At 39.1% G+C, this 216980-nt stretch overlaps 2 protein-coding genes, 1 long non-coding RNA gene and 4 pseudogenes across 29 annotated transcripts, besides 21 other annotated features; 2 read left to right on the plus strand and 5 right to left on the minus strand.

Moving 5' to 3' along the window:
- On the plus strand, positions 3964 to 4523 carry RPL12P8 (ribosomal protein L12 pseudogene 8; annotated as a pseudogene).
- Positions 11599 to 11622: a protein binding site, noted in NCBI's record as "nCaRE SIRT1-A". NCBI's record gives its function as "promotes gene expression" and the evidence as "EXISTENCE:protein binding evidence [ECO:0000024][PMID:24356447]".
- Positions 11599 to 14663: a biological region, named in NCBI's record as "SIRT1 promoter region". NCBI's record gives its function as "regulatory_interactions: SIRT1".
- Positions 11968 to 14353: a promoter, noted in NCBI's record as "-2341 promoter". NCBI's record gives the evidence for it as "EXISTENCE:reporter gene assay evidence [ECO:0000049][PMID:21555002]".
- Positions 12546 to 12569: a protein binding site, noted in NCBI's record as "nCaRE SIRT1-B". NCBI's record gives the evidence for it as "EXISTENCE:protein binding evidence [ECO:0000024][PMID:24356447]".
- Positions 12546 to 12569: a protein binding site, noted in NCBI's record as "nCaRE SIRT1-B". NCBI's record gives its function as "promotes gene expression" and the evidence as "EXISTENCE:protein binding evidence [ECO:0000024][PMID:24356447]".
- Positions 12546 to 12569: a sequence secondary structure, noted in NCBI's record as "nCaRE SIRT1-B cruciform or double stem-loop structure supported by T7 endonuclease I cleavage footprinting". NCBI's record gives the evidence for it as "EXISTENCE:in vivo cleavage assay evidence [ECO:0001075][PMID:24356447]".
- Positions 13201 to 13220: a protein binding site, noted in NCBI's record as "p53ubs; binding affected by C/T polymorphism (rs3758391); T allele has increased binding; binding antagonized by association of Hic1". NCBI's record gives its function as "mediates stimulation of expression by nutrient stress" and the evidence as "EXISTENCE:protein binding evidence [ECO:0000024][PMID:20693263]".
- Positions 13324 to 14355: a promoter, noted in NCBI's record as "-977 to +55 promoter; activity is affected by polymorphism at rs35706870". NCBI's record gives the evidence for it as "EXISTENCE:reporter gene assay evidence [ECO:0000049][PMID:24875419]".
- Positions 13804 to 13863: an enhancer, noted in NCBI's record as "active region_3458". NCBI's record gives its function as "activates an Ori minimal core promoter by ATAC-STARR-seq in GM12878 lymphoblastoid cells {active_cell/tissue: GM12878}" and the evidence as "EXISTENCE:reporter gene assay evidence [ECO:0000049][PMID:35858748]".
- Positions 13884 to 14043: an enhancer, noted in NCBI's record as "active region_3459". NCBI's record gives its function as "activates an Ori minimal core promoter by ATAC-STARR-seq in GM12878 lymphoblastoid cells {active_cell/tissue: GM12878}" and the evidence as "EXISTENCE:reporter gene assay evidence [ECO:0000049][PMID:35858748]".
- Positions 14124 to 14663: a silencer, noted in NCBI's record as "silent region_2414". NCBI's record gives its function as "represses an Ori minimal core promoter by ATAC-STARR-seq in GM12878 lymphoblastoid cells {active_cell/tissue: GM12878}" and the evidence as "EXISTENCE:reporter gene assay evidence [ECO:0000049][PMID:35858748]".
- Positions 14143 to 14354: a promoter, noted in NCBI's record as "p158 promoter fragment". NCBI's record gives the evidence for it as "EXISTENCE:reporter gene assay evidence [ECO:0000049][PMID:19267881]".
- Positions 14164 to 14184: a protein binding site, noted in NCBI's record as "Sirt1p53RE". NCBI's record gives its function as "promotes gene expression" and the evidence as "EXISTENCE:protein binding evidence [ECO:0000024][PMID:19267881]".
- Positions 14164 to 14348: a silencer, noted in NCBI's record as "fragment chr10:69644290-69644474 (GRCh37/hg19 assembly coordinates)". NCBI's record gives its function as "represses an EF-1alpha promoter that drives an FKBP-Casp9 reporter gene in an ReSE screen in HepG2 liver carcinoma cells {active_cell/tissue: HepG2}" and the evidence as "EXISTENCE:reporter gene assay evidence [ECO:0000049][PMID:32094911]".
- Positions 14181 to 14356: a promoter, noted in NCBI's record as "-115 to +61". NCBI's record gives the evidence for it as "EXISTENCE:reporter gene assay evidence [ECO:0000049][PMID:20160399]".
- Positions 14227 to 14254: a protein binding site. NCBI's record gives its function as "promotes gene expression" and the evidence as "EXISTENCE:protein binding evidence [ECO:0000024][PMID:20160399]".
- SIRT1 (sirtuin 1) lies at positions 14288 to 48022 on the plus strand. 3 transcript variants are annotated; one of them, NM_001314049.2, is made up of 10 exons: positions 14813 to 15031; positions 17049 to 17165; positions 18514 to 18755; positions 21034 to 21186; positions 35795 to 35919; positions 36422 to 36569; positions 37678 to 37757; positions 38888 to 39074; positions 42106 to 42663; positions 45897 to 48016. In NM_001314049.2, the coding sequence occupies exons 5-10, from the start codon at positions 35887 to 35889 to the stop codon at positions 46223 to 46225; spliced, it is 1335 nt and encodes a 444-aa protein (NP_001300978.1). In that variant the 5' UTR covers positions 14813 to 15031; positions 17049 to 17165; positions 18514 to 18755; positions 21034 to 21186; positions 35795 to 35886; the 3' UTR covers positions 46226 to 48016. The 3 variants fall into 3 exon arrangements, with proteins under 3 accessions (NP_036370.2, NP_001300978.1, NP_001135970.1); NM_012238.5 differs by lacking the exons at positions 14813 to 15031; positions 35795 to 35919 and adding an exon at positions 14288 to 14783 and having other exon boundaries at positions 45897 to 48022; NM_001142498.2 differs by lacking the exons at positions 18514 to 18755; positions 35795 to 35919 and having other exon boundaries at positions 45897 to 48022.
- Positions 14783 to 15077: a silencer, noted in NCBI's record as "tiled region #7890; HepG2 Repressive non-DNase unmatched - State 1:Tss, and K562 Repressive non-DNase unmatched - State 1:Tss". NCBI's record gives its function as "represses a minimal TATA promoter and a strong SV40 promoter by Sharpr-MPRA in HepG2 and K562 cells {active_cell/tissue: HepG2 | K562}" and the evidence as "EXISTENCE:reporter gene assay evidence [ECO:0000049][PMID:27701403]".
- Positions 14874 to 14993: a silencer, noted in NCBI's record as "silent region_2415". NCBI's record gives its function as "represses an Ori minimal core promoter by ATAC-STARR-seq in GM12878 lymphoblastoid cells {active_cell/tissue: GM12878}" and the evidence as "EXISTENCE:reporter gene assay evidence [ECO:0000049][PMID:35858748]".
- On the minus strand, positions 51537 to 204915 carry HERC4 (HECT and RLD domain containing E3 ubiquitin protein ligase 4). 24 transcript variants are annotated; one of them, XM_011539592.4, is made up of 27 exons: positions 204776 to 204915; positions 203289 to 203318; positions 202515 to 202818; positions 174036 to 174195; positions 169049 to 169120; positions 167725 to 167801; positions 163597 to 163818; positions 162410 to 162501; positions 155178 to 155308; positions 143658 to 143818; positions 122238 to 122314; positions 121831 to 121955; positions 120772 to 120831; positions 120536 to 120647; positions 119843 to 120032; positions 118295 to 118467; positions 96315 to 96434; positions 88745 to 88768; positions 86510 to 86608; positions 84595 to 84762; positions 84227 to 84370; positions 70571 to 70737; positions 69220 to 69286; positions 65785 to 65867; positions 62229 to 62412; positions 54717 to 54819; positions 51537 to 52771 (listed from the first exon to the last, which is right to left on the minus strand). In XM_011539592.4, exons 3-27 carry the CDS (start codon positions 202738 to 202740, stop codon positions 52563 to 52565), a joined length of 3246 nt encoding a protein of 1081 aa, XP_011537894.1. In that variant the 5' UTR covers positions 202741 to 202818; positions 203289 to 203318; positions 204776 to 204915; the 3' UTR covers positions 51537 to 52562. The 24 variants fall into 24 exon arrangements, with proteins under 24 accessions (XP_011537894.1, XP_024303695.1, XP_024303696.1 ...); XM_024447927.2 differs by lacking the exon at positions 204776 to 204915 and adding an exon at positions 204282 to 204402; XM_024447928.2 differs by lacking the exon at positions 204776 to 204915 and adding an exon at positions 204116 to 204402.
- Positions 90317 to 91126, minus strand: RPS3AP38 (RPS3A pseudogene 38; annotated as a pseudogene).
- Positions 137350 to 137649, minus strand: RN7SL220P (RNA, 7SL, cytoplasmic 220, pseudogene; annotated as a pseudogene).
- Positions 139579 to 140515, minus strand: POU5F1P5 (POU class 5 homeobox 1 pseudogene 5; annotated as a pseudogene). The gene has a single exon (NR_131184.1). The product of NR_131184.1 is annotated as a POU class 5 homeobox 1 pseudogene 5 (transcript).
- Positions 182150 to 182350: a silencer, noted in NCBI's record as "peak985 fragment used in MPRA reporter construct". NCBI's record gives its function as "represses an SCP1 promoter by STARR-seq MPRAs in K562 erythroleukemia cells {active_cell/tissue: K562}" and the evidence as "EXISTENCE:reporter gene assay evidence [ECO:0000049][PMID:32103011]".
- Positions 204363 to 204562: a silencer, noted in NCBI's record as "silent region_2416". NCBI's record gives its function as "represses an Ori minimal core promoter by ATAC-STARR-seq in GM12878 lymphoblastoid cells {active_cell/tissue: GM12878}" and the evidence as "EXISTENCE:reporter gene assay evidence [ECO:0000049][PMID:35858748]".
- Positions 204923 to 205092: a silencer, noted in NCBI's record as "silent region_2417". NCBI's record gives its function as "represses an Ori minimal core promoter by ATAC-STARR-seq in GM12878 lymphoblastoid cells {active_cell/tissue: GM12878}" and the evidence as "EXISTENCE:reporter gene assay evidence [ECO:0000049][PMID:35858748]".
- Positions 210487 to 211726, minus strand: LOC124902442 (uncharacterized). Its single transcript, XR_007062175.1, has 2 exons — positions 211398 to 211726; positions 210487 to 210725 (listed from the first exon to the last, which is right to left on the minus strand). It is a non-coding gene; the product is annotated as an uncharacterized LOC124902442 (long non-coding RNA).
- Positions 211727 to 216980: the final 5254 nt, after the last annotated feature.

Raw genomic sequence — 216980 nt, forward strand, 5'->3', positions numbered from 1 at the left:
GGTGAGGTGGGTGGATCATGAGGTCAGGAGTTCGAGACCAGCCTGGCCAACATGGCAAAACCCTGTCTCTACTAAAAATACAAAAATTAGCCAGGTATGGTGGTGGGTGCCTGTAATTCCAGCTACTTGGGAGGCTGAGGCAGGAGAATTGCTTGAACCTGGGAGGCAGAGGTTGCAGTGAGCCAAGATTGTGCCATTGCACTCCAGCCTGGGTGACAAGAGGAAGACTCTGTCCCCCTACACCAAAAAAAAAAAAAAAAAAGAAGGTAATTCACCATTTCAACAGCCCAAGAAGAAAAACCATATGATCATCTCAATAGATGCAAAAAAAAATTTAGCAACATTTAACACCTATTTATAATAAAAACTCTTAGCAAACTAGTAATAAAAGAAACTTTCTTCACCTGAAAAAGAACATCTGTTAAAAAAAAAAAACTAAAACTAAAAGACTTACAGCTAACGTCATACTAAATAGTGAAAGCCTGGGACCAGGCACAGTGGCTCATGCCTATAATTCTAACACTTTGGGAGGCCGAGGTGGGAGCATCCTTTGAGCCCAGGAGTTCAAAACTAGCCTGGGCAACACAGTGAGACCCTGTCTCTACAAAGATTAAAAAATTAGCCGGGCATGGTGGCATGCACCTATGGTTCCAGCTACTTGGGAGGCTGAGGCAGGAGGACTGCTTGAGCCAAGGAGTTCAAGGTTACAGTAAGCACAACTGCACTCCAGCCTGGAAAAGAGAGTGAGACACTTTGTCTTAAAAAAGATAGTGAAAGAACTAATGTTTCCTCCTAATATCTGGAACAAGATAAGGATATCTGTTGTCTTTACTCCCCTTCAACATTGTATGAAATCATAACCAGTACAATAAGGCAAGAACAACTAAATAAAAGGCATGCAGATTTGAAAAAAAAGAAATGAAAATGTCTGTGTTCTCAGACAACATGATAGTCCATGTAGACAATTTCAAAGAATCTACAGAAAAGCTTCTAGAACTAATAAGTGAGTTTAGTAAAATTGGAGTTAATATTGAAAATTAATTGTATTTCTAAATGATCAGTTAGACAAGATAAATGAATTTTTTTTTTTTTTGAGACGGAGTCACACTCTGTTGCCCAGGCTGGAGTGCAGTGGCGCGATCTCGGCTCACTGCAAGCTCCGCCTCCTGGGTTCACACCATTCTCCTGCCTCAGCCTCCTGAGTAGCTGGGACTACAGGCGCCCGCCACCACGCCCGGCTAATTTTTTGTATTTTTAGTAGAGATACGGTTTCACTATGTTAGCCAGGATGGTCTTGATCTTCTGACCTCGTGATCCGCCCACCTCGGCCTCCCAAAGTGCTGGGATTACAGGTGTGAGCCACCGTGCCCAGCCAGAAATGAGTTTTTAAGGTTGATTGCATAGCATGGTCACCATAGTTAATAATAATGCACTATATATTTAAAAACTGGCTAAAATATATTTCAAATGTTCTCACTACAAAAAAAAATGATACGTATATGAGGTGATGGATATGTTTTCTTTTTTTGTTTTTTTTTTTTTGAGACAGAGTCTGGCTCTATTGCTGTGGCTGGAGTGCAGTGGCGCGATCTCAGCTCACTGCAACCTCCGCCTCCCAGGTTCAAGCGATTCTCCTGCCTCAGCCTCCTGAGTAACTGGGATTACAGGCCTGCACCACCATGCTTGGCTAATTTTTGTATTTTTAGTGGAGACAGGGTTTCACCATGTTGATTAGGCTGGTCTTGAACTCCAGACCTCATGATCCACCCACCTCAGCCTCCTAAAGTGCTGGGATTACAGGTGTGAGCCACCGCGCCTGGCCTGTCAATTAGCTTTTTCTTTTTTATTTTTTGAGACAGAGTCTTGCTGTGTCACCCAGGCTGGAGTGCAGTGGTGCGATCTTGGCTCTCTGCAGCCTCTGCCTCTTGAGTAGCTGGGACTACAGGTGTGTACCATCACAACTGGCTAATTTTTGTATTTTTAGTAGAGACGGAGTTTCGCCATGTTGGCCAGCCTCGTCTTGAACTCCTGACCTCAAGTGATCCACCCTCCTCGGCCTCCCAAAGTGCTGGGATTATAGATGTGAACCACCGTGCCCCGCCAGCCTCAACAATTTTGAAGAAGAAGAAAAACACTGGAGGACTGGCACTAAATCTGATTTCAAGATTTAGTATAAAGCTACACAATCAAGACAGCATAGAGCCAGGCACGGTGGCTCACGCCTATAATCCCAGCACTTTCGGAGGCCGAGGCACGCGGATCACAAGGTCAGGAGAATAAGACCATCCTGGCCAACATGGTGAAAACCCGTCTCTACTAAAAATACAAAAATTACCCGGGCATGGTGGTGCACGCCTGTAGTTCCAGCTACTCAGGAGGCTGAGGTGGGAGAATCGCTTGAACTGGGGAGGTGGAGGTTGCAGCAAGCTGAGATCGAGCTACTGCACTCCAGCATGGTGACAGAGTGAGACTCTGTCTCAGAAAAAAAAAAAAAAAAAAAAAAAAAAAGACAGGGTAGTACTGTGTTGGTGAAAGGATAGACATTTGCATCAATGGAACAGAATAGAGTCCAGAAGGGGACCTACGGAAGCATGAGCAATTGATTTTTTTTTTTTTTTTGAGATGGAGTCTCACGGTGTCACCCAGGCTGGAGTGCAGTGGTGCGATCTCGGCTCACTGCAACCTCCTCCTCCCAGGTTCAAGCGATTCTCCTGCCTCAGACTTCCTAGTAGCTGGGACTACAAGTGCCACCACACCCAGCTAATTTTTGTATTTTTAGTAGAGACGGGGTTTCACCATATTGGCCAAGCTGATCCCGAGCTCCTGACCTCGTGTTCCACCAGCCTAGGCCTCCCAAAGGGCTGGGATTACAGGCGTGAGCCACAGCGCCCGACCTAAAATTACAAAAATTATCCAGATGTGGTGATGGGTGCCTGTACTCCCAGCTACTCGGGGGGCTGAGGCAGGAGAATCACTTGAACCAGGGAGGCAGAGGTTGCAGTGAGCCAAGTTCGCGCCACTGCACTGCAGCCTGGGCTATGAAGCCAGACTCTGTCTCAAAAAAAAGAAAAATAAAATTTTCAGAAGGAAAACCAAAGAAAATATTTGGAACCTTGGGTTAGGTAGAGTTCTACACATAATATCAACAGTAAAATTCATAAAAAAAAAATAAATGGTAAGCTGATCTTCACCAATATAAAAAACTTCTGCCTGGGCGCAGTGGCTCACACCTGTAATCCCAGCACTTTGGGAGGCCAAGGCAGGCAGATCACCTGAGGTCAGGAGTTCGAGACCAGCCTAGCCAACATGGCGAAATTCCATATCTACTAAAACCACAAAAATTAGCCAGGTGTGGTGGCGGGCAGCTGTAATCCCAGCTACCCAGGAGGCTGAGACTGGAGAATCCCCTGAACCCAGGAGGCGGAGGTTGCATTTAGCCGAGATCACGCCACTGCACTGCAGCCTGGGCAACAGAGCGAGATTCTGTCTCAAAACAACAACAATATAGAAAACTTCTGCTCTGCAAAGAACATGTTTAAGAGAATGAAAGATAAGCTGCAGTCTGGGAGAAATATTTGCAAGTCACCAATCTGACAAAGGACTTTTTCTAGAATATATAGAAAACATAAGACCGGGCGCGGTGGCTCACGCCTGTAATCCCAACACTTTGGGAGGCTGAGGCGGGCAGATCACGAGGTCAGGAGATCCAGACCATCCTGGCTAACACGGTAAAACCCCGTCTCTACTAAAAATACAAAAAAATTAGCCGGGTGTGGTGGCACGTGCCTGTAGTCCCAGCTACTTGAGAGGCTGAGGCAGGAGAATGGCGTTAACCCGGGAGGCGAAGGTTGCAGTGAGCCGAGATCGCGCCACTGCCCTTCAGCCTGGGTGACAGAACGAGACTCTGTCTCAAAAAAAAAAAAAAAAGAAAAGAAAACATGAAACACAACAATATGAAAACAGCTCTCGGCTTTCGGCTCGGAGGAGGCCAAGGTGCAACTTTCTTCCGTCGTTCCGAATCCGGGTTCATCCCACACCAGCCGCCTCCACCATGCCACCGAAGTTCGACCCCAACAAGATCAAAGTCGTATACCTGAGGTGCACCGGAGGTGAAGTCGGTGCCACTTCTGCCCTGGCCCCCAAGATCGGCCCCCTGGGTCTGTCTCCAAAAAAGGTTGGTGATGACATTGCCAAGGCAACGGGTGACTGGAAGGGCCTGAGGATTACAGTGAAACTGACAATTCAGAACAGACAAGCCCAGATTGAGGTGGTGCCTTCTGCCTCCGCCCTGACCATCAAAGCCCTCAAGGAGCCACCAAGAGACGGAAAGAAACAGAGAAACATTAAACACAGTGGGAATATCACTTTTGATGAGATCATCAAGGTTGCTCGACAGATGCGGCACCGATCCTTAGCCAGAGAACTCTCTGGAACCATTAAAGAGATCCTGGGGACTGCCCAGTCTGTGGGCTGTAATGTTGATGGCCGCCACTCTCATGACATCATAGATGACATCAACAGTGACAAAGCAAGACTCCATCTCAACAAAAAAAAAAAGAGGGAGAAAAAAAAAAGTCTTGCTCTGTCACCCAGGCTGGAGTGCAGTGGCACGATCTTGGCTCACTGCAACCTCCTCCTCCCTGGTTCAAGTGATTCTCCTGCCTCAGCCTCCTGAGTAGCTGTGATTACAGATGCCCACCACCATGCCCAGCTAATTTTTGTATTTTTAGTAGAGACGGAGTTTTGCCATGTTGGCCAGGCTGGTCTCGAACTCCTGACCTCAAGTGATTTTGCTCGCCTCGGCCTCCCAAAATGCTAGGATTACAGGCCGTGCCTGGCCAGTTCCTTACTATTTTGATGGGTGAAAACTGACATTTTGTTATAGGTTAATGCATAGTTGTGTATTTATGAGTGAGGTTTTACAACTTTCATATGTTTAAAAGCCACTTGTGTCCTATTTTCTGTGAACTGAACTCTTCATTTCCAACTACGCTATCAATCTTTTTCTTACTGATTAATGAGAGTCCTTTATAAAGGAAATATATCTTTATGATACTGTACAGTAGAGTTAAGTTCATTCAGTGGGTGGATTCTGCTGATAAAAACCAATGTGAAAATCACTCCTCTGCTGCTCTGCAACCTAGCCTTGATAATAAAAGCTTGCCCTTTCATTCCCTTGGGAACCTTCCTCATTTAGAGCCCCAATCATTACCACTTGCCCTATATGGTTGAAATTTTAGGCCAGTGTTTCTCAGGCATGGCACTGTTGAAATTTTGGCTGGATAATTATTTGTTGTAGATGGCTGTTTTCTAGATTTCTAGAACGTTTAGCAACACCCTTGGCTTCTATCTGCTGGATGCCAGCAGTACATCCTTCTCCCAGGTGTGACAACTAGAAAAGTCTTTGAAATGTCAAATGTCCTCTAGGGGATGGAGGGCAAAATCTCCCAGTTGAGAACCACTGATCTAGGTTTATATACTGCTGGTGGAAGGCAGGCTGCATGACTAAACTGCCTATTTGTTATAGTTTGGAAATTTCACACAGCTCCCCAAATGGTGTTTGATAAAGTGCAGAATCTTAAGTTCTGTTGGAAAGTACAACATTTGTCTTTTAACCTCGTCAAAAAGACAAAACAGGCAGAAGGATGCCTTGAGGTCAGGAGTTTGAGGCCAACCTGGGCAACATAGCAAGACCCCATCTCTATTAAAAATTTAAAAATTAGCCAGGTATGGTGGTACATGGCTGTAGACCAGCTACTTAGGAGGCTGAAGTGAGGATTGCTTGAACCCAGGAGTTTGAGGCTGCAGCAGCAAACTATGATTGTGCCACTGCACTCCAGCCTAGGCAACATAGTAAGATCCTGTTTCTGAAAAAACAACATATTTTAAACCATGAAAGAGTAGCATCTGTTAAATGTGTAGGTATGCCTAGGAAATCTAAAATGAAGAGACGTAGGACAATAAAGTCAGCCAACTGCTCAAGCCTCAAAGAGTGGGAGGGTCACCAGAGCTCAAGGGCTAGCGCTCAGCTTGCAGTTACAAAAAAAGTTACTCTTTTTCCTTTAAATTTCTGAAAAAAGTTCTCATTTTAATAATGTGAAATTTTAGCAAGAAATAGTTATTAATGTGTCCTCAACCCTCCCATCTATGTCCAGGCCCCTCAATCAGGGATGTTAAAATGTTAACATTTTGATATGTAACTTGCCATACTTTTTCTAAGCCTCTACAGCCTTTTTTTTTTTTTTCTTTTGAGACAGAGTCTTGCTCTGTCACCCAGGCTGGAGTGCAGTGGCGCGATCTTGGCTCACTGCAACCTCCATCTCCCAGGTTCAAGCGATTCTCTTCCTTCAGCCTCCCTAGTAGCTGGGACTACAGGCATGCGCCACCATGCCCGGCTAATTTTTGTATTTTTAGCAGAGACAGGGTTTCACTATGTTGGCCAGGCTGGTCTCAGACTCCTGACCTCGTGATCCACCCACCTCAGGCTCCCAAAGTGCTAGGATTACAGGCATGAGCCACCGCGCCCAGCCTTATAGCCGTATTTATATGTAGATATTTTTTCTTTTTCTTTCTTTCTTTTTTTTTTTTCAAGACAGGGTTTCACTCCTGTCGCCAAGGCTGGAGTGCAATGGTGCGACCTCAGCTCACTGCAACCTCTGCCTTCTGGGCTCAGGCAGTTCTCTTCCCTTAGATTCTCAAGTAGCTGGGACTACCAGTGCGCACCACCACGCCTGGCTAATTTTTTTTTTTTTTTTTGAGATGGAGTCTCCCTCTGTCGCCCAGGCTAGACTGCAATGGCATGATCTTGGCTCACTGCAACCTCCACCTCCCGGGTTCAAGCGATTCTCCTGCCTCAGCTTCCTGAGTAGCTGGGATTACAGGCATGCACCACCATGCCCAGCTAATTTTTGTATTTTTAGTAGAGATGGGGTTTCACCGTGTTGGTCAGGCTGGTGTCGAACTCTCGACCTTGCAATCCGCCTGCTTCTGCCTCCCAAAGTTGTGGGATTAAAGGCGTGAGCCACCGTGCCCAGCCCACACCTGGCTAATTTTTGTACTTTTTATGGAGATGGGGTTTCCTCATGTTGCCCAGGCTGGTCTCAAACTCCTGGGCTCAAGTAGTCTCCCTGCCTTGGCCTCCCAAAGTGCTAGGATCACAGGTGTGAGACACCGCACCTGCCCTTGTATGTAGATTTGTATATAGATTTTGACCTAGGCCTGGCGCCATGTCTCACGCCTTTAATCCCAGCACTTTCCGAGGCCAATGCGGGTGAATCATCTGAGGTCGGGAGTTCAAGATCAGCCTGGCCAAAATGGTGAAACTCTGTCTCTACTAAAAATACAAAAAGTAGCCGGGCATGGTAACGCATGCCGGTAATCCCAGCTACTACCCAGGAGGCTGAGGTGGGAGAATCGCTTGAACTTGGGAGGCAGAGGTTGCAGTGAGCCGAGATCGCGCCACTGCACTCCAGCCTGGGTGACAGCAGGAGACTTGGTCTCAAAAACAAGAAAAAAGAAAAAAAAAAAAAAAGACATTGACCTAAAAGGAAGAAGCTGAGGCACAAAATATAATTTAAAGAGTTTAACTGAGCCAAAGTGAAGATAGCTGCCTGGAAGATTCAGACCCAAGTAATCTTGGATATGAGCTTCACTCAGCTCCTTATCCATTACAAGAAGGTTTTTTAAGTGAAAAAGTGGGCGGGGAGTGAGCCAATAACAAAGGTATCTGTCAGAAATTCTCATTGGTTTACAGAAAAAGCAATGATTAGTGATTGGCTATACATTGTTAAGTTATAGGGTGCAGTTTATAGTGTCTGGTGTGGCATTATTGGATGAATTTTTTTTTCTTTTCACTCTTATGATATGCTGAAGCATTGGGTGAATTTATAGCTACTTGTGGCAAGCAGTTTCAAGAGACGAATACACAAAGTGGGGAGTAAGTTCTGTCACCCAGGCTGGAGTACAGTGGCGCAATCTCGGCTCACTGCATCCTGGATCTCCCCAGGGTCAGGTGATCCTCCCACCGCAGACTTCCAAGTAGCTGGGACTACAGGCATGGGCCATAACACCTGGCTAATTTTTGTATTTTTTGTAGAGACGGGGTTTTGCCATGTTGGCCAGGATGGTCTTGAACTTTTGACCTCGAGCAATCTCCCGCTTCAGCCTCCCAAAGTGTTGGGATTACAGCTGTGAGCCACTGTGCCCAGTCTGCTGTCTCGTTTTTATGTCTCTTTGGGCCTAATAATTTAAAATGACTCACATTCATCAGATAAAAATACTTTTCTTTTCTCATAGGCATATAGAGGTTTAAAAAATAATAATAATTGGCCAGGCACAGTGACTCACACCTATAATGCCAGCACTTTGGGAGGCCAAGGCGGGTGGATCACGAGGTCAGGAGTTTGAGACCCGCCTGGCCAACACGGCGAAACCCTGTCTCTACTAAAAATATGAAAATTAGCCGGGCATGGTGGCACACACCTGTAGTCCCAGCTATTGGGGAGGCTGAGGTGGGAGAATCGCTTGAACCCAGGAGGTGGAGGTTGCAGTGAGCCAAGATTGTGCCACTGCACTCCAGCCTGGGCAACAGAGAGAGACTCCATCTCAAAAAAAATTTAATTAATAAAATAAAATAATAATAAAGGGATATTTATTAAATAAGAAAGGACAATAATGCACACATTACTGTGCAACTTGCTTTTTTCACTCACAGTGTTTCACACACACTCCTCAACAACGACAGTTACAAACCCTTTTATTTTTTCATTTTTTATTTTTTTATTTTTTTTGAGACAGAGTCTCGCTCTGTTGCCCAGGATGGAGTGCAGTGGCGCGATCTTGGGTCACTGCAACCTCCGCCTCCCGGGTTCAAGCAATTCTCCTGCCTCAGCCTCCCGAGTAGCTGGGACTACAGGAGCCTACCACCACGCCCGGCTAATTTTTTTGTATTTTTAATAGAGACGGGGTTTCACTGTGTTAGTCAGGATGGTCTTGATCTCCTGACCTCGTGATCCACCCGCCTCAGCCTCCCGAAGTGCTGGGATTACAGGTGTGAGCCACTGCCCCCGGCCTAATTTTTGTATTTTTAGTAGAGACAGGGTTTCTCCATGTTGGGCAGGCTGGTCTCAAACTCTGACCTCAAGTGATCGACCTGCTTCTGCCTCCCAAAATGCTCGGATTATATACGTATAATTTAAATAAATGTTTCCAGATTACTTTCCAACATTATGTCAACAATGTATCAGTTTCTCCATATTCTGCTTAGCAACAGACAGTGACAATAAAAACTTTTTTTTTCCTTTTGCCTATTTGAGGGGTGAAAAGTAATACCTTGGTTTTTTGTTGTTGTTGTTGTTTGTTTTTTTTTTTGGTGAGATGGAATCTCACTCTGTCTCATGATCTTGCGATCTTGGCTCACTGCAGCCTCTGCTTCCTGTGTTCAGCGATTGCCTTGCCTCAGCCTCCTGAGTAGCTGGGATCACAGACCTGTGCCACCACACCTGGCTAATTTTTAGTAGAGACAGGGTTTCACAATATTGGCCAGGCTGGTCTCAAACTGTTGACCTCCTGCCTCAGCCTCCCAAAGTGCTGGGATTACAGGTGTGAGCCACCACTCCCGGTCATGTTTTAATGTTATTTTATTTTATTTTTGAGACGGAGTCTCACTCTGTCACCTAGGCTGGAGTGCAGTGGCGCAATCTCGGCTCACTGCAACCTCCACCTCCCAGGTCCAAGTGATTCTCGTTCCTCAGCCTCCCGAGTAGCTGAGATTACAGACGTGCACCACCATGCCTGGCTAATTATCGTATATTTTTAGTAGAGATGGGGTTTCACCATTTTGGCCAGGCTGGTTTCGAACTCCTGACGTCAAGTGATCTGCCCACATTGGCCTCCCAAAGTACTAGCATTACAGGCATGACTGACCGCACCCGGATGTTACTTTATTTATTTTTTTTGAGATGGAGTCTCACTCTGTCGCCCAGGCTGGAGTGCAGTGCGTGATCTTGGCTCACTGCAAGCTCTGCCTCCTGGGTTTCCGCCATTCTTCTGCCTCAGCCTCCCGAGTAACTGGGACTACAGGCGCCCACCACCACGCCTGGCTAATTTTTTTGTATTTTTAGTGGAGACGGGGTTTCACCATGTTAGCCAGGATGGTCTCAATCTCCTGACCTCATGATCTGCCCGCCTCAGCCTCCCAAAGTGCTGGGATTACAGGCGTGAGCCACTGCGCCCAGCCGTATTTTATTTTTTTGAGTTAGGGTCTTGCTGTGTTGCCCAGGTTGGAGTGCAGTGGCTAGACCGTGGCTCACTGCAGCCTCGACCTTCAGGCTCAAACAGTCCTCCTGCCTCAGCCTCCCAAGTAGCTCGGACTACAGGCGCAAAGCAGGATGCTGGACTAATTTTTAAAGGTTTTGGAGAGATGAGGTCTCACTGTGTGGCCCAGGCTGATCTCAAATTCTTGGTCTCAAGCCATCCTTCCACCTCAGCTTCCTAAAGTGCTGGGATTATAGGTATGAGCCATTGTACTTGGCTAGGACATTTTTTCACTACGTATCCCTGACTACTAATAGGTTTGAGCATATTTTAAATTTTTATATTGTCAAATATTTTTATCATTTAAAAAATGGCTCCTGCCTTGCTAAAAAGTTCTTTCTTGATCCAAAGTTATAAATATTCTAAAATGTCATATTTTTATTTTTGTATTTTTTCATTTAGATCTTCAATCCATCTGGAATTTTTAATTTTTTATATTTTTGAGATGAAGTTTTGCTCTTGTTGCCCTGGCTGGAGTGCAATGGTGCAATCTCGGCTCACTGCAATCTCCGCCTCCCAGGTTCAAGCAATTCTCCTCCCTCAGCCTCCCAAGTAGTTGGGATTACAGGAATGTGCCACCACACCTGGCTAATTTATTTTTTAGTAGAGTCAGTAGTAGTTTGTCCATGTTGGCCAGGCTGGTCTTGAACTCCCGACTTCAGGTGATCTGCCCCCCCTCAGCCTCCCAAAGTGCTGGGATTACAGGAGTGAGCCACCGCGCCTGGCTGGAATTTATTTTCGTATATTGTGTGAAGTAGGGATTTCCATTTGTGTTTTTCAGTTTTGACAATAACATTTTATTAGTACAAAAGAGTTGATACTAACTCCCTTACTAATTGTAGTCACATGAGACTGATATCAGAGCTATTAGGCCAATTTATTTTTTTATTTATTCATTTTTTATTTATTCTTATTTTTATTTTTTTTGCGATGGAGTCTCACTCTGTCGCCCAGGCCAGAGTGCAGTGGCGCGATCCCGGCTCACTGCAAGCTCCGCCTCCTGGGTTCACGCCATTCTCCTGCCTCAACCTCCCGAGTAGCTGGGACTACAGGCGCCCGCCACCACACCCGGCTAATTTTTTGTATTTTTAGTAGACACGGGGTTTCACCGTGTTAGCCAGGATGGTCTTGATCTCCTGACCTCGTGATCCACCCGCCTCGACCTCCCAAAGTGCTGGGATTACAGGCGTCAGCCACCGTGCTTGGCAGGCCAATTTATTAACTTAGGAGAATAGAACTACTAAGTCAGCCAGAATATTAATGTTCTTTTTTTTTTTTTTTTTTTTTTGAGACAGAGTTTCACTCTTGTTGCCCAGGCTGGAGTGCAATGGCACTGTCTCAGGTCACTGCAACCTCCACCTCCTGAGTTCAAGCGATTCTCCCGTCTCAGCCTCCCGAGTAGCTGGGATTACAGGCGCATGCCACCACTCTGGGCTAATTTTTGTATTTTTAGTGGAGACGGGGTTACATCATACTGGTCAGGCTGGTCTCGAACTCCTGACATCAGGTGATCCGCCCGCCTTGGCCTCCCAAAGTGCTGGGATTTATAGGCGTGAGCCACAGCGCCTAGCCTTAATGTTAGTTCTTAACCAGTGGTAGACCAGAAGTCTAATTGGGATTTTTTGTTTTTGTGTTTGTTGTAATACAATTTCTGTTTCTCATTTATCCTACCTGAAAAGCATACTGCATCTCTGACCTCTCAGCATACTAACAATAATATTGATCACATAGCATTTCTTGTAGTTCATAAACTTCACGTGTCAATAATATACTATAAATATAAATGAATTAATGAACAACAGGATGCTCATAAGCTTACAGACATCTTTTTCTCAAAAAAGCTGGGAATTTTGTTTCTGTTTTATTGGGATACTGACTCTCAACATTTCATATATTGCATTCCACCAACGTAGCTGAGAGTCAATTTATGAAATATTTTGTAGTGTAAGACAGAAAGTGGGGAGGACCAAGTATGTCAACCACTAGGAGTGTGGTGCCTAGTCAGGAATTGGGAGGAGTGTAGCAAGAAAGGAAGGACAACAGGATTTGGTCATTGATTGGTCAGATGGATTTCAGAGGGATTGGTATGAAGGAACGCTTCAAAGATTTTTTTTTTAATTTAAGTTCCAGGATACAGGTGCAGAATGTGTAGGTTTGTTACATACTTATAGGTGAGCCATGGTGGTTTGCTGCACCAATCAACCCCTCATCTAGGTTTTATTTATATTTTTTTTTGAGACGGAGTTTCGCTCTTGCTGCCCAGGCTGGTGTGCAATGGTGCGATCTCGGCTCACCGCAACCTCTGCCTGCTGGGTTCAAGCGATTCTCCTGCCTCAGCCTTCTGAGTAGCTGGGATTACAGGCATGTGCCACCACGCCCGGCTAATTTTGTATTTTTAGTAGAGACGGGGTTTCTCCATGTTGGTCAGGCTGGTCTCGAACTTCCGACTTCAGGTGATCTGTCCGCCTCGGCCTCCCAAAGTGCTGGGATTACAGGCAGCAGCCACCGCGCCCAGCCAGGTTTTAAGTCCCGCATGCATTAGCTATTTGTCCTAATGCTCTCCCTCCCCTTGACCCCCACGCAACCAAAGATGGTTTTAAGGCTTCTAGGACTGGAGATGATTACTTTCAGAAATGAATAGTGGTGACCAGATGAAATAAGACTTTTGGATGTAGATAGGACCTTAGCGATATATTTCCAGCTTTTTATTTTTTATTTTAAGGATGAAGAAACAGCTTTAAGTTGGTTGCCTAAAGTCACGCAGGTAATTGATGCAGTATGGCCAGAACCCATACTAGGCTTAAGGGACAGTGTACCATAAACTCGTAGAGGTCCTTTAAACAGATAGAAACGCTGTGCTCCAGGCAGATGCCATAACAAACACTGGCTCTAGATCTACCATGGGTTATATGGGTCCTTAGTTAAGATTAGATATGGAGTCACAGTGTGCCAGAATTTCAGGGAGAGAGGAAAGTGGAAGGGCTTTCCACTAAGCCTTTTGAACTACTAGGTACCCCTCGTTTTACATCTGGTTATCTCATTTAAATCTATGACGTTTTAAAATACTTATTACCATTTAAGACATGAGAAAAATTAAGTTTAGAAACGGCTAGATAGCTCACGCTAGAAAGGAAGGACTCCAAATTTTAACCAAGGGCAGATGTGCATGGAGGCCAAGTCATTTCCTTCCCATGCTCTCATACTGACCCAACAAACCCATTCTGCACGTGAGAAAACTGAGGCCCGGAGGAGGGAATTCACACACGTTTGAAGCCAAGCTGGGGCCAGAAAGTAGATCGGCTGATCTCCAAACCTCCACGTCAAAGGTCTTCCCAGGAGGACATATGCCTTCAAGGATTTTACAATGTATACCACCCTACAAGTGATGGGAGAGAGGGGAAAAAAGCAACCGACTAAGGAGAAAAGCAAGGAGCAGAAAAAGGAGCAAAAGAGGAGCTGTCAGAACGGTGTGAGGAGAGTGGGAAAGGAGCCGCCTCCTTTTGCCTCTCTTCCTACTTATTAACAAAACAGAACGACTATCCAACGTATTTCAGGGAGCTAAGTCTTAGCCAGCTTCAGCTGTGTTTTAACCCTTAGCTAAATATAGACAAGGCTAAGGCAGGCCAGGTGTACACTTCAGGAAGACGTGGAAATTCCCAGGGCGGACCAAAACTTGAGCTGTTCCGGCGGTAGTGATTTGAGGTCAGTTTGAAAGAGAAGTTGAGAAAGCGGCCGAGGGGCGAATTTGGCTGCACTACACGCTCGCCACAAAGAGGAAGGGCCGCCGGCCGCCGGGGCCGAGTGCGCTTCCAGCCCAGGCGGAGCGGTAGACGCAACAGCCTCCGCCCGCCACGTGACCCGTAGTGTTGTGGTCTGGCCCGCGTGGGTGGCGGGAGCGCCGAGAGGGCGGGGGCGGCGATGGGGCGGGTCACGTGATGGGGTTTAAATCTCCCGCAGCCGGAGCCGCGGGGGCGCCAGTGCCGCGCGTCGAGCGGGAGCAGAGGAGGCGAGGGAGGAGGGCCAGAGAGGCAGTTGGAAGATGGCGGACGAGGCGGCCCTCGCCCTTCAGCCCGGCGGCTCCCCCTCGGCGGCGGGGGCCGACAGGGAGGCCGCGTCGTCCCCCGCCGGGGAGCCGCTCCGCAAGAGGCCGCGGAGAGATGGTCCCGGCCTCGAGCGGAGCCCGGGCGAGCCCGGTGGGGCGGCCCCAGAGCGTGAGGTGCCGGCGGCGGCCAGGGGCTGCCCGGGTGCGGCGGCGGCGGCGCTGTGGCGGGAGGCGGAGGCAGAGGCGGCGGCGGCAGGCGGGGAGCAAGAGGCCCAGGCGACTGCGGCGGCTGGGGAAGGAGACAATGGGCCGGGCCTGCAGGGCCCATCTCGGGAGCCACCGCTGGCCGACAACTTGTACGACGAAGACGACGACGACGAGGGCGAGGAGGAGGAAGAGGCGGCGGCGGCGGCGATTGGGTACCGAGGTGCGCAGGGTGCGGGCGGCCGGAACTGCGCATCTCCTCCTCCCTCTCCCCGGGCTCCTACTGGCCTGAGGTTGAGGGCGGCTGGGGGCTCGGGGCAGGCTCCGCGGCGTTCCCCTCCCCACCCCGGCCCTCCGTTCAGCCGCGCTCCTCCGGGGCTGCGGTTCCTACTGCGCGAGCTGCCAGTGGATTCGCTCTTTTCCTCCGTCCGTGGCCCGCCTGGGCGGCCTTGTTCTTTCCGCAGCAGCCAGGTCGGGAGACTCTCGCAGTCGCTTTAAAATAAGTTTCTCTCCCCCTCTTACTCTTTTAGCATATTGCTTTTGTTAGAGCTTTTTTTTTCTTTTTCTTTATTTTTTATTTTCATTGCTTTTCTCCTCTACCCCCCAGCACACTTAAGTCTGCAACTTTTTGGCTGTCCCGTTGGTCTGCGTTTTCAATTGCTTTTTGCAAACTTGACACCTGTGCAGTTTGCTTTTTTTGGTCTATATTTTTATGACTGAAATTACAATTTTTGAAAGAGGAAAGCTGTTTCTATAGTCACAGCTTGCAAAATTTAAAGAACGTGGCTGTTCCTGAAGACATTACCATTCTGTAATGCAGTTAGGAGTGGGTATGGGAGAGAGAGTACTTTTAGAGCTGTTCATATTACTTTTATTCTAATCTTGCTCTTGTGCGGTAATGGTGTTTGGGCTAAACATGCTTTTTTTGTATGTATGTAGTATTGAGACACAAACTTAACACTTCTAGCATAATGAAGCAGATATGTTGCAGTTGTCATGTTCTTGAAGGTTTCTTTTTTTTTTTTTTTTTTTTTTTGAGACGGAGTCTCGCTCTGTCGCTAGGCTGGAGTGCAGTGGCGCGATCTCGGCTCAGTGCAACCTCCGCCTCCCGCGTTCAACCGATTCTCCTTCAGCCTGCCGAGTAGCTGGGACTACAGACACCCGCCACCACGCCCAGCTAATTTTTGTGTTTTTAGCAGAGACGGGGTTTCACCATGTTGGCCAGGATGGTCTTGATTTCTTGACTTCGTGATCCGTCCGCCTCGGCCGCCCAAAGTGCTGGGATTACAGGCGTGAGCCACCGCGCCCGGTCAGGTTTCTTATTTTTGATCTGAGGAGTTTCTATCCTTGATAGGTGTTCATCTTTATCAATATTTGGGTCAGGCCGGGCGCGGTGGCTCTTTCGTGTAATCCTAGCACTTTGGGAGGCCAAAGCGGGAGGATCTCTTGAGCCTAGGAGTTTCAGGCCAGCCTGGGCAACATAGCGAGACCTCCTCTCTACTAAAAGTAAAAAAAGCGGGACGTGGTGTCGCACACCTTTAGTCCCAGGTACTAGAGTTCGAGGTTGCAGTGAGCTGTGATCCTGCCACTGCACTCCAGGGTGGGCAACAGAGTGAGACCCCGTCTCAAAAAAAAAAAAAAAAAAAAGTAATATGTGTTTTTAGGGACTGATTTAGTAAAGAGACCCTGATTTCAAGCAACACAGTTGAGTACTAATTTATTATTTACCTAATAATAATTGTGTTATTAATACTGTTTATTTAATAGAGGAAACAATGCAGAGGTACTTGTAGTATTGTGTAAGTTTAACGTGCGCATTGCCAAGGTTATATTTGAATGACGTTTTTATGTAAATGTCCATTTATTACACGTTTCACGAACGCTATTGTTTGTGATTGTATGATACATTCTAGCTAGATTATTATCTTTTCTTTTTTTTTTTCCTTTTCTTTTTTTTTAAAAGGTGGAGTTTCGCTCTTGTTACCCAAGCTGGAGTGCAATGGCGTGATCTCGGCTCACCGCAACCTCCGCTTCCCGGGTTCAAGCCATTCTCGTGCCTCAGCCTCCTGAGTAGTTGGGATTACAGGCATGCGCCACCATGCCCGGCTAATTTTTGTATTATTAGTAGAGACGAGATTTCTCCATGTTGGTCAGGCTGGTCTCGAATTCTCAACCTCAGGTGATCCGCCTGCCTCGGCCTCCCAAAGCTCTGGAATTAGAGGCGTGAGCCACCGCTCCCGGCTATCTTTTCTGTTTTTTAAGTAGACTTAATTTATTTTTAGATTTTGGCTGAAACTGAGTGAGCAGAATTCCTAAAGATGAAGAAACTGTTCCAATGAACAGTGCAAGCTGACCCCATAGGCATGCTTTACACACGCCGTGTAAATGTTAAATGCTGTACTCGATGAAAATGATTGCTCTATAACCGTTCATACATTTTAGGTGCATGTTGTTTTGATAGCCTTGACTGACTTGGTTTCTTTTGCAGATAACCTTCTGTTCGGTGATGAAATTATCACTAATGGTTTTCATTCCTGTGAAAGTGATGAGGAGGATAGAGCCTCACATGCAAGCTCTAGTGACTGGACTCCAAGGCCACGGATAGGTATGGCTCAGAGCTGTTAATTTTAGAGAGTAAATGTACGGTTTTTGGTTTGTTTGTTTTGAGACAGAGTTTCGCTCTTGTTGCGGAGGCTGGAGTGCAATGGCGCGATCTCGGCTCACCGTACCCTCCGCCTTCCAGGTTCAAGCGATTCTCCTGCCTCAGCCTCCCCAGCAGCTGGGATTACATGCATATGCCACTACGCCCGGCTAATTTTGAATTTTTAGTAGAGACGGGGTTTCTCCATGTTGGTCAGGCTGGTCTTGAACTCCCGACCTCAGGTGATCCGTCCGCCTGGGCCTCCCAAAGTGCTGGGATTACAGGCATGTGCCACCTTGCCCCACCTCACTTGTCCCCTTTTTGTGTAGTGTTCTTCATCCGGTTAGAATATCTTCCTCCCTCACTTCATATTCCTTGTTTTTTCACTTTATTGTACACTTACCACTTCTTGAAAAGCTCTGTATCTTACTTTTTAAATTGTGTTGTTTCCTGGTCTAGAATATAAGTTCTACGGGAGCAGGAATTTTTGACTGACTTGTATACTCCTGTCTTTTCAGTGCCTAAAAAAGTGCCTGGCACATAGTTTGTGCTCAATAAATATTTAATAAATATGTGAATGAAATGGGAAAGTATTTCGATGTAGAAAGCATTATCAGTTTTTTATACCAAAGGTATAACCATCTTGAAAGTGGATCTTTTTGTGTTCTCACTCTTACAAATGGCTTGATTATTTAAACATAGTGAAGATCAGTTTCTCTTTGGTGTCTGTAATTTATTTATTTATTTATTTTTGTTTTCTCAAGCCTAGGGAGCTGGTTTGAGCAATCTCAGGGTAAAAGAAAATGATTAGTTCTCAGAACATCAACATTGTATGTATTATCTTGGAAGATGGGTTAAGATCAAATTGAAAAATTACCGGAAAAAAATTAAGATGGCAGTTATGTATAGATTTTCATTTCTTTTTCCTGTGTGGTTTTAATGATAAGTAGTACAGGCTTTTAGGACTGGTACGATTTTTCTATGTCGTAGAACCCTTTTGTAAATACTTTTGGTATTATGGTGTGTGTTTCTAGATATTAACCATAAGAACTTAATTCTGGTTGTTAATTAATTAGACTCTTGAAATATATACTTACAGCTGAAGGGGGTCTTCCCAACTCTTCATTAGATCTTCCTAATCTCATTGGGATATAGCATTAATTCTGAGTGTACCGAGAATGAAATACCATTAAATTGCATTTTCTTACTTTGCAAAAAACCCTCACAGAATGCTAACTCATTACTTCAGAAAATAAATGAGATTTTGAATTACTTGATAAGTTGACTTTAAGCCTTTTCCCCCTTATTGTAGGTCCATATACTTTTGTTCAGCAACATCTTATGATTGGCACAGATCCTCGAACAATTCTTAAAGATTTATTGCCGGAAACAATACCTCCACCTGAGTTGGATGATATGACACTGTGGCAGATTGTTATTAATATCCTTTCAGAACCACCAAAAAGGAAAAAAAGAAAAGATATTAATACAATTGAAGATGCTGTGAAATTACTGCAAGAGTGCAAAAAAATTATAGTTCTAACTGGAGCTGGGGTATGTAAGACTAGTACATGGGGAGGTCGTATATGTATTTTCTTATGCCTTTTCCAAGTAGGAAACATTTTTCTGGTTTAGAAGGATTTATCCTTACATGATAATGGATGTTTGGGAACTGCCAAAAACTGAGTGCAGCAGCAGTTGCTAAATTAGTTCAGATTTTTAAAACCTCTCCAGCCTTAAAAAAATATTTGCTTCTGCTTATTTATAGCACAGTGGGTAAATGGAGTTAAGGCAAGATTTCTACCTACATTATATCATAGCTCCTAAAGGAGATGCAGGGAATTGAAACTCTGCTTTTGTTAAGGGATGTCAGTCTGATGGAGAAATTGGGTATTTGTTAGATCTTTATGAGAAACTGGAAACCTAATTGGTATTCACAAGTGAAAAGCTTAGTGTTGGGAAGAGTAACAGATTCCTACCTTCCCTCCATATTAATTAAGATGATGTGATTGTGGCGACTTGACATTTTCTATTTGATCTACCTTAGGGTTGCAGCTAATTAGTTACCTAAGACTATTGCATAGTGTGTGTTTTATACAGAGTATATTACATGTTAGCAACCAGAGCAACTGCTGTAGTAAAATTTTGTCCTGTTTTCTGCCATTTCGAGTTGCGAAAGGGTGTTACATAATCTTAGATGATCATCAGGAGTATGTTTTGCTCACAGATAACGATGTAGACAAGTTTGTTTAACTTAAATTGACCTTGACTCCAGGTCAAATTGGAGTCAACTCTGGTAAGATGATGAAACAATAACTTCTGAAATCTCTATTTGAAATGTCAGGATTTTTTTGTACGATTAGTGGGCACGTCTCAAAGAAATGAAGAATTGAAATATTATACACCTTTTTTTTTTTTCTTTTTTTTGGATACAGGGTCTTGCTGTGTTGCCCTGGCTGGAGTGCAGTGGTGTCATCATGGCTCACTGCAGTCTCAGCCTCTCCTGGCCTGAGTCTTGCTCTGTTGCCTAGGCTGGAGTGCAGTGGCAGGATCTTGGCTCACTGCAACCTCTGCCTCCTGGGTTCAAGCAATTCTCTTGCCTCAGCCTCCTGAGTAGCTGGGATTACAGGCGCACACCACCACACCTGGCTAATTTTTGTATTTTTAGTAGAGATGGGGTTTCACCATATTGGCCAGGCTGGTCTGAAACTCCTGACCTTGTGATCCGCCTGCCTTGGCCTCCCAAAGTGCCAGGATTACAGGCGTGATCCACCGTGCCTGGCTATACATTGTTTTTTTTAATGAAAATAGAGAATTGTTGTAGTATTGAGGTAATAGAATCCTAACTAAAGGAGCAATTTCTTTGGAATTACTTCTCTGTAATAGAAATTCTTGGCTGGTGGAGTGGCTCATGCATGTAATTCCAGCACTTTGGGAGGCTAAAGTGGGAGGATCACTTGAGCCCTGGAGTTTGAGATCACCCTGAGCAACATAGACCCTGACTCTACAAAAAATTAGCCTGGTGTGCTGGTGCGTACTTGTAGTCCCAGCTGCTAAGGAGGTTGAGGTGGGAGGATTGCTTGAGCCGGAAAGGTTAAGGCCATAATGAGCCATGATGGCACCACTGCACTCCAGCCTGGGCGTCAGAGCGAAACTGTCTAAAAAGAAAAAAAACAAAAAGCCGGGCGCGGTGGCTCACACCTGTAATCCCAGCACTTTGGGAGGCTGAGGCCTGCGGATCACGAGGTTAGGAGATCGAGACCATCTTGGCTAACATGGTGACACCCCGTCTCTACTAAAAATACAAAAAATCAGCCGGTCGCGGTGGCAGGCACCTGCATTCCCAGCTAATCAGTAGGCTAAGGCAGGAGAATGGTGTGAACCCAGGAGGCGGAGCTTACAGTGAGCCGAGATCGCACCACTGCACTCCAGACTGGGCGACAGTGTGAGACTCTGTCTCAAAAAAAAAAAAAACAAAAAAAAAAAGAAAAAATTCTTCCCTACTTAAAATAATTTGTTGAAATGGTTTATTTTCTTCTCAAGTTGCATTTGCTTTAATTTGTTGGCTAAATGCTTAAAAGGCTTAAAATTGGCCTGACTTAAAAATTCCTTATCTGTGTTAAAGATGGAATATGAGGTATGTTTAATTTTACTCAGTTATTTGGGAGTTTTATTTCTGAAATAAGGGTAGGGTTGTATTTTTATTTCTTAAAAGAAGTTTCAGACTAAAATTTTCTTTCTCAACTCTTACCTAATTATATGGTAAGAGAGCTAGCTAGTTCCTATAAAGGTAGAAGATTTAATTTTACAAATTATGCCATGCACATTTTAGGTGTCTGTTTCATGTGGAATACCTGACTTCAGGTCAAGGGATGGTATTTATGCTCGCCTTGCTGTAGACTTCCCAGATCTTCCAGATCCTCAAGCGATGTTTGATATTGAATATTTCAGAAAAGATCCAAGACCATTCTTCAAGTTTGCAAAGGTACTATGAACTCTTCTGGTTGTTTCTTTGGCCTTCTCTCATGAAAAAGTATTTTGTTCACATACAGCCACCTTAAGGTTATCGTTCATTGTTTAGTAAAGTGAATGCTGCTACTGTGGCGGAGTAAGATCACTCATTATGGCTAGAATTCCTTTATTCCTAGAGGAGGACTATTATCTACTTCATTTTAGGAGTGAGCTTATTTTCAAAGAGATAGTTCATATTTTTAAAATTTGCACTGCAGCGATGGTCGTTATTCTGCCTGGGCTTTTTTAAGAGGTTTGCACACCATATAAAAGTAACATAACTTGTGATTTTTAATATTTTATTAGAGATTGTAAAGGTTATAACATCACTTTGGTGTTTCGTAGTCAAGTTTTAACATAAGGATGTGCCTGAAAAATCATTTGTAATTAGAGAATGGGAAGATTCTTGGGTTGCATTTTTGTCAGCAAATTGCAGAGGATCATTATTCTGCTCTAGAGTTGCACCGTCCAGTTCAGAAGCCACTAGCCACATGTGGCTGTTGAGTACTTGAAATGTATTGATATGTGCAATAAGTGTAGAAGACATATTGGATTTTAGAGATCCAGTATGGAAAATACAAAGTATTTCATTAGTTTTATTCATCAAATATTAAACAAATATTGGTTTTTATATGGAAAAAATACTTAAAATTAATTTTGAATTCTTTTGAAATACTTTTGATATTGGGTTAAATAAAATGTATTTTGGGCTGTGCGTGTTGCCTCATGCCTGTAATTTCAGCACTTTGGGAGGCCAAGGTGGGAGGATCAGTTGAGCCCAGGAGTTTGAGACCAGCCTGAGCAACATAATGAGACTCCATCTCTACAAAATAAATAATAAAATTTGCTGAGCATGGTGGTGTGCACCTGTAGACCCATCCACTCAGTAGTCTGAGGTGGGAAGATCCCTTGAGCTCAGGAGCTCAAGACTGAGTGAACCATGATCTGCCATTGCACTCCACCCTGGGCAACAGAGCAAGAGTGTTTCCAAAATATATGTATGTTTTTTGAAGTTTACTTTTTTTTTTTTTCTTTTTTTGAGAAGTAGTCTTCCTTTGTCCCCCAGGCTGGAGTGCAATGGCATGATCTTGGCTCATAGCAACCTCTGCCTCCCAGGTTCAAGTGATTCTCCTGCCTCAGCATCCTGAGTAGCTGGGATTACAGGCGCCCGCTACCATGCCCAGCTAATTTCTGTATTTTTAGTAGAGACAGGGTTTCACCAGGTTGGCCAGGCTGGTGTTGAACTCCTGACTTCAGGTGATCCACCCTCCTCGGCCTCCCAAGGCTCTGGGATTATAGGCGTGAGCCACCGCGCCTGGCCAGTTTTCACCTTAATGTGGTTACTAAACAATTTAAAGTTATATGTATGTCTCACATTATGTACCTATTGTACAGCTCTGCTTTAGCATAGAAAGTTTAATAATGCATTACACCATTCTCAAGAGATTGAGTCATTAGAAAACTGTTTTCTTTCCTGTATTTCAGTCTTTTGGAAAGAAATTACAAAATTTGTTATTGTTAAACTTGGAGGTATATATATTTGAAAGAGTCATTTTATTTTATTTTACTTTAAGTGCCGGGATACATGTGCAGAATGCGCAGATTTGTTAACATAGGTATACATGTGCCATGGTGGTTTGCTGCATCTATCAACCTGTCATCTAGGTTGTAAGCCCCACATTCATTAGGTATTTGTCCTAATGCTTTTCCACCCCTTGCCCCCCACCTCCTGACAGGCCTCTGTGTGTGGTGTTCCCCACCCTGTGTCCATGTGTTCTTATTGTTCAACTCTCACTTATGAGTGAGGACATGTGGTGTTTGGTTTTCTGTTCTTGTGTTAGTTTGCTGAGGATGATGGCTTCCAGCGAAGGAGTCTTGTATTAGTGGCTTTTTCCCCACCTAATCGTTAGAAGTTGTGAATAGGGACTTCTTTAATGAATCCAGAAGTTAATGAACCTAGCTTTTTTTTTTTTTTTTTTGGAGACGGAGTCTGGCTCTGTTTCCCAGGCTGGAGTGTAGTGGTGTGATCTCTGCTCACCATACAACCTCCACTTCCCGAGTTCAAGAGATTCTCCTGCCTCAGCCTTCCGAGTTGTTGGGACTACAGGCGCGTGCTGCCATGCCTGGCTAATTTTTGTATTTTTGGTAGAGACGGGGATTCACTATGTTGGCCAGGTTGGTCTTGAACTCCTGACCTTGTGGTCCGCCCATCTCAGCCTCCCAAAGTGCTGGGATTACAGGTGCGAGGCACCGCGCCCCGCGCCCTGCCGATGAACCTAAATTTTAACTAAACAGTGGCCTTATCTACTTTCAGACCATGTGGTATATTTACATGACTACAGGAGAAGCTTTGCTAATTCAGAATAAATTATGTTACTTAAATTGGCGACTGTCTTTAAAAAAAAAGTGATTTTTTGGATGCAGTAGCTCGTGCCTATAATCCCAGTGCTTTGGGAAGCTGAGATAGGAAGATCTCTTGAACTCCGGAGTTTGAGACCAGCCTGCGCAACACAGTGAGACCCTAATCACTACACCCCTCCACCCCATGTAACTTTTGTTTTATCCAGGTTGTGGTATATTAAATGGGCATTAGTGTAAAGTGGGAAAATTATATTAATTCTTGAATATGATTACTAAACTGAATTTGAAAAGTTTTCAGGCTATCAAGAGAATTTTTAACTTAAAACTTATATAATTTGAACTTTTTACTTCATATATCCGTAATGATGATGGTCATCTATATCTAGCTTTTAGAGCAGACAACTGGTTCATACCTGGATTAAATAAATAATGTAAAGTTATTTTTTGTTAATTATGGATTAGTGAAGATTTACTGTTTTAACCTACTCCTGCTAGTGGCACTACTGCATGGTTTTGAAGACCAGTGAAGTATGACTTAAAGGTTTCTTGAATTGGAGCTAGGACACTGGCATTTATAAAATCTCCACGTAGCGCAGACATTGACACTATCAGAAGACCAGCAAGTAACTAGAAGTTACTTTGATCTTAAATCAACTACAAAAAACTTGACTCACTAGTTATGGAGAATACATTTTTTATTGTTAAACTGAAAAAAAATTCAGTCACTTATAAGGTGTAGCCTCTTCTAATCCTGTTTATATAAATTTATTTATTATTATTATTTTTTGAGATGGAGTCTTGCTCTGTTGCCAGGCTGTAGTGCATTGGCGCGATCTCGGCTCACTGCATCCTCCACCTCCCGGGTTCAAGCAATTCTCTTGCCTCAGCCTCCCAAGTAGCTGGGACTACAGGCACGTGCCATCACGATCAGCACTTTTAGTAGAGACGGGGTTTCACCATGTTGGCAAGGACGTGTCTCGTCGTGACCTCGTGATCCGCCCGTTTCAGCCTCCCAAAGTGTTGGGATTACAGGTGTGAGCCACAATGTCCAGCTGATAAATTTAATTTTGCTTTTCTGAGTTTTCATTTATGGTAATGGTTAAATCAGCTAGGCTTTACAGTTGTTACTCACATATAATTCTTTGTCCATCCTTTAATTCTCACATTGGGAACTGACTAAAAAAAGAAAGCTTCCAGTCTGGGCACAGTGGCTCACACCTGTAATCCCAGCACTTTGGGAGGCCGAGGTGGGTGGATCACCTGAGGTCAGGAGTTCAAGACCAGCCTGGCCAACACAGCAATACCCCGTCTCTAATAAAAAATACAAAAATCAGCCAGGCTTGGGTGGCGGGCGCCTGTCGTCCCAGCTACGCAGGAGGCTGAGACGGGGAGAATTGCTTGAAGCCAGGAGGTGGAGGTTGCAGTGAGCCGAAAGCGCTTAAGGAGAAATAAGTAAGGACAAAGAGTGCAGGATAGTATCCTGACACGGAGGATGGGGAGGGTATGTAAATATTGTCGATATTTTACTGAATTTCTAAATATTACAAGAATAGAATATTCATAGGATAACCTAAGCTTTTCTGTGAGTCAGTGTACTAGGCAGAAAGTTCACTAAAGTGGTTTATGATTTTTGCTACTTATGAGAAAACATTAAAAATGAAGCCATGAAAAGGAAATATTGGTGAAATTTAGATACTTCAGAAGGAAAGAGAGACTTTCTTTTTTTTTTGGAAAGAATTTCTATACCATCTATTATATCATTGATTGTATGTGATTATTGAGAATTAACTTGTTTTTTTTTTTTTTGTTTTTTTTTTTTGAGACAGTTTTGCTCTTGTCACCCAGGCTGGAGTGCCGTGGTGAGATCTCGGCTCACTACAACCTTCACCTCCCGAGTTCAAGCAATTCTGCTGCCTCAGTCTACTGAGTAGCTGGGATTACAGGTGCCCATCACCACGCCCAGCTAATTTTTCTAATTTTAGTAGAGACGGGATTTCACCATGTTGGTCAGGCTGGTCTCGAACTCCTGACCTCAGGTGATCCGCCCGCCTAGGCCAAAGTGCTGGGATTACAGGCGTGAGTCTCCCACGCCCAGCCCTTAAATTTCATTTAGACTGGAAATTTCAAGTAATGGAGAGGTGTGTTAAGGAAGTTATTGCTCTGTTAGAGCAGTTTCTTAAATTTGGCACTATTGACATTTTGGGCTGGATTTTTCTTTTTGTTTCTGAGATAGTTTCACTCTGTCGAGCCATCACAGCTCGTTGCAGCCTTGAACTCCTGGGCTCCTTGAACAGGAGGCTCCTGCCTGAGCCTCCTGAGTAGCTGAGACCATAGGCACGTACCATATACCTAGCTAAATGTGTTTTTGACTTTCTTTTTTCTTTGTAGAGTCAAGTTCTCACTATGTTGTCCAGGCTGGTCTTGAAATCCTGGGTTCCAGCAATTCTCCTGCTTAGCCTTACAGAGTGTCGGGATTGTAGGCATAGGCCACTGCACCCGGCCTTGGGCTGATATTTATTTGCTATGGGGAACTTTCCTGTGCGTTGTAGGATGTTTGGCAATGTCCCTGGCCGGCCAGGTGCAGCGGCTCACACCTGTAATCCCAGCACTTTGGGAGGCTGAGGTGGGCGGATCACTTGAGGCTGGGAGTTCAGAAGAGACCAGCCAACATGGTGAAACCCTGTCTCTACTAAAAATACAAAAATTAGCCGGGTGTGGTGACACACATGAGAATCACTTGAACTCAGGAGGCTGAGTTTGCCGTGAGCTGAGATCGCGCTGCTGTACTCCAGCCTGGGTGACAAAGCAAGAATCTGTCTCAAAAAAAAAAAAAAAAAAAAAAAAAATTCGCTGGTCTCCACCTACGTTTGTATCCCCACCCCAAGTCCTGACAATAAAAAATGTCTTCAAAATGTTCCTTGCAAAATTGCTCATTGAGGCTAACTGAGGTGGCTCACAACTTTAATCCCAGCCCTTTGGAAGGCTGAGGCTGGCAGATCACTTAAGCCCAGGTGACTGGCCCTGGCCAACTTGGCAAAACCCTGTCTCTACTAAGAATACAAAAAATAGCCAGACGTGGTGGTGCACACCTGTAATTCCAGCTACTCGGGAGGCTGAGGCAGCAGAATCACTTGAACCTGGGAGGCGGAGGTTGCAGTGAGCCGAGATCGCACCACTCTACTCCAGCCTGATTGACAGAGTGAGACTCCATCTCAAAAAAAAAAGAAATTACTCTCTGAGCACCAGTGTGTTACAGTGTGCTTAGCTGTGGTACCACTTTGGATTCTTTCACACAAGAACAGTTAAGGCCAGTTTTAAAGCTGTGGGGCCATTTCTGAACTGTATTTTGTTTTTTTTTTTTTGGAGATGAAGTTTCACTCTTGTTGCTCAGGCTGGAGTGCGATGGTGTGATCTCGGCTCACTTGCAACCTCCGCCTCCCAGGTTCAAGCAATCTCCTGCCTTAGCCTCTTGAGTAGACTTGATTATGGGATCTTGGCTCACTGCAACCTCTGCTTCCCAGGTTCAAACAGTTCTGCCTTAGCCTGCTGAGTAGCTGGGATTACAGGTGCCCGCCACCATGCTTGGCTAATTTTGTATTTTTAGTAGAGACGGGGTTTCACCATATTGGCCAGGCTGGTCTCGAACTCTTGACCTTGTGATTCACCCACCTCTGCCTCCCAAAGTGCTGGTATTACAGGCATGAGCCACTGTGCCTAGCCAATTTTTTGAATTTTTAGTAGAGATGGGGTTTCATCATGTTGGCCACGCTGGTCTCGAACTCCTGACCTCAGGTGATCCACCCACCTTGGCCTCCTAAAGTTCTGGGATTACAGGCGTGAGCCACTTCGCCCAGCCTGCACTGTGTTCTTATCCTGCATAATGACTTAAATTGATAATAAGTTGTGGTCATGGTTCTCAGAAACCTAAAATAATTCACTGATGTTAATAAAAATGAGTGGTTGTATTTAGAGTCAAGGCGAAACTGAATTAGGATGTATAAAATAACTTTTTTTTTTTTTTTTTTTTTTTAAGTAGGACTGTTGTTCGGCTGGGCGTGGTGGCTCACGCCTGTAATCCCAGCACTTTGGGAGGCCACAGCGGGCGGTCAAAAGTTTGAGACCAGCCTGACCAACATGGTGAAACCCTGTCTCTACTAAAAATACAAAAATTAGATGGATGTGGTGGCGCATGCTGTAATCCCAGCTACTCAGGAGGCTGAAGCAGGAGAATCACTTGAACCCAGGAGGCGGAGGTTGCAGTGAGCTGAGATGGCACCACTGCACTCCAGCCTGGGCGAGAGAGTGAGACTCTGTCTCAAAAAAAAAAAAAAAGAAAAGAAAAAAAAAGAAAAGGGACTATACTATGTTCGAAGAGTGTAGTTTCTGTCCCATACTGAATTCACTGTTCTTTCCCTAGTGATTAAAATACAAGAAAAGGTAGAGGGAGAAACACGAACTGAATTTTATGAACTTAATTCCAAGAATGTATTTTTACATTTGTTCAAAAAATTATTACTTTATTGATAATATGCAAACATACCAGATTATGTATTAATAGTTAAAAATTTGAGTTCTAGAACAAGCTTATTAAAAATCAACGTCAGTAAAAAGAAAATAGATGGTAGTCACAGTGCCATTCATCTGAAAATAATGTTTTAATACTCAACATGTATATGGATTATATATCTATACGTTTATAGTATTGTAGCTGGATTTATGTTACATTTTTAGCATAAAATTTGGCTTTTGCTGGGCCCAGTGGCTTGCGACTGTAGTCCCAGCAACTCAGGAGGGTAAGGTGGGAGGATTGCTTGAACCAAAGAGTTTGAGGCTGCAGTGAGCTGTGACCTCACCTCTGCACACCAGCCTGAGTGACAGAGCAAGACCCATCCCTGAAAAGAAAAAACTTGGCTGTTTTACTTTGCTTTCAATTTGTAGTATATTCTACTTAATATAATAAACTTACTTTCTGTGAGGTGCTTGAATACTTTTTAATGGTTATTTATGAAGTGGTGAACTGTAATTCTGTATTTGTACATTTGGATGTACAAATAGTGTTGCTACAGTTGTCCTTTTTTGGTATGTCTCCAGTGTTCTTAGGATAAATTCCTGAAAGTGAATTTCAGTTTTGAATTTCAGAGAAACATGTCAAAGTTCTTCTTTAAGCCTTTAAGTCTCCTGATATGTTTTGTCGTATTGCAGCTTGGAAAGGTTGAAATAAAATCCTCTATTAGGGCTGGGTGCAGTGGCTCATGCCTGTAATCCGAGCACTTTGGGATTTAGCTGATTTGGCTGATTTATCATGCCACTGCCACCTGTATCCACCCAAAATCCACAAAAACCCCAGGATACATTCTTAGCATTAAAAAAAAAGTTATATAAATATATATAATTATATATATATTTGAGACAGGGCCTGTCTCTGATACCCAGACGTGTGCAGTATCTTTCAAAAATCATATATCTATATATAGTTTGCCCCTTCCTTCAGTCTTTGCTGCCCCTAATATCTGTCCTTAATGGTTACCATGGTGAAACTCTTGGAAATCATTCAGGGGGAAAAAAAATTTGTGTTGGGATAGGGGAGGGATGTCAGCATAAGTTTTTAATACTTGATAAATGATTGCCAACAGAATCAAAAACACCTTGTTTTCTATCTTTTTTCACCATATAATATTCTTGAGAATAATTTCGTAACAGCACTTAACAGATATACCTTATTTTTCAAAGAAGGCTGTGTAGCATTCTATTTTAAAGTTGTTTCACAGTATATGAGTCTCCTATTGATAGGTATCTGCATTTTTGTCTTTTTGATCTAGGGTTGTTTTTAAGGCAGTTTAAAAACTATAGTAAGTAAAAGAGGCCAGGTGCGGTGGCTCACACCTGTAAACCCAGCACTTTGGGAGGCCGAGGCGGGTGGATCACTTGAGGTAGGAGTTTGAGACCAGCCTGGCAAACATGGTGAAACCCTTCTCTACTAAAAATACAAAAAATTAGCCGGCCGTGGTGGCAAGCGCCTGTAGTCCCAGCTGTTCGGAAGGCTGAGGGAGGAGAATCGCTTGAACTCGGGAGGCGGAGATTGCAGTGAGCCAATAATATGCTGCTGTACTCCAGCCTGGGCAACAGAGCGAGACTCTATCTCAAAAATAAATACAATTTTAAATAAAATTATAAAAATAAAGCAGCACCCAGCTTTATTTTTTATTTATTTATTTATTTTTTGAGACAGAGTCGCATTCTGTCGCTCAAGTTGGAGTGCAGTGGTGCCATCTTGGCTCACTGCAACCTCTGCCTCCCGGGTTCAAGTGATTCTCCCGCTTCAGCCTCCCAGGTAGCTGAGATTACAGGTGTGTGCCACCACGCCCAGCTAATTTGTATTTTTAGTAGAGATGGGGGTTTCACCATGTTTGCCAGGCTGGTCTTGAACTCCTAACCTCAGGTGATCCGCCCACCTTGGCCTCCCAAAGTGCTGGGTTTATAGGTGTGAGCCGCCGCGCTTGGCTCAACATCTTATTGTTTGAGACGGGGTCTCCTTCTGTTATCCAAGCTGGAGTGTAGTAGTGTGATCTTACAGCTCACTGCAGCCTCCAACTCTTGGGCTCAAATGATTCTCCTGTCTCAGCCTCCCAAGTAGCTAGTACTACAGGTGTGCACCACCATGCCCTGCTGTTTCTTTGTTTTTTTTATATGGACAGTCTTGCTATGTTGCCCAGGCTGGTCTCAAACTCCTGAGCTCGAGTGATTCTGCTGCCTCAGCTACTCAAAGTGCTGGGATTGTAGGCGTTAACTATCAGGTTAGGCCTGTTCTGTTTTTATTAGCGTGGATGACTGCTGGTTACTACTGGCCGTTTGTATATCCTTGAATTACCTCTTTGTTTTTAGCCATTTTTCTCCATTTGGGTGCTTTTTCACAGTGACTTCTGGGAATATTATGTTCTTTTCTTTTGATTTACCTTTCAAATTTTATTTTTATGGATATATAATAGTTGTACGTGTACATTATATATTCTTGAAGAGTTAGGCTTATTGGGATTCCAGCCTTTAGTAGTCCCATGAAGGTGAGCAAACTGAAATGTACTTACTAGTCTTAGTCATTTGGTTCGTAATATGTAATAGAAATGGTGCTTATCCTAAAAGAAAAATAGAAAACTTGAGGGTGAAGGATCAGAAATTGAAGACAGTAAATACTGCATAGAGGTTTAAATGCTAGGGTTTTTAGGTTTTCTTTTTTTTTTGAGATAGTCTTGCTCTGACACCCAGGCTGGACTGCAACCTCTGTTCCCTGGCCTCAAGCGATCCTCCCACCTTAGCCTCCTGACTAGCTGTGACCACAGATGTGCACCACCATGCCCGGCTATTTTTTTTTGTATTTTTGGTAGAGATGGGGTCTCGCCATGTTGCCCAGTCCAGTGCTGGATTTTCATATCAAAACAGGGCTCTGCTACTTACTTGCTCTTGTGACCAAAATGGCAAGTTAGGTTTGTTTTGTATTTGTTTTCATCTGCATCGGGGTATATGTTCACAGCTGGATCAGCAAACTTTCTGTAGTAAGGTAGGGCCTGGTAGTAAATATGTAGTATGCTTTGCAGACTGCATAGGGTCTCTGTCATATGTTCTTTGTTTTCTTTACAGCCTTGAACAAATTAAAAAACCCAGTCTTCAGCCTTGTCTGTAGCATAATAAAGAGGAAATTAAAAGTGCTTATGTTATACGTGGTACATACTAAAATTTATTAAGTGGCGACTGGCAGTTTAACTAATTGACATTCTCTTGTGTTAGGTTAATACAGGGGTTGGCGTACTATGGCCTCAGTCCAAATGTGGCCCACTCCATGTTTTTGTATAGGCTGTGAGCTAAGCATTAAGCATTAATTTATTACTTAAATCAACAAATAAAGTTTATGTGGTGTACAACATGATGTTTTGATGTGTGTACATTATGGAATGGCTAACTCAAGCTAATATTCATTACTTCACATACTTTTTTTTGGTGGTGAGAACATTTAAAATGTACTCTTAATAATTTTCAGGTATACAATATTTGTTTTTGTTTTTGTTTTTGTTTTGAGACGAAGTCTCGCTCTTGTCCCCAGGCTGGAGTGCAGTGGCGCTATCTTGGCTCACTGCAACCTCCGCCTCCCAGGTACAAGCGATTCTCCTGCCTCAGCCTCCCAAGTAGCTGGGATTACAGGCGCCTGTCTCCACGCCCGGCTAGTTATTGTATTTTTAGTAAAGACAGGGTTTCACCATGTTGGCCAGGCTGGTCTCAAACTCCTGACCTCAGGTGATCCGCCTGCCTCAGCCTCCCAAAGTGCTGGGATTACAGGCGTGAGCCACCGCGCCCGGCTACAATATGTTCTTAATTATAGTCAGCAATAGATCTCCTGAACTTATTCTTCCCAGCGTCTTCCCAATCCCACCTCCACCCCCTGCTAATAATTAATTTTAAATGACTGGGGAAAAAATTGAAAGAACTGTTTCATGACACTTGAACATTATATAAAATTTTCATGTCAGTGTTCATAAATACAAACTTTTATTAGAACATAGCCATACTATTTATATATTGAAATACAGTTGAATTTGTCATATGACCAATTTATTAGTATTGATTAAGATGTTGAGCAGTTTATTCAAGTGTGGTTTTGTGGAATGAAAGAGACAGGAGGGATTATGAGGACTCTCCTTAGCAGGATTGATGCATTTCACTTTTTTTGACAGGAAGGAAAGTTTAGGTTCTATTTTCTCAGCAACTCTACTTAACTGCCTCCATCTGAACTATATATAGGAGGGGGTGGATATCAGCAAAGATTAACATCAGTAAATTTTGATGAATTCTCTAAAAATTCTGATTTTTAAAGAGGGAATTTTGGCTGGGCACAGTGGCTCACACCTGTAATCCTAAGCACTTTGGGAGGCCAAGGCAGGTGGATCACCTGAGGTCTGGAGTTTGAGACCAGCCTGGCCAACATGGTGAAACCCTGTCTCTACTAAAAACAAATTAGCTGAATGTGGTGGCGCGCACCTGTAGTCCCAGCTCCTTGGGAGGCTGAGGTGGGAGAATTGCCTAAACCCAGGAGAGGTGGAGGTTGCAGTGAGCCGAGATTGTGCCATTGCACTCCATCCTGGGTGACAGAGCGAGACTCTCAAAAAAAAAGGTGGGTGTGAATTTTGTTATGTTGTGCGGGCTGGAGTGTAGTGCCCATCCATTGGCACGATCATAGAGTACTACAGCTCCCTAACTCCCAGACTCAAGTGATTCTCCCTCCTCTGTCTCCCCAGTAGCAGGAACTACAGGCCTGTGCCACCATGCCCAGCTTTCTTAGTCTTGAGGGACTGCATTTACACCTATGCCTTTTACTCTAGGGTCTTTTATTCATATTGCTAGAAATTTGGAGAAGAAAGAAAGGCATAATCTCTGCAGAAAAGCCATTATTTCTGCAGATAGTTCTTTTTTTTTTTGAGATGGAGTCTTTCTTTGTCACCCAGGCTGGAGTGCAGTGGTGTGATCTAGGCTCACTACAAGCTCCACCTCCTGGGTTCACGCCATTCTCCTGCCTTAGCCTCCCGAGTAGTGGGACTACAGGCACCCGCCACCATGCCCAGCTAATTTTTTTTTGTATTTTTTAGTAGAGACGGGGTTTCACCATCTTAGCCAGGATGGTCTCGATCTTCTGACCTTGTGATCCGCCGACCTCGGCCACCCAAAGTGCTGGGATTACAGGCATGAGCCACCACATCCGGCCAATTTCTGCGGATAGTTCTAAGCTTTAGTTTTGACCACGTTGGTTGCCTATGGCCAATTCCTGGATTATTTGCATGTTTCCAGACACAGCTATGTGAAAGCAGGGTTTGTTTTAATAGTGTTTTGAGCCTTTGATTCCAGTTCTGCTTCCACTCTTGGTCTATAAGGATCCCTATGGCAGCAACAGAATGGCCCAGCCCTCATGATTGGTTGCTTAAAAAGGCTTTAGGATATTCAAACTGGGTGGCCTGTCTTGTTTGGAATAGGACTAAGCATGTCACACTTTCACCATGGAAGAGTTAATCCATATTCTATCTGTAAGTTGTATCTCCAGTCATTGGTTTTCAACAAGTGGTCCTATCTTAGGAGGAGTGGTATATTAGAACAGTCCTTCCAGAGTAATTTTTTTCATTATTTCAGATTTTTTAGTTTTTTTTGTTTGTTTTTTTTTTTTTTTTTTTTAAAGGCTCTCACTCTGTCACCCAGGCTGGAGAGCAGTGATACGATCATAGCTCACTGGAACCTCTACCTCCCTGGGCTCAGGTGATCCTCCCACCTCAGCCTTCTGAGTTTCTGGGACTACAGGCATGAACCGTGAGGCCCAGCTAATTTTTGTGATTTTTGTGTTTTTTGTAGAGTCAGGGTTTCTCCATGTTGCCCAGGCTGGTCTCGTACTCCTGGTCTCAAGTAACCTGCCCGCCTCGGCCTTCCAAAGTGCTGGGATTAGAGGTGTGAGCCACCACACCTGTACTACTACTTTTAGTTTGAACACTATATTTAAATCTAATAATTCAGACATGGCCCATTTCATACTTGACAGAAAGTATGAGTCAAAGACTCAAATCATTCAGATTCTCACATATGTAAAACGTACGCTTGGCCGGGTGCAGTGGCTCACGCCTGTAATCCCAGCACTTTGTGAGACCAAGGTGGGCGGATCACCTGAGGTCAGGAGTTCAAGACCAGCCTGACCAACATGGAGAAACCCCGTCTCTACTAAAAATACAAAATTAGCTGGGGTGGTGGCACATGCCTGTAATCCCAGCTATTCAGGAAGCTGAGGCAGGAGAATCACTTGAACCCGGGAGGTGGAGGTTGTGGTGAGCTGAGATCGCGCCATTGCACTCCAGCCTGGGCAAAAAGAGCGAAACTCTGTCTCAAAAAAAAAAAAAAAAGCAGGCTTATAAAATAAAACAAAAATGTCCCTTATGATTTGTCTTAAAGGTAGTTGAATTAATAAGAGCTAAATCTAGTGTCCCATACATCTTTGTGTTTCTTACTCTACCCTTTAGAAAGGGTGGGGGTGGACGTGGATAAGGCACACAGTTAATTCAGGGACGGTGGAGTCTTGGTACTTGCTCTTTTTCCCTGACCTTGCTTTGGAGTTATTTTATTTTTTAAATTCTGCATTTGGCATGCTATTATCACTTGCTTACTATTATAGGTCCTATTTTATCTGTTGCCTAGCATATTCTCATAGTGCCTAAAATACTCTAAAAGCTATTTCCAGAGGGAGCTTTAATGAGACATACAATGCTTAATCTCTCAAATGTAAATGTACTAGAACAAAGCATTCTGGGGAAGAAAACAGTGGTTGATTTAACTGAACTCACTTTTCCAAAACAGTGGCTTTTGATTTTCTGTAAACATTGACTTTATTAAGCTTTTCCCTTGCTACTATATGCACTCTCTATTTCTTAAATTGCAAAGAGTTATTCATGAAATTTGTGATAAATATTTGAATCTAAGGCAACGTTTTTGGATTCTTTATACGAGGTTTTTAGCAGCATGTGTACATGTATGTGATAGCTGTTAACGGAATTCACTTAAGTTTTACTTAGAAGCCTGGGTAGTAGAACCTAGAAGTTGCAGTGGGAATTTTTTTTTAATTTGAAAGATTAAATAGGTAAAAAGTCATCTTTAATCTCTATTAAACTTTTTTGTATAATGTCAGAAGTGAAAGTTCCCCACATCTGCTTACAGCCTGTTTGTATCCTTCCTGACTTGATTGATTAAATGGACATCTCTATATACATATGCATATAATTTCAATTTTTGCTTAGTAACAAAAACAAAAGTTACACATACTGGTGACTAATTTGCTTTTTTCACGTATGTCATGAACCATTTTCCAGGGCAGTTCATCTAGATCTCCCTCAATTCTTTTTAATGGCTACATATTCCACTATTATGGATGTACCATATTTATACAACCGGTTCCCTATTGATGGACATATGGTTGTGTCTAGTTTTTTGCTAGCATTGTGATAGATTAGAGCCTGTAATGAATGGTAAGGAAGTAAGTAGATGATAGCACTACTACTTTGAAGGAAAAAGTAGAGAATAAACTTCCTTTGCCATAGTCACTTACTAAATGGAATTTAATAAAAACACTGTCAAAAGTTGGGAGGACCAAAATTGATACTTTTTCTCTGATCTTTTTGCCATGTGTATATCTGAATTCTTTGTTTTTAAAGAAGAAACAGCATTGAAGCATTATTTGGGGGGAAAAACACACACACAAAATCCAGCAACTCAGCATTCATGAGCAACTCTATACTATACCAGTATGTGCCTGTGCAGTGGAAGGAAAACAATTTTGGTAAGGATTAAAACTTTAGCTTTAAACTTCCAGCAGGTTGATATTCTAATGAATGATAAATCAAAAAAAAATTTTAAATATTCTTGTATTGACAGTGCTTTTTTTTTTAAATCACCCTACCTTGATATCTGTAATTTTAGTTTAAACTTTCCCATTTTTCTTTAAAGAAAAAAATCTGAATTTGCAGCCAACAAAAATTAGATATCCTAAGGTTGTATTACTTCTGACTTTTATTAAAATATCAACATTTCTTAGAGATGTTTATGGGCCGACTTTGTCTTTTTCTTCAAGGGGCCAAGTTCACTAATTGCTGAGTTTTATGCATATGACAGCAACCGTCCTTTTGTAGGTGTGTGTCGCATCCATCTAGATACTTTAAAATGCTCATCTATTTCATTTTTAAAATTATGTGTGTGGGATTATCAGTATTTTTTTGTTAAACATATGACATCTGTAGTTTATTTCACTAATGTAAATTTTTTCTACCATTTGCTTGATACAGGAAATATATCCTGGACAATTCCAGCCATCTCTCTGTCACAAATTCATAGCCTTGTCAGATAAGGAAGGAAAACTACTTCGCAACTATACCCAGAACATAGACACGCTGGAACAGGTTGCGGGAATCCAAAGGATAATTCAGTGTCATGGTTAGTAAACTTCAGAGTGGTTTTCTGTAATTTATTTTAGTTTTATAGGAAGATATTTCCTATAAAGCTGACTGCCATCGAGAAGTGGAGATAAAGCATTATTTAATCATGTTATCTCATTTATCGATAACCTCAGAAAAGTAGAAAACAAAAATAATAAAAACAGAAGTATTGGCCTTGACAGTTAATTATAGAAAACCTCAGATATTAATTTGCTTTTGATTTCAAAAGATGCTGCAGTTGCATGCATTCAATTATTTTAAATAATCTTTTCTGGCTGAGTGCAGTGGCTCACGCCTGTAATCCTAGCACTTTGGGAAGCCGAGGCGGGCAGATCCCATGAAGCCAAGAGTTCGAGAACAGCTTGGCCAACATGGTGAAATCCCAACTCTACTAGAAATACTAAAATTAGCCGGGCATGGTGGCAGGCGCCTGTAATCCCAGCTACTCAGGAGGCTGAGGCACGAGAATCACTTGAACCTGGGAGTTGGAGGTTGCAGCGAGCCAAGATTGCACCATTGCGCTCCAGCCTGGGAGACAGTGAGACTCTGTCAAAAAAAAAAAAAAAAAAGAAAAAGAAATTCTGAATACAAGAGTAGTATTAGCTGTTAATGAAGAAATGTGACATCTTTAGTTTATGAAACTAAAAGAACTGGATAGTTGAGATGTACAGGATTCAGAGATTCAGAAATGTTTAAAACAAGTATCAACAGGCCATTAGGTATCTAAAGTGTTTCTAAGAACTGCCGAGCTAAGGTAATAGAGTTGGAACTGTCCAACTCTGCAGGATTTTAGCCCTGGAGGAGTGAGCTGTTACAGTTTTGTTGAAAAGAGTAGCTTTAGAAGGCATCATTATATTAGTGTCTCAGAGATTGAGAATCATATTCATTCTATGTATAAATATATAAATTCTTCATCCCCTAGATTCTCCTGTAGTATATCACAAAATCTGCAGTGTGTTCTGAGGTTTAAAATCAAAGTTAAAAACAAAAACAAAAATCCTTAAACCCTCTTAACATTTGTGATGTTAAACTTTATAACGTTTGTGGTGTGTTCAAGAAACAGAAATACTTCTTTAATAAAGCATATATATGTTGTTTGTTTTTAGGTTCCTTTGCAACAGCATCTTGCCTGATTTGTAAATACAAAGTTGACTGTGAAGCTGTACGAGGAGATATTTTTAATCAGGTAATTTGTTGCCCATATTTTAGGAATTGTTCATGTCTCTGAAGTATTTCTTCTTTTGCCTCAAAATCCTTTTTTACCCCTTTAAAGTATATATGGTACAGAAAGATTCAGGAAGAAAATAGTTAGCATTTGGGAATTTTGGTAAAATACACGAGAACCTTTCAATACCTTATATAGAAAACAGCCCTATAAAGGCTCTTCAAATTATGAAATTGGCTTCTTAGTATCTAAGCCGAACATAAAATGTCAGATCATAAGCAAGTTGTTGTTGTAGTAGTTTTTCTCCTTCCTCTCCCTTTTTGTGCCTGTCAGATTTGGACCTTAAATTAGTTATGGTAATCTAAAATTATTTCATACATGTTCATTGCCAAAAAATATAGGAAAATTTGGCAGAAAATAAAAATTATCCAGAAATATGTCCTGTGTGCTTAGCAATATATGGAGGTAATCATGTCATTACGAAAGAGGAAGAATAGTATATTAAAATGGAGTCATTGGTCGGGTGCAGTGGCTCATGCTTGTAATCCCAGCACTTTGGGAGGACGAGGTGGGTCGATCATTTGAGGTCAGAAGTGAGACCAGCCTGGCCAACATGGCAAAACCCCGTCTCTCTTAAAAATACAAAAATTAGCCTGGCATGGTGGCATATGCCTTTAATCTCAGCTGCTTGGGAGGCTGAGGCAGGAGAATTATTTGAACTCGGGAGGTGGAGGTTGTAGTGAGCTGAGATCATGCCACTTCACTCCAGGCTGGGCAACAGAACAAGACTCCATCTCAAATAAATAAAATGGAATCATTTTATTTGACAAATGTCTATTTTTTTTTGAAAGGATCAATTCCCATTTAGTGTATATACACACATTATGTTTTTCCTCTTAATATATGATGGACTCTTCAATGTCAAGTGTTTTTCTACATAGATATTATAACAAGAGCATAGTATTTCATTGTTTCATAGTATGTTAATAAACTACCCATCATTGACAGTTGCTGTTTATCCATAGCTTTTCTGTTTTGTTTTTTTTTTAATAATTCTGAAATGTATTCTTAGAGGTATGGAAATGTTGACTATTTCTAACTTGGGCTTACTCTTTGCTTCTCTACCTCAACCAAAATCTGAAAATATGTAGGTAGTTCCTCGATGTCCTAGGTGCCCAGCTGATGAACCGCTTGCTATCATGAAACCAGAGATTGTGTTTTTTGGTGAAAATTTACCAGAACAGTTTCATAGAGCCATGAAGTATGACAAAGATGAAGTTGACCTCCTCATTGTTATTGGGTCTTCCCTCAAAGTAAGACCAGTAGCACTAATTCCAAGTAAGTTGGTGATGGTTTTTGGAGAACATTTCTATATATAATGTCATGGGTTGTGGGTCTGTATAATAGACGCTAGTAATCTTAACTCTGCTTCTGTTTGAAAGAGTGGTGAAGAGCTAATTTTAGAAATTGTTTGTTTGTTTGTTTATTGAGATGGAGTTTCCCTCTTGTTGCCCAGGCTGGAGTGCAGTCGCATATCTTGGCTCACTGCAACCTCCGCCTCCCGGGTTCAAGCGATTCTTCTGCCTCAGCCTTCTGAGTAGCTGGGATCACAGGCGTCCACCAACATGCCTGGCTAGTTTTTGTATTTTTAGTATAGACCGGGTTTCACCATGTTGGCCAGGCTGGTCTCGAACTCCTCAGCTCAGGTGATCCGCCTGTCTCTGCCTTCTAAAGTGCTGGGATTACAGGCATGAGCCCCCATGCCTGGCCAGAAATTCTTTATTTTTAGTAGAGATGAGGTCTTGTTGTGTTGCCCAGGCTGGATTCGAACTCCTGGGCTCAAGTGATCCTCCTGCCTCAGCCCCTTGAGTAGCTAGGATTACAGGCACGAGCCTCCACATCTGGCTGAACTGTTTTTTTAGGTGGCATTGTTCATTGAGACTGGTGAATCTGACATTTTGATGGGGGGTGGAGGGTTGTCAAAACGCAAGTAATGTTGGTGGCTCGTGCCTGTAATCTCAGCACTTTGGGAGGCCGAGGTAGGTGGATCGCTTGAGGGCAGCAGTTTGAGACCAGCCTGGCCAACATGGTGAAACCCTGTCTCTACTAAAAATACAAAAATTAGCTGGGCATAGTGGTGTGCACATGTAGTCCCAGCTACTTGGGAGGTTGGGGCATGAGAATCGCTTGAACTCAGGAGGCAGAGGTTGCAATGAGCCGAGAATGTGCCACTGCACTCCAGCCTGGGTGACAGAGTGGGACTCTGTCTCAAAAAATCAAAAACAAACCCAGAAGTAATGCTAAACTCTACTTCTAATTTATGTGAAAAATTAAGACAAAGGTAGAGTTCAACTTAGACTTTTTGGTGGAATGTGTTTTTAATGTTGCAAGGGTTAGCATCAATTAATTTATGAAATGGTCCTTTATCCTTATATTTTTTGATTACAGTTTTGATCTTTCAAATTTAATTGATTTCACATTTAATAAATTCAAATGTATAGTTTGGTAGAAGTGTAACATACCATGTAAGATGGAATTTGGGGGCTCAGAATGATTGGTTCATTCTTGTAGTAACAGCCATGCCATAACGGTGATATGTCGATATAGTTTACCCAAAAGGGTGTGTATATAAAAGTGTTCACATAAAATTTAAATCCTTATTACTCTCAGGAAAATTTCTTTGTCATATATATTCTCATACTGTCTGTTTCCTCCTCTAGTTTAGAATCAGAGGAGGAGAGAGAGAGATTTCAGTTGCATCAGATGTGTCCTTTCATAAGTGAGGGAAAGAGGAGAGGAAAAATATTAAATCCCTAGCCAGAGAATTGAATTAGACCCCACATCAGCAGTCAAGGCAGCCAGAGTAAACAGTTGGAAGAAACATGGAGTCAAGCTCTTCAATTTTGTGTCTATCCCATATCTCGTGGCTTTAGCAGTTAACTCAGTCTTACCTAATTAGCTGTGAAATTCTGTTAAAGTAGAATACAAGACAATTTGCAATTAAATGAAACATGAAAATTTAATATACAAATCTCTTTGTTCTTGAGTTGCTCTTCTTAAAGCAAAATCAAAGGCACTCTGCTTAAAAGCTTTTCTTTTTATTTTTTAGAGACGGGTGTCTTGCTGTAGCTCAGGCTAGAGTGCAGTGGTGCAGTTTCAGCTCACTGCAGCCTTCAACTCCTGGGGACAAGCAGTCCTTCCACTTCAGCTTCCTGAGTAGTTAGGACCAGAGGCGCACACCATGCTTGGCAAATTTTTAAATTTTTTTTTGTAGAAACGGGATTCACTTTGTTGCCCAGGCTGGTCACAAACTCCTGGCCTCAAGTGATCCTTCCTCCTCTGCCTCTCAAAGCATTAGGATTACAGGCATGAGCTACCATGCCTGGTCCTTAAAAACTTTTCTTTCAAAAGCTTTCTGTGGGATAGTATGATGTGTTGCAAAGATAATTAAAAAAAGAAACAGGTTTATAATAGCGTAGAATATGTTTATATGACTTTTTCCCTCCCCCCCTCCCCTCCCTCCCTCCCTTCCGTTTGTCCTTCCTTCCATTCATCCTTCCTTCTGTTAGTCCTTCCTTCTGTCCATCCTTCCCGTCCGTTCTTCCTTCCTTCCTTCGTCCATCCTTCTGTCTGTCCTTCCTTCCGTTCATCTGTCCGTCCTTCCTTCCTCCCACCCTCCCTCCCTCCCTCCTATCCTCCCTCCCTCCCTCATTGCCCAGGCTGGAGTGCAATGGCATGATCTCGGCTCACTGCAGTCTCCCGTGTTCAAGCAGTTCTCCTCCCAAGTAGTTGGGATTAGAGGCATGCGCTACCACACGCCCGGCTAATTTTGTGTTTTTAGTAGAGATGGGGTTTCACCATGTTGGTCGGGTTGGTCTTGAACTCCTGACCTCAGGTGATCCGCCTGCCTCGGCCTCCCAAAGTGCTGGGATTACAGGCGTGAGCCACTGTACCCAGCTCACCTTCTTTATATCAGGAGCTACTTAAGTAGAACATTTATGTACCAAGAACTCTTCTGTGCACTTGACTAACTCATTTAATCCTCACCACAGTCTTGTGGAGAAGTACTATTATCATCCCCATTCTGCAGACAAGGAAATTTGAGGTTCAGAGTGGGAAAGTCTGGGAAGATTGCTCAGGGGTAACCAGGTGATAGGAGCAGAACTTGAGCGTTTTATAAAAGACACTTAACTGCCCATCTGCTTGCTTGATGAAATGTAATGGCTTGGTTAAGTATTTAGTGCATGGGTCTTTTTTGGGAATTTGGAGCTCAAGCCCTTGTTGGATTTTTGCATAATGTATCTGTTGTGGTTTTATTAGCTTACTTCCTCCTCCCTTTTTCTAACTCTTATTTTTCACCCTATTTTAGGTTCCATACCCCATGAAGTGCCTCAGATATTAATTAATAGAGAACCTTTGCCTCATCTGCATTTTGATGTAGAGCTTCTTGGAGACTGTGATGTCATAATTAATGAATTGTGTCATAGGTTAGGTGGTGAATATGCCAAACTTTGCTGTAACCCTGTAAAGCTTTCAGAAATTACTGAAAAACCTCCACGAACACAAAAAGAATTGGCTTATTTGTCAGAGTTGCCACCCACACCTCTTCATGTTTCAGAAGACTCAAGTTCACCAGAAAGAACTTCACCACCAGATTCTTCAGTGATTGTCACACTTTTAGACCAAGCAGCTAAGAGTAATGATGATTTAGATGTGTCTGAATCAAAAGGTTGTATGGAAGAAAAACCACAGGAAGTACAAACTTCTAGGAATGTTGAAAGTATTGCTGAACAGATGGAAAATCCGGATTTGAAGAATGTTGGTTCTAGTACTGGGGAGAAAAATGAAAGAACTTCAGTGGCTGGAACAGTGAGAAAATGCTGGCCTAATAGAGTGGCAAAGGAGCAGATTAGTAGGCGGCTTGATGGTAAGAAAGGCAGTCGGACCATTTTGAAAGTATAAATGTCATAACAGTATTTCCAAAAAATTAGCTATTTCGGCAGGTTAATCGATAGGGTAGCTTTATGTAGTTGATTCTGTTTAGAGAAACTGTACAGTTCGTAATCAGAAAGGTAAATCTTCTGGTATCTTAACATGATATGGAGAAGGAAGTGTTTAATAGTGCTCTGTATGTTGTGTTTCTCTAGGGGATGGAAAAATAAGAATGGGTTATTAGCTGGCAGAAATGATGACAGATTTGAGTGCTTACTGTAGGTCAGCTGCTTTACATATGTTACCTGATTTTAATCTGAGGTAGGAACTATTACTCTTCTTCAGGTGGGAAAACTCAGGACCATAGAGGTTAAATACCTCATGCACAGTAACTACTAAGAAGTGGAAGAACCAGATTAAAATCCAGTCTATTTATGCTTAGAGCCTGCCCCCTTAACTACTATGCGGTGTTGTCTCAGATGTAGAACACATCTTTGTTTTCTCTGAGGACTTAGAAAAAACACGCGTGATTCTTCTCCACTGAATATAGGAATAGTTTCTACCCTGTTTAGAACATGCATAGTCTTTATCAATAAGTGTTAACTGACATGTGAAATCACTTTCTACTCTTTGGAAGCCGATGTTTTAAGTCCAAGTAGTCTGTATGGTGGAAATTCCTAACTTATGTTAAAAAAAAGAAAACCACTGTAACTTAGCTATAACAGTCTTATATAACTTAGAACTTTAAGTCTCATTCCATTTACCATACTTGGCGAAAACTGACAAATTTTAGACAACTGTATTTGAGTATTCCAGTCATTTGCTGTAAATACATTTTAGTTCAGTTGAATAAACCTTTGGCCTTTTTCATATTAGGCACTGTGGTAAGTTATGGAGACACAGTGATTAATGTTGTGTATAATTATAAATGTGAGTGATACTCATTAATACTTTGGTATAGGTGCTGCTGAAGAACAAAGTACTTTATTATTGTTTTGAACAAAACATCACACAAAAGGTAGATTTTTTTTTTTTTTTTTTTTTTTTTTTTTTGTGACGGAGTCTCACTCTGTCGCCCAGGCTGGAGTGCAGTGGCACGATCTCAGCTCACTGCAACCTCTGCGTCCCAGGTTCAAGAGATTCTCCTGCCTCAGCCTTCTGAGTAGCTGAAATTACAGGCATGCGCCACCTTGCTCGGCTGATTCTTGTATTTTTAGTAGAGACGGGGTTTCGCCATGTTGGTCAGGCTGGTCTCAAACTCCTGACCCCATGATCCATCCACCTCGGCCTCCCAAAGTGCTGGAATTACAGGCGTGAGCCACGGCGCCCAGCCCCAAAAGGTAGATTCTACTTGGAGATTAGATTACAGAAGGCTTTCTAAGGAGCAAAATATTTAACAATAAGTAGGGATTTAAAAAGAGCAGACGTGTTCACAGGGGAAACTAGAAAAAGCATAGAGGGATGCTTACGTTTGCAAATCGTGGCAGAAGTCAGAAAGTAGAAAAATTGCTACTGACTTAGATACACAGTTGTCTCTAGCGTATACAAAGTCTACCTATGCACTAAGACTTGCACTGGGAACTTTTCTTGAATGTCATTTTGACAGATGTGTCAAACGGACAATCTCTTTGCCCAGGAAACAGAGTTAACCTGGAACAGTCATTTTTTTTTAAATTTATTTATTTTTTGAGACGGAGTTTTGCTCTTGTTGTCCAGGCTGAAGTACAATGGTGTGATCTCGGTTCACGGCAACCTCCGCCTCCCGGGTTCAAGCGATTCTCCTGCCTCACTCTCCAGAGTAGCTGTAGCTGAGACCACAGGCGCATGCCCTCATGCTCAGCTATTTTTTTTTTTTTTTTTTTTAGTTTTTGTAGAAACAAGGTCTTGCCACATTGCCCAGGCTGATACCAAACTCCTGGGCTCAAGCAGTCTGCCAGCCTTGGCCTCCCAAAGTGCTGGGATTACAGGTGTAAGCCACTGTGCCCTGCCTGTGGTGTCTTGGGAAACTCATGAGTACTATGTGTCTGTTGTAATAGAGGGAAATAAGTGGTTTTCACAGTGATTTGTAGTGGACTGTGAAATTTTAGGGATTCAGGTCAGAGTTGTCACACAGGTTGTAGTCAGGGTGAGAACTGGGTCATGATGCAGTATGAAAAAGTTCGAGAGCCACTTTGGAGAGAACTTGAGATAGGCCACCTACCAGTGTGGTAACCAGGCTTTTGAGAATTCGTCTGGGATACGGTACAATAAATACTACATCTATTATGTGTGAAGAGATGTTAAGTTAGGGACATACTGTGAATTCAAGGATAGAAAACTTTTCCATCAGTTTTTAGGGATCCTACTCTTTCACTTAAACCCCAAATGGCCAAGCTAGGATTGATTTGGTGTGCTGTAGAAAGAACTTCATTGGTATTCATGGATTCACATTACATCTTAGAGGAGTTTTCAAAAGCGTCTTAGACTGTATGTGTATATACACACACATTCTGAAGCAGTAGGTGGGTCTTGGGGCCTGAGATCTCGGGTGAATGTAAATTTAGGTTCACAGGTGATACTGTAGATTCACAGTGTCTACAGAGTACACTATGAATTTGTGGTGACTACATTATTGACAAAATATTTTAGGTTTATAATCAGAAAAAAGTTAAAATAGTTAATGAAGATGCTTTAAAAGCCTGTGTACTTTAGAGAAGCTACTTAACACAAATTGGGTATCTAATGTAGGCTGGGCTGGATACTTCATTTTCATCAAATCTTTTTAAAATAATTGGTGAAATAACCTTTATTGAATATGGTTTTCTACATTTTTCACACTTCCCTCCTTCATAGGGTTGTGAAAATTTATTTCATATTCTAGATGAGGAAATTGAGGCACAGAGGTACACTTACAAAGATACAATAAATGGCAGAACTAAGATTTGAACCCAGGACTAAGTGTATTGCTTGTATTTATTTAATTAATTAATTTTTAAGAGACAGGGCCTCACTCTGTTGCCTAGGCTGGCCCTTGAACTCCTGGGCTCAAGCAGTCCACCTGCCTCAGCCTCCTGAGTAGCTGGGACTGCAGGCACACCATGCCTCCCAGTTGTTTTTAAACACTAATAGTAGTCTTTCATAAGGACACTTATAATAAAGGCAGAGCTGGAACCCACACTTCATTCCAGACTGCTCAGACTGAGTTAGTGTTAGAAAACTGAAAGTAACATTTTTATTACTGTATTTCAGGTAATCAGTATCTGTTTTTGCCACCAAATCGTTACATTTTCCATGGCGCTGAGGTATATTCAGACTCTGAAGATGACGTCTTATCCTCTAGTTCTTGTGGCAGTAACAGTGATAGTGGGACATGCCAGAGTCCAAGTTTAGAAGAACCCATGGAGGATGAAAGTGAAATTGAAGAATTCTACAATGGCTTAGAAGATGAGCCTGATGTTCCAGAGAGAGCTGGAGGAGCTGGATTTGGGACTGATGGAGATGATCAAGAGGCAATTAATGAAGCTATATCTGTGAAACAGGAAGTAACAGACATGAACTATCCATCAAACAAATCATAGTGTAATAATTGTGCAGGTACAGGAATTGTTCCACCAGCATTAGGAACTTTAGCATGTCAAAATGAATGTTTACTTGTGAACTCGATAGAGCAAGGAAACCAGAAAGGTGTAATATTTATAGGTTGGTAAAATAGATTGTTTTTCATGGATAATTTTTAACTTCATTATTTCTGTACTTGTACAAACTCAACACTAACTTTTTTTTTTTTAAAAAAAAAAAGGTACTAAGTATCTTCAATCAGCTGTTGGTCAAGACTAACTTTCTTTTAAAGGTTCATTTGTATGATAAATTCATATGTGTATATATAATTTTTTTTGTTTTGTCTAGTGAGTTTCAACATTTTTAAAGTTTTCAAAAAGCCATCGGAATGTTAAATTAATGTAAAGGGAACAGCTAATCTAGACCAAAGAATGGTATTTTCACTTTTCTTTGTAACATTGAATGGTTTGAAGTACTCAAAATCTGTTACGCTAAACTTTTGATTCTTTAACACAATTATTTTTAAACACTGGCATTTTCCAAAACTGTGGCAGCTAACTTTTTAAAATCTCAAATGACATGCAGTGTGAGTAGAAGGAAGTCAACAATATGTGGGGAGAGCACTCGGTTGTCTTTACTTTTAAAAGTAATACTTGGTGCTAAGAATTTCAGGATTATTGTATTTACGTTCAAATGAAGATGGCTTTTGTACTTCCTGTGGACATGTAGCAATGTCTATATTGGCTCATAAAACTAACCTGAAAAACAAATAAATGCTTTGGAAATGTTTCAGTTGCTTTAGAAACATTAGTGCCTGCCTGGATCCCCTTAGTTTTGAAATATTTGCCATTGTTGTTTAAATACCTATCACTGTGGTAGAGCTTGCATTGATCTTTTCCACAAGTATTAAACTGCCAAAATGTGAATATGCAAAGCCTTTCTGAATCTATAATAATGGTACTTCTACTGGGGAGAGTGTAATATTTTGGACTGCTGTTTTCCATTAATGAGGAGAGCAACAGGCCCCTGATTATACAGTTCCAAAGTAATAAGATGTTAATTGTAATTCAGCCAGAAAGTACATGTCTCCCATTGGGAGGATTTGGTGTTAAATACCAAACTGCTAGCCCTAGTATTATGGAGATGAACATGATGATGTAACTTGTAATAGCAGAATAGTTAATGAATGAAACTAGTTCTTATAATTTATCTTTATTTAAAAGCTTAGCCTGCCTTAAAACTAGAGATCAACTTTCTCAGCTGCAAAAGCTTCTAGTCTTTCAAGAAGTTCATACTTTATGAAATTGCACAGTAAGCATTTATTTTTCAGACCATTTTTGAACATCACTCCTAAATTAATAAAGTATTCCTCTGTTGCTTTAGTATTTATTACAATAAAAAGGGTTTGAAATATAGCTGTTCTTTATGCATAAAACACCCAGCTAGGACCATTACTGCCAGAGAAAAAAATCGTATTGAATGGCCATTTCCCTACTTATAAGATGTCTCAATCTGAATTTATTTGGCTACACTAAAGAATGCAGTATATTTAGTTTTCCATTTGCATGATGTTTGTGTGCTATAGATGATATTTTAAATTGAAAAGTTTGTTTTAAATTATTTTTACAGTGAAGACTGTTTTCAGCTCTTTTTATATTGTACATAGTCTTTTATGTAATTTACTGGCATATGTTTTGTAGACTGTTTAATGACTGGATATCTTCCTTCAACTTTTGAAATACAAAACCAGTGTTTTTTACTTGTACACTGTTTTAAAGTCTATTAAAATTGTCATTTGACTTTTTTCTGTTAACTTACATTGTTTAAGGTATATAATTTTTAAGTCTTACAGAATTTGTACAGCTTCGAATGCTATAGTATTAGATGCTTTCTTTCTCATACTACATTTCTTCATTTGGTTTATTACATTAGTCTCACCAGACCAGTACTTGCAAAACCCTGATGGTGCTGATCGTAGCAGGTGATGCATCACCACCAAGCATTTCAAAAACTATTTCAGCCATTCTAGGCTAGAGGCCTGAGCAAGTAAAACATGGAGAAAAGGCAGGGCAGGGCCTAAGAAGGATGTGACATGTCCTATGATAAAGGACCAGGAGTTTGGGATTTGAGAGAGAACAGGAAGTGGTGGATAGTGAAAATCCATCTGATGCAAAGGCTGGGTTAACTGAAAATCTGTTCTGGGATGCTAGGTCTTTCAAGTCTGAAGACTGCAGACCACATTTGGTATCAACTTTCTGAGGCTGACCTGAGAACCTACTTAAGCCATTAAAGGTTTTGAGGGCGAAAGTATTACTGAAGAGGCCAGCAGTGTACCCCTTAAAATGTATGTGTAACTTGGTCGGGTGCAGTGGCTCACGCCTGTAATCCCAGCACTCTGGGAGGCCTACACGGGCGGACCACCTGAGGTCAGGAGTTCAAGACCAGCCTGGCCAACATGGCGAAACCCCGTTTTTACTAAAAATACAAAAATTAGTCGGGTGTGGTGGCGGCACCTGTAGTCCCAGCTATTTGGGAGGCTGAGGCTGGAGAATCGCTTCAACCCAGGAGGTGGAGGCTGCAGTGAGCCAAGATCGCGCCACTGCACTCCAGCCTGGTGACAGAGCAAGACTCCGTCTCAAAGAACAAAAAAGTATATGTAATGAATAAAGCTTTAGCAATTTCCTGTTCCCAGTTCTGCCTCCCTCCCCAGCAAACTTTCTAGGTAGACCTGTCCTGTATATTGTTAGCACTAGAGAAATTACCTGTAAGATGATATCCTCAAAATATTACAAAATTAAGGAACATTCTATATATGCACAAATTGAAGAAGTCAGGTAGTTGATACTTTTAAAGGTACATAGTCAATTTAAGTGGTCAAAAGGTATTTGGCAAAACCTAATTTAACTCAAGCCCTATGCATAACGTTATTGCTGAACCACTGGCTAATGCAGCATGTACTGTATTTCACTGATTGTAATACCCTAATTAATGTCACATGGTTTAATTAGCGTTTTTTTTTGTAGTGGTACATAAAATGACGGTGGACCTTCAATCAATGGTGTTTTACATAATCCCCAACTAAGCTTTATTTGAAACACAACTTCTGACCTGTAATCTAGAAAGGGGTGGGGGAGTATGTATATGTATGTACACCAAAACCTCTCCCCCAAAGATCTAAAGCCATTCTAGGCCTTCAGCTCAAACTAGGATACTAGTAGAAAGTACAGAAAAATGGTCTAATGACCTCCCCACCTTTTGAAGTGACTGTCAAATGAGACTATTAAAAACCACTTGAAAACTTTTAAAAAGCAAGAATAGCCTGAGACCTCCTAGAAATACAGATTTAATTGGTGTAAGGTGGGGTTTGTGCAGAGTATTAAAAACGCCCCCAGGCGATTCAAAAGTATAGCCAGATTTGAGAAACACCCTTAGCTGGAAAAGAATTGAGGAGCTCTGTTTTGATGACTTTTAACATACACTCCTTAGGGCTGGCTTAAAAAAGGAGGTTAACTTACATTAGCCTCAATTCCCAAATTTTACCTAGAAATGCTTCATAAATTAGGTAATTTGGGGTTCATAAGCAAATACAGCAGAGTAGGGAGTTATCAAAATAGAGTGAATTCTTCAGCAAAGGAGGACAAAACTACCATAAGGCATTCTGGATGGTCAAAGTGCAAAAGAGGTTGGGGAGTGGAGGAAGAGACTGATGACAGGAATATTTTGCTCTTGTTTTAGCAGGCTTACCATGCACTCTTCAGGGGAAGACTGCTCTATGCCATATTACACCTTGATTCACAGCTTTACTAAATGTAGTAAAAAGCTGTAAGGAAGAGCAACCTGATAGTAAAAATTGACCCCAATGAATGGTCCTTAGGAACAGATCCTATGAGAAGGCTAACCGTGGGAATCTAATTTAGGTCTCTCAGTTTTTACACCTACATTCTGGTTTTATTGTTTTATTTATTTTTATTTTTTTGAGACAAGTCTTGCTCTGTCGCCCAGGCTGGAGTGCAGTAGCGCCATCTGAGCTCACTGCAACGTCCGCCTCCCAGGTTCAAGTGATTCTCCTGCCTCAGCCTCCCGAGTAGCTGGGAGTACAGGCATCTGCCACCATGCACGGCTAATTTTTTGTATTTTTAGTAGAGAGAGAGAGGGTTTCAATATGTTGGCCAGGCTGGTCTCGAACTCCTAGACTCAAGCCATCTGCCCACCTCAGCCTTCCAAGTGCTGGGATTATAGGTGTAAGCCACCACGCCCAGCCTGCATTCTGGTTTTATTTCCTTTTAATTGAAAGGAGTGTCTTGGTTCTGCTGTCTTATTAATCATCCTGAACAATGGCTAATAGCTTGAATGACTACTAAGACAGGAGAGCTACACACACACTATGTATTTGTACCTTACAAATAGATGTGTGGAGGCCAAATACTTCAGTATTTAGCCAACTCAATAATCATAGTCCCTACAATTTAGCAAATGATCTGCAGCCTTGCTGCTCTGATCTACAAAGCTCGAGACTTCTTCTTGTTTTTTAAAAGTAAGTGGCAATTTCAGAAATCTTCAATGGTATTTTAACTTTCTACCATGAATCTCCTTGCTGTTAATACATTGTATCACAGTTCTGGAGTAACAGGGAGGAAAAGTCCCCAAATTAAACTTTGTACAGTGTGCTCCCAGATGCTATTCTCTTGTTAAAATATTTGTTCATGGAACTATTAATCCAAAGTGCCTGCTATTTCACAAATCAGCTTCATAATATACAAAGGTTACTACTATTGAGAAAGAGCATCTGACATGCTTTTGATTTGAATAATTACTACCTCAAGAAGTGGATGAACAGGGAAAATGGTATAATATCAGGTATGTGGAAACACTCTCATGGGGAAGAATGCTACTACTTTGAGACAAAGTACCTTAGGTGAGAATATTGTTTTAGTGCTTCTATCTATAGAAGAGTTCTATGGTTCGCCAATAGTTTTTTAAGTTAATCTACTGAAAAGTACAAGTCCACAATCCCTTATCCAACCCCTTGGGCTTATTTGCATTTTGGAATTGTGAATTCTGAAGAATTTTTTAAAGCACCCAATAGCGGTCATAGTCTTATTTAGTGAATACCATAAATAGCTTCAACAATTCAGATCAGGTTTTTCTGCAAAGTGAGAGATGACAATATTCTTTTCAGTTTTTTTAAATTTTAGAATTGCAGGTTAAGAGACTGTGGACCTCTATAAATTCATGTAGGAATAGAAACAAGTCATCCGAAATTTAAGAGACCTTCCCTGAACCATCCCTCTTTTTGAAAAATTTTGACTCTTATATGAGAACCACTGAAAGTTTAAATATTAAAACAATAAATCTTTATTAAACAGTTTTCACGGCATTTTAAAATAAATTTAAAAAATAAATATTTGCATTATAGCAGAAAGTCACATGTATTGCATCAACTCACTTTTACAATTTAATGGCATGAGACAACTAAGCATCAGCACCATAAAACTGTTAAGATTTGTTTCTTAAATTCAAGGAAATAGCTCTAAAGCACTGCAGCATCAATAATTTTGAAAGCTATAACCCAGTGATTGGTGCTCATAGTAGCCAATGTTTCTTTTTATTACTGGCAACTGTGGAGACAGAGTTCTTCCAGTACTAAATATTAATAAGTTCTCTGATCGACAATCCCCCATCTATCAGTGTGTCAGGATTCACAAAGAAAAGAACTGCAGGTTATGTAGTATATTCCCTATCTGTGATTTAGGTTTGCACAAAGACACTTATTCTAGCAAAAAAGAAAAGATAGTGTTTCCACCATGCTACCTTTTTTTTCTTTTTATAGAGTCTCAGAGTAAGATTTAAATCATAATTTTTAACCTTTAAAAGTCTGTTCAAGTTCAATTACAACCATAGAAACTGTACTGGTATCAGAACATAACTATTTTATTACAAAACTTAACATTATTTACAAAATGAAAAAATAATCAAATGACTATTGCAGGCCAAAGTTAAAGGTTTTTCACTCAATGATTGAAGAAAAATTAAGCAATATTTCCATGCACTCACACCAGATCATTTCTGAAATATGCAAACTCTTAAAATTCATGTTAGTAAAACTTTAATGTATTCATAATACTTGCTATGTTTATTAGAAGATGGTCAAAAAAAATCCATGGTTCTGTACAATAATATTAACAGTTTGTTCATTTTCCTTTAATATTTTTTGGCTTCCATGAACACTCGTAGATTGAACATTCTGCAAGTAAGAATTATAATAGTACCTCTGTCACCTTGCTGAATTCATCACCACAAGAAAAACACAAATAGTTTAATGCTTTTGCACTAAACTGAATAGTTATAACTCCAAAGTTATATTAAACTGAAGCCTTCATTGTGATCAATAGCTTGGATCAGTTTAGAGCGTAGAGTTTCTTTTTCTGTATATTTTGGAAGATCCAGAAGATTAAAACAAGTATGGGAAACTGGGAGATACTCCTCACCACCTCCTGTGGACTGGATGACTAGTTTCAGACTCTTCATACCAAGAATAGGAATGCGATCACTACCTGTCAAAAATACTGCCAAGAAAGAAATCATTCAGTCAACCACTTCAAAACAAAAAGATACAGTAGCAAGTAATATTTGGTACAGTCGCTACAGCAGAGCTTCACTTTAACATCTGCTCTAACGTGTTATCTTACTTCCTAATTTGTGGAAGACAAGTTTTTTGAGACACATTCTAATTGCTCATCCACACAATATTTTTTCTTTAAAAGTATAATCTTAATACTGGCACAAAGGAAGTGCTTAATAAATGTTTGATAAGTGAGTATTTTGCCATTGCCAAAACATTTTGAGAGCCCTTTTTTGGAAAAGCCATTCAGAACTAGTTGACAAACCAAATACAAAATGCAGTTTTGATTATGATTTCTTTTTCTATTTGCTTCGTTTCTGTTATTTTTTTTAAATCAGAAATTTATAATGGGCAGCCAAAATTCAAATCATTCTTTTTTTTTTGAGACGAGTCTTGCTCAGTTGCCCAGGCTGGAGTGCAGTGTGCGGTCACAGTCACAGCAGCCTCGACCTCCTGGGCTCAAGCAATCCTCTCTACCTCAGCTTCTGGAGTAGCTGGGAGCACAGTCACCAAGCCCAGGGCTAATTTTTATAGAGATGAGGTTTTGCCATGTTGCCCAGGCTCAAATCACTCTTAAAGAGTAATGATTTCTCATCCTTATGACACACAGAAGAATTTGACCAAGATTCTCGGAGGTTGCCAAATCATTCCTGGCAAAAGCAGGAGTATCAAAGGAAATGTCACCGATTTGGACACATAAATTCTGACAACTTTAAAAATAAGTCAAATTTCAATTAGAATACAGACTTTAACAGAAGAAAGATACACAGGCATCAGTTATAAATGAGGGAACTAAGGCCTGAAAAAGCTTTATTTTATATAGAAATTGCCAAAGTTTTAGTCTTGAAGCAAAAAGAAAAAGAAAAAGAAAATGAAGACCAAACAGAGAAAAGAGCAATACAGTTGGCCCTCCGTATCTGTGAGCTCTGTATCCATGGATTGAACCGACTGCAAATCGAAAATATTTTCAAAAAATGGATGCTTGTGACTGTACTGAATGTGTCAACTGTTTTTCTTGACATTGGTCCCTCAACAATACAGTATAACAACTATTTACATAGCATTTACATTGTATGAGGTATTAATAACATGTACATTCATGTGTCACTTAACGATGATGATATGTTCTGAGAAATGCATCATTAGGTGATTTCATTCTGTAAACATCATATATTTACACAACCTAGACAGTATATAGTCTACTACACACCTAGGCTACATGATATAGCCCTATTGCTCCTAGGCTACAAACCTGTACAGCATGTTACTGTACTGAATTCTGTAGGTAACTGTAACATAACAGTAGGTATTTGTGTATCTAAACATAGAAAAGGTACAGTAGCTGTATTATAATCTTACAGGACCACTATCGTATATATGGTCTGTCATTCACTGAAAAGTCATTATGTGGCACATGACTGTAATCTAGAGAAGATTTAAAGTATAAGGATATGTGTAGGTTATATGCAAATACTATGCCAATTTATACAAGAAACTTGAGCATCTACTGGATTTGGGTATCCTTGGCAGGGAGGTCTTGGAATCAATCCCCCATGTATGCCAAAGGATGACTATACTCCAGAGATCTTTTTAGAAATCTAAAAGGAATTCTACAATCCTAGTTTATTGTAACCACAGTTTATTGTAACTATAACATAGCTATAGTTTGCTTTCATTTCCAAGTTAGCTTCCATTTTACTTCATAGAATGAATCAATGCTATTTTGAAGGCAAACTGAATTTAGCCTTTGAAATAAGAAAATACATGTACTGAAGAGTGCAGATAGTTCTGTTTCAAAAAAATTACTTGAAGATTAAAACAGGGCTTTGGAATAATACTATAATTAGATTCCAGTCTCATAAAGTATACAACTAGTTAGAAATACTTACACAGAAACTGTTTCTTCTTTTCCAATGGTAATTCGTGAAATACTTCCCAAAAAATTTTTATCGTAGGATGTTCTGCCCAATATTCCCCTTTGTATTCTGTATTCTAAAAACAACATAATCTTTTATTAGTATTAAGGGACACACTGGCTAATATATTAGCACATAAAGCTAACATGGTCCAGTAGTTTGCAACTTGTGCAATTCAATGGATTGCCCACTGTTTTCTGGACATTTACAATTTGAAGCTATTAGTTCCAGGAGAAAAAGAAGAAATACGTAAGAATCACCAGAAATCTTTCCTAGCACTTCAAAGAACATGATAGGATCATACTATCATCTTCAAAAGTAAATAAAGAGAAACTAGATAAAATAATGTTATAGGACCATCAAAAGTCTGACATGGAATTATCTGTGATAATCAGAAAATTCCCTTTCTCTGTATTCATGAACAGAAGTCAAACCATTACAATTTATCTCTCCTTTTAAAAATATGGTACTAAGCAACACTAAAAATTTTCTGAGGTAGTTTCCAAGATGGCCACCAGTGAGCACTGCCTCCTGGTATTCATGCCCGTGTGTATAAGGATACTGTGAATATGAGGAATGTATGACTTCTGAGACTAAATCATAAAAAAAAAAACCTCTATGGCTTCAGCCCTTCTTCTGGATCACTCACTCTGGGGGAAACCAGTTGTCATTTCATGAGGATATTCAAACATCCCTATATGGAGAGAAGTACTCATGGTGCTATACTGAGGCCTCCTGCCAACAGTCATGTGAGTAAGCCACCTTGGAAGTGAATCTCTATCCTTAATCATGCTTTTAGATGCCTATAGCACCAGCCAATATTCTGACTGCAACTTCATGAGGGAACCCTGAGCCCAAACTACTCAGCTAAGCCACTCCTGAATTCCTGACCCACAGAAACTATGAAACAAGAGTTTCATTGTTATTTTGAAGCCAATAAGTTTTGGGGTAATTTGCTGCAATAGGACTAAAATATCTCCCCTGTCAAAAATATTAGTACTGGCCGGGCGCGGTGGCTCACGCCTATAATCCCAGCACTTTGGGTGTCCAAGCCGGGCAGATCACTTGAGGTCAGGAGTTCCAGACCAGCCTGGCCAACATGGTGAAACCCCATCTCTACTGAAAATACAAAAATTAGCTGGGCATGGTGGCAGGCGCCTGTAATCCCGGCTACTTGGGGGAGGCTAAGGCAGGAGAATCGCTTGAACTTGGGAGACGGAGGTTGTAGTGAGCCAAGACTGTGCCATTGCACTCCAGCCTGGTCAACAAGAGCGAAACTCCATCTCAATAAAAAAAATAAAAAATAAAAAAAAAAAAAAACAAAAAAATTAGTACTAAAAGAGAAGCAGGTAGGAAGTAGAGAGGAAATAGTTTATACTGTGAACTGTTCTTATCCAGCCGCAGTTGGCTTTAACTTTCAGTTCTTCAGATGCGTCAGGTCCTTTGGACATACTGTTCCCTCAGCCTACACCACTCAGACACATCCTTTCTTCTTTGGTCATCAGGCTAATTTTTACCCTTTTAGGGCTCAGATTAAATGCCATCTAATTCATTCATTGATTCATCCAACAAATATATAATGAGTTTTAGTCAATGTTTTGGGCCCTGGGAAAACCTCAGTGAACAGAATCCTCACTTACCTTGTGGAGCTCACCGTCTAGTAAGAGGCGTTCCCAGATTCATCTAGCCTAGATCAGGCTCCTCCTTACGCACCATTCACTAAACTCTTTTTCACTGTATTAATTAAAACTGTGTATTAAACATTTAATTTCTAGCTCTCTTATTAGGGCAAAGACCATGTCTCTATCTTATTTCCTGCCCTCTCTTCAATCTCTTGCATGGTTTCAGCTGTACATTATCCGGCACACAGTAGAGGCTCAATAAATACTTGCTAATGGGCTTCTTGAATTTTGGACTTTCCTTATTTGTAGCCATGATTTATCTTAATCACTGAACTCTCAATAATTCAAATATGCAAAATATTTGCTGTTAGTTGCACACAAGTTTGAAGAAAACAGCTTGAATTCTAGCATGGAATTTATGGAATTTATTCAACTGTTTGAATTAAAGTCTGTGAGCATGTTAGTGGGGAATGAAAAGAGGATGGCTAAAGTTTTTTTTTCTTTTAAATCTCTAAATGGTTTGGTAGAAATGTGCACACATGTCCTGATTAAGAAAGAACATTTAAAGCTCCAAATCATAATCACTAAAATTGTAATGAATCAGATATACAACAGAAGAAATCAAAGTGTTAAGAATAAATACACCATATATATATATATATATATATATATATATATATATATATATATATATATATTTTTTTTTTTTTTTAGATAGAGTCTTGCTCTGTCACCAGGCTGGAATACAGTGGCACGATCTTGGCTCACTGCAACCTCTGCCTCCCAGGTTCAAGCGATTCTCCTGCCTCAGCCTCCCGAGTAGCTGGGATTACAGGCCTACACCACCACACCCAGCTAATTTTCGTATTTTTAGTAGAGACGGGGGTTTCACTATGTTGGCCAGGATGGTCTTGATCTTCTGACCTCGTGATCCGCCTGCCTCAGCCTCCCAAAGTGCTGGGATTACAGGCATGAGCCACTGCGCCCGGCCGCTACAATATACTTTTTAAGATGTCCTGTCTTAACTGAATGAACACTTAAATCAATTATCACTTCAGGCAAGGTTTCAAGTACTTACTGAGTGCTCTCCTAGGTGCTGGGAATACAGCAGTGAACAAAGAGGCAAAAATTCTGCCCTCATGGTGCTTACATTGTGGTGGGGGGAAGGAGCAACCTAAGTAAAATTATGTCAAATCCAAAGAAGCAAAATAAAACAGCGAGGGGAGACAGGATACGTGTGCAGGAGAGAGGTTTGCAATTTTAGATCAGTTATCCAGGGAAGGTCTCTGAGAAGGTATAAACACACAAAGGAGGTGAGAGCAAGAATCTTTTGTGATTATCAGGGGAAGAGAATTCCAGGCACTTGGAAAAGGAAACAAACGCCCTAAGACTGGAGTGTGCCTGGAGGGTTCTAGGCTCAGCAGAGGTTAATAAGGCTGAGGCAGAGTGAGAGGAACAATGACAGGAGATGAGGCAAGGAGGGAAAAATTGTGTAGGATCTAAAGGGTGATGAGAAGCTGTTATATCATTTTCATTTTAAGGTGATTAGAGGTGGAGTCCATTTCCACTGGGGGACCCCTTAGAGTTAGTATCTACAGGCTTCTTCTTTTGAGAAGATCAATTTACTACTACACAAGAACCTTCAATCTCCTTCCTGAAGGATTTACACCTGGCTACCAGCTGTGTAGCATCCTCAGTGTTACCTTGTTTCCCAAATTGTAAAGCCTCTCTCCCAAGCTGTCTTTTGCTGGGTAGGAGAGGGGACATGCATGGTCCAATTATTCTTTAAAATGGCTTTAAAGTAATTCTGTTGCCCTTAGTCCAACCTTCATCCCTGCCATTAAGGGTAACATGGTATACCAATTCTTGAGCCTTTCAGATTCTAGGATATAAAATGAGTTGCCTCGGGCCAGGAGCGGTGGCTCACACCTGTAATCCCAGCACTTTGGGAGGCCGAGGCGAGTGGATCATGAGGTCAGGAGTTCAAGACCAGCCTGCCCAATATGGCGAAACCCCATCTCTACTAAAAAAATAAAAAAATCAGCCGGGAATAGTGGCATGTCTGTAGTTCCAGCTACTCGGGAGGCTGAGGCAGAAGAATCGCTTGAACTTGGGAGGCGGAGGCTGCAGTGAGCCAAGATTGAGCCACTGCACTCCAGCCTGGGCGACAGAGCAAGACTCCATCTCAAAAAAAAAAAGAGTTGCCTCCTGACAATCCTGTCCCTCTGGAGGCTTAGAATTCAATTTTCCTCTGCTCTAAGTCACTCATCAATTTATCTCCTTACTTTCTGTCTTCCAAAACTATTTCTTCTCTTGTTCATTGCATTTTTATTTTTTGGTATTTTTATTTTATATTTCTATTTTTATTCCATTTCTGTCATTCTAGTGATATTTTTGGGAGGGAGCAGACATGTTTATTCCATAATGTTTAACTAGAAGTCCTAATTATTCTTAAAATCTTATTCCTTAAATTACTACACAGTAAAACTGGCTATATTCTGGGGTGTATACAGTTCTGTAAGTTCTAAGCACATGTGCAGATCTGTGTAACCACTGCCACAATTAGGATACTGAGCAGTCCCATCACTGTTATGCTCTTAGATGCCTCTTGTGCTACCTCCTCTGAAGTCACACCCTCCCACTCAACCCCTTGTCTCTATTCACTATAATTTTTTGTCTTTTCAAGAATGTCACATAAATGGAGCCATACAGTATGCAACCATTTGAAACTGGCTTCTTTCACTCAGCATAAAGCCTCAGATTCATCCAGTTGTTGCATGTATCAATAGTGCTTTTTTTTCTTTTTTGAGACAGGGTCTTGCTTTGCTGCCTATGACAGAGTGCAGTCAGGGCTCACTGCAGCCTCTACCTCCCGGGCTCAAGGGATCCTCCCACCTCAGCCTCCCGAGTAGCTGGGACTACTGGTGCACGCCACCATAAAGGGCCAATTTTTGTATTTTTTGTAGAGACAGGGTTTTATCATGTTGTCCAGGCTGGTCTTGAACTCCTGGGTTCAAACTATCTGCCAACCTCAGCCTCCCAAAGTGCCAGGATTAGAGGTGTGAGACACCACACCCAGCTGTGCATTTTTTTTTTGAGATGGAGTTTCACTCTTGTTGCCCAGGCTGGAGTGCAACGGCACGATCTCCGGCTCACTGCAACCTCTGCCTCCTAGGTTCAAGCGATTCTCCTGCCTCAGCCTCCCGAGCAGCTGGGATTACAGGCACCACACCCAGCTAATTTTGTATTTTTAGTAGAGATGGGGTTTCTCCATGTTGGTCAGGGTGGTCTTGAACTCCCAACCTCAGGTGATCTGCCCGCCTCGGCCTCCCAAAGTGCTGGGATTACAGGCGTGAGCCACCGCGCCCGGCCCAGCTGTGCATTTCCTTTTAACACTTAGTAGTTATTCTGCTGAATAGGTATACTGTAGTAGGTTTACCCATTCACCCACTGAAGCACATCTAAGTTGTTTCCAGTTTTTCACTCATTTGCAAATTAAAAAAAAAAGTCTTTAAAAATTAAGGCAAAACACACATACCATAAAGTTTGTATCTTAACCATTTTAAGTGTACACTTCAGTAGCATTAACTACATTCACATGGTTGTACCACCAACCATCTCCAGAATTCATTTCATCTAGTAAAACTGAAACTCTGTCCCCTTGGTTTACAGATTTTTGTGTGAATATAATTTAATACCTGGGAGTAGGACTGCTAGGTCATATAGCAAATGTATGTTTAACTTTTTAAGAAACAGCCACTGTTTCCAAAGTGACTATACCACTTTGTATCCCCATCGGCAACATATAAATGTTCCTGATGCTTTGCACCTATTAATATGACTGACATAAAAAGTAGAGTGGTAAGTGCTGCTCTGTTTTTTTATGTTAGTCATCTTAATAGGTATACAGTATCTAACTAATTATAAATGCATAAATCAGAGGATGGTATATTAGAAAGATAGAAAATCAGCAGATTAATTTCACATATATCTTCCTCAAAGCTGATCTAACCTTGCACTTTCTGTCACTCTGCCTCCCAGGTTCAAGTGATTCTTGTGTCTCAGCCTCCCAAGTAGCTGGTATTACAGGAGTGTGCCACCACACCTGGCTAATTTTTGTATTTTTAGTAGGGATGGGGTTTCACCATGTTGGCCAGGCTGGTCTCCAACTCCTGGCCTCAAGTGATCTGCCTGCCTCAGCCTCCCCAAGTGCTGGGATTACAGGCATGAGACACCATGCCTGGCTTAACCTAGCACTTTCTTTCTTTTTGAGATGGAGTCTTGCTCTGTTGCCTGGGCTGGAGTGCAGTGGCGCAATCTCACTGACTTGAACCCTCCGCTTCCCGGGTTCAAGCGATTCTCCTGCCTCAGCCTCTCGATAGTTGGGACTATAGGCGTGCGACACTATGCCCAAATTTTTGTATATTTAGTAGAGACGGGGTTTCACTATGTTGGTTGGCCAGGATGGTCTCGATCTCTTAACCTCGTGATCCGCCCGCCTCGGTGTCCCAAAGTGCTGGCATTACAGGCATGAGCCACCACACAGGGCCAGCACTTTCTATTAAATGTTTATCAGAATCAATATTTGATAATTACTCTGCTAAAAAATGTAACACTGAGACTAATCAGAAAAAAAGGAAACAAAGATTTTTAAAAATCATAACTGCATTTCATGATGGTTTTCCTAAGACTGAGGCAGAACGAAAACCCATTCAGCTTTGGCTAGGGCTTTTTTTTGGAGAGTGCAGTGGCGCGATCTTGGCTCACTGCAACCTCCGCTTCCCAGGTTCAAGCAATTCTCCTGTCTCAGCCTCCCAAGTAGCTGGGATTACAGGTGTGTGCCACCACACCCGATTAATTTTTGTATTTTTAGTAGAGACGAGGTTTCACCATGTTGGCAAGGCTGGCCTGGAACTCCTGACCTCAGGTGATCCGCCCACCTTGGCCTCCCAAAGTGCTGGGATTACAGGCATGAGCCATCGCGCCTGGCTTGGTTAGGGCTTCTATCTAGCTGTGTCACAGATGACATTTTTGTTTTCTTTTGAGACAGACAGGCTCCTGCTCTGTCATCCAGGGTCAAGTGCAGTGGTATAATCATGGCTCACTACAGCCTCAACCACCTGGGATCAAGAGATTCTCCCACTGCAGCCTCCCACAGGTAGGACCACAGGTGTTTGCTACCACATCTGGCTAATTTTTAAAATTATTTTTATCTACTTTTATTTACTTATTTTTTGTTTTTGAGACAGAGCCTTGCTCTGCTGCCCAGGGTGGAATGCAGTGGCACAATCTCAGCTCACTGCAACCTCCGCCTCCCAGGTTCAAGAGACTCTCCTGCCTCAGCCTCCTGAGTAGCTGGGATTACAGGCACGTGCCACCACACCCAGCTAATTTTTGTATTTTTAGTAGAGACAGGTTTCACCATGTTGGCCAGGCTGGTCTTGAACACCTGACCTCACGTGATCCATCCACCTTGGCCTCCCAAAGTCCTGGGGTTACAGGTGTAAGCCACCACGCCTGGCCTAAGTTATTTTTAGAGATCAGGTCTTGCTGTGCTCCCCAGGCTGCTGTTGAACTCCTGGCCTCAAGTGATCCTCCCGCCTAAGCACCCCAAAGTGCTGGGGTTATAGGTGAGAGCCACTGTGCCTGGCCAGATGAGTTTTCTATATCAATACCACCAATTATAATAGTGTCTAATTCATATACCGTTCAAATCCATTCATTGTGGAGTTTGAAGGGTAGAGTGCTTTCCTGTAAAATGGTAGTAATAAAGTGTATAAAATAAAAAATAATACATAAAAAGGCAAGATTTCCATATATAAATCTTTCCATTTAACAATATCAGAGATTAGTTTTCCCCTACCTTTTCCAGTTCCTTCCAATCATAATTTGTATTTCCAATGACCATTGCTTGTAGTTCATTAGGCTGAAAGAGCAGAAGGACTTTTCCTCCACAGACCTTATGAAAGCCCGCATGAAAAGCATCAAATAAGGAAGCCACTGATTTATTGAATATGTAATCCACATAAGCATCGACAAACTCTTGCCTAGAAATGAAAAAGCACACATGTACAGATTATAAAAATCATGTATGAAGAATCCATAATGTAGTCATTAAAACTTCAAGTGCTCCTACAATTTCTGCTACATATCTACGAAACTGAGAATGTATGAGTAGCGTTCAAACAGGACAAAACCAAAGTCACTATGGAAAAAGCTATTATTCTTTCTATATAAAAATCAGCTGTATCCATGAGGCATTCAGTTATTCTTAGGCTATTCCTAATGGAAAAAATGTCATTTCCTAATGGGCAGAATGATGCAAATGGCTATGAAAATAATTTTAAAATATTTACAAGTTATTGAGAATTTATATATATCATGTCACATGCATCCCTAAAAGGAATGTCTGTTACAAACAATAGGTGACAAAAAAATGAGAGCTTTGGATTCAGATCATTTGACCAACTATAGCCTTCTTTTCCTTGGGTTCCAAGGAATCTGAACAAAATTTACTTTAACAAATGCCTAAGAGAGGGTACTAAGCATTCTTTTAGGATAATCATTAAAGAGTACAAGTGTAGTTTCTTTTCAAATGTACGTGTGAATACATATACAATCACTTCTGATTCTCTTCTATCTCTTATGATACAAAACGAAACTGTAAAGAAAAAAAGAAGCCCCTTTAACCCCTGAATTTGAACCACAATCTTATTCAATCTGTTTTGTTTTGCTAGCCACAACATTTTATGATGCTATCTGGTCAAATAATGAGAATGGATACTAGAAGATTTCACTATTTTATATCTTTGTCTTCCAAGTAATAAAGGATGATTCTGCAATAGGAATAATGGTAAGTTGCCTTTCAGAACCAAGTTTTTTTTTAAAACAAGGATATCTAGAAGGACCTAAAATTTTTTCACATCATTTTAAAAACAGCTTTATTTTTATCAAAGTAAGACATATCAAGAGTTTAAAACATCAAATAGTAACAATCCTAATAGCCAACATTTACTGAGCACTACATGTGCTAGTTCTTATTCTAAGTATCTTAAAATATTGTCTCATCTAGTTCTCAACCCCATGAAGTAAGTATAATTTGTCATTCCATTTAACAGAGAAGGACACTGAGGCATTGAGACATCAACTAATTTATTTAAAGTTATAAAGCATCTAAGTAGCGGAATTAGGATTATAATCCTTTGGACCAACTCCCTGGCAACAGCCACTATTAAAGAATTGTAACAAAATAGAAGAGAACAAAGCAACTCTGTCCTGCACTTCTCTGCCAGAAATTCCCGCTATTAAAAGGCAACTATTTAACTCTTTTTGCTATTCCTTCTGATATTTATATTCAAGCTTCTAACAACACAGTTCTATTGTTATTCCTTAAATTTCAATTTGCTTTGGATTAATCTTTAATGTAATTGTCCCATTCACTTTCTACTCCCCTGTACATCTATTATATTTATATAACAATTTTTGGTTCAATATTTGTTAACATTTCTATATTATTCACAGTTAAGCTGTATTCTATGGTTACCCTTTTTCTCTTAAAAAGAACTTCTGTTTTCTTTAGTTTGCTAATTCATCGCCAACTTCTCCAAAAGAAATATCCATTTCCTCTAGATTCATTCAAAATACTAGATATTTATTTCTCTCCTTGAGCCCTCCATCCTCTTGATCTAACCCAAGTTGTTATTTCTAAATCGACACAGTTATTGATCCTTCAGAAAGAATCTTTGCTTGTTTGAATCCTGGTGGTGGTGGTGGTTGTTTTTTTAATCCTGTGTCTTCCTCTTTCTTGGTTTAATTCCTTGTTTTGGTAGACAGAACACATCCTCCAGTAACTTCCTGAGAAAAAGGCATCAGAAGTAAACTCTCTGAGACTGTGCATGTATAAAAATGTTTTTAAACACACACATTTGATAATTTGGATACAGAATTCTAAGTTAAAAGTAATTTTCTCCCAAAATTTTGGTCTTCTAGCTTCCAGTGTTCCTTGATTCCAGTGTCTGATGTTACTGATTCTTAGGTCTGTGGGTTTTCTGGACAGTTTTAGGGTCCCTTTGACTGAAAATTTTGAAATTTCATGTATCTTGTCTTGGTATTGATCTTTTTTCCACTTCTCGTGCTTTCAATCTTGAAAAGATGTCATTCGTTTCTGGGAAGTTTTTTTTTTTTTAATATTTTCTTTGACAGATTTCATTCATTCCAATTCTTTCAAATGAGTTTTTTTTTTTTCCATTTTTAATTGTATGCATCTGGATGTCACGCATCATTCTGAGGATACTGATTTCGGTTTCCTCTGAAGTTTTGTCCTTCAACCTGCATGGTTCCTGGTTTCTTGCCATTCTTTTTGACTGTTTTGGCCTTTCCTTAAATGTCTGTTGACCTTTGGCTATCGATTTACATTTTTTTTTTTTTTTTGAGACGGAGTCTCGCTCTGTCGCCCAGGCTGGAGCGCAGTGGCACAATCTCGGCTCACTGCAAACTCTGCATCCTGGGTTCAAGAGACTCTTCTGCCTCAGCCTCCCGAGTAGCTGGAACTACAGGCACATTCCACCACACCTGGCTAATTTTCTGTATTTTTAGTAGAGATGGGGTTTCACTGCATTAGCCAGGATGGTCTCGTTGTCGTGACCTCGTGATCCGCCCGCCTCGGCCTCCCAGAGTGCTGGGATTGCAGGTGTGAGTCACTGTGCGGGGCCTATGGATTTACATTTTAAATGTTAGGCAGTTTCCCCAGAAAAGGATCTTTCACTATACGGTACCAAGAAGGAGGGAGCTATAGACTTTCAGCACTTAATCTCCCTGTTTTCAGTTCAGCTCCTTACCTGTGGCAGTGTCCAGGTGTCCTCAAACCCACAGTCTCTTTAGTTCAATTTCTCCAGAAGGTAAATTTCCAATCTCCTGCCCAGGCCAGAGAGGGGCAGTTGCCAGATTCCTGGTGTGCTAAGGGAAACTAATTTCTTCTGTTGTTGTTTTAAATCCAATGTTAGCATGGGAAACTAGTTTCTAACTGCTTCTTATAAGAGTTCTAGCATTTCCCCAAACACCATGCATTTTCTAAAGGTATGTTTTATTCTCAGCACCCAAACTTTTGTTTTGTGAAGTGATCCAGCTGGCTTCGTGACTCCTCTTTTCCATCTCATGTTGTAGCTTTCTCTGGTTTGCTTAAGTTAGTTACTACTGTTTCCTGGCTTCCAAAAATGTTTGCTGCTGTCACTTCTCCCTTCTCTTTGTTTTAATGTCTTCAAGGGATTTCAGGAGGAAAAGGCAGATTATTTCCTCACTAACCACTCAAAATTAAAGTTTTATTGGAGTAAAAGCTTAGGGTTGTGACACGTTTTCTACGTACAGAAGAAAATGTCTACTGAATCTTATTACTCCCACTGTTGCTGCTAAAATTCACTTACCGATTTTGTTTGTTAACAGCTGTGTCTGCACCATTTAGAACCAGCTCTTTCACTTCTGTTGCACCAAAGTTTTCAACTGTGATCTATTAATTTAAATTTTTAAAAAAAGTCAATGTCAGACTCAAAACTTATAATAATCTATTATTATATTCTACCTTTCTCTCATTTAATTAAAAAAAACTACTAAATTTGAGATAAAATTCTGCTACCATATAGCTTATCTGAGAATTCTACTTAAAGCCAGAACTAGAAATTTGGTACTCTCTAGTTTGAAATCCTACCATGATTAATTACAAATTACCAAGTTTGGTAAGTTAATAAGGAAACTAAGCATTTGTTGTGCATAAAACTTTAGAATTGTTACTATAAAATATTAGACAGGATGTTTTCCTTAGACGAGTGATAAAATCCAAGTATGAGAATGCTATTCAGCTTAGAAAACCATGCATTCTTCCCACATGACAACTGCTACTCCAGGGTTCCTCTATCACCCTTGTTGTAAACTTTATCACAGACAGTTTTTCCAGTTATGTACTAATTTGGTTTATAAAGATAGGCAGTTATTTTGAAACCTTTTATTTCTTTTACTTCTGGAATTTTTCTAAAAATATTACCATTCCCACTTATGCATCTTTTCTTTTGCTACTCCTTCTTTTTGGAATATTATCCTCTTTTATGAAAACCTGCTATTTATAAAATACTATGATGGGAGTGGGATGTTAGATGAGTATATTCCTGCTGTGATGTTTACTATCTAGTAAAGGAAGAGAAATGTAACATATGAAGAACTAATTATAATAAAATAATGCATTTATAAGACAGAGATGAATAAAATGTTATCAGATCATAGAGGAATGCAAACAGAATTCTAAACTAGAGGAAGTGTGAAAGAACTTGAGGAAGAAATGCCATCTGAAAAGCACCTACAAGTAGGGGTAGTATTTTGAAAGATTAAGAAGAGAGTGAGATTTCAGACAGAGAATATCAATTGAACAAAAAATTAGATATTACAATAAATACCAAGTTTCTGAAAATGTATGGCAAGTGGCTCTGAAAAAGAGGAAGGTAAGGTATATTAAAAAAAATACTGTGTGATATGACAAAACTTGGTATGAAGGGAGGGATACAATGAAAGGAGAGGGCCAGTTTAAAAATGTCTTTGACACCCATTCTAAAGCTATTATTCTACAAGCAATAAAGAGCCACTGAAAAATCTCTGAGAAAGAAATGGCAGTGGGAAGAAATGTTTGAATTACCATAGTTCTTTGAATATAGTAAGAATTCACAAATTTGGTGACTGATAAATTAGAAATTAAACAGCTTGAAACTTAATTTTTTAGTCAACTGAGATGATCAATAAAAATTCAAGAAACTAACAAGGGTATGAGTGAATCAAATAAAAAAGAACCAAAATTTCATAGAAAATCGTTTTTGTTTTTGTTTTTTTTAATTTTATGGTCACCTTATTCTAACAGGAACACACTTTGGAAAATGCTTTTCTGTTGTTATCTGGATTTGTGGAGAGCAACTTTTTTTTTTTTTTTTTGAGATGGAGTCTCACTGTGTCACCCAGGCTGCAGTACAATGGCGTGATCTCAGCTCACTGCAACCTCCACCTCTCAGGTTCAAGTGATTCTCCTGCCTCAGCCTCCCCGAGTAGCTGGTACTACAGGTACGTGCCACCATGCCTGGCTCATTTTTGTATCTTTAGTAGAGACGGGGTTTCACCATGTTGGCCAGGCTTGTCTCTAACTCCTGACCTCCAGTGATCTGCCCGCCTTGGGCTCCAAAAGTGCTGGGATTACAGACGTGAGCCACTGTGCCCGGACAGAAAACAGTCTTAAAATTTTCTTGAAAAAATTATGAACATGCAATTTTTTTTGGCAAATTTTATGACAGCAGAATATGGCATCTTTTGTCAGCTTTGACAAAACCATAAAGAGAATGTTGTGTGTGTGGCAGGGTGGCAAACAAATATACAAGCAAAAAATTTAAAAAATAAAAAAGAGGCCAGGTGCTGTGGCTCACGCCTGTAATCCCAGCACTTTGGGAGGCTAACGCGGGCAGATCACGAGGTCAAGAGATTGGGACCATCCTGGCCAACATGGTGAAACCTCATCTCTACTAAAAATACAAAAATTAGCTGGGTATGGTGGTGTGCACCTGTAGTCCCAGCTACTCGGGAGGCTGAGGCAGGAGAATTGCTTGAACCTGGGAGGCGGAGGTTGCAATGAGCCGAGATTGCACAACTGCACTCCAGACTGGGCAGAGCAAGATTCTGTCTCAAAAAAAAAGAAAAAAAAAAAGAAAAGAAAAGGGAAAAGAAAACTGAAGGTTTTACAATTTCTCCAAGAGTCTAATTTATAATATTCAAATTGTTCCCTTCTGGAGTGCCTTACCGTAATACTTATGGATTTTCTCTTATTTAATTACCAACTAGTCTACTTCTGCCATATCCTCATCTATCAATGGCTTTGCATGTGACTGGATCAGTTATTTAACATCCCTTTTGGCCAGGTGCAGTGGCTCATGCCTGTAATGCCAGCACTTCGGGAGGCCGAGGCGGGTGGATCATGAGGTCAGGAGTTCGAGACCAGCCTGGCCAAGGTGGTGAAACCCCGTCTCTACTAAAAATACAAAAATTAGCTGGGTGTGGTGGCAGGCACCTGTAATCCCAGCTACTCAGGAGGCTGAGGCAGGAGAATCGCTTGAACCTGGGAGGCAAAGGTTGCAGTGAGTTGAGATCACGTCACTGCACCCCAGCCTGGGTAACAGAGCAAGACTCTGTCTCAAAAAAACAAAACAAAACAAAAAAAACCACATCCCTTTGCTGCCTTAATGAAATTGTGCATCTTTTACAAGATTTGCAATTTCATTTTCCAAATAATATTGCAATGCATTTGCATTTGTTTTATCTACATCATCCAACAGTGAATAAGACAAGATGGGCAAGGATGAATGTTAGTATGAAATAGAAAGGAATGTACCAGTGGAAATTAATGTTTTTAAGTTTAGTAGTAATATTCTCATATTACAATAACCTTTTGCTTCTCTAAAGCACTTCTGTAATTGCAGACTCAAAAATGAACACTTGGGTAAAGAGGATGTCTTGTATTTGTCAATATCTTTAGCATAATGATAAAGTACACAGGTTTAAGTCACAGAGGCTGGTATGCATACTGACTCCCCAAGGTAATGACTGTTTTCAGTGTTCTTCATCTGTAAACCAGGGATAATCCCAACCTCACTGGATTGCTGAGGATTAAATGAAATGCATGTACTATGACTAGCTAGCATGTAGTAAATGCTCAATAAATGTTAGCTAAAGGGTTCTTTAAGAATTCCATCCATCAAAATAAAGAAAAACCCTAAGACACGGCTGTTAAATAAAAGAGATGATAAATAATCAGGCTAACCTATGTCCTTCCATCTTACCGTAAAATTAAGACAAAATGTTTCCTCTATGTCATCTTCTGGATAATCCAGTAACTGTTGCATGCTTCTGCAAAATAATATATATGTTTCTGAGAGGAAAAAATTATTGGATATTTTGACTATTTTACTTATGGATATATATATATATATATACTTCTCATTCCCTCTTGGTAAAATCCTTTTGTCAATTTGTAATTTTATATTTGTTTCAGAATAGTGAATACACAATGGCAAACTTATAAATGATGCTTAAGGAAAAAAATTAGTAAAAGGTTCTTATCACTTTTCTGAATACAAAGGCCATGTATCCAACTATTTTCAACATTTTTCCTTATTTTATTTTATTTTATTTTTCCCGAGATGGAGTCTTGCTCTGTCGCCCAGGCTGAAGTGCAGTGGCATGATTTTGGCTCACTGCAACCTCTGCCCCCTGGGTTTTTAAAAGCAATTCTCCTGCCTCAGCCAGAGCAGCTGGGATTACAGGCGACCGCCACCATGCCCGGCTAATTTTTGTATTTTTAGTAGAGACCAGGTTTCACCATGTTGGCCAGGCTGGTCTCGAACTCCTGACCTCGTGATCTGCCCACCTTGGCCTCCCAAAGTGCTAGGATTACAGGCGTGAGCCACCGCACCTGGCCCATTTGTCCTAACTTATATAAAATTTTTAATGCATTTTATTTAATAAAAATAAATTTCACATATTCAAACTAGGAATGAAGGTTATCAGAAGTAAAAGTCCAAATAAATCATTTAACCACTCTCAGAAAAAAAATTTACTTTCCTAAGGTGATTATCTGATATTTGCAAGGTATTGTCAAACAACTAAAAATTTAGTCTTTCTTTTTTTTTTGAGATGGAGTCTTGCTCTGTCACCCAGGCTGGAGTGAAATGGCGCAATCTGGGCTCACTGCAACCTCCGCCTCCTGGGTTCAAGCAATTCTCCTGCCTCAGCCTCCTGAATAGCTGGGACTACAGGCGTGGGCCACCACGCCTGGCTAATTTTTGTATTTTAGTATAGATGGGGTTTCGCCATGTTGGTCATACTAGTCTCGAACTCCTGACCTCCACGCTGGTCTCAAACTCCTGACCTCAGGTGATCCACCTGCCTCGGTCTCCCAAAATGCTAGGATTACAGGTGTGGGCCACTGGGCCAGCCAAATTTAGTCTTTCAATAGAAAATTTTGATCTGAGAAACATAATGGATTTTCCTTTATTAGAAGGGCATTTGTTTACTTCAGAAATTTAACAAGAAGAACAAAATATATTTTTTCATAGAAGGAAAGCTTTCTGTACCTTCCCCACTTTTTACCTCCCAAACCCTACTACTTTTTGACTTTTTTTTCCAACTAACCTCCCAACATCAGGCATTAGTTCTTTCAAATCATCCAAGGATGGCTTCTTTTTCAGTAGTTTCTTATATAAAGCCAAAGGAAAATGGAGGTCCACAATGGTACAATTATAAATTGCTAAGCCACAGATAACACCAATCAAATGGAACAAATCACTGTCTTCAAATGTCTAAAAATATAAGAAAAAGTAAACACATGTCCTCCAAGTTAAAATATTAAATTTTCTAAGATTACATAAATATGCTCATATACAATTTTGAAGATAGAGAAAAAAGTAATAAATAACAAAAGTTCATCCTCATTACTGTCTCCCTGGGATAACATCACTGTTAGTATTTTTGTACATTTCCATGTAGCATATTTTCTCAGACTTAAAAAAAATATATCTAGCTGAAATCGTACTATACATACGACTTTACAACTGTTTTCTCCCAGACATAAGCATATTCATGTCATTCGACATTAAGTTAATAGGTGAAATAATTACTATAACTTTTTTTCTGATTTAAAAAGTAATACACATTCGAAATTTGGAAAACAAAGAAAAAACATAGAAAAGAAAATGAATAAACACCTGTAAACCAATCACTCAGGAATAATGATTAAAAATATTTTGTGTATTTCCACCTATAATAAGCTCAGAAAAATATTTTTAATACACCGTATTTAAGATTTTATCTCATTTTCTAATTACATGAGTATTATGTCACTAAATGTTCTTCTAAAACACAACTTTTTTTTTTTTTTTTTTTTTTTTTTTGAGATAAAGTCTCCCTCTGTCACCCAGGATGGAGTGCAGTGGTGTGATCTCTGCTCACTGCAACGTATGCCTCCTGGGTTCAAGAGATTCTCCTGCCTCAGGCACACACCACCACAGCCAGGCTAATTTTTGTATTTTTAGTAGAGACTGGGTTTCACCATATTGGTCAGGCTGATCTCAAACTCCTGACCTCAGGTGATCTGCTCACGTCAGCCTCCCAAAGTGCTGGGATTACAGGCGTGAGCCACCGTGCCTGGCCAAAACATGACTTTTTAATGGCTGCATATTGTATCATAAAAGTACAATGAGTTGCTAAATTTAGCTGTTTTACTCTCCTTGGATGCTTAGATAACTGAAACATACTTACACTACTGACACACTGAAAATGTTTATTTTTTTCCCTCATCTTTATAAAAGTAATATGTATTTACAGAAAATTGTGAGCATGATGGTTAAAGAATAAATGTTTTAAATAAGACGTGGGCTCCAGCCTGGTTTAGCAGTCTAGCCTCTGTGTTTTCAAAGAAGGTAAATATAGTATTTATCTCATATGGTTGTTGTGAGGATTACATGGGATAATATACGTTAAACACTTTTAGCACAGTTCTTGAAACACACACTAAAGGTTCAATAAATGTCAGTTATTCTTCCTAGCTAGTAGTATTAAAAATAAGATGGACATCTTTTTGCATATTTTTGTCCATAGTTTGAAATATTTCCCTAGGAGAAATTCTACTTCCTAAGGAAGAATTCATAAGTCAAAAGACAGTCAAGCATATTGCTAATCTGTTTTCCTCTACCCCCGTTCCAGTTTGTTTGTTTGTTTGTTTTTGAGATGGAGTTTCACTCTTGTTGCCCAGGCTGGAGTGCAATGACGCGATCTTGGCTCACGGCAACCTCCACCTCCTCGGTTCAAGTGATTCTCCTGGCTCAGCCTCCCGGGTAGCTGGGATTACAGGCATGAGCCACCATGCCTGGCTAATTTTGTATTTTCAGTAGAAATGGGGTTTCTCCATGTTGGTCAGGCTGGTCTCGAACCCCTGACCTCAGGTGATCCACCCGCCTCGGCCTCCCAAAGTGCTGAGATTACAGGCGTGAGATACTGCGCCAGCTCCTGTTCCAGTTTAAACTGCCATTTGCAGTCCAGGAAAATGCTCTACTCTTCACGTTTTCATCTGTATATATACTCTATGCACACACAAACACATTTTTCTTTTGAGTTTAAAATGACAACTTGCTTTAGTACACATTTCTGACTATTTGTGATACTGAAAATCAGAGATACATATGTGCTCATGAAATATCTCTCCAGGTACTTTGCCCACTTATCTTTTGGGGGATAATGTTTTTCTTAAGTATTTGTATTTGAATTCTTCATATATTAGGAGTATTACTCTGTGTCATATTTGTTACATACAACCCAGCCTGTTACATGCTTTTCAATTTTATGTTTTCTGCTATGCATAAATGTAACAGTTTTCAGTGGTCAAATTAATCTTTCTGTGCTGTTATGTCTTAATTCTGTTTAAGTTTATAAAGTTCTTAAATAGAGCAGACTGATTAATGTGTTAAATCTTTCCCCCTCCTAAAACCCTCTAAAAGAGAAGGAGGAAAAATGGTATAAGTCCACAGGAAAAAAGAGAATAAGGGAGGTAAGAGCAATAAAGAGATGTTAATAACATTTCAAAATATGAAAAGTAGACAAATGGCTGGTAACTGAATTGGTAAAGCAGAAAAAATTGAAATAGTAACTTACAGCTAATTTGTGCTACAGGCTCAGGAACTGGACGTACCAATACCCGCAATATCAGAGGTAGCCCAGTTAGCTCAGCTGGTAAACATAAAGACTCTAAAAGGCGGAGGTATTAGAGTGGGGTTGAAACTAGGATGCTTGGTGGAAAGTCCTTTGCCTTTTTGGAGAGCCTGAACCAGAGGGTCTGGAATCTGAGACAGCTGATAGTTAGGGTGCTGCACTGAAAACAAAGGGATCAAATGAAGGTCTGTACAGTGAACAAGGAGAATCCTAGCTTCCCTTTCCAGGGTCCAGAACACTACTAAAACACAGACACCCAGGGTTACAACCTTTCTTGAAAACCCAAAGGATAAAAAAACCAACATATGCTGACATTTGAGGATTCTCCTTTGACAGGTCCCCACCTAATTATTCTATGGATGGGGCCTGTAGAGTGGGAACAATTTTGCCTTGTGGCTTGGATGCCAGCACGGCCACAGTAGAACAGAGCACCAGGTAGGTTCCTTAAGGTTTCTGACTCCAAGCCCTGGCTCTCAGACAGCATTTCTGGACCCAACTGGGACTGAGGGGAACTCTCTGCACTGAAGGGAAGAACACAAGCTTCGCTGGCTTCACCACCTGCTGACTGCAGAGCCCTAGGGCCTTAAGCAAACAAAGGCAGTAGCCAGGCAGTGGTTACCATGAGCCTTAGGTGAGACCCAGTGCTGTGCTGGCTTCAGGTCTGACCCAGTGCAGTCCCAGTAGTGGTGTCTACAAAGGTGCTGGCTGGTGTCACCCCTCCCCCAGCTCCAGAGAGCTCAGCATAGAAAGACTCTGGGAAAAAGTGAGGAAAGAGAATAAGAGTCTCTGCCTGATAATCCAGAGGATTCTTCCAAATCTTATCCAAGACCAGGACAGTACCTCTTAGTTTGCAAGAGACACAGTGATATTGGGCTTGGGGTGCCCCCTAATGCAGATATGGCTGCAATGACCAAAAACTTAGATTACAACACCCAAGTCCCTCTAAATACCTGGAAGGCCTTCCTAAGAAGGATGAGTACAAATAAAACCAGACTGTGAAGACTACAATAAATACCTAACTCTTCAGTGCCCAGACACCAATGAACATCCACAAACATCACAACCACCCAGGAAAACATGACCTCACCAAACGAACTAAATAAGGCACCAGTGACCAATCATGGAGAGACTGAGATATATGACCTTTCAGTCAGACAGAGAATTCAAAATAGCTGTTTTGAGGAAAAAGAAATCCAAGATAACACAGAAAAGGTACTCAGAATCCTATCAGATAAATTTAACAGAGTAAAATAAAAAGAAGCAGAAATTCTAGAGTTGAAAAATGCAACTGACATGCTGAAGAATAATGCATCAGTGTCTGTCAACAGTGGAACTGACCAAGAAAAAGAAGTGATTAGTGAGCTTGAAGACAGGCTATTTCAAAGTACACAATCAGAGGAGCCAAAAGAAAAAACAAGAAAGAATGAAGCACTCCTACAAGATCTAGAGAATCGCCTCAAAAGGGCAAATCTAAGAGTTATTGGCCTTAAAGAGGGGGTAGAGAAAGAAATGGGATGGAAAGTTTGTTCAAAGAGATAATAACAGTGAACATCCCAAACCTAGGGAAAGGTATCAATACTCAAGTACAAGAAGGTTACAGAATACAGAGCAAATTTAGCCCAAATAAGACTACTTCAAGATATTTAATAATCAAACTCCCAAAGGTCAAGGATAAAGAAAGGATCCTGAAAGCAGCAAGAGAAAAGAAACAACATACAGTGGAGCTCCAGTACATCTAGCAGTAGACTTTTCAATGGAAACCTTACAGGCCAGGAGAATGGCATGACATATTTACAGTGCTGAAGGAAAAAACTTTTATCCTAGAATAGTATGTATATCCAGTGAAGATATCCTTCAAACATGAAGGACAAATAAAGATCTTCCCAGAAAAATAAAAGCTGAGGGATTTTATCAACATGAGACCTGTTCAAGAAGAAAAACTAAATTGAGTTCTTCAGTCTGAAAGAAAAGAACTTTAATGAGCAATATCATGTGAAGGAGCAAAACTCACTGGTAATAGTAAATACACAGAAAAACAGAATATTATGACACTCTAATTGTGGTGTATAAACTACCCATATCTTGAGTATAAAGACTAAAACATGAACCAATAAAAAATAATAACTACAGCTACAAGACATAGTGTAGTAAAATAAACAGAAACAACACAAAGTTAAAAACCAGGGGAACACAGTTAAAGCATAAAGTTTTTATTAGTTTTCTCTTTGCATGTTAGTTTATGTAATTGGTGTTTACAATATTGGGTTATAAGCTATTTGCAAGCCTCATGGTAAACTCAAATCAAAAAACATACGACAGATACACGAAAAATAAAAAAAAAGAAATCAAAACATACCACCAGAGAAAAGTCACTTTCACAAAAAGGAATGGAATAGGAAGGAAGGAAGGAAGGAAGAAGGAGGAAGGAAGGGCAAAAAACAACCAGAACACATTTAAAAATGGCAGGAATAGCTGGACACTGCTGGCTTACATAGCACTTAGTGAGGCGGAGGTAGGCAGATCACTTGAGCCCAGGAATTTGAGACCAGCCTGGGCAACATGGTGAAACTCCATCTCTATACAAAATATAAAAATTGGCCAGGCATGGTGGCACGTGCCTATAGTCCTAGCTGCTTGGTGGCTGAAGTGGGAGGATCACTGGAATCCAGGAGAGGCTTCAGTGAGTTGTGATCACACCACTGCATTCTAGCCTGGGTGACAGAGCAAGACCCTATGTCCAAAAAAAAAAAAGATGCAAGAGTAACTCCTTATCAATCAATATAAATGGACTAAACTCTCCAATCAAAAGACACAGACTAGGTAAATGGATAAAACACAAACACACACACACACACACACACACACACACACACACACACACACACACAAGACCCAATGATCTGCTGCCTAGAAGAAACACACTTCACTTGTCAAGACACATATACTGAAAATAAAGAGATGGAAAAAGATATTCCATGCAAATGTTAACTATTTTGTCTAATACAAGGTATTAGACAAAACAGATGCAAGACAAAAACTATAGAAGAAGACAAAGAAGGTCATTATATAATGATAAAGGGGTCAATTAAGCAAGAAGATATAACAATTACAAATATAGGCCAGACGCAGTGGCTCACACCTGTAATCCCAACACTTTGGGAGGCCGAGGTGGGCGGATCATGAGGTCAAGAGATCGAGACCATCCTGGCCAACATGGTGAAACCTCATCTCTACTAAAAATACAAAAATTAACTGGGCATGGTGGCACACACCTGTAGTCCCAGCTACTCGGGAGGCTGAGGCAAGAGAATAGTATGAACCTGGGAGGTAGATGTTGCATTGAGTCAAGATTGAGCCACTGCACTCCAGCCTGGGTGACAAGGCGAGACTCTGTCTCAAAACAAAACAAAACAAAATTACAAATATAAATATGCACCCATACTGGACTGCCCAGATATATGAAGCAAATATTATTACCGCTAAAGAGAGAGAGAGAGACCCCAATACAATAATAGCTGGAGACTTCAACACTCCACTTACAGCACTGGACAGATCATTCTAACAGAAAATCAATGAAGAAACATTGGACTTAATCTGCACTACAGACCAAATGGATTTAACAGATATTTATAGGACATTTCATCCAGCAGCTGAAGAATACACATTGTTCTCTACAACATACGGATGGACCATATATGTTAGGCCACAAAACAAGTCTTTAAAAAAATACAAGTCTTGCTTTAGGTCCAAAGACAGAAATAGGTGGAAAACAGTTATTCCATGTAAATAGTAACAAAAGAGAGCTAGAGAAACTATACTAAGACAAAACAGACTAATATGATGCAAAATTGATATGAGACAAATATTGATAACAGGGTCAATTCATCAAGAAGATACAACAATTACAAATAGTTATGAACCTAACAACACAGCTCCAAAATATATAAGGCAAAAGCTGACAGAATCAAAGCGAGGTATAGACAGTTCTAAGATAATAACTGGTAGCTTTAATATCCCACTATCATTAATGTATACAACAATCCAAAGATCAATAAGGAAATAGAGAACCTGAACTACATTATAAACCAATAAGACCTATCAGACATATATAGAATACTCTATCCAATAAAAGTAGAATAAACATTCTTTTTAAGTGTACATGGAACATCTTCTAGGATAGACCATATGTTAGGTCACAAAACTTTCAATAAATTTTAAAAAGACTAAAATCATAAAAAATTATCTTCTCATATCATAATGGAATGAAACTAGAAATAACAAAAGGAAATCTGGAAAATTCACAAACATATGGAAATTAAACAATACACTCTTTTTTTTTTTTTTTTTTTTTTTGTATTTTTAGCAGAGACGGGGTTTCACCATGTTGGCCAGGCTGGTCTCGAATTCCTGACCTGGTGATCTGCCCACCTTGGCCTCCCAAAGTGGTGGGATTACAGGCATGAGCCACCATGCCCAGTCTAAACAATACACTCTTAAACAACCAAAAGATCAAAGAAGAAATCACAAGGGAAATTAGAAAATACTTAAGAGACTAATGAAAACACAGCATACTACAACTTATAGGATGCAAAAATAGTGTTCAGAGGGAAACTAATAGTTGTAAACACTTAAACTAAAAAAAAGGGAATGATCTCAAGTCAATAACCTAAGTTTATATCCTAAGGAACTAAGAACAAACTATACCCAAAGCTAGCAGATGGAGAAAACTAAATATTAAAGCAGTGATAAATGTATTAGAGAATAGAAAAATAATACACAATCCAGAATCTACAAGGAACTCAGATAATTATTCAGCAAGAAAAAAACAATCCCATCAAAAAGTGGGCTAAGGACATGAATAGACAATTCTCAAAAGTAGATATACAAATGGCAAAAAGAAAAAAAAAGAAAAACTGCTCAATATCACTAATGATCAGGGAAATGCAAATCAAAACCACAATGCAATACCACCTTACTCCCACAAGGATAGCCATAATAAAAAAATAAAAAAACAGTAGATGTTGGCGTGGATGTGGTGAAAAGGGAACACTCTACACTGTTGGTGGGAAGGTAAACTAGTACAACCACTATGGAAAACAGTGTGGAGATTCCCTAAAGAACTAAAAGTAGGCCAGGCATGGTGGCTCACACCTGTAATCCCAGCACTTTGGGAGGCTGAGGTAGGGGAATAACCTGAGGTCAGGAGTTCAAGACCAGCCTGGCCAACATGCCAAAACACTGTCTTTACTAAAAATACAAAAACTAGCTGGGCATGGTGAGGTGCACCTATAGTCCCAGCTACTTGGGAGGCTGAGGCACAAGAATGGCTTGAACATGGGAGGCAGAGGTTGCAGTGAGCCGAGACTGTGCCACTGCATTCCAGCCTGGGTGACAGAGCAAGACTCTATCTCACACCCTCAAAATAAATAAATAAATACAATTTTTAAAAAGAATTAAAAGTTGGCCAGGCGCGGTGGCTCACGCCTGTAATCCCAGCACTTTGGGAGGCCGAGGAGGATGGATCACAAGGTCAGGAAATCGAGATCATCCTGGCTAACACAGTGAAACCCCGTTTCTACTAAAAAATAAAATAAAATAAAATAAAAATACAAAAAATACAAAAACTAAGCCAGGCATGGTGGCATGCACCTGTAGTCCCAGCTACTTGGGAGGCTGAGGCAGGAGAATCGCTTGAACCCAGGAGGCGGAGGTTGCAGTGAGCTGAGATCGTGCCACTGCACTCCAGCTGGGGTGACAAAGTGAGACTCTGTCTCAAAAAAAATAAAAAATAAAAATAATAAAAATCTTCCAACAAAGAAAAGCCAAGGATCAGATTCTACCAAACATTTAAAGGAGAATTAACACCAATTCTCAAACTCTTCCAAAAGATCACAGCAGAGGGAATATTTCCTAAATCATTCTATGAGATCATCACTATCAAAATACCAGAAAAGGACCTTGCACACGCACCCCAAAACAAAAAAACAGTAACAAACAAAAATCCAACCCTACAAACCAATATCCCTTATGACTATAGATGTGAAAATTGTCAACAAAATAATAGCAACCTCAATCAAGTAGCCTATTAAAAGGATTATACACTATTACCAAGTGGGATTTACCCCAGGAATGCAAGGGTGATTCAACATAAGAAAATCAACCAGCATAATGTACCATATTAACAGAATGAAACAAACCACATGGTAATCTCTACTAATGTAAAAAAGCATCACATAGCTGGGCGCGGTGGCTCACGCCAGCACTTTGAGTGGCTGAGGCAGGTGGATCACTTGAGGTCAGTAGTTTGAGACCAGCCTGGCCAACATGGTGAAACCTCGTCTCTACCAACAATATAAAAAACTAGCCAGGTATGGTGGCGCACACCTGTAATCTCAGCTACTTGGGAGGCTGAGGCAAGAGAATCGCTTGAACCTGGAAGGTGGAGTTTGCAGTAAGCTGAGATTGTGCCACTGCACTCCAGCCTGGAGGATAGAGCAAGACTCCATCAATCAAAAAAACAAAAAACAAAACAAAAAACAAAAAAAAAGGAAAACCATTACACAAAAGAGTATCTCCAATATTCTTTTATGATAAAAATGCTGAACAAACTAGGGACAGAAGGGAATTTCCTTAACACCATAAAGGGAATTTGGGAAAAATCCACAGGTAACATCCTACTATTATACCTTCTCTGAGAGGGTGGTCCAGTATGTCTGAGGTTGAGCTTTTGACCAGTGCAGCCTGAAGACTCCATGGATACATACAGGGGAGATTTTTTTTTTTTTGAGACACAGTCTTGCTCTGTCCCCAGGCTGGAGTGCAGTGGCATGATCTCGGCTCACTGCAACCTCCGCCATCCAGGTTCAAGTGATTCTCCTGCCTCAGCCTCCTAAGTAGCTAGGATTACAGATGCATTCCACCATGCCCAGCTAATTTTTGTATTTTTAGTAGAGACAGGGTTTCACCATGTTGGCCAGGCTGGTTTTGAACTCCTGACCTCAGGTGATCCAACCACCTCGGCCTCCCAAAGTGCTGGGATTACAGGCATGAGCCACCACACCCAGCCCTACAGGGGAGATTTAAGTAAATATCTTAAAGATTATGGCAGTAAGGTTTCTCATTGATGATGAAAGTTATATACATAATATGGAAAGGAAGAAGGCTAGAGTAAATTCTTTGGTGTTTGGATAGAATTAGAAGTATCAGTTTGATTTCACGGTCTTCAACATATATACAGCTCTAAATATAGATAAGTCTATGGATGCATGTGTGTATACACACATACAGATCCTATTTCTATCAGCTGAAAGAACCCAGTAGAACTACTGACTCTCCGGAAGCAAGAAGTACTACACTTAGCACCCAGAGCTTGATTTCTAAATACCATTTTCCACTTAAAGAAGACACGGCTCTTAAGAAAAATGCTAATGCCATGGCTGGGGTGGAGAAAACACAAGATAAACCTGGAATGTTTACCGTACCAAATGTAAGGAAATGCTTGAAGAATAATGGGGATATGTCAGAAGTACACCAAAGAGTAGAGCCGGCTCCAAGGGGCTCTCACCAGCCAAGGTGAGATAGAACTTGAAAGGTCCCAAAGAGATTCATGATAAAGCTTATTACAACTGCCCCTCCCTTTGTCTCAAAACATTATCTCTTTAAAACTGACTAAAGGGCAGACAGAACTCTGTGTTTCTAGCAGCACAGCCCCCAACCTCATATGCCCTCTCAAATTCTACCTGCTACACCACTACAAACTTCCCTATTTATAAAGAGACCAGTGCCAGGAAGGAGGCTAGGATTTGAGCAGATTGTCCACTTACCTCAGAGGCCATTAGGACTAACTCCATCATGTCTTATATGCCTGTTTACAGAACAAATACAAAGCCTCGAAACTCATAGGTTATCCCTAAACCCACATCCATATGGCATTGTGGGATGCCCTCAAGTCTGACACAATTTTATGACTGTCCTTGCTCCACCAAACCCTTTCACTGTTTGTTCTGGAACTCACAATCTACCATTTGGAAAACTGCTTGTATCCTAAACTCCAAATTTTTTCCCCTTTTTGTCTAAGGAAACAAGACTGTCTCCTGAGGACACCATTTCCTCTGCAGCTCTCACAAATGGTGTCACTTTTCAATCCTTCATATGATTGCGTCTAGAGCTAAGGTAGGTCTCCTTGCTCTTGCTCTTCTGTGTTTCTAGACTTCTTTCCATTTGCCATCCTAAAATTTCCAACTCCTCTGAAACACGGGCCAACTGACCATATTCCCTGCAACTGTTCCTTGGGCAGTTGTATAAAAAACCTTCCACAATTCCTTCATTCACAAACTTTGGCACTATCTTATGCTTTCTTTCTCTACCACTATTTCTGCCATCGTTTTTGGCAACTTCAATATCCAGACAAAAAAAAATGCATACAACACACTAGCCTCTCAGTTTCTGGACCTGTCTGTTTCCAACAATCTTGTTCTCCACCACACCTCAATGCCCATACCCATGGTTATATCTTACATTCAACTACAACCCTCCAAATCTCAATTTCAAGCATTCCATAACTAACCATTACCTCTGACTTCTTATCTCAGCCCCTCAATACAATTCCACCGTCACAATTTATTTATTTGTCCAAACCAAGTCCACACAAAGCTGAAATTCCATAATCCCTCACTATAATAACTCCCTTGCCTTTTACTCCCTTCTGTGTTACATTCACTTGTTAAAACCAAAACGTGATTAAAATCAACTGTTGCTCTTATCCTTACCTCTATCCAAACAGCTAAACATGACTAAAGAGAGTCTCGTTTTGTCACCAGGCTGGAGTGCAGTGGCGCGACCTTGGCTCACTGCAACCTCCGTCTATTGGGTTCAAGCGATTCTCCTGCCTCAGCTTTCCGAGTAGCTGGGATTACAGGCATGTACCACCACGCCCAGCTAATTTTTGTATTTTTAGTAGAGACAGGGTTTCATCATGTTGGCTAGACTGGTCTTGGACTCCTGACCTCCACCTTGGCCTCCCAAAGAGCTGGGATTAGAGGTGTGAGCCACTGGGCCCGGCCAAAAAAATACTTATTTTAAAATATCTTAAAGACTCATAAATTGGAGGCCGGGCGCGGTGGCTCACACCTGTAATCCCAGCACTTTGGAAGGCCAAGGCAGGTGGATCACAAGGTCAGGAGATCGAGACAATCCTGGCTAACACGGTGAAACCCCGTCTCTACTAAAAATATAAAAAAAATTAGCCGGGCATGGTGGCAGGCGCCTGTAGTCCCAGCTACTCGGGAGGCTGAGGCAGGAGAATGGCATGAACCTGGGAGGCAGAGCTTGCAGTGAGCCGAGAGTGCGCCACTGTACTCCAGCCTGGGCGACAGAGGGAGACTCAGTCTCAAAAAAAAAGAAAAAAAAAAAGACACCTAAATTGCACAAATAATATAAAGAACTCCCATGTACCCTTCACTCAGTTTTCTCCAGTGGTAACAGCTTACATAGCCATGGTCAAAACCAGGAAAATTACTTTGGTATGTAATATATTGCTATCTACATATATATATATATTTAAAGGAGGATAGCCCATACATTTTCAAAAGATCACCCATAGGAAGAGGGGGAAAACAAGGTGGAGCTTGACTTCTTTTAACACATCTTATTTTGTAGATTTGACTTTGGAACTATGTAGGCATTTTATATTATTGTAAAACTAAATTGAATTTGAACAAGCAATCCCTAAAAATAAGTTAGCTTAAATGAGTATTCACTTGGTGGTATAACAATAGAGTATAACAATTTTAAATTATATCAAAACTATATTATCTGGCTGTCTATCTATATTAGGGTATACTCTTTGTACAAAAAGAACTGAAAAACAATTTAAAACATTTTAGTAATCATAATATTGGTGGTAATGTTGGTACTGTTAGGCAGTAAATGTGTAAGATAAGTCTGGAACATTCTGTCATAGTAAGTACACAAGGTAGCAAGGAAGGTACCAAAAAGTATATAGGTTGTTTCAAAAGGACTTGGGCACCAACCTTAAGAGCTCTCCTTGAACAAAGATGGGACAATATGAGCATCAATGAAGACAATAACTGCAGTGAATTGAAAAACATCAAGTATGTTTAAACCTATGAATACCTAATGATACTTGAAAGCAAAACACAAAAAATGAATTATTACCAGTGGACTATGCTAATGAACCAATTCATTCTTTTGAAAAATTGGTAACTAAATAGAATCCTTTCCTATGAATTGCACTACTAAGGAATCAGAAAACGTGAGGAAATTTCTCTATACAGAAGTATCCAAGCTAATAAATGAAAAAGAAATATTAGAGTAGCACACCATTTTGCAACCCCTGATGAATTAGAGTCTAGGCACTAAGCTGCTAACATTACACAAGACAGCCAACCTCCAGGCAGAATGATTAAATATTACATTGAGGTTTTTACAACCAATAGCTATTCTATCTAAATTTCTTTCAAGTCAGGAGTTCTACTAAACTGATCCATCCTTTTCACTTATGATCACTAAATTGGGTCAGCAAACTTTCTATAAAGAACCAGATGGCAAATATTTTGGGGTTTCCTGGACATAAGGTCACTGTTGTAATTACTTAAACTCTGCCGCTGCTATTGTAGCATGAAAGTAGCCTTGGACAATAGGTAAAAGAGTGGGTGTGACTTTTTTTTTCTTTGAGATTAATGGGCTATAGTCTGCTGACCTGCTCTAAATGACAAGGTAGATAAATCAATGATCCCTAATGATAAATTAATTTTTCCCAACAGAAAAGTTAATCTGGTGATTATTATTCAATCCTCAAATTGAAATCAGCAGAAGGAATAGTCAACATTATTTTCTGGCTAACCATCTCTTAATTTATTTTGTTAATTTAAAATGTGTGGTAAGCATCAAATGTATTTTGACAACTCCAAGTCCAAAGTTTATAATTTCTCAAATTGTAATAAAGCAGATCTTATATGTTAGGGATCCAGTAGTAATTCCTTATTTACTGAATTAACTTGATACATACAGGTATAAATACATGGGTATATACACAGAAGTAATTTAGATGGTTGGACATTTTACCTTATCAGAAAACCAAATGAGCCTGGAATCTTCATAATACCTAAACATGCCGTATTTAGGATCCAATAATTCCCTCATGATGAGCAAGAAAAATTCTTTGCGCACCCCTCCTGCATCCACAGCATCTTCTCCAACAAATATAACCTAAAATAGCACAATGCAAACACCAAATAGACTGTAAAGAAATGAAAGTACATTCTGGAGACCCTAGAACATGTTATTTATTACTAATACTCTACAATTAATAGTTTAAAATAAATATAATTTTATTTATTAAGTTTAAAAGATTCACTAAAAACAAATAGGAAAATTTTAAACATAGCTTCTGAATAAAAGTCCCAATTATACCACAGAAAATGTCAAATTACCTTGAGTGGCTTCTTGTAATCTATGTTCTTTGTTTTCCTAAGGACTTCCATTGCATCTCCTACAATATTTTCTCTACGCACCACTAGAATTAAGCAGGGATTCACAGATTCAATCACTGGGAGAAAAAGAGAGGAGACATTCTGCCTGTGGGCCTGATCAATAGCCATCTGGAAAACAAAAGATTAACATTTTAACAGCAATGCTACAATAAAGCTACTGTGACTGAAACAAGCTAACCTCTACCTATTAGTTACAGGTATTCTATAATTCCTATGCTACTGAATTAACATAGCACCTAACAGTATCCCGTACAGCATAAAACTTAATAAACTGAGCATAAAGAGTACCCTTTTGAATGTTTTTATACTAATGTATAATGTATAACTCATAACACCATTAGAGTAAGCCAGTACAGAACGGTAGTAATACTGATAAATCTGAGCATTGGTTTTTCTAAAAAACATTCACTGGAGGGGAGGGTAAAGAGGGAGGAGCAAAAACAAACCTTTAAAGAGTATAAGGAACAGGCTGGGCGCAGTGGCTCACGCCTGTAATCCCAGCACTTCGGGAGGCCAATGAGGGCAGATTACTTGAGGTCAGGAGTTCAAGACCAGCCTGGCCAACATGGTGAAATCCTGTCTCTACTAAAAATGCAAAATTAGCAGGGCGTGGTGGTGTGTGCCTGTAATCCCAGCTACTCAGGAGGCTGAGGCAGGAGAATCACTTGAACCTGGAAGGCAGAGGTTCCAGTGAGCTGAGACTGTACCACTGCACTACAGCCTGGGCGACAAGAGCGAAACTCCGTCTCAAAAATAAAAAATAAAAAACAAAGAATAAGGAATGATCTGGCTAAGGAAGCATTACACAAATTCACTTAACTAAGTGATCATGGTATGTGCTCACGAACCAAGGATTTGACTTTTACCATTTAAAACTTTTGTTCTTTTATTATGGTTCTCCCTGAGTTCTTGTTCTAAAATGGAATATCCCATGGTAAAATCACCAAGTTATTAACTTATCGTTTTAACAAAGACCTCCAAAAAATTGGCTTACTAGCTGTTAGTATAGAACACTACAAAAATATTTAGAATACCAAATGCATTTATTTGAACAGAATAAAAATGGTTACCAAGATTTGAAGGTTTTTAATTTTTTAAAATATTTTTAGACTATTAAATATTCAAGCTTTCTTTTCATCCTTTCCTTAATCCTTAGTTGGTATAGTCAGATATTCTATACCAGAGGAAGCAGCTCAAAATCTTTTTTATTTACAGGATCAAATGATAAAGCAAACTTACTGTAACCCTTTAAAGTCATAATATGAATTAGTTTAAAAAATCCTCTCTATAAATGAAAGAACTCTCAACATAAAATGGATGGGAAAGGGTGATAGGAAGGGGAAAAGAAAGAGGAATAGGAGATAATGGTGACCAACCCCAGGAACATGTTTAATACCTTATTATTGAAACTTTCTTCAAGGAAATTTCACATCTTCTTCCTAACGAGATCAAATGCTTCCTACTTTTAACATCTCTCACCTCTAGTGACTTCCATCTCTTACCAAGCATATAAAAAGGGGACATATAATGAAACAAGATTTTGAAACAAACCAACATCTTATCAAGTAAACTAGTAAAACGGTTTATAAAGATTGAATATTTCTGTAATGAAAGAGGCTTATACAATTTTTAATATATAAAATGATTATAGGTTAAGTTATTCCATTTTCACTGCAACCTTTTTTTATAAATGTTCTCATAAGAATATACATATCACATGCAGCAGTCTTCTTTATAGCTACCCAAAGTACTTTGTGTACCTTCATTACTGATCCTAGGAAAATTTCAAATATTTACTGTCCAGAAACATCAAAGAAACAATTAAAAAAAAAAACCCTCTCAAATAATATTTTACCTGCATCTGTAAGACTGCATCGGTCTGTAACAGAGTAGTTTTTGCTTGGGCATCAAATACAAATGGATATGTACAGATTGTAACAGGGATATCTGCCAACTGGAAATAAAAAATTAACTTATTAGTACAAGTTGATTTGTGATATACTTACTGTGGATGCTGACATTTCTTATAAAGTGGACTACATTCTTTGTTTATTCACTCATGTGGTTCTGGAATTACAAATAAAACATGCTGCTTACAGAATTATTAAAAATTAAATGAGGCATTGGAATGAACCCAATTCCCAATTTTAGGGGGCGACTGTATACTTGAGAGTCTATACAATCATATACTGCAAGTATCTTTTGCTTAGCATATGTTAATTGCAAATCTCAGTGAATGAGGTTGCAAATTTGTTCTAAAATTGGGGGCTCCTATGTTAAATGCGATAGCCAATTCTTACATGTTAGGGCAACTGCAGCAACTGAGGCTAATGATAAGTAATCTGTCTATTCCTTCATTTAACAGATATTGAGTATAATGTCATTAGGGTATCAAAATTATTATGAGTCCAATAATCTCTTCATTTACTTAATATACAAAAAAGTACCATTAGTATTACTATTCTGTTAGCCTTTAAAGTTACGAGAACTGATCTATTATTATCATTATTAGACATTAGACACTTTATAGACAATTACTTATCCTGGCAGGTAATATATTGATTGCTAAGTATTTTAATAGTGCAGTAAAATATAAAGAGTTATGAATTGCCAGTCACACATTCTTGTAGTTGGAGGACGACCTACTTCTACCATCTACCCAGTAAAACAATATCTTTGTGCCTGCCCTGACTCAGAGCCCCTGCTATGAGACTTCTAATGAAGAATTAATACACCCTAAAACAATCCACTTCTTAGTGATTAGACAGTTCTTTATAGTCTGAATCTGCATTTTTTTTTCCCCCATACAGAGTCTTGCACTGATGCCGGGGCTGGAGTGCAATGGTGCGATCTAGGCTCACGGCAACCTTCGCCTCTGGGGTTCAAGCGATTCTCCTGCCTCAGCCTCCCGAGTAGCTGGGATTACAGGTGCCTGTCACCACACCCGGCTAATTTTTTGTATTTTTAGTAGAGATGGGGTTTCACTAGGTTGGCCAGGCTAGTCTTGAACTCCTGACCTCATGATCCGCCCACCTCGGCCTCCCAAAGTGCTGGGATTACAGGCGTGAGCCACTGTGCCCAGCCTGAATCTGCATTTCTATATATCACTATGCATCATTTAGTCTTTGCTTTGCCCCTGCTGGGAAGTGTACGTAGTTTAAATATTTTAAGTCCTAATCATGCTCTCCCTAAATTGTATTTTATTACATTCTAAACATTCACTCTTCAGTATTTTTCATGTGACAAGGTTTACCTCCATCCTATATTTGTGGCACTGCCTAGCTAATGATCATAAAAACTAATTTTACTTCTCTGAAATTCAAAAAGATTTAGATATCTCCAAAGCACCCTTTGGCTTCAAAACTCTATGTTTTCATAATTTTATGTGCTAATTCTATTTGACAATGAGGAAGCAAACAATATTAGAGCTATAATTTAAAGCTAACTCAAAATGCTTCATTGGTTCAAGTGCTGGGAAAAACATAGCAACCAACAAAATGCAAATCAAAGCAAAACCTGACATCTATAACGGATAAAGAAAGTATTATAATGTTCCCAAGTGTTAAAAGGGTAGTCTAGGGTTGTTGATTACTTAAACCAAAGTGCTAGAACTTTATATATTAGAAGTGAGAAAGATAATCATACAAAAAGTTTAACTTTGTGACCATTCTGAGTATCAATTAATCAATTTTAAAAATGAAGTTTGTTTTACTTCTCTAATATAAAATGTTTTCAGCCACATTAGGTAGGCATTTGCTAAATTTTAAAATAAAAGTTTGCTTTTTTATATTCTGAGGACACATTACATTTTATACTGGAAGACTTGAGGAGGACAGAAACTATTCTAAAGCAAATATTGTTGAGGCATCATATAGGTGTAATGTTAACAGAATTTCATTTTCTTCAGAAAACTTCTGAAATGTTATACAAGATAATCTCTACAGACTGTATTTTAAAAAATGATACATATATATCTATTTATTTACATTTTTTAACCACACCAAAAAAACGAATCTTTGGCTCTTCTATTACTCAGGAGAAAATGGAGTATATTTTACTCTAAACATGAGCTTTATTACACCAAACTTACCTCAGTTAATCCATGGTTGACATCCTAAGACAGCAGTGCAGAATATAACAATAACGAGGAAAGAGCAATATTAGTGTCCAAATTTAACTATTTCTATTCAAGGTAGCATTTCATATATTTTGCTACAGCAGAATATTGAAGTAATGAGGTAGAAAATACATCTACAATCAAATACACCCCCTACACAAGCATCTTATATATCTACTAATGTAAGATCTTTGTTTCAGGTACCTTGTGATCATAAAATGATTGAGGCTTGAACATAATGAAATTTGTTTTCAGCAATTAAACACCCCCATTTGCAGAATTTAGGCAGAATAAGAAAACTAATCCTATGCCTGGCTTGGTCTTAAAAAAAAAAATTTATGGCTCAGTTTTTCTACTTAAAAAAAATGGAAAAAACATTCCTCAGACTTTAAGACTTTAAAATCTCAGCAAAATGTCTGACAGTGTTTAGTAGATTAAAATGCCATATGGACACAAAGTAAGAAAAAATAAGCCATAAATTGTTTTTATTTGACAGAAAAAAAAACAGTAAAACATAAGGTATCTTACATTAAGCATTCTTTAAAACTGAATTAATTTAAAATAGAAAGTACAGGACAGGGAAAAAGGGTTGGTAAGCAAAAAGAAATGAAGAGAGAAAGATATATTTATTAAGGCAGTAATAGTGGAAATTATAATGAAAGCTTACCACTTTATTGAACAGAAATGTACATTTTCTTGTAGAAAGTTTCCACATATGCTCAGAGCACAGACTCGTGTAAAGCACCAGAATCTTCAGAAATATGTTACTAAATTTGTGGACGGTGCCTTGTGTTGTGAGGAATTAATTTTACCCCAGAAGAGAGGGCATTGCCCTGGGTTACTAGGAGGTGACCTATAGACCTGTGCAATATCATGCCTGATAGGAGTGTCTTTGTTTGCCTGGCGCTTTAGCCACTGGACAATGTGACTTATGATAGGGGCTTGGGCCATGTGCTGTCAGTTCTGCTTCCAGAAGAGCTGGGAACTAGAGGTCACTACGGGAGCAGGATGTGATTGAACCCCAGTAAAAACTCTGGGCACCAGGGTTCTGGTGAGCTTCTTTGGCTAGAAATACTCTGTATTGTTACACATCTATGCCAGGAAAGTAATTCATCCATGACTCTACATGGAAAGGACAACAGAAGCTCTGCCTCTGGTTATCTTTCCCAGACTCTGCCCTGTGTGTTTCTTCCCTTGGCTGATTTTTGTTCTCAGATGGAACTTTCTATTTGTCACTATTAAAAGCCTAAAATTTTTTTTTTTGAGACGGAGCTTCGATCTTGTTGCCCAGGCTGGAGTGCAATGGTGCAATCTCGTCTCACCGCAACCTCTGCCTCCTGGGTTCAAGCGATTCTCCTGCCTCAGCCTCCCGAGTAGCTGGGATTATAGGCATGTGCCACCACGCCTAGCTAATTTTGTATTTTTAGTAGAGATGGGGTTTCTCCATGTTGGTTAGGCTGGTTTCGAACTCCTGACCTCGTGATCTGCCCACCTCAGCCTCCCAAAGTGCTGGGATTACAGGCGTCAGCCACCGCACCCAGCCAAAAGCGTAAATTTTAAACACATTCTTGGATTTGTGGTCCACATCCATCAGCTCATATAACCTTAGCACCTGTCACATCCCCAGTAGCCTTTCTAGAACTACTACCTTCACCATGAAGCTCCCTGGTTTTCCCAGTTCAAACTTGGGCATCTTCAGCATTTTTACTTTTCTAACAAGGACAAGCATGGAGAGGATAAATAGACTGGCAAGCCTTTTCTTTATCTTTTCCAATGTTTATTGACCACTTCTTTCAAGTCACTTGTCTGAACCTCTTGGATCATGATTTTCATCACTTTCTTGCGGATTTGGCGGACCTGTTGGTGCTGAGAGTAAGAGGTCTTCTGTACCTGACCATTGCGTTTCTTAGTAAAACCAACACAGAACAGATGAAGCAAATAACCATTAGTGGTCTTGACATTAACATGAGCTTCTTTCATGATCTACCAGTTTTTGGCCATGGAACTCATTTTGTCACAGGTAAGATCCATGCAATGGAAGTTAGGTCGTTTAGCGCCTCAACATCCTCAGTAGTCAGCTTGAATTTTTAAAATGCAATTTCATCATTCTGCAGATCAGAAAGGTTCACTTCAAATATACACAACACTTGAGGCCATCAGATATAATTTTGGTTCCTTGAGTCCTGGTGACTAGTGTTTCTCTCCAATATTTCTTATACTGAACACAGCACGTGCTTTCATATCATATCTATCTTTTTTAGAAAGTAGATTAACCACTTCTTTGCTCCCTATTTGTCACCTTTCATAAGGTGCTTGTTCTTGCCAAATGTCATGGTGCTGCTCAGAGAGTCAAAAAGACCCTTGGCTGATTTTAACCTATTATCCTTTCCCTGTAATAAACCCTAATCATCAGTGTAACAATTTTCAGTGAGTTCTGGGAGGCCTCGTAGCAAATTATCAAACCTAAGGGTAGTTTGGGGGACCCTCCCCAAACTCACAATTGGTATCAGAAGTGAGGGCAGTCTTGTGTAAACTGTTCTCTTTAACTTTGTAGTTGACTGAGTTCCCACGTGTCACCAGCGATATTATTGGAGGATTTAAGATATTAGCAAAGACTTTGGGTTCTCTCACTATATTAAGTAAAGCCAAAGCAGTGTAAGCATAAGCAAAACATCACTCTATGCAAACCCTATTCAGAGGAAGAATATTATTGACAAGAATTTCTTTAAAAAAATTCACAGTACCAAGTTATTACCACATAAATGCTCCAACTGGCAGTGTAAACAAGATGAAAGTCTTTAGAGACTGTTCTGCAAAAAAACCTTTCAGATTACACTCTGTTTAGCTAGAAGGCAATATAAAAGGAACATCTGAAATCCTTTTATAGTATACCTTGTGGGACTTTTTTTGAAAAAAGAACTTTATTATTTTAAAGCAGCTTTAGATTCACAGCAAAATTGAAAGTAAGGTGCAGAGACTTCCAATATACCCTTATCCTCACATATGCACAGCCTTCATATCACCAATATTCCTCTTGTAGGACATTTAAAAAGTGTTATTACTACTAAGAAAGTTTAAATAAGCAAAAAAAAAAAAGCCTATAAAAATTTATCTATGGCCTGCTTGATAACTATACTATATACCAAGGGAGTTTATAGTATGGGAGATCGATTTTCTCCTTAGCTAAACAATGAAATATTAGTATGTATGCATTATCTTTTTTACTACTACATGTAAGTAGATATAGATGTTATACATATCATTATACACTGGGGAAGTCAGTAAGATAATGTTAGAATTTATAGTGCGACTAACCCATACTAAGCAGAATATAATTTGGTTACACTAAAAATTGGGACAGAAAGATGTGAACTGGCAAGAATATGAAAAATAATAGGACGTGAAAAACTTCAGAAAAAGAGAGATGATTAGACATTAGGTATAATCATTTTTCTAAGAGAGAGAGGCACCAAAGGGAAAACCAGATAAAGATAATTAACTAAAAGTATCAGAAAGGGAAGAAAAAATAGCAAAGAGTTTGGTAGTAACCAATAAGGTATTTTTACAAACAATTTAAAAGCAAAGTTAAAGGAGGATAAGGAAACTGAGAATAGTACCTAGAAAATGCTCTTAGAAAATGTTTCATTATAGTGCACATAGAGAAAGGCAGCAAGAGAACAGAGTTATTAGACACGTCAGAATAAAAGCTACTGCCAAATTTGTAGCCTGTGTCAAGGTAGCCAGCAACAATAATCACCATTTTATAAAGACTTAACTGTGTGCCAGAAATTACTCTAAGTCCTTCACAGGGATCATATAAATTAATCTTCTCAAAACTTTTTAAGGTAGGTACTAATATCCTAATTTACAGAAAACAAAATGAAATCTCAGAGAAATTAAGTAATTTTCCCAAGGACAGAACTGAATATATGCTGAGGTGGGATTTGAATCCAGGCACTCTCATAAAAGTTACTCTGCTTTCTCATCATACATATTTATGTTGTGAGTTAGAATTCTTCATCATTACAACATTCTCCATAATAAATTAACTTAATTTGCCAATTTGTAATGTTATTTACTATTTATTTATTTTTTGAGATGGAGTCTCACTCTGTTGCCCAGGCTGGAGTGCAGTGGCGTGATCTCAACTCATTGCAACCTCCACCTCCCGGGTTCAAGCCATTCTCCTGCCTCAGCCTCCTAAGTAGCTGGGATTACAGGTGCCCGCCACGATGCTTGGCTAATTTTTGTATTTTTAGTAGAGACGGGGTTTCGCCATATTGGCCAGACTGGTCTAGAACTTCTGACCTCAGGTGATCTGCCCACCTCGGCCTCCCAAAGTGCTGGGACGTGAGCCTCCGCACCTGGACTGTAATGTTATTTATAATTATAAATTTGCTGTGGTCTTAGAGTTCTTTTAAGAGCTAAACACCAAGAGTTTAGAACTAGTTTAATGTGTGTATATATTTATATAATATGTAAGTGAACACTGGGCTTCTTAAGAAATTGTTCTTCTTTAAAAGGGTCCACATATCCCTCCAAATGTTCTGAATCCTTTCAAAAACACTGCTAAAAGACCTAGGGTACCCTGGTTGGTGTGTGAGGGTTTATATGCAAAGTCTTGGTATGAACAAGGTTCATTTCCTGAAGAATCAATTTTCCTCAATGACAAATAAATTAAATCTCTTTTATACTGCAATATCTATTATGCCCATAATGCAAAATTTGCATTTAAAGATAGAAAATTAGCCTCAGTTCAAGTCTTGCTGAGGGAAGGTTAAATCCTTAAGAAATATGTTATTTCTCCTGCCATCACAGGTTCTCTAAAGGAAGAGTTTGAGAAGCTTTACCTAGGTCAGAGATGAAGAAAAAAGGAAATATTTATTCAAAACTGCTGAGGTCAATTATTTTCTTTCTTAAAAAATTATCCCTTGATTCCAGCTACCACTCCATTTTTTTTTTTTTTTTTTGCTCCTCTTCAATGCAGAACTTCGTCAAAGTATTGCCAATGGTTGTTACTGCTTCCTTACCTCTAAATTTCTCTTTACAACATCCCAACCCAAGAATGGTATTATCAAGGTTACCAATTACCTTCATGTAACCAAATTCACTGTCAATTCTAAGGTTTCATCCTCCTCCTCTGCAGCATTCAACAGTCTCTCTTTCACTTTTAAATTTTGGTTTCCAAGACTCTCCTAGTTTTCCCTCTACCACACCTGCTTTTTAATCTTTGTGGATTTCTCTCCTTTCCTCACTTCATATCCAATCCATCAGTGATTTTTATTTTCCTTTTGTCTCCAAGATTCCCTTTTATCTCCAAGACATATTCCATTTCCTTCTTCCATCTAAATAACCATCATCCTAGTCAAACCCATCATTTCCTCTCCCCTAATCTACTAAAATATAGCTTTCTCATGGATTTCCGTCTTTCATTTCTGTCCCGTTCCCTACACAGCCAACAAAGTGATCATTCAAAAAGATCAGATTAAGTTTCCCCTGTTTATCATTAACACTTTAGATAAAATCCAAATTCCTAATCCTAGTTTACTAAACTCTCTATGATCTGGCCCCTGCCCATTTCTCTGTTCCCTCCTCACTCCCATAAGCCATGCTGGCTGTTTTCCTTTCTTTCTTTCTTTCTTTTTTTTTTTTGAAAGGAGTCTCACACTGTCGCCCATGCTGGAGTGCAATGGTGCAATCTAAGCTCACTGCAACCTCCACCTCCTGGGTTCAAGCAATTCTCCTGCCTCAGCCTTCCAAGTAGCTGGGATTACAGGCGCCCACCACCATGCCTGGCTAAGTTTTTGTATTTTTAGTAGAGACGGGGTTTCACTATGTTGGTCAGGCTGGTCTTGAACTCCTGACCTCGTGATCTGCCCACCTCGGCCTCCCAAAATGCAGGGATTCCAGGCGTGAGCCACCACACCTGGCCTAATGCTGGCTTTTTTCTGTCCTTCAATCATGTCAAGCTTGTTTTCACCTCAGGTATTTTACCAAATGTTCGTTGTTCTTGAAATTCTCTCTGCCCTGATCTTAAAGGGCTGCTCCTTGTCATTCAGATTAGTACTCATACTTCATTAGATAAGTCTTTTCTGAAACCTATCTTTACTAAGTCCCCTCATTTTAATAATACATATTATTAGCTGGTATTTTTTGCTTTGTTTGACTATTGCCAATCTTGCCCAGTAGATTACGAATTCCATGAGAAACAAGGCTCTGTCTGGTTCACCACTGTATTTCCAATACCTAAATCAGTGCCTGTTATATAACAGATTCTCATTGTTTGTTGAATAAGCAAATGAATAGACCTAAATCTATAGAATGGCTATAAACCTGACCCAGCCTCAAAGTGACTCAGGAGAAAAGTCAATGAGTCTCTCCCAGTCCAGACCCAAGTACACTAGGGAAGGAAAAGATGTCTAGAAGCAACCTGATTCCGGAAGGTGGGAGTATCCTAAAAACAGCGTGCACTAACCAGATTGCCATTCAAAAACTACTGTACTTTTTTAGTGCTTACTAGACATATTCTAGACACTGTCAGAGGTGCTGGTTGACTGACAAGAGCACCCATCCACAAGGAGCTTACAGCTGGTGCCTAGCAAGCAATGAAAAGTTACTCACCCTTCTATTATATAACTGCTGCACACATATTAAATTACCTGGGTACAGAAAAGTGGGCCTCAAGTATACACAAATGGCTAGCAAATAAGAGTAGTAAACCTAAATATTTTGTATCTAACTGCTTACCCATTTCTGCATTAAAATTTTATGTGCCTAATTCAAGTTTTATAAGACCATGGTACTATTTTAATGGGATAGTGTCTAGTTATTAAAGACTTAGCTGCATAAAAAGATGTACGCACCCACATTTATATTAAAAATCTGAAATAAAAGTAAACACATAATCGGCTCACTGCAACCTCCATCTCCCAGGTTCAAGTGATTCTCATGCCTCAGCCTTCTGAGTAGCTGGGATTACAGGCATGTGCCACCACACTTGGCTAATTTTTTGTATTTTTAGTAGAGATGGGATTTCGTCATGTTGCCGAGGCTGGTCTTGAAATCCCGAGCTCAGGGAATCCACCTGCCTCAGGCTCCAAAGTGCTAAGATTACAGGCATGAGCCACCACACCCAGTCCTCTTTTGGTAGTCTTGAAGCACCAATTTCACAACAATAATGCATTCTTAGGAGTTCCAGTATGAAGAATGCCAGTATTTTCAACACTGGAGAAATAAGAGGCAACCTCATGGAAAATAAAAGAGTTAAAAATCCATTTCACACTTGTAGGTTTTTTTTGTCTTGTTTTGTTTTGTTTTACAGTGTAATCCATTTCTTTGGTTTGGCTTTGGTAAAAGAGTAGAATGTTTGCATATAAATATTGTAAAATATATAGCACTCCTTTGCAATGTGTTATTATTTAAAAAGTAAGTTCTGGATAAAAGTTCTGAAAAAACTTTCTCATTTCAAAACCAAGCAATTGTTTCTTTTTTTATTAGATACATATACATAAAAATGAAATCACAAATTGCACAGAAAACCTACCATTCCATAGGCCTGCTGTTGGACCCAGTTGATATAATCATTTCTTATGTCTATCAATTCTTGTACTTCATGTATATAAAATTTATCATACTGTATAATCTGTCCCATTTTCTCATTTACCTACAAAAGAAAATGTAATTGACATTAAATTTAACCAGTACTCAAGACAGACAAATTTTTTTTATTTTTTGAGACGGAGTCTCACTCTGTCAACCAGGCTGGAGTGCAGTGGCACAATCTCAGCTCACTGCAAGCTCTGCCTCCCGGGTTCACGCCATTCTCCTGCCTCAGCCTCCTGAGTAGCTGGGACTACAAGCACCCGCCATCATGACCGGCTAATTTTTTGTATTTTTAGTAGAGACGGAGTTTCATCGTGTTAGCCAGGATGGTCTCGATCTCCTGACCTTGTGATCTGTCCACCTTGGCCTCCCAAAGTGTTGGGATTACAGGCGTGAGCCACCACGCCTGGCCAAGACAGAGAAATTTAAAATATCTAAAGAAAAAAATGCTTTGGGGATTTTCTTAGCTATTTTTTTCTTCCTACAAAAAATAATTACTGAGTGCCTACTATATGCAAAATGCTAGTTAAGTGCTATGGGAGACACAAAGATTTGTAAGATGTGATATCTGCATTCAGTACCCCAAAATCTAGAAAAGACATGTCTTTATAACTACAACACAGTATGAGATATGTAATGATTAAACTGTATACGGTATATATAAACTAGATACTATAAAGACTTATGGTTGGGAAATGGGACCTTAATAATAATAGCAGCTAATGCTTGTTAAGTGTTGCTCTGTGCTGGCATCTGATTAGAATAAACTTTAGAAGGTGATATCTGGACACGATGTGAAAAATGAAGAGGATGCAAATTACCACCCTAGAGATTACCTATTAATTACAAAGATAAAAACAAATCTTTACAGTGGAGAGCACCATCTTCATCAAGTGATCTAACTAATCATCACCAATACTGGAACAATGAAATATTATGTTCTTGGTGATATAGCTCAACAAGAAGCATACAAATGATCTATGAAGTAAAAATAGTTTAACCCAAATCCAATCAAGTCTCCTAATCTAAATTTTAGTTTATAGGAAATACAAGGGATAGAGGAACAAGTTAAATAAACATCACAATGAGGAAACAATCAGACAAATCCTGATTATGAAACTTTTATAAGAAAACTGGCCAAGAATCTTCAAAAAGTCAAGGTAGCAGGGATTGAAAAAAAAAGGAGCTATTCTAAATTAAAAGAGACTAGAGGAATTCTGGTACTAAATATGGCAGAATACTTTGTATCAGACTACTCTTCCTGGCACTAACAATTATAAACTCTAGACAATACATTAAAGAACAACTACTGTACTTAAAAACACTGGAGATCCACCAAAAGTAGGCAGAAACAGGAATGGACACAAGTAGAGGATAGAGCTCAAGCAGAAAGCAGCAGTCTTAATAGACAGACTGAAGCTGCCAGCACAGCCAGACAGTGAGGAATAAAAAAATCAAAGAAAGGAATCCAGAGGACGAAGCCCCAAAATCTATGTGCAAATTCCCCCCACATCCTTGGCTAACTCTAAACCATGAATGCACAAGGCACAAAGTAAGACCTGCTAAAAATAAATAAATAAATAAATAAAACTCAAACCCAATAAACCAACAGAAAGCACAGCTGAGAGGCTACTCCTTTTTTTTTTTTTGAGACAAAGTCTCGCTCTCTTGCCCAGGCTGGAATACAGTGGTGTGATCTCGGCTCACTGCAAGCTCCGCCTCTCAGGTTCATGCCATTCTCCTGCCACAGCCTCCTGAGTAGCTGGGACTACAGGCGCCCACCACCACCTCTGGCTAATTTTTTTTTGTATTTTTAGTAGAGATGGGGTTTCACCATGTTAGCCAGGATGGTCTCAATCTCCTGACCTCGTGATCTGCCCACCTTGGCCTCCCAAAGTGCTGGGATTACAGGTGTGAGCCACCGCGCCTGGCCAGAGAGGCTACTCTTACAGTAAGAGTTCAAAACAAGCATTTCCAGAGGAAAAGGGGCATATTTCATAATAATAAAAGGATTAATTCACCAAGAAGTCACAACAATCCAAAAACAGCAGAGCTTGAAAATATATGAAAGAGAAATCAACAGAACCATGATTATATTTGGAGATTTTTAACACTGCTCTCATTAACTGATAGAAAAAAATAGACAAAACCAGCAAGTATAGATGATCTGAATAACAATTTAAACCAACTTGCACTCACTGTCATAACACTTCACCTAATAATTGTACATGAAATGTTCACTAAGATAGACCAAATCCTGGACCATACAATAAGTCTTCATACATTTAAAAGAATCCAAAGTATACAACATATGTTCTCTGTCCACAATGGAATTAAACTAAAATCAGTAACAGAAAGAGATTTGGAAAATCCTAGAATACTGGCAATTAAACAAAACACTTCTAATTACTGAAAACTTTTCTTGAACCTGTGAGAGAGCTAAAGTTACAAGACAACCAAGTAGCCTGAATCCAAGGATCAACAAATCCTTACAAAAGGTAACAGGGTACCAGAATTGGCTCATTTGTGGCAGAGAGAAAGAGGAAACTACTACTGTCATATAAGCAGAAGTAATACACTAAAATTTTAAGGATCACTTAAAGCTGAGTGTGGGGTAGCTTGATAGTATGAAACCCCGCAGAGTCCCAGGCAGTTGGCACTCACTCACAGCCTCTTGTCCATAGATGCCACTGGGTGCCCATGAAACAACTGGAAACAAGGCAGAGGGGGGGAAAAAAGGAAACAAGGCAGAATATCAAGAGCCTCTCTCAATGGTACAAGGAATTAGCTGCCACATGAGAAAGGAACAAAGGCCCGTCACCCTGCCCAGATCCTTCTTTCACACAGAGCAAAAGCCTTCAGCCACTGAGGAAGGGGACGCAAACCCATGTCTTGTTGCTGAGGGAGGGAAAAACCTTCAATTCCTGGGAGGAAAGGTGACAAGAACAGTCCTAGGCTCAGAATCTTATATCAGTAGGACTAGAGGTCTGCAATTGCTGGGGGAGGGAGCAGAAACTGCCACACAAAAAAATCGGAAGCAGAGTTTGGTTGCCACAGGAAGAGGGGAGGGAACTCTGACAAAGGTCCAGGCACACATAATCTACCTAAAACCAAGGCTATACCACAACAACCAAGAACCATTTCTGTTCCCTCTCCTCTACCAATCTTGAAAGCACTGAGTAACAAGCAATACCAGTTTACAACTGACAAGAGGAAAGAATGAGAACAAAATCCCTCTAAGGAGTAGGCATGCAAAGTGGGGCACAAACATTCACAAAAACCATTTGACACCCCACTTCCACCCTAAACATTGTACTACAGGCCTCAAATTCCTCCAATGTTAGAGGCCTCAAATTCCTCTAGCATTACAGGCCTGTAGTGTAATGAAGGTATTTATAGCAAATTAAAAATTCAATTCCAGCTTAACTCCTGACTAAACTCAAATCCTTACACTAATACCAGATAGTAGAGGTGTACCAATTTATAAGCTTTAAACCTATTGATTTCAGTTTCTTACTATTTTATAGATAACCCAAAATTATGAGACATATCAAAAATCAACTGAACAGGCTGGGCATGGTGGCTCATGCCTGTAATCCCAGCACTCGGGGAGGAGAAGGCAGGTGGATCACCTGAAGTCAGGAGTTCAAGACCACCCTGGCCAATGTGGTGAAACCCTGTCCCTACTGAAAATACAAAAACTAGCTGGCCGTGGTGGCACATGCCTGTAATCCCAGCAACTTGGGAGGCTAAAGCACGAGAATTGCTTGAACCTAGGTGGTGGAGGTTGCAGTGAGCTGAGATTGCACCACTGCACTCCACCCTGGGTGACAGAGCGAGACTCTGTCTCAAAAAAAAAAAAAAATCAACAAACAAAACAAAACAAAAAAGTGTCTAGAGACAAAGCAATCAACAGAGTCAGATTCAGAGAAGACCCAAATGTTGGAGCTAGGAAACAGGGGCTTTAGGAAAATATTTTGAACTTAAAAGTAAAAACACATAAAAATTTGTGGGATGCTAATAAATCCAGGCATAAAAGAAAATCTATAGCATTAAATGATCATATTAGAAATAAAGGGTCTAAAATCAATGATCAATGTTTCTGCTTTAAGAATCTAGAAAAAAAAAGATCATATTAAGCACAAATCAAGCAGAAGGAAACAAAGAAATCAATGAAAGAGAAAACAGAAAAACACTAGAGAAGAAATTAAAAGCAAATGAGTTTTCTGAAAAGATAATAATGAATAAACCTACAGTCAGACTGACCAAGAAAAAGAGATGACACAATTTACCACTATCAGGAATTAAAGAAGAAACATGATTACATAGATATCTTGGTAAAACTGACTCAGGAAGAAACAGAAAACCTGAAATGTCTATATTTATTTTTTAAATTTAATAGGAAATTTAAAATTTTCCCAAAAGAAAACTCCAGGGCCAAAATGGTTTCACTGATGAATTATATCAAACATTTAATAAAGAAATAATACCAATCTTAATCAAACTTTTTCAGAAAATAAAGAAGGATCATTTCTTAATTCATTTTATGAAGCCAGAATAAACTTGATACCAAAAGCTAACAGCAATATGAGAAATAAAAATTACAGATCAATATCCCTCATGAACACAGATATAAACCATCAATAAAATATTAGCAAATTAAATCCAATAATATATATAAAGTATAATACAAATATAATGCCAAGTAAAGTTCATCTCAAGAATGCAAGGTTGGTTTAACATCCAACTATCAATGAATTTCACAATATTTCTAAAAAAAGGAGAAAAAAATCATCTGTTCATCTCAACAGATGGAAACAATATCTGATAAAATTCAAATCCATTTATAATAAACACTCTCAGCAAATGAGAAATGGAAGAAAATTTCTTCAAACAGATAAAACCCATCTAACCACCCCCACCCCCCACCGACATTTAACATTATACTTACTATTAAGATATTGAATGCTTTCTTTCTAAGATTAGGAACTAGGCAAGAATGACCACCATAACCACTTATATTCAACATTGTACTGAAATTCTTAGTTAATAAAATATGCCAAGAAAATAACATGATTGTGTATATAAAAAAGCCAAATGAATCAATCTATAAGAGAATTACCAGAACTAAGAATTTATCAAGATCATAGGGTAAAAGGCCAACACTCAAAACTCAATTGATTTTCTCTAGGCCAGGTACAGTGGCTCATGCCTGTAATCTCAGCACTTTGGGAGGCTGAGGCAGGCAGATCACTACAGTTCAGGAGTTTGAGACCAGCCTGGCCAATATGGTGAAACCCCATCTTTACTACAAATGTAAGAATTAGCTGAGTGTGGTGGTGGACACCTGTAATCCCAGCTACTTGGGAGGCTGAGGCAGGAGAATCATTTGAACCTGGGAGGCAGAGGTTGCAGTGGGCCAAGGTCTCACCATTGCACTCCAGTCTGGGTGACAGGAGTGAAGCTCTGTCTCAAAGGAAAAAAAAAAAAAAAAAAAAGGCCAGGCACGGTGGCTCACACCGGTAATCCCAGCACTTTGGGAGGCCGAGGTGGGCAGATCACCTGAGGTCGGGAGTTCAAGACCAGCCTGACCAACATGGAGAAACCCCATCTCTACTAATAATACAAAATTAGCCGGGCATGGTGGTGCATGCCTGTAATCCCAGCTACTCGGGAGGCTGAGACAGAAGAATCGCTTGAATCCGGGAGGCGGAGGTTGCGGTGAGCTGAGATCGTGCCTGCACTCCAGCCTGGGCAAAAAGAGTCAAACTCTGTCTCAAAAAAGAGGAAAAAAAAAAAAAAAAAAAAAAAAAAGAATTTCTCTGTACTAGCAACAAATAATTGGAAAATAAAAATTTTAAAAATCATTTACAATAGCATCAAAAACATAAAACATTTAGGAATAAATCTTTGAGAAAGAGAAGGAATAAAATTTTTAAAAGAATATGCAAGATCCTTGAAAACTACCAAGCACTGCTGAGAGAAACTGAAGAGTCATTCACCATGTTCATGAATCAGAAAGGAGAGTAGCAAGACTCAACAAACAATTGCAAAAACCAAAATTTGACTGGACTCTAGTTATTTAAAAAGCAGTAATATAAACAACATTTTTGCTATAAATGAGGAAATTTGAAATATGCATGCACAGATAGATGATATTATAGAATTATAGTTAACTTCCTTAAGAGAAATAATGCTACTGCTGTTACACAGAAAAATGCCTGTATTCTTAAGAGATGAAAGATTAAGTATTAAAGGATGATATCTACATTTTACTTTCAAATGATTCATGAAAAAAGAATATACACACACATATATAAAGCAAATGTGACAGCATGTTAACAACTGCTGAATCTAGAATGGAGGGCACACAGGTTTTAATTATATTTGTTTTCAATGTTTCTGTAGGTTTGAAGATACTGCAAATAAAAATCAAAAAGGAAAGTGAATGGAAAACATTTAAAAAAAAAAGGTTTGAAGGAGAACATTCTAGGCAGAGAGAACAGCACCAGCTAAAGAGACACAATCTGTATGTAATTGCCCCCACCTAAACTGCTAAAGAGAATGAGCGGCACATGGAGCAAAACTGGATTCAACATGCAGTTGGGAAATAAGCTGACCTCAACCGTCTCTAGGTTAGCCATCCTCAGCCAAGGCTTAGGCTAAAACAAGGCCCAATCCCGTAGGAATTAGAATAAGTGTTCATCATTGTATGCCAATGAGTTCTGGCATGTTTTGTTACAGAATATTACTATGGCAAAAGTTGATACATGGGGAAATAAGGTTTTAGATTTAAAAAGTAACAGAACCAGTTGTATTTTATGAATATTATTCGGCTGAGAGAGTGAGGTATAGTCAAGAATAAGTAGAGAGGCTGGCAATAGGATTAGGATATTGCTAGAAGATTTAAAGTCTCTAGATAAGAATTCAGAGGTCATGGCAGCTAACGGATATGGAAAACGAGAAGAGTCAAAGACAACTTCAATATTTCAACCCTGGGTAAGAGTAATTTTAAAAATTACTGTACATAGGTTGGGCACGGTGGCTCATGCCTGTAATCCCAGAACTTTGGGAGGCCAAGGTGGGCAGATCACAAGGGCAAGAGATCGAGACCATTCAACATGGTGAAACCCCATCTCTACTAAAAATAGAAAAATTAGCTGGGTGCGGTGGCACGTGCCTGTAGACCCAGCTACTCGGGAGGCTGAGGCAGAAGAATCACTTGAACCCGGGAGGCAGAGGTTGCAGTGAGCCGAGATCACGCCACTGCACTCTAGCCTGGCAACAGAGAGAGACTCTGTCTCAAAAAAAAAAAAAAAAAAAAATTACTGTACACACACACACACACACACACACACACACACACACACACACACACATACACACAGGGTCAGGAAAACAAGACAACCTTTCTTAGTTGAAAGTAATGGCAGGACTGTCAAGTTACTCGAGAAACGTTTGCCTCAGAGACATAACTGACAGTCATTTTCCTTAAAGGAGACAACTATAAGCTGTGGCAGTAGGTAAGGGAGAGGTAGAAAGTAAAACAAAAGGAGCCAAATGCAGACCCTATAGAGATGTTGCACTTAAGAGAAGAAAAACCACCAAAGAAACAAATAAAGTTGATCTAACATACAAACTAAACAAAACTAGCTAACTTTCCTTTGAAGAATAACAAAAGTATTATAATTTGTGAATAATCACATATACACTAAAACTAAGGAATATCTGAAAGGGAACAAAATGAATCACTCAGTAAATATATAAATCTAACCAGACAATGCTGGTGTCCAAACAGGTGCTCAATAAATATGAGACGAATGGATGGACAGATAAAACTTAAGAGATATTGCCTATAGTTCTTACTTCTAATGGCACTTTAAAAGGATCGGTCTATATCTGTTGCATTTTCAGTGAGATGTATTATAATGTATGCTTATTGTTAATTTTTCGTAAAAAGAATTGTTTATATAATTTTCATGTTTTCTGAACTTTTGCCCTGAAGTATTCCTAATAGAGAAAGAGAACAAACACATATATAACACCATTACCCTGCCTCATTCCATGGAGGGGCATAGGGGACTGTCAGGCTTCAGTATGCATATCGAGAAGGGAAGCTAAAATTTTCACTACAATGCAGACTCTACCTTAAAATTCACTCAAATTTGGCTGGGCGCAGTGGCTCATGCCTGTAATCCCAGAACCTTGGGAGGCTGAGGTGGTTGGATCATGAGGTCAGGAGTTCGAGACCAGCCTGGCCAAGATGGTGAAACCCCGTCTCTACTAAAAATACAACAATTAGCCAGGCATGGTGGCGCACGCCTGTAGTCCCAGCTACTTGGGAGGCTGAGGCAGGAGAATCGCTTGAACCCGGGAGGCAGAGGTTGTGGTGAGCCGAGATCGTGCCATTGCACTCCAGCCTGGGTGACAAGAGCCAAACTCTGTCTTTAAAAAAAAAAAAATTCACTCAAATTTTATGCTCCAATAATAAAATAAAACCTATCATTAAAGTGGACTTCATGTACATTGTCTCATTTAAACAGTCTTATGAAATGTATACTATTATTATGATCATAAAGATGAGTATACTAAGGCTTAGCATTTAAGAAAGTAACCAAGGTCACGTAAGTAACAGAGCCAGAAATATAACTCATGCATTCTATTTTTTTTTGGACAGAGTCTTGCTCTGTTGACACCTCCCAGGTTCAAACAATTCTCCTGCCTCAGCCTCCTAAGTAGCTGGGATTACAGGTGCCCACCACCATGCCCAGCTAATTTTTTGTATTTTTGTAGAGATGGGATTTCACCATATTGGCCAGGCTGGTCTCAAATTCCTGATCTCAGGTGATCCACCCACCTCGGCCTCCCAAAGTGCTGGGATTACAGGCGTGAGCCACCATGCTCAGCCGACACATGCATTCTTAACTCACTATATGACTGTCCAATTTGCTTGATCTTGTGGCTTAGCATTGTACAAATAATCCAATTTAAAAAGCACACATTTAATAATACTGCTTTTATTTTCACAGTTGATACTTTTATCTCCTCTAATTATTGACAAAAGCACTTTCAGTTCTTTTTTTCTCCCACTGTTTTGATTGCTTTATATCTGTGGCCAGGATACTCATTTGGGAGAAACTGACCAGAGTTATACTGCTATTACTAGCTTTCAAACAAAACAAAGACACCAAGTTTACATATGGAGACCAAAATTTTCATCCTAAAAGAAGGGGTCGGCAAACTACAACCTGTGGGTCAAATGCTACCCAGGTCAAATGCTACCCACTGTTTTTTTTTTTTTTAAGTAAATTTTGCTGGAAAGCAGCCACTCCCATCCATTTACATGCTGTCCACAGTGGAGTTGAGAGTTGACTAGTTGCAACAAAAACTGTATGGCTCACAAAGCATAAAATACTTACTATCTGGTCCTTTACAGAAAAAGTTTGCAGGTCCTACCCTGGAGTCTTTAGTATTGTGCTTTAATCAACTGAAATAATTAGCCAAACTCTTTCTACTAAAAAAAGAAATATACAGAATAGTTATACAAAAAACACAATGGCTTTCCCCTCTCCAATATTTATGTTTATACATATACAAACTAATTTTTAATCACATTGGATTCTAAAATTTAGTGACTCTTGCAGAATATGATTCACATCCCACTGACCTCTGATATATATTTTTGTTTATCTTACTTAAAATTTAAAAGTGAAACCACAGTTTCCATCCCTAAAAGCAAACAGGTGGAAGAGGTGAAGCAATAGGGCAAAATGGAAAGCTCCACTGATTGTCCCAGCTGCATGGACACCAATTTAACAACTATCTACACAAAAAAAGCATCTTCCTGAGAACCAAAAATCAGGTGAGCACTCATAGCACCTGGTTTCAACTTCATATTGCTGAAAAAAAGAGATACAAAAAAGTCTTGAATCACCAACATCACCCCTCTCCCAGCCCCTGGCAGAGGCATTGTGGTGCAGAGAGCATTTCTGTGCACCGGGGAGAGAAAGAATGCAGCAATTGTTAGGCATTGAGCTCAGCACTGCCCTGTTACAGCAAAAAGTAAAACTGGATCAAACTTAGCTGACTCCTGTCCACAGAGGGAGCATTAAAACCCAGCCCTAGCCAGAGGGGAACTGTGGGTCCCAGTTGTCAAAATGTGAGTTCCTGCAAGCCTCACCATGGTGGGCTAAAGTGCTCTGGGGCCCTCAATAAACTTCAAACATAGTGCAGGCCACAAGGACCGCAACTACTAGGTGAGTCCAAGTGCAGAACTGGGCCCAGAGCCAGTGAGCTGGAGAGGCATGTGACCTACTGAGACACCAGCTGGGGCTGTTTAGGGACTGCTGGCACTACCCCTCCTTTAACCCAAGGCTGCACAGCTTGTGGCTCCAAAAGAGATCTTCTCCTTCCACTTGCGGAGAGAAGACTGGAGGGAAGAGTGGGGAGAACTTTGTCTTGCATCTTGGATACCAGCTCAGCCACAGCTGGATAGGGCACCAGTCAAAGTTGTGAAGACTGCTTTCCAGACTGTAGCTCCTGAACAACATTTCTAGATACACAGTGGCCAGAAGGGAACCCACTGCCTCGAAAAGAAAGACCCAGTCCTGACAGCTTTCATTATCTGTTAACTGAAGAGCCCTTGGGTCCCTGAATAATCAGCAGCAATATCCATGTACTAGGTACAAAGGCCTTGAGTGAGCCTGAAACTTCCTGGCTTCAGGTGAGACTCAGCACATTCCCTACCATGGCAGCTATGGGGCAAGACTCCTGCTTGAGAAAAGTGGAGGAAAAGTAAAGGGGACTTTGTCTTGTACCTTGGGTACCAGCTCCAACGTAGGAGGGTGAACAAATTCCAGGACTTGGTTCTTAGATGGCATTTCTGGACCTGTGCTGGGCCAGAGGGTAAGTCCCATGCCAGGCAGCATTCACCACAAGCTGACTAAAGAGCCCTTAAGGACCAGGCATGGTGGCTCACGCCTCTAATCCCAGCACTTTGGGAGGCCGAGGCTGGCAAATTACTTGAGGTCAGGAGTTCAAGACCAGCCTGGCCAACATGGAGAAACACTATCTCCACAAAAAATACAAAAATTAGCCAGCACAATGTCACATGCCTGTAGTCCCAGCTACTTGGGAGGCTGAGGTGGGAGGACTGCTTGAGCCTGGGAGGTAGAGAGTATAGTGAGCCGAGATTGTGCCACTGCACTCCAGCCTGGGCAATAGAGCCAGACCTTGTCTCAAAAAAGCCCTTGGGCTGGGCATGGTGGCTCACACTTGTAATCCCAGCAAGTTTGGGAGGCCAAGGCAGGCAGATCCTTGAGGTCAGGAGTTTGAGACCAGCCTGGCCAACATGGTGAAACCCCATCTCTACTAAAAATACAAAAATTAGCCAGGCATAGTGGTGCAGGCCTGTAGTCCCAGCTACTCAGGAGGCTGAGACAGGAGAATCGCTTGAACCCAGGAGATGGAGGAGCTGAGATTGCGTCACTGCACTCCAGCCTGGGCGACAGGAGACTCCGTCTCCAAACACAAACAAACAAAAAAACCCCTTGGGCCTCAAGGAAACACTGGCAGTATTCTGGCAGTACTCCCCACAGGCCCCTGGTGACAGTGGCCAAGGGGAGGTCTGGGGTGTTCCTCTGCCTTTGCAAAGGGGAGGGATGAGTGGTAAGGACTATTTTGTGGTTTGAGGGCCAGCTCAGCTGCAGTACAACAGAACACCAGGTAGACGTCTAAGGTTTTTCACTCTAGTCCCTGGCTCCCAGACAGCACCTCTGGAGTCACCAAGGGCCTGGGGAAACTAGCTGCCCCGAAGGGAAGGACACAGGCCAGGCTGGCTTTGCCACCTGGTGATTGTAGAGCGCCAGCACCTTGAGTGAAGATAGTCAGTAGCCAGGAAGTTGTTATAACAGGCCTTGGGTGAGACCCAGTGCTGTGCTGGCTTCAGGTCTGATCCAGTGTAGTCCCAGTGGTGGTAGCATCGCCACAGGGGTGCTTGTGTCACTCCACCCCCAGCTCCAGGTGCCTCAGAACAGACAAAGTTTGTTTTGGAAAAAGTAAGGAAAGAGAAAGAACAAGAGTCTCTGCCTGGTAATTCAGAGAATTCTTCCAGACCTTGTCTAAGACCATCAAGGCAGTACCTTTATGAGTCTGCCAGAACCACAGCACTACTGGGTGTGGGGTGCCAACTAAAGCAGATACAGCTTCTAAGCGATGACAACATCCAAGTCCTTCTGAATATCTGGAAAGCCTTTCCAAGAAGCACGAAGACACACAAGTCCAAACCGCGAAGACTACAATAAATACGTAACTCTAACTCTTTAATGCCCAGACAGAGAGGAACATCTGTTAAGTTATCAAGACCATCCAGGAAAACATGACCTCACCAAATGAACAAAATAAGGCACCAAAGACAAATCTTGGAGAAAAAGAAACACATGACCTTTCAGACAGGGAATTCTAAATAGCTATTTTGAAGAAACTCAAAGAAATTCAAGATAATACAGAGAAAGAATACCAGATAAATTTAACAAAGAGACTGAAATCATTTAAAAGAATGAAGCAATAATTCTGGAGCTGAAAAAATGTAATTGACATACCGAAGAATGTCTCAGAGTCTTTTAATAGGAGAATTGATCAAGCAGAAGAAAGAATTAGTGAGCTGAGGAGACAAAAGAAAAAAGAATAAAAAACAATAAGGCATGCCTACAGAATCTAGAAAAAAGGCCCAAAAGGGCAAATCTAAGTTACTGGCCTTAAAGAGGAGATAGATGGGGCAGAAAATTAATTCAAAGAGATAATGACAGAGAACTTCCCAAACATAGAAAAAGATATCAATATCCAAGTAGAAGACTGTAGAACACCAAGCAGACTTAATCCAAATAAGACTCTTTGAAGACATTTAATAATCAAACTTCCAAAGGTCAATGATAAACCAAGGATCCTGAAAACAGAAAGAGAAAAAAACAAGAGCTGGGCGCAGTAGCTCACACCTATAATCCCAGCTAACACGGTGAAACCTCGTCTCTACTAAAAATACAAAAAAATTAGCCGGGTGTGGCGGCGGGCACCTGTAGTCCCAGCTACTCAGGAGGCTGAGGCAGGAGAATGGCGTGAACCTGAGAGGTGGAGCTTGCGGTGAGCCGAGATAGTGCCACTGCATTCCAGCCTGGGCGACAGAGCAAGACTCCATCTCAAAAAAAAAAGAAAAAAAAACCTGTCTGAGAAAAAAACAAATAACATACAATGGTGTGCCAATATGCTGGCAGCAGACTTCTCAGGGCAAACTTTACAGGCCAGGAGAGAATGGCATGACATTTAAAGTATTGAAGGGAAAATTTATCCAGTGAAAATATCCTTCAAACATGAAAGATAAATACTTTTTTTTGAGATAGAGTTTCGCTCTTGTTGCCTAGGCTGGAGTGCAATGGCGCGATCTCGGCTCACCACAACCTTCGCCTTCCAGATAGTCATCAAAACAGCACGGTACTGGCATGATTCTCCTGTCTCAGCCTCCCAAGTAGCTGGGATTACAGACATGCGCCACCATGCCTGGCTAATTTTGTATTTTTAGTAGAGAAGGGGTTTCTCCATGTTGGTCAGGCTGGTCTCGAACTCCCGACCTCAGGTGATACACCCGCGTCAGTCTCCCAAAGTGCTGGGATTACAGCCATGAGCCACCGCACCCCACCCTGAAAGACAAATATTTTCCTAGACAAACAAAAGCTGAGGAATTTTATCAACACTAGACCTGTGGAACAAGAAATGCTAAATGGAGGTCTTCAATCTGAAAGAAAAAAACATTAATGGGCAATAACAAATCATCTAAAGGTATAAAACTCAATAGTATACAGAAAAATACAGAATATTACAACACTGTAATTATGGTGTGTAAACTACTCTTAAGTAGAGAGACTATAAACAATTAACCAATCAAAAATAACAACTACAACAACTTTTCAAAACAGAGTATAAGATATAAATAGAAACAACAAAAAGTTAAAAAGCAGGAGTACAAAGTTAAGGTGTAGAGTTTTCATTACTCTTCTTTTTGCTTATTTGTTTATACAAACAGTGTTAAGTTGTTATCAATTTAAAATAATGGGTTATAAGATAGTATCTGCAAGCCCCATGGTAACCTGAAACCAAAAGCATATAATGAATACACAAAAAATAAAAAGCAAAAACTAAATCATATCACCAGAGAAAATCACCTTCACTAAAAACAAAACAGCAAGAAAAAAAAGGAAGAGAAAACTGCAAAACCACCAGAAATGAGTAACAAAATAGGAGGAGTGTGTCCTTACTTATCAATAACATTGGATGTAAATGAACTAAACTCATGAATCAAAAGACATAAAGCTGCATGAATAGAAAAATAAGACCAAATGACCTGTTGCCTACAAGAAACACACTTCACTTATAAAGACAAACAGACTCAAAATAAAGGGATGGAAAAAGATATCCCATGCCAGTGTTAGCCAAAAGGGCAGGAGTAGCTACCATATCAGAGAAAATAGATTACAAAAGTGTAAGAAGAGACAAAGAAGGTCACTATATAATGATAAAGTGGTCAAATTAGCAAGTGGATATAATCATTGTAAACATATATGCACCCAACATTGGAGCACCTAGACATACAAAGCAAATATTATTAGAGTTAAAGAGAGAAATAGACCTCAGTACAGTAATAGATGAAGCCTTCAACACTCCACTTTTGGCACTGGACAGAGATGTACAGACAGAAAACCAACAAAGAAACATGAGACTTAATCTGCACTATAGACCAAATGGACCAAACACATATTTACAGAACATTTCATCCAATGGCTGCAGAATAAACATTGTTCTCCTTAGCACATGGATCACTCTCAAAGACACACCATATGTTATGTCATAAAACAAGTCTTAAACCATTCAAAAAAACTGAAATAGGCCAGGCATGGTGGTTCACACCGGGTAATCCCAGCACTTTGGGAGGCCAAGGCGGGTGGATTACTTGAGGCCAGGAGTTCAAAACCAGCCCAGTCAACATGACGAAACCCCATCTCTACTAAAAAATAGCCTGGAGTGGCCTGTAATCCCAGCTTCTTGGGAGGCTGAGACATGAGAATCACTTGAATCGGGGGGGTGGAGGTTGCAGTGAGCCGAGATCAGGCCACTGTACTTACTCCAGCCTAGACAACACAGTGAAACTCCATCTCAAAAGAAAAAAAGAAAAACTATCAAAGAAATTGAAGAGGACACAAAAAATGGAAGATATTCCATGTTCAATATTGTTAAAATGTCCATACCACCTATAGCAATCTACAGATTCATTGCAATCCTTATCAAAATACCAATGACATTGATCACAGAAATAGGAAACACAATCCTAAAATTTACACAGAACCACAAAAGACCCAGAATAGTCAAAGCTATCTTAAGCAAAAAGAACAAAACTGCGAGGAATCATATTACCTGACTTCAAATTATAGTGCAGCGGTATAGTAATCAAAAGAGCATGGTACTGGCATGAAAACAGACACATAAACCAATGGAACAGAACAAATTTGTTTCTAGAGAACCTAGAAACAAATCTACACACCTAAAATGAACTCATTTTTGACAAAAGAACCAAGAACATACACTGGACAAAAGACAGTCTCTTCAATAAATGGTACTGGGAAAACTGAATATCTGTATGAAGAAGAATCAAACTAGACCCCTATCTCTTACTATATATAAAAATCAAATCAAAATGATTAATGATTAAATCTAAGACCTCAAACTATGAAACTACTTAAGAAAACATTAGGGGAAACTCTCCAGGACATTGGTCTGGGCAAAAATTTCCTAATGCCCCACAAGCACATGCAACCAAAGCAAAAGTGGACAAACGGGATTACATTAAATTAAAAAACTTCTACACAGCAAAGGAAACAGTCAACAAACAGAATGGGAGGAAATATTTGCAAACTAATCATCTGACAAGGGATTAATAACCAGAATATATAAGGAGCTGAAACAATTCTATAGAAAAAAATGCAATAATCCAATTTAAAAAGTGGGCAAAAGAGCTGAATAGACATTCCTCAAAAGAAGACATAAAAATACCAAACAGGCGGCAGGGTGCGGTGGCTCATGCCTGTAATCCCAGCATTTTGGGAGGCTGAGACGGGTGGATCGCCTGAGCTCAGGAGTTCAAGACCAGCCTGGGCAACACGGTGAAACCCCGTCTCTAATAAAATACAAAAAATTAGCTGGGCATGGTGGCGTGGGCCTGTAGTCCCAGTTAATTGGGAGGCTGAGGCAGGAGAATTGCTTGAACCCAGGAAGCGGAGGTTGCACTGAGCAAAAAAAAAAAAAAACAAAACAAAAACAAACGGGCATATGAAAAGGCGCTCAATACCACCGAACACCAGTGAAATGCAAATCAAAACTACAGTAAGATATCTCACCCCAGTTAAAATGGCTTTTATTCAAAAGACAGGCAATAACAAATGCTGGCAAGGATGTGGACTAAAGGGAACCTTCGTACATTGTTGGTGAGAATGTAAATTAGTACAACCATTATGGAGAACAATTTGGAGGTTCCTCAAAAAACTAACAATAGAGCTACCACATGATCTAGCAATCCCACTGCTGAGGAGCTACCCAAAAGAAACGAAAGCAGTATATCATACAGGTATTTGCACTACCAGGTCTACTGCTACACTGTTCACAATTGCCAAGATTTGGAAGCAATCTAAGTGTCCATCAGTAGGTGAATGAATAAGGCCGGGTGCAGTGGCTTGTGCCTGTAATCCCAGCACTTTGGGATGCTGAGGTGGGCGGATCACAAGGTCAGGAGATAGAGACCATCCTGGCTAACACGGTGAAACCCCGTCTCTACTAAAAATACAAAATAAAAAAAAATTAGCCAGGTGTGATGGCAGGCGCCTGTGGTCCCAGCTGCTCGGGAGGCTGAGGCAGGAGAACAGCATGAACCCAGGAGGCGGAGCTTGCAGTGAGCCAAGATCGCACCACTGCACTCCAGCCTGGGCAACAGAGGAAGACTCTGTCTCAAAAAAAAAAAAAAAAAAATACAAAAATTAACTGGGTGTGGTGGTGTACGCCTGCAATCCCAGCTACTCAGGAGGCTGAAGCAGCAGAATCGCTTGAACCCGGGAGACGGAGGTTGCAGTGAGCTGAGACTGTGCCACTGCACTCCAGCCCTGGCAATAGAGCAAGATTCCATCTCAAAAAAAAAGAACGAATACAGAAAATGTGGTATTTATACACAATGAAGTACTATTCTGGCCAGGCTTGGTGGCTCACGCCCGTAATCCCAACAGTTTGGGAGGCTGAGGCAGGTGGATCATTTGAGGCCAGGAGTTCGAGACCAGCCTGGCCAACGTGGTGAAACCCCATCTCTACTAAAAATACAAAAAATTAGCCAGTTGTGGTGGCAGATGCCTGTAGTCCCAGCTACTCGGGAGGCTGAGGCAGAGAATTGCTTGAACCTAAGAGGTAGAGGCTGCAGTGAGCCAAGATCACGCCACTGTACTCCACCCTGGACGACAGAGTGAGACTCCATCTCAAAAAAAAAAAAAAAAAGAGTGACATTCCTGTGTCATGTGCAACAACATGGACAAAACTGGAGGACATTATTTAAGTGAAATAAGCCAGGCACAGAGACAAATATCGCATGTTCTCACTTATTTGTAGGATCTAAAAATCAAAACAATTTATCTAATGGAGACACAGAGTAGAAGAATGGTTACCAGAAGCTGGGAAGGGTAGTGGGGAGGCAGGGGCATGGGTGAGGTTGGGATGGCTAATAGATAAAAATAAAAATATTAAAAAAAAAATGAGTAAGACCTAGGTTTTTCTTTTTTTGAGACAGAGTCTCACTCTGTTGCCCAGGCTGGAGTGCAATGGCACGATTTCGACTCACTGCAACCTCCACCTCCTGGGTTCAAGCAATTCTCCTGCCTCAGCCTTCTGAATAGTTGGTATTACAGACACGTGCCACCACGCTCAATTAATTTTTGTAATTTTTAGTAGAGATGGGGTTTCACCATGTTGGCCAGGCTGGTCTTGAACTCCTGACCTCAAGTGATCCACCGGCCTCAGCCTCGCAAAGTGCTGGGGTTACATTACTGGAGTGAACCACCGCACCCGGCCAAACCTAGTATTTCATAGCACATCTCATGTACCCCATAAAGATATACCTACTATGTACTCACAAAAATTAAGAATTAAAAAAAATTAAAGAAACGCAACCAGTGTTTGCAGTTTGTATATCTTGCTGATATGATATATACGTTTTTGAAAAGAAATGTTAATGTTAGAATAAAAATAATATATTCGCATAGTAGATAAGGTTCAATCAGCCATCATTTTCTCCAGGAAGTCTTCCTTAGTCCTTCATAGTTACATGCCCTCCCAAGTGTTCTCATAGCACTCTGCATTTTCCCTAATCTAGTACTTACCATGCTGTAACATAAAGACCAAAAAGTTTAGACAATCTCTCAATATTGTAAGCTCAACAAGGGCAGAAATCATGTCTTTTATCACTACATCACTAATATCTAATATAATAATAAGCACATAGTAGGCACTCTATTTGCAAAATGAATTTTAAAAAGAAGTCACACGGTAGAAGTTCAAAACAACTTATGTGTTTAGGATTATTGCCTAAATGTACAAAATAAAACCTATATAAGTTTGATTATAACACTTTTATTTCACATTTTAATTAAAGTTTAGTATTCTTGCTTAAAAACCTCAGTTCAAGGGTGGTTATGGTGAGTATGTTTTATCTGTTTGGTTTTATTTAAGGGTTCTACATAAAATAGTTTGAAAATCACTGATTTAGATCAGCACAAATATGTAGCGACTAGGCTAGACAGACCAAGTAAGGCTTCTCTTTTGGCATACCAGCATGTCTATAATGTACTACGTGGAACTCGGAAACTACTAAATAACCCAATTATTTGCCAGTAAACTCATTTAGCTGATAATACATCCATTCCTGACAGCAGGTACCAAAGGTATTTTCTTATGATGCCATTTGGAGCACTGAAAACAATTTTTAATTCAAAAACTTTCCAAAGGACATGACATATGGGAGGAACAAGTGCATCCATAAATCCTGAAATGAATAGGGAACACAAAGTCCAGTTCTCTGGTTCATAATCATCCTCCAGAGTTAGAGAAAGAAGAAAACTGAGGAAATTCCCCTTAATTCTTAACCATAGAGCAGAGGGAAGGAATTTAGGCAGCTGTCAGATACAAGGTGTCTTTGAATAAACAAGTTTTGATAGTAATAGGTTTCTTGAATGATACAAATAAATCGTCCCTCGTAGTTCATATCTACAGATACCTATTTATGGCAGAGCAGGATGAAGAAAGTTTCCTCTAAGGCATAGAAGAAAGATAATTCACTGCTCTAAAGCCTCCCAAAAAGAGATGTTTAAGAAAGTCATACCAGTATCATCCTGCTTTTGACTTTTGTAACTACTGCAAACAAGAACCCAGTTTCCTCATAACCCAATAATTTCTTCAAGTCAAAAGTAGTGGTTTTCCATTCAAGTGGTGGTGGTAACAAAATCACTGTCTTATGAATATATAATAACTTACATATATTGTATTATTTATTTTTTTGAGACGGAGTCTCACTCTTTTGCCCAGGCTGGAGTGCAGTGGTATGATCTCAGCTCACTGCAACCTCTGCCTCCTGGGTTCAAGCGATTCTCTTGCCTTAGCCTCCTGGGTAGTTGGAATTACAGGCATGCACCACCATACCCAGCTAATTTTTTTTTGTATTTTTAGTGGAGACGGGGTTTCACCATGTTGGCCAGGTTGGTCTCAAACTCCTGACCTCAAGTGATCCGCTCGCCTCACCACCCAAACTGCTGGGATTACAAGCATGAGCCATCACGCCCAGCCCATACTGTATAATGTAAACAATACATAAATCTTGGAAAACTATCAGGGCTGGTATTTCAATCCTTATAGATAATTCTTCATTTGCATATGGGATAAAGAAAAAGACTTCTTCAAAATCACAGTGGTAGGAAGCAACACAGAGGGGTTAGAAATATGATCTTTTTGATTCCTAGTCCAGCGCCTATAATATAATACTATATGTGATCTAGAATATGAACTTCTAGATCTAGGGGCATAAAATAAAATCAAGCCCCCTTCTAAAGAGATTATACTACTATATCTGCTGATATAAATGTGGACATTCATTTTTCCAGTCTATGAAAAGGGGCAAAATACCGACTATATAGGGTTTTAAAGTTAAATATATCTAGAGTATTCACATGAACTACAGACAAAGGAGGTTCTAGTGGTTAGCAAGCAATAAATTTTCCCTTCCCCTTCAACTATCAAGATGTGAAGATTCTAGTATTTAGAATGAGTCCATCAAAAAGGTCTTTGAAGATGAAACTCTATCAAGTTCTTCCTTAGTTGAGACTGAAGTTACTGAGCTAGGCAGGTAATTTAACTTACTTGCTTAAGTTCTGCCTATAGTTTGAAAGAAAAAATGTTCAATTTCCCCCGCTTCTCTGCCCCTTCCATTTTCTCGAGGTAAAAGACACAGCTAAGAAAAAAAAGTATTTCTTAAAGGGGGGAATAAAGATAAGCAGATAATGAAAGCACAGAATGAGTAATTATTTGGTAATAGGGTCCAGCTGAAAAGGGATTGTTCACCAAAGCAGTAGGATGAAGTCCAGAGAAAAGAAACAATCTAATTAATCTCTTGAATCCTCGGCAAACAGTACACAGAAAGGTAGAGACCCATCTCATGTAGTTAGAGAATCTTCTTAGTAACTGTTTACTGCAGACCTGGACCCTGATATGCTAAAAGAAAGCCCTGTTCTGGGTAAAGGCAAACATAAGAATGACCTGTTTCCCTAGGAAATACATGGCTATGATTTCATCAATCAAAATGAAGAGAAATGAGTTGTTTTTCTAGGAATCTTGGACATACTAAATACCAAAGAAAAAAGTAAGTCCAGAAAGTTAAGTAGTTGAGAAAAATACCCAGGAGCTTCACTAAAATAGGAAAATAAATGGCCGGTAAAGGTTTGTTCTTAGACAAAGAACAGATGGATTATCTCCTTTATCCCTTTATTATTTACCTTAGCACTAGGCAAGAGGGTCTGAAAATGCAAAGAAGCTGTTAAGGAGAAGAAACTAAAGATTAAAGGTTCATGTGGGTTTTTTAGTCATTCCATAGGTTAGAAACATACGCTTCTCCCTTAGGTCATGTCTCATCTAAATAGCAACTTGAGAAAACCAAATGGCATAACAGAGGTATACCTACCAACTGTCAGGGATGAAAATCCATCTTTAATGAAACAGCTCAGAGTCTACTTCTTCATATAACTTTGAACTGCTACAAGTGTAAAGGGTACTATTTGTTACACTGGGAAGAAGGGCAGGGAAGAACAATAGGCAAATTAATGAATTACATACGGTTCCAATTTTAAATTAGTCATTTGTTTCAAATGAAATGTTCTACTTTGAGGCCATTAGTACCCTACAGCAAAAGAACACAAGTTTTAATGTTCATAATTACAACTAGGACCCAATCTCTTTCACAAGATAACCACTTACAGCTAACAAAAACCATATAATGCAAACTAACAAATTATATTCTTCATAAGGAAATATAAGGAGAATTCTAACTCATTAGTATGTTATTGTTCTGCCCAACTATGGATAAGTTATCTATACATGCCTAACAAAGTCAGGTAAGACCAGAGCTCCAAAGGACAGGTTTATTACTTCTTTTAAGAGAAAGTATAGATAACTTTTCCAAATTTCTATAATATGCATTGTTTTTGCCAATCTAAATCTTTAATAGATTAATGTTAAAATGAACAGTATCAATCTGTTAATAGGAATGGGGAAAGAGGAAAATAAAGGAATGATTGGACATACCCTATGTAGTATTTCTAAAACCTTTAATGCAGTATGAAGAAAACTGTTGAAAATTCTTCTTTCAGAAGGGGGAATACCGATCTTGTAGAGTTTCAAAAGATGTACCACAACTTCCTTAAAAAGTTCTACTATCTTGAGGAATAGTGGAGGTTCAAGTACTGACCACCAGTTTTCTGTTATTAAAAAGTGAACATGCAAATAAAATGAATTTTTTAAAAAATCACAATTTTCAAAATCATACTGACTTTTTTTCTGAAACAGTAGTTGTTAAACCTGAGAAAACCCCAGAAAGATGCATATAACACAATATCTTATGTAACATTTGTAAGGTTTATAAACCTCCCCCCGACCAAGTTAAACAATATTGTCCGAAAAGCTCTCAAAAGCAAAAATAAAGTGTGAAAGTCTTGTTGAATTTATATTCTTGGTTTCCTAAGTTATATAAAAAACTCACCACTATACCTAATATTAAAACCAGTTTTTAAAAAATGTTTTGAAAATTACAGTTTCAATTTTTAAACAAAACATCCTTTAAATTGTATTGCTCTAATACTAAAGGATCTTTCTAACTTTTATCTTTCAATTTAATATATGGTTGAAATATTGTGAACCACTACCTTTAAAATGCAAGGTACTCCTGAAGATCAAATACAGAAGCTGAACAATGTAAAGTGTAACATATGGGTCCTTCCCCACATTCACTATTTGTAGTTACTAAGTACAAACACTTCAATCCTATGAAGCAGGCAGAAAGAATACAAAAACTTCTGACAACAGGAAAGCAATACTCTTTTCAGTCCCTGCTTGACTCTTTTTCCCTCAGATTCCCATATTCTACCCCTTGCTTGTTGCTTCCTCCATTTACCCTCAGCCTTAAAGTTCTTGTACTGACATTATTACTTCTATATATCTCAGCTCCACATATCTAACAAATACCATTAGAAAGAAAAGCACTGGGTTAAATGTAGCAAAAAAAGTATAAAGGCCAGGAAATAGAGATAAAATCTAGACAATTAGAAAAATTAAAGTGAGAAAACTTTATGCCAAAAAACCAGAACAGTAAGAGATAGAAGTGCAAGATCAGATGAGCAATAAAATCTAGTCTATAGGCAGAAAAATAAAATCAAATATCATGAAATTAGCAAGTGAAGGAAACACAAGATAAAGGGCTTATATCAGGGTTCCAAGAAGATTTAAAGCCCATGTTTGTTCAGTTTTAATTGTTCCTCCTCCTTTACTTCTTTAATAGCAAGATTATACTAAAGGCGATGAGGGAAAGGAATACGGGTGACAGTTTTTAACTTTCCTAATACTGTCTCTGCTGTTATGTTTAATTGAACTTCTATATCTAACATGTTTTTCTTTCAACAACTCCAACAACTAGAATCAAAAGACTAGACAAAAGCAAGAAAAGGAAAAACAGGTTCATTTTTGCCTAAGACAGTGTCAAATAAGCAGGGCAGCAGAACTGCAAATGGCAAAAGAACTTATGAAGCATTTTCATTTAAAGAGAAAAGGTTTCAAAAGAAAAAATATTAGAATTCTTACCAAGTACTTTCAGTGGTGCCTTTTCTAGGTTCACAAGAGCTGTACCAAAGGGAATTGCTATTGTTGTGAAATTGTTGGAATCACTCATCAGGGGACATTCTGGTAGAGTAAGATAAAACCTCAATGCTTCAACATCAGGTAAGGAGCTAGTCAGTTTAGGAATAAGATTCTTTTCCAAACTAGCTGCCACCTATATTTTGACAAAAAGTAAAACCTACTTCATTTAAAATGAATACACTTTCAAAGAAAAAAAAAAAAAAGGAAGGCAGGAAGAAAAGAAAGAAAAGGAAAATTTTGCACTACAGCAAATATGAAATGGTGAAGAAGAAAAAAGAAAGACAATGTCTTACAATGAATATACTTTGGAGCACAATGAAAATTAATGCCTAAGCATTACTTGGAGAATTTAAAAAATCACGTGTACAAGTCTCAATTTAAACTCTCTACCTCTATAACCATACACAAACTTAAGCAACGTGGTAATGTTAAGTAATTCAGGGTCTGCTTCAAACATCTGAAAAGATTTATAGATCTTTGACAGCTAAATTACAAATGCTTTAAAATAAAATCTTATTTTAAAAGCACATCGTAAGAGTCTGTGAAACTGCAAAGTAAATTAGGCTATAAACGTATAAAACAAAAGAAAACAAAATCAACAGATAATACTGTAAACATAATACTTTAAAAACAGACCTGCTGAGATATCTGCGGATGATCAGGTTGTATAAGTTTGTGGAATAAAAGCCTAGCAGCATTCATATCAACCCCTGAAAATCTGGTACCTGTTCTATAGTGATCATCATTGCTAAAAAACAGAAAAGAAAAAAAAAAATAGAATAAAAATTTAAAATTATTTCATTTTTTAATTTGATATACTATTTAAGACAATAAATTTGAAAATTTCAGCATATTAAAGAATTGCCACTTACCTAACAGCTAAAAAACTTCCATTTAGGCAACCAGAGGAAGAAAACGTTCCATCTATCTCACTAAAAAATTTAAAAAAGTTTTTTTAATCATAGAATCAGAAATTTAATTGTTTACCCTTTCTTAAAAAAGAATTAAAATGAATAATTAATCTAATGTTTAATGCTACAGAGCACTCCTCTAACACCCAATTAGATGAATCAGAATTACATAAATTGCTAAAGACTGATAAAATAATACTTGATGAAGGTATTACTGTTTATTCTAGACTTTCTTAAATATTACTTTCATCCATTTATCCAATGTTATCTGCTTTAAAACATGGTATTTTAAAAATTAAGTGTGTATGTTCATGTAAAAAGTTTTTTAATTTAAAAAAATTTTAAACATTTTATATTGGCAGTGAGCCTAATCTGGGATGCCTTTGGGATTTTCAGAAAAATTATAGTTTTGGAAAACAAGCTAGAGAAACAAAACAGCTTTTCAAATACAACCCATCATCCCAAATACCAACAAAAAACAAATAACATCTTAAGTGCTACTAGGCAAGTTAACAAAATATTCAAGAAAGAAATAATACTCAAGTCTTCCACAAAGTATAAAAGTTAAGATAGTGACCATTATAAAACCAGAAGGAACACATTTCAAGGCCAATCCTAAAATGGCTACATTAAATATTTTATGTTATCATTTAACATATCTCTATGCACATGAAAGAACTACAACTTATACATATTTAATTAAGATCTTTAAAAATATCCATGGATATTTTTTTTTGGAGACAAGTTCTCACTTTGTTGCCCAGGCTACAGTGCAATGGTGTTAATCTCAGCTCACTGCAGCCTCGACCTCCTGGGCTCAGCTGATCCTCCCACCTCAGCCTCCCAAGTAGCTGAGACCACAGGTGTGCACCACCACGCCCAGCTAATTGTATTTTTTTGTAGAGACAGGGTTTTGCCATGTTGCCCAGGCTGGTCTCCAATTCCTGGGCTCAGGCAATCTGCCTGGTGCTGGGATTACAGGCATGAGCCACTGTGCCTGGCCCAAAATGCTTTTCTTACTTGGCTATCTCCACAGGAAACCTTCCAGAAGGATAGCTCAGCCATTTCTGAATTAGAGCTTCATTCACTGTCCAGATCTGCTTTGTCGGATTGGGACATCTGAAGTCATCTGGTGGCCCACAGTTCTAAATTTTCAAATAAGATTAGTCAGAGGGAAGAGATATTATATATAACTCAAAAACCAAGAAATTCCCACCATATATTTGTTCTTTAAACAGAATTAAATCTCTCCTGAACACCTGAAACAAAAACCTATCAAATAGATCAGAAAAAACTTATTCTGTAGACTTAAGGGGAAAAAAACTAAGGCAATTACTTTGTAACATATAAAGAACATTAATAATGGGTTTTTAAAATTTGTCAAAATTATTGGAGCTATTTAATTATTTACATGACTATATTATTACCTGGGGACTAGAGTAATGTGAAAAGCTTTGATCTCCCCCTGAGAAAATTCTTTTTACACAGAAATATTCTTCAGAATCTGTAATAAAAATGTAAAAAATTAAAAGCCAAGATTTACATAACATATTTCAGAGCATCAATATGCCATTAGATTTTCACATAATCATCTTATTTAATAAGGCCTCCCATTCATGGACTTCATGGTATAAAGTGACTTGAAATATTCTGACTGCTATGGGGATGAGACTGACCAAATGATGAACATTAAACGATCCCACAAGCATAAGCAGCATTTGGTGAAGTTTACAAGCCTTTCTTCTGCCCTGCACCAAGAAAAAAAGCTTTTTCTAATCTGCATCTCAGTATATTTCAGTTTAAACCAAAGATGATTTAAAAAAAATAGAACAAAAGCTACAAAAGATAGCTAGAAGGAAATAAAAATCAAGAGTATTTATTCTTGGCGAGGCACAGTGGCTCATGCCTGTAATCCCAGCACTTTGGGAGGCTGAGGTGGGAGGATCATTTGATGTTAGGAGTTCGACGCCAGCCTGGCCAATATAGTGAAACCCCATCTCTACTAAAAATACAAAAATTAGCCAGGCGTGGTGGTGTGTGCCTGTAATCCCAGCTACTTGGGAGGCTGAGACAGGAGAATCGCTTGAACCCAGGAGGCGGAGGTTGCAGTGAGCCGAGATCACCCCACTGCACTCCAGCCTGGGCCAGAGCATAAGACTCCACCTCAAAAAAAAAAAAAAAAGAAAGAATTGAACTGGGCTACAGTGGCACATGTCTGTAGTCCCAGCTACTTGGGAGAGTGAGGCAGGAGGATGGCGTGAGCCCAGTTCAAAGCTGCAGTATGCTATGACTGCATCTGTGACTAGCCACTGCACTCCAGCAAGCAACATAGCAAGACCCATCTCTAAAAAAAAAAAAAATTATTCTTAAAAAGAAACAGCAAACAAAAATTAAAACTTCTGGAGTAAATATTTCATAATGCAGAATTTTTTTTTTCAATATAGGTGTACAAGATAATACATACAGCTCTTTGTTGGCAGCTATTTGTCAGTAAAAGCCAAATTAGGCCCCAAAGTGAATACATTAATAAGCAAATTTATTAGGAATAAAGAAAGGGCAACAAAGTTTCTTTTGAAAAAGATATTCCGGGCCTCTTTTTTTTCTTTTCTTCTGCTCCCCAAACTGGAAAGAGTATCTATTACCAAAAATATTGCTTGGCTAGTCCATAGTCTATCCCTGTTATCCTATTCCCATTCCTTAGTTGACTAATTCTTCACCTTGTATTATTTGTGACCATGGCTGCTATAGAATTATCCATTCTTTTCAAGGAAATGACCACATGTTAATTTCCTTGATTATTCCTTACAAGCAAGCACAATGTTTTATTTGTAAAAGAAATCAGTAAATACCTGTCCATACAAATATGCAATTGTTATCTAGGTTATACCAAAAATGAGCTTCAGAGTTTAGAACAATAATTTGATAATTACTATCAAATTTTCCGTAAGTCACAAGAATACCCTAAGGCCAAAAACAAGTTTTAAGAATAGAATAAAAGGGTAAATCTTTATTAAATAAGCCAATTATTCAACCTAAAATCTTTTTTCTAAATAATTCTCACAAATCTATATGGAATTGCTCATTTCCTCAAAAGATTTAGCAGGATGTTATTTATTTACTCTTAAAATGTGATTGTGCCCTCTATAAACAATTCCCTACAAGATGGTTGACTAATCTACAGTACATGAATGGGTTTCTGGAGGCTATGAGTTAGGTACCAAAAGTTAAGTTTCCTTAATTTCCTTTTTTTATTTTTATTTATTTCTTTTTTGAGACGGAGTTTCACTCTTGTTGCCCAGGCTGGAGTGCAGTGGCGCGATCTTGGTTCACCGCAACCTCCATCTCCCAAGTTCAAGCGATTGTCCCACCTCAGCCTCCCAATTAGCTGGGATTACAGGCATGGGCCACCACTCCTGATTAATTTTTTATTTTTAGTAGAGACGGGGTTTCTCCATGTTGGTCAGGCTGGTCTCGAACTCCCAACCTCAGGTGATCCGCCCACCTCAGCCTCCCAAAGTGTCAGAATTACAGGTGTGAGCCACTGCACCTGGCCTTATTTTTATTTTTTGAGACAGGTCTCACTCTGTCGCCCGGGTTGGAGTGCAGTGGCATGATCTCGGCTTACTGCAACCTCAGCCTCCCGAGTAACTGAGATTACAGGCGCCCACCACCACATCTAATTTTTGTATTTAGTACAGATGGGGTTTCACCATTTTGGTCAGGCTGGTCTCGAACTCCTGACCTCAAGTGATCTGCCCACCTCAGCCTCCCAAAGTGCTGGGATTACAGGTGTGAGCCACTGCATCCTATCCTTAATTTCCTTTTAATCACTACTCGAAAAAGTTTGAGAAACCTAGTCATTTGTCCTGTACAACTTTATGCAGACTGGATTTTGCTGACTTTATCTTTGTGGTTTCTCCTAACATTTGGCTTGGTCTTCTGTTCTGTAAATTGGTGGTTGAATCTAGACAGGTTTCAATCACCATTTGGTTATTTCAGTAAAACTACTACATGGAGGCAGGAGAGTAGTTCCATCAGGAAACACATAATTCCTTTGAGAAGAATTTTCACTGAGTTCTTTTTTGTGGTGGTAGTAGGCATTGATGCTCATTCACTGTAGGTTGAAAAATTAAGTGTTAGCATTACTTCATATTGTAGCTGAAGCATTAGTTTCTCCCTATTATATAGTTATCTTATAACAGGAAAGAGAGGATTAATGCTTGATCTATTACAATTATTTACTGTCCTCTTGCTTTTCAAATTTGCATTTCTTTGATACTAAAGAGGGTAATAATTTTTGCATGTTTCCTAGTAATATAAATTTCTTCTTTTAGGAACTTCCATTAATTTCCTTTATTTATTGTTTGTCTTATTTATCTATTAGCTGTCTTTTTTTTTTTTCATTAATATGTATGGACACTTTAGATATTCAGGATATTAACCTTAGGTTGTAATTGCTACAAATATTTTTTCCAAATAATTATTTGCTTAATTTTGACTCACAGAACATTTACTTTTCCATTTAAACAAATTTATCTAATTCTTTATAACTTTCATAGCATATATGCTGAGAAAGGCTTTTCCCATCCTCAACTCATATCTTCTTGTCTTAAGAAGTATTTACTCTTTAATTCATTTATAGTTTATCTTAGTGCATATTGTGACATTAGGATCTAAACTGACCTTTTTGTCCCCAATTTTCATGTGTCAAGTAATTTTCCCCCCCTTATCTAAAGAACAGTGATGCCTTGTTTCAATGTGTATGAACAGACATCATATCTTCCACCTGTAATACATACTTTTGCCACTCTTTCTCTATCTGAAAGTGTCCTTAAAATTCCTCTCCGCTGGGCACAGTAGCTCATACCTGTAATCCCAGCACTTTGGGAAGCCAAGGTAGGAGGATCACTTGAGCCCAGGAGTTCAAGACCAGCCTGGACAACATGGCAAGACCTCGCCTCTACAAAAAAAATTAAAAATTGGTTAAGCGTGGTGGCGCATGCCTGTAGTCTGAGCCCAAGAGGTCGAGGGTGGAGTGAGCTGTGATCACGCCACTGCAATCCAGCCTGGGCAGCCTTCTTCTTCTTCTTTACAAAATATATTGTCAGGGAAAATTTTGAAGACCTTGAAATAGACACCCCCCCTGCCCCACAAGAAACAGTCTTGATTAGTGCACTGTTTAGGATTATCTCCACCTTTCACTGTCTTTGAGCTATTCACAATTCTGTAAATTGTAATTCTACTTAGAAGCAAAACAGTGATAGAGCTACAACTGTGTATGTGCTTTTGTTTAACATGGAAAATGAGTAGTTTTGATGGTCTCTAAGTCCCTTTCCACTCTTAGCACTTATTCAGGACTCCAAAGGGCTTTGTTTACATGGGTTAAAATCATTAATACTTAACGTATTAGAACTTAAAATTGAGAAACTTAAAAAATAGTTTTTTATTTGAAGATGAGCAATATTGAGTGCATTACATTTAGCATAGAAAACATCTTAGTATTAATATGAAAATCATTTTGACTGGCCAGGCGCGGTGGCTCACACTTGTAATCTCAGCACTTTGGGAGGCCAAGGTGGGTGGATCATGAGGTCAGAAGATTGAGACATACAGTGAAACCCCGTCTCTACTAAAAATAAAAAAATAAAATAAAATAAAAATTAGCTGGGCGTGGCGGCAGGTGCCTGTAGTCCCGGCTACTTGGGAGGCTGAGGCAGGAGAATGGCAAGAACCCGGGAGGCAGAGCTTGTAGTGAGCTGAGACCGCTCCACTACACTCTAGCCTGGGTGACAGAGCAAGACTCCGTCTCGAAAAAAAAAAGAAAAAAAAAGAAAATCATTATGACTTCAAGAACCCTCTGAGATAGAAATACTGAACTCAAGCAAAATGTCACTTTGTTGCAGAATATTAAAGAGCATAACTAAAGATACAACTGGGGAAATGAATTTTATTTTCCTCAGTTTATACCTGAGTCTGAAAGAAGCTATAAAATGGTTAACATCTTAGCAAAGTTAACTCAATTTAGAAGGACCTGCTCCCTTGGTTTACTGATAAATACCTATAATATAAAATGCTATTCTTTACTTTTTGTGTAATCTGCTAGATAGCAAATAATCTGTTTTATTAAAATAATATTCTATGCTTTATGTTGTCTTTATTGTCCTTTAAATTTAAGAGGAAAAAAGAACAAAGGCTCCTGACTTACAAAAGAGCTAAAGTTCTTTTCAATCATATCATCATCTGTATTTATTTTTATTTATTGTCACCGTAGTAAAATAGGTAACTAAGTATTATTTCTCAAGCACTTATGATTATATCTTAATGAAGTATCCACATTTCCTCTCATACTTATTTGATTTTTGCCTTCCTGTGATGAGCTGAACTGTATCCCCCACCCAAATAGATCTGTTTGAAGCTTTAACCCTGAGTACCTCAGAATGTGACTGTATTTGGAGATAAGGGCATTAAAGAGGTGATTATTAAAATTAGGCTTTATTTTTTTAGTATCCTCTTGCTTTTCAAATTTGCATTTCTTTGATACTAAAGAGGGTAATAATTTTTGCATGTTTCTTAGTAACATAAATTTCCTCTTTTTGGAAATTAGGCCCTAATCCACCATGACCTGTGCTCTTGTACGAGGTGGAAGAAACATAGTCGGCCCTCTGTATCCATAGGTTCCATATTTGCAGATTCAATCAACCATGCATGGATAGAACATATTTTTCTTTGTTCATTTGTTTTTGAGACAAAGTCTCGCTCTGTCGCCAGGCTGGAGTGCAGTGGTGTGATCTTGGCTCACTGCAACCGCCTCCCGGGTTCAAGCGATTCTCCTGCCTCAGCCTCTGGAGTAGCTGGGACTATAGGTGCGTGCCACCACGCCTAGCTAATTTTTGTATTTTTAGTAGAGAGGGGGTTCCACCATGTTGGCCAGGATGGTCTTGATCTCTTGACCTTGTGATCCACCTGCCTCGGCCTCCCAAAGTGCTGGGATTACAGGTGTGAGCCAGTGTACCCGGCTGGAAAATATTTTTTTAAGAAACCCCAAAAGTTCTCAATAAATAATAATAATACAATTAAAAATCATACAGGCCAGGCATGGTGGCTCATGCCTGTAATCCCAGCATTTTGGGAGGCCGAGGCAGGCAGATCACCTGAGGTCAGGAGTTTGAGAACAGCCTGGCCAAAATGGTGAAACCCCATCTCTACTAAAAATACAAAAATTAGCTGGGTGTGGTAGCACTGCTTGTAATTCCAGCTACTCAGGAGGCTGAGGCAGGAGAATTGCTTGAATCCAGGAGGCGGAGGCTGCAGTGAGCCGAGATCCTGCCACTGCATTACAGCCTGTGCAAAAGAGTGACACTCCACCTCAATTGAAAAAAAAAAAAGGGGGGGGGGTACAGTACTATCCAGTTCTAATTTCAGTTATTATTTAAAATGTTTTCTGGCACAACCTTACTGCTCTAATTCTCACTTATGCCAGTGGTTCTCTAACCTTATTGTTTCTAATCCACATATTCTATGCCAGTAGTTCTCAAAAGGGGATGTTCTTCAGGCTTACCCATGTAGTTGTTTTTTTCATGATGGAGTTTTGCTCTTGTTGCCCAGGCTTAAGTGCAATGGTGCAATCTCAGCTCACTGCAACCTCCTCCTCCTGGGTTCAAGCGATTCTCCTGCCTCAGCCCCAACGAGCAGCTGGGACTACAGGTGTGCACCACCATGCCTGGCTAATTTTTATATTTTTAGTAGAAACGGGGTTTCACCATGTTGGTCTCAAACTCCTGACCTCAGGTGATACACCCATCTCGGCCTCCCAAAATGCTGGGATTACAGGCATGAGCCACTGTGCCTGGCTCCCATGGAGTTTTATAAAAATAAAATAAAAAATAAAAATATGTCTAGGCTTGATCCTACACTTGCTGGTTCTTTTGATATTCTTGTGTATACCTGGTATGTTAGATCTCAAGATTATTAAGTTGTATCTCAAGATTTCGTTTTTGTCTATAAATGGTTATGCTCAGCTATATTTACATATCAGACATAAGAGTCACTGAGTTCCTTGAAAATAGGCCTAATCATCATCTTTGGAAACATTATTATTCTTACTCTGAATCTTCATCAGATCATATCATTTGATAATTATCAGTAATAAACTAGCCACAGTTATTTTAGGCCTGTGTAACCTATTAACCAGAGCAGTTTTTGTCTGCTCTGATGCTTGCCTGAAGACTCTCCTACAAGCTACAGGCCAGTTTGTGTTTTCAACAAAGGAGTCTCAGAGCCCTATTAAAAGGATTCCAACAGGTATGTGAAACAATGTATACATCAAAGAAAAGACACTTGGGTATAGGGTTCTGAAGAGATCTCTCTTACATAACTTTCAAAACGTAGCAGTGAAGTACATTAGGATTCCTCATATTCTTTTTTGTTAGGTGAGAAACAGACATTTCATGAAACTGCTAACCCAAGGTCCAGCAGAATAAGAATTCATTATGACATAAGAAAGAATGAACTGATGAAGAAAAATTTATTATGGTTACATGTTTGAGTAATGTTTAATTTTGATTTTGTGCTCATTTTTCCTTTCTAAAGTTATCCACAATTTCATAAAACTCTGCTTGAGTAAACTAAAAGGAATTATTTAAAAATGCTACCTGATTCTCACTGATGCCCAGAATTCCATCTCTTACTAAGTCTCCCTTCATTAGTAATATATTTATAAAGGTTCAATAAGAATATGTCCCCTTTCCTACTACAATATAATTGAAAAAAATCTATTATGCAACCAAAGACTTATCTGAAGTGTTATATTTGAGAACAACGGTTACTTAATCCGGTATGACAAGTCACTTTTTTTTCTTTTGTAGAGACAGGGTCTTGCTATGTTGCTCAGGCTGGTCTTGGACTCCTATCCTCAAGCAATCCTCCCGCCTCAACCTCTCAAAGTGCTGGGATTACAGGTGGAAGCCATCACACCAGCCAATAAGTCATCTGAAGGAACAAAGTTTGCCTGTACTAACAGGGGCGATGCTGAGGATACCCTCTGTGCAGTAAAGATTAGCTCAGCAGGTTTGGGGTATTCCTATGGATTGAACTGGGTCTCCTAAAACTTTGTATATTGGGCAAGGCACGGTGGCTCATGCCTGTAATCCCAGCACTTTGAAGGCCCAGGTAGGCACATTGCTTGAGCTCAGAAATTGGAGAACACCCTGGGCAACATGGTAAAACCCCAACTCTACAAAAAATACAAAAAGTTAACTGGGTGTGGTGGCATGCACCTGTAGTCCCAGCTACTCAGGAGGCTGAGGTGGGAGGATCGCTTGAGTCTGGGAGGTGGAGGCTGCAGTGAGCCAAGGTCATGCCACTGCACTCCAGCCTAGGCGACAGAGCCAGACTGTCTCAAAAAAAAAAAAAAATTGTGTGTTGAAATCCTAATCCCCAATATCTCAGAATATGATCTTATTTGGAAATAAGGTCACTGCAGATATAATTAGTTAAGGTCATAATGGAGTAGGGTAGGTCCATAACCCAATGTTTTGTGTCCTTATAAAAGGGGGAATTTGGATGCAGACACGTACAGAGAGAAGGCCAAGGTCTACAAGCGAAGGAATGCCAAAGATTGACAGCAAACCACCAGAAACTAGGAAAGAAATATGTAACAGATTCTTCTTACAGCCTTCAGAAGGAAGCAACTCTAAATTCGGACTTCTAGTCTGCAGAATAGTGAGCCAATAAATTTGTATTGTTCAAGCCACCGAGTTTGTGGTAGGTTGTTACAAGCAACTCTAGCAAACTAATATAGTTGTTTCAACTTTACACATTTTAAAGAAAGGTGTGCCCCTTGCCTGGCTCCAGGGAGATAATAATCACTAAACCAAAGGAATATTCTGGCTGTTAAGAATGTCCTTTTGTCAGCCGGGTGCAGTGGCTCATATGCGTAATCCCAGCACTTTGGGACGTCAAGGCAGGAGGATCACTTGAATCCAGGAGTTCAACACTAGCCTGGGCAACATAGTGAGACCCCGTCTCTACAAAAAAATTTAAAAATTAGCTGAGTGTGGTAGCAAACACCTGTAGTTCCAGCTACTTAGGAGGCTGAGGTGAAAGGACTGCTTGAGCCTGGGAGGCTGAGGTTGCAGTGAGCTGTGATCATGTCACAGCACTCTAGCCTGGGCAACAGAGTGAGACCTTGTATTTAAAAAAAAAAAAAATTCCTCTTGTTTACCCATGGCACTGGCCACACAGATAGTTTATGATTAAAATGTTAATTCATGCTGGGGGCCATGGGTTTAACCTCTGGATGGGCTAGAATTGGTAAATTAAATTCACATGTAACTAGTTTTTATCCTATACAGCTTGAGTACAGTGCAAAAAGATTATCAATTTTTACACAATTTTTTATCATAAAATATACATAAAATTTACAATTTTAACTGCACAATTTAGTGGTAGCAAGTATATTCACAATGTTGTGCAACTATCACCACTAATCATTTCTAGAACTTCATCTTCTAAAACAGAAACCCATTAAATGGAAACTCTCCGTACCCTCCTCCCTCTAGGAACTAGTAACCACTATTTCTGTCTCTATGAATTTGGTTGTTCTAGGTACCTCTTATCAGTAGACTCATATGATATTTGTCCTTTTGTGTCTTTCACCCCACATAATGTTCTCCAGATTCATACAAGTTGCATAATGTATGAGAATTTCATTACTTTCTATGGCTGAATACTATTCCACTATAGAGGTATACAATATTTTTTTTCACTCATTCATCTGCTGATGGACGTGGGTTGTTTCCACCTTTTGGCTATAATGTATCACAATTTTTTGATGAAACTAAATTGCAGCAAAAACGACTGATTTTAAAACACCAACTCCTTCCCCATTCTAATGCAAATAATCTCAAGGTCTACAGTTTCGAAGGTGCCAAAATGCATTCCTAAGTAATGGTGACCTTTGTTAAATATGAGCTTAACTGAAAAAGCCTTTTAATTATAAAAAAAACATCAAGTTTATTTACAATAAAAAGCACTGGACCTTTACAAATGTCAACCTTCATAGTATCCTCGTCACTGTGAATAGATAAAATCTATTAACACACACGTGACTCAACTTTTGCATCACTTTAAAGAAAATCAGAATTCTGGTTTCCATCAATAGATAAACAAGAAGACAATTCTGAGGAAGTTTGGGATAGTAAAAAATATATATGAAAAGAAGGACATTTTGGTTTCAGGTTGTCAAAAAAATGAATGAGAAAACAGCATTCAAATATTTCCAACTAAGTAGTAAATTAACATCAATGAAAAAATAATCAGCTCTGCAAGAATAATAGATAAAAAATAGGTATATACAAGTTTGGCTAAAGCTGCATGGATATAAAAGGCAAATTTAAAATGTTTAATTTTTTAAATTTTTACTTTTTTTTTTTTTTTTTGAGATGGATTCTCACTCTGTCGCCAAGGCTGGAGTGCAGTGGTGCAATCTCAGCTCACTGCAACCTCTGCCTCCTGGGTTCAAGCAATTCTCCTGTCTCAGCCTCCTGAGTAGCTTGGACTACAGGTGTCTGCCACCACACCCAGCTAATTTTTTGTATTTTTAGTTCAGACGGAGTTTCACCAAGTTGGCCAGGCTGGTCTCAAACTCCTGATCTCAAGTGATGTGCATACCTTGGCCTCCCAAAGTGCTGGGATTACAAGCCTGAGCCACCGTGCCTAGCCTTATTTTAATTTTTATGAGTACACAGTAGGTATATATATTTATGGGATACATGAGACATTGTGATACAGGCATACAGTGTATAAAAATCACATGAGAATAAATGGAGTATCCATCCCCTCAAGCACTTATCATTTCTTCGTGTTACAAATGTTCCAATAATATATTTATTTTTAAATGTACAATAAATTATTCTCGACTGTAGTCACTCTGTTGTGCTATGAAATACTAGACCTTATTCATTCTATTAACTATATTTTTATACTTTTTTTTTTTTGAGACGGAGTCTTGCTCTGTCACCTAGGCTCGAGTGCAGTGGCTCACTTGGCTCACTGCAAGCTCCGCCTCCCGGGTTCATGCCATTCTCTTGCACAGCCTCCCGAGTAGCTGGGACTACAGGCCTGCAGGCGCCTGCCACCATGCCTGACTAATTTTTTTTTTTTTTTTTTGTATTTTTAGTAGAGATGGGGTTTCACTGTGTTAGCCAGGATGGTCTTGATCTCCTGACCTCATGATCTGCCCGCCTCAGCCTCCCAAAGTGCTGGGATTACAGGGGTGAGCCACCCCACCCCTGCCATTTTTGTACTTATTAACTATCCTCACTTCCTCCCCTTACCCCACTACCCTTCCCAGCCTCTGGTAACTATCATTCTATTCTCTATCTCTGTGAGTACAACTGTTTCAATTTCTAGCTTCCACCAACAAGTGAGAACATGTGACTGTCTTTCTGTGCTGGCTATTTCACTTAACATAATGTCCTCCAGTTCTCATATTGTTGCAAATGACAGGATCCCATTCTTTTTTATGGCTGAATAGTATTCCATTGTGTATATATACACCACATTTTCTTTATCCATGTCTGTTGATGAACACTTAAATTGATTCCAAATACTGGCTATTATGAATAGTGCTGCAATAAACATGAGAGTGCAGATACCTCTGTGATGTACAGATTTCCTTTCTTTTGGGTGTATACCCAGCAATGGATCATCTGATAGTTCTATTTTCAGTTTTTTTAAGGAATCTCCATACTGTTCTCCACAGTGGCTATACTAATTTACAATCCCACCAACTGTATACAAGCGTTCCCTTTTCTCCATATCCTTGCCAGCATGTTATTGCCCTCTTTCAGATAAAAGCCATTTTAACCAGAGTGAGATAATACCTCATTTTAGTTTTGATTTGCATTTCTCTGATGATGTTGAGTACCTTTCATATACCTGTTAGCCATTTGTATACCTTCTTTTGAGAAATGCATATTTAGATCTTTTGCCCATTTTTTAATGAGATTATTAGATTTTTCCTATAGAGTTGTTTCAGGAACAACCGAGTTGTTGAGTTCAACAGAGTTCAACAACTGAGTTGAAACAACAGAGTTGTCTTTATATATTCTGGTTATTAATTCCTTATCAGACGGGTAGTTTGCAAATATTTTCTCCCATTCTGTGAGTTGTTTCTTCACTTTCTTGTTTCCTTTGCTGTGTAGAAGCTTTTTAATTTGATGTGATCCCATTTGTCCACTTTTGCTTTGGTTGCCTGTGCTTGTGGGGTATCACTCAAGAAATTTTTGCCCAGACCAATGTCCTGGAGAGTTTCCTCAGCTTTCTTGTCATAGTTTCAGGTCTTAGATTTAAGTTTTTATTCCATTTGTACATGCTTTTTGTATACAGTGAGAGATAGGGGTGTATTCGTCTGTTTTCATGCTGCTATAAAAAATTGCCTGAGACTGGGTAATTTATAAAGGAAAGAGGTTTAACTGACTCACAGTTCAGCATAGCTGGGGTGGCCTCAGGAGACTTATAATCATGGCAGAAGGCGAAGAGGAAGCAAAGCACCTTCTTCACAAGGTGGCAGGAAGAAGTGTCGAGCAAAGTGGGGTAGAGCCCCTTATAAAACAATCAGATCTTGTGAGAACTCACTCATTATTACAAGAACAGCATGCAGGAAACCGATTCCATGATTCCATTACCTCCACCGGGTCTCTCCGTTGACACATGGGGATTATGAGGATTACGATTCAAGATGAGATTTGGGTGGGGGCACAAAGCCTAACCATATGAGGGGTCTAGTTTCATTCTTCTGCATATGGATATCCAGTTTTCCCAGTACCATTTATTGAAAAGAATATCCTTTTTCCAATGTATGTCCTTGGCGCCCTTGTCCAAAATGAATTTACTGTACATATATGAATTTATTTCTGAGTTCTCTGTTCTGTTCCATTGGTCCATGTGTCTGTTTTTATGCCAATATTATGCTGTAATTTTATTGGGGTCTGTCTCTTGTTAGCTCTAACAATATCCGCTTTGTATATCTGGGTTTTCTAGTGTTGGGTGCATATATATTTACAACTGTTATATCCTCTTGTTGTACTAATCCTTTTATCATTATACAATGACCTTCTATATCTTCTTATACTTTTTGTCTTGAAATCTATTTTGTCTGATATAAGTATAGCTACTCCTGCTCTTTTTGGTTTCCATTTGCATGGAATATCTTTTTCCATCCCTTTATTTTCAGTGTATGTGTGTCTTTATAGGTGAAGTGTGTTTCTTTGCAGGGAGCAGATCACTGGGTCTTGTTTTTTCATCCAGCCAGCCACTCAGTGTCTTTTGACTGGGCAGTTTAGTCCGTTTACTAAATGTTATTATTAATAAGGACTTACTCCTGACATTTTAAAATTTGCTTTCTTGTTTTATGGTCTTCTCTTCCTTCTTTCCTTCCTTCCTATCTTCCTTTTTGTGAATGTGACTTTCTCTGGTGGTATGTTTTAATTTCCTTTTTTTTTTTAATTTTCTGTGCATCTATTAATTTTGTTTGTTTTTTTGAGACATGGTCTTGCTCTACTGCCCACACTGAAGTGCAGTGGCACAATCATGGCTCACTGCAGCCTCAACCTCCTGGTCAAACAATCCTCCTACCTCAGCCTCCCAAATAACTGGGACTATGGGCATGTGCCATGATGCCAGGCTAATTTTTATTTTTTATATAAATGGGGTATCACTATGTTGCCTAGGCTGATCTCAAACTCCTGGGCTCAAGCAATCCTCTTGCCTCCTGTTTTCTGATCTGATCTGAGGTTACCAGGCTTGCAAACAACATCTTAACTGATGACAAGTTTACTCTCATTACAAAAACAAATAAGCAAAGAGAAAAATGATAAAAACTTTACACTTTATCATCTTTTCCCCTGCTCTTTAATTTTATTACATCTATTTATATCTTATTATATTGTATATGTCTTTACAAGTTGCTGTAGTTATTATTATCTTTGATCCGTTTTAGTCTTCTTACTCAAGATGAGTAGTGCGCACACCACAATGTCTGTGTACTTACTATTATCGTGAGTTTTGTACCTTTAGTTGATTTGTTATTGTTCATTAATGTCCCTTTCCTTCAGAATGAAAAACTCCCTTTAGCATTTCTTATAGTACAGGTCTGCTGTTGATGAAACGCCTCAGCGTTTTTGTTTTTGTTTTTGTTTTTTTTTTTTTTTTGAGACAGTTTCCTCTTGCTGTCCGGGCTGGAGTGCAATGGTGCGATCTCAGCTCACTGCAACCTCCACCTCCCGGGTTCAAGCAATTCTCCTGTCTCAGCCTCCTGAGTAGCTGGGATTACAGGCGCCAGCCACCATGCCCAGCTAATTTTTTAATTTTTATTTTTAGTAGAGATGGGGTTTTGCCACGTTGGCCAGGCTAGTCTCAAACTCCTGACCTCAGGTGATCTGCCCGCCTCAGCCTCCCAAAGTGGTGGGATTATAAGCATGAGCCACCACGCCCGGCCACCCCTCAGTTTTTGTTTGTCTGGGAAGTCTTTATTTCTCCTTCACATCTGAAGGATATTTTCAGTGGATATAATATTCTGGGATAAATGTTATTTTCCTTTAGCACTTTAAATATGTCATGCCATTCTCTCCTAATCTGTAAGGTTTCCACTGAGAAGTCTGCTGCCAGATGTACTGGAGCCCCATTGTATACTGTTTCTTTTCTCTTGCTGCTTTTGAGATCCTTTCTTTATCCCTGACCTTTGGGAGTTTGATTATCAAATGTCTTGAGGTAGTCTTATTTGGGTTAAATCTGCTTGGTGTTCTATAACCTTGCACTTGAATACTGATATTTTTCTTTAGGATTGAAAAGGTCTCTATTATTAGCTCTTTAAATAAACTTTCTATCCCTCTCTCTCCTTCTACCTCCTCTTTAAGGCCAGTAACCCTTAGATTTGCCCTTTTGAAGCTATTTTCTAGATCCTGTGGGAGTATTTCACTCTTTTTTCTTTTGTCAACTCTGTATATTTTCATATATCATGTCTTCATGCTAATTCTTTCTTCTGCTTGATCAATTCTGCTGTTGAGAGCCTCTGATGCATTCTCCAGGTTGTCAATTACATTTCTAACTCCAGAATTTCTCTTTGATATTTCACCATTGTTTTAATCTCTTTGTTAAATTTATCTGATAGGATTCTGAACTTCCTCTGTTTATCTTCAGTTTAGTTGAGATTTCTCAAAACAGCTGTTTTGAATTTCTGAAAAGTCACATGGCTTTGTCTCTTCATGTTTGGTCACTAGTGCCTTATTTCATTGGTTTGGTGAGGTCATGTTTTCCTGGATCGTCTTGATGCTTCTAAATTTTCAGCAATGTCTAAGCGCTGAAGAGTTAGGTATTTATTCTATCCTTTGCAGTCCGTACTTGTTTGTACCTGAACTTCTTGGGAAGGCATTCCAAGTATTCAAAAGGAATTGAGTGTAATGATCTCAATTCTTCAGTCACTGCAGCCATCTGCATTAGTGGACACTCCAAGCCCAGTAACACTTTTTTTTTTTTTTAAGAGACAGAGTCTCACTATGGTTGCCCAAGCTGGAGTGCAGTGGCTATTCAAAGGCACGATCCCACTACTGATCAGCACAGGAGTTCTGACCTGCTCCATTTCCAACCTGAGCCAGTTCACCCCTCCTTAGGCAACCTGGTGGCCCCCCACTCCCAGGAAGTCACCATATTGATGTCGAACTTAGTGCAGACACCCAATCAGCAGAGCACATTACAGCCCAGAGCTCCTGAGCCCAAGCGATCCTCCTGCCTCAGCTTCCTAAGTAGGTGGGACTACATGCACACACCACCACGCCCAGCAAAACTGTGACTCTTGCCAACTCATAGAGGTACTGCCTTGGTGAACTTGGGTAAGATCTGGGAGAATTCCCTGGATTACTAGGCAGAGTCTCTTGTTCTTCTCCCTTACTCTCCCCCAAACAAATGAAGTTTCCCTCTCACTCTCTCTCTCTGTGCTGAGATTCTTAATAGTTGGGGTAGAGGTGATGCAAGCACTCCCATGGCCACCACTGCTAAGACTGTGCTAGATCACACCTGACAGTACTGGGTCTCACCCAAAGCATGTAGAGACTAATTCCTGTCTATTGTTGATGTTTATTCAAAGCCCAAGGGCTCTTTAGTCAGCAAGTGATAAATCCTGTCAGGCCTGGGGTCTTTTATCTTCAGGGCAGCAGCTTCCCTTCTAGTCAAAAAATTTTTTGTTGTTTTTATATGGGAGACTTGAATTTTATTACTCAAATCAGTCTCCCCAGAAATTTGAAGGCTAGGGTTTTTCAAGGATAGTTTGGCAGGCAGGAGAATGGGTGCTGCTGACCGGTTGGGGATGTAATCATATGGATGTGGAAAACGTCCTTATGTGCTGAATCCACTTCTGGGTCAAAATTTTTAAATATTTTTAATAAGCAATAGATTCAAAGAATTCAAATTCTTAAAAAATAGAAAATAATTAACACTCCTGTATATACCCAAAAGAACTGAAAGCAGGATCTCAAAGAGATACCTGTACACCTACATCCATAGCAGCATTATTCACAATAGCCAAAAGGTAGAAACAACCCAATCGTCCACTGATATATGAATAGATAAACAAAATGTGGTATAAGCATACCTCAAAGATATTTAGGGTTTGGTTCCAGACAACTGCAATAAAGCAAATATCGCAATAATGCAAGTCACACAAATTTTTGGTTTCATAGTGCACATAAAAGTATGTTTATACTAGCCTGGGCGCAGTGGTTCACTCCTGTAATCCCAGCACTTTAAGAGGCCAAGGTGGGCAGATCAAATAAGGCCAGAAGTCTGAGACCAGACTGGCCAACATGTTGAAACCCTGTCTCCAATAAAAATACTAAAAAAATTAGCCAGGTGTGGTGGTGCGCACCTGAAATCCTAGCTACTAGGGTGACTAAGCCACAAGAATCACTTGAACCCATGAGGTGAAGGTTGCAGTAAACCGAGATTGCACCGCTGCACTTCCAGCGTGGGTGACAGAGCAAGACTCTGTCTCATTAAAAAAAAAAAAGGATGTTTATACGATACTGTAGTCCATTGACAAGAGTTGGTTTTTCTTTTTTTTCTTTTATAGAGATGAGAGTTAATGTGGCCCCAGCTGGTCCCAAACTCCTGGCCTCAAGTGATTCTCTTGCCTTGGCTTTCCAAAGCACTGGGATTACAGGCATGAGCCACTGTGCCAGGCCAATATACTGTAGTCTATTAAGTGTGCAATAGCATTGTATCTTAAAAAAAAAATCCATATACCTTAATTTAAAATCACTTTATTGCTAAAAAATGCTAACGATCAATTGAGGCTTTGCAAGTCTTAAACTTTTTGTTGATGGAGAGTCTCGCCTCATTGTCAACATTGATGGCTACTGACTGATCAGGGTGGTAATTGCTGAAGGCTGGGGTAGCTGTGGCAATTTCTTAAAATAAGACAGCAACAAAGTTTGCTACACTGATTGACTCTTCTTTTCATAAAAGATTTCTCTATACCAGGAGATGCTGCATGATAGCATTTTACCCACGGAACTGCTTTCAAAAGTAGAGTCAAGCCTCTTAACCCCTGCTGCTGCTCTGTCAACTAAGTTTATGGAATATTCTAAATACTTTGTTGTCATTTCTATAATGTTCATAGCATCTTCACCAGCAGTAGGTTCCATCTCAAGAAAACACTTTCTTTGCTCATCCATAAAATATAAATGGATGAGGAGTATTTTTCTTTTTTTTCTCTCTACCTACTGTGTCCCAGTCTTCTTCATTTGAGAAAAAAGTGATACATGATATGGGGATTAAAATCAAGAGCATCACCGAACTTCACCTTCCCTCCAACCAGTTGCCCCAAACTCCCCTGCCCCCACCCTTTGTGTTCCCAATTCCTTCCTTACTGAATGAAGAACTTAATCCCAAAAGCCCTGGCACAAACTCCGGGTTCTCTTTCCCTAGCTTCCGCCCTCTCCCTGTATCCCATTCCTAGAAGGGCAGGCACCTCAGTTTGAATGCATGGGAGAGCCCAGAGTGGCGACAGAAACAGGGGGAAAGGCACTAAGGAACACAGTGCAGTGCAGTGCAATGAGGGCTCCCATAGCCTGGGGTACCAAAATGGGAGCCTGGGGCACCAAAATGGGGCCCTGAGGCCATAGGAAAGGACACTGGTGCCCCTGAGAAAGGAGACCCAGCAGCCTCAAAATCCTCTCATGGTGCATAATCACTGCTTGATTGCTTGCCCTTCTGGCGCCAATTACAGAACCACACTCGGATCACATCCTTCTAGAGCCCAAGCTGCTGGGCAATGTGACTGATCTGCTGCAGTGTGGGCTTCAGGCGCTGCAGGAACACATTCTCCAGGTTCTCAATACTGGTTCGCTTTCTCTTTCAGGCCTGCACGAGGGTTTCGGCTTTGCATATCTCCTGAATATTTTCATTGTTGTCGGCTTCCTCCACCCACTTCTGCAGCAAGGGCCGCGCCGCTTACACATGTTCTTGAAGCTAAGCTGTTGAGCCTCAAAGAGGCAGATGGTCGTTTGGCTGAACATATTCCCAAATAGAACCCCCAGGGTAAGCCCCACATCAGCCTGTGCATATCCCAGGGTGATCCTCTTCTGCTTCAGGAGCTTGGCAAATTGCTCAAGTTCTTTCTGCAGAGCTTTGAGATGTCCTGGGACTGGATGAAGGGTATTTTTTATCCTAAGATTGCAGCAATTCAGTCACATTTTCAGGCTTTAGTTCTAGTTCTCTTGTTATTTCCACCATATCTATAGTTAAGTTCTTCGAATGAAGTCTTGAGCCCCTCAGTCATCCATGAAGGTTGGAATAAAATTCTTCCAAACTCTTATTGTTGGTATTTTGACTTCCTCCCATGAATCAAAGACAGGGTCTTGCTCTGTCGCCCAGGCTGGAGTGCACTAGTATGATCATAGCTCACTGTAAACCTTCAACTCCTAAGCTCAAGCAATCCTCTTGCCTAAACCTCCCAAGTAGCATGTGCCACCACACCTGGCTTTTTAAAATTATTTTTTGTAGAGACAGTGTCTCACTACATTGCCCAGGTTGGTCTCAAACTCCTGGCTTCAAGCAATCCTCTCACTTCACAAATGTTCTTAACAGTAACTGGAATGGTGAATTCTTTGAAGGTTTTCAATTTACTTTGCCCAGAACTATCAGAGGAATCACTATATGTGGTAACTACAGCCTTACGAAATGTATTTCTTAAATAATAAAACTTGAAAGTAAAAATTACTCCTTGTTCCTACAGCAGCAGAATGGATGTTGTATTAGCAGGCATGAAAACATTAATCTCCATGTATATCTCCATCTGAGCTCTGATGTGACCAGGTGCACTGTCAATAAGCAGCAGTATTTTGAAAGAAATCTTTTTACTGAGCGGTGGGTCTCAACAGTGGGCTTAAGCCCATATTAATATATTCAGTACACCATGCTGTAAACAGATGAGCTGTCATCCAGGCTTTGTTGTTCCATTTATAGAATACAGGCAGAGTAGATTTAGCATAATTCCTGAGGGCCCTGGCATTTTCAGAATGGTAAACAAGCACTGGCTTCAACCTAAAGTCACCAGATGCATTAGACCCTAAAAGAGAGTCAGCCTGTCCTTTGAAGTTAGGCATTGACTACTTCTCTCAGCTATAAAAGAAAGTTGTAGAGGACATTTTCTTCCAATAGAAGGCTGTTTTGTCAACATTGAAAATCTGTTGTTTAGTATACCCACCTTCGTCAATTACCTCAGCTAGACATGCTAGACAACTTGCTGTAGCATATACATCAGTACTTTTACATTATGGAGATGGCTTCTTTCCTTAAACTTCACGAACTAATATTTGCTAGCTTCAAGCTTTTCTTCTGCAGCTTCCTTATCTCTCTCAGCCTTCAGAGACTTGAAGAGAGTTAGAATCTTGGTCTGGATTAGACTTTGGCTAATCCTAATGTTGTGGCTGGTGTGATTTTCTATTCGGACTACTAAAATTCTCTCCGTATCAGCAATAAGGCTGTTTTTCACTTTCTTACCATTCATGTATTCACCAGAGTAGCACTTTTAATTCCTTTAAGTTGCATTAACAACTTGGATAACTGGCACAAGAAGCCTTGCTTTCAGCCTGTCTGGGCTTTTGATATGCCTTCTTCACTAAGCATAATCCTTTCTAGCTTTTGATTTAAAGTGAGAAATGTGATTTAAAGTGAGAGATTTTCTTTTCACTTATGTACTTAGAGGCCACTGTAGGGTTATTAACTGGCCTAATTTCAACACTGTTGTGCCTCAAGGAATAGGAAGGCCCGAGGAGAGGAGAGAGATAGGACTGGCCAGCTGGTGGAGCAGTCAGAACATAAACATTTATCAATTAGGTTTGTTGTCTTATATAGGTAAGGTTCATGGCACCCCAAAACAATTACATCAATGACCACTGATCACAGATCACCATTACAGATATAGTAACAACACAGAAGTTTTGAAATACTGTTAAGAATTACCAAAATGTGACATAAAGACACAAAGTGAGCATATATGCTGTTGGAAAAATGGTGCCAACTGACTTGCTCAATGCAGTGTTGTCAAAAAACCTTCAATTTGTAAAAATTCAGTATCAAAAATTGAGTAAAGCTTATAAGCTTTAGTAATTCTCGCAATATTTCAATATTTTTCATTATTATTTTATCTTTTATGGTGATCTCATATCACTAATTTAGCGATATAAGACAATGCATGACATGATCAGTGATCTTTGATGTTACTATTGCAATTGTTTGGATGCCACAAACCACATCCATATAATAAGAACACAGGCATGCCGCATTTTATTGTGCTTTGCTTTACTGTGCTTCTCAGATACTGTGATTTTTACAAATTGAAGGTTTGGGGCAACCCTGCATAGAACAAGTCTATCAGCACCATTTTTCCAACAGCATGTGCTCATCTCTGTGTCAGCATTATTAAGCAATAAAGCATATTTATAAACTAACATATACACAGTCTTTTAAGACATAATGTCATCATTGCACACTTAGTAGACTACAATATAGTATAAATATAACTTTTATATGCACTAGGATACCAAAAATTTTGTGATTTGCTTTATTACGATATTTGCTTTATTGCACTATTTGCTTCATTGCAGTGGTCTGGAACTGAGCCCACAATATCTCCAAGGTATGCCTGAATTATATAGCTTAAAAAGGAAGGAAATTCTAACATGTGCTACAACACAGATGAACCTTGAGGACGTTATGCTTAGTGAAATAAGTGAGTCACAAAAAGAAACACTACTATATGATTCCACTTCTTTGAGGTACCTAGCCTAGTGTTAAGTCAAATTCATAAAGACATAAAGTAGAATAGCAGTTGCCAGGCACTAGGAAGAGGAGGGAATGAAGAGTTGCTGTTTAATGCATAGAGTTTTAGTATCCTCAAGATGAAAAGAGTTCTGGAGATTGGTTACATAATAACGTGAATATGCTTAATGCTACTTAAAAAATGGTTACGTCTGTAAATTTTATGTTGTGTATATTTTACCACAATTTAAAATAGAAAACAAAAAACCTCCCTCCCACTGGTATGTAGCCATCTTCTAGTTCCCATATGACCCACTCTCTGTAAGTAACTTTTACTTATCCAGAATTTCCTTATGCATTTACAAGTAAATATAAGCAAATCAAACAACCATATACATTGTTCTATATTTTGCTGTTTTCACTTAACAATGTATCTTGGAATTCTTTCGCAGAAATCTTCATGATTTAAGAGCAACATTTTAACAAGAACTTCAATATATGAAGGAAAGCTTTAATATGACAGAACTTACCAATATCTGGTAGACACTGCCCATTATAGGGGTACCAATTTCCTTTTACAGTAAAGGGGCTTTTCCTGTTGCTTGTTGAACCGGTTCCCAGCTGCCCATTACCACCAAGCCCAAAAGAGTAAATTCGTCCTGATGAAGGAACAAAAGCAGAAGTGTGCTGCCTAGAGTAAAATGATAGAAAACTTCAGACTTAATGTTACCTTCCAACAATTTACAATGACAAAAGCAGAGAAAATATCAAAAGAGGTAATTTTTCTTTTCAAAAAATTAATAAAACCAATTGTAGTTCCAAAGCTTCTGTACAAATATTCATTAACAGACTTAATCTATAGAATGAATTCTGCATCACATAGACAGGCTGCACGAGCATGGTCCAGAAAATTTCCACTAATGTTTAAATTTTAAACAGCCTGGGTCTATACTGAAATCCCTTACAATAAACGATTCAGCACCAGAGTAGCATCTACCTATGCTGTTCAAGGAAGTCCCCACTACTCCCCTTGTCAAGTTCTAGTCCAGAGCTGTGGTCTATGAAAGTCCTCCACTTGGGTATCACCGAGAAGTTTTAGGCTAAGAAATGGGAAGTAATCTAGTACCAATCAGAAGATTGTTATATACACTTATGCATGACAGAAACAATGTTTCCTTTCTTCTGAGGAAAGTAATCTCTATATGTACGCACCAAAACTCCTCTGGAGGTACTACAGTGAAAGCAAACCTAAGAAACCACAGATCTGAAGCTAAGGATGACCCACCAATCCACTCTCAGTAAACCTATCCAACTCCTCAGAAAAAGTCTCCTTAGGCAAGCAGGGAAGTATTTCATTGTGTACCCTATCCATGAGATGGTTTTACTGAGGGGACATGGCATCTCCAGGTCTCACCCTTGTTTCTATCAGGTCTTAGATCTTGTCTCTTGCCCTAAACCTCTTTGCCATTTGTGGCATATTGTTTATAAAAGTGGCTGAAATTATCCCTCTAACCATACCCATATCTTATGCAATATGACTATTACAGTTGTTCCCAGCAAGACTGGAAATCTCTTTCTCCATGTCTTAAATCCAAGTCCTAATCTATAGCTTGCTTTGGCCAGCAGAAACAACAGTGTCTCAGTTCCGAGCCTTTGCCTCACAAGTGGCTTTATACACTCTTTCCCTAACTATCTTTAGGAATTCTGCTCTACCATCGTAAGAATAAACCAAGGTTAGCAGCTAAAGGATGATCTACAATCTGGAACAGACAAACTGTCCCAGCTGAGGCCATCCTAGACTTCCAGCTCCTAGCCAGATCATCAACTGATCATCTAAGTCAGCTAAGATGAGAGCAGCCCAGTTAAGCCCGGCCAAAATTACTAAAACAAAGAACTATTAGCTAAATAATTATTTTAGGTCACTAGGTTTTGGAGTCGTTCTGTTTAGCGACATAAGCTAACTAATACATTACCCAGATTGGCAAATTCTTTCAGGGTAGCTCCAAAGTCAATTCAAACTAACACCTTTGGTTTTCAAATTTCTTTTGTTTTTGCCAGGTGGAGTTCTCTTTACAACCTGGCAAACTCACACATGCTATTTTAAAGGGGTTTTGATTCAAGAGTTTTCAAGTTAGCTAGTCTGCTAGATTACTACCCTCCCTCAGGAAGCAGCCATCTCAAAGGAATGTATTAATAGTTTGAAAATTACTGCAATACTATTTTATTAAAACTCCTCCTCACACTGGACTAATAAAGCACTGGTTCTTAACCCTGGCTGCATATTTGAATCATCTTGGGGTGAATCTAGGTAAAAATATATATTTTGGCCAGGCATGGTGGCTCAGGCCTATAATTCCAGCACTTTGGGAGACCGAGGCAGGTGGATCACTTGAGGTCAGGAGTTCGAGACCAGCATGGCAAACATGGCAAAACCCTGTCTCTATTAAAAATACAAAAATTAGCTGGGCACGGTGGCATGCGCCTGTAGTCCCAGCTACTCAGGAGGCTGAGGCAGGAGGATCACTTGAACCTGGAAGGCAGAGGTTGCAGTGAGCCAAGATTCTGCCACCACACTCCAGCCTGGGCAACAGAGCAAGACTCAGTCTCAAAAATATATGTATATATGTGTGTGTGATTATAGTATAAAGTGGGGTTCAGAGCCACTGCATGAACAGAACTACCTTAAGCTCTAGATTTGATGTAAGAGCTCGAAAGCACTTCATTATACTACTGGAATGTAAACCTTTTTCTTTTGGATCGTCTATTGATGAACTGACATTTTGGTAATCCTGACTGCTTCATTCAGGAGGTTTTTGACAATTATTGAATAAGGAAATAATAATACATATTTCTTTTTTAAAAATTTTATTATTTTTGAGATGGAGTCTCACTCTGTTGCCAGGCTGGAGTGCAGTGGCGTGATCTTGGCTCACTGCAACCTCCGCCTCCCGGATTCAAGCGAGTCTCCTGCCTCAGCCTCCCAAGTGGCTGGGACTACAGGCATGTGCCACCATGCCCAGCTAATTTTTGTATTTTTAGTAGAGATGGGGTTTCACCATGTTGGTCAGGATGGTCTTGATCTCTTGACCTTGTGATCTGCCCGCCCTGGCCTCCCAAAGTGCTGGGATTACAGGCTTGAGCCACTGCACCCGGCCCAATAAGATGTCTTATAGTACTGACTACCTGGAAGTCAAACTGATCAAAATACCAGATACCTACTTACACTTCCTGTTTAGGTTAAGTCCTTAGATCTCACTCAATAGTCGAAATTTTACCCCCGATCCAACAGTTACATGAATAAAACTGCTGAAAAGAACTGGTTTACAGAGCTAAGAATAACTATTCAAATCATGTATTACAGAGCTAAGAATAACCATTCAAATCATGTACATTTTGGCTACTAAGAATTACAAAACTGGATAACATTAAATCATTTGTGATACTTCACAAAGGACTAATAGAGTATGTCACCCAAAATGATTTAAATTCACCACCCTGTAGTATTAAGCATGCATATTCCCATCATAGCCTGATGGTGGTTGGGCTGTATATTATATTCCCCATACCTTAACTTTAGGTTTGGCCATATAGTTTGCTTTTGGTCAACGAGATTTCAGTGAATGTGATGCAAGCAGAAGGCTTGAAATGGAATGTACAGTTGAGTTTGCCTTCTTGTGTATTTGTCTCCATCAGAAGAATACCCAGAGGCAGCCCACTGCTCCTCTGGTATAGTCCCAAGAACGAGATATGTAACAAAGCCACCCTAGCTGAAACACAGCCTGAGCAAAGTCACCCCAGTGAATAGGCAGCCTGAAACAGAACTGCCCCAGTCAATCTCTAGCCTAAATAAAAGCTGCTCCAGATAGCCAAAGGCCTGGCTTTACTGAACCACAGAGAAACAAATAAACATTTACTATTATATGTCACTGACATGTTGTTTGTGCACAAGAGACCAATACAGACATTATAAATTTTATGTAAATAAGTTTATTTATTTATTTTTTTGAGACAGAGTTTTCGCTCTGTTGCCCAGGCTGGAGTGCAGTGGTGCAATCTCAGCTCACTGCAACCTCTGCCTCCTGGGATCAAGTGATTCTCCTGTCTCATCAGCCTCCCCAGAAGCTGGGATTACAGGTGCATGCCACCACACCTAGCTAATTTTTGTATTTTTAGTAGAGATGGGTTTTTTTGCCATGTTGGCCAGGCTGGTCATGAACCCCTGACCTCAGGTGATCAGTCTGCCTCGGCCTCCCAAAGTGCTGGGATTACAGGCATGAGCCACCACGCCCGGCCTATGTCAATAAGTCTAAAATTAGGCAAAATGAAAAAATTATTAGAAAAAAATTAACATTCACATAACTGACTCAAGAAATAATAAAAGCTATCTCATAGCCACTAAAGAAATTGAAGAATGTTTTTTAAATTCCAAAAAATAAAATGCCAGGCACAAATGGTTTTAATGACAAGTTGTGCCAACATTTCAAGCTGTTCTATTTCCAAAAATTAGAAAACAAAGGTACATTCCTCAATGTTATTTTATCAGACTAGAAAACCTTCATAATAAAACCTGGTGAAAAGAATAATAAGAAAAAAATTATAGATCAAGTTCACTGATAAACAGAAATATAAGTAAGAGTCAACAGAATATTCACAAATCAAACCCAGCACCAAACAAAAAGGATAATACTTGACCAAACTGAAGTTATTCCAGAAACACAAAGCTGTTAACTAGAAAAAAAAAATCCATCAATATGCCATGTTAACAGATTAAAGGAAAAAAAAATCATAAATCATTTCAATAAATACAGAAAAAACAACATTAAAAACTTAACATCCATTCACAATAAAAAAAACTAGGAATTAAAGGGAAATTACTTAGTCTGATAGAGGTTATCTATAAAAATCTTAACAGCAAACATGATACTTAACTATGAAATACTGAAAGTTTTCCCACAGAAAGGAAACATTATGTTACAGTAAACATTATAATGGTGTCCTAAACAGCACATTAAAACAATTATATAAACACGTTAAGTATAAATAATAGAAATAACAAAACTGAATTGACTCACAGATGGTATGACTACGTACATGAGTAAGTTATTAATAAGAGTTTAGCAAGGTGGTTGTATTTAAAATCAATATGTAAATATCAACTATTTCTACATGCCAGTGATTCCTCAGAAAGTGGAAATAAAAATATAATACCATTAAAGACGCACCTAGGAATGGAACTACGAAGAGATATGCATGACCTCTATGATGAAAATTTTAAAACATTTTATTATAAGACATTAAAGAAGTCTGGATGTTGATTATTAGAAAAGTTAATATTACAAAGATAACAACTTTTCCCCAAATTAACCTAGAGATTCAATGCACTACCAATCAAAACCCCACAAGGCTTTTTTTTTTTTTTTTTTTTGAGAGAACTTCACAACCTATGCTAAAATTTATATGAAAGTAATAAAGGTCATCATCAGCCAAAGCATTCTTTCTTTTTTTTTTTTTTTTTTTTGAGATGGAGTTTCACTCTTGTTGCCCAGGCTGGAGTGCAATGGTGCGATCTCGGCTCACTGCAACCTCCGCCTCCTGGGTTCAAGCAATTCTCCTGCCTCAGCCTCCCAAGTAGCTGGGATTACAGGCATGTGCCACCACGCCCGACTAATTTTGTATTTTTAGTAGAGACAGGGTTTCACCATGTTGGTCAGGCTGGTCTCAAACTCCCGACCTCAGGTGATCCACCCGCCTCGGCCTCCCAAAGTGCTGAGATTACAGGCGTGAGCCACTGCGCCCGGTCCAGCCAAAGCATTCTTAAAGAACAGAAGAATAACAAGGAGTCACTTTACCCCAAATAGAAGAAGTTATTATGGTGTCTATATAGTGTTTAGTGGCACAGGGGCAGGCATATAGATTGAAAAATTAGAGATCACAGAAAGAGATCCATGTACATACAACAGCTTATGGCAACAGTGACACCATACAGTAGGAGGGTGAAGAATTTTCAAAAATGGAGCTAGACAGGGGGATTCTTGGAAAATCGTGGAATAAGAAGCACCGAGAATCTGTTTCCCACCTAGACAACAATTACACTGACAGAATCTGTCTGAGAGAACCATTCTGCAACTCTGGAGTCTATGCACGGTTTGTTATTTCCAAGAGAAGAGTTGGATGGCAAATTCTGGTTAATTTCAACTTCGGATCTTAGCATGGTAGCAGTTACCCACTCCTTACTCCTGTGTAATGCAGCCATGAACAGCTTCCAGGAGCAGCCTGTATGCAACTTGTAGAAGCCAGGGTGGGCAATAACGACTTTGTCTGTTTTAGGAACTGGTGCCCTGATCAATGATTGGTGCTTCTGATCACCAAGGTGCAGAAAGGCAGGCAATCACTGTTGTATACTCTCCCATTCTGGCTAAAGAGACTTCCAAGGAATTCAAAGGGCTGATGCCTTTCTCTTTTTTTCTTCTACTCTCCTTCCACCCCCACCTTTCATTTTTTCCTTGTTTCTTTGGGGAGCCAGGCATTTAAGGTCTACAACATTAAAAAGCAACCACATTTATGGGTGAATTTAGAATGTCACTGTGCATTAGCAGGGAAAGGTATAGGCTAAGAAAAGACCTCATTTTTATACCTCAGGGTGACTCCTGACACAGATAAAACCTACAATGATCAAAAACCAAAAATCAGCAAACTCTGGCAAAGGGGGAGAATCTGATTTCCAGTTACCATATTATTAAATGTCCAGTTTTCAAAAAACATCACAAGACATACAAAGTAGTAGGAAAGGGTGGCCCATTCAAAGAAAATATAAGCCAACAATAGAAACTATCCCTGAGAAAGGTCAAATGGCAGACCTAAAAGACAAAGACTAAATCAAACATCCTAAAGATGCTCAAAGAACTAGAGTAAGACGTGTAAAAAGAAAAAAAAAATGTATGAACAAAACGGAAATATCAATCAAAAAGAAAAACTAAAAAAAAAGTTTGGGCCGGGCGCGGTGGCTCACGCCTGTAATCCCAGCACTTTGGGAGGCCGAGGCGGGCAGATCACGAGGTCAGGAGATCGAGACCACCCCGGCTAAAAAAACGGTGAAACCCCGTCTCTACTAAAAATACAAAAAATTAGCCGGGCGTAGTGGCGGGCGCCTGTAGTCCCAGCTACTTGGGAGGCTGAGGCAGGAGAATGGCGTGAACCCGGGAGGCGGAGCTTGCAATGAGCTGAGATCGCGCCACTGCACTCCAGCCTGGGCGACAGAGCGAGACTCCGTCTCAAAAAAAAAAAAAAAAAGTTTGGAGTTGGAAAGTACAATACCTGAAATAAAAAATACACTAGAGAGATTTGAAGGCAGATTTCAGCAAGCAGAAGAAAAATCAGCAAACGTAAAGATAGGACAGTTGCAATTATTGAGTCTGTGGAACAGAAAATCTTAAAAAAAGTGCAGAGAGCCTAGGGGAACCATAGGATACCATTAAGCAGACCAACATAAGCACTGTAGAATTCTCAGAAGAATAGAGCAAGAGAGAGACTATTTGAAGAAGTAATAGCCAAAAACTCCCAAATATGGGGAAAGACATGAATCTAAACATCCATAAGCCCCAATGAATTCTACGCAGGATAAACTCAGAGACCAGAGACACACAGTTCAATCAAAATGCTGAAAGACAAAGAATCTTGAAAGCAGCATGAAAGAAGCAGGTTGTCATACACAAAGGATTCTCAATAAAATACTTAAGAACTGAATTCAGCAGCACACTAAAAGGGTTACATACTATGACCACGACCAAGTGAGAGTTATTCCTAGAATGCAAACCTGGTTCAACATATGAAAATTAATATATGTAATCAATGTAATATATCAAATTAACAGATTGAAGGAGGAAAAGACACACACAATCATCTGAATTGATGCAGAAAAAGCACTTGCTTTTCCTGTAAGATCAGGAATAAGGATGCCTGCTTTCACCACTTCTATTCAACATAATCTTGGAAGTTCTAGCCAGAGCAATTTTGCAAGAATAAGAAATAAAATGCTGCGTGCAGTGGCTCATGCCTGTAATCCCAGCACTTTGGGAGGCCAAGGTGGGCAGATCACCAGTGGTCAGGAGTTCAAGACCAGCCTGACCAACATGTAGAAACCCCATCTCTACTAAAAATACAAAATTAGTCGGGTGTGGTGGCACATGCCTGTAATCCCAGCTACTTGGGAGGCTGAGGCAGGAGAATCGCCTGAACCCAGGAGGCAGAGGTTGCGGTGAGCCGAGATCACGCCATTGCACTCCAGCCTGGGCAACAAGAGCAAAACTCCACCTCAAATAAATAAATAAATAAAAGGCATTCATTCAAATTGGAAAGAAAAAAAAAATCTCTGTATGCAGATGATATGATCATATATGTAGAACACACTAAAGATTCCACACAAAAATTGTTAAAACTAATAAACTTTGCAAAGCAGGAGGATACAAAATCTACACACAAAAATTAGCTGAATTTCTATACATTAACAATGAACAATTTGGAAGGAAATAAAATTTTATTTAAAACCTATCATAAAGAATAAAATTCTTAGGAATTAACAAGAAGGCAAAAGATTTGTAAAATAAAACTAAAAAATACTGGTGGAAAGACATTAGAGACAAATAAATGGAAAGAAACAGCATGGTCATGGACTGGAAGACAAATTGTTAAGATGTCAATGCTACCCAAAAGAATGTACAGACTCGGCCAGGTGTGGGGGCTCACGCCTGTAATCCCAACACTTTGGGAGGCCGAGGTGGGCGGATCAACTGAGGTCGGGAGTTCGAGACCAGCCTGACCAACATGGAGAAACCCCATCTCTACTAAAAACACAAAATTAGTCGGGCAAGGTGGCGCATGCCTGTAATCCCAGTCACTTGGGAAACTGAGGCAGGAGAATCGCTTGGTCCCGGGAGGCAGAGGTTGCAGTGAGCCAAGATCATGCCATTGCATTCCAGCCTGAGCAACAAGAGCAAAACTCCATCTCAAAATAAATAAATAAATAAATAAATAAATAAATAAATAAATAAAATTCAAATAGATCAAAGACCTAAATGTAAAAGGTAAAACTATAAAACTCTAAGAAGCAAACAGGGAAATGCTTCATGACATTGGATTTGGCAATGATTTCTTAGATATGACACCAAATGCATAGCCAACAAAAGAAAAAATAAACAAACTGGACTTTATACAATTTTAAAGCTTCATGCATCAAAAGACACTATCTATAGAATACAACCCACAGAATGAAAGAAAATATCTGCAAATATCTGATAAGGGATTAGTATCTAGAATATATAGAGAACTCTGAAAACTCAACAACAACAAAACAGCCAGATTCAAAAATGGGAAAAACACTTTAATTGACATTTCTCCTAAAGATGTACAAATGGTCAACAAGTATATAAAAATATGCTCAGCTCACTAATCATTGGGAAAATGCAAATCAAAACCACAGGAGATAACATGTTACACGTATTAAAATAGGTATTATAAAAAAAAAAAGAAAAAGGCAAAATGAGAAAATAACAGTGTTGGTGAGGATGTAGAGAAACTGAAACCCTGTACACTTTTGGTGGAAATATAAAACAGGGCAGTTACTATGAGAAACAGTATGGCAGTTCCTACAAAAATTAAAAACAGAATTGCCATATGAACCACCAATTCCACTTCTGGGTATATGCCCAAAAGAACTGAAAGTGGGGTCCTGAAGGGATGTTTTTATATTCATGTTCATAGCAACAATATTCACAATAAGATAAAACACAAAAGTAACCCAAGTGTCCATCAAAAGATGAATGCACAAGCAAAATTAGCATATACACACAATGGAATGCTGTTCAGCCTTTTAAAGGGAGGAAATTCTGACATATATAGAAGGAAATTCTACAACATGGGTGAACCTTGATGACACTACGCTGAGTGAGATAAGTCAGTCACCAAAAGACAAACACTGTAAGAGTCTACCTATATGAGATACCTACAGGAGTTAAATTCACAGAGACAGGAAGTAGAATGGTGGTTGCCACAAGAGAGTATGGAGAATAGGGAGTCATTGTTTAATGGGTATAGAGCTTCAGTTTTGCAAGATAAAAAGAATTCTAGAGATGAATGGTGATGATGGTTTCACAACAATATTAATGTACTTAATACCATGGACTGTATACTTAAAAATAGTTAAGGTGGTAAATTTTGTTGTATGTATTTCCCACAAAAACTTTTAATGGTGCTAGGGTAATTGACTATTTATATTTTTAAAAAGTTGATTCCTTACTTGAACATTATACTGTCCTCCACAAAATAAATCAACTTCAGATAACTTACAGACCTCCATGTAAAAGGCAACACTATGTTTTTGAAGATAACAGAGATGATTACTTTTATGCCTTCAGGTAGGAAAATATTTCTTAGAAAATAAATGGCACTATTAAGTAAAATATTAATAAATTCATCTACATTAATATCTAAAACTTCTGTTCATTGAAAGACAACAGAATGAAAATGACAAGGTAAGGCAAAACATGGAAAGACATCTGTAAAACATATGCCCAATAAAGAACTTTTATCCCTGTATTGAGAAACATTATGAACTTGTATCTACACTATATAAATAACTACTATGAATCAATTTTTATATCCTGAGGAAATGTAAGTGGCCAATAAACATATGAAAAGGTACTCAAGTAAGTCATGGAAATGTATATTCAAATTATGAAATAACAATAAATATCCAAGAAATTAGCAAAAAGTCTGACAATACTAACTGGTGATAAGTACAAGAGCATCAGGAATTCTCATACACTGCTAATGGGAATACAAACTGGTAAAACCACATGGGAAATATGGTTTAACCTACAAAATTCAAATTAAGTGTCCTCTATAACCCAGTAATTCCATTCTGGGTATATATGAAGGTTAACATATACCATATAATAAAAGTGCAAAGCAACATTATTCATAATTGCCAAAACTGGCAACATGCAAATGTCCATCAGCAATAGAATGAGTATATTATATATGTATAAAATTGAATAAAAAACATTAATGAGGCCTAATGATGGAGAACCATAACTACATAAAAATCATAAAAGTCTGATGTTAAGAGGAAAAAAAGAATCACCAAAGAATACTTACAGTGTGATTACATGCATTTGAAGCTAATAGTTGATAAAACTAAACTATTGTATAGCTATACATACAAGGTAGAAAAACATTAAGCAAGGTGATCAAAATTAAGTTATGTGGTCAAAAAAGGTACATTTTGCTACTTGGGAGTCTGCTCAATTTAATTCCCCCAAAGATGAAGCTCAACTCAAAGACTCTTCTATTTATTCCCAAGACCTAAGAATCAACAGATGAAGCTCAATGTCAAAGACTCTTCTGTTTACTCCCAAGAACTCAGAATAAGGAGAATTAGGAGATTATTGGTTTAATTATGCCAATCAAACTTTCATCACATTAATTCTGTCTTAATTAACTGGTCGATCTCTTCACCCTTTAAGGAAAAAAGGTAAGCCTGGGCAACATAATGAGACCTTGTTGCTACTAAAAATTAAAAAAATAAAATTAGCTGGGCATGGTAGTGCATGCCTGCAGTCCCAGCTACTCAAAAGCCTGAGGCAAGAGGATCACTTGAGCCCAGGAGATTGAGGCTGCAATAAGCCATAATTGTGGTACTCCAGACTGGGTGACAGAGCAAGACTCTATCACCCCAAAAAGGAAAGAAAAGAAAAGAAAAAAAGGTGGAAAAGAGAAAGAAAGAAGCCTTTCGAGTGTGATATCAACTACAATAAATATAATATTACATATACACTATTAACATCTTGCCTCAGCTAAATCTGTTCAAGTAAAAATAAATAAAATAACAGTAAAAAAGATGTTTCTCCTGTTACTATGACTCCTCAGTGGCAAAATAGGTATTTGGGGGCAGAATGTGTTTCCTCAGATTATTAGGATCTCTGAAACAATTCAATAAGCAATCCCTAAACAACTGCAGTTTAGAGACCAAAATGCTCTTTTACATAACACCTTACCGTCCACAAGCAATCTCAGTGACAATGCTTCCCATAAGTTCAAAAACTTTCCTTGGGTTTATTTCATGACTGGTAGAATTATGGCCCAACTGACCATACCCTCCAGCTCCAAAAGTAAACACTCCACCTTCCTAAAAAAAGACAAAACCCCTTATCATTAGAAGGCATGATAAAAGAAAATAACTGATCTCCAGAAAAATAAGTCCAAATCTTTAATATAAACTCAGTTTTTTCTCTTCTAAGAACTGTCTTCACAATTTAACAGACAGATGGCTCTTTCAAAGTAAAATGTCATAAAACTATGAGAATTCCAGGTAATGATGTTTTCACCGTTATAAAATATTTAGACACTGAAGAGATACAAATAATTATTTATTTGCATTGCCTTTCATTATCATTATACTGTCTTGCTGAATTCCACATACATATATATAATTTCACGAAACCTAAAAACGGTATCATCTTCACTTTTCAAGGTAGTTACTGCCTTACATAAATGCGCTGCAAAAAGAGTACATGTAACCAGAGTGCATAAATAGAGCAATTTTTATTTACTTATTAATTTTTTCAGACAGGGTCTTGCTCTATCACCCAGGCTTGAGTGCCGTGGCATGATCATGGCTCACTGCAGCCTCAACCTCGTGGGCTCAGGTGATCCTCCCACCTCAGCCTCCTAAGTAGCTGGGAGTGCAGGCATGCACCACCACATCTGGCTAATTTTTTACTTTTTTGTAGAGATGGGGTTTTCCTGTATTGCCCAGGCTGGTCTCGAACTCCTGGGCTCAAGCAATCCTCTTGCCTTGGCTTCCCGAAGTGCTGGGATTACAGGCATGAGCCACCATGCATGGCCTTATAGAAATTTTTAGCATACAGCTGCTATAATATACAGATGTTTTTAAAAAAAACTCCCTATAAAAACATATAACTGAAGCAGGTGGATCACTTGAGCTCAAGAGTTTGAGACTAGCCTGGCCAACATGGTGAAACTCTGTCTCTACTTAAAACACAAAAATTAGGGCCAGATGTGGTGGCTCACGCCTGTAATCCCAGCACTTTGGGAGGCCGAGGCAGGTGGATCACGAGGTCAGGAGATCGAGACCATCCTGGCTAAAAAGGTGAAACCCTGTCACTACTAAAAATGCAAAAAAATAGCCAGGCATGGTGGCACAGACCTGGAGTCCCAGCTACTTGGGAGGCTGAGGCAGGAGAATTGCCTGAACCCGGGAGGCAGAGGTTGCAGTGAGCCGAGATCACGCCACTGCACTCCAGCCTGGGCGACAGAAAGACTCCGTCTCAAAAAAAAAAAATTAGTTAGGCATGGTAGTGGGTGCCTGTAGTTCCATCTACTTTGGACGCTGAGGCAGAATCGCTTGAACCCAGGAGGCACAGCTTGCCATGGGCCGAGATCATACCACTGCACTCCAACCTGGGCAACAAAGCGAGACTCTGTCACAAAACAAACAAACAAAAAAACATATAATATATAACTAATTAAATAACTAAATTATAACTAAATTAGAAGTTCTGTATTGGAAAAAATCTGTGATAACACAATCACAATTAGTATTCTTCAGTTCAACTGCTTTTCTTCATAACTGTAGCTATATATGCAACTTTATATCCTGCTTTCATCATTTAATAGCGTTACTACATACTGTTATATGAGAACATTCATTTTTCTTTTTTTATCACAGAAAATTTCAAGCAAATACACAAGGTAAAGAGAAAATATAGTAAATCACCATATAACCATCACTCAGTTTCAATAACTGGCAAAAGGTTGGTTATTTTGTTTCACTGGTGTCTCCCTTTCCCTTTTGGGGGTATTTTCAAACAAAACAAAAAGAACTTGAGTACTTTAAAGCAAATTGTGGTCATCAAATCATTTCACCCACAAATGTGTATCTTCAACAGCATATATCTGTAACCGACAAAAGTATATAACCACCATACTATACCACGTTCACAAAATCAATACTAATTTCTTAATATCAGCTAATAACTAGGCCATGTTTAAATCTTCCTGATTATTTTATTGCATCATGTCACAAAGCATATGTCTGCTTTGTTAGTGAAGTTAAAAATAACTAAGTCGGGTGGGGCACGGTGGCTCACGCCTATAATCCCAGCACTTTGGGAGGCTGAGGCGGGTGGATCATTTGAGGACAGGAGATCAAGGCCATCCTGGCCAACATGCTGACACTTCGTCTCTACTAAAAATACAAAAATTAGCTGGGCGTAGTGGTGTGTGCCTGTAATCCCAGCTACTCGGGAGGCTGAGGCAGGAGAATCACTTGAATCCAGGAGATGGAAGCCTGAAGTGAGCCAAGATCACACCACTGCACTCCAGCCTGGGCAACACAGTGAGACTCCATCTCAAAAAGAAAAAAATTATATATATATATCACATATTTTTATTATATATATATTTATTATATTTTTAATTATATATATATATATATAATAAAAATAAGTCAAAGTGTGTCAGCCTGATACATCCCCATTAGGTTTAATGGTCTTTGCCTAGATCCATTATTTCATCAGGGAGTGTAAAATGGTGATTTTTCTAGTTGCATTATTTTTCCTAGCGTTATGAGCTGGAATTCTTCTATAAATAACTTAACTCATTAACTATTAAATTACCTAAAATACAATTTGCAAATGAAAGGCAGAATACTTGATTCTTTCCCATTATTGACCAGTTAAAAAAAAAAAAATGAGTGTTGTCCTAGCAACTTCCAAAGGTAAGCAATAAGTTTTGCTTATATTGATTTGCAAGAAGAGAAGATCACTACAAAAATTCATGGATTTTTTTATAGATCTGATGTTTTCCATTTTTTGCAGTCATTATTTCTTCTCGATATCCAGTGAAAGCTCCTTCAAGTTGTTCTTCTGAGAGCACCGTAGTAATCTTTGCTTTTTTGTAACACAAAATGCCCAAAGGTATTCTTATACATATTTTTTGCCCTAGACATGGGATCAGACTCTTCTCTAAGAAGCCCTGGTTCCTTTTAGTGGAGAATCTACAACAATCAAGGGATTATCATTGTGTCCAGATTATACATGGTTCATCACTTCTAGGACCTTTCACTCGTTATGGCAAAACAAAAACAAAAACAAAACAAAAAGCATATTCTTGGAGAAAAATAAATGAGTTCATACTAACACTTGCGATTCAAAGTAAAGATCACAAGGTTTTAATTCCTATAGTTTTAGATCTATCTCTTTTCTCTTAAGCTGAAAATCATAGTTTATAATACAGTAAAATAACTACTTCTTTGCTTTCTCCTATTTATATGTAATATATTGGAATTTATTTGCTATTAGCAAATTTACTTCTAGCAGTAAGACTACAGAATGCACACTTGTAATTCCAGCATTTTGGGGGGCTGAGGTGGGAGGCTCGCTTAAAACCAGGAGTACCAGACCAGCCTAGGCAATAAAGCGAGACACCATCTCTACAAAAAATAAAAAATAAAAAAATTAGCCAGGCACAGTGGCGCCCGTAGCTCCAGCTACTCAGGAGACTGAGGTGGGAGGACTGCTTAAGCCCAAGAATTCGGTCATAGCTTCAGTGCACTATGACTGTGCCACTGCACTCCAACTTGAGCAAGAGTGAGACCCCCATCTCAGAAAAAAAAAAGTTACAGAATGCAGTTTAAGGGCCAGGCGCAGTGGCTCACGCCTATAATCCTAGCATTTTGGGAGGCCAAGGCAGATGGATTTCTTGAGGTCAGGAGTTCAAGACCAGCCTGGCTAACATGGTGAAACCCCATCTCTACTAAAAATACAGAAAATTAGCCAGGTGTGGTGATGCATGCCTGTAGTCCCAGGTACTCAGGAGGCTGAGGCAGGAGAATCACTTGAACCCAAGAGGTGGACGTTACAGTGGGCCGAGATCGCACCACTGTACTCCAGACTGGGTGACAGAACAAGACTCCATCTCAAAAAAAAAAGAAAAAGAATGCAATTTAAGATTTCTTTGTGGATTTAGTTTATCCTTAGTGTATTTCCCCCTAGTGATATACAGCAAAATGCTGTATTTTAAAATCACCTAAAATAATTATTTCTGGTGTAGTTGTGCCACTAACTTGTTAGTTTTCAATTTTTAAGGACGAATATTTATATAATTTTTATATATTATATATATTTTTATTTATATAATTTACATATAATTTTTACATATATATATAACACTTTGTTTTTTTTTTTTGAGACAGAGTCTCGCTGTCGACCAGGCTGGAGTACAGTGGCACAGCCTCAGCTCACTGCAACCTCCACCTCCCAGGTTCAAGCGATTCTCCTGCCTCAGCCTCCCGACTACCTGGGATTACAGGCGCCTGCCACCACGCCCGGCTAATTTTTTGTATTTTTAGTAGAGACAGAGTTTCACCACGTTGGCCAGGATGGTCTCGAACTCCTGACCTCGTGATCTGCCTGCCTTGGCCTCCCAAAGCACTGGGATTACAGGTGTGAGCCACTGTGCCCAGCCATAATTTTGCTTTTTAATCACATGTAACAGTTTCTAGATTCCAAAGTCAAAAATTGTAAGGCAAGGCACATTTGTTCTGGCTATTAATTTTAAATTTACTGTATTTTTAAAAACATATAAGGCCGGGTGCAGGATTACACACCTGTAATCCCAGCATTCTGGGAGGCAGAGGCGGGCAGATCACTTGAGGTCAGGAGTTCAAGACCACCCTGGCCAACAGGGTGAAACCCCATCTCTACAAAAAAATACAAAAAATAGCCGGGTGTGATCGTGCATGCCTATAATCCCAGCTACTTGGGAGGCTGAGGCATGAGAATCACTTGAACCTGGGAGGCAGAGGTTGCAGTGAGCCAAGATCACACCACTGTACTCCAGCCTGGGTGACAGAGTGAGACCGTGTCCAAAAACAAAAACAAAAACAAACAAATATACATGGCATATGATATATGTTCATATTTTGGTCCCTTTCTTACAGAAAGCTGTTCCATACACCTTGCTCTTTTCACTTAGCAATATATCCTAGAAATCATTCCACAGCATAAATACCTCATTCTGTTTTACACTTCACTGTACTTCATTACAGGGATGTACCACAATTTATTTAACTCATGGACATTTGGATTTCTTCTAGTCTTTTGCCATTAAAAGGTCACAGTAAATGGTCTTGTGCACACACAATTTCAAATCTTTGGGGTAGATTCCTAAAAGTGGGACTGCTACATCAAAATGTGTATTTGTATGTGATTTACAGAATACATCTGCAAATAAACTTGAAAAAAATGTGACATCTTTATGGAAGTATCCTCATATCTATAAACATGGTATGTCTTTCCATTTATTCTGTTTTTAAAAGTTGGTTTTAAAATCTTTCCTAATGCAGTTTTCCTAAGGTAGGTTTTGTACAGAAAACTGCTTCATAAAGCAATCTTAATCTATTTACTATTTCCAAGAAATTCTTCCAGAAAAGCAAGACATATGGATATGGAACAGGTATTTTAACTTAAATAAAGGGAAAATAAAATATTTTACTTTGGGGATATTAACAACTATCTAATTTTGTTAAAAATAATGTACACCCAAAATTCCAATAAACAAATATCACTAGCTACTATCTTCTGAGAGAAGAATACAAAAGATTAAGAGAATTAGCATTTCTTAAAACTAAATAGACATAAAAAGTTACTTATCCTAGAACATTAGGATGAATGGTTATCTGAAAGGCTGAATTTGAAAAGCATTAACATTGTTAGTCTTTCTGCCATAAAATTAGTTTTTGGAATGACACCACACATGATATTTTTTATATTTTGATAAATTTCTTCCAAATACCAATAACGAAAAAGGACGAGTAAAATTTAAGACTCGCCAACAGGAATAAATAAGACTTCAGTGATTACATTTGTTATCTGAATGCCAAAATCAATAAAATATGATATTAGGTTGGTGCAAAATTAATTGCAGTTTTTACCATTAATGGCAAAAAAATGAAATTACTTTTGCGCCAACCTAATAATAAGATTGGCAGGTATAATAATCCTTCCTTACTAAAAGGCAAGTACTACAAAATACTTTAAAATTAACTTTCATAATTGGTCATTATATTTTTAAAAGTGCCTTGAGTTCACTATATTTGACAATAACGAAGAATAATTATTGTCCTGCTAAAATTCCCAAGTAGAAATATAATGTAGAATTTTAAAGCCTGATTAGAAGTTAATGCCTCTTTTTTTTTGAAACGAGGTCTCACTCTTTGTCTCCCAGGCTGCAGTGCAGTGGTGTGATCTCAACTCACTGCAAACTCCGCCTCCTGGGTTCAACTGATTCTCCTGCCTCAGCCTCCGGAGTAGCTGGGGATAGGTGCCTGCCGCCATGCCCAGCTAACTTTCGTATTTTTAGAAGAGACAGAGTTTCACCAAGTTGGCCAGGCTGGTCTTGAAGTCCTGACCACAGGTGATCCACCTGCCTCAGCCTCCCAAAGTGCTGGGATTACAGGCATGAGCCTCTGTGCCCGGACGTTAATGTCTTTTTACCAATTTTATATACTATGTAAGACCAAAAAAGATAAAGAAATTTAACCAGTTTCTAATTTGACCAATGAAAAACTTTACATTAACATGACTGCAATAAATAATTATCTGGTAAAGGTTAACTGAATGCTTTCATTTTCATCTAACTTCTAGTCACTCAAGAACTAAACAGTACTGATACTCAATTGGCACATACCCAAGACAGTGAGAGGTCAGAGTTAAAGCCATTGATAAGACTGTGATCACTGTAACTGCTTGCACAATACTTGGCCTATGAATAACAGAGAAATTCATCTCCTCTATTGCTTGTATGAAGTATTTATAAGCCAAATGGAAACTACATTCAAATTAGGCTGAGCTACACGATATAAATGGGTTTGATGCATATATCATGGCAAGCTTAATGAACTAAAACGGAATAATTTTATTCAAAGTATGACCTTAAGCAGTATTTCATATAAAGCTGAGAAATTCAGCAATATACTATCATCACATATAATAGTATATCAGAATTCACATTTAATAACATAAAACAACATTGAAAAATAAGGTAAATTTTTTTCAAGAATAATCTAAGTCTTTTTTCCCAGATAAATTATTTTTGAAATACCAATAACACTCAAGTTAAAACTTGAGAAAATACCATGAGAACATTCATTAATTATGAAAGAACTATGATGAGTAATAATAAAGAAGTTTTAGAAGTACAATACCTTGGTTAGAGCAGCAGTATGATCTTCTCCACAACAAATATAAACTATTTTCTGAGATCTTAGTGACTTTAGTAAATTAGGAACATACCTATCTGAAAATTCCAACAAGAGATGTTAATAGTATTTTAAAAATCAAAACTCATCTAGATGTGTTTCCTCTACAGCTTGCCAAGCTCAGTAGATAGTTGTGACTAAATAATTTTAACTATGATTCGATGATTTTGTAGTACAAGCTTACTAAGTCAGGTTCCCAGGCCTATCCATACTATTGTGATAAAGGAGGGACTTAAGAGTTAAGTGCTAAACAGCCAATATGCCAGTATGCAAAGGACTCAGAAATCAAGAAATTTCAAAATTATCTAACTGCTTCTAATTTTCCACACATACATCATTCTTTATATTCACTTCATGATAGTTACACCCACAGGAGCCTACTTAAAAGCCTGGAAAAAAAAATGTACTTTAGGCTGTTTTGTAGCAGAAAAGATACATGATATCCTAATATGACATATTTTTCTTATGCAAAACAAGGTATTCTTTAATTCTTTCTGAAAGTATTGTTTGCTTATCATTACTAGTTGTTACTAGATTAATAACTCACTTTTGTCCATTTCAGTCATTACAATTATACTGAACTATAAGAAATTAGCTTTTGTAAGTCAAATACTGGCATTCAACTCAATGTAATCATGAAAAATAAGTTCCAAGATCCCAACTTGTTTCAGTTACAATTTTTTCAAATTCAAAATGTTTAAGACTTTAGCATCAATGTTAAAAGTGAAGCCCAACCAAAGATTAATTTAACAGCCCAAATCATTTAAATATTTCCTTGAAAAACTCAAAGATTAACACTTCATGTTACTTCCCCAGAATAATTTTACAGCTTTTTTCCACTAACAGTGGCCAATAATGGATTAACAATTTGAAGTAATGTTTTTCAATTGTCTTTTAATAAACATCCAATACTAAACATTTTGTCCAGATATACTTTTTATAGTTCTTTAATGAATAAAGGATATTTTGTATCTTCCCACTGCATTCCCCAAATGGAATTTTTAAATAACATCTCATCCCCACCTCTATACCAGGGAAGATACATTTCTCTCTTACACTAAGAATCACTGATCTAACTCAAAAGACCATCTCTTTCAAAAAGTACACTTAAACTATACATAATGAGAACCTACCATTTTCATCATTAAGACCTAGCTGACCAAACTTGTTGCGTCCCCATCCAAAGATAGCTCCAGAAAGGGTGAGTACAAAACTATGGGCTCCTCCTGCTGCAACTTGCATGAAAGGGATTCCAAGCAAAGACTTAAGCAGCTGCGGTGAAGTTTGCTTTTTACAGTCAGTACCTAAACCCAATTGGCCATATTTATTCTGTCCCCAACAGAAGACTTCACTTGCTGTAAAACAGTAATGGAAAAATTAACCATTTTTCTCACATGCAAAAAATTTAATTTGAAAATAATCATTTCATTTCAAATTTCATATAAAGAATATTATTTTGGGACATTCTGCCTATCATCAAAAGAATATAAATATTATTTTTAGCAATTATACTTATTTCTTATATGAACATATACTACTACCTAGAAGAACATTCAGTATTAGTACACTTTAAGTTTGATTGACTACACAGATGAACCGGTGAATCACATAACAAGGAATAATCTCATTTCCTTATGCCCCTCAACAGTCTCCTTTTAATATTCAAGTCTCATTTTTATTTTATAGTTTCTCCCAAGAGGCACTCATTCAAGCTCAAACTTTAATAACTATCTGCTGATCACATTCAAAATTTTAACACTAGCCCAAACCTCTCCTGAGCAAAAAACCCACATAACCCATTGTTTACCTGACACTATACTTGGAAATTTCAAAGGAACTTCTAACTTAGGATGCCCCAGACTGAATTCATGACCCCCATCCTACTTCCCTGGACCTCTTTCCAGTGCTCCCCATTTTGGTAAGTAACATCCTAAGTGACTCAGTAGCAAAAATTATAAACCTAGGGAGTCTTCCTTAATACTCCTCTCTCTTTTTTTTTTTAACCTCACACATATCCAGTCTATCATATATCACCAAATTTACATCCAGTTTTCTTCCTAAAGAAAAATACGGCAAATAGATCCATTCCTCACCATCTTAACTGATTCCTATAATAGTTTTCCCTGCCTGTCACTTTTGCTCCCATATTGCCATCGTATTTTGCAACTTTAGACATCCTTTTATTAAACTAACAACTGCACTAAATAACTGATACACTAATAACTGATTTTTTTAAGTTGAAACAACAAAATAGTACACACTTAAAAGTAAGCTTCCTTCCAAAAAAATCAGAATCCTGGTTCCTCTTTCAAGAGACAACCACTCTTTTTTTTTTTTTTTTGAGACAGTCTTGCTCTGTCGCCCAGGTTGGAGTGCAGTGGCGCAATCTTCACTCATTGCAACCTCCATCTCCCGGGTTCAAGTGATTCTCCTGCCTCAGCCTTCTGAGTAGCTGGGATTACAGGCGCGTGCCACCATGCCTGGCTAATTTTTAAAAAATATTTTTAGTAGAGGCAGGGTTTCACCATGGTGGCGAGGCTGGTCTCGAACTCCTGACCTAGTGATCTGCCCACCTCGGCCTCCCAAAGTGCTAAGATTACAGGTGTGAGTTACCACACCCAGCCTGGGACAATCGCTCTTACCAATTACTGGTAAGTCCTTCAAGAAATGTTCTATGCACATATAAATAGACATTTGTATACATGCATAGAGATATTGTAAAAATGCAGATTTGATAATATTGCTCACCCCAAAAAATATATTTCAGTGCTTTCTCACTGCTCTTGGGATAAACACTTTAAACAAGGCCTATAAGGTGCTGTATGATCTACCTATGTTTCCAATCTCTTCTCATATCAGTCACTCACTATACTCTAGCCGTATTGCCTTCCTTTATATTCTCCAATGGCCAGTTCTCACACACTTGCTGTTCTCTCTACCTAAACCTTTCCCTCATCTTTGTCCAGTTCATTTCAACTCTCTCCCAGCAGGAGCCTTCCTTCCCTGATCTCCCAGATTAGGTCTAGTACCGCTGTCCTATGTTCTAAATACCCTGAAGTTTTTCTTTATAGCCCTTATCATAGTATGTAATTATATCATTATTGAATGACTATATCACGAAGGCTAGTAAGTAGTATACTGCTTATTACTGTATACTGTAGTATGCCTAGTTCATACTAAGGGCTCTAAAAAATGTTTAGCGGCTGGGCACAGTGGCTCACGCCTGTAATCCCAGCACTTTGGGAGGCTGAGGCGGGAGGATCACCAGGTCAGGAGATCGAGACCATCCTGGCTAACACAGTGAAACTCCACCTCTACTAAAAAAAAACGCAAAAAATTAGCCAGGCCTGGTGGCAGGCGCCTGTAGTCCCAGCTACTAGGGAGGCTGAGGCAAGAGAATGGCGTGAACCCAGGAGGCGGAGCTTGCAGTGAGCCGAGATCATGCCACTGCACTCCAGCCTGGGTGACAAAGGGAGACTCCATCTCAAAAAAAAAAAAAAAAAGTTTAGCAAATGAATAAGATATTGCCTACACCACAAAGCTGAGTAAACAAACAAACAAAAAGGTCAATATGAAAAACTGTCCTCAGTAAAACCTTTGAGTTTAAATTTATGTTAGATCCACCTACCAAAATATCAAAAGAGGAGTTGGCAAAACAACAAAGAATACACAGAGATTCCATGTTCCTAACTGCCTATAGAAGTCCAAATTCCTTAATATGACATTTAAGGCCCTTTATAACAGACTTCTCTTTTTATTTCAGCCTAAACTGAAGTATGAGTATGTCTCCCACTCCCTCACAACACCCACATAAAACTACATGCCAATATTCAAATACACCACTTTCTTAACTCTATGCCTTTACACCAGCACAACCCCCTTAGCCACTCAACATTTCTCCTTGTTCTTCTCAACATTTCTCCAATTATTAATAAAAAAATTAATCTTTAATAAATCTTTAAAGACTTGCATCAAATACTAATCCCCTCCTTATTATTACCAATTATATCAATTAGAAACAATTATATCATTGTCACAGCATTTTACTTTTACCTTGTCTGAAATAGTACATATTTTTTTCTGCCTCAGACTACAGTTATTTACTTGGATGTCTGTCTCTTTCACTAGATTGTATGATCCCTAAACCTGTCTCTTAATTTATCTGTGCTTCCCCATGGTTCCTAGTGCTTTATTTGTAGTAGGCTTCACTAAATAGTAACACTAAATAGTAACAATGGAGCAAATGGAACCTATTTCTTCTTTTTTTTTTTTTTTTTTTTTGAGACAGAGTCTCGCTCTGTCGCCCAGGCTGGACTATAGTGCCGTGATCTTGGCTCACTGCAACTTCCGCCTCCCGGGTTCAAGCGATTCTCCTGCCTCAGCCTCCCGAGTAGCTGGGACTACAGGTGTGTGCCACCACACCCAGCTAATTTTTTGTATTTTTAGTAGGCACAGGGTTTTACCATGTTGGCCAGGCTGGTCTTGAACTCCTGAACTCAGGTGATCTGCCCATCTCGGCCTCCCAAAGTGCTGGGATTACAGGCGTGAGCCACTGCGCCCAGCAAACCTATTTATTTTAATGGTAAAAAACATACATATGGCAGATTCTTTACTAGCCCATGTTCCAATCCTTAGCTAGGATACTAGTAAGTTAAACTGGTAAGAGAGGAATGCAAACAAAGCTAATAAATATGATGTTTAGCCTTCTTTATTTCTATGCATAGAAAGTTCATCTATGAGATTAAATGAGATTGGGGAAGCAATCTTCCCCAGTTGCAGCTATGAAGAGTTTTTAACTGTTTAATAAACAGACACAAAAATCAATTTCATGTCTATATAATAAACAAAAAATGACACCATTCACAACAACAAAAAATCAAATACCTAGGGGAAAGTCTAATCGAAGGTGTATAAGACCTGTCCAGGGAAAACAAAATGCTAATGGAAAAAATTAAAGGGAGACTTAAATGGACAAATATACCGTGTTCTAGAATTGAAAGGTTCAATACTGTAAAGATTTTCCTTGAATTGATTTATAGAGACAACAAAATCCCAAATTCCTAGCAGTGTGTGTGTGTGTTTGTGTGTGTATGTGTGTGTACAGACTGACAAGCTAATTCTAAAAGTTATATGGAAATGAAAAGGATCAAGAACCAGGGCAATCTTGCAGAAAGATGAGCAAAGCTGGAGAACTATATGCACAATCAAAAAAGTATCAAGTAATAAAACTGAAGAGAAATAAAATAAAAACTAATGCTTACCTTTAGAAAGTGCAAGTGAATGATAGTAACCACAAGCAACCTGTACAATCTGGATATCTGACAAACTTTTAATATTTCTAGAAAAGAAGAAGACAGATCAAGACCAGTTAATTCCATTTAACAAATTGATCTTGAATGCTATTTATGTTATTTATTGATGGCCTACTATATGCACATAGGTCATATTATTTTTTTTCATACAAGCTCAATTTTAGCGTACCAAAAATTTATGCTAAAATCAGTAAACAAGAGCTAGATACAAAAAAAAAAAAATTAAAGGGGTGAAAAGAACACATCTTGGAAAGACAGTATTTAAGCAAAGTGAGCTATACTCATACCTCAAGTACTCCTCAGAGTGCTCTTATAATTCAGATATTTTCTTTCATTATAAAAACGTGTTTTTAAATCATCAGCTTACAGTTAGAAACTTGGCAATACATCTGGAAAGCAAATGTACATTATCTAATTTGTCTAAAATTGGTGTTTTGCCTAGTTTAATGCACGTTCTCCTTTATCGGGTTTCTTAAGAACCAACAGGGATTCTTGTATGTTCTACCAACTCTCAAATTATGAAACCTATTCCTTACAAGCTATCCTTTTGCTTTACGTCTAAATCAGGGACATTCAATTTTTTTACTCAGGAAATTTACTCAATTCACAGTTATAACAATCATTACTAATATGTTAAGTCTTATTTTCTTCTGTCTTGTATTTTGTCCTTATACTTTCGTAATTTCCTTCCCCCCTTTCCTGAGTTTTGTTTTACCACAACGCAACTTTAAAGGCTCATTTTTAAAACATTACAAAACTCAATTAACTTTGTATGTACATCAACCATCCCAGCATCTCCATTGGTTCTTTCCCTTTGCCTGGTCATGTTACTGTTTTTCCTGAATGAATGTTTTCAAGAAAAAAAGGGGGGATGCCAGATGCGGATTACAGGTGGGTTACTGTAATCCCAGCACTTTTGGAGACCAAGGTAGGCGGATCACTTGAGGTCAGTCAGGAGTTTGAGACCAGACTGGCCAACCTGGTGAAACACTGTCTCTACTGAAAATACAAAAAAAAAAAAAAAAAATTAGCAGGTGTGGTGGCACGCTGTAGTCCCAGCTACTCGGGAAGCTGAGGCAGGAAAATGACTTGGACCTGGGAGGCAGAGGCTGCAGTGAGCCAAGATCACACCATCGCACTCCAGAATGGGCGATAGAGTAAGACCCTGTCTCAAAAAAAAAAAAAAAAAAAGAAAGAAAGAAAAGAAAAAACGGGGGATGGGGAGGTACACAATATGTTTCTTATTTCCCTTTACCTGATACTGTCACCTGACCTGATTCTGCCATAAGAGAGTCCGGAGCAAATTCTGACCAGAGAGTCGACACACATGATTTTCGGGAAGCAGCTTCAGCAAATCAAAGTTTGAGCAGGAAAAAGGAGAGTTACTCTGATTCCATATTATTGTATTAAAAATATTTTTATTTAGTGAAGTTATGCTCTTAACTACAAAACCTGAGAGCTGTACTGCTACAATTTAGCAGAATCCAACAAATTAGCAGGATCCAATGCACCTTCAAATTTTCAAACTCAACAAAATGCCATTTCTTTGAAATAGCAAAATCAAACACTGGCAATGCAAACAGAGTAAGGAATAAAAAATACATGAACATACCCAACTGTGCTCAAATTACTAAACATTTACTGTTATTGTTTATGCATACTAGGCAGATGATACATTGACCTGTTCAGCATATTAAGTATTTTAGGAAAAAAAAACACTATTCTGAGTATCAAGTACAATTTTGCAAATGAAACATTTCAAAATACTACATTCTCACAGTACTGTATGTTTTTTCCTTCAGAGCATTTATCGCTACTAACCACAGGTACCTATTCATTTAATATTTGTCTCCTCTGCTAAACAGTAAGTTCTGTGAAGGCAGACTATGTGTTTTATACCCATGATAATGCCTGGCACCTACTATAGTGCCTAATTAATAGTACGTAATGAATATACTGTTAAAGGATAACTACATTTGTAAGGTCTTGGAGGCTTTAGTATTAGTCATAAAATTTGCCAAAAATTTTCTAAATTTGCATAGCAATTTATACTCAGTTACTCTCCTTTCCAAAATACTAACCTAAGGCTTGTAACACACATTAAATGCTAATATCTTTTACCATTATATGCTACAGAGACCAGAAGTATATTCTTCTGCGTCATTACTGTGTTAAAGAAAAAACTATCCCCTTTCATCTTCATATAAATGTATTAATACCCTAAAGAATGGGGGATATTGGCTTTGTTTTCTTTGTTTTAGCTTTTAGAAATTAAAAAATACTGTGAATGGTAAAACAAGGCTTCCCATGTTCCATTTTTTCTAAAGAGATAAATTAGAAAATAATTAAATAAATTTGTTAGAACTCATCAAAAGTAATCCCCTTTGTCACATAAAAAAGATAATGTGTTTAATCATTTCTAATTTTTGAATATTCAAATACACTGAACAGAAAAGCAAAAGAAAGGCTGGGCGTGGTGGCTCAAGCCTGCAATCCCAGCATTTTGGGAGGCCAAGGCGAGCAGATCATAAGGTAAGGAGTTCAAGACCAGCCTGGCCAAAATGGTGAAACCCCGTCTCTACTAAAAATACAAAAATTAGCTAGGCATGGTGACAGGCGCCTGTAGTCCCAGCTACTTGGGAGGCTGAGGCAGGAGAATGGCTTGAACCCAGGAGGCGGAAGTTGCAGTGAGCCAAGATTGCGCCACTGCACTCCAGCCTGGGTGACAGAGTGAAATTCCGTCTCAAAAAAAAAAAAAAGAAAGAAAAAGAAAAAAAGAAAAAGAAGCCAGAATAAATTTTGTAAATTAAAAAAATATATACACACACACACATTGGAGATAAGATTTATATACCCTTCCTTTGGGACTCTGCTAAAGCATATCAATTATGGAATATGTATACTGTTGTATTCTTCTGTTTTCCCAACTTAATGTGTAGCGGCAATATAGGCAGAAATCAGGCATTGTTAGTTATGTTTCTGAAGACAAAATTCCAACCACTAATGTTTAGTAAAAAGTTTATATTATGTAATTAAACATTTGAGGAGCTAAAGTATTAAATATTTTGCAATTAAACACAATTACCAATTTTCTATTTTCCAGTTAAGCCACAACTTTCCTAGTAATTTAAGAAAAATCTTAACACCAACTCATTTCAATTTTGAAAAATTTATCTCAGAATAGGGGAGTAGATTTTTAAAAAAATGAAAAATTTAGACTAAAAACTGACCTACTCTATACCATTAAAAACTACTCTTTAATTTTTCTTTTTAATCTATAATGTTCCAAATTTTCAGATGCTAAAATTAGGCAGGAATTGTAATATATCTTAAAATGAATAACAAGAAAATAAATTGTATTTTTGACCAAGCTAATAATTCAAATATGTTTAGTTTGTATAGTCCAGAAATTGCTGTACTCACAAAAATAATAATCTTATACTATCTTGCCATAATTTTTTAATGTATATGTCCAAGAAGCAGAACTTTTAAAAGATAAACTACATCTTTATTGCCAACAATTATTTTTCTGAAGTCTGTGTGCAAAGTTATGTGTTTCCACTTATATTAAACTACGATAATAAAATTTGGGTCAATTTTTTAAATAAAATGGTGTAATATATATTCTATATTAACATCTAGCCAGAAATGCAGGTCTACAGACACTATTTAAAATACTTGGTCTTTCCCAAAGTAGTGACTTCAAAACAAAACAAAATTAGAAGTAGGAAACAATTCATTATCAAACTGTTTCAGTTATATCCTATTGTTAATTTCACATTCTTCTTTAATATTATCCATCCACTGGCATTAAAAATGGGTTTTGTTGTCACAAAAGTATAACCTAATGCGAATCTTCACTTTTCTGATTACTCTTTTTTTTTATTTTTTGAGATGGAGTCTCGCTCTGTCGCTTAGGCTGGAGTGCAGTGGTGCAATCTCGGCTCACTGCAACCTCCGCCTCCCAGGTTCAAGCAATTCTCTGCCTCAGCCTCCTGAGTAGCTGGGATTACAGGCGCCTGCCTGGCTAATTTTTTGTATTTTTAGAAAAGACAGGGTTTCACCTTCTTGGCCAGGCTGGTATTGAACTCCTGACCTTGTGATTCACCCACCTCGGCCTCCCAAAGTGCTGGGATTACAGGCGTGAGCCACTATGCCCAGCCTATTCTGATTACTCTTACGAAAATCTATAAACACTAGGCAGGACACAGTGGCTTACGCCTGTAATCTCAACACTTTGGGAGGCCAAAGCCGGTGAATCCCTTGAGTCCAGGAATTTAAGACCAGCTGGGCAACATGGTGAAACTCTGTCTCTACAAAAAATACAAAATTGGCCAAGCATAGTGGTGCACGCCTATAGTCGCACCTACTAGGGAGGCTGTGGTGGGAGGATGGCTTGAGCCCAGGAGGTCGAGGCTGCAGTGAGCTGTGAGCATGCCACTGCACACCAGCCTGGGTGACAGAGTGAGACTTTGTCTCAAGAAACAAACAAACAAAAATCTATAAACACCAATTTTTAGAAATCTGTTTATAGATACTATATGTAAAATTTACAAAGCTGGCTGACATCTCTAAGCCACCTAGAAAAAGCCTTACATCTGAAAAATGATTTGGTACTGAAATTAAAACCAAAACTCTCTTGGCACTCTTCCTTTTATAAAAAAACATTTCCACTGAAATACTAAATGGCCCTTTAAAAGCTGGTAATATCAGTAAAAACTATGTATACGTTACAACAAATCAGATCAAGCCATAAAATTTTGAAAAACTGAGAAGGATGAAAAGCAGAAATACCTTAACATACAGCTTAAAGTTAATACAGATGTTGAGCACATACAAAAATAAAGATGTTGAAACCAAAGAACTCAAGTAAATTCTCTTTCAGGTCCCCATCCAGGTTCATAGTTGTTATTATTGGACAACCCTCATATAAATTTTATACATAATAAAATTCTCTCCTTATAATTAACTTTCTTTCCATTTATTATTTACCTATGTATTACTGACTAAAGTCCCTTAAAAGTGAACAGCAACAAAAGTTTAAGTATGAGAATCATCAGACTGGTAGAGTAAAAATAAAGGAAACTAGAAAGTTTTGCCATGAATCATGGTTTTGAGAATACTGACTCAGAAGATCTAACATGCAAATCTCTTTTCATCCTAAACACAGTTTTTTAAAAATCTTAAATTTAAAATCCTGTTCTATAAGAATTACTATTACTAGGAAAAAGAACAAAAGAGTTTAAAGAGGTCAGAATTTGTGTAAATTTTAAAACTAAGTATGAGTTAATGTATTATTTATGTATCTGAAATAAACTGAATACTGAAATCTGTATATTTTTACCTATGTAATTCATGCTGTTAGAGTTTTTAATATTAAAACAATGATTAGCCAGGCACAGTGCTTCACGCCTATAATCATGAGTACTTTGGGAGGCCAAAGTGGGCAGATCTTGAGGTCAGGAGTTCGAGACCAGCCTGGCCAACATGGTGAACCCCCATCTCTACTAAAAATACAAAAAATTAGCCAGCTGTGGTGGTGGGCGCCTGTAATCCCAGCTACTCAGGAGGCTGAGGCAGGTGAATCGCTTGAAACCAGGAGGTGGAGGTTGCAGTGAGCCGAGATCACACCATTGCACTCCAACCCAGGCAACAGTGCGAGACTCTGTCTCAAAAACAAACAAACAAAAAACGATTATGCCCTATGTAACTGTGTAAGACTAAAACATTGATGAGGCACTGCTTATTTTTTAATTGTGAAATAATTATATGATGAATTAATTAAATTGGGCTCACTGCTATGTACAAAGTGGAAAGTGACTAAATTCTTTTTACAGTAAGCATGTTGGACTTCTATATTCAACAGAAACAATAAAGACTAAAAAAAGGACAAGTTAGTGAAAAACATTCAACAAACCAATATTTAATAAATATTTCAATAGCAGGAATACTCAAGATAGTAGTAGTTTAAATTAGTATAACCCACTAAAAAAATTTGTAATGAAGCAAGTATTCCCTATGCTTTTTTTACAGACATAAATTCTATTGATTATAGAGAAAATATAGAGTATATAAAAATAGCAAATCAATCAATAGCTCAATCAACATCATAAGCAAGAACCAAACTCTTATCAAAGGACTCAAAGGGGAGAAATAATGAGATGTCAACTCTTACAGGCCCAAAGATAAGCAGAACAATTTAGATTAACAAATTTATTTTAAAAGATTGTTAAGGACCTCTTTCTGGTCACCTTTGTTACCTGGGTACTCTGATGCATTCCTCTGATCCTACCAGGCCAAGCTGTCCATCAGAATCGAGACCCCAAGCATACACCTGGCCTTTGTCATTTAGCGCTAACGTATGAGCTTCTCCACATGAAACAGCTACAATATTTTGGGCATCCAGGGCAACAACCTGCTCTACAGAAATCAAGAAGAGAAATATTGCATTCTAGTACAGAAATCAAGGAAAAAGATATTGCATTCTAGTTTTGAACTTCCAATAAGAACAAAACACATTCTTCATTTTATACAAACAAGCTAAAGAAATGCTTAAACACACACTAGATATAACCAGTTATTTTGAACTATTCAACAAATATGTTCCAAACGTAATTCTCATTGTGGTAAACCACAGATAAATATATCATAGGGCATAATCAACTCAGAATATCAAGTGACCTGAACATTTTGGGAAGAAGTTAAGGGTTTATAAAGATTCTCTCAGAATGTACCTTCTATTCAAATCTATTACTAATAAAAGAGTCCAGGTGAAAAAAAAAAGAAGAAATCATTTAAATAACCTGGGCTGCTTGATTTTAACAATAAGATCATAACTGACACATATATTACAATGTATATGCTGCCATGAAGTGATTCTGAAATTAAGGAAACAGGCACGGTGTGCTGGCTCACGCCCATAATACCAGCATTTTGGGAGGCCAAGGAGGGCGGATCGCTTTAGGTCAGGAGTTCAAGACCAGCCTGGCCAAAACGGTGAAACCCCATCTCTACTAAAAGTACAAAAATTAGCTGGGTGTGTGGTGGTGCACGCCTGTGATCCCAGCTATTCGGGAGGCTGAAACAGGAGACTCGCTTGAATCTGGGAGATGGAGGTTGCAGTAAGCCAAGATCATGCCACTGCACTCCAGCCAGCCTGGGTGACAGAGCCAGACCGTGTCTCAAGATAAAAAAAGGAAATTAAGGAAATAATCTGAATTAGCAATTTCTGAATGGAAAACAAATTTTTTAAAGATCTCATAAATAAAGCATCTATTAGATATGGTGAGTAGAGAACTGAAAGGCAGTAAACCATGACTGACAGGGTTTCCATTTGTGGACTGCCAACTTAATATCAAAAGATACATGTAGTTAAAATATGTTCAATTTTTAAAACAGAAATTAACTTAAAATATTGGCCCTTAAAATACTGGCCCTACTACCAGTAGCCATCAATTGACAAATCAATAAGGAAAGTGAATTTGTTTCTCTTAGTCCTCAAGATGTGTTTGTCAGGTTTTTTTACTAGTATCACAAGTTTTTTAAAAGATACCATTTAAAATTAACTTTCTTTCAGCTTAATAAGAAAGCTATAATCATTGTCTTCAACAAACTAAAAGTCTTATGTTGAAAGTGGTTAAAACTGGATCAATCAGGGTTTCTTCAGAGGCATAGTTTAGCTCAATTTACAAATGCAGCTGTTCAATAATGAAACAGACTGAACCAAAGAGGCTGAAATTCCTATCTATACAGAAATTCAAATTGTATCTAGATTACTATCTTGCATTTTGGAGAGGGAGGTTAGCCCTATATAGCCTCTAGGAACCTGCACAACTCTAATGATGTATTAAGTACTTACCTACTCCTGAAGCTTCCAGTACATGAAGTTTATTACACTAATATCTCATTTTTTGTATAGCTTTTAAAAAAGTATTTTACAGAAACATACAAAAACAAAAAAGGCAAGCAAGATATGACACACACTGTTCCAAAAAAAAAAAAGAAAAAATACTTAGAAGCATCATTTGTTTATATCAAAACATTCCCATAAATCTTAATTATGAAGAAGTAAATGTTTAAAAGATCTGTTATCTCAGAGGCTCCAGAAAAAGTCAAGTTCTCTCCAGAACAATCCTCAAAGGAAGTAGCAGAAAATGATAGGATGACAAGACAGGTAAGTAAGACTGCTTGGTTGGTTCAACAATAACAAATTAATAGCATCAGCTATAAAGATAGCAATGTAAAGTCAAAGGTACCAAAGGTACCAAATGTCAATGTAAAGTCAAAGATAGCAATGTAAAGTCAAAGGTACCAAAATCCACGAAACAAAGAAGCAATCATTTATATTAAACAGTTGTATTGTACACTTCTTGTGCTCCAAGCACTGGAGAGAGAGAGAGAATAAAATAAGCGTCCTAGCCCTCAATGAGTTTACAGCCTATGGAAAAGGAGGTGAGATAAAGATTGTGACTAAATGCTAAGATAAACATATACAAAAGGCATTAAAGGAATATGAGCTATTTATGTAAATCTTAAAAGATAGTCCAGGCGAGGTAGCTCACATCTATAATCCCAGCACTTGCAGAAGCCAAGGTGGGAGGATCACTTGAACCCAGGAGTTTGAGACCAGCCTGGGCAACATAGTGAGACCTCGTCTCTACAAATAATTTTTTACAAAATTAGCCAAGCGTGGTGGCACACATCTGTGGGGAGACAGAGTGGGGAGAATCACTCGAGCCCAAGCAGTTGAAGCTACAGTGAGCTGTGATCACGCCACTGTATTCCTTCATGGGCTATAGAGGGAGACTGTGTCTCCAGAAAAACAAACAAACAAACAAACAAAAAAAAACATGAAGAATTTTGGAAGACAGTGAAAACTAGCTAAGTCCTGAGCTGAGGTAAGAGAAGGAGTCCATGTATCCATTTGAGGAAATTTGAATTACTTGTTATAGCAAAACCAACAGCAAAGTCAAAAAACTGATGAAAAAAATCAGACAAAAAATAGTATTCATCTCAGACAAAAGAATAACATCCCCAGTTTTTATTGACTTCTTAGGGAAAAAAAAAAAAAGGTCAGTAATTCGCATGACAAGTGGGTAAGAGATGTGAACCAAAAGTTCACAGAGAAAGAAACAGAAATGGCCTGTGGAGAAATGCAAATTCAAACTACACTGAGAAGCCAATAATAGATTCACTTAGAAAACTCATCAAGCTATACATATATTTTCAATTTTGCACTTTTCCATATGGGTTAAGCTTGAATAAAAAATCTATCAAGAGAGTAAGAAGACAAGCCATAGCCCAGGGGAAAACATTTGCAAAAGATACAGCTGATAAAGAAGTATTAATCCAAAGTAAACAAAGAATGCTTAAAACTCAACAATAAGAAAACGAACAATCCTATCTTAAAAACAAGTAAAAGACCAAAACTGACACCTCACCAAGGAAGATAAACAAATGGCAAGCAGGCATACAAACAGATATTTAACTTATATGTTCAACTTATGTCCCATGGGAATTACAATTTAAAACAACATACCACTACACACCTATTAGAACGGCCACAAGACAAAACACTGACAACACCAGTTGTGATGTCAAGGATGTGAAGCAACAGGAACTCTCCTTCACTGCTGGTGGGAATGCAAAATGGTACAGCCACTTTGGAAAACAGTTTGGCAGATTCTTACAAAAGTAAATCTACTCTTACCATATGACCCAATTCCTTGATATTTACTCAAACACTTATGTCCACATAAACACCTGCACATGAATGTTTTGTTTTTGTTTTTTTTTTTGTGAGACAGGGTCTCACCCTGTTGCCCAGGCTGAAGTGCAGCGGCATAATCATGGCTCACTGCAGCCTCCCAGGCTCAAGCAATCCTCCCACCTCAGCCTCCAGGGTAGCTGGGACTACAAGCACATGCCACCATACCCAGCTAATCTTTTAATTTCTTGTAGCAACAGGGTCTCACTATGTTGCCCAGGCTGGTCATGAACTCCTGGGCTCAAGTGCTCCTCCCACCTCAGCCTCCCAAAGTGTTAGGATTTACAGGCATGAGCCACCACACCCAGCCCACACAGAAGTTTCTAGCAGTTTTATTCATAATTGCCAAAACCCAGAAGCATCCAAGACGTCCTTCAGTAGGTGAATGGATAAACTGTGGTACATCCAGACAATGGAATACTTAGTGCTAAAAAGAAATGAGCTACCAAGCCATGAAAAGACATGGAAGAAATTTACTTAATAGTAAAAAAGCCAATCTGAAAAGGCTACAAACTACATGATCCCAACTATATGACAAGCTGGAAAAGACAACGATGGAGACAGTAAAATAATTAGTGGTTGCCAGGGGATACAGGGAGGGAGGGATGAACAGGCAGAGCATAGAGGATTTTGAGGGCAGTGAAACTATTCTACATGATATTACAATGATGGATACATGTCATTATACATCTGTTAAAATCCATTTAATGTGTAACACTAAAAATGAACGCTAAACTATGGAATTTGGGTGATAATGATATATCAATGTAGATTTGTTGATTTTAACAAATGTGCCATTGTGCTGCAGAACATCCAGAAAGCTGGGGAGGTGGTGCATGGTAGGGGACAGGAAGTAGAAGGGAACTCTTTATTTTCTGCTCAGTTTTGCCCTGAACCTAAAACACTGCTCTAAAAAGAAAGGGTATTTTTTAAATTTGTTTTTTAAAAAACCCACATACCAAGATACCATTTATTCATCTGATAAAAATCAAAAAGTTTGATAACAGTTCATGGGGAAAAAGGCACTCTTGTATACTGTTAGTCTAAAAACAAAACAGTACAACCTCTATGAAGAGAAATGTGGCAATATCTAACAAAACACATGCATTCACCCTTCAGACCTAGCAATTCCAATTCCAGGAATTTGTTCTACAGATATACCTCTGTGTATGTGTATATATATATATTTGCAGCACTATATACAATAGCAAAACACTGGAAATTCTCCAGTATCCAAAAGATTCCATCTACACGCTGAAATATTATGCTCTGCAATTAAAAAAAAAAATCAAGAAAAGAGGAAACTACACATTGTTATGAAAAGATCCCCAGGATATATTATCCATTGGGGAAGAAAAAAAATAAGATGTGGAATAGTGTACATGATTTGCTATTTTTTGTGTAAGAGGAAGAAGAAAACATATTCATATTTGCTAATATTTTATCTACATTTTTAAAACTTTGGAAAGATAAGTCGGGCACAGTGGCTCACATCTGTAATCCCAGGACTTTGGGAGGCTGAGGTGGACAGATCTTAAGGCCAGGAGTTAGAGACCAGCCTAGGTGGTGGGTGTCTGTAATCTCACTATGAGAACTGCCTGAATCCAGGAGGCAGAGGTTGCAGTGAGCCAAATTCACACCACTGCACTCCAGCCTGGGTGACAGAGTGAGACACTGCCACAAAAAAAAAAAAAAAAAAAAAAACACTTTGGAAACTAACAAACGAACAGGCACAGTGGCTCATGCCACCTAGCACTTTGGGAGGCTGAGGCGGGAGGATGGCTTGAATCCAGGAGTTCGAAACCAGCCTCGGCAACATAATGAGACCCTGTCTCTACAAAAAAATTAAAAATTAGCCAGGCATGGGGGCAAATGCTTGTAGTTTCCACTACTCAGGGAATTGAGGTGGGAGGATCTCTTAAGCCTATGAGGTCAGGGCTACAGTGAGCCGTGATTGTGCCACTGCACTCAAGCCTGGGAGATAGTAAGACGGTCTCAAAACAAAAAACAAACAAGGCCAGACGCAGTGGCTTATGCCTGTAATCCCAGTACTTTGGAAGGCTGAGGCAGGCAGATTGTTGAGTCCAGGAGTTCAGGACCAGCCTGGACAACAAAAACCCCATCTCCACTAAAAAAACAAAACATTAGCCATGCACACCTATAATCCCAGCTACTCAGGAGGCTGAGGTAGGAGAATCACCTGATCCTGGGAGCCTGTGGCTGCAGTGACCAAGACTGCATCACTGCACTCCAGCCTGGGCAACCAAAGTGAGACCCTTTCTCAAAAACAAAAAAACAACTAACAAGCGTAGTTACTTAGAAGGGATATAGGCAGAGGGAACAATAGCGTGGTCAAATGTAAGAGCCAAGCTTCTCAATGTGTATTTAAATTGCTTTGATGTTTGAACCATGTGAATATATATTGTCTTTTCAAAACAAACAATAAATAAAATATAACTTAAAAAATATAAAAGAAACAGACGCTTAGAGTAAGTAGTTAAAGCAATGTATTAAAACCATTGTTTTCATTTTAAAACTAATCTGAGCTCTTTAATCTTTTTCAACATACTAAATACTGAAGATAATTTTTGTTCTTTCAGAATTTTAGCCCCATCAAATTATTGGGATACTAACTTTGAAAATGGATAATGACTTCAGCAATACATTATTATAAAAACACACAACTTGAGAATAATATTTAATAGCTGACTTTTTAGACATCAAATACACAAAACTGATAACTTCACTATAATTTTTAAAAAGTTATCTATTTTTTTCCAAATGGCTCATCAAAGTGAATAATCTCAACCATTTTTCCCCAGTATCCTAGAAAGTCATATCAATGGTTTGTTGAGACATTTTACATCCAAGTCAAATTCTGGTTGAATACTCAAATCAAGATGGCCTAAAAAGGGAGATAATGACAAGCAAGAATGAAGAGAAATAAATGAATCCAGCAAAACAAACAAAAAAATTCACTTACAAAGCCTGGCCCAGTAATGTTCCGTGTAAGAAAGGGATGCAAAAAAAACTCATGCCAAATCTAACAGCTAACATTTATTATTTACTATGTTCCAGGTACTATCACCAAAGTACATTTACCTTTAAAGGCCAATAACACAATTAGAAAACGGAGAGTTAAGGGGGGATTAAACCACATCAATTGATGATCAGTAGAAAAACCCAAAGACCAAAAAAAAAAAAAAACAAAGAAAAAACTTGCCACACAAGTCCATTAAAAAAACTATTGAATCCTTTGATAAATAAGGGCTACAAAATGTTGAAATTACAAATGTTTGATGCTAAACTTGTTGGAAAGGTTTAATAACAGCATATAATCATTATAGTCAACAGTAATTCTGAAATAAAAAGGTATGTTATTTAAAAATATAAATACACACAGACAAAACATATGGCAAAATGTTAACACTATTTTTTTTTTTTTTTTTTTTTGAGACAGAGTCTCGCTCTGTCGCCCAGGCTGGAGTGCAGTGGCACGATCTTGGCTCACTGCAAGCTCTGCCTCCCGGGTTCGCGCCATTCTCCTGCCTCAGCCTCCTGAGTAGCTGGGACTACAAGCGCCCGCCACCATGCCCAGCTAGTTTTTTTTTGGTTTTTTTTTTGTATTTTTAGTAGAGACAGAGTTTCACCATGTTAGCCAGGATGGTCTTAATCTCCTGACCTCGTGATCCGCCCGCCTCGGCCTCCCAAAGTGCTGGGATTACAGGCGTGAGCCACCATGCCCGGCCAATGTTAACACTATTCTTTCAACTTTTCTTTTCTTTTTTTTTTTTTTTTGAGACAGGATCTCACTCTGTTGCCCAGGCTGGAGTGCAGTGGCGTGATCTCGGCTCACTGCAACCCCGCCTCCGAGGCTCAAGTGATCCTCCCACCTCAGGCTCCTGAGTAGCTGAGACTACAGGCTAATTTTTTGTATTTTTTAGAGGTGGGGTTTCACTATGTTGCCCAGGGTGATCTCGAACTCGTGAGCTCAAGCAACACGCCCGCCTCAGCCTCCCAAAGTGTTGAGATTACAGGCATGAGCCACCGCGCCCAGCCTCAACTTTTCTTTATGCTTCAAACTGTTCATATAAAAAGGGTGAAAAAAAAGTATCATTGTGTTCCTATCAGTATTTATGAGTCACAGTATTTCTCTTCAAGAAAAAAAAAGAGACATTTAATTTTTGGAGGCACAAAAAGGAAAACACAAGTGGAAAAAATTGCCTTCTGAATTCATTTTTCAGAGACATAGGCAAAACCTGAAAAGATAAAGTGCTAGACAGATGAAACATATCCACTTTGTAGATAACGACTTCGAATACATCTCTAATAGGTCCTTGTTCATCATTACTTCTGGTTCTTCTTACACTTCTATAATTAATCATACTTTTGAAAACACTAATGGCGCATCATTTTACCGAGGAGAAAGAGGGCATCCTTCTTTGCTTCTTAAAGAAAGACTTTCATTTTTAGGCTTATTTTTAAAACAGTTAAAATGATCAACCTAATGAAAATTTTCATTTCTACATCATCTGTGTCCTTCCAATCACCTTTGTAGGCAAATCCAACTTCAGTGTTTGTTTGCTTACGAACTACATCAAGTACATTTTTCTGCACAAATATCATTAAAAAAAAGAATACTGTCTCACATACAGGATAGACAAGTCCAGGTTCTTGTTGCAAAATATTACATAACAAAGTACTTCCTGTTGAATGAGTAACTGGGTAAAAATATCCTATGTCCTCTGGGACCTCAGAAATATTATCAATTAAGCTTGTGAAAATTCATATAGAGTATCATCAACTCCAATTCATTGTGTAAGAGTTCACTTATATGATCAATTTCACCATCATAAAGTGCTGCTCTCTCTGATAACGTCTGAATTGTGAAACATCTCCCTCTTGTCAATTTTCTTCTCTTTGCCATTATGAACACAGAGTGAAAAATTCTATATTCTTAATTGTGGAAAACGAAAGCTACAAAAAGAGAAAAATAAAAGCTACAAAGATAGAGACTCCAGACTTGTTTTATACCTTCTTAAAAAATGACACAATACTCTGTACAATGCACGAAGAAACAGAAGGATGCTATATACTGATAGTTTATTTCACTACTGCATCATCCTTCTAAGAAACCACATCATTCTTCCACTTATTAGTCTTTTTATTCTAGTCTAGCTGGGAATAATCAATTCTCACTATCTGCAGTAGTTATGTCCTATAAAATCACCATGAACATTGACTTAGCAAATATTGAATCATTGCCCCCGAAGAAAATACAAGGTAAGGTTCCTGCAAGCCTCTGGTCAGAACATTTTTGTCAACTGATAAATACATAATCTCGTTTTAGGGATGCTTCTGTTTTAAAACATCTTATTTAATATGTATTTAAGCACTACACTTTTTTTTTTTTTTAGACCAGGTCTCTCTGTCGCCCAGGATGGAGTGCAGTGGTGAAATTACAGCTCACTGCAGCAGCAACCTCCCAGGCTCAGGTGATCCTCCTGCTTCAGCCTCCCGAGTAGCTGGGACCACGGACATGAGCTACCACACCCCATTAATTTTTTAATTATTTGTAGAGATGTGGTCTCCCTATTTTGCCCAGGCTAGTCTTGAACTCCTGGACTCACGTAATCCTCCCAAAGTGCTGGGATTATAGGTTTGAGCCACAGCACCCGGCCTGGGGACCATTTTAAACAGCAAAATCACCAATAAGATGGGCAAAATATACAAAAAATGTGGCATTAAATATATCACAAAAAGGCCACTTGTTTGTAATGACAGCTAGAACAAAAAGGCAGAGCACTGCCTTGAACCTCCCCTGATAAAGTGCACATCTGCTGACTCAAGTATTTGGCAGTTCTGTGAATGCCCATGTCCAGGAATGACCACAAACTAAAACATTGATCATTTTATATAGAGAACAAAAATCTCTGTTGATGTTTTGTGTTCACGTTAACAGGATCTAGAATCAATAGCTTTATGAAGAGCGACAAGTATATCCACACTGAAAAATTTTAATACTGAGGTCAGAAGGAATATACGTTGTCAAATACCTATTTTAAAGAGATCATTTCAACTCTTTAGTACATGTTTAAAACCACCAGAGATTAAGTTTCAAAATCCTCTGTCCTACCATGCCTCATTAGTTGTTAAAAATACAGATTTCCCCTTCTCTTCTCTCTGAACAACTCAAAACTCTAAACTAGGGCAATGCAGAGTATACCTAAAATCCATGCCTAAAAATTTAACTTTACAGTTCTCAAGATACCATACTATAAAATAAAAAAGATACTGTAGAGCTCCATTCTTACACATGTATGCAGAGAAAAGATTGGGAAAATGATTACCAAATTTAACACTGGTTTTTTATAATTTTTTTTTCTTTTCTTCTTCTTTGTTTTATTAAACAACTGAATGTGCAGTTGAAGTATTTAATGATTTTTTTTTTTTTTTTTCAGACCGAGTCTCACTAACTCTGTTGCCCAGGCTGGAGTGCAGTGGTGCAATCTCAGCTCACGGCAACCTCCACCTCCCAGGTTCAAGAAATTCTCCTGCCTCAGCTAACCACGCCCAGCCGGCACCACCATGTCCAGCTAATTTTTTGTATTTTTAGTAGAGATGAGGTTTCACCATGTTGGCCAGGCTTGTCTCAAACTCCTGACCTCAAGTGATCCACCCACCTCAGCCTCACAAAGTGTTGGGATTACAGGCATGAGACATATATCTGTCCCATTTTATGATTCTGACTTTTTAAAGATAAAGATATTAATCACTTGGGATTAGTGAATAACATCAATGAGTAATTCAGATTTAAATATAACTTTAATATTTAATTATTTAAATAACTTTAAATAATTACATTGCTATTTTGTTGCAGAGAAAAATAACCAAAGGCTACTTCACTCAAGGCATAAACTTCCCTATTACTGAAAAATAACAGTGAAATTATTGTTTAAATAAAACAAAGTGCAACTATTGTTTACTAATACTTTTATATTTATTTTTATTTTTTTATGTTGTTTTTATTTTTGAGAGAGTCTCGCTCTGTTGCCCAGGCTGGAGTGCAGTGGCACGATCTCGGCTCACTGCAACCTCCAGCTCCTGGGCTCAAGCGATTCTCCTGACTCAGGCTCCTGAGTAGCTGGGATTACACAAGTGTGCCGCCATACCTGGCTATTTTTGTATTTTTATTAGGGACGGGGTTTCACCATGTTGCCCAGGCTGATGGTAACTGATACTTTTAAAAGGATCTCTAACATGATGGACTTAACAATCATCACAAACTTTAAGACAAATTCAGAATTAAAGAAACAAACAAAACTAAAACATCAATAAATTAAAATTTTTATTCCCTCTAATTATTACTAATAATTACCAGTAGCAATTTGGAATGGTACAATCCATAGCCAAGAAAGTATTTTAGTGGGTTCCCTGATAAAATCTAAAGTTAATATACACTAACTTATGTGTCTTAGTTGACAGCAAACAATAAAATGTTTATATGAAGAAACATCTAACAAGATTAAGAAATTATTTGTAATGCATATGTTGACAAGTTCATACCCCTTTTATATATTTATACAGAGGAATACAATTAACGTATATAAAGAGCTTATGTGCCTGGCACTAAGCTTAGCACTTTAATTACTTAATCTTATTTAATCCTCATAACACCATGAGGAAGTTATCCTTAAGCTTCACAGATAAAGGCACTAAGTTATAAACATTTCTGTATTTATTGAACCACTGTCCTTTTGTTAATATTCAAATATAACATAGTTATGTTTCAATAATTTACTTCCAAAATATAGTTTTATTTTTACTTAGGGGCATTACAATATCCTTTTTTTTTTTTTTGAGACAGAGTCTCGCTCTGTAACCCAGGCTGTAGTGCAGTGTCCTGATCTCAGCTCATTGCAACCTCTGCCTCCTGGGTTCAAGCGATTCTCCTGCCTCAACCTCCTGAGTAGCTGGGATTACAGGCACCGGCCACCATGCCCGGCTAATTTTTGTATTTTTAGTAGAGGGGGGGTTTCACCATGTTGGACCAGGCTGGTCTTGAACTCCTCAGGTGATCCACTGGCCTCAGTCTCCCAAAGTGCTGGGATTACAAGCGTAAGCCACCACGCCTGGCCCTTTTCTTTTAAAGAAGTACTATCTGGATGTCTATGAACTGCTAAAATTAGTTGCTTTGAAGAGGAAAGAAGGGGTAAAGGTGAAATATAAAGACTCCAACATAATACAATACAGTCATATAGTTGCTTTAGTTCAATTTCTTTCAAAGACAAGCCAAGAATGAACCCTCAGAATATATTAGTAGAGTTTTAAATTTTAAATTTTTCGCTCTAATGTAGCTGATGGTGATCAAGTTCATTAAAACAAGAGTCTATGATCTTCCTTTCCTAAGACACAACCAATAAAATACATTGATCATGTGTTCATTCAACAACCCTGCCCTGAGTTCCTTCTATGTGCACCATAGTATTTCACTGTGGTTTTAGCAAAGACATGTAAGACAAGGTTTTCCACCATCCAGGAGATGACATGGTAGGGAAGATCATTGTAATGGGAAGACAGCGATGCAATTTATTAAGTTATTGAATTCCATGGGCTGTACTTGGTAGTACACAAAATGTGTGACTTGAATTCTTATAAGAGTGACCAAGGAGTAATGATGGAGATGGTACTTTAGCTGGGCAAATTTCAAGACAGAGAAACTGAAATATACCTTGGAAAGATTAACCTGGAATTAATAAGAATGAACTGGAGCAGGGAGATCAGTTAAAGAGCTACTGGCCACAGTTCTCATGTACACCAGTAATAGTCCAGAATGAAAACAAAGAATTTTAGATTGAGAGAGGAGGAAACTAAGGACCCAATAGTTTAAAGTAATTAACTCAAAACGACACAGTTAGCTATTTGCAAAGGAAATTAAAAAACAAGACAGTCACTGAGAAAAATAACCAAAATCTGGCAACTGGGTCAATGTTGGTGCTACGGGAAAGGAAAAGATCCTAAAGTGAATTTAAGGTCTGAACCCAAGTAAGTGCAAGCATTAACAAACAAGGAAAAGGAGTTGTTTTTGCATTTTGTTTTGACAGATAAAGATAGCTAACTGCAATGGCTTCCATTTTAAATGTTCCTTTTTTTGTTCTCCACAACTTAACAGTTTTATACAATTTCAAACATCCATGTAATATATATATATATTTGTCCTTGATTTTCTTGACATATAAATTTCTCTCACAGTCAAGCACTGTATAACAGTGGGTACACAGTTTATCAACAACACACTAAGCCAAAATATTATTCAGATTGGTGTGAAAATAACAGCAAATGCAAAATAAGAGTACAGAAGTATGATCAAACCATGCATTCTACATTTTAAGGTCAGCTCATCATTTTGGGAAGGGCAGGGCTGGTTTTAAAAGTATAACTAACGGTGGCTCATGCCTGTAATCCCAGCACTTTGGGAGGCCAAAGCGGGTGAATCACAAGGTCAGGAGTTCGAGAGCAGCCTGGCCAACATGGTGAAACCCTGTCTCTGCTAAAAATACAAAAATTAGCCGTGCGTGGTGGCAGGCGCCTATAATCCCAGCTACTTGGGAGGCTGAGGCAGGAGAATCGCTTGAACCCAGGAGGCAGAGGTCAAAGTGAGCCGAGATCACGCCACTGCACTCCAGCCTGGGTGACAGGGTGAGACTCTGTCTCAAAAAAAAAAAAAAAGTATAACTAAGTATATTTACTCAAGTGCCTATGATCCTCAAAATATCAGTAAACAAACTACACCTTATTATTTTTTTTTTTCTTTTAAGACAGAGTCTTGTTCTGTTGCCCAGGATAGAGTGCAGTGGTGCAATCACTGCAACCACCACCTTCTGGGTTCAAGCAATTCTCATGCCTCAGCCTCCTGAGTAGCTGGGATTACAAGCGTGCATCACCACACCCAGCTAATTTTTTCTATTTCTAGTAGAAATGGGATTTCACCATGTTGCCCAGGCTGGTCTTGAATTCCTAAGCTCAGGCAATCCGCCTGCCTTGGCCTCCCTAAGTGCTAGGATTACAGGTGTGAGCCACCATGCCTGGCCACCTTATAATTATTAATCATTAAATAACCTTTTTAAAATCAATGATCAATCTAACTTCCATCACGTATGTGCTTCTCACAAGAAAAAAAAAGGCATCTTTAATTCTTTTCTTTTTTGGTCACATTATTGTATCTTTAAAGTCTGAAGGTAAAGGAATCCAATCCATTTTATATCGCTCCAATAAAGCATTACCTCTAAGTACCATAAACAAATAATTTTTTAAAATTTTGGCATAGTCTTTGAATAAGAGCTCTAGTAAGGTTAATTGAAGACTAAAGGCAAAGAAGTACTTCCATGCCTAGCACAATATCAAGGGCACAGCAGGAAGACAACTGTCTGTTGAATAAATGTCTGAACTTCAGGCATAAATGAAAAGATCTGTATTGTATATCTGGAGGTAATTATGAAAGCAATATAGTTTCCCTACAGGACAATATACAGTCATTAGGCAAATATGAAACAGCATAATACCACATTACCGTAAGGCAGACCTAAATTTAAATTCCCACTCTAATATTGGTTTTTCTTCTAGGCAAACACTTATTGAATACTCACCATACGCTAGGCATTGTTCTTTGCACTGTTAGGTTTTATCTTTATTTTTTTGAGACGAGAGTTTCACTCTGTCACCAGGCTGGAGTGCAGTGGTGCAATCTCGGCTCACTGCAACCTCCACCTCCCGGGTTCAAGTAATTCTCCTGCAGCTACTCTAGGAGTTTGGCATGATTATCCTAATTTTAGAGAAGAGAACACCTAGGCACAGAAAGGTTAAGCAATGTGACCAAGAAAACAGATCTAGCAACAGAGCCAGGATTTTTATGTAAGCACTCTAATTCCAAAAAAAAAAAAAATTGAATGGGTAACATATTTACATTGTTTTTTAAAAGGTATGCAGTGAGAGTCTACTATGTATGTTCTCCATCAATCTAACTCTCACCACTTCTTTTCCCACCTCTACACCAACAGTTACCAATGTTATTACTTGTATATATCCTTCCAGGGTTTTTTGTGTATCTATAAAGCAAATGCAAGTGTGTATTTTTCCTTGTTTAAAAAACCCAAAATGTAGCTCTCTATACATTACTCTCTACACCTTGCTCATTTTACTTAATGTATATTAGAAACTGTCTTTAAAAAAAGTTAATACGTATTACTGTGTTTTTAGAATTTTCCTAGCTTTTTCTTTTTCCATATGAACTTGAGTATATATTTGTCTACTTCCCTCAAAAGCCATTTGACATTTTCATTGAGATCATACTAAATTTACAAATTAGAGAAAATTGACGGGTTGATGTGGTTGAGTGTCCCTATCCATAAATGTGGTTTTCATTTGCTCAAGTTTTTTGTGCTCCTCAGTAATGCTTTCAAGTCTTCATCATATAGGTCTTGCACATTTCTTACTACTTTATTCCTGGGTTGTTTTGTTTCTCTCGCTATTATAATAATATTATATATTATAATAATATTATATATTATAATATTATATATTATAACATTATATATTATAATATTATATATCATAATAATATTATATATCATATTATATATCATAATATATATCATAATATTATATATCATATTATATATCATATTATATATCATAATATTATATATCATAATATTATATATCATAATATTATATATTATATTATATATCATATTATATATTATATTATATATCATAATATTATATATTATAATATTATATATCATAATATTATATATTATATATCATAATATTATATATTATAATATTATATATCATAATATTATATATTATAATATTATATATCATAATATTATATATTATAATATTATATATCATAATATTATATATTATAATATATTATATATCATAATATTATATATTATAATAATATTATATATCATAATATTATATATTATATAATATTATATATCATAATATTATATATTATAATAATATTATATTATATTTTGTTTCTCTTGCTATTATAATAATTTGGTTTCTTTTCTTCCATTGTTCTAATTGGCTCTTGTTCCTACTCAGCTTTAATTTCAACTTTGGCAGAATTACTTAATCTTCTGGAGTCTGACTGTTCTCACCAAAACACATACTTTTGCAGGATAGATACAAGACTTTTGGATAATGAATAAAGGATTCAGCACAGTACCTGGCATATAATGGAGGTTTACTGTTATTATTTTTTTAAATCAGCATTATAAGGTGTAAATAATGTTCTTTTTGTTTGCTTGTTTTTGAGACAGAGTCTTGCTGTGTCACCCAGACTGGAGTGCAGTGACACAAATAACAGTGGCACGATCTCAATTCACTGCAACCTCTGCTTCCCGGGTTCAAGCAATTCTCCTGCCTTAGTCTCCCAAGTAGCTGGGATTACAGATGCACACCACCATACCCAGCTAATTTTTGTATTTTTTTTAGTAGAGATGGAGTTTCACCATGTTGGCCAGGCTAGTTTCAAACTCCTGACCTTGTGATCCACCCGCCTCGACCTCCCAAAGTTCTGGGAATACAGGCGTGAGCCACCGCGTCCAGCCATAAATAATACATTCTAAATATTTCAACACTAAATTTCTCTCCAATTATATGGTTTATGTGTTTCTTCACCCTATACAATGCAGTACCAACTTATAATGTGTTCTCTTTTCCCCTTATTCTCAGTTGCAGAGGCTCATTCAACTTCCTAACTGAAAATATGAATAGTTCTATGTTCTGGTACAGGTAACATCAACCACTCAGGCTTCTACCTAGTAACTCTTCAAAATATAAGGTTCATTCCTATTAGAGAGCCTAGTTATGAAATCTATAGCTAAGCAATACTTGGATTAGAAATTACACATATGCTGATTGATCAACTGTACTTTGTATCAATTGTGGGAAGCAATTTAAGATCTACTTTATCCTCGTTATGCCATCCTAAAAAAAAAAAAGTCACAAATGTCTTCTAATAATGTATAGGTAAAGTAGCTAAACTTTCTTCCAGTTGCTTTTCAGATACTCCTAATTCTGCTCTTTAGGACCGCTTTTAGCCTCACCTCTTTCTTCCCCACACCGTTTCCCTTTCACAGAACCAACAGCATTATCGCAAAAGGTGTATTTCCCAATAGCTCTTGCCTACATTGCCCGCATATATACAACTTATAGTTAAAATTACTTCAGCTACTAGTGGAACCAAAAGCAACTTATACCTATGTCATTGCACCTTCTGACTGCAAAAGCTTTGTTTCCAGTAAGACCTGGAGGGAAGTCCTGAAGTCAAACACAGTAATTAAGAATAGGTTTGACACTTTGGGAGGCCAAGGCGGGTGAATCATCAGGTCAGGAGGTCGATACCATCCTGGCTAACATGGTGAAACCCCATCTCTACTGAAAATACAAAAAATTAGCCGGGAGTCATGGCAGGCACCTGTAGTCCCAGCTAATCGGGAGGCTGAGGCAGGAGAATGGCATGAACCCAGGAAGTGGAGCTTGCAGTGAGCCGCAATCGCGCCACTGCACTCCAGCCTGGGCGACAGAGCAAGACTCCGTCTCAAAAAAAAAAAAAAAAAAAAAAAAAAAAGGAATAGGTTTCTGTCAGCGAAAGAATAAGCAAATGGGCTGGGATCAGTGGCTCACGCCTGTAATCCTAGCACTTTGGGAGGCAGAGACGGGCAGATCACTTCAGGTCAGGAGTTCGAGACCAGCCTGACCAATATGGTGAAACCACGTCTCTACTAAAAATACAAAAAAATTAGCCGGGCATGGTGGCGGGTGCCTGTAATCCCAGCTACTTGAAAGGCTGAAGCAGGAGAATCGCTTGAACCTTGGAGGCGGAGGTTGCAGTGAGCCGAGATGGTGCCACTGCACTCCAGCCTGGGTGACAGAGCGAGACTCCATTTAAAAAAAAAAAAAAAAAAAAAAAAAAAAATCTGTATATAAAAATTCAGGTTTACAAAACAGATAGAGGTGGCAACCATTTAGATTACTTTAAATTTACAACGGTATTATATCACCATGTGCCTTAAGCAGTCTTCCAAAAGCACAAAGTTAAGTATTGTTAATGAATTATTAATTACTTAACAGGTTAGAACTGGGAGAAGTCTACAGTTGGAATGTCAGCCTATCTGAACTGAAAATAAAACAAAATCGAAAATAAACACTTCACACATTTAGCCCTGATCTTTCTCCCCACTTACAATACTACATTTCTTACTGCTCACTTAATATTATTAAGTTTACCACAAAATTCACCTTACCAGAATCTTTTAACTTGCCTCTTAAAAGAGAATATTTCTCTTCTTCCTGGATTCCTTATTTCTATACTAATGAATATACTAATCTATAGCTAATGATTCTACCTAGGATCATACCTGGCTCTTTCCGTTACATTTACTATTTATTTCCATCTGGTTACCAAAGCCTGTCCATTCTTTCTGCCTCTCTAAGTCTCCATCATCTACCTGCTCCTTTCTTGCTTTAAAGGACTACCATCGGCCGGGCACGGTGGCTCACGCCTGTAATCCCAGCACTTTGGGAGCCAAGGCGGGCAGATCACGAGGTCAGGAGTTCGAGACCAGTATGGTCAACACAGTGAAACCCTGTCTCTACTAAAAATACAAAAAAAAAAAAATTAGCCGGGTGTGGTGGTGGGTGCCTGTAATCCCAGCTACTCAGGAGGCTGAGGCAGGAGAATCACATGAACCCGGGAGGCGGAGGTTGCAGTGAGCTGGGATCGCACCACTGCACTCCAGCCTGGGCAACAGAATGAGACTCCATCTCAAAAAAAATAATAAATAAAAAATAAAGGACTACCATCACAGCCTAACTATTTCTTTACCTCCAATTTCTCTCCCTTTCAACCTTTCCTTTATAAATCCATGGTAATTCCCATTACAAACTATGAGTGAATAGATATTCACCAAATTAAATTCAAGCTCCTTAATTTATTTCTACAATCTGACCTCAATTTTGCCTAACCTTCCTGCTCACTATTCTCAAGACATCTCAATTACATGGACTACTCTTCCCTTAGTAAGCCTCAAACTTGCCTGTTGCCATCTGCTTAGTATACTATCTCTACACAGCACTCTTGTTTATACATCCTGTAACACTTAGCATATTTTAATTGCCTTTCTATTATTTGTGCATTTGTTTTCTATTCCCTACTAGATCATTAAATGATATTCATCATGTTGTAATAGAAAGCTTGTCATACATTTTATTTATTTACTTTATTATTTATTTTTTTAGTTGGAGTCTCGCTCTGTAACCCAGGCTAGAGTGCAATGGCATGATCTCAGCTCACTGCTACCTCTGCCTCCTAGGTTCAAGCAATTCTCCTGCCTCAGCCTCCCGAGTAGCTGAGACTACAGGCACACCACCATGCCCAGCTAATTTTTCTGGTTTTTTAGTAGAGACGGGGTCTCACTACACAGGCCAGGCTGGTCTTGAACTCCTGACCTTGTGATCCACTTGTGTCAGCCTCCCAAAGTGCTGTGATTACAGGCATGAGCCACCGCACTCAGCCTTGTCATACATTTTAAAAACTTTCATTTACAAATATCTTATGTGTATAAACTTCATAAAATGAGACACAACTGTGCTTAAAAAATAAATTCAGTTCTCACTCCTTAAAATTAAAGATGTTCTTTTTCCTAAATAAATAAACAGAGGTAGGTCAGGCGTGGTGGCTCACACCTGTAAACCCAGCACTTTGGGAGGCCAAGGCGGACAGATTACCTGAGGCCAGGAGTTTGAGACCAGCCTGGTCAACATGGCAAAACCCCGTCTCTACTAAAAATACAAAAAATTAGCAGGGCATGTTGACGGGCATCTGTAATCCCAGCTACTCAGGAGGCCAAGGCAAGAGAATCACTTGAACCTGGGAGGTGGAGGCTGCAGTGAGCCAAGGCTGCACCATTGCACTCCAGCCTGGGCAACAAGAGCGAAACTCCGTCTCAAATAATAATTAAGAAACAGAGGCTGGGCATGGTAGCTCATGCCTGTAATCTCAGCACTTTGGGAGGGCGAAGTGGGCAGATCACTTGAGGCCAGGAGTTCTAGAACAGCCTGGTCAACATGGCAAAACTCCACCTCTACTAAAAATACAAAAATTAGCCAGGGATGGTGGCACACGCCTGTAATCCTAGCTACTCTGGAGGCTGAGGGGAATCGCTTGAGCCCAGGAAGCAGAGGTTGCCGTGAGCCGAGATCATGCCACTGCACTCCAGCCTGGGCGACAGAACAAAACCCTGTCCCCAAAACATAAAAAATAATTAAAAGAAAGAAATAGGCCGGGTGCCGTGGCTCAGGCAGGTAATCCCAGCAATTTGGGATGTCGTGGCAGATGGATCACCTGAGGTCAGGAGTTCAAGACCAGCCTGGCCATCATGGTGAAACCCCATCTCTACTAAAAATACAAAAATTAGCCAAGTGTGGTGGTGCATGCCTGCAATCTCAGCTACTGGGGAAGCTGAAGCAGGAGAATCATCTGAACCTGGGAGGCGGAGGTTGCTGTGAGCCAAGATGGCACCACTGCACTCCAGCCTAGACAATAGGCAACAGAGTGAGATTCTCTCTCAAAAAAAAAAAAAAAAAGAGAGAGAGAGAAAAAAAGAAAAAGAAAAAAAGACATAAAAACTAAATTGATATATATATGTTCATTGCAGTATTACTTATAACAAAAATCTGGAAATAAATTCCAAAAAATAGGCTGGGCATGGTGGCTCACACCTGTAATCCCAGCACTTTGGGAGGCTGAGGCAGGTGGATCACAAGGTCAGGAGTTTGAGACCACCCTGGCCAAAATGGTGAAACCTTGTTTCTACTAAAAATACAAAAAATTAGCTGGGAGTGGTGGCACACGTCTGTAATCCCAGCTACTCAGGAGGCTGAGACAGGAGAATCGCTTGAATCCAGGAGGCAGAGGCTAGGGTGAGTGGAGATCGCGCCATGCACTCCAGCTTGGGTGACAGAGCAAGGCTCCATCTCAAAAAAAAAAAAAAATCCAAAAAATAGAATACTTAAATAAATTTTGGTACATCTAAATGATGAAATGTTAATTATATTCCTAAATATTCCCAATATTCCTAAAACTTTAAAACATGGGAAAATGCTAAATTATTATCGGGGGAAAAAAGTTGAGATACAAGAACACATTCCCAGTTTGTAATCAGAAACATATATGAATATAGAAAAGGTCTCAGGTGACAATACTATTTACCTATGCATGATGGCATTATAGTTTTTACTTTCCTATGTATTAGTAATTCTCTACCAAGAACATGTAATACTTTTATAATAGAAAACAATTATGAAAAACTAAAAATATGTTATTTCAGAATAGTATAACACCTAGCAAAGGAATAAAATGAGGCAAAACTTAGATATGAATAAAAAAGTAATTAATATATTTTCAAATAATTTGTGAAAAGCCCATTCTAAAGGATTCCAGAATGTCTTATGGCCAAGAAAGGCTAAACCAAAATTCTGCCATGCTAGAAATGAACACAAAAGAGTAAATCTAGGCAAATAAAACTTATGGTTTAAAGAATAAGCCACCGAAATGCAAGAAATTTCCCATTAAAACAAAAACAAACAAACTCTAATAAGGCCTGGCGTGGTGGTTCATGCCTATAATCCCAGCACTTTGGGAGTCTGAGGTGCGAGGATCACTTCGAGACCAGCTTGGGCAAAAGAGTGGAACCCTGTCTCTATAAAAAATACAAAAATATGCTGGGCATGGTGGCATGCACATGTGGTCCCAGCTACTCAGCAGGCTGAGATAAGAGGATTCCTGAACCCAGGGAAGTCGAGGCTGCATTGAGCCACGATTTAACCACTGTACTCCAGTGACAACAAGATCCTGTCTAAAAAAACAAAACAAAACTCCAATAAAATGTCTGTATAATTACACACAGCATAGGTTTTTCTCGCATATAAGGTAATTATCATAACTCATTACAATTTAAAATTAATTATTGCCTTTTAAATTTCATCAAAATGAAAAAAAAAAATCCAGGGGAACAGAAAGAAGGTCAACCATGAGCTCATTAATATAGTTTCCTCATTAGTGTTACCCATTTTTCTACTAACATTATCCAAGCCCAAATAAACTCTTATATAAACATTTGAGTACACCTCCTCTATTAGATTCTTTCATACATATCCCAAGCACTTGATATACTTTATAGCCTAGGAATACAGAAGTAACTTTTGTGTCTTCAAAGCAGTTTTAAAAATACATGCCTTTGTGAGAAATGAGCTTTAAAAACAGTGCTACATTTGTATGATATATTGGGAATACAGAACCTAAGAATCTTTACTAAGGAGATAATGGTAACTAGACTACCTAGACTGCCATCTGCAACAAGAATCTGCTAAGTACCCAAATTGTAAAACCAAATCTACCACACTGCTGATCTTTTAAGGAAAGTATGTGGCTCACTTCTAATCATGTAAAAACACTAACATACCCAAGAGAAAATCACTGGTTCCAAGTACTTTAAAGAAGTTTCCCTTTGTTAGACTGCTCAGATTAGGCATCTACTGCTATTTTTGTCTTCTGTGTAGGTTTTAAGAGTTTTATAAAGCATCCACCAAACCAATGCATCTTAGAGAGAGATGCATGTATCTACATGGCGGACTTTATACAACATAACTAATCCAAGTTCCAAGGTTAGCCACCAAATCAATTCTGCAAGTCAGTTACTATGGACCTTGGCTTGTAGTACAGCATAGCAGTTAGACAAGGGGATATATACAATATATAACAGAAAAGAGAAAAGACTGGGCATTACCATAGTTAAGTTTCTGTTCGTTTGTTCAAATATTCTTCATACCACACAGAGTTATACTGAAGTATCAAAGTGGTATCAGAATGTAAGCATCTTGGTAAAATAATGATTTAACAGGCCATCAAATCGAATGGCAGGGAAACAATCTGTGCACTAGTATTTGACCTGCCTCAAACAGAAGATATTACTGTAAATAATTCTAAACATAAGCACAATTTAGTGAATAAGGTAGGAGACTGGTAGACTCTAACTTTCAGATTCAACTTATAGCTGTTCACCAGTCATCTGCTATTTTGACAAGTTACTTACCAACGTGTGCTGCCATTTCTCCGTAAATTTATCCCCTAAGATGAGGATAATTCTTGCAAATTGTGTCACAAGCATTTTGAAAGGAACCATGAGTTATTGTGTAATGCTCTTGAAATTCCTCAGATGTAGGGTCCTACACAAAGTAAAGTATTATTATACATTTCTCTAACGGTAGTCATCTGTTTGCATTATGATTTTTTTTCCTACCCTTGACACTGTGATTCTTGGGCACTAACCTTTCTCAAAGTAAAGCGTTCAAAGCAAGCCTCCACTCCTGACCCAAGTAATTACTTTTTTCAAATCTATCATCCACATCTTTCTCTTCCTTAGAAGGTATTGTGAAAACCGGGAGTTATAAAACGCAATGAGCTTCTTTGGTTTAAATGTTCTGGTTCAGTAAGAAATGTGTGGGATAATCTGGTATTTTTATTTTTAACCCACCCTTAAGTGAGTAACTTTATTTCCCATAGTTATATTTTCCTATATTACTTTTTAAATTTCAACTATATTTTAAGGAGCAGCTCGTTTATAAATTTGTTTTATGAACAGAGAGAACAGGTCAGAAAAATGAAGAAGCAAGAAAGGCAAGCCAAGTAATCACTACTATGTGACCAAAATGCTTTTATTGGAATGACTCAACAGTAGAAATTACCATTCGAGGATATGGAAAACAAAGAATCAATGCTCATCATCTTTAAAAAGAGTTCAACATAAACCACAATAAATTTTATCATACTATTAAAACTATTACCTATAAACTCTGCCAATCGAGTTAGTCTTCCATTCAGTAATACACTATACATATTTGAATTTTTTAGCTTTTGTTGGTACAATATTACATCTTGAAAATAGAACTCTCGATCTTCTTATCAGTTCTTAAAATGATTTTTAAGTTTGTGTACAAGGGGGAAGACAATAAAATATGCTGTCTTCATTGTATAAGCTTAGTTATAAGATAGTAATTTTTTAAAGATTTTTCTTGGCTGCCACAGTAGCTCATCCCTATAAATCCCAGCAATTTGGGGAAGCCAGGACAGGAGGATAGCTTGAGGACTGGAGTTTGAGACCAGACTGGGCAACATAGGGAGACCCCCTTCTCTAACAAACATAAAAAAATTGGCCAGGCCTGGTGGCTCATGCCTGTAATCCCAGCACTTTGGGAGACCGAGGTGGGCAGATCACCTGAGGTCAGGAGTTCGAGACCCCCCTGGCCAACATGGTGAAACCCTGTCTCTACTAAAACTACAAAAAAATTAGCCAGGTGTGGTGGCACACACCTGTAGTCCCAGCTACTCGGGAGGCTGAGACAGGAGAATCACTTGAACCTGGGAGGTGGAGGCTGCAGTGAGCAGAGATCACACCACTGCACGCCAGCCTGGGTAACAGAGCAAGACTCCGTTTCAAAAAAAAAAAAAAAAAAAAAAAATTAGCCAGGCATGGTGGCACATAAGTGTAGTCCCAACTACTGGGGAAGCTGAGGCAGGAGGATCACTTGAGCCCAGGAGTCCAAGGCTACAGTGAGCTATTATCACGCCACTGCACTCTACCCTAAGCAACAGAATAAGACCCCATCTCAAAAAAATATAAAAAATAAAAAACCCTCAGAATTACAATAAAATACTGATGGAAACCAGCTTCCTCAAAGGTGAACAAATATTCTTTTACCTTCTAAATGTAGCAAAGGAAAAGATTTGTGAGATTAAGGATAAAAACCACAAGATTTAGGGTGGTCTCAAGATGTGCTAGCCAAGTGACCCTATTAGTCTCTTAATCTCTTTTAACCTCAGTGTCCTCATCTGTAAAATGCGGACCATGATACCTGCCTTAGCTACATACAACTGTTGTGAGAATTAAATGAGATACTCCATTTGAAAGAATGTTGTAAAACACAAAAAACTGTTTTTTAGATAACAGGGCTTGTTTTTAAACAGAACACCACTTTATTTACAAATTATGGTCACAGAACAGTTTAGTACTGTTTCTAACATGAAACAAATGGAAATCAATGTGCAAAACATAACCATGGTCACCAAATTATACCTATGATTAGATACACAGTAAGAAAAGGATCTTGTAAAGAAAAGTATACTTCCCATACTTAAAATCTTCAGAACTGAATTTGAAAGTATAAAAAAACAACAATTCATTTAAATGGATTGGTCTAGCGCACTGAAGATTAAATATATTTGTTAGCTATAAATTTAAAAATTGAGACATTAGCTTAAAAAGTATTTTAAAGTTCTTATGAAGAAAAAAACATGAAAGTGAAACAGACATTCACTTCTCTGGAAATAATTCAGAAAAGCCAGTAGTGATAGAAAAGGACATACATATACAAGACAACAGAGATGAACATGAACATAATCTGCACCTTTAGTATAATAAAGGAATTCAGTTAAATCTTTCTGTGTGGTCCCTAAAAAGTCCAGAACAGAAACACCTCTTTTCAATAGGCCACAGGTTAAATCTATTCACTACATTGTCAGGCCAAGTCCTCCAGTAGGTTATTATGAATCTCGAGAATAATTTATCCTTAATAAGGCTACCTCTTTCTCCTTCATTCCTTATTAGTTATGGAATATGTATATTTATAAAGCCAACCTATGTAAAGAAACAATTCTTAGTTCCCTCCATTCCATGTGCTTTCTGACACAAGTTTAAAGTTCTTGTGAAGTCAGCTGGGCACGGTGGCTCACGCCTGTAATCCCAGCACTCTGGGAGGCCAAGGCGGGCAGATCACAAGGTCAGGATATCAAGACCATCCTGGCTAACACGGTGAAACCCCGTCCCTACTAAAAATATAAAAAATTACCCGGGCATGGTGGCACGCCCCTATAGTCCCACCTACTCGGGAGGCCGAGGCAGGAGAATCGCTTGAACCTGGGAGGCGGAGGTTGCAGTGAGCAGAGATCGTGCCACTGCATTCCAGCCTGGGCAACAGAGTGAGACTCTGTCTCAAACAAAACGAAACAAAACAAAACAAAACAAAAACCTCCTGGGAAATGAACTATGTTTATTACATTGTCCCAGAAATATAACCAACTTGCTCAATTACCAGAAGACTTTAAAATAAATAAGATCCAACAACTTTTTATCTTTTAATCCAGTCCTCAAATTCACAAATTTAAAAAGGGGTTGGGGAAATGACACAAATCATTAACGAATTATTCCAAATATAAATAACTTTAGTTAAAAACATTCTTAAAATTTAGTTAAAAACATTATTTAAAAAACATCTTAGGCCAGGAGCAGTGGCTCATGCCTGTAATTCCAGCACTTCGGGAGGCCAAGGCAGGCGGATCACCTGAGGTCAGGAGTTCGAGACCAGCCTGGCCAACATGGTAAAACCCCATCTCCATTAAAATATGAAAAGTAGCCAGGCATTGTGGTGGGCGCCTGTAATCCCAGCTATTCGGGAGGCTGAGGCAGGAGAATTGCTTGAACCTGGGAGGCAGAGGTTGCGGTGAGCCGAGATGGCGCCATTGCACTCCGGCCTGGGAAACAAGAGCGAAACTCTGTCTCAAAAAAAAAAATAAAAATAAAAATAAATAAATAAATAAATATTCAATCAAAGCTGAGATTAAAAGATGAAGTTCCTATCACAGCAACTACTACTTTTTGAACTTGTTTCTCTTCCCTCTGAAACCTAGGTTCACTTCAATATATCATCGAACCAGAACTTCTGATAATAAAAAGCTTTTCTCAGGATCAGGACCCCCCCCTTCTACAAAACTATTTCAGCTCCAGACTTATTTCCTAGCTGTTTATGTGATCACCAATAGAATTAAATGTAAGCCTTCATTTTCTCCCAGAAATCTTACTTTAATTCTATCCCATAATATTTCCCATCATTTAAATGTCCTAGGCTCAAAGTGCATGGCACATCATGTCTAATTTCCAGTTCTCTCCAGTTGTTCATGTATACCTTAACTCCCAACCCAGACTCTAAATTTCTCAAGACAAAGCTAATGCCTGTCACTTTTCTCTTCCACAGGCTGTGGTGTAATCGGGACAACAATGAGGCAATCCTAAAGAGGTATCCCAAATTAGGGAAACCCACTGCCCCAACTTTACATTACCAAATAATGGTTCCAGGATGAATCAAGATGATATAGATGTCACAGTGCAATCATCACAATGTCAACATGACCACAAAGAAGCCTATTCTAGCTAGTTAAGTTTCTCAGAATCTCATCTATACAGTTGGAGGCTGTTCCTGGCACTATAATCATTATACTACTAGTACACAGTGTCTACCTCTAACACTTAAACATTTTAAACCTCAGTAGACCTAAGTAACTATACTGGCAATTTCTATGTGCTGGCTTTTTACTTTCTACTTGCCCTATGGCCTTTCAGAAATTATTAAAGTAATACAGAGAGATGTTCAGTTATTTCTATGGGGCATGCTAAAGTACAAAGAACAGCAGTAGCCTCCGTACCATGAAAATCTCAACCTGAGGCAGCATTCCAAGCTAAGCAAAAATAGTAAAGGGCCCATTTGTCTCTGGAGCAGAGACAATCATCAAATGCGTATCAGTAAATTACCATTCATTTCTACCAATATGACCACCTCAATGCCTGAGATCATGAAAATCTGGTAGGAATCCATAAAATGTTCTTAGACAGGTAGAGTACAAGAAAGCTGCCATTTACTTTGAGTTCTGCAAGAATTAAAAATCTATTTTATGAATGTCACTATCATTTATCCAATAAAAAATAAATTACAAATTAAGGCAGAAGAAAATACACTAAGACCTTAACCACAAAGAAAGGATGAAAACGATACAGTATTTGCAAGTTAGAAAAGTGAGATTTGGCATGGTCGTGAGATGATGTGAAGGATGAATCGTGCCTTAATTTAATGCCTGAATATCTTAGATTACATTAATCTCTCAAAAGCTGAGTAACAACAGAAACCACCTAATTAATAAACTGATAAAATAACTGCCACAGAAAATACTGAAGTGCCATTATTGTTACAGTTAAAATAAACAGTAAGTCAGTATAGCTGCAGTCTCATCTGAATTTACCACCTGAAATCATTAACTTTTAGTTATCATAATTGAAAGCAAAACTCACATAACAATGATACTCCTAAATGTAGAAATATTTGATTTTAAAATACAATATCCAGGAACAGAACATGAAATGTGACCAAATTCCTCAAAATTCTCATTACCCTACAAATTATTTAATTTGCTTGTACAACTACTACAAAATCAGGACACTTCATAGTCACAAAATCTTTAATAGCTAGCAATGCTACAGAAAGTAGAAGATGAGAGGAATAAAAGATATTTCTAACTAAATCAAATAAAATTACATATTTAAAATACTATGACAGAGGGATAAAAAGAATAAAAATATATTTTAGGCAAGCAAGTCAAAGTAAAAAGCTTCCGTCTTGTTTTCCTCCCCCCTCCCAAAGTAAGGTAAACACAGAGTAAATTATGCATTTAAAATCTATCCAGGGTGGCTGAACAGAATTTATTAAAGAGGACCTGCACACTACACACTCTGTACCAAAGATTTATATACTGCAGGCTGATTTTCTTTATTGTTTTATATCGTCATACAAAATAAGGTTTTATAATACTAGTAGTAAAAAAAAAGAAACCACAACATAAAGTACTTAGAACCATACAAATATACACATATAATGGAAATACATAACTTCTACTTTGCTTTTAAAGCTTGATAAACATATAGTTACAACTAGAGAAATTATACGATGATTCAAATTTAAAATGATATAATTATTAAAAATAGCAAATTTTAAAAACATTTCAACTTACCTGGTTTCTTTCTGGATTTTTCATGACCTAGCTGTCCTAGATCATTACATCCACATGTGTACACTGTTCCATCATCCAGAACAAACACAGTATGTCTGAGTCCACATCCTACATCTCGGACCCTTTTATTTATAAAGAAGTCACTTTTTCTGGGCTCTAGTACAATTTCTTCATCAATTCCACCCAAACCTAGCTGCCCAAAGGATGCATTTCCCCAGCACAACATGCTTGTAATTATTTTGGTCTTCCAGTTTCAATAAAAAATTCTCTTCTGAAACCCCGGAAAGTTGGAGGTACCCTATGTCTGAGGAAATAGAAAGAAGTTAATATGACTTCAAAGAAAAAAGGATGTATAATTGCTCTTTCAAGTGCTAGGCTACAATAATTGCTACATGGTAAACATTAAATATACTTTATAACATGCTACATAAGTATCATTCAGTTTCAAAAACCAATCAGTTGTATTTTTTAAAATGTATCATACAGAAATTTTTAGGGAAAATATGACACTTTCTATGATCCTTTGCAAAATTTAAAACATATTAACTAGTTTTGACTTCTGGTTATCTTGTGATAGACTAAACTAATAGGAATAAGTACCTTGATGAAATTAATCACAATTTTTTCTACTTTTTGCTTTAAATAATTTCAATGGGAACAAGAAATAAGACATCTTTCCTCTGCCCAAAAAGCAAATATACACAGTGCAAAATTTAGCCAACTGCAGAAACATAACCTTGCAATCCTAGTATAATTAAGCTTTCTAATACCTACCTCCACATCAACAGAAAATGGAGTTCTTATCTGTAACAGAAATAAAACCAATAATGGAAATTTAAAGCAATTTTCCACAATTTAAACGACTCTCCCAATTACTCTTTAGCCCAGAGAGAAAATGAAGATTCTCTTACCAAACCATAATCTTAAATCACCTCCAAAGATCCCAGATTTCAAATCAAAATACTAACATTCCAACCTCACTAATTTTAAAACTAAATCAATGTGCATAATTATAATACAGAAAAAAAAACATGCAATTTAAATATCAATTCTCTCCAAAATTCAACCTCTTTTATTACAAGTGGTAACCGGGATTAAAAAAATCACCCGTGGGCAATCTATATCTATCTATATCTCTGAGACAATTATTTAAAGATTGGCGGGGGGGAATTGCAAATAACTCCAGCACTGCAGATTTTTCAAGAATAGGAATGGATAGTCTGATGGCGAAATCTGTAGAACTTTCCAGCACACTGACTGAATATTTCCTCACTTGTAAAGAAAGACACAAATAACAGAGTCCACTTCATCTATACATACGTAGACTTTTAAACACATCGCGTTACTAAATATCATAATTACAGGAAGTCAGCCTTATTCTGTAGCAGTCATCCACATTCTTACAGAGCCTGCGAAGTTTCAACTCCAATTTTCCTATGTTCCTGTTAGCAAGTGCCCAAGGTGTCCCATTCCACGACCCATCATCCCATTAACAGAAGTTTGATTTCATTCTTTTGGGGTATCAGAACTCGATAATTCCCAAGAGTTCTGCATTGTCTTCCCATATTTAAAAACAAAATAAGAGTAATACAGGAAAATACCCCGACTTCAGCGCGCGAGGTTTAACCACCCTTTTCTTTAAAACACAGAGGCGTCCTCTCGCCAGCAACAGGTAGGGAAATGAGAAGCAGTTTAGTCCCGTCTTTCCCTGAACGTGCACCCAGATCAGCTCATGGGGACTGGGAAAGAGAAATCATCTGCACACACCCAACCTCGCAGCCAAGCAGACGACTACCGCAACCGGCCGCTCGCAACAGCTTCAGAGGCCGGCGGCCGAGGCTTGGCAGTGCGCGGCCTCAACCTGAGAGAAGCCCATCCCCAGGCAGATGAGACATTCCAGCCCCGGGGCCAGGGAGCCACAGCCCTGCCCTCGCCCCACGCCCCTCACCCCCAGGAAGCGCGGAGAAAGCGCCCTATGCCGGGCCGGCCTGCATCCGCCCAGCCCGGCCTGCCCCTCCCTAACGCCGTCACACGCCCCCGAACCCGCTGGGGCCACAACTCGCCCAAGCCCTTCAGGGTAGGGGAAGCCCAAGGTGACGGGGGGCGGCCCCTGCCCAGAGAGCAAGGCAGCGCGGTCGCTGAAGCACGTCTCCGGCTCCTGGGACCCTCCTCTGTCAGCCAGTGGCGACGATCACCAGGGCACCTCCGGCGTCTGTGCCGCTGCTCCGCTGCTCCCCTCCCCGGCCCCTGGGAAACTTTACCGGGTTCCTTAGAGAAAAGCGGACGCCACTGCTGTCCAGTCCAGAGACAGCCGTCAGCGACCCGGATGGAGCGGGCGGGGAAGAACGGGAGGCAAGCGGGGCGGAGAGCACCAGGGGTGGGGAGAGTTGGGGAAGAGACTGGGTAGGAGAAGGCAGAGGGGGAGGTGGCCACGCGAGGGAGGCGGGGGAGGGGCTGGCCGGAAGTGAACCGCAGAGCACGCGCGCGAGCCCGCCCACTTCCCGGCCCCGGCACCGGCGCCTGCGCCGAATCTTCCGGGGGGGGGGGGGGGGGGGTGGCTGGCCACAGGCGCCTGCGCAGTGTGCCGCTTTGCGTTGCTTTAAGAGGGAAAAGCCAAATACAGAAAGTTGGAGTTTGCGAAGACAAACGAAGAAGATGTCAACTGTTTTTGAGAATGCTTCGGCGTGCACAAAGCCTTTTAATGAAGAAAATCACTTTGTTTTTTGGTTTGGTTGTCTTTGTGCTCATGGATGCTAGCTAGTCTTTTTATTATTTTACTCTCTCTTTTCCCAAGGAGATTTTAAAGTAGCAGATGAAACATCACAATTATGAACATAAAGACTGGTGAAGAGTTATTTTATCCCATGGCCTCAACTGGAGCCAGTCTGAGGATGTGAGATGTGTTGATGGCAATGGCTGAAGCTACTCTACTACCACCACCACCAGTTCAGTTTCCTTGTACAGTGTTGGCTACCATCACTTTCTACACTCTCCCTGAAAGATAGGCTTGAATTGCAGGGTCTCATTCTATCAGAGAAAATTACACATTGGCTGCAGTCCCTGATTCATAAAAACGAAGTCTGGATCTCCTAGGCCAGCCTTAACTTCTTAAAAAGCAGGAGAACTTGAAACAATGCACTTTTGAAATTGTAAGTTGGGTATTGCTAGAATGAATATTCAGTACCTAGAAGAAGTTCCACAAATAGGCCATCTTTCTTTTTCTTTTCTTATTTTTATTTATTTATTTATTTATTTATTTATTGAGACAGAGTCTCGCTCTGTTCCCCAAGGCTGGAGTGCAATGGTGCGATCTCAGTTCACTGGAACTTCCGCCTTAGCCTCCTGAGTAGCTGGGACAACGGGCATGCGCCGCCATGCCCGGCTAATTTTTGCATTTTTAGTAGAGACAAGGTTTCGCCATATTGGCCAGGCTGGTCTCAAACTCGTTACCTCAGGCGATCCACCCGCCTCGGCCTCCCAAAGTGCTGGAATTACAGGCGTGAGCCACCGGTCCTGGCCTGTTTCTTTATCTCTTGTTGAAAAACATGTTTTAGATAAGAACTGTCTGTGCTAGAATATGTTCAAGTGTGTGTATTCGTGTCCTAGGCTTGCCATATAAATTAAAACAGATTCGGTGGCTTAAAACAACAGAAATTTATTGTCTCACAGTTCTGAAGACCAGTTCAAAATCAAGGTGAAAGTAAGCTTGGTTCTCTCTTGGGGTCTCTGAGAGATAATCTTTTCCAGGCTTCTCTGCTAGCTTCTGGTGGTTGCCAACAATCCTTGGCAATCCTTGTAGAAGCATCCCTCTTCACCTTGTTTTCCCTGTGTGTCTGTCCAAATTTCCCTCTTTTATAAGGACACCAGATATTGGATTAGAGCCTACCCTGATCCATTATGACCTCATCTTAACCTTATTACATCTGCAAAGAACTCATTTCCAATTAAAGGTCACATTTGGCCGGGCACGGTGGCTCACGCCTGTAATCCCAGCACTTTGGGAGGCTGAGGCGGGTGGATCACCTGAGGTCGGGAGTTCGAGACCAGCCTGACCAACATGCAGAAACCCTGTCTCTACTGAAAAAATACAAAATTAGCCGGGCGTGGTGGTGCATTCCTGTAATCCCATCTCCTCAGGAGGCTGAGGCAGGAGAATTGCTTGAACCTGGGAGACGGAGGTTTTGCGGTGAGCCTAGAGCGCGCCATTGCACTCCAGCCTGGGCAACAAGAGCAAAACTCCATCTCAAAAAAAAAAAAAAGTTCACATTCACAGGTACTGGAGGTTAGGACTTCAGCTTATCTTTTGAGGGATCAAATTTAACCCACAACAGTATGTTACAGAAATGAATGTAGAATGACAAGATGCTTAAGCAAGGAAAGCATAATTTCAACATGAGAAATGGTAGGAATGTTCACAAAAAATACTCATATTTTGAGAGTTTCATTGCTCTTGTTGGCTTTTTTTTTTTTTTTTTTTTTTTTTGAGACATCATCTTGCTCTGCTCATCTCGGCTCACTGCAATCTACACCTCCCAGGCTCAAGGGATCCTCTCATCTCAGCCTCCTGAGTAGCTGGGACTACAGAACACATGCCACCACGCTCTGCCAATTTTTGTATTTTTTGTAGAGACAGGGTCTTGCCATGTTGCCCAGGGTAATCTACAACTCCTGGGCTCTAGTAATCCACCCACCTTGGCCTCCCAGAGTGCTGGGACTACAGGTGTGAGCCACCGCGCCAGGCCTCTTGTAGGATTTTTGTTTGTGGTCTTTTACCCTTAAGGGCTTGTTGCCTCAGAATATATCATTAAAAGGGAAGTTATGGAATTCAGGATCTTTAAGATATACAATTGATGCTATAATACATAAAAATTAAAATGAGTGGCTTAATATAAGTGTATTTTTTAACCTTTTTAGCAGTCCAAATAAGTGTTCCTAATGAGTGAAAACTGATCTCCAGGGACCTGAGAAGATGGAGGGAGGGTGAGCTTCTTAAAATCCTTGTTTGGGAAATGCCACATAGCACTACTATACACAAAACAGAACTCTGCCCGTAGAAACAAGGGTGCTGGGAAGCATAGTCCCTGAGTTCCCAAGTACTACTTCATGCTGTGGAAGGGAGAGCATGAATTGGTGGACAGCTGTCTATTCCACCTGGATATATATCTATCTGGAATATTTTTAAAGATAGATCTTGCTTGTAGAAAGTGGAATGGACATTTTTGCATGTTCCTTTTAACCTTACAAATCTGTGAAACCATGGTGCAAGGTTTTAGAAAGTAGCATGTGATTATCTTTAAGATGAAACAAGTATGGGATCCTAGGGTTATTAGAATAATGTAAATTTGTTGTATAAATGCAGCATGAGATATTGGTGAGTATGATCTCTGGTGCTGGTTTATCTGAATTCAGAGCCTAAACCCTATAAGCTTACCTCAGACCTCTGTCCTTCTATCCCCCCAAACACAAGGGCATTTACTAATGATCTGTTTTACAGAATATTACATCTCAGCCATAATTTTTATAATTATGTTCATAATCCATATCTCACTGGGCTGTTGTGAAGCCAGTAAAATGACACATACAGTGCCTTGTATGTGGCAGGAGTTTTGTAAATGTTAGCTTTTACTATTACTAGTATTATTTCTCCTGAATTACTAGTAAGGGAATGCAGTCCATATGACCAGAAAGAAAATAATATTAATTCATAACAGAGTAAAGTATTTTTTTTACCTATTTTTATTTAAAAAAAATAATGCTCAGACTGTTGAGAGACATCTAAAAATAGTATTCATTCTTCTTCCACTCTTTCTCTTTCTCCCTTCCTTCCAGCCATACTGCTCCTGCTGGATCTCACCTCATTTTCTTCATTCAGGTCTCTACTCATGTCACCTCTACAGACTTCCCTGATCAGCCTATCCAAAAAACCACCCCTCTCTCCCTATCATCTTATCCTGCTTGCTTTTCCTTCATATCCATTATAACAAACTGACATTTTAATATATAATTCATAAATATGTATTATGCTTATATAAAAAATATATAACTAAGAAAATGGATAAGCAATTATATACAATCTATTTACATATTACTTAAATAGATATTTAACTTCACCTCCTCCATTAGAATGAAAACTCATAAAGGCAGTGATTTTGTCTGTTTTGCTCCGTGCTCTATCCCCCGGGATCTTGAACAGTTCCTGGCCCACGGCAAGTGCTAAAAATATACTCCTGAGGCTGGGTGCAGTGGGTCAGACCTGTAATCCCAGCCCTTTGGGAGGCCGAGGCAGGCAGATTGCTTTGGGCTCAGGAGTTCGTGACCAGCCTGGCAACAATGGTGAAACCACGTCTCCACGAAAAAGACAAAAATTAGCTGGATGGGGTGGTGTGAACCTGTGGTCACAGCTACTCGGGAGGCTGAAGTGGGAAGATTGCTTGAGTCGAGGAGACAAAGGTTGCAGTGAGCGGAGATTGTGCCACTGCACTCCAGCCTGGGCAACAGAGTAAGAGACCCTGTCTCTAAAAAACAAAACAAACAAAAAAAAAACCACTTCTTGAATTAATTAATTAATGGTGCTGGCAGCATTGTAAATTATCACAACCTTTTAATAAATAAATTTGGCAATATATTTCAAGAGCCAGTAAATTTCATTTAATAGTTCATAATAATAGCAATATTTATTGTGAGACATTGCCCTAAACCATTTACCTGTACAATATTACTTCTGGATTCTGTCCTAAGGAAATACAAGATGCATTCAACAAATGTTTATTGAGCACCTACTATGTCACACCCTCCCAAGTCTAGCAGGATAGATAGAAACATGGGGGTGGGTGAATGAAAGTATGAACAAGATTTTTATTGCAGTGTTATTTCCCATAGCAAAAATTAAAAGCAGCCAGCCAGGCGTGGTGGCCCATGCATGTAATCCTAGCACTTTGAGAGGCCCAGGCAGGTGGATCACCTGAGGTCAGGAGTTTAAGACCAGCCTGGCCAACATGGTGAAACCCCATCTCTACTAAAAATGCAAAAATTATCTGGGCTTGGTGGTGCGCACCTGTAATCCCAACTACTCGGGAGGTTGAGGCAGGAGAATCACTTGAACCCAGGAGGCAGAGGATGCAGTGAGCCGAGTTCGCACCATTGCACTCCAGCCTGGGTGACAAGAGCAAAACTCCATCTCAAAAAACAAAACATAAAAAATAAAAAAAATTAAAAGCAGCCTAAGTTCCATATTAAAAAAAATAAAAAATAAAAACATAAAAGCAACCTAAGTTCCAACATGGGAAAATGGGTATTGATATGTGGCTGGTAAAATTACGATTTGAAAGACTGTTGCTGCAAAATTTACATGATACAATCATAAGGTTCTTTTAAAAGTAGAATACAAAATTGTATGTTTCTTGCTTGTAGCCATGTTTTTAAAAGATGGAAAAGAAATATACCAAAATACTGCAAATTGTGTTAGAGTGTTGAAATTTGAAGCAATTCTTTTCTCTATTTTCCAAATTTCTATAAATATTTAACTTATGGCTTAAAAAGTTGTGGATAAGAGAAATCTTACTTGCTTCAAAAATAGAAGAGGTTGAAAGTGTAAATATGCATAATTATATCATTAATCTAAAAGTAAATACAGAACTTCAAATGAATCAAATTTTTCTTTTATTTGCAAAGTATATATTCACATTTATATATAGTTTAAGTCAAGGTTGTAATTCTATGAAATTTGTAAAATATTGAGTGTCAGGAGGATCTTATGAGTTAAATGCTGAATTATTTGACTCCTTTAAGTGAATTAGAAGTTTCTGTTTTGGTAAGCATTGCTTTTAGAGGTGTCAGACATTTTAGAACTATGTATGTGGGAATGCCAATTTGAGTTCATTTGTGCCACTAAAAGATTACCCCTCAGTTTTCTTTTGATCCTTGTATTTAATTTCCTAGGGCTGCTGTAACAAATTACCACAAACTCGGTGACTTAAAACAACAGACTTTATTCTCTCATGGTTTTGGAGGTAAGAATTCTAAAATCAAGGTGTTAGGAGTGCTACATTCCCTCCAAAGGCTTTAGGAAGAATCCTTCCTTGCCTTTTCTAGCTTTTGGTGGCTCCCGTCATTCCTTGGCTTATGGCAGTGTAACTCCAATCTCAACCTCCATCTTCACGTGGCCTCCTTCCCTTCCTCTGTGATCGCTCCTTTCTTTCCTCTTTCCTTTCCCTTTTAAGAACACCGGTCATTGAATTTAGGGCCCACCTAATCAGATCTATAACTTATTTACATCTCCAGAGCCATAATTTGATGACATCTGCAAAGGCATTACAGTCATGCGTCCCTTAATGATGGGATATTGTCTAAAAAATGCATTGTTAGGCAATTTTGTCATTGTGTAAACAACATAGAGTGGACTTACACAAACCTAGATGGTGTAGCCTACTAAACACCTAGGTTATATGGTATGGCCTTTTGCTCCTTGGCTACAAACCTGTACAGCATGTTACTATACTGAGTACCACAGGCAACTGTAACATAATTGTATCATACACTAAGTGTTTGTGTATCTAAACATAGAAAAGGTACAGTAAAAATATGCTATTATAATCTCATGGGACCACACCATCCTATATGTGGACTGTTGTTGACTGACATATCATTATGCAGTGCATGACTGTATTTTTGAAATAAAATCACATTCTGAAGTTTCAGATGGACATGAATTTTGGGGGAGCTCTATTCAACCCACTACTGTTCTATTATCTTAATTTTCTGAAAACTTAATGTGACTTGCACCTACCTCTCAATTACCCTAAAGAAAAACTGGTGATTTATAGGGTAACATATATTTTGAAAACATTATTTCAGAAGAGATAAAGACCAACATTATCTATGTACCTTCTGCCTGCAAATAATCTCATTAGCCTGGGATTCTGGACATTTGCTGAGTGCATGTTCATTTTCCTGTCATTGACACCACAGTTCTTCCTGCCCTAAAGTCTGTTTTCCCATTCACCTTTTCGTTGTTCTTGCACATCTTATAGTTCTTTCTTGCTTTCTTCTATTTGCATATTACAGACTGTGTCTTAGACTCCTCTTCTTATAAAGTCACATTGGATTAGGTCCCACCCATATGACCTCATTTTACCTTATTACCTCGTTAAAGAATCTAACTCCAAATACAGTCACATTCTGAGGTACTGGGGGTTAGGACTTAACATATGAATTCAGGGGTGGCGGATTGAGTGGTGTAACACAATTCAGCCCATAGCCATTTCTTTTTTTCTTCTGAATTGCATTATAAAAAGTCCTTTTGAGGCTGGGTGCGGCGGCTCACGCTTGTAATCCCAGCCCTTTGGGAGGCCAAAGCAGGCAAATCACCTGAGGTCAGGAGTTTGAGACCAGCCTGGCCAACATGGTGAAACCTCGTCTCTACTAAAAATAGAAAAATTAGCTGGGCATGGTGGTGGGCGCCTGTAATCACAGCTACTTGGGAGGCTGAGGCAGGAGAATTGATTGAACCTGGGGGGCGGAGGTTGCAGTGAGCCGAGATTGTGCCATTGTACTCCAGCCTGGGCAACAGAGAGAGACTCTGTCTCAAAGAAAAAAAAAAAAAAGTCCTTTTTCTGTTATCTTAGGTAGGTATGAGCCTGTTCCAGAAAAGAGTAAGATAGGAGAAATAACTCACTCCTGCCACATAAATGAGACAGCAGACAGGAAAATGTGGCCCTTCTTTCTAATGGATGCAAGCAAAACAATTTTATTGAGAATATTGTATGTCACAGAATATGCCACTTAATCTACACATGAAGAATAATAATTCCAGGTTATTTATTATAGGACTTCTCTACTTTCACCCTCACGATTATCCCGACATCCATTCTGGCTCCAAATTTACATTCTGGCTTCAATTCCCTCCTTGGTATCCCAGTGTGAAATAGTAGTACTGTTTGCATCATAAATACCAGAAATATTTTTAAATGTTCTCCTTTTATAACTCTGTGTGATTTCTTTATGTTTGTCTTCCATCGCCTAATTATAGGAATTCAAAATTCAAATGGCATTCAAACAGGAATAAATGTGAAAAATCACATGTAATGTAGCCCTTCACCAGTATGTGGGGATGTGTTCATACATTTGAAATTATAATGTGATTACTTCAGTTACTACTTTTTCTTAACAGAGAAAGCTCTCAAACTGCCCTGCTTTTTGTGGCAGTAAAAAATAAAATTTGTGTTTAGAATCAAAGACTTAACTACATGATAAGCTGTGCTTTAAAATTAGCTTTAAACCACAGCAGTCCTAAAATGAGGATTCTGTGAGTTCTAGTTAATAGTCAGCATCACCAAAGTAATACAATATGAAAGTGTAGAATTTATACTTATATGATTCCTTTAAATCCATGGGTCTTCTTTTAAAGAAAACAGAACATAGCAATAGCAGAGACTAGCAAAGAAGGAATCTCAACTGTTAGAGCTTATCAGTCATACTTTCGAGTAGCAAATTGAACTATTTTGTTGCTACTGATTTCAAAGGGTCCTATAAAGATATTTGAGGTTGAAAGTTGTAATATAACTGTCAGAAATATAAATTTGGGAAGAATATGTATATTTTTAGATTGCATGCCTCACTGCCCTTAAATAAAATTAGGACTAAAACTAATTGTAACTACAGATCTGTGTTGAATTAACAGTACTGCTGCTTTGGATAACAATTAGCCAGAGCATGGATATCTTCATCTATTGAATCCCTTATTAATAACTTTCAAAGCAATGTTATAAAAGAAAAAGCCTTGCTAAGCATCTCATTTGATTATCACTTTTATAATGGGAACTGACAGTACATTTCATATCTTAACTAAGCATTACAATTTTTATGAAAGCAGCACGGAGAACTACAAAAGTAAGGAGATGAAAAAGCTTTTTAACCCTCCCTGCCCCTAATTTCCTTAAGTTTAGTGTACTTCTTATGTTTATAGAACTAATTATTGGTTGCCTTTAGCATACAGGTAACTTTTATGCACAGTGATTGCAAATTTTAAAAAAAATCTCTATTGCTACTCATGCTTCTTTCAGAAAAATGAAAAAGATTGTCCTAATAGTTGGCATCCAGAAATAAATAAAACACCACAATTTTTATGGACAGATTTTCATTAGAGTTTGAAAAATGTTCTTAAAATCTCGATGTAAAATCTGATAGCCTGACAGAACAGTTGAGCAGTAGTGACTAGGAAGGACAGAGTGTTCCTAGAAGACAAATTATAGTTGCCACCTCCACATTGCCTAAATAGAGTTTAACCATATTGAAATGACAGAAATGTTTGCCCAAGAAAAATGCCATGTAATTCAAGCTGCTGTTTTACCTACTTTTTTTTTTTAAAAAAAGCCAAACAAAAATTACTCTTTGTAAAATAGGATCTTAAGAAGTGAATTGAAGTGTTGTGTGCTGTTCACTTCCAACAAACAACTTCATCTATTCAATCTCTAAAAGGAAGCATTACCCAGCAAGCTAACTTCCAAAGAGCAGCTTTCAAACTGCTCCCATTCACAAGCTCTGATAGTGTTGACAATAAAATAGAAATCCTGAGGAATGGTTAATGTCAGAATTGTTCTTAACATTGAAATATCTTTGTTTATTTTTAAAGGACAGCATAATCAGAGAATATAATTATGTATTGAATTAATCTATGATAAGGGTGAAACATCTTGTCATCCTTCTCTAACTCTGTTATAAATAGACTGGATAAGATGATTTTTTTTTTTAAGTGTAAAACTCTTCTGTTTTAAATTTGCTTAGTATGGGGAACTCCCATTTTTAAAAAAATCAGGCTGAGCGTGGTGGCTCATGCCTGCAATTCCAGCACTTTGGGAGGCTGAGGTGGGTGGATTGCTTGAGGTCAGGAGTTTGAGACCATCCTGGCCTACATGGTGAACCCCGTCTCTACTTTAAAAATACAAAAAAATTAGCTGGGCTAATTAGCTGTGGTGGCGGGCGCCTGTAATCTCAGCTATTCAGGAGGCTGAGGCAGGAGAATTGCTCGAACCCAGGAGGCAGAGGTTGTAGTGAGCCGAAATTGCATCACTGCCCTCCAGCCTGGGTGACAGAGTGAGACCCTGTCTCAAAAAAAAAAAAATTAAAATAGCTTTTATTTTAAATATTAATGCTTATTGTTAATAATTAAAATAGTTCAGTAAAGAAGTAAAGAACTATCAGAAAAATGACCCCAAGATGCATACTGCTAATACTGTACTGAACATCATTCTGATTTTTTTTTTTTTTTTTTGAGAAGGAGTCTTTCTCTGTCACCCAGGCTGGAGTACAATGGCATGATCCCAGCTTACTGCAACCTCTGCCTCCCAGTTCAAGCAATTCTCCTGCCTCAGCCTCGTGAGTAGCTGGGACTACAGGCGCCCACCACCACGCCTGGCTAATTTTTGTATTTTTAGTAGAGACGGGGTTTCACCATATTGGCCAGGCTGGTCTTGAACTCCTGACCTTGTGATCCACCTGCCTCGACCTCCCAAAGTGCTGGGATTACAGGCGTGAACCACCGTGCCCGGCCCTGATATTTTTCTTTACTTCAAAGCATATTGTACACACATAGAAGTCAATGAAAGTTTGCTCAATGGATCTTGGAGTTTTGTAACCTATTTTTACTCAACAAGGTGCTAAGTACCTCTTTCCAAGTATTGGAGGGCTTAGTTATGTTCATATGGAAAACACGCCAGACCATGAACCTACAGGGGCAGTTAACCACAAATAGAAATAAATGATGGATATGTTCAGTCTTATTCTATCCAAGTTGAATACAAATCTTAAGTTGAATGTATTCTGATGTATCTTGTGTTAATAATCATCACCCGTGCTTTGAATGCCTAGAATGGCTTCTCCAGGTTCTTCAACTCCTCTGGCTCCAAAGAAGAGCAAAATGCTCAGGGGGATAGAAAGGAGAATGTTGAGATGCTGCATAGAGTTTTCATATTGTCGACTACACTTTCATACTTATATCATTTAAGTTGGTAAGCAGTGTGTTTGCTTATGCAAATAACATATAAAGATATCATTCATTTGCTTTTTGGCAGTAATGATTTCAATCTTCATTCCTCCTACCATGGCCTCAGTTCAAGCTATCATCTATTCCAGCCTGGACTTTTTCCCTGGTCTATAGACTACCTATAGTCTTGGCCCTTTGGTCCAAACACACAGCCACTGGGTGGTCTTTCTCAAATGCAGATTTGATCATACCTCCTCAAAACGTTTATAATTTAGGCATTCCAAGTTCTTCATAATCAAGCCTTTGTCTTCCTCTGCAAACTCATCCCTGCCACATTCCTCAAATCACGCCTCATCTTTGTTTTATGAGGCATGAAATATGCTCTCTCACATCTTCCTAAATTTTCATGTTGCTCCTAACCTAGTAAGTTTCTCATTTTTCAATACTCAGCTTAGACAGTACTTTCTTAATAAAGACTTGGCCTGTCTGTGACAGTTAACAACCTCCTTTCTGGTGCCATCCTCTGCTACAGAGCTTGCCACACTTCAACATAATCAATTTCCTGTCTTCTCCCCCACTAGACTGCTAGCTGAAGGTCAGGAACTTCGGTCTTTTTACCCTTGTATCCCCAGGAATGAATGAATACAACTTGTTTCTTATACTCAGAAGCTGTAGTTACCAAATATTTATTTTTGACTAATACATATAAGAAATAAATTGTTAGACTATTTTATTTAATTATTTGTTTATTTATTTATTTTGAGGCAGAGTCTCACTCTGTTGCCCAGGCTGGAGTGCAGTGGTGCGATCATGGCTCACTGCTAACTCTGCCTCCAGGGTTCAAGCGATTCTCTTGCCTCAGCCTCCTGAGCTGGGATTACAGGCCCCCGCCAGCATGCCCAGCTAATTTTTGTATTTTCAGTAGAGATGGGGTTTCACCGTGCTGGGCAGGCTGGTCTCAAAACTCCTGGCCTCAAGTAATCCACCTGCCTCGGCTAAGAACATTTTATTTAGTATATAAAATCTTTCAAAACAATGTCGCTAAGGAAAAAGGATCATTCCAGGCTGGAATCGATGATAGCCTGAACTGAGGCCATGGTAGGAAGGTTGAAGATAGAAATAATTACTGCCAAAAAGCAAAGGAATTATATATTTATATGTTATTTGCATAAGCAAACGCGCTGCTTATCAAGAAGTCCTCAATGGAGAAGACTGTGAACATATATATAGTAAATATCCATTAAATATTTGTCAATTGAGCAATCGTTCGTTGTTTAGATTGTTATCTTTCTAAGGAAGGGACCCGTGATATACTTTTATTTATTGTTTCCAGTGCCTGACAGAATACTATGTCCATAAAATAATCTCAAATCTAATTTTACTGATTAATCAAATGAGGGAATCCATTAATTATCTCTAAATCTCAACAGGAATGTATAAGACCTGTGTCTTTGAATTTCTCTCTACATATTGAAATATCTGTGAGC

The sequence above is a fragment of the Homo sapiens genome, chromosome 10 (genome assembly GCF_000001405.40).
Source record: "Homo sapiens chromosome 10, GRCh38.p14 Primary Assembly".
NCBI classification, from domain to species: domain Eukaryota; kingdom Metazoa; phylum Chordata; class Mammalia; order Primates; family Hominidae; genus Homo; species Homo sapiens.

What these genes read in the sequence shown, in the direction of transcription:
- SIRT1 (NM_012238.5), top strand. Translation starts at nt 14,354, where the DNA reads ATGGCGGACGAGGCGGCCCTCGCCCTTCAGCCCGGCGGCTCCCCCTCG. An exon ending in AAGGATAATTCAGTGTCATG is followed by an intron (nt 36,570 to 37,677) that starts GTTAGTAAACTT and finishes GTTTGTTTTTAG; the next exon opens with GTTCCTTTGCAACAGCATCT. An exon ending in ACCAGTAGCACTAATTCCAA is followed by an intron (nt 39,075 to 42,105) that starts GTAAGTTGGTGA and finishes ACCCTATTTTAG; the next exon opens with GTTCCATACCCCATGAAGTG.
- HERC4 (XM_011539592.4), bottom strand. Translation starts at nt 202,740, where the DNA reads ATGTTGTGCTGGGGAAATGCATCCTTTGGGCAGCTAGGTTTGGGTGGA. An exon ending in AAAATCCAGAAAGAAACCAG is followed by an intron (nt 174,196 to 202,514) that starts GTAAGTTGAAAT and finishes TGATTTCTGTAG; the next exon opens with AGCAGGTTGTTGCCCTGGAT. An exon ending in TTTTAGAAATACTACATAGG is followed by an intron (nt 96,435 to 118,294) that starts GTATGTCCAATC and finishes TTTCTTTTGTAG; the next exon opens with GTAAATGAGAAAATGGGACA.